This window comes from Pelodiscus sinensis, chromosome 3, assembly GCF_049634645.1.
Source record: "Pelodiscus sinensis isolate JC-2024 chromosome 3, ASM4963464v1, whole genome shotgun sequence".
In the NCBI taxonomy this organism is placed as follows: Eukaryota; Metazoa; Chordata; order Testudines; family Trionychidae; genus Pelodiscus; species Pelodiscus sinensis.
The window spans coordinates 74,612,546-74,900,903 of NC_134713.1; the positions used below are offsets into that span (position 1 = coordinate 74,612,546).

At 42.1% G+C, this 288,358-nt stretch overlaps 2 protein-coding genes and 1 long non-coding RNA gene across 11 annotated transcripts; 1 reads left to right on the forward strand and 2 right to left on the reverse strand.

The window, feature by feature from the left end:
* Positions 1 to 25,190: 25,190 nt before the first annotated feature.
* Positions 25,191 to 49,348, reverse strand: LOC142827842 (uncharacterized). The gene is made up of 3 exons (XR_012902614.1): positions 48,879 to 49,348; positions 28,587 to 28,720; positions 25,191 to 26,024 (listed from the first exon to the last, which is right to left on the reverse strand). It is a non-coding gene; the product is annotated as an uncharacterized LOC142827842 (long non-coding RNA).
* On the forward strand, positions 35,763 to 184,307 carry LIN28B (lin-28 RNA binding posttranscriptional regulator B). 5 transcript variants are annotated; one of them, XM_075923940.1, is made up of 5 exons: positions 35,763 to 36,519; positions 47,967 to 48,015; positions 56,680 to 56,864; positions 116,692 to 116,876; positions 179,377 to 184,307. In XM_075923940.1, the coding sequence occupies exons 2-5, from the start codon at positions 47,982 to 47,984 to the stop codon at positions 179,744 to 179,746; spliced, it is 774 nt and encodes a 257-aa protein (XP_075780055.1). In that variant the 5' UTR covers positions 35,763 to 36,519; positions 47,967 to 47,981; the 3' UTR covers positions 179,747 to 184,307. The 5 variants fall into 5 exon arrangements, with proteins under 5 accessions (XP_075780055.1, XP_006118510.1, XP_006118509.1 ...); XM_006118448.4 differs by lacking the exons at positions 35,763 to 36,519; positions 47,967 to 48,015 and adding an exon at positions 55,511 to 55,843 and having other exon boundaries at positions 56,683 to 56,864; XM_006118447.4 differs by lacking the exons at positions 35,763 to 36,519; positions 47,967 to 48,015 and adding an exon at positions 55,514 to 55,843.
* A 20,389-nt stretch (positions 184,308 to 204,696) lies between these two features.
* Positions 204,697 to 270,395, reverse strand: POPDC1 (popeye domain cAMP effector 1). 5 transcript variants are annotated; one of them, XM_075923943.1, is made up of 9 exons: positions 270,201 to 270,395; positions 269,537 to 269,838; positions 260,525 to 260,758; positions 257,248 to 257,372; positions 244,406 to 244,593; positions 243,979 to 244,087; positions 240,532 to 240,699; positions 231,091 to 231,232; positions 204,697 to 204,833 (listed from the first exon to the last, which is right to left on the reverse strand). In XM_075923943.1, exons 3-9 carry the CDS (start codon positions 260,745 to 260,747, stop codon positions 204,712 to 204,714), a joined length of 1,077 nt encoding a protein of 358 aa, XP_075780058.1. In that variant the 5' UTR covers positions 260,748 to 260,758; positions 269,537 to 269,838; positions 270,201 to 270,395; the 3' UTR covers positions 204,697 to 204,711. The 5 variants fall into 5 exon arrangements, with proteins under 5 accessions (XP_075780058.1, XP_075780056.1, XP_075780057.1 ...); XM_075923945.1 differs by lacking the exons at positions 204,697 to 204,833; positions 269,537 to 269,838 and adding exons at positions 221,089 to 222,165; positions 227,218 to 227,319 and having other exon boundaries at positions 270,201 to 270,390; XM_075923941.1 differs by lacking the exon at positions 269,537 to 269,838 and having other exon boundaries at positions 270,201 to 270,394.
* Positions 270,396 to 288,358: the final 17,963 nt, after the last annotated feature.

The window sequence follows — 288,358 nt, forward strand, 5'->3', positions numbered from 1 at the left end:
AGGAGCGTGGTTAATCTATAGCATCTAAGGGTGTGTCTACACTGCACTCTAAACTGGACATAAAATACTGAATTTGTGCTACTCAAATTGTGTATCTTATTTGCACTCTATTTTGAAATAGTTTGGCACATCGACACAGCATCACATTTTGAAATAACGCACTATTTTGAACCATCCCTTAACCCTCATGCAACGAGGTTTACTTGGATGGTAAAATAGGGGATAGAAATGGTGTCCCGGGCCTCTGTTTGTCAGAGTCTGGAGAAGGATGGCAGGAGACAAATTGCTTGATCATTGTCTTCGGTCCACCCCCTCTGGGGCACCTGCTGCTGGCCACTGTCGGCAGACAGGTTACTGGGCTAGATGGACCTTTGGTCTGACCCAGTATGGCCGTTCTTATAAATAGGGCACCTGTTATTTCAAAACAATATTTTTAAATAATGGGTGGTGTGTGTAGATGCAGGGTAGCTATTTTGGGATACCTCTGGTATCCTGAAATAGCCATAGAGATGTAGCCGTGTTAGTCTGGGGTAGTTGAAGCAAAATGCAGGACAATGTAGCACTTTAAAGACTAACAAGATGGTTTATTAGATGATGAGCTTTCGTGGGCCAGACCCACTTCCTCAGATCAAATAGTGGAAGAAAATAGTCACAACCATATATACCAAAGGATACAATTAAAAAAAATGAACAAATATGAAAAGGACAAATCACATTGCAGAACAGAAGGGGGATGCGGGGGGGTGGGAAGGGGGAGGAAGGAAGGTAAGTGTCTGTGAATTGCTGATATTAAAGGTAGGGAGAGTGGGATGTTTGTGAGTTAATGGTATTACAGGTGATAATTGGGGAAACTGTCTTGGTAATGGGTGAGAAAGTTCAAAGTCTTGTTAAGTCCCTGGTGGTAAGTGTCGAATTTTAACATGAATGACAGTTCAGAGGATTCCCTTTCAAGTGCAGATGTAAAAGGTCTTTGTAGACCTGAAATAGCCATGCAGTGTAGACGTACCCTGAATCTTACCTCAGTTTTGCTTTAGCCAATTACTTGTTGTCACCTCTTGCTCATTTCTACCATGAATGGGGACAGACAGATAATGGGATGGTGTAAGTAACAGCATTGTCTACATTACCTTTTTAAAGACAGTTGAGTGTCATAATTTGCTGCCCTAATAATGTAATGAATAGGTTAAATAAGGCCAGGTCTACTCTACAGTAGCTATAGCAGCGACAAAATTAAGTTGTAGGATAGAAGATTCAACACTTCTATTACTATTAATTTTTAAAGCTTTTTAAGTTGCAAATTCAAGTGATTGCTTCTCTCTTTTTATTCTGGATTTATGCTCAAAGCTTTTATGTATTCACCTTCAAAATACACAATGAAAGAAATAAAAAAGGCTTCATGACGGGCACAGATATTTAAGTTGCAGTAGATCCTATAAAAGGTTAAATTTGTCACTGATTTTTTTTTCAATTTTAGGAATATATCAGAACCCATTTTACATGAGTTTAGAACCTGAGACATTCATTTAACATGTGGAATGGATGATAACTTTGGTGATGCAAAGTCTTTAGCTAACATTTTTTCTAAAGCATAACTGGTCAGTGACCCCAGTCAGTCAGTCAGAAAGTCTGCTGAAGGTATAATTAGTGAACGGATAACAAAACGGTCTTTTCCCTTTTCCTTGTCTCCCAAGCACTACTGCATGTGACAGGATTTTTTGCAGAAGAAAAGGAACTGTTTGGGATTTTGAATTTACAGGCAGTCCCCGACTTACGCGGATCCGACTTATGTCGGATCCACACTTACGAACGGGGCTTTCTCGCCCCGGAGCTCGCAGGCAGCGGTCCGCCACCTCGACCTCCGGGGCGAGAAAAGCTGCTCCCGGTGCCCCTGGTCTGCTGGGGACCGTCTCCAGCAGACCAGGGGCACCGGGAGCAAAGCCACAGCCGCGGCGGGTTTGCTCGCGGTGTCCCTGGTCTGCTGGAGACGGTCCCCAGCAGACCAGGGGCACCGTGAGCAAAGCCGCAGCCGCAGCGGGTCCCGCGCCAGAGCAAAGCCTCAGAGGCGAGGCACCCTGCCGCTGCGGCTTTTCTCCCCGTGTCCCTGGTCTGCTGGGGGGGGGGGGGCGCGCAGCTAGTGTGGCCCCCCCCAGCAGACCAGGTTTTGTTGTGGACCCTGGGGCAGAGCAGCTGGGGCGCTGCCGGTTGGTCCCGCAGCGCCGGTCTGGGCACTACTGGACCAACCCGGCAGCACCCTAGCTGCTCTGCCCCAGGCGTCCTGATTCAGCCGCTGCTGGTCAGTTTCAGCAGCGGCTGAATCAGGACACCTGGGGCAGAGCAGCTGGGGTGCTGCTGGGTTGCTCCAGTAGCGCCGCTCCTCGGCGCTACTGGAGCAACCCAGCAGCACCCCAGCTGCTCTGCCCCAGGCGTCCCCAAGTCAGCCGTTGCTGAAACTGACCAGCGCTGACTACAGGAAGCCCGAGGCAGAGTTGCTCTGCCCCGGGCTTCCTGGAATCAGCGGCTGATCAGTTTCAGCAGCAGCTGACTTGGGGTTCTTAAGTTGAATCTGTATGTAAGTCAGAACTGGCGGTCAGTTTCAGCAGCAGCTGAATCTGGACGCCAGTTCCGACTTACATACAGATTCAACTTAAGAACAAACGTACAGTCCCTATCTTGCACGTAACCCAGGGACTGCCTGTATTTGGCTTTTTGTAAAACATAAATCCGATATAATTTCCATGGATGCCCCTTCCTTTCATGTATGTATTTTGTTTAAGGAAAACAGTACAGCCAGGAAAGCCTCTGAAGATGAAATAGTATAAAAGCTATGCAGATTAAAATAAGAATATTGACAATTAAAGATTAATGGTATCTTTGAACTATTCATCTTTTGTTGCTTACACATTTCACTAAAACATTTGTACCTACCAACATCCTGTGTCAAAAAAATTTACTTTGTACAAAATCACATGCATTTAAATAAAAGAAAACTCCAAACTGCTAATTAATTAATTAATTGTCCGTCCTGTCCAATATTTGCCCACAGCCATCAATTTTGCATCCCTCCTATACCAACTCTCCACTCCCTGCCCTCAATCAATACTGCACCTTCCAACTACAAGCCAGTTAATTCTGTGCTTTCCCCAGCCCTCACCTCTGTTCCAGTTGTGTCATTTTTTTCCTCTTCCCAGGCATTAGAAGCAGTTCCAGACATTTCACTCACTCCTCATTCCCTACACTACCTTTCAGGTGGAGGGGGCAGTTTTATACCAGTACTACCACCACCACCATCTCCTCCCCCAAGCAGTTGTAACTTGAGTTGTAGGGTAGATAACAGCACAGTGAGAGGGATGGAGGGGAGCTGACCTCAAAGGCTACGTCTAGACTACAAGCCCCTTTCGAAAGACAGCATCTAGACTGCAACCACTTCTTTTGAAAAAGCCAGACGCTTTTTCAAAAAAGAGCACCCAGGCAGTCTGGATGCTCTCTTTTGAAAAAGCCCTGTTTGCATTCAAGAATGCCTTTTTTTGAAAGAGCAGTCTAGACACAGGAAGTTTTTTTGAAAAAAGACCACTTTTTTTGAAAAAACCCAGTAGTCTAAACACACCCAAAGTGGGGAGAAGAAGAAAACACAGCTGCCCCTTTTGTGAAAATTGTATGAATTATAGAATACTAGAACTGGAAGGGTCATTAAGAGATTATCAAGCCCAGTCCTCTGTCCCCATGGCAGGACCAAGCACCATCTAGATGATCTCTGGTAGATGTCTAGCCAACCTACTCTTAAATATCTCCAGTGATGGAGATTTTACAACCTCTCTGGGCAATTTATTACAGTGTATAAGCACCCTGACAGTTAAGAAGTTTTTCTTAATGCCTAAGCTAACCTTCCCTTACTGCAGTTGAAGCCCACTGCTTCTTGTCCTATCATCAGAGGTTAAGGAAAACAATTTTTCTCCCTCCTCCTTGTAACACCCTTTTAGATATTTGAAATTCAGTCTTCTTTTTTTCTAAAGTAAACAAACACAATTCTTTCAGGGTATGTCTACACTACTGCGTTATTTCAAAATATCTAATTTCAAAATAACGCACCTATACACAAAATGGAGACACAGAGCAAAGCCGTGGAGGACGTGGGCGGTGGGACCCCGGCACGTCTTGGCGGTCCCGCCGCCCGCGTCTCCCTGGTCTGCTGGGGGGAGGCGCAGCTAGTGCGCCCCCACCCCAGCAGACCAGGCTTTTCTCGCCGACGCCTGGGGTAGAGCAGCTGGGGGGCTGCCGGGTTGGTCCCACAGTGCCGAGGTGCAGCGCTACTGGACCAACCCAGCAGCATCCCAGTTGCTCTGCCCCAGGTGTTCCCAAGTCAGCCGCTGTTGAAACTGATCAGCGGCTGATTCCAGGAAGCCCAGGGCAAAGCAGCTCTGCCTCGGGCTTCCTGTAGTCAGCCGCTGGTCAGTTTCAGCAGCGGCTGACTTGGGAACACCTGGGGCAGAGCAGCTGGGGTGCTGCCGGGTTGGTCCAGTAGCGCCGAGGAGCGGTGCTGCGGGACCAACCCAGCAGCACCCCAGCTGCTCTGCCCCAGGCGTGTCCAATTCAGCCGCTGCTGGTCAGTTTCAACAGCGGCTGAATCTGGACGCCAGTTCCGACTTACATACAAATTCAACTTAAGAACAAACCTACAGTCCCTATCTTGTATGTAACCCGGGGACTGCCTGTATTAGAATTGTAGTGATCTTGGTAATATCAACATATTTTGATTAAATTATAGAAAGAGGAGAGAAAGATGGTTTTGACCATTTTGACTATACATATCCTTACACATAATTTGAAGTAAGCCTTGAATATAGAGCTGCTAACAGAGGTAAAAAATGGGTGTACCCTGGTGCGCTGCTCTGGCAAGAGCTGACTGTGCTTCAGGAAAAAGCCAGCAGAGAGCTATTTAAAGAGCTGGCAGGTACTGGGATTGCAATAGGACAGATACTACATAGTACAGTACTTGCAAAACATTTTAAGTTACTTTCACCCCTGGCTAGTAGGGACTATGTTATGTGTCCATTTGCAGGTCAGAACCCAAAAGATCTTGGCAGATATGACCTTCCAGAGCAGCTGACTGAGTTTTGGCAAGAAACCAAAAGGCCTTGAGCTACACTTGTGGGGCAGTCAAGTTCCTTTTTGTGTGCTTTGCAAGTCAGATTCCCAGTTTGTCACTCCTCTCCTTGAATTCTTCATAACTTCGCTCCTTCCTTTCATCTTGCCCATCTTGCTCATCTGCTTTCCTTTCACCCCTTTTCTTGTTTTTACATTTCTCACACTCTGAGGTTTGTGCCTTCTGTTATGTGCTATCTAGACTGAGAAAAATACGTATCATCTTGTCTGCCTACTGGAGATCATGCTCTCTTTTTTTTAATCCTTCTTTAAACTCATTTCTATCAGGAACATTTCCTGTTCCTTTCTAACCTATAATACCCCATCCCCTCTGTAGCTTCACAGGATTAAGGCACTGAATTCTGAAAAGGCATGCCTTTTTGTGTGTGTTGCTGCCACTGCAGTGAGAGCTCTTTTAGTGGTTGGTGAGACCTTAAAGAGGCCATGTCTAGAGGAGACCATATGACTTCTTTTGCTGTTATGTATATCTGAAAGCTCATGACCTAATTAATGTGTTAGTCTCTAAGGTGACACACAATTGCTCGTTGTTGTTGCCCAAGTAAGTCACTTGCATCCGATACCATAGAACAGCTCCTGCTGATTACTCAGGTCTGACAGAAGAGAAGGATCCTGGCCTGACCTGAATTCACTACCTCTGTTTTCCTGCTAATGTTTATCCTTTTGGAGAGAAGGCTTGAATGAAGTCCTTAAAGGCTTCCCAAATAAAGTTATTAGTATTTAATATGCACTTATTTGAGGAATAAGAAAGGGAAATAGAGCTCTTAATTACACCTTTATTGAGGCAGAGCACTTGAATATTAATTCAAACTCTTCTGTATTAAGAATTTATCAAAACAAAACATTGAATGGATCAGACTGCTTGCAGCGTCAATGGTGCAGGCTTTTGGAGAGTATAAATGACAATCATCAAGTGACAAATGTGCACATTTTATCAGCAATATTTCAGAGTTTCATAGATTTGCCAAGTGTCACAGGGAATGATTGCTGTATCAATGAAAGGTAGGAAGTCACAGCTTAGCAAAAGCTCCAAAGTCTCTTACTCAGTAAATGCAATCAGCAGTCTTCTCTTAAGCACAGACACAAAGCACATGTTAATATATCTCTCCAACCAAACAGGATCTCTGAAGATGTAATTATCCAAGTCTTAAAATGTTTGTTGAAATTTCTGCCTTTCATATTAAATGAAATCAAGCCAGTTGTTAGTCCTGTGAGAAATAGTATTCCTGGGTTTTATAATGAGTTCATTGTCTATGATGTTGAATATCCTAGAGAGAACAGAAAAGGTATTACATTCTTTTCAGAGACATAATAGCATCAGGACAATTAAATCAGGAGGAGGCTGCTCTTATTTTTTTTATCAGTCTTTATTTCTTAGAGATATAAAATTATATTATTTTAAGGAAAGTTGAAATAACAGACAGATAAGCAGTACACATAATTGTGATCTGATTAGGAATGTTTTATGTATGTATTTTCAAAATACTCAGTTCTTTTAGCTTTCCTTCTTTCATTCCTCTCTTTCACACACACATATTCGCTTGCTTGCTCTCATTAGCAATTGATTACCCAGTCAATGATGCTTACCAGGTATCGGTTAACTGTTACCTGGGAGCAGCCTCCTGCTCATGGCCCACTGTAGGTGGAGAGCTGCTCTAGCCCCCTGCTCTAGCTGCTCTAGCCCCATGGGACTGTCAGCTTTCAGCTGGGCTGGGAGTTGGCAGCCTCACGCAGGACTGGAAGCAGCAGCTGGATGGTGGGCTCAAAGCCAGCAGCCCAGCACCGGCTGAAAGCAGGTGGACTGCAGCAGCCCCTTGCCTGCTCCCATTTAACCAGTTAAACTTAACATGTAACTATTTGACTAATTAAATGGTATTTTACATCCCTAGCTCAGATACTACCATGATGGAGGCTATGTGGTAGGATGATTTGAATCAAATCTTTGTGACTTTTGTCCCCTCTGCAGTCAGAGATCGTATCTGCACAGTGCTTAGGACAATGGACAAACCATTATTTCTAAGTAAAGCCATTATTTCTAATTAACATAGTGCTACTATGTTATCAACAATAACAAATTTAATGTATTAGAAAGCTACAATGACCAACTGTCCCAATTTTATAGGGACAGCCCCAATATTTTGGGCTACGTCTAGACTGCATCCCTCTGTCGACAGAGGGATGCAAATCAAGCACATTGAAATGGCTAATGAAGCAGTGATTTAAATATCCTGCACCTCATTAGCATAAACATGTCCTCCGCTTTTTTTCGAAACAGAGGTTTTTTGAAAAAATGGCGGTCTAGATGCGGATCTGTCAAAAATAAAGCCTTTTTTGACTGATCTTGTAAACTTCATTTTTTGAGGAATACAGGATCTGTCGAAAAAGGCTTTATTTTTGACAGATCTGCAACTAGACTGCTGGTGTTTTTTAGAAAAAACTCCGTTTAGAAAAAAAGCGGCAGCCATGTTTATGCTAATGAGGCACAGGATATTTAAATCCCTGCTTCATTAGCAATTTCGATATGCTTGATTTGCATCCCTCTGTCAACAGAAGGATGCAGTCTAGATGTAGCCTTGGGCTTTTTCTTATATAGGCACCTATGATCCACAACTTCTGTCCCAATTGTTCATACTTACTATCTGATCACCCTATGGAAAGCACATCTGACACTCTTTTAGCTATACTCTGATACTCTTCTATTTCCCAAGATCTTTTTAAAGACCAGTTGGAAAATCATTAAAACGGAAATAGGTAACTAATGAAGAAGTGTATGTATAAGAAAAGTTGCTAATAACAACATGGATTTGGTCATTTGGAAAAATTTTCCAAAATTTCAGATTCAGATCGTTGACATATGTTCAAGTACTGACAAGATCATAAGACACAATCGCTTGAAAAGAAAATCAAGGTTCTCTGAATGAAAAAAATACCAGTAAGTGTTTCAAATTGAGTAAATTTGGAGATTTGGGTGAGTTTATTTTTTTTATTCCCGTTCATTCTGAGGGAAGGGATAATGTGGGTGCCAATATTTCATCAAGGTACAAATTTAAAACACTTAAAGTTTGACCTTTTATGGGACACTCTTGCTGCTAAATAAGGGGTCAGTTTGGCTCATTCAGGGTACATCAACACAGCAACATTATTTTGAAATAACTTGGTTCACGTCTACACTGCAGGCAGTTATTTCAAAATAATGTCGAAATACTATCAAGCTAGAGGACTTCTTAGTCTGACACCTCTAAACCCTCATTGTATAAGGAGTAAAGGAAGTGGGAGGAAGAATGCTCTATTACAAAATAAGTGCTGTGTAGATGCTCCTAATTTCAAAATAAGCTATTTTGAAATAAGCTATGCCATCAACGTAGCTCAATTTATGTAGTTTATTTCAAGTTAAGCCCTGCTGCATAGACACCCCCTCACTCATCGGGAGAGCTGTAATATAAATTGTTTTCCAAATGTCTATTTTAAGAGAAGGATGTCTCCTTTCTATTAGTCAAACAAAATTACTTTATTGACAAAAAATGAAGCAAATCCACCAAAAGGAACTGTATTGTTTCCGTCTCTTTGGCATTTGGGTTATCATTTCTTGTATTATTTGATAGATTTTTTTTTAAATAATTGAGGCAACTAGTTCAAATCATTCCAGAAAGGGAACAATGAATAGTTCTAGTGAAAAGAATAATGATAATCACATGTGTATAATCAGAAATTCTAACATTGTAACAGATTCATGTATATATACAATGCATATATTTATCTTGTCATATTCAGTGGGTCCAGCAATTTACAACTTTGCCAATGTTAGACATAGGGTAGCCCTCTCAGAGATTAGAACACTTCGTTGTAAGAGCTTGGTCAATTGATTTACATACATTATTCCTTGTTATTCCACATGTTTTTCATAGTGCTTCAAAATCTACCTTTAATCTTGCTATCAATAATATTGATAATATGAAAATGCAACATTCAGCTCTTTTGGTTTTCTTTGTTACTCTGACTAGGAATCAATTACTACTTTTATATATCCATCTTAAGTACAATCAATACAATCTTATGCTGTTCTCAATGGGACCTTCTAATACAAATAACTATTAATACAGGCTGTATCCATATTGTGTTATATTAGTAATTGCAATTTGATCTAATCTGTTACACACTTAAGATCATATTCTCAGTATTTGTGATATAAAAGACACATAGCCACATTGTGCATTTCTCCTGCTGCCTAACATTTTTTGTCAGCTATTGTACATCCATCTGTGCTCATGTTCTAGGGAGAATGATTATATCTGAAAAGTGTAATTTTCAAATTTCACCCAAATTTGATTTTAAGCTGATTTTAAAGTACTTTGTTAATGAGCCTAGATGCTGAATTCGCATTAGATACCAGCTCATAGAAAAGTACAGTTGTTAGGATTTGATCATGTTTTGTGATTTAAGAAGGTTTCTTCCAGAGAAAGAGAAGTCCACCCAGCAGGCCTGGGACAAAGGGTACTCTGCAGTGCCCTGGAACTGCTATGACTCCTTCACACTGAGTGGCTGTGAACTGGCACACAAATTGCTCACCACTTTTATGCAGCAGAGACAGACTGTGTCAGTTTCGCATAGAGCAGTTCAGTGGAGTGTTTGGGGACTGGCAGGGAGAAGGTGTGGTTAGTCAGCACTTACACAAATCCTTCCAGGCTACAGAGCATCAGTGGCTGGGCAAAATACAGCCCACAGGTTTGATCCAGCCCTCCAAGCCACTGAATGCGGTGGCATGATCAATCCAGGGCTGGAACAGCAGTTGGCATTGAATGATACATGACATAAAAGCTGCTCTACCAATTCCAGCCACAAGAGGTACACCTGTGGTACATGCATTCCCCCCTCCCCCTTACAAAGATTAACAAGATACACTTCAGGTCACAGCTGAAATCAATAATGAAATTAGCTTGTGCACAAAAGCTGAAACCAGGCATGATCCACGTGTTCATAACAGATGCCAAATGTGTGAGTTGCCCCATTCACATAAATAATTGAAGCCTGCTCTGTTTTCACAGATTTTTCTCTTTGGTATATTTGTACAACAGCAGGACTTTGCAACACCTTTGAATAGACCTGAGATTTTGTCCACAGGAAACCAAAAGACAGTGATCTATTTTGTTACTTGTGCTTGATCCCATGGTAAAACCACCTGAGACACAAAATCTATAAATGTTTATTTGGTTAGGAAGGTAATATTTGAATAATATTATTTCAAATTAAATAACAATGATAAGAAAATCTGGTCAGAACAGATGTCAGGTCGTGTTAATACTGAGCTTGATTAGTTTTCTAATAGGGCTGGTTGGTGATAATGATGTAGAGCAGGAGTGGGCAATAAGCCAGATGCAGTTTGGTACTGTTATCCCCAGGCGAGCTGCCAGGGCTATGTTTACCTGCACATCTGCAGATACGGCTGCTTGCAGCTCCCATTGGCCACAGATTCCTGACCAACGGGAGCTGCACAGACCAAAACACCACTTCCCGAAGGTAACCATTGACCAAGAACAGTGATTTGTGGCCAATGGGAACTGCAATCAGCTATACCTGCAGGCAGGTGAACAAAGTGCCAGTGGCCTGTCGGGGCTAACCCTGGCAAACAGGATTCAGCTCACAGGCCATTTATTGCCTACCCCTGATGTAGCATTACTTCATGACAATGGTATACTATCGTTACATACCGCCTTGCATGTTCTGTTGCCACAAATGTATTTACAGCTGCATCATGTTTATATCTTGCATTTTTATCTTTCTATATCCTTCTTAAGGGCCTAGTTTCTGCTCTCAGATTATAACCTCACAACAAGCAAAAATATAACTTAGTGGCAGAACTTTATACCTTATTCTAGTGCTCCTCACACTGTGAGGGCGGATGTGGATGAACACTTGCAGAAGTTCACAGCAGGACCCAGACCAGCCCCAGAGGATGCAGAGAGGGAATGAACCTTAGTCCAGCTGAGCCCTCAACCACAGCTCTCCCTGGCCTTGGCTACAGCCTGGCACCAGTCTGCTCCAGCCCAGATGCAACTTCATTCTGCCTCCAACTCAGCTCTACCTGGATTTCAATCCAGCTCTGCCTATCTCATCTCCAGTTCTGCCCCAAGCTACTGTGCTGAGGAAGACTTGGTTGAGCAATAATGGAATGTGGCTGGGCAAAGAGGACAGATTCCATTACTGGTAAGGAAGGGCATGATGGGAAAAGTCTGGATACTACTGCCTTACTTGTACAGGGGACTTTTGATGAGAGTAAGATGGCCCCAAGTTATTGTGAAGTAATTAGCTTGTTGATTTTAAAATTCTGCACCTCTAAAGCCCTCAACTGTACCTTGAACTAGAAGGATAACCTTATAAAGTCTGATCTAATCTCTGTAAATTTTTAGAACATGCTCAATACTGGAGTACCTAATCGCCGTCCAGTAGGTCATTGAGCAACTTGCCTACACATGTTCCAGAGAAGTAGCCTTGTTCATCTGTTTCAGCAAAAACAACAAGGAGCCCAGCGGCACTTTAAAGACTAACAAATTTATTAGGGTATTCCAGTGTAAGTTTTGTTAGCTACAACTCACTTCCTCAGATGCTGAAGAGAAAAAGAAGGAAACAAAAGGTATGTCTACACAGCAAGGCAAAGTTGGAATAAGCTACACAACTTCACTAAGTCAATTGCATAGCTTAAGTTGAAATAGTTTATTTCAGCTTTTGGTGCTGTCTACACAGCCGGAAGTCGAAAGAAGAGTATTCTTCCTCCAGCTCGACATTATGTCGAAATAAAGGCTAGTAGTGTAGACACGTTCTTTGTTATTTTGGAATAATGTCAGTTATTACAAAATAATGCTGCTATATAGATGTACCCAAAGACTGAAAATAAAATAAAAAAGATACAGAGATGGGAGTGTGACAAAAGTGCTAATTAAATTAATTAAATGAGCACTGTTGTCACGCTCTCATCTATGTATCTTTTTCTCAGGTTTTTCTAGTATGTCAGCATTTTCAGTTCTAAGACATACTCCATATTGAATGTAAGAAACACTACTCCTCCTTGTTTCTTCTATCTATATTTCCTCCACTCCTATACTAGTTCATTTTAATTAAGTTTTTAACTCCTGTTTACTTAATGTGATCTTTGTCAATTTTTTTTCATTTTACACCATATTTTGCTCCTTTGTCATCTTCATTTTCTGCTGTGATAGACAGGGATTTATGCTATTCCCATCTGTGCCAATTCTGTTACCAAATTGACAGAAATTAAATAATTAATGAAATCTGAATTCACATTTTGGCTTTCCAGTAGTGCTCACAATGAATTTGACAAGAGGAAAATGGAACTAAGTGGTATATCCAGTATAGTGCCAATATTACCCCTGGGCTACGTCTACACTGGCCCCTTTTCCGGAAGGGGCATGTTAATTTCAGCTATCGCAATAGGGAAATCCACGGGGGATTTAAATATCCCCCGCGGCATTTAAATAAAAATGTCCGCTGCTTTTTTCCGGCTTTTAGAAAAGCCAGAAAAGAGCATCTACACTGGCCCCGATCCTCTGGAAAAAGCGCCCTTTTCCGGAGGATCTTATTCCTATTCAAAGTATTCCTATTCAAAGTAGGAATAAGATCCTCCGGAAAAGGGCGCTTTTTCCGGAGGATCGGGGCCAGTGTAGACGCTCTTTTCCGGCTTTTCTAAAAGCCGGAAAAAAGCGGCGGACATTTTTATTTAAATGCCGCGGGGGATATTTAAATCCCCCGCGGATTTCCCTATTGCGATAGCTGAAATTAACATGCCCCTTCCGGAAAAGGGGCCAGTGTAGACGTAGCCCTGCTAGTTTAGCCATAATAATGACTACAAAATTAGATAGCCTAAGGGATTTCTTTATTCCAAGTGTTGGGATGCAAAACAGACTCCCAGTTTTCTCATCTTTCTCATCCATATATATCTGGCAATGTTTTCTCTATTTATCACACATATATTGATTTTAATATCTTTAGCTCTCCTTTTCCTCTTTTAAATACCTTGTAAAGTTCCACATTTCTAGGGACAGAAATGAGGTTTTGTTTCCCCTACAATGCATTTTTCCATGACTATATATGCTAATTTTTAGTTCTTTTTTTTTCTCTAAAGTGCCTTTGTCCATATTTTAATCCGATTCACATGAGGACTTTGAGGGGTTTTCCCATCCATGTTGCCCACTGAATTCCCAGCATTCTTCATATATTTGTTTAGTGTTTTCACCCTCTCTGTTTCCTATGACTCTTGCCAAAAGGTTAAATCCAATCATTTTATTCTAACATTAGAGGCATTTGATCAGCAGCTATCCGTGTTAAACACAAAATGGTTACAATAAAGGCTTCATATGTAATGTCTAGACTTAGACTGAGTCCAACACCCATCTGACCCACTTGCTGACTTTTATACTCAACTGACCATAGCTGATCAGTCACAGAGGGTATGTCTATGCACCACGATTATTTCAGAATAAGCTATTTTGGAAGAAATATTCCGAAATAGCTTATTTTGAAATAGCACATCTACACAGCAAATGCCCAATGACATATCACTGAGCTATTTCAAAATAGAGCGTCCACACTCATTGGACACTGAATCGCATTTAAGGCCACCCAAAACCACTTCAGGCAGGGTATCAGGATGCAGTTAGCCTCAGGGAGCAGCTCCTGAAAGTATCTGAGGCTTGAGCTTAAAGGGCCTCCCCCCCATACAGCCATTTCTTAGGTTCTTCACCTTTGCCTACCTCATTGAGGTAGAGCAAAGCCTTTCCTCTGACTGCTGTGGTTGCCCTTGCGGACACCTCAGCACTCCAGCCATGGAGCTGGAGCTACCTCTGGGCACTCGACGTCCCTCATCTGTCATGCTGCAGTTTCTGCAACACTTTCTGCAGGCTGCCCTCCTCCCCCTGCAAGAACAGAACCCCCAGCTCATTGCGGGGAACTTTCTCCTCTCTCTGCAGGTACAGCTCATGCAGTATGACCTACCTGCCGTCCCCTGCACACCATGCACCACCACTTCTGGCATCTGGATACCAGTTCCAACTGGTGGGACTGGATCATCATGCAGCAGTGGCTCCAGAATTTCAGGATGAGGAAGGACACCTTTCCGGAGTTGTCAGTGTCTTGCCCCTGCCCTCAGGTGACAGGACACTCACACAAGACCCACCATTCCCCCCTCCAGAAATGGGTCACCATCACTATCTGGAATCTTGTCATACCAGACAGCTGCCAATCCATCAGGAACCAGTTCAGATCATCCATAGGGGCCATGCTCATGCAGGTATGGCACTCTCGAGCTATTGTCCCAAGAGGGGGGAGAACTTATAGAATGGGATTCCCTAGAGAAGGGGGGGAGGAAACCCCTCCCAGGGAGATTTTTTCAGTCCTGCCTTCACAAAGCCCTGATGGCACCCACATCCCCATCTGGACCTCCAAACACCAGGCAGTCAAATACATCAGCCACAGGGGGTACTTTTCAATGGTCCTGCAGGCCAACATGGACCACTGTGGACAGTTTACAGACATCTATGTCAGGTGGATGGAGAAGGCTCATGATGCCCACATCTTCTGCAACTCCAGCCTCTTCCAGAAGCTGTACACCAGCACTTTTTTCCCCAGTCGCACCATCAGGGCTGAGGACGTGAACATGCCGGTCTGTATTGTAAGGGACACAAGACCCTCTGTTCCTCTGACCAACAAAACCCTACAGAGGACTCCTGGACCAACACAAGGGACAGTTCAATGCCAGGCTCAGCAAGGCCCACATTATGGTGGAGGGTGCTTTCAGGCATCCTCAGCTGCCTGGATGTCGGAGAGCAGAACATCCCCCAAGTGGTAGCGGCATGTTGTGTCCTTAATAATATTTGTGAAAGCAGGGGGAGGCATTCCTCCTTGGGGTTGGGGGCAGAGGCTGAATGGATTGGCAGGGCCTTTGAGCATCTGTGTATGGCTGCCATCCAGCAGGTCCATCTGGGGCTGTGCACATCTGGGAGGCCCTGAGGGAGAGTTTCACACAAGCATGCCAGTGACACTCTCCCCTGGGCCTCCCCACAAGGGGTCTGAGAATTCTCCCTCTTTGCTTGTCTTCCCACACCCCTCCTTTCCCCCTTTCCCACCTTCCTTGCAGAGAAAATAAACTACACTGTTTTAAAAAAAAGTAAACTCTTTGTTTTTAATTGGTGTAAATGTAACTGGGGAGGAACTGAAGAAAGAACCGTGGAGGAGAGGGGAGAGAGTTGGAAGGGGGAAAAGGCGGAGGAGAGGCTCAAATATGGGAGTGGTTGGTTCTTTGGGACCGGGAGGATCTGTTCAGAGTAGGTGAGATCTGGTTCTATAGCCCTTCACCTATGTGTAGGCCCGGGGCTGATTGTGGCATAGGGAGAGCTGGGATGCCTGAGGGGTTTTACTCATGAGACTTCCTACTGGCCAGCTTGGCAGCTGAAGCATTTTGTGTGACTGGTTTGTGGCCTATTTGGGAAAGGTCTCCAGTCAAAGGCTGTAAGTAGCCCTGGTTTTGAGCAATTTGCCCTGAGTGGACGCCCTCAGCAGTACGCAGACCTGGCCCAGTCTGTCACAAGTCCTTATAGACATTATTGTCTGATTTCATTCAGAGAGGCAAGGGAAATAGTACTATTAGCACTACCTAATATTTGGAGGAGGTCAGTAGGGTCCTTGTTGAGGGGGAAAGACAATACTAGTCTCACCTTTCTTTAAAAATATAGAGATTGGTTTGTTCCTGCAGACACAAGGGCACAATCTATTCTTCCCCATTCCAACAAAGCCTTCATATAAGGAAAAACAAGTTGCAGTAGTGCTATTGCTGGGAAATGGAATCATCAGACTCTGACTGCGGATCCATAGGAAGCAATGATAACAAGTTGGTAGCTGTGCTCATTTACTTTTGAGATATTGACTTCCAGCTCCAATCAACCTATGATGGCAGCCTCCATCAACCACTTGTTAAATTTTTAAACAAGCACCTTGGTGTCTTTTCCCCTGCATTGGAAAGCACCCTTTAAACAAAACGATTACATTTTCTTCCTTCAAATCTCACCTTAAAAAAACTCCTTGTCCATTATGCCTACAAAATATTTTGATGGTTATTCTGCTGGTGTGCAGAGATCTCAGCCTACCATGCAGACTAAGAAGGTCTCATTGTTCCTTTCCCCGATCACCTGTATCCATCTGTTTTCTCTGGTCTTATACTTAGAGGCTGCGTCTAGACTGGCATGATTTTGCGGAAATACTTTTAATGGAAAAATTTTTCTGTTAAAAGTATTTCCTCAAAAGAGCGTCTAGATTGGTACGGATGCTTTTGCGTAAAATCATGCATTCCCAGTATAGATGTGCTTTTGCGCAAGAAAGCTCAGATGGCCATTTTAGCCATTGGGCTTTCTTGCGCAAAAAATTAAGGTGCCTTTCTACACTGGCCCTCTTGTGCAAGTATTCTTGCACAAGTGGGCTTATCCCTGAGCGGGAGCGTCAAAGTATTTGCGCAAGAAGCACTGAATTCTTACATTAGAACATCAGTGCTCTGGCGCAAATTCAAGCGGACAGTGTAGACAGCTGGCAAGTTTTTGTGCAAAAGCATTTGCTTTGCTCAAAATCTTGCCAGTCTAGACACACCCAGATTGTACTCTCTTTAGAGCCTTTTTGTCTAGTGGTTAATACAGGGGTGGGCAAGATATGGCCCATAGCCACATATGGCCCACCAAGCTGTTGATTTGGCCCAGCCCACTCCCCCCCGCCCCGCCCATAGGCCAATCAAGTCCGGGGACAGGGGAGCATGTGAAGTCTCCTCCCTCTGCCAGGAGCACGCAGCACCAGAGGAACCCACCAACTATTTAAAATGGCTGGCAGTTCCCCCTACATGTGCAAGGACAGGAGACTTTGTGTGCTCCCCTGCTTCCAAGTTCTGAATGACCTGGAGGCAGAGGAGTGCACGAAGTCTCCACCCCCACCAGGGGCGCACGGCACCAGAGGGAACCGCAGGCTGTTCAAAACATCTGGTGGTTCCCTCTAGGCACTGTGCACCTAGCTGGGCAAGAGTGGGAGACTTTGCACACTCTCCTGCCTCCAGGCTCTGATTTGCCTTGGCGTGAGGGAGCGTGCAATGTCTCCTCCCCCAACGAGGGGACAGAGGGACCTGCCAGCTTTTTAAAAATGGCCGGTGGCTCCCTCTAGGCATTGTATGCCCCAGCTGGGAGCACTCCCCCACACCCAGACCAATCAGGATCTGGGGGCAGGCCTGTGTCCAAAGTCTCCTCCCCCCACCAGGGGCACAGGACAAAAGAGCTGGCAGTTCCCTTTGGGCAGCAAATGCCCCTGGAAGGGTGGGGGCAAGAAACCTTGTGTGCTCCCCCGTCTCACAAGGGAGCACACAAAGTCTCCCCCCCATCAGGGATACGCCCCTTCAGTCCAAGGCCCTGCCCCTTCCAGAGCTGGCCTGCAACCACTACCGAAATTGGTGAAGTACCCTCCCCCCTAAAAATTATTGCCCACTCCTGGCCTCACACAATGAAGATATGGTCCATGATTGGGGCTCCTGGGCACCGTGGTAATACAAGCATTGCAAATAATAATAATAATAATGCATCTTCCAGGTGTCCTAACTCACCGATTCTGGGCCAGTTCTACTTACTTCATGAAATGTGCCCACAGGCTCTGGGTGTCCTAGAGAAACAAGGTTTGTGGAAGATTGGTGTGGCTACAGCCTGGGTTTCACCAGCAGAACTCAAAGGATGAATGGGGGCAAACGGACCTGAAAAGGAGCATCCTCAGCTCAGACCACAAATGGATGTCTCTTCTGTTTTGAATACACTGTGACTTGACCCTGGAGATGAGGGGCTAAAATTGTTTATCTTCTTCTTTCTTAGTTTTTGTCATTTCCTACTTCACAGTTTAAAGACTAATTAAACAAAGCAGAGAGGGGAAGGTCTCTTTTCTCTAGACTGCTAGCTGTGTTTAAAGCTCTCTTATTTTGATGTTCCTAGTTCTCACTTAGTAAAACAGGATGGTTCTGCAAAATTCTGTAGACTTGCCTCATCTTATTAGGGTCCAGAAATGGCAACAGTATTTAAATCAAATTAGATATAAATCACTGGAAAGAATTATGATGGATAGGAAGTGTCTGTTTATCTACTAGGGATTTATATAAAGCTCATCATTGAGGTATTTGATTATCTTGTTTCCATTGCATTGTCCTTTGAGAAAACCTACCATAAATTGTTAATGGGAACATGCACTCAGGCTAAGCATACAAACCCTAACCCTAATCTGCATGTGATAAATCTACAGATGAGAGTTCTCTCATCGACTCTGGTACTTCATCAAAATTAGAAGCGGAGTCAATGGAAGAACATCAGCAGTTGACTTACCACAGTGAAGATACTGCGGTAAACAGATCTAAACACATTGACATCAGCTATGTTATTCACATAGCTGAAGTTGTGTAACTTAGGTTGACGGCCACAGTAGTATAAATAAGGCCTCAAAATATTCTGGACATTAGAAGTCTAGATTTTCCACACCCTTGAGCAACAGAGTTACACTGACCCAACTCTCAGTGTAGACAGGTCTATGACAACTTCTCCCACCAACATAACTACAGCCTCTCAGGAATGTGGAATACCTACATAGATGTAGAAGCTCTGTCATTGTAGTGTCTTCACTAAGCACTACAGCGCTGTAACTATAAACAAGCCCTCAGCACAGACTTCATATATAAGCCTGAGTAAACTTTGGAAACTTTGAGATCCACTAATGAGCGCCCAGGCAAGTTAAAATGTTCCCCAACAGGTTTCTGTGTGTTACCTTTTTGACTGTCTAGTTTGGCCAATATACATTGCAGAGGGGCATTGCTGGCACTTGATGGCATCGCTCACAGTGGTGTATGTACAGTAATATGAGCCTTTCATGTGGTGGTTTATGTGGTTAGGTCCTGTGATGATGTCACTTGTATAGATGTGTAGACAGAGTTAGCACCAGAGTTGATTGCAGGGGTGGGTTCCTGAATGAGTATGATGTAGGCATGTTGCATGGTTACTGGAAATATTTTTTTTGTGATTAGGAGATTGTCTGTAGATAAGGATTGGCCCATCTCCCAAGGCCTATGAGAGTAAGGGGTCATTCTCCAGGATAGGTTGTAGATGGTTGATAATGTATAGGAGGGGTTAAGTTGTGGGCTGTAGGTGATGACAAGTGGAGTTCTGTTGTTTTCTTTGTAGTGCCTATGTTGAAGAAGCTGATGTCTACGTACTTGTCTGGCTCTCCAAGTTTCCATATTATTACTAACCAAATTCAAAAACCAGCTTGAAAGGGAAGCTGCAGAACTTAATTTTATTTACATGTTTGATACCTACAATAGAGGTTTAAACAAAGACTTTAATTGGAATACCTGCTACATTCCACATCTTAATTACTTAAAAGGCCAAACACCAAATACTTAAGAGCACTTAGAACCCTATCAGCTTCATTTAGCATGAAAACTCGAATTGACTATTCTTTCCCCATTTTTTCTCCTTTCCTTTTCCTCTCCTCCCCTCCCCTCCCCATCCCCTCTCTTTCTCCACTATTTATTTGGAACTTGGACCCCTTAAACTCCATTCATCTGAAGAAGTGGGTTTTGCCCTTGAAAGCTCATGATACCATCTTGTTTTGCCTTTATGCATTTTACACCAGTGTTTCACAAATGAACCCGGGGGTTCCGCAAAATGAAAATAGGGGTTCCATGAGAAAATTCCATTACAATAACATTTTATTATTAAAATAATAAATACTTAAGAATTTATGAATGTTATTGAAAACAATTGTTATTTGTGTTTGCCACGATACGTGTTCCTGTGTAATGCCAGCTTAGCCAGAGAGTTGGGACCATGATGTCACTACTCAGCAGTCAGTCAGTGGTAGGATCGCATGTTATATACCATATCTAAGACTGTTATTAGGGGTTCCGCAAAATTATTTCGAAGTGTTCTATGGCCAAATAAATTATTTAAAAGGGTTCCATGGTCAAATAAAATTGGGAAACACTGGTTTACACTACAGAGTTTTTGGATTTGATCAGTTATGCTATACACTTCAAAGAAATGCATGAAAAGATTCAGCAGCAGAGGTCCCATTACATAAAGTCTGAGTATGTTTATTTACGCTATTATTAATCATCACGTCAATTATCAATAATATTAAATTGTATATTTTCAGTCATGCAAATGAGCATTCTTATACGGCTCTTTGTTGACCAATTGTTGATGTAGTTTGGCTTTTGGTTTGAAAAGGTTGCCAATCCCTGTTGTAGTATATTGTTTCTTGTCAAAATAAGTATTTGCCTACCATCTTTCTTTAGCATGTTAGGTTGTACATTGGCCAATTTTAGTCTCCTTTTTTCACTGTTACATATCTTTACTTCTTTCTAGGATTCTTTTATTGATTCCCTAACCCACATAGTAATTCCATTCTTTCATAAGTAGAAAGCAGGCTTTAATAGTAATCAAATTATCCTCTTCTAAATTAACTACAATACACATATAATTAACAATGGAAGCAAAAGGTTTAGTAGACCAAAGGTCATGGTAATTGAAGCTGATTGCATTAGACAGTGTGGGTGTATAATTGTTCCCAATGTAAAAATCCATGTGTAAATCATAAGGCTAGAAGAGACCACAAGAGTCATCTACTCTAACCTAAAGATAATGCATTCCAAACTGGGCCACAGGAAATAATCACTTATTCATTAATTCTGGGTCACTTACTAATGTTAGCTTAATTGGGGTCAAACTGACTCAGCCAATAAATAGTATAAGAATTACATAAAAAGGTCATGTGCTTTTATTAAAATAACTCATTAAGGGCCAATTCAGTCCCCCTTACCCACTTAGTTGAAACTTTAGTTTACACCATGTGTGTCCTGCAAGGATGGGTGGAGAAATCTGATTCCATTTAGCTTGTATCTACCCCTTACAACCCCCGCCCCCCCAAAAATCCCCAGTAAAATATTTTGGAATTAAGAAATTTAGAGTCATGTGCTCATTGAAGGCACTGATTAATGAGAATTTAGTGTTATGAGGACATTATAGTTATTAATTCAAATGGTTTTTTTGTTTACCTTTGAGGCAGTTGGGCGGGTATAACCAAATGTACCCCATATTGATATCCTGCAGAGTAGCAACTGTCTTTGTACAAGTATAATTTGAAAACTAATAACTCTCTGGTCAATAATATCATGGGGTACAGCTAAACTGTGGTGTTGTTGTTGTTGTTTTGAAGAAGAAGATATGCAAATGGCATTTGCATATCTTCTTCTGGGTTTTTTTTCCATCTACATGGGGTCAAATGTCAGAAAAAACCCTCTTTCACAAGCCTCCTGAACACTTCTCTGTCACCTAAACAACTGAAGCAGCCATTTGACTTTGGAAGCTAGTCAGCCATGTTGCTGGGAATGTATGGTAAGGATTTTGACTTGAACAAAGTCTAGTGAAAATCAAGTCTTAGGTATTAAAAAGTGTTTTATCTTTCTCTTGTGATCATTTGGACTTTAATATCTTGTACTCACTTAAAATCTTTTTAATTAAATAAACTTGTTTTATCCTTTAATCGAAAATCAGTCTAGTGCTGTGTTTAAACTGAATTGTTTGTTAAGTCCCATTAGAGTAGCCAATTCTTGTACATGGACTGCTTACAAATGCAAAGGACCTATACATGCTGAACTGCTGAGGAGAGGTCTGGACATCACAGAACGTACATTTGGGGGAAAAAAATACAAGACTGGGAGTATGTTGGAGCACTGTGTTCCCTCTAAAATTTTCCATCCATGAACGGAGTAAGTTTTGTCTTGTACACCAATATTGAGATCATGTGCCCTTGTTCAGATGTGTGCCACCATGGCATCTAAATTATTTATGTGTATATATATATATATATATTTATATTTATTTATTTATTTATTTTATGGAAAGAATACTAAAGGAAGGAATACAGGCAGTCCCCGGGTTACATGGATCGGACTTACATCGGATCCCTACTTACAAACGGGGTAAGGCAACCCCGCACTAGCTGCTTCCCCCCAGCAGACCAAGGAGACGTGAAGCTAGCGCCCGCCCCAGCAGACCAGGGAGACGCGGAGCGGCTTTTCTCAGCAGACACCTCAGCTTGAGAATAAAGGACTGAGGGAAGTGAGGTGTGGGAGAATAAAACTGAGTTCTGGAGAAATGTTTGGCTAGAGTTTCCCCTACAATATGTACCAGTTTCGACTTACATACAAATTCAACTTAAGAACAAACCTACAGTCCCTATCTTGTACGTAACCCGGGGACTGCCTGTAATTAACAAGGTGCAAGACTTTAAATGCTTATTTAATATTGTAGCCAGACAGAACTCGCCCCTCCTCCCCCGACATCCCTAGAAGAGAGAATCCTTGAGAGCGAAACTCTGTCTTCAAAGGCTCCAGGGCTTCCATAGGTGCTGGAATAACAATGGCCCTGGACGCTCAACAGGAACCAGATAACAGCGACAATTGGGCCAGCAGGTGCACCCGTCAGCCTCCCTGGCTGCCTGCTATGAAGGGACTTTTGTCCTAGCAGTCGAAGTCTCGGGTGTAACGAGCTCTCTCTGCACCACTTTGGGGCACCTGTCAGCCTCCCCGGCTGCCCGCTGCGAAGGGACTTTGTCCTAGCAGTCAAAGACTTAGGTGTATATTTGGGGTGCCCGTCAGCCTCCCTGGCTGCCTGCTGTGAAGGGAGGCTTCAAATCATCTTTTCTTCCTTTAAAAAAAGGACATGTTTTATATTTCCTGTTTCAGCTTTGCTGACGTATTATAAAGATATTTTGTTCTTAATTGATTATTGAAAGGAATTTTGTTCCTATATTGGGGGGTTTAATAAAAATTGTTCTATAAAGGAGTTTTGTATTGAGGGTTTCTTTTTTTAAATGAATTCTCACATCCTACATTTTAATCGTTTACAAAGCATTTCACACCCTTGGTTATCCATGTCTGTCTGGGACTTCCATAGTCCCATTTCTAAATTAAAGGGTTTTCTTGTATCACTTCAAAACAAGAAACCAGATTCATCCTTGATGACACAGACAAACTGTAACTCAATGTTCCAGCTCTATTTCTTTTGTTATCATCACTGTGGCTATGTCTACACTACAGAGTTTTTCCAAAAAAACTTCACTTATGTCCACACTGCAATCACATTCCTTCAAGAAAGAAAGAAAGAATGAACGGAGGGGTTTTTCCCAACATTGATAAACCTCTTTCTATGATGAGGCTGTAGGTGGGGACCAGTTGTGAGTGTTCTGTTATTTTCCTTGCTGGGCCTGTGTTGAAGTAGTTGACATCTGGGTACTTGTATTAATATTACCAATTAATAACACTTACCTACAACACAGGAGTCATAGGGAGGCTAATAAGTACTTTGAGTTCTCTGAAAAACAAGTTCAAAGTATCATATCATTTGTATGTGACTGTACACTCCGGCTACGTCTATACTGGCATGATTTTCCAAAAATGCTTTTAACGGAAAATTTTTCCGTTAAAAGCATTTTTGGAAAAGCACATCTAGATTGGCAGGATGCTTTTCCGCAAAAGCACTTTTTGCGATCGGGGCTTTCTTGCGGAAAACAGTACTGTGCTGTCTACACTGGCCCTTTTGCGCAAAAGTCTTTTGGAAAAAGACTTTTGCCCGAACAGGAGCAGCATAGTATTTCCGGAAAAGCACTGACAATCTTACATGAGATAGTCAGTGCTTTTCTGGAAATTCAAACGGCCAGTGTAGACAGCTGGCAAGTTTTTCCGCAAAAGCAGATGATTTTGCGGAAAAACTTGCCAGTCTAGACACAGCCTCCATGTATTGGTGAGCAACCATAGGTCTATTAAACCAAATGTATTGCTAGAAGAGCATGCCGTCAGTTTATCACACACTGTTATAGTACCCTCCAGGCCTAGTTTAAACTTAATTTGACTGACTCGTTTTGTTACTCGAGGCTGTGAAAAATTTTTTTCCATCCTGTGCAATATGTAATGAGATAGGCCTATTCCATGATGTAGACACAGCTAGGTGAATGGAATAATTCCTCCCTCAACCAACTTCCACCTCTCAAAGATGAATTAACTATATTGTCAGAAACTCCCTTCCATCAGTATAGGAATTGGCTTTCTTACTGTGAAAGTAGAAAGAATTATACTGTAAGAGAAAGATGAATTATGCTGTAATAATTGAATAAGTTGAAGGAATACTGTTTGTCTCTGGACAGGAAGAAGAAAAGTATGTTAATGTTGTTTGTAGGTATGCAGATTCCAGAGTGCTAGCCAGAGTTAATAGGAAAAGGAACATTAGGTGTTAGGGAGAAAGCAATTGAGATAGCCAAGGAGATACGGACAGGAGATTGCTGTGTGCTTGATGTGGAAATGAAGATACTTGACTAGCCTCACACTAATTATGTGAAGTTTTGCCCCTCTTTTAATCCTGTTAATTTTGGCTTTCTTTTGACTATAAATCAAGGGGTTTGAACCTTGTATCGAACTCACATTTTCTGGGTGAAATTAGCAGAGCTTTGCTAATAAACAGAGCGGTCTGACAAATCTGTGAGTCCTGTCTGACTTTGACACTACAATGACAGAGCTGCAGCACTGTAGCTTTGCTGTTGTAGCAACTGTAATATAGACATACCCCACAAGTCTAGAAAAAAACAGTAACACCTCTTAATTTCCTGAGCCAGGAATCTACTTCCTTTGGTGGCTGGAAGAATTTATGTGTATGCCAAGAAACCCTTGAACAACCCAGTAATTCTGTTACAATGTTATACAGAGTTATTAGTAATATCCTACTTCAGAAAAAGAATCACAACCAAAATGATATATTCAACAATGAAAGCAAAAGACACTCCCAAATGAAAGGCTGTCATGGCTACTACAGTGCATAGATTTTCACTGCAACTTAAACAGCTGCTCCCCCCCCCCCCCCACACACACACACAGTGCATAGATTTTCACTGCAACTTAAACAGCTGCTCCCCCTACACACACACACACACACACACACACACACACACACACCTCTAACTCAGTGGTTCTCAAACTTTTTGGACTCCGGAGCCCTTTACATGCATAAACATTTATGAGGAGCCCCAGCGGTCCACTGATTGTATGTGTTGTACCTATCGATGTTTCCAGTTTGTCAACCTCGTGGAGCCCCTGGAGATGTCTCACGGAGCCCTAGGGCTCCGCGGAGCACAGATTGAGAAACACCGCTCTAGATGGTTCCCACATTAGGGTCAGTTTCCTGGACACCATAATCAGCTTCAAAACATGAATCCTACAAACAAGTTTAAGCAGGGGCTGAACTTCTGCTTGCTGTCAGCCAGCTAAAAGGAGGAGAGAGTGTGCCCACTACAATTGTTTAGCTCTGCAAGGTAATTAACTGTTAACTGTTGATATGTAAATACAGCTCAGGAGAGAATATGAGGTGTGGTTATGTAAATCCCATTCAGCCAGAGCTGATGAAGGATCAGTATTGGAATGGAATATGGAGAATTGTAAATAATTTGAGGCTGTTGTGGGGGTCACTAATCATGCTACCCCTAAATGTGGGAACTGTAAAACATGGTTGCAGGAGAGACACTGCCAACTGACACCTGCAGGTGACAGTTCCTCGCTTGGTCCTCCGCAAGCTTCTCCCGGCGAAGCTGCAGGTCCTCCAGCATCCAGGCAAGGATGGCGTGGTGCAGGGCTTGCAGAACCCCCACGTGCTGGTCCCAGTACTCCTGCCACATGGTGGTGATCTGGAGCACGGCGCAGGTGTGGGAGCATGTCCCGGGAGGGGTGGTGCGCCCTGCACTAGCAGCTGGTGCAGCTGTAGAGAAAGAAGAGAAGTGGTCATTTCTCCCTGGGGACACAGTGGATGATGCCCAGGCCCCTACCCCTGCCCCCCCCCCCCCACGCCCACCTGCAATGTAAGGGCATCCATGCCCTGCATCGTCAGAGCTGCTGTGCTTGCATAGAGGCCATGGTCAGGATGCCTGGCTCTCCCCGGGACTGGGAGCTGCCCCAAGACTGCACCCATGCCACTGTGCCGTGTATAGTGCAGCCAAGGCGGGGGAAAGATATCCCCTACCTCTGTGTAGAGGGGGTGTGTGAAGGGAGAGCATCCTTCTGGGTCCCGCCCCGGGGTTGGGAACGAGTCTGGTCTCTTCACACACGCAAGTTCCTATTGGGCCATGGCCCCTGGGTGTCACGCAGCTGGAGCCACCTGCCCAAGAGTGGCATGGAATGTGCTCGTACATGCACAGCTGGCTGCGTGATCCATGGGAGGCATAGCCCACGCGCACGGTCCCTGGTCTCCCTCCCCACCTCCTCCTGGGCAGGGGACAGTGCTGGCACTTACCTGGTATTGCCTCCCTGGCTGACCCTGGTGCCGGAACACCTGGCGGTGGCCCCCTGATTCACCCGGATCAGGGCCCTCCAGTCCCGGCTCGCTACCTCCTGGGCTGGCGCAGACCGCCCCATCTCCCAGGAGCTGGTCAAGGGCAGGGAAGTAGGGGCAGGTGGCAGCCACTGCTGTGGCGCCGCCCCTGGTGGCCCTGGCGTACAACTGCCGCAGCTTTCAGGCGCACCTGCTCCTTGGTGCGCCTGTGTCCTTTTCGGGCCCATGGTGGCCGCTATGCAGCCATAGACGGCCGCGTTCCTCCTCCTAGTGCAGAGATCATGGATGTTGGGGGCCTGCCCCCAAACCTCAACGAGGTCCATGACCTCCGCACTAGACCAGGAGGGCACGCGTCATCTACCGCCCCTGGCTGGCCCCTGGGTGCTGGGGGACTGAGCGGGGGACAGCTGGTTGTCACTGGCTGCCTGGCTCTCCTGGGGCCACTGGGTCAAGGGCAGAGACTGCTGGCAGGGCTGGCTCTCGCAAGTGCCATCTACCCAGAGTCTACCCCTTTAAGGGCCCCGGGGCTGGGGGAGAGGAGAGGAGTTTTCCTGGTTTGGCCCAGAGTGGCCACCAGGGGGAACTTGGGAAGGGCTAGCCTCCAGCTAATTCGAATTAAGTGGCTACACAGACCTTAATTAGAACTACTTAATTCGAACTTGGCATTACTCCTCCTAGAATGAGGTTTACCAAGTTCGAATTAAGCGCTCCGCTATTTCGAATAAAATTCGTTTGCATGTATAGTTGCTATTAAAGTTAATTTGAACTAATGGCTGTTAGTTTGAATTAACTTTGTAGTGTAGACATAGCTTAATTTGGCTTGAACACTCTTAGGGTATTTCAACTTCAGCTACACAATTTGCGTAGCTGAAGTTGCGTAGCTTATTCTGACTTTAACCCTGCTGTGTAGATGTACCGTGAGAGAGCTTGGCAACTTATAGAAACAGCCCTCAAAACTCAAGATAATGTCCAAAAAGAAATCTTTAACATATACAGTGTAACAATGCGGGACTCAGTCAATTATATGCATATACACAATTAACAAAAACCACTAGTAGCATGAGCACAATTCTCTTGGATATAGTTAAGGACACGATTTTGTCATGGATTCTGTGTCTTTACCAGATCTCTATGTTGTTGGTGTCAGCTGTGTGCCCCTTCCATCACCCATGGCTTTGGCCAGTGCCGAGCTGGGGCTCTGTGTGCCCCCAGCTGCTTTGTCAGGGACAAGAGTCAGAACCTCTATTTTGTGCTCCTGCCCCATGGCTTTGGTCAGAGCTGACACCACAACTGTGTGTCTCCCCTGTAGCAGGGGGGGACTTGAGCTGTCAGTCCCCTTCCACCAATGGCTCCAGCTATCTTTCTCTTCCGTTCTCCCAGCCTTCTCTTCCTCCATTATTTTTAGTAAAAGTCATAGACAGGTCATGACTCACATGATTATTGTATATTGTCTGTGACCTGCCCATGACTTTTACTAAAAATAATCATGACAAAATCTTAACCTTACTCAGTCCACCTTTCCACTCTACAGAGGAGCAACACTCTGGCAATGGATCTTCCTGGGTTCAATTTAGGGGGTAGAGACCTGCTAAATCGAACGCTGAGGGGGAACCCCCACTGATGCCAAAACTCCTTGGTGTCACTGTCACGAGGAATAAGAAAAGTCACTGGGGAGTGTTTCTCCCATTGACCTCCCGTTGTGAGAACAAGCTCAGCTTAAGGTAAGTTGACTCCAGCTACATAAATCATGTAACTGGAGTTATGTATCTTAACCTGACCTTTCAAGTGTAGTGTAGGTCTGGCCTCATGGTCAATGATCCCAGGTCTGTGCCAAAGATCCTAGAAGTTCTCAATATATACAGTCCAAAAGGGCTTTTCTGCAGACAAAGCTGCAGTGATTTAACTAAGGGCTTCTCAACATAGGAATGTCACACTAGTCAACTTAAATCAAATTAGTTAAGCGGGTGCTTGTAGCCAGACAGGAACCCTCACCTGTAACATCCATCTTTGCTTGCCTCTCTGAGATGCCTGGAGCACACAGGGCACACACAGAGCAGTAAAATCAGCATAGTCTTTGAAGCCTTGACAGGAGCCCGGATATGCTAGCTCACAGTGACCCTGGATTGCTGTAAACAGAGATACGCCAATTGTTGACCTTGAGGCTGCGAGAACTGCCTTGGTTGGCACCTATATTGATACGAACACACAGCCATCCACGGCGGGAGGAATCTCCCGCCCAGGAAAGAATGTCCAGTACTCACAATTTAGTTTTCTCTCTTGCAAGTGTAAATTAAGTTGAAACTCCCTTGTAAGAACTGGCGTCACAAAGATGGACCAACACAATTTGGCATCTTAGGTAAGAAAGAGGATACGGGCACCTATGGGTATAAAGATGGGTCCAGCAGCACACTCACTCTGAGTGTCAATCTACCATCTATCTGCTGGTCGGGTTAGGTGATTGGCCTCCCGAGGTTCCATGGGGACACCCACCTCATATTCGTCTTTCCTAGGAATTGAGGGACTGACCCTGGCTTGATACACTGGAGTCAAGAGGCACAGAAGGGGGTAAAAATTGTACCTGGATGTGTCCTTTGTCTTAAGTGTACACATAGACTTAGAGCTCTTTAAAGATTAAGCTGGTACCATTATTTCTATTTTCTATCTTTATTTTCTTTGTAACCATTTTTAAGATCTATATTTGCTAGCAGTTAAGAAATAGAGCAATAGCCATTGCAACCCTATGATTTATAAGCTTCTTTAATAAACCTGTAACTGTTTAAGCTTTAACAGAACCAAGCACAATTTAAAAGAACTCCAGCGGTCATAGGGCAGACACAGATGCAGGCAGAGCTGGGCATTTGGATCGTGTCGCCTCCAGGGGGCAGATCCATAGGGGCATCCGTCAGCCTTCCATAGGCTGCCCGCTGCGAAGGGACCCCGGTCCTAGCAGCTAAAGACACGGGTGTAATAAACTCTCCCTGCAAACTCTGGGGTGTCTGTCAGCCTGTTGGCTGCCTGCTGTGAAGGGACCCCAGTCCTAGCGGCTAAAGACACGGATGTAAAACTTCTTGGGGCACCTGTCGGCCTCCCCTAAGGCTGCCCGCTGCGACAGGACCTCGTGTTCTAGCCGTTGAAGACTCGGGTGTATAACACACACAGACCAAGCACTTCCCTGACCATCGGCTGACAGTGCTGACTGGACACTTACTTTGGTTTAGCTGAAATTGACCATGAACGGGTTTAAGCTAATCTCTCATAAAACAAACTTAAATAGATGAATGAGTGCTCATGCAGGGGATTGGAAAATACCATGTAAATTGTCTCAAAGTATGCGTCTACACAGCAATTCTGTTATTTCGAAATAAATTCATAATAACGGATGGCTTATTCTGACTTCTGGAAACCTCATTCCATTAGGAATAACACCTCTTCTGAAATAGATATTTCGGAATAAGTTAGTGTGGACGCTCCATTGCTGCTATTTCAAAATAGCTCCTCCCCAGGGTCATTCAAAGTAATTACTCCCCAGTACCTCCCTGGGCTCTAAATCAAGGTAGCATGTCCACATTAGAGAAGCCTGCCTTGGACTAATTTTGAGACTTCCCTGTAGTGTAGATGTGCTATTTCAAAGTATCTCTTCTGGAATAGCTTATTTTGAAATATAACATACCCAAAGTTGTATATTTCCCGCCACTCTCAACTATGTAATCTTAACTTTAAATACTGATATAGTAACCTACTATACTATTTACTTTAGTACAGAGTGCAAAGGTCATGGAGAAAACAACCCTGTTAGTAAGTACAACTATAAAAGCATTGCATCTTGCAGTCCTTTTGATTTCTTATAGAGCTGTCTGCATAAAGGAATCTGCATTTACTAAGTCTCACAGGGGTAACCATATTAATCTGTATTTGCAAAAACAACTAAGAGTCCTATGGCACCTTAGAGATTCAGATTTAATAGGGCACATGCTTACCCACGAAAGCTTATGCCCTAATAAAATTGTTAGGGTACGTCTATACTGCAACATTATTTTGGAATAACTTAGTCTGTGTCTACACAGCAGGCAGTTATTTTGAAATAATGTCAAAATACTGTCAAGCTGGAGGACTTCTTATTCTGACTCTTGTAACTCTCATTGTACGAAGAGTAAGATAAATCAGAGGAAGAATGCTCTATTTCTAAATAAGTGCTGTGTAGACACTCACAATTTTGAAATAAGCTATCTTGAAATATGCTACGCAATTGACATAGCTGTGTAGATCAGAGTTTCTTAAACTTTTTAAGACGAGGAACACCAAACAATTTTTTTTAAAATTAGAAACACCAAAGATTTTTTGTTGAGAAAAAAAAAGGGTCAGTGGAAAAAAGGGTCGGGGGGAAAGTTATTGAGCAAAAAAAAGTAGCCTGCCCCTTTAAGAGTGGCCATTTTGAATTACGCTGTTCTCCGCAGCACACCTCCGACTGCTTTGCGGCACACAGGTGTACCATGTAACACAGTTTAAGAAACACTGGTGTAGATGTGTCTAAGGTGCCCCAGGACTCCTTGTTTCTGCATTTGTAAAGTTAGGCCCTGTGTATAAATGACCAATGGTGACTAAATTTGGATGTGACCCAATCAAGTTATAACAGTTTGGCCATACTGAGGAAGCTAGAGCCAAGCCACATAGCAGATCCAGCTGTAAAGAGTCACACATCCAACAGTCCTGTCACGTACTCCTACAGCTCAGTTCAGCTGTCATACAGGAGGGTTGCAGATGTTTGGCTAGGAGATAATATTGCAGCACTTGCTGAGCAAGCAGCTTCTCTCTGTTCAATTTCCTAGACCAGGGTCTAAAACAGCAGCTAGAAGAGATGGTGACAAGGGCAGACAGCAGCACAATAAAATTCACAATACCTGTCCCAGGCTTCCTTCATCCTGAAGCCAGCTAAAGCAATCTACTTCTAGTTACCCAAACAGTATTTTCAACTCCCAAGAATCTAATCACAAGGAGCTTTAGCGTCACCTTCCTCCCTGCATCCTGGGGCCCCAAATCTACTATTAGTCCTCTAATAGTGCACATCTATGTCCTACTCCTGCCACTGCCTGGGGGTAAGGTGTGTTGACCATAACTCGTTTATGGTTATTTGTAAATTACTTCATTATGTAATTTGTAGATAATGTCACGCAAGAAGTAGAACAAAACTTGACAGCTGTGACCAATGCCATTCTCCACACCGAAATTACATCCCAGCCCATAATCCTGCAATGACCCTGCATAGCTGGACCCCTCCACTTGTGCAGAGTCTTACTTACTCCTCTTTCACCATCATTTCTCTAATATTTATTCCATGCGATCTCACTATGAATTTTAAATCAACTGGCATGAAATACTGTTGAAACAGTATTTTAAAGAAATTTTCCTTTATTGTACTACAGACTGAGGTTGCTGGCTTTCTTTTCCAGACCAAATCCTATTTTTGAGGTAATTTGTCTATCCACATCCCTTTCCCTTCCTGCAGACTTTGTTTTGTTTTGGTTTGGTTAGGAAGGCTGTCTGCAAAAACTGATATAAATTATTTATAATTATTGTTTGTTTCCTAATTTACCAGATACCATTGCTTCTGTTAAAATTAGCTTTCTGTATAAAACAGTGTGACCATGGTCTCTAGAGGGGTCACACTGAGAATGCTTACTCAGGGCAAATTGCAAGAAATAAGGTAGACATTCCTCAAAACTGGTGATTTATTTTATAATTAAATTAATGAAGCCAGAAGCCAAAAAGCTTCTGTAATATCACACTAGTTACCAAAAATCCAAAATACCGTCTCCCTTAAGCAGTCCAGCGTTTGGCTCCCATCTGGACAGCCAAGTCTAATATAGTAAGAAATTACTGAAAACCTTATTTGTGGCACTTAAAGTTCTACCAATCACAAAAGACCAAAACATTGCCCACTAGGTCAATGAATATTTCAGATTACACACAAATTCATGTTTAAAGCCAATCCTTATTAACTAACTCTAAAATGTATTAATAAAAATAATTATATAGAGAGACCAATATACATAAAAATGTATGTAAAATCCATAGGTCGGTTTCATAGCAAAGATGGTGAGACTGCTGATTTGTAAAAGTGTTTCTGGAGTCCATTTAAAAGGTTGTAGTTCAATAGGCAGTTCAAGTGCAGAGTTTGTTCAAATCCTTCCATGAAAATTCCAGGCTGAATCTAGAGTAAACCTGGAGACCTATCAAATTTCCCTATCAAAATGTAAGCAGATATGAGATAAAAAAATATTAGGTCTGAAGCTTTCTTTATAGCTCTTTTGCAGGTGAATATACTCTTGACAGCAATTGTCACAGAAAGGCCTTCCTCATGAAGAATACATATTATATATTGCTGTTTTGGAGCTCTTCTTCTGTTTCCTATGCATACACAAGTAACTAGTATTTATTAACATATAACAATCATTCAAACTCTCAAGGCAGTATATTATGACAAACAACTAAGTTGAAGACAAATAACATTAATTCCTACAGTATCTTACATCTTTGGGTCAATAGAATACAGTAATGAATTAATAAAGGATAGGAACAGGATTTTAGCATCTATAAGCTAATTAGATCACATTGTTCAACTTCTAACATGATACAGGCAAACACAGACATAAGAACATAACATAAGAACATCCATATGGGGTCAGATCAAAGGTTCATCTACCCCAGTATCCTGTATGTCGATACCACATGCCCCAGAGGGAGAGAACACAACAGGTAATCATTACGTGATCCCTCTACTGTCATCCATTTCCAGACAAATGAAGGTTAGGAACACCATTCCTACCCATCCTGGCTAATAGCCATTGATATACCAAACCTCCATGAATTTATTTTGCTCTTTTTTTAACCCTATTAAAGTCTGTGTCTTCACAACATCAAGGAGTTCCACAGGTTGACTGCGCTGCTTGAAGAAAAACATCCTTTTGTTTGCTTTAAGCCTGCTGCCTATTAATTTCATTTGGTGATGCCTGGTTCTTTTGAGAACAAGTAAATAACTTTTTCTTGTTCACTTTTTCCATACCGGTCATGATTTTATAGACCTCTATCATATCCCCCCTTAGTCTTCTTTTCTAAGCTGAAAAGTCCTAGTCTTTTTAATCTCTCTTCATATGGTACCCATTCCAAACCCCTAATAATTTCTATTGCCCTTTTCTGAACCTTTTCCAATGCCAATATATCTTTTTTGAGATGAGGCAACCACATCTGTATGCAGTATTCAAGATGTGGGTGTACTATGGTTTTATACAGAGGCAATAAGATATTCTCTGTCTTACTCTCTATCCTTTTTTTAATTATTTTCCATCCATGAGCAGAGTGAGTTTTGTCTTGTGCACCACTATTGAGGTCGTGTGCACTTTTTTGGATCCTGTGCCACTGAGGCACCCAAGTTATTAACAAATACTTTTTTTAATGTTATGGAAGAAAGACTACTGAAAGGAGGGATAATTAACAAGGTGTATAAATAATGAATAAATGCTTATTCAATATGCAGTCGAATAAAAAGAAAAGTAATACTGCACATTTTTCAGTAGCCAAATTCCTCTGCTTATAGCCCTTGTAGGCAGAGGTTGGGGGTGGGATGTCTCAGGCTGGGCTAGGGCTGGCCAAGATGTCACGGGCAGGGGAGACCTCCCATGGTGAGTGGCAGCCCTGGAATGAGTGCCCATGGACTAGTTCTGAGACCTCAGCCCCTCCCAGCCCTAGAGCTAGAGACGTGCAATAGAACCTTGTATCTCACCTTAGGCCGTCTCACCCCACAAGCAGGAAGCCCTCAAGCAGGGGCCAATGGGAACACCCAGCACCATGGCCAAGCCTCAGGTGGATCTTGCTGTTGCATCCCAAGCCCGGAAGCCACAAGCGTGGAGGGGGGGGTCTCCAGCCTGTCTGGAGGGCTCATGGAGTCACAACAAATGTTGTAAGTAGGGTGGCCAGTTGGGCCCCCACCACGCAGTGACTTCCGCTCAAGGGACTGTTCATATTTCGGGCCGGGTCCAGCTTGGTCTCTATCTGAAGCACTTTTTGCAGCATGGGCTTGGCTAATGGCTGTGCTGACACCTGCCAAACTCATTTCATGTGGGCACCTTGAATTGCGCTTCATTGAGCCAGAGCCAAAAGGTCATGTCCCTGCCCCACCCCCCGAAGCATGACCCTGCCCCATCTGACGCCCAGTGACAGGAGCTGTGTGTGTAGGTCTGAAACTGAGGTCAGGGCTGTGTGGTGACTTCCTGGCTGCTCCGACCAAGTGGCTTGGGCCTTGGCCTCAGCCACCAGAGCAGCTGCCACCAGCTGGCAGCTCAGGGCCCAGCCGGGGCCACTGGAGCAGCTGCTGTCAGCAAGGTGGCTCGGGCCCTAGAAACTGCTGCTTGCTGCCCGCCACGCTGCTCCTCCTGCCTGTGCTGCTGGAGCAGCCACCTGTTTCCCACCACACTATTGCACAATTCTGCTTAGGAGGTGGGCAGGGTAGACATTTCATCTGCGCCCACGCGCACACGCAAGCAAACACCTTAGAAGGAACTGTGCCTATGACTAAATCATAGCATTAGTCATGAAAAACTGGATCCTAGTTCCTGTGAAACTAGCCAGTTCTGCAAGAGACTGTACTTTAGACAGCAAAGATAATGCTCCCAGTACAAATCTAAGTTTTCATTTTATTCTTATGGTAACCATTTGTTTCTACCACTACCTCTTGTTTCTAGTTAGCCCTCCAGTCTTTCCTAAATACATTTACGTTTGTTTCATTATAAGTGCTCATAAGGGTTTAAGGTAAAAATAGTAAACAGGTCCTTTGGGGCAAAGGATCTGAGATTTCCGTAAGTAGCCAGTTTTAGGGGCTGGTTGTCACAGGGGAATGATTCAAAGGGGCATCCCTGTGGTGCCTCTATTGTTAACTTGCATGACAAAGATAATGCTGTGACAGCCCAAAGGAAAGTGCTGGAGTGGCTGAAAGCCTGGTTTGCTAGGAGCACAACATAGAGGGACTATATATTGTTTCAAGTAGGATATTCATCATCATTAGCTAAATGTGCTTTTGATGTTTATTATTATTATTCAAAATGTCAAACCTGCTCATTCTTTATCACCAGTCATAACAACTCATTAATTTTAGTGAAAATGTTATGTTCTGGGAAAATGCGTAAACTAAAACATGGGATTGCCTTGTTTGGTTTCTGAAGGCCACTCACTGCTGGGGACACCAGCAGAGACCTCGTGTTAGGTGATGAAAGCTTATGATGTAATTGCTAGGTGTTGTGTAGCTCCATGGGATGGAGGGAGGTACAGCCAGCGCCTGGGGTGAGGGATAAACTCTGGGGGGGAGGGAAAAGCGGGTTGGATGCTCACAGTCAGAGGGAAGAAGCTAGGTGAAGGGCAGGGAGGCTCAGCCCCAGGGAAGTGGGAAATGGAGTCCAGCGCCAGCCATCCCTTCTGGAGTGGCGAGGAAGCAGAGCAGGGGCGGGGCACGGGCCGGGAGCGCCCCAGCTTCTGCAATAGGGGGCCAGCGGGTGGCGGCCTCAGCCGCAGCGCGGTCTCGCCTTTCAGGCTGGGGCCCTGCCTGCGAGGGACGGTGTCGGATCTGGGGAGGGGGGGAAGCGCCTGGCGCGGATCGGTCCCAAAGCCCGTGGCTGCAGGGGGTCGGGACGTCCCCCCACAGACTGAGTCCCCCCCGCCGGGCTCGCGAGCCTGCGGAAGGGGCTCGTGCTTGAGCCTGCCGCGCCCCCTAGTGCAGCCGGGCCGGGCCGGCAGGTGCACGCCTGCCGCGTCGTGACCCAGCGTTGCAGCGGTAACGGGCTGCTGCGTCCCTGCCCCGCCAGCCCCGTCCCAGAGGCAGCCAAGCGGCACCCGCCGCCCCCGGCCACCAGCCTCGCCCAGCGGCCATGGCGCCCGGGAGGTAAGCGAGCTCCTCCTCCGCAGTCCGCGCAGCGCCGGGGCCCGCCCCCGCGGAGACCTGGGCCCGCGCGCCCTGCCCAATGGCTGCTCGGGGCGGCGGGGGAGGGGAGGAGGCGCCCTGGTTTCCCCTGCAGGAAAAAGTTGCTTCCCGCCGCCCCTGTATTTCGCCCCGCCGGTGCCACTGAGATGCCGCCGCTGTGGCGGGTGCACTTCCGGGTTCGCACCCTCCCCGCCCGCCCGCGGGCTGCTGCGTGTTAGCCGGGACCGCAGCAGACGCCTCGGAGCTGCCGCTGCCCTTTGGGAGGTGGGGGGCCTGGTGGGAGGAGTGTCCTGCACGTGCGATCCCAGAACTCGTAGGAAACTAGAGAGACGCACGACCCGAGCCTCCTTGGCCCTGCAGCCCTGGGGTGCGCGGGGAGCGCTGCCTGGTGCCTCTGCCCAGCCTCGGGCTGCTTCAGGTGCGGGCACAAAAGGGGATGCAGTCACTTGCTCCGGCCAAGTCCAGCGTGGGATGCCCGCCGGAGAACTCCCCCCGTTAGACGCCAGGGGGCGGCCGGGGCTCGTGGGCTCCCTCCGCTCCCCTGCCTTTGCCCCCTGGTAGCAAAGGGATCTTTGTATTCATAACCTACCAAGGCAACAACCTTGCACGGTCCGGGTGTTGGGGGAGACGAAGTGGCACAAGCAAACACATTAGAGCTTTGGAGGAGAATGAGCCTGGAGTTCAAGCTGTTGCCAAAGGAGAGGGAAGGAGGAAAGTAGATGGACAACTGCAGTGTGCGTAGCTTTAAACTGAATAGCGAGCAGAGGATGCAGCTGCCTTGCACGGATTTGTGCCCCAAAGGGACTGTTTTTTAATTGCACCTTGGTAATTATTCCTGCCCTTTAGTGCCTTTTTTTGGTGGGGGCGTGGGAGGGGAGGTTACTATTTGGTCTCATGCATAATTCCATGTCCTCTCTACGGGGGTTTTTAAATGTAAGTAATGGTAAAGCCGCCATTTTGAATTGTTTCATACACCAGAATGAAATCTTAGGTCGATCTCTGTTTCCTTGCATTTGTTTTCTGTAAATGGCTTCTAAGGGTGCTGTGTACTTAGGTGGGGTCTTTTTATAGTAAACTTTTTTTTTAAAGTAGTACTGGGCTTGTTCTTCTGTGAAGTTATGTTGATGGCATGTAATGTAAGGGAAAACAAATAAATGTCTTTAAACTGTGTAGTTTCTGCTTTCTGGTTTCAAACACTGATAGAAATCTGGCTATGTCAATTTGATTTATGAGTATAGACTAGAATGGCAGGCTTTAAAACTAGCTTCAGAAGTATATATTTTCCTTTTAGCAATTTAAAAGCCAAAGTATTCCATCCTGAGCAAGAAAATATTTTGTATTTAATTTCTTGTTTTAAATTGATATTTTAATTAAATACATGGTATTTTAGTAATCTGATTTAACACAAAGTCAGTCAATTCAAACCCCGTGTGTACATGAATAAAAGATCAGAAAACATACCACACACTTAATTCTGCTATTTAGTCCAAGCTCTTAAAAACACCAGTATATTTAAAATAGTGTAAATTCTAAACTACATTTTAGAGGAAGAGAGGTTTAATACTAGTTTGCATTATTTATTTTAATCTGTTAGACACATTACCTAGTAAAGATGTTAAGCATGTAATTGTTAATCTTTCCCTAGGTGTACTTAGTAGATATCTAACTAGTTTCATACTGTAGTACAAATGAATGAAATAGTAATACAGACTATCAGCTTTTGTTAAAGGATACAGGCATGTTACTTTTGTAACCAGCTTTACGTTAAAAAGCCATTCACTAATTTTCTAGTTATAGCCTCATATGGGACCTCACATTTAATGTACATACACTATCAATAACCACATCTATGGCAAATCATCATCAGTACCAGCTACTCTTTAAGAAAATTAGAATTGTAGCTATTATTTTATAATTGTCTAAATAGTTATCAACATTATGTTAATGGAATGAAGTATCCATCAAATAATTTAATTTATATTGAATTATGATAACCATTTATAAAAAGTTAGATTGATACTGAATTATACAGTAAACCATATAAGAAAAACACATTTCATTTTTAAACACACTATAAGGTAAATATGATCCATTATATGTTAAGGAAAATATTCTTTCATTCACTTATTTGAAAATTATTCACAGGATATACAGCTAAATTGTGGTCTTTTGAAAGAATGACTATATAGTAAGAAAACACTAAAATGTGGAATAAATATAACCTCAATTTAATTAATAAGTACACCAAAAAGCCAAGTTTTCTTTGTTCTCATTAAACAATTAACATAAAATAGCAGCGTAATTGTTTAGTACACATTTTAAAAGAAATATATAGAAAATGTAGTAAAAAATAAAGATTTTGTGAATAAATGAGCCATCAAACTTGCATGTATATAAAATGAATGCTGCAAGGTAGACAATTAAATAAATCTTTCCAGAAATCAATAGAAAAGTCAATGTAGGAGACACATTAGCTGATATTATTTGAAACTTCAGGAGACAGGTCAGAAATAATGAAATTTGTGTGTGTCTAGGCCCAAATCTTTACTGTCTAAACCATTTCTAAGAAGCAGTGATAAGTCACAAGCAGTGTTTCACATCACATTCTCTAAGCAGAAGGATGACACTTATAAGGCTTAGGCAGTTAAAATGAAAGAGGAAGAATAAAATCTTTTAGGTTGCTTTATGTTTGCATCATAGTTAAACAATGTGACTATAAGGTGATCTTAGGGAGTGGGAGGGAGAGACCTACCAAATGATTCTTCTATTACAATATGTCTGCTAAAGAGTCCACTTTTCTTCCACAATGAGCCTAAAAACTCTACGTTGTGAGGCATAACTACTAACTTGTTAATCAGAATAATAAGATTCCAGTTCTTCAGTATAACTAACATTCACACTATTTATAGCTGGCAGATGTACTTTATAGAGCCAGATGTATTTTGAAAATGTGAGGGTACATGCCTTTATGGATTAGCTCCTCCTATGACATGATACTGTATGATGTCGCTGACCGGAGTGCTGAATCAAGACAGCCATGTTGATCACTACTAAATCCAACTGAAAAAACATATCCTGAAGTTCTGTGGAGGTTCAAATGCAAGAATAACTATAGTAAGTTTTTTCTTTATTTTATTTTTTCATCATTCATTCACTGAGTGAGTAGGCAGATACATGCTTTCCTAAAGAAGCTTTATCCAGTGAATTGTATGTATTACTTTGGCATTGAATGAGTAAAGGAAAATCAATTAGATCAGTATTATGGCACTCTATGGTAATAAAGGACCATTTTCAAAAGAAGAAAGGCATTTTAAGCCATCATACATAAAAATGAAGCTTACATTTAAAATAAGCAAACAAAAAAAATCACATTTGAGTCAAAAAAAATTTAGACCTAAGTTTGCTATTACCCATTTTTAAATACAATTTCAGATTGCAAAAGGGTATTTTGAGAGCAAACATCAAAGCATGTGTGATTGGTGAATTAGAAAAAAAACCAATGATATGGATGAGGTCCATGTAATTGCATATACTCATTAACAACAAAAAAAAGAACATGAGAGTTTTGTAAAATATTGATGAGTGTTATATTTGGAGGAGTCAAGAAGTCTATAAGAGGCTCTCCTATACATTTGTGTTGTGTTCCAATATTTCTGATAGGAAAAGCTCTTTCTTATACTTATATAAAGTATTTTGTGGACCAGGTCATGGTGCATGTTATTTCAAAAACAGTTGTATAGAAAAAATATATATATGTATATTAATTTACTACTTAATACATACGAGGTAAAAATTTAAGCATAGGACTTTTTTGACATACTGCTTCCTAAAATAGAATGACTTGATATGCAGGAGCCTCAAATTAAAGGTCAAAGGTGACAAACCAGGACAAAGGTCATGTAGCTCATTTTCAAGCAATCAGTTTCTAGTTTTTTCATGGCTGAACAAAAGCTTAATTATGCAAGGGGGAAAAGAGGGACCTGTAATGTTAACTGATCAATTTTCACAAAGAAGGAGAAAGAGATTTAAACAATTTCCCAAATAATTTACATTCTCAATTATGGTTCTTTATACTGAATTGATGCTGATATTAATAGAAATGACACATTTCAGATTAAAATGTCTTCCTTAATTTAGTATTTTACCACCTATAAATGGCCTAGATGCTAGTAGCATGTACAATTGGGAACCTGTAGGATGGAATGCAGTCATTTTTCTAAATAGTATATACTAAAGTTCTTAGGTTGCCAGAATGTTTTTATATATATATTTATGCTTTAAACACAATTCTAAAATTGAAAACCATGTGTTCTGACAATGGAATGTGTGTGTAGATGTGCACTGAATTAAAAATGACCCCCTCCCTCCTTTCCAAAAATCTATCCAGAATATATGCCTCTGTCTCTATGGAAATAGCTAGTTTCTACCAATTAAACTGTTTCTAAAACTGACAGTTTTATTTTGTTTGAAGAAACCGTATTATTTTATTACATCTAGTATTGTGTTCTACTACCCTCACTACCTTAAAGAAAGGGGTGTGTGTGGGGGCAGGCGGGGGGTTTCTTTGTTTTTTACTATGATTACATTTTAAAATGTTATTATTTCTCTGTGTGTTTGCATGCTATTTAGGCCAGCTATTTTTAATAATTTAACCCAGTTATATGCTTCTTATATCTATCATCTATATCTATGTTACTGAAAGTACTGCAATGTCTAGAAAATTTTTCAGTCCCAACACATATATGTAGACTATTAAACTGTTGAAAATATTTGTATATTGAGCATTATTTTTGTAATGCAATACTAAGATGAATTTGTTTAGTAATATTTTAGATATAGCATTATTGTACATACTTCATAATAACTTATTGCATATTTGCAATCATTTTTGTAAGAATAAAATAAAATTTGAGAATTCTCATCTCCAAGAATGTAATATCAGTGATATTCTTCTGTATTCTCATTTTAAATTAATAAAAGATTGCAGCTAAAACAGACAAGAACTACCATTGCATTATTTTGTTCAATAACTTCTTATAAATAGAGACTCAAAAGAGTTTATTATATGGAACTATTTTCTTTTACAAATAGGAACATTTCACATACTCTGCATTACCCACAATTGTGTGAAAAAGAGACTGTCAATATTAGATTAATGTAAGTTCTGTAAGCACTGTTTTTTTGACAAACCACACATGATATTTTATTTTTCATATATTTTCTTTATCTTGGTTATTTTATTTCTGTTAAGTTCTTAATATTCACACCAAAAAGAAGATCTATTTAGGAGCTGAATTTAAGTTTGTGAATCTGTTAGATTCCTAAATAATTCACGAATACTGTAATAATTACAGAAAAACCTGCTGTTTTCAGAAGCTAAGTGTTAACTCCACGAATAGTAAATCTTAAAGTACAAATGAATTTAAAAATGTTTCTGTAGAATGTATAACCAATCATACTGAAGCTTTTACAGAACTAGGAGAGGTTTTTTTAGACAGAATATTTTTCAAGTAAAAATTTAAAAAGTAGTGCAATGTATATAGAACAGCAACTTCATCCACTGAAGTAGTTTTTCCATGGTTAAGTTCATATGGGCAAAAAGTACTTTTACCACCTGCCTGCAAATTATAAATTATACAGCTTACCACTTCATTTTATTTATAGACCCATAAATCTTTTAGATTTTGGCTTAATAATTGCATTTAATTTGAGGCTTTGTTGAATTTAGGAAAAGGTTATAAACACAGATTCAAAATTTGATTCAGTGTGCTATTCATACCTCATTTATACTGGAGAGGATAAATCTAATGTAGTTTATGTGGAATGGAAAAGCTGTATATATATATTTTTTACAAGCTAAAACCTGAATGATTTTTAATTTACAATATTGCCATAACAGCTCTTATTTGACTTGCCTTTTGATATACATATTTCCAACATTTATTAAGCATTATTTAATTTGTGAGCACATTCTTAGAAATGGTATTTCATATTAATATAAAATACATTTACATTTGATTAACTTTTAAATTACTTGAATACAAATTAAACAAGTGATCATAAATGGGCTTTACAGAGTTAATTTTTTTTTAATAACTAATGTTATAATAGTTATTTTTAAGCTTTTTCCACCCTATTCCGATCTGTTTACATTTTTCATATTTGCAGTAAACTATGGGGGTCTGAGAGAATTAATAACAGAGATGCTCAGATTCAAAATGTTAAAGCTGTATAATGGATTAAATGACATTCTGATAAGTTTAATACATTTTTTCTTAATGTGCCTATCTGTAGATTTTGATTTTCAGTAGACATACTTTTTCATTGTTTTGTATGTGTATAATAAAGAAATCACTATTGATATTTTACCAATAAAAATCTAACCCTTCCAAGCATAATAATAAACTATGCAAAATATCTAATACATTTGAATTTTTTTATTTGTTTCAGTCACAAGTATTCAAGTTCTTGTGAACAAAAGAACAATATTAGCTACTTCTGGAGACAGTCACTTTGAAACCTAGTTCAGTCCCATTAAAAGAAGATATATTTATGACTTCATTTGTGTGAGAAAATGCAAATTGCTCCAGTTTGGACAAACTGGCTTTAAATTACGATTTTACATGCTAGCTATAAATGTGAATAAAATGCAGAAAGTATGAACAAGTACATAAAAGATTAAATAGTTGTTTTTGAAAATATTTTACATTTAGACAATTTTCATTTCCTTGACAGGTAAAATTGGTTACAATTGTATGAAAATGTGGTCACTAGTCTGTCATAATTTTTTAAAATATTCAGAATATTTTCTACTTATGATTTTTATATGCTTCTAAATAGAGAATACAGAAAATAGATAATATGGATTAAGAACAATTAAACTCACTAAAAAAGAATGAAAAATAATTTTATTGAGTTGTATTTCTTTTATCGCTCTACTATTAAAAAAATGTAACTTAAGTGCATATTATTAAAATTTTAGCCTCTATGATCTTGGGGTCAAAGCACATAATTTAAAATAAACTAAACATTAAATTGAATGATAGTATTCAACTTTCAAGAGTCAAATGCTGGTCCTTTTTGAATCAGTGGCAGACATCACACCATTAAAGTCAAAGCAACTAGTTATCCACATTTACATTGCTTCACTAGAACAGTTTAGCATCTTGATATCAGTGGAAGCAAATTTTGTCCTTATGTACTCCTGATCCAAATGAACTTCAATCGAAGTCTAGTAACTTAATGTGAGTAGAACTAGACCTTCTGGTTATCAGAAATGCCTACATTATTGTGTACCAAATAGTCCATACCTTAACTCCTTTCATGTGTCAGCAAAGCATAAACTGATCATATCACAAAATTATTAAACACAAAATATTCAGAAGTTCGGCTCAATAAAGAAAGATTAACTTCTTTTTTCTGATAATTAAAAAGAAAAAACAAAAACAAAAAAAATCTCAGTTTTGGGAATTTTATTAAAAAACCATTTCCAGATAAATTCTTGAATTTAGAAGATAAATAAAGGAATTACTTTTCCCATATATGCTATGTCACAGCTCTTCCTAAAACATTTAGTGCAATGCTCACAGTATTGGGATGGGAAGAAAATTGTGAACACAGTTTTAGCAATGTATTTAATTTCACAAGAAAATGAAATTAGTTACAGAATTTAAGAGAATAAATCAAAGGAATTAATTTTGTATGTTTAGCAAATTATACAATATTGAATAGCTAAGCCATTGACTTGAGGTGGTGGGTAAACAGCTCTGGTGTTTTTCTATTTGTTTTATTTCCAAAATTTCCAGATGTTTTGAATATTACACAAATATTACATAATTTGGGGTTTTTTTAAATATCTTATTGAATCCTTTATTTTCTTTTGATATTTTGTTAATATATACCTTTAAAGACACAAGGTTTAAACCATCACTTTTCTTTTAAACTACAGATACTTCTAAAAATTCATAAACATTTTAGTATTTGTTACGTGTCAAGTAATTTGTTTAGCATTCCTCTGCAGATTTGTAACCAAGATAGTGGAGCAGGTTAGTTCACTCACTCACAATTTTAAAATGGTTATAAGCAAACAAACAAACAAAAACTGATTAGTCTGTGTTACTGTCCAGCAGCTGAATGAAGTGCAAAAGATAAGTATACACTACATATAGTAAAATTGATTTTTTAAAAATGTACAGTTTTTAAACAAAATTAATATTGCTACAAGTTAGTTTTAAAAAGAGTACTTGGCATTTTCTCTTAAAGAAACAGCTTGTATAATATTTATGCATTCACAATAAAGCTATGACATGTGACCTGAAATCCTTAAAAATTCCACCCTAAAAAAAAAAGTTTTAAATAGAAAATTAAAAAAATCCTGTATTTCTTTGCTCCATATCAAATTTGCTAATTAGTGAGTAGTAATTTTATTCTTAGATATAATATCTTTGTGTTCTGACATTTTTATAATGGTGTTTTAAATAATATTTTTAATTAAGCATGGAGTCCACTCTTGCTCTCAGTGAAATCTGTCTTAAATTTTTGTTCTAACTAATCTCTGAAATAGAGCAAATGATTTTATATATAAACAGAAAAACTATAAACACCTGATTTTCTATCCCTATTAAAAATAGCCATTTTTATGGCTATATAATTTTGTCGGTCAGTGAGAATTTTTGGGGACAAATACATTTATTATAGGCAAATTTTGAAAAATTATTAAAGCTAATGTTAAAACTATATAATACACAGGCTGAGACGACTCTACATCTGGGTGTTTAGGTTATCCACAATTGCAAAGTTTGTTTTAAAGTAGTAAGACACATATAGAGTATAATCTGTTCTTACCCAAATTTAAGTGAATTAATTTAAGAATATAATTTAGATATTTAGCATCCAGGTATTTGGGTACATTACACATGAGTCAAGAATAAAGATTATACAAGTAGTTCATGGTGGAAAGCAAAATACATACATGAGTGAAGAATTTTACTGTCTTTTAATATCTAATATGAATTAATTGCCAAAGAGACAGTTAGTGGCAAGAGAAAAACCTGAATTTTTTTAGCATGTTATCTGTAACAAAGGTAAAGCTTATCTCATACATGTAATTTATGACCTGATATAACTTTCACTCTCCTTGCAGTAGGTTTGATTTTCCGTTGTGCGATGATTGCATCCAATCTTCAAATTTATTCCTATGAGTAGTTTCTACTCAAGCAGGTTAGGATAAAATGGTTAAAATAATGATATACTTTTAAATCAAAGAATAATTTCTCCTCCAAAACTTCTTGGTAGGCTTAGTTAGTATATAAACCTTGATTACCATTTATTAATTATATTAGCAATTGTGTAGCATATTTAAATTTTTATATAAATTAATATTAATTGTACTAGCAGATCCCAATTTGCTTGAAATGTTTATATTTTAGAAGTGTATGAAAATACTAACCTATCATCACTTTTACCATTAGCTGCTTTAAGGCCCAAACCTGCTCTCATTTAAATGAGTGATTAAATTCCTATTGCCGTCAATATGATGTATAGGATATATGATAACCAGTTTTGTTTCAACTATTCAGTTTTAAGAATTTAATAGAATTAGGCTGTTCAGACTTTTGAAGTTAGTTTTATAAACTTGCATTTCTTACAATTACTGCTATGGTAAGACTTCTGTAGCTGATTAAGAAACATCAGATCTTTTAGAACGGTTATACTTTCTGTATAATAACCTGTTCTGATGTTTATATGATATCCACATATTCATATACATAATGTTTACAAATACATTCAGGTGACAAAAACAAGTTTTCTTTAAAATCCTACCTAATTTTCCGGGGGTATCAATCTCTGTAGTTACTGTAGTTCTTAATACATTTCTTTTCCAAAGTACTTTATTTTTAATCCTCCCATAAACTAAAACACATCACCTGTCAAAGCCAGGGACGGATCTCTTACTCTGTTTGCATATTTTATTATGCTGCATAAATAATGTAGCTAAATCCAAGAGACAAAAGCCACACAGCTGCAGGTTGGCAGAAGAGCCAAGTAAAAACAGGGATTGAGCTGTAATAGCTGAAGGTATAAAAGTAGGGTTGGGTGGTAATATTAAAATTATAAACAACTCTACTGGAAAATATAACTTGTTATAGACGATCATAGAAGAAAAACTTGAGGGAAGGAAGGAAAAATTGCACTGCAATTAAAAACTGACTATCACCTTTTCTAGTTGCTAATGTTGTAAAGAGGTGGGGTTAACTAGAGGATAAGAAGTTAATATACAGAAATTTGATTCTCGCTTGTCTTTGGCTGTTCATACAGTGAGAAGGAAGGTGAAGTTTACACATTTGCAGGGAAAGGTCAGTCTCAGTCAGGACATTCTCTTCAGTTGCAAAAAAAAAAATCTCCATTTTCTTTAAAGGGAGAAGAGATTTAGATTCATATCCAAAGAGAACAATATGAAGTGGTTTATTTGCTTTGGATGGCTAGTTAGAGTATATACAAATCAGGTAGAGGGAGACAAAAAGGACATAGGCTTGTAGCAGGTGAGTTTGTGCATGTTCAAATATATTCATCTTCCTTGCTCTAAACAGTCTGCTCTGCCTGAGCAATAGTCGCTTTCCTTGAGTGCTATGTACTATGTTACTGCATGGCATTATCATGCTATGAAATCATACAGTTCCTGCTCAATGAGAAGTAGATCCTAAATACATCTAGCACCAACAAAGTTATATTGTGTGTTGGTTTCTGATCAAATATTTGTGTTAATGTATTGAGACTTTGTAAAGATTGGTTTAAAATGCAAATAATTGGGATTTTGCTGGTACCAAAGAGAAGGCATTTTCTTACTGATACTTTTCGGTTGATATTATGACCTCTAGTATTGAGTACAATTTGACCAAAAATTTATATCAAGATATTTCCTTTGAATGTCTTTCTGATTATATGTAAAGCCACAAACTGACTAATTTCTTTTATGAATTAAAGGTGTACAATTTAAGCATGGCAAAGTCAACAACCACTAGTACTTGAGTTACCTATTGTGATAAAATATTGATAAGTGAAAACAACACCTTGCAGTATTCAGCAAATCCGTGTATTTTGATTTTCTCATTAACTTTTATAAGAAGGCTATTAATGCAGCAATGTCTTTTAAAAAATGGAAAAGGTCCCACCCCATGTCCCCCCTTATTGTAACAGGCTGATTGTTACAGGTCTTGGTTATCTAATTGTGGTTGTGATGATCTAGGTAAGTCTCAAAACAGTTAAAAAGTTTACAGGTCACTTCACAGAGTCAAAGTCCTGGCATTTTATGGCCTTCTAATGAGCCGTTAAACTGGAGAAGGGCTAATTAAATACGGTGCTCTGGTACAATTTGCCAGCTAGTACTGACTTTAGCTCTCTGATTTTAGGTTCTTCAGAAGACGATGAGATCATTCAAGAAGGTCTCCTCAGGCTCAGGTCAGTCTTTTTTAATATATGCATATTAAAGTCTTATATGGCTGACTTTTCATATATGCTTGGGTAATTGGTATTTGATAACTACTTCATGTCTCCAACTCCCACAACAATGAACTATAATGAATCTAATTCTTGTATGGAAAAGTGCAATTAGAAAGAAAAAAAATCATTTTCCCCAAATTTGATTTTGGAGTTCTTGATTGGTCTAACGGTTTGTAAATGAAGTTTGTTTTCTGGGCTGAAGCAGAAAGACACAATACAGTGTTTATTCTGAGGTGTCATTCGGTGAGCTTAAGTAATGAATTTATAAGTAATGTAATCTTTACATAGATTCCAGCAGGACACTTAGAGATGGCTATGTGACACACCGTAGTTCTTCTAACAGGGCGAGTTGTTAATGACAAACAACACATTAGTATAGCAAACATATGAGCGATGGGAAAAGGTAGATACCTATCTTTAGCGATATTAAGTTGGTTTTTAATGACTGTCAGCATGTCATTCTGCACCATCCTCACATTCAGATAGTTCTTGCCTATGTCTATTTTTCAGTCTGTGCTTTAGTTGCTAAACATTTTACCTGGCATCTGAAGCCGAACTCCCCCCCCCCCAAAAAAAAAGTTCACTGCCTGGTCAGGTTTAATTAGGCAGTTTCCATTGATTTTATTCTCTGGAAGCTGCGCTAACAAATCCCGTATTTCACTTTGTAATTGGTCACCTGGGAAAACTCAGTCGAACTACACTCCCTACAGCAACACCCCCGCTGTTCCCATTTTGTTTCTCCATTTGCCCACTGCCTGCTGGGTGGCTCCTTAAAACACAATAGCCGTGCGGGTGGAAAAGGCGTGAGCATGGTTGCTTACCTTAATTTCTCAAGAGTTGACGTAGTAGCCTGCGTCCGTCCAGCCCTGCTCCGGCTCTGTAGCATAGGGCACTCCTGCCTGCTGCCCACTGAAGTTTCGTGGTTTTGGCTGTTTTCCAGTTGCTACTTTTTTGTGTTGGGCGCATGCCTGTTAGGAGGCGGTAAGGTGCGCCTGACGTCACGCAGCTAGCAAATAAAAGAGGGCGGAGGTGTTCTGGTGCTCTTTTATCCCCTTCCCTGGGGCACTGAACACCATACCGCTGCATGAGGCTAATGTAGCCCAGAGGCACAATAGACTGGGAATTCCGTACATGCTTCATCACGAGCCACGCCTTGTGTTTAAGGCGATGGCTTTGGTCAGCTGCAACCATTCCGAATATTTAAAGGGCAGCCAGCGTCCATAGCCTCTAGCCTCTCACCACAATGGAGAGCTACAAGTGTATTTATACATGCTACATAATGCAAACCCACCCTATGCCTAGGGCTTCAGGCTGCTGCTTTGGGAGTGGTGGTGGTGACTGCATATGGGAGCACAACTGATCCCACAATCTTTATAGTTAGCAATATATCGTAGTATGCGTTGTTACTAAAAATGGGTATCGGAGACGTGTCTACCTGCTCATTGGGGGCTGCCTTAAATTCACATTCGCGCGCCGTAACCCAATGTGTGCTGTCACTGCTCTGAAGCTTGAAATCAGGATGAGACCAAACGGCTTTGGGGAGCAGCTGCAATCTTTATTTTCTAGGCTTGTCTTATACCTATGCAGTGTCGCATACAATGTCTCCTTATGTGCCATCTATTTTGAATACTTGTCAGTGTGATTAGAGGGATTTTACAAGAGGACGCTTCATTTAGGGCTGTTTTTCCAAATATAGCCACGTTTTCCGCAAGTTACGGTGGCGCCTCCTTAAATCTGACGATGGAAGCAATCCTTATCAGTTGCAAATCCGCAGTTGAAAAACTGCCTAATGTACATGAGGCCACAGCCGCAGTGAGCTCTAGAAGGGTCTCAGTGTCCTAATGCCCTTGGATTACGTCTAGGATTAGAATAGGTTCGGGTGTTTTAATAATGCCTCTCCAAACCATCTATTTTACAAGCAAAAATGCAGAGTGCATTGTTAGATGTTCCAGATTGTTAACAGTTTCACTTTCAGTATCAAAATGTGTTATATTGTTACCATAAACTATTTAAAATCGCCTACTTTAACCTTCCCTCCCCCAAACTCTTGTTTATTTATTAATATAGCACCGCCTATGAACGTGAAACACAAAATACATACTTTGATACAAAATATTTTAGCCAAGAATGAAGAGGAAATAGTGGCTGGCAAATATTACTTAACATATTCAAAGTTCAGACGTAAACATTGGATAGGTTCCAGTCGTTCACCTACGTGACACATTTTTTTAAAAACCATGCGATCAGCATCAAGTTGTTAAATACGTGTCACCATTTTCGACTGCACGATGACGTTAACTTTTTCTAACGTGATCAAAATGCAAATGGCTGGCTAACTGTCCATTTTTATGGTTGAATAAAATATTTAATAAATTCTGGAAAACAATTGACATTTAACAGATCATTACATGAATCGATAATTAACACTAAAATAATGTAAAGCATGTAAATAGCGAAGGTATTAGCATAACATGCCAGTAACTTAGTATTCAAACATACAAGTGCATATTAGATTTTTTTCATAGTTTTTAATTATGGAGAGAACAATTAATTCGGAACGAGGTTTATTTAATTTAAATTTTAAAATAAGCCTTAAGAAGCGTCGTCGGTCAAAAAGTATAAGATTTTCCCCCATATTTTAAGAAATACTTAAGATGAGGAGTAAAGTCCTAAGTTCCTACAAAAAAACCCCCACACCACCTGATATTTAAGTGTTAACTTTTATAGTCGGGACAACGGAGTCGTCGAAAAAGGTAAAGAAATCAACGTAAACAACAGTGAAATGGGGAAAAGAAGATAGGTTCCCGATTTTTTGTTGAATTCATTCGCTTTATCAGTGGTTCCCAAACTTTTAGGCATCACGCCCCCTTTTTGATTTTTGAGAAACCCTCACGCCTCCCCCCCCAAAATAGCAGCAAAACTTGAGGAAAAAAAGGAACTGACTGGGGCAGCAAAACTTGATGGGGGGGGTCGCCTCGCGCCCTCCCACCCTGGAATTTCTTCACGCCCCCCAGTTTGGGAACCCATGCTTTATCTGGTTTAGGGCGTTGAATTTCCTCTCACTGTCTTTCTGTACACAGCCCAGGGATCTTGACATTAGGGCTAAGGAGGAATGTTCAAAGTTTAGGAATAGGTAACACTGGCAGACACTCAACAAAGCCAGCCCAGCGCCGGTGAATGATAGAAAGTGGTATGGTGGGGTGGGTCATAATGACATGAAAAGCAGTCATACCCACCAGACTGTCTTGCCTTCTCCCGCCTACTGCCTTCTAGCCGCTGTGATCAGTTTCATTCATTCCTCTGGTAGTTTGAGCGTGAAGACTATCGAGGGAGGGGAGAGTTCTCTGACCAGGGGATCATGACATGGACGGCTCAGAAGAATTCTTCAAAAACTAAAGGAAAGTCAAGGTGCTGAACCCAGTGGTGCCAGAGGTGCTACCGCACCTCATTTGAAGTGCCTTCCATCATATATGGTCCAGTGGTTCTTAGCACCCCCGCCACACAGACACTATGCACATTTTTCCTCCCCCCTGCTAAAGGAACAGCTAAGCTACCTCGATCCTGCGGGACGGAGCGAGTGTGCACAGCAAAGAACAGCTTCTGGGTGTGGGGCTTTTTCCTTAAACTTGCAACTTTCAGGGCGGGGCATCCCTACAGGTAATAGCCTGGTGAAACTGATGCAGTGCAGCAAAACACCCGGTAACAGGTCCGGTCCGCCTAGGCGGCCACGCTGCGCTGCTCAGTTGGCGGGACCTTGGGGATCCCCTGCCGTGGGGCGGGGCAGAAATTGGCTGCCTTGGTGGAGGCAGGCCCGGGTTGGCTGGAGGCAGGAGGTACCCGAAAGGCGGGAGTACGCCGCCGGCTCCCACGTGGGGCCAGGCTTGGAGAGTAGCAGCTTGTCTGGTGGGTGCCTAGGCAAAGCCAGGAGCGCCCGTCACCCGGGTTTGGAATCTGGTTCCAGGTGGGCGAGGGGAGATGGGTGGGTGACTTGACCAGCCAACGCGGCGCTGCCCCTCCCCCTCGTTTCCGAAAGAACCGCAGCGTCGGGTCTGGTTTTAATAGAGACCATCGCGCTAAACACCAGAGACTTCTGAGCTGCAGGAAAATAAAGGAGCCCAAGCGCAGCGCGCCGGGGCTCTCTCTCCCCCACACTGGCACGTTTGAGAATGGGCCGTCGCTGGCTCTGGGAAGAGGATTTGGGGAATTCCAGCTCCGGGCGATGACACTAGTTCAAAAAGAAAATCTCTCCCCCCTCCCCACAAATCCCTTTCTAGGTGGTTCTCGCAGGGCAATGGCAGAGGCGCGCGCTCCTGCTTTTCTTGATTAGCCACCCGAGCCGAACTACAGAGTGTTTTTAAAACATGGGGCATGGAAGCTGTCTGAAGAGCTCGGTTTTCACAGTGTCAAACATGAGTTTTGATTCAGATACATGAGGTGGGAGGAGTGGAAGCGGCATTGAAAGAAATCGGAAATGAGAAAAAAATTAAAGCCAGAGAAGTTTTAGAAACACGACAAATTAGAAAACAGGCAGCAGAGCGCGGGGCGGGGAGGGGTGGGGGGAGGTTGATGCCAAAGGAAACCCTGGAACGGCTTCATGAATCCGACTCTTTCTCCGTGTAATACTCTCAACGAAAAAGCTTGTTTTGTGTGAGGAGAACAAGGCGAGGTTAAAGACAGCGGCATCTCTCTAACGCGTGAAATATGACCGGGATCCTCGAATTTCCCCGACCCGGGTGTGCTAAAAAAAAGTGTTTGTTGCTGATTGTGAATGAATTTTGGAATGAGAGTTCCCAGCTGGCAACAGCTCTCTACCTTCCGCAAAACTTGAAAGGCTTATGTCCCTTGCAGGAAATGAATGAGCCGATAACATCTGACACCAGTGACCAGTCCAGTGACCCCAACCTTAATTCCACTAATACTGGAGGCCTGAAAAATCTCAGTGAAAACCACTTGTGAAGCTCCGTTCCCCCCTCCCCGAATAATTTACAAAATCAGCATTTATGTTGAAGCGAAGGAAATCCTTTCCACATTCACATTTCTTTTGCTGTGTTCACACTCCTCACGTTACTCTGATAAAAAGCATAAGATTTCAATGCTTTTTACAAAACTCAAACTATCTGGAAACAAAGGACAATTTCTGTATAAAATACAGGAAATCAATTCAATGTATTTGTTTCCAGGATGAGTAAAACCAATAGTCTAGTCTTTATAGCATTTTTTCCAGCCAAATGCCAAGAGAGAAGACCAATCTGAGAAAAATACACACTCTTATAAAAGATACTGTAAAAAATCATGTATATAGATGCCTCCTGGTTTTTGTAGGCATATAAAATATTTGATATTTTCATATACATACTTTCAGTCTTTTTCAGTCTCCTTGTAGAAAATACTTTAAATATGTATTCCCTGCAGCTGCCTTGCTCTTATTTTTCCACTAATTATATCAAAATTGAAATCATATATAGCAGATCTTATATAAAGGGGAAATATTTAGCTTTTAATTTTCAACCTACATAAAGTGAGTTGAATACTAATTTAACTTTGTAAACTAATTGCATTTATTAGGAAGAGGAAACGAAAGGGGGAATGGCTTATTGCATAAATGTGTAAGGCAGGTCAGTGTAGGAAGTCGACCTCCACTGTTGAAATAACCTATAGGAAATTTACGGTTGAAGACTGCAAAGGAATTTCAGGATTTAGAGCTTCTGCTCCACTTGCCAGATTGCTTGTATTTTTACACTTTTGCCTACCCCCACCTCTTTTTAACAAATGTTCAAGTGGGCACCTTATTATTTCAAACAGAAATTAAAGACAAAGGAGAGCGATTTACACTTTCCTTGAAAAGCAACAAAAAGAGTAAACAGGCCCAACAGAGCAAAGGGGTTTTGCTTAATTGGGCAGACTGCTTGACGCCATCTCTATAAACAGCAAGTGATTTGCAATTTTATAAAACAATTGTACAAAATCTGTGTGGGTCACAGTTTGTCGTTTTGACTTTTTATTTATTTCTGTTTATTGTGAATGCAATAAGGGGGTAGAGTGGCGGGGTAATGCCACTTCAATCAGAAAATAATTTAACCCCGTTTTCTCGGATTTTAACAAGGTACATAATCTATCTTTTAAATGTTACAGGGGCAGGAGAGTCACCAAATCTAAGTTTATGATTGTGCAGTGAATTGGATGTTTGCTCACATGAAAAGATGGGCATGGTTTTATGTTTTTCATAACTGCACGGTCATGTATTTTATCCATGTCCTTTTTTCTAGGAAGAAAACAAAGGAAATGGGCACTTTTGATTAATAAGTTTTTTATATATTTAGGAAAATATTATCTGAAACACGTTGTATACGAAGTACAATAGTAGAAATGATGTCTATGTTCTTTTCCTACTGTACCTGAGAATTCCAATGCTTAGTGACTAGTAAAACCCGTTAGGTAATTTTTTTTCTTTTGTATGTTTCACTCTCCCACACACTAGTACTGGAGACTTAAAACTGCAGTCTACAGCCCAGCATTATTCCTCTTCCTTTTGTCTTCTTCCTCCTTTTCTTTTTTTCGCCTTCCTCCTCCCTAGCAAATCCTCCTTTTCTCTTTCAGCCTTTCCTCATCCTCCTCCAGCACCATCACCACCATGCTCCTGGAGAACAATCGCTGCTGATTAAGGTTCACTCTAATGCTAGGCTTGGAAACTGGGCTCTTATTTAGGAAGTCATTAATCACATCCCCTCCCCCGGAAAGAGATGGCGGAGGAACCTGTGAAGTGCAATCCCTCACCCCATCCCCCTCCAAAAATGTTTTGAAACGCTAAACCTCAACACACTGTGAACCGTATTAAGGTGATATAGCGTTTCCGGTACGCGTTGCTTTTGACTATGAAATAGTCAATTTATATGCCGACACCAAGTGTGTTGTGTATGCTTTTGTATAGAGTACATAGGACGTTTTCCTGGGAACCTACGCTGTTGACGTTAAAATAAGGTGATCAGGCTGCTAAATTCCACGAAGCAGTCGATTTTTGGCTAGCGCGTCTACAGGAGAAAAAAAAGTCGCTGAAAGGCAAAAATGCAGTTATGATTCACATGTGTTGAAATACCACTTTTATTAAGGAAGTAGCAATGCCTGCAAATACGCAGATAATTTGTGTACACACAATGTGCGTAGTAAGGTGTGTATCTGCACAGAGTGCTTCTGTGGTTATGCATACACACAGAGCAAAGGTGATCATGTATACTTTGTGTGCCTGTTCACATATAAGATTGCCTCCCTGTGACTGACCACATATATAGTAATAAGTTCAGTTATACGTCTGGGGGCGCGGTGTAGCTCCATATGGAGCTGTACGTGTCTCTCTATATGTGTGCACACACGCGCACAGAAACCCCCACAATACGTCATCCCGGTTTACCGTAAAGTGTGCAAATTAGATGTAAGACAAGTTCGTATTTGAATTTTTCTTGTTCATTCATAAATTATTTTGGTGTGTCATCCTACGCTGAAATGGCGATTGGCTACTTCAGACTCCTGCCAACCCCTTAAGGATCCGATGTGAAATTAGTTGCAAGAAAGCATGTAATTGACAAAGTCACGTGTGCGCAGGGGGCCAGAAACTGAGGGAGAGAGAAGGGGAAAAATCAAAAGAGGGGAAGCACATTAGACCATGCGAGCTAAATTTGCGATCGTTCAAAATCAGGATGTTAGATTGATGCAGAAGACCACTTCGATCCAAAAGGAAAGTTTTCATCTCACGAGTTTGAAGCAGAGGGCCCGTGGGGCAACATGGCCGAAGGTTAATTTTCTTATTCTATTGTTTTTACTGTGATTTTCTCTCTCTCTCTTCCCCTCCCCCTCCTCTTTTTTTAACACCACTATGCGCTACTCTCTTTTTTTTTATCAGATCGCGCAAGGGGGGCTTTCTACAAACCTATTGATACGGATTTCCAAAAATGTTCTGTACCGCCCACACCGATTCACAAACTTGAAAGGCTTTCAGGGGGCTATTGTTTGAATTGTTCCTGGGCGACTAAGCACGGTTTCAGGGGTGGGATGAGAAAACGCCTGTACACCTGTCCCCCCAACTTTAAGTGAGAGTTATTCCAAAAGGGGGAGGGATGGATGCACGTTGGAAAATAGCCCTAGATCCGCCGCTGCATGTGCAATAACAAGTTGTTGTGCAATCTGCCCCCTTTTGGGCTCATTCTCTCTCCACCCCCGTCGCGCTTTGCAAGAGGAGAACAATTTACCGAAGAATTTCTGTTGGAAAATGGGATCGGTCCTAAATCAGCAATATTCAAGTAAAGTTGCGTGTTCGGGGGCGTTGAGTGGCTTGAAGTTGTCGTGAAATGGAAAAATACGCGTAGATACAGGACGTGGGCTGTTCTGTGCGAAAGAGAGCGGGCATATGCGGGCTTTCCTCTCGGCTTGCCTGCGTGCTTTTTGGGCAGTGTGTGTATGTGTGTTTTTAAAGGTTTTGCGTGGAGGGATAGGAAACGGGCTGATATTATAGTAAGCGAGTGAGTTTCTCTGCCCGCTTAGTAACCCCTCTGTACAATGGGATGGCAAATGATCTTTACCAGAATTTAACTCTCTGCTTTGCATCTTGTGTTTTTTCCCCCTCCTCCTCAGCAGGGGCGAGTAAAGGTGGAGACGAGCCCGGAAAGTTGCCGGCGCAGGAAGAGGAGGAATCCCAGGTTTTACACGGAACAGGCCATTGCAAGTGGTTCAATGTGAGAATGGGATTCGGGTTCATCTCCATGATCAACCGGGAGGGAAACCCCTTGGAGTCTCCAGTTGATGTTTTTGTACACCAAGTAAGAGCAACTTTTGTCTCCCATCTTTTTCAATCCCTCCCCTTTTGGACTGAGTTCAATGGTGATCGAGTTACACTGGAAGGGAAACAATCTATCGTTTTAGATATTTAGATACATCTGTATCTATATTATATTTAAAAAAACTGCTGTAAGAATGGGTTGGTTATCTTTGCATCACCCTCTAAACTCAAATAAGATCGGTATCCATAGTTGGTGGATTTGGCAAAAGAATATTTTATCTCATAACAATGCTGTGCCGGGTACAAAGTTTCCCTTCTCAATTGTTTTAAATCTCACATCCTGTTTTTAATAAGATTTAAACTTTTTAGGTATGTCATTTGCTTAGGAGCGGATAGGTTCCTCTGTGCAAAGGTGTTTGTTTTTAAAAACAAACAAACAAACATGGAAAAGGGTAAATAAATAAATTTGGCATTTAGGTTGGATATGAACATATTTTTCTTGTAACACTCTTCCTATAAAATTAGACCATTTTTAAAAGTAATTCATCCCAGATTAATTTGGGGAAAGTAAATGTAATTTGTAGTTTGATTTTGTAGTAATACAGACATGAAAACATCTCTATGATAATATGTGACTCATCAGTCTCTGAATATGTGTGGGGGGGGGGTGGGGGGGGAGAGGGTTAAATCTCTTTTGGAAAATGTATCAAGTTGTAATTAAAACTAAGGACACTGTCTCTTTAAGCCTTAAGGGCACTGACCATAAAGACATGTGTCTATTATTTATATTTTTTAACATACCTGGTTGGAGCCTTATTTTGTACATGGAAACTCTCAAGCAAATGTCTTCATGTAAAAAAGTTTCAGCTTCAAGAAATGATAATCAGGAATTTTTGAAAACTTCAAAGATTCTTGACGGGCTTTGTGAGAAACCAGTGTGCCTGTATCCCACTCCATGCTGTATTAGTCCCAAATTGCAACAATGACATTTTGAATTCAATCAACCGTCTAAAAAATATTCAGATGATCAGGGGGAAAAAAAGAGATCAATATCTGCCAAGTAAAGAGACTATTTCAGCCTGGGTTATGGCCATGTCAGGAAAGCTAATGGCATCTTAACTTTTAACATAGTTGTCCACTTTAAATGACGTTTGCAGTGGTTTGCGGGAGGTTTTGTTACATGATATTCTATTGTGATGCTCTTATTCCACATATTACTGTATGCTTGGGCTCATGTTCACTGTTCATGTTCAAGGAATTTATTTAGGATGAAGCTGATAGGAGGTAACTGCAACCTAAGAAACAGTGCCTGCTGGCATGTTGCTTTGCTTTGTGGTGATGTTTTGGTAGGGGAAGATTTCTGACCTATTGTGATAGGTCTTCTCGTCTCTAGGGCCTACTCACCAGTATTATTTGTTTTCACGTGGAATCAGGGATAACTGTGAAATGAAATATAGATTTTATTTTTAATGTAAGAGGAATTCTTATTTTTAAATTTTTGCACTTCCTGCTTTGCACTGTCAGGCATGGATGAAATAGCTCTTTTGCTGCCGCTTTTCGTGAGACTGAATTGCTGAAATCCACTGTCAAATCTGATTGCTATCAGTTTCCTTGCCTTCCTCCTCCTCCCCTTCCCCCCCCCCCCACCTCCACACCTTCTTTAGGTTAGTAATTGCTCTTTGCAATTGTATAAACATGCTTTTTAGAAAAAAAATGAAAATAATGTCTTCTGTTTAATACCTTGGTATGTTTTGTTCTCATTGTTAAAGATATTAAAAACACACCAAATGTCTAAAGGACTGCAATTTTATTCATAAATGTATTGGGGAGCAGTATTATTAGAGCTATGTAACTGCAGAAAAATGTTAACTGTTCATATTATGTGTGGGATTTTGACACTGATACTTTAAAACACGTAATGTGTAATATGCTTACATAATGGAAAATATGCACAGCTAGTTAAAAGATAATGTCATACAATTGTAGGAAATGTTGAAGCCCGTTTATCTTTTGTGTCACATAGAAGATGTGGACATTTAATAAGCTAATATGTGAGTTATGCTGGTGTCTTCAGGAGGTAATAATTTCAAGTGTAAATGTTTGTAGATACTATACTAATCTACATGTCATAAATATTTGTATGGATTTAAAGATTTCTGGTAGTAAGCAATGCCATAAAAGATAGCATAGCAATTTGGGATTTTTCTCAAATATATGTCTTAATGAGCTAATTTATGGGTGGTTCATAATTAATTACTCCCATTATACCAAAGAAAGTATTTTAATATATCCCATTTTGTTTTTTTCTTGGTGAAATGTTAATTAAATACATGGCTTTTGGTGATATTGGTCTCTTCTTTCTCCCAAAGGTTTACTGTAAGGTGGGGGAGGGAGGAAGAAGGGAAGAAGTGATGCCTAACTCAGGTTGTGTCTGAATTTCATATACTTCATTATTATAGAATACATTGTTCCAGTTGAGTAGCTGATTTGGAAGTGACAGTAGTCACTAGTGGATGGATAGTAGCAATAATCAAAGTCCTTTTTAAAATCTGAAATGTTATACAAAGAGATTACATGCTGTTAAAAGAGAGTCTGGAATCTGTATTTTCAGTGGACCCGATCCTCCAAAACTGTACTTATGCAATGAGTTCTTAATCATTCAACTACTGAAGTCAGAAGGATAGCTCATGTGAGAAAGGCTTTGCAGTCATATTATGAATTTATCAGGATAAATTGCTGTATACTATTTTAGAACTAGTGTGTCTTCTACTACAGCACGTATATAGGTACAGGAGCATAGCTTACATACAGCTTTTCCACAGCCTTTTTAGATACTATATCTCTGAGAATCCTACAAATTAAGTATAGGAAAAACCCACTGCATAATTTAGTTGTCTATGCAGAATTGTTCCCTATAAATACACTTCTAGTGTTTTGTGTAGTATAGCTTTAAATATTCCAAATTATGGGATTTTCCATCCCATTCACTTGAGAAATTATTTAAAGCCTAACAGATCTTGCTGTTAGGAAGAATTTCTTTATAGTTAGTTCAAATTCCCTTTAATAATTTCATCCTACTATACCCACTTCTATTTACTTATAGTACTGTAAATAATTTATCTCCCTTGGTGTTTACACTGTCAGTTACATGTGGACTGTAATCATGTTTCCCATTTGTCATTGTTTAACTCAGCTGTGCATATTTAGATCTTTTTAGAGCCTATACTTCTTTAAGTCAGTGAAGGTTCAGTGCATGACACAGTTGCAGTATTGAACTTTATCTCTTCTTTTTAAGTTATTCCCTTCAGCACTCTGATTTTGATTGATCTTCTCTGAACTGTGGTCAGCTTGTCATTATCTTTCTGGTAATGAAGTACTTAGAGCTATACACATTATTTCAGATGGAAACATACCAGAGGTGTCTCTATATTTATATATTATAATTAAAGAAGAGTACATTTGTAAATATTTACACTCAGCTCCTTTTCTGTTTTGGTTTGCACATGCCTTTCTATGTATTCAGCATCTTCATGTCTTTGGTTTGAGCTGTTCATTATTTTCAGAAGGAAGTTATAGGTTAACTAGTTTGTTTGTTTCTGAATCACACCTTACTCAAATTGCATAAATGGGACCATCATTTATTTATAAGAGTAAATATAAAGGACCATATTCTACATAGTGTAATTCTGTGGACTTCTACGGAATTGTACCATATCAAATTAGTATCACTTTGCACTTTACATTCCACATTAGCTGCATTATAATAGATCCTGTCTTTAGTGTGAGGTGTATGCATTTATCAGAGGGCAGAGTTGGGTATAGTGTGTGTGCAGTGACAGAAACCTCCTGTGATTTTTGTGTACAGCAGTTTAAAACTTCTACTGTTCTGTAATCTAAAAGGAATTATGTATGAGGGTGAAGCCCCAATATTACAGTGAAAGGATTGTTTCCTGAAGTTTGTTTAATGGCAAAGATGTTTATATATATATATATATATATATATATTTTTAAAACCAGGAGTAGGGTGCGGGGGAGGGGTTGGCAGATGAACTCTGACTTAGGGTCTCTTTCAGCTCCAATTATTCTTTTACCCAGGGATGAAGGTTTAACTTTGAAAGTGCTTAATAAGATTGTTTATATGTTCACACAAAAAAGATCAGTTTTGTTGGTTTAAAATGTGTTACATGCTTTATACATGTTTTTATTACATGTGAGAGCTTCATTAACTTTATGCTCCATTTTTTGAATTTTAAAGTCTTTACCTAGATGGTCTTGTTTAGAACTGCAGCTAGTGGTGGTGTCCTATATGAGAGTCTGGTTCTGCTTTCCAAAATGATTGTATGAATGGGCTTGATTTTTGTGTAAGGATTTAGAAACCTAAAATAGTATAGTGGTAGAAATGTAGCCGTGTTAGTCTGGTGTAGCTGAAACAAAATACAGGTCTATGTAGCACTTTAAAGACTAACAAGATGGTTTATTAGATGATGAGCTTTCGTGGGCCAGACCTGAGGAAGTGGGTCTGGCCCACGAAAGCTCATCATCTAATAAACCATCTTGTTAGTCTTTAAAGTGCTACATAGACCTGTATTTTGTTTCTAAAATAGTATATTTTCTATATCTGTATTTAAAGGTCCAGAATTAGCCAAAACCTCACACTTCTATCTAAAACATTTTTAACTGCTATTGTTACACTTAAGACTACTGCAGCTGGAAGAAATCTGAGGAGTTTTGTTTCCTTTAGTTACTTTGTGCATTTGACCTCACTTTGTATATAGTAAATTGTATTGTTTTCCCTTTTTGTTTCAGTAGATCTTTCACATAACACTGTAAAGTGAGAAAGAAAAAATAATATGTAATTGTAAAAACATATAAATAAAACATATATTGACTGGGGAATTTAGGATCAGCTATGATGCTCGAAATAGAATCTGTTTTCAACATTTCTTTGGGTGCTAGGTTCTAAGATGATTGTCTCTTTAAGATTAAGTATCTGATCATTGTGTTTCTTTTGTATCCAGATCTGCTACTGATATCAGCTAAGTTTTAAGAGTAAAAGACATCCAGAACTAGGCATAAGGTAGCACATTTAATGTCCCTAATGTCAAGGTTTAGATCTTGTCTTTGTAGGGGGATACACTGAGGATGTGTCTACACTGCACCCTTAGCTCACAAATTGTATAGCTTATTTTGAGTCAATTTCAAAATAGGTTATTTAGAAATTTGGCACTGTCTACACAGCAGTTATTTCAAAATAAATTGCTATTCCAAAACATCCCTTACTCCTTGTGGAATGAGGTTTACAGGGATGTCAGAATAGCGAGCCCATTATATTTAGAAATAATGGGTGCATTCAAAAGATGCGGAATAGCTATTTTGGGATATCTATGGCATCTCGAAATAGCACTGCAGTGTAGACATAGCCTTAGTGATCCAGTACATCTCTTTCATATCATGACTACAGCTTAAAAAATTTGTAGAGAGCGATTAGAAGTTTTGATGAGCAAATGGGGTGAATGGAACAGAGCATTTTCCTTTGTTGCGTGAAACATAGCCATGTCCCTGAGGAGGATAGCAGTCTCTGAGTGAGGCTCCCTGAAGTGTTTTTTGCGGGTACAAAAACCCAACCCCCAAACTAAATATAAATAGTGGCAGGTACCTGAGGAGCCAGAGAGAGAGAAGAGCCTTTTAATGAGCAAGTGAGAAGCAAATGTGTGTCTGTTGGTATGAAGAGTATTAGAGGGAACAGGCTTGCACTCCAAAATTTCTGAGGCTTGCTGAATGGCCTGAGTCTAGTCATTGGGAATGTAGCTTATGACTTGTATGGGCAGTCTTGAGTCCAGGGCCATCATGGAATGTCATATGGGAGGATTCAGGAGAGGCTGAAAGAATGGACACCTGATGAAGGATTCCTGGGGAGCACAGTTGCTCCCTTCAAACCTGGTCAACAGTGCATAAATTAGATGTTTGGAAACAGTTTTAAATTGCTGGGTAGAGGGAAATGTCCCCTCTCATTTTTTCCGTCCATATGAAGAATTAATGTTATGTGCACCAATGCATGTGTGGATGTGCACCACCAATAGAAACATATGTTGCCGGCTGCAGGCACTCTGCTAACCAGCTGGGGAACACTTGAATTTCTCCTGAGTGGGCACTCAAGTACACAGTTTACAGGGAACACTGGTGGAGGGATTTGTGTGATGGTGATTATATTTTGGTAAACCACACAAAATCTGAATGGATGTTTACTTTATAATTCACAGTTAACTGAACCAACCTCTCCTTTGGGAATACTAGTTAGGGAGCCTTCATCTGCCTCCGAACATAATCTATTTACATTTACAGTGAACTTCTTTGTTCATTTTTAATCTGAAGACACTTATGCAGTATGGGATCCCATCAAAGCCGATGAAAAGACTCCAGTTGAAGTGAATGCTATAGGATCAACTCCTGTCATCCTAAGCAATTGTTAATATTAAATGTTTTTAGGAGTACATTATAAATTGTTAAATCTTGAGGGGACCTACAATAGGTAGTATTGGCCCAAATACTTGGGACCAAATGCTCCCTTCCATGAGCAGAGCGGAACACAAGTCTACAGATCCTTCTCCAAAATATAAATTCCCCTTCCTCTGAGGAAGTCGTGTATCAGCTCGGGATGGGGAGCAATTCTGTCTGGAGTCCTTTTTACCTTCCATATGTAAAGAGTATCCAAGCAAATATATATGTCTACATTAAAAGAAAACCAACTTGGAATTTTTTGTTGTTTATTATTTGTCCTACGGTAGGACCCAAAAGTCCCAGTTAGGGGTCAGGGCTCCATTCTGTACATTCTTAATACTCATTGTGAAAAGACGGCCTTGCACTCTTAAGTAAATCACATTGGTGTGAAAATTTTGTACCTAATACAATTATTGTAACTAAAAACATTTAGTGGAAAATAAAATGTATCTCCTTTTTTAAGTTTATTTGTGCTTTTAACCACACTTTGTTTAGAATCTGTGTCCTCTCTTCAGCCACTCAGGATGATGCCAATGGAGGCAAGGTTAAATCCTTACTTAGTCTCAGATCTTCAAACGTATTTAGACACCTAGTCCCGTTTATTGCAATGGAAGTTGCCTAAATATCTTTGAGGTTCCTAGTTTTATACTCCTTTGTTGAAGCCCATTACAGGCATTCCCCGGGTTACGTACAAGATAGGGACTGTAGGTTTGTTCTTAAGTTGAATCTGTATGTAAGTCGGAACTGGCATCCAGATTCAGCCGCAGCTGAAACTGATCAGTTTCAACAGCGGCTGAATCTGGATGCCAGTTCTGACTTTCACACAGATTCAACTTAAGAACCCCAGGCATCCCCAAGTCAGCTGCTGCTGAAACTGATCAGCGGCTGATTCTAGGAAGCCTGGGGCAGGGGCTTCCTGTAGTCAGCCACTGGTCAGTTTCAGCAGCGGCTGACTTGGGGACGCCTGGGGCAGAGCAGCTGGGGTGCTGCTGGGTTGGTCCAGTAGCGCCCAGAGCGGCGCTACGGGACCAACTGGCAGCGCCCCAGCTGCTGTACCACAGGTGTCCGGAGCAAAGCCGCGGAGCACGGGGGCAGCGGGAAAGCCCAGACGCGCCGTGGCTGTCCTGCTGCCCTCGGGCTCCGCGGCTTTGCTCTGCTTTGCTCCCCTTCTCCCTGGCCTGCAGACCAGGGAGACGGGGAGCAAAGTTGAGCAAAGCCGCGGAGCACACGGGCAGCGGACAGCCCAGACGCGTCTGGGCTGTCCGCTGCCCGCGTGCTCCGCCGCTTTGCTTCCTCTCCCTGGTCTGCTGGAGACCAGGGAGACGGGCCCCGTTCGTAACTGCGGATCCGACATAAGTCGGATCCGCGTAACTCGGGGACTGCCTGTATAAATATCAACAAGACAGCAAAAGAACATTTGTAACATTTCTTAAGGCAATCTAAACAAAATAGACTTGCAGTTTAAAGGATGCTTTTCCAGAAACTGGAATTTTTAAGAATGAGTCAATTGAATGATCAATTATAGAATTCATTTGACCATTGCCCTTTAATATTTTTCAAGGATTATTTACTCAGATCAGGTCAATAAAAGAAACTTACACCAATACCATAATATCAGTGAGCACTGTGAATCTTGACAGTATTTTTCTACTTGCAAAAATTCTTACTTATAGACACAATTATATCTGTTAAATTGTTTTTTTTTCTGTTATAGCTTAATTCATTTCAGAAGCACATATAAGCAATTCTGGGGGGAGGGGAAAGTAAGTATAAGCTGCATCTCCACTAGGGGGGATGCCAATATTGCTATTGTTATTATCTAATATAGTCAAGGCCAGAGTTTCTAAGGTGGCACCACTGCTTATCAACTTTTCCCCTTTCCTACAGATACAGTAGGTTTTTGTTCCATAAATGCAAAAAAGCCAGGAGTATGAGAACATAGCTCCAATTGGGGATGGAGACTCAGAGTTAGTAGTGATAGCTAATAAAGGAAATAGGGGTTCCTCTGGATGCTGGAGATCAGTACAGTAGGAGAGGCTGCATCCACACCTCCTTGAAGAGACTCTCAGCACAGAGGAAGACTTTCAGGAAATTCTGCTACAGAGTTCATTGGCCCTTCAAATTCCATCCTTCATGTAGAGTCAGTCTCGCCCAGATCTGTACTCTGACATATCTCTTCTGAGTGTCTGCAGGATCTGCCCTCACCTGTGTCATTCTAATGTATAAATTAAAGATATTTTGCTGTTGGTTTAAAAAAATAATATGGATTATTGTAACAGTGTGAGTTTTTAGATTATCCAGTATTAAAAAATAATACTTATGTTTTTCTTATTCTAGGTAAGTGGTAGTACAAGAAAGCTGTCACTAGATTAGCTGTGAAATATCTTAATTAGTATGGAGAATGTAACTCTTGAGTTAACGATCACATTTAGTTCTGTGATCATCTCATTTGACAGAAAGATTTATTTTAAAATGTCTCATTCTAATGAACAGTTTAAATTATGTCTCCCATAAATGTATGAATATTGAAGAACAGAATGTAGTAATTTTATGTGTTCATATATTTAATACTTTTACCAAAACTATATCAATATATTAACAGTATAGAGCTTGACGTGTATTTTTTTTATATTTTTCCTATTAAATATCAGTGTTTAAATCTGTTATAATTTAAAAAATAAGACTTTATGAAATGACAAGTTTATAATGTTTAGTATAGTCATTTCCTTTGAGTTGGTATAAACATTTTCCTTTGAACATATCCTGGTTTCGGTTGCTTGTTATAATATGTCTGAGCTATTATTTATGTTGAGGTGTTTCTGAAATCATTCTCTTTCAGGTGTTTGTTGCATTACAGTAGTCTGTGCTTTCTCATTAGACATATTTAATATGTTTCTGAAATGTATGTTTTTTATTGTTTAATTTGTAACAAAAAATAAACAAATCCATATCCCAATCAAAGAAAATATAGTTAGATAATTTATCCTTAAAATATTTTTGTAGTATACAAATAAATGTTACATTAATTCATTGTTTTTGTTTTATTTGAAATATAAATATTTTCTGAATATTAAAACAATTTCAGCTACTTTGTTTTTTGTTTTCCTTTGTAAATCCTCTTTATTTTTTGTACAGATGAACTATGATACTTTACTCATATTAATAGTTCCTTTTTACTTTGTGTGCATATTTGCATGAATAAAATCATCAGGATGTAGGCCCTTATCAAATGTTACATAAAGTAAAGTGGCAATATTAAACATTTTATCAATTAATTAGGATATTTGGCTTTAAAGAGTCATTTGAAAAAAGATATAATTAGCATATGGAATTGGCTCAAAAAAAGGAATTCTCAGGTTCATTTGTTTTATGGAATTTGTATTTCTGTTATAACTTCCTGTTGTTCATGGTTATATCAAGTTACATGAAAAGTTACCCCTCAGTTGATTTAGTATAAAAGTATTATCCCATGTGTAAACAGACTAAAATAAATATGAATGTGCTTCCTTTTGAAGTATGGATGTGCCTAGTTCTCTGAATTAACCCTGTGTACAACCTTTTAAACTGCTTTGTTTTTAACAATTTGTAAGCTGTTACTCAAAAGTTTTGGTCTACTAAATAGGCTACTTTCAAAAATACAGTATTGGCTGAAATATCGGGTTTAAAAACATTTGCTGTGTGCACGCAGTAATGTCTCAAGAATGCTTATGGGGCTTTTGATATTTGGAATGTACAAATTCACATAAGGCCCGATATAAAACCTGCTGAAATCAATTGAATGACCCCATTGCCCACTGTAGATTTTGGATCAGGCCCATATGGATTTCTAGTATTTAATATTTTGACCTGTATTGATATTATATACCCTTAAAGTTATGTGATCTAAACCACACAATTTGGCCATTTGAAGAGTTAGCCATTGTTGATGTGAAACTAGAGAATAATGAGATAAATCAGTCATTAGCACATCTCCTCTTATTTCTGCATGGTTTCTTTTAAGCTGCCATAAACAATGAGGTCAAGAAATCACATAGATCTATGTCACTGGGACTGAGCTGATTCACAGACAGAATTTCAAGCTTAATATATATAAATCATTTACAATGTTTTTTCTTAGGTATTGCCACACAGAAGGGCTAAATTCTGCCTACCTGTCTTACCAGTCCTGTTGACTTTTCAAACCCCTTCAATGCCTATATCCAACATGGTGGATTAGGAATGGATTTTAAACTATGAATTTTCTTGCTGTTCTGCATTTAATTCAAACCCTTTGCCTTGGTTATCCAAAAAATCAACACCCTTGAATGGTGTAGTGAAGCAGACATAGCTCCTAGTGTGGACTAGACAGGGTTGAGTTGATGTAAGAATTCATCTGTCAATGTAGCTACCACCTGTTGGAGAGGTGGATTACTTATGCCAGTAGAAGAGCTTCTCCCATCAGTATAGGTGGGGTGCGTCTAGACTGGCAAGATTTTGTGCAGAAGCAGCTGCTTTTGTGCAAAAACTTGCCAGCTGTCTACACTGGCCACTTGAATTTGCGCAAGAGCACTGACTATGTAATGTACAAAATCAGTGCTTCATGCGCAAATACTTTCACGCTCCCGCTCAGGGAAAAAGCCCTCTTGCGCAAGACTACTTGCTCAAGAGGGCCAGTGTAGACAGGGAAGAATTGTTTTGCGCAAAAAAGCCCTGATGGCTAAAATGGCGATCGGGGCTTTCTTGCGCAAAATCGCGTCTAGACTGGCCATGGATGCTTTTGCGCAAAAGCATCCTTGCCAATCTAGACGCACTTTTGCAGAAATACTTTTAACGGCAAAATCATGCCAGTCTAGACACAGCCGTAGTGTTTACACTTAAGTGCTACCTCTGTGTTGCTGTAGCATTTCAAGTGTGGACAAACTCTTAACATAGTTTAATCATAGCTTTCTTGTGTTTTAAAGATAGTCAGCTGTATTTGTCCTGATTTAGTCCCTGTGAGATACATAAAGTATAAATCAGCACTGAGTTTGGTCCAGTGTCTTTAATTAAAATTTGCATAATGGTCCTTAAAATTATATAATTTAAGATGTTATAGATCACAAGTTCATGGACCAGACTTATATAACTTTTTACATCCTACTTACTATGTACTATTTTCTCGTACAATATACATGTGCTATTTGCAGTCCCATATGACTAACTTGTCAGTAGACCACTAATCTGCCAATCTGTTTTGATTCATTAAGATATGCAAAGCCTGGTGATAAGGCATTTTTCATTTTTTCTGTTGAAAAATTACCTAAACTCAGGTCATTCTTTCCCTCACGAAGGAAGGATGGCAGAAGAAATTTGTGCGATGATCCCCAAATGGACTGACACCCAGTATTCCCTGTAAAATGTGTACTTTTGCAGCCACTTGGGAGCAATTCAAACGCTGCCCAGCTGATTAGCAGAGCACTCACAGCTAGGTGTTTGGGGGTTTTTGGTTTCTATTTGTGGTAAACATTCATACAAACTTCTGTGCACATAAAAAAAGTATTCCACATACAGATGGAAAAAATCTTCACATGGATGGAAAAGATTAGAGGGAACATTGCTGACCTCCCCCTTCCCCCATCCTGTTGAGGGGTGGTGTTTGCCTCAAATGGGAAATGCCACAAGAATGGCCCCAAAATTGCAGGTCAAACCTGGGTGGGATTTCATGACCTGTGCTGCCACTACACTAGGACTCCAGCTTGTCTGTGCTGCTGTCCCAGTCTTCCAGGGCTCTCTAGATGCCACTGGCTTCGCTGCTGCTGGGGCCAGAGCGCCATAGCTGGGGCTTCCTGGCTGCTACTGGGGCTGGAGCTCCTGGGCCGCTGGAGACAGAGCAGGGCCAGGGCCAGAGCTCTGGGGCTGGAGCCGAGGTCCCTGGCTGTCTCTAGGGTTGTAGCTCCCTAGCCATCGCCAGAACTCCACGGCCACTGCCAGGCTGGAACTCCCCGGCTGCTGGGGTCAGGGAGCTCCGCTGGGGCCAGAACTCTCCCTCTCCCCCCCCCCCCCCAATGGGATCCTGGTTGAGTCACCAGTGCTCCCTTCGGCGCTCCTGCACCACTACCAGACCTCCCTGTTCCTGGGCTCTGTGGTCCAGAAACATCCATGGTTCATGCCAGACCACGAAATCCCAGTTAATGGAGGTACAACCTGTACTCGGTAAATACTTGTTTACAAGGAGGTGGTGACCAGGCCTACTGATGGAGGGTGGGGGAACGAAAGGGGACAGTTGCCCCAGGGCCCAGCAATTCAAAAGGGCCCAGGGCTCCCGGCCACCACAGTTGCTACTGTGGCAGTGGCAACAGTCAGCGCCCTGGGCCCTTTCTGGCATAGGTATGGCATGCTCTCAGTGGTGCTGATGCTGCCAGGGTGAAGCTAGCCCCAGCACTGTCCCTTCCAGGGGCGGAGAGCTGCCCCCGCCTACCTTTTCCGGGCAGGTCTGTCAGCCTAACTGGTGGCGGCCATTTAATTATGCCAAGTAGAACTTTGAATGAAGTGTTGTTTTTATAATTCAAATTTTTGTTTCTCTTTAGAAGATATTATTCCAGCAGAAACATAAAGATTTCTGCATGGTTCTTGAGTGAATAATTTAGTTAGACTGTTTTGACTATGTACATCTCGACAATCAACATTTTCTTAAAATAGACTCTGCTTTCAAGGTGGTTGCTTTAGATATGAAACAAAGTACAGTTTGGAGGACATTGACAAGTAGCATGGTAATTAAAAGCTTGGTTAGACAAGCCCTTATATATCTCTATTGACTATAATGTAGTCATGTTATACTCACATGAGGAAAGGTTCGAGAGATGAATGTACTGTAGATGATATGAGGGCAGAGAACTTTAAAAGAAAAATATCAAGATGAAAATGTGTACACACTATAATTATAGGCAATACCTAGATTAAAGACAAATGCAAAGTACTCCGCTTAGGAAGGATCAATCCGTTTCTTACATACCGAATGGGAAGCTATTGTCTAGGAAGGAGTACTGCTGAAAGGGATTTAGGGATCACAGTGGATGACAAGTTAAACATGAGACAACAGTGTGACACTTGCAAAAAAACCCAAACATGATTCTGGGATTCATTAACAGGAGTGTTGTGAACAAGACACGAGAAGCCATTCTTCCTCTCTACTCTGCGCTGATTAGGCCTCAGTTGGAGTATTGTGTCCAGTTCTAGGCACCACATTTCAAGAAAGATGTGAAAAAATTGGAGAAGATCCAGAGAAGAGCAGCAAAAATGATTAAAGGTCTAGAAAACATGACCTATGAGGGAAGACTGAAAAAATTGGTTGGGCTTGTTTAGTTTAGAAAAGAGAAGACTGAGAGGGGACATGATAGTACTTTTCAAGTATCTAAAAGGGTCACAGGGAGAAAAATTGTTCTCCTTAGCCTCTGAGGCTAGGACAAAAGCAATGGGCTTGCAGCAAGGGAGGTTTGGGTTGGACATTAGGAAAAATTTCCTAACTGTCAGGGTGGTTAAACACTGGAATAAATTGCCTAAGGGGTTGAAAAATCTCCATCACTGGAGATATTTAAGAGCAAGTTAGACAGACACCTGTCAGGGATGATCTACAGTGCTTGGTCCTGCCATGAGGGCAGGAGACTGGACTTGATGACCTCAAGTCACTTCCAGTTCTATGATTAACTAAAGTGGAATTTTTCTCTCTTTTTTCCTTCGTCAGTTTATTTGGTACTTCTGACAGTGCTTTGCATGAAGACAGTTTCAGTATATTTCCTGTATAGTAAGTGACACTTCATTTGTCCCTTGCTGAAAAGATCTTTATAAACATCTACATCAATAGGGTTTAAAAAGCCTCTCTTCCTTCCTCGCTCTTTTTAAAGGAATTTTAAAAAAACCCACCATAGGACATATTATTTAAAGTGAACTCTACGAGAAGATGGAATTTGAGTCAGTCTAAGGGTACGTCTAGACTACATGCCTCTGGCGACAGAGGCATGTAGATTAGGGTACCGGACATAGTAAAATGAAGCGGCGATTTAAATAATCGCCGCTTCATTTAAATTTACATGGCTGCCGCGCTGAGCCGACAAACAGCTGATCAGCTGTTTGTCGGCTCAGCGCGATAGTCTGGACGCTCCCCTGCCGACATCAAAGGTATTTGTCGACCACCCAGGTATGCCTCATCCCAGGAAGCATACCTGGGTGGTCGACAAATACCTTTGATGTTGGCAGGGGAGCGTCCAGACTATCGCGCTGAGCCGACAAACAGATGATCAGCTGTTTGTCGGCTCAGCGGGCAGGGGAGCGTCCAGACTATCGTGCTGAGCCGACAAGCAGATGATCAGCTGTTTGTCGGCTCAGCGCGGCAGCCATGTAAATTTAAATGAAGCGGCGATTATTTAAATCGCCGCTTCATTTTACTATGTCCGGTACCCTAATCTACATGCCTCTGGCGACAGAGGCATGTAGTCTAGATGTACCCTAATTCAGAATATTCAAGTTGACAGTATCCCTTCAAAGCTCAGATATCAATGCAGAATTTTCTGTGAGCATTGAAAACTATCAGAATACTGTGGTCAAAATAGTATGTCACTCTATTAATGGATATGTATTTTTATGAACATATATATGCATATCTGCACTGGTTTTTTTTAGTAAGTTTTTAAGTGCCATTTTAAAAATATTTCTTCAAATTGAACTTTAATGTGTAATAGAAAAGTTCATGGATGTTATTTTGTAATACTGTGAAGGTATTTTGAGCACAAAATCTTTTTCTTTTAAATAAACGGATTAGTACATTGTTTTTCACTGAGAATAAAACCGTTTAGGAAAAATCAGTCCTCCTGGACATGGTTTCCTCAAATAAATCTATACCTTTTGAAATAATATATCATTTTATAGGGAATGATTTATTTTTTGTATTACAGCTATTTAATTTCTAGTTGTAAATTTTAAAAAGTATGTAAAGAGGAGTGTTTAAATATTACTGTTGTTTGTTTTTAATGAAAACAGGCCATGCCATTCCATGCTTGTAATGCTTGTGTCTACAGGCTTAATCTTGCAGTCTCGAGTCACATGGGTAGCCCTGCTCATTTGGATAGACCCATTAAATTGAGGACTATTTCTTTGCATGAAGATTTTTCAGACCAGGCTCTAACATGGTAGCATTTTAAATAACAACCCTTTGAAAAAACAAAAGGAATTCTTATGGGAGTTTTTAATCTTAAGACTTTTTAAGAGTAAGTCTAGTAATTTAAAGTAAACTGATAAGTGTGTTCCTTTTTTAATATGCCTGTGTTTAGAATAATTCCATAGGTAGCAGTACTGAAGACAATCAATTAACAAAAAACTAGCTGTTTGTGTTCAAAATGATGTAATGCTTATGTATTTATATTTGTTTTTGCAGACTGTTTCACTTAGTAATGTTTGTTTAGTTCAATATAAGATGGATATATGCATCATTTTCAGTAGAAAAAAAAGTGAGAGCTAAGAAATATTGAGCTCATTAGTTCCATTGTGAAATTTAGCTATAATAAGTTATATTCTCTTGAGAAATATTGAACTAATCGACATGAAATTATTGCCTTCTGGTGTATCATGATGCCACTATTTTGTAGCAAGATTCATATTATCCATTTGTTAACAATTGTAAAATGTGAAATAATTTTCTAAAAGGAAAAAAAGGTTTAACTCACCTTTAATTAGATATTTTTCATTAAAACTAATCTATTGACAGTCCAGTACATTGTAGTTAGACTTTAAGAACCGCATATTGCTGAAATAAAAAAGGGTAAAATCCTAGATTCATTAAAATAGAGGCAAAAACACCAACTGGGTTTAATGGGGCCAGGATTTCACCCAAGGAGTTTTTGCAGTGAGGAAAATGAGGTATTTTAAACATGAGTTTCCTATCAAGTAAGCATTTAGCTTTTTTTAAAATCTGGGGGTGGGGGTATCATTACTCACTCTCTATATACCTCTGTCAATTTTCAGAGGGAGTTTAAGCAAGTGCTTCACAGCCTTTAAGTAGCAGAAGGGAACGGAAATTAATTCTATAGTCATTTCATTTGCATGAATATAAGTTTACATACATATATATGAGTACATTTAGCTGTGAATGTGCTTACAAGGTAGCATGTGACCCCCTTATGTTGTTTACATTTTCAGAGAAAGAATCTTACTAGTATTTTATTGTGAGATGAATATATTTACTATCTTTTTGTTTGTATAACTTTTTGTCATACATTGTGTATTTAATTGTAATATACAGCTCATTATTAGGCACTTAGATGAGGCACATTTGCATTACTGCCAAATTGTGGAAAATAGCAGAAAGATAGTTTGTTCTTTTAATCTGTGTAAAATAACATTATTAGGTAATTTTTATCGAGAACTATAGTTGAATTTGTTTGTTAGAAGATATTAAATATTAGATAACTGTAGTAAAAATATTTTTGACATATTTAAAAAAGAAAACATTTTCTTTGTCAATAACACTTGTTCAGTTGTTGAAATGTCTCATTTCTATAAAGCAATGGTGAGAAACTGTGGTTGGAAATCTATATGTAGCTTTCCAGCCACATTTATAGTATCAATTTTTACTTTAAAAATCAGAGTAGGATTGTATTTGTCAAAAGGTAGTTAAGTAAATCCAAATGATTGCCAAAAATGCTATAATAAATCACTTTAAACAGATCTGAATTGCTTAAACATTTAAATCTTATCATTTTTATATTGTTTTAAAGAGAATATTTTGCATCTTGCAAAAGTGAATGTGTAAGTGAATGTGTCTAACCATCTTTACTATTTGTAGTTTTTGATCTTGCAGTATGCTTTGTAAAGTAATTGAAGAGACCATACTTATTTTCATTGTTAGTCATTGCCCATTTATGACCACTGCATTCCCAAAGAAGTATAGTATCTTTTTGTCCCTTCCTGGTTGTAGATATTCTGTGCCTGAATCTCTACTTACACCAGTTTTACACCAGTTATATCACCAGTTTTACACCAGTTGATTGCAGTGGAGTATTATATGGATGAGTGTGGAGTATGAGACCTTTTGTTTTTCACTCTCTGACTTCTTACACAGATCTATGATTTCCTTGATCTAAATGTTTTATTTATTCTTCATACATTTTGTGATATTCATATTCAAGTAGTTGATGCTTCTTCAGCCTATATAAAAATGGCTTTATTTCCTACTGCCTTTATAATAACGGTGCTGCAATCTAAGGGGGTTAAATGCTGTTAGTAACTCTACTAGTTCAAAAGGATATTTGAATTGAATTACTTCAGGAATAGTTTTCACTTAAAGCATATTTTTCTCCAAACATGTCACTTTGAACTGTATGAATAATAGCTGATTATTACCAAAACCAGCATACTGAGCAGAACACCTGGAATCCTGTTTTTCAGATCTACAGTGTTTCCTTTAAAATATTGATTAAATGATATGATTGATTCAAAGACACAGTATGGTCAATCCTGCTCCTGTTCTAGTTAGTGGCAAAACTATTGACTGCAGAAGAAGCAGGAATTGGTCCTTAATTTGACTTTTAAAAGTGAATGATTTAAAAATAAAGACTAGTTTTGCATGAAACATGAGCCAGATTAAGGTTTTATTTAAAATGGGTTATATTACATATTGCAGTTTTCTAACAGATAATAATCTGGATGTTCAATAGAATAATTTCAGTATGATTATAGTATGTAAGAACAGAATAATTCAGAGGTTGAGTTGAAAGCACAGTCTGCATGCAGATGCATTTGGATGTGTTCTTCCTTAACAGTTTCCTCCCCCACTCCATTGAAGAATTCTGAATGGTGAGGAATTTGCACCCTTTTGGTTCAGGTTGCAGGCTCTCTTGATCAAACCCGGGAAGCCAGGGTCAGGGGCGGGCTATTCATTGCCTATCACTTCCTTGGGCCATTTATAACCCAGTCCTCTGCCTCTAGTTAAAAGTGATAGTGATTGATGTAGACAATTCAAAGATTCTTTTTATTAGTCTCTTAATATGGTTTAAAGTGTTTTAAAAGGTGAGCTAATTTAGCACATGATACAGTACTGAAAATACTTAATATCTGCAAGAATCCAAATAATAATATCTCACATACAGTGTAGTTCTGTGGATCTGACTTGTTTTAGAAGGCAGTCATTTTTTAAATTAAAATGCATCTGAGTTAAATTTGGTTAATTCAGAAAGTGAAATAGCTATATATTTTTCACCTTGATTTAGAGGGAAACATTATGCAAATATATTAGTTCAGTGAGAATGTAGGTTATCTTGTTTTGTTTTCCATTGTAAAGATCCAGTGTGACCAATTGCAAATTAATGAAAGATAGAAGAATGCTGTAAATCTGGCTTAGGGAATTAATAAATAAAATAAAGCAAATCAGGATCGATTCATTTATAGTCATTTTTTTCTTCAAAAGTTTGGTAATATTTATGCTGACACTTGAAACAATATTAGTATATGTTTATGTGAAGTACTGTTAATGATGGAACCACTTTTAAATTGAATCTAGGTTTAAACAAACACCCAACACTTTGTCCTTATCTTTGCATCCTAAATAAAGTATACAGCCTTTAGTTCAAGACGTTAGAGACCACCCAACAGCCTAGTCATCGGATACTCCTATTTATTCAAGAAGCTCCTGAAATGTAGATAGTGCTGGGAAGGGATGGTATTTTTTTAAAATAAAGATGGCAGCACTGTGAGAGATGATTCTCAAAAACAAAGAGGATCCATTGTTTCTCAGTGGTGAATGATGCCCCATCTTCCTGTTGCAGTTCTGCCCTATGTAAAATGCCTGATGTTTTCCTGTGAGTGCCGTTGCAGTAGACCTGGGGGGATTGAATACTGTTTTCCTGGGGAGGGGGGGGGGCGGTTGATGCCTTCAAAAGGTTAAAGTGGGCCCCCATTAGATTAACCTCAGCTCATTACAGCTTTTTGGCATGCAGGCCCCACCCATGAATGGCCTTGGACAGCTAATACCAAGCTTTTGTTTCTCTGGCAGAAAGGTTTTGGGTGTTTTTTTTCCTCCTTTCCTCCCCCAGAAAGGAAAGAAAACGGTTCTTTTTCTTTCACTGCTTTAGTCATGTGACTTCCCTTTTAGTGATCCAGAGATATGGTTTGAGGGTGAATCAGAGAATGAATCAGACATTAGAAATCCAATTTTAACATTTATAACAAATTTGGCTGAAATTGGTCATATGGAATTCAGGATGTATATTTACAATAATTGATGTTTATCTTGAAATGCTGCTCCTTATTTAGAACCACGCTTTTATTTCAGTAAGGTTTAGGATGTGTAACACAAGATAGTAAAGTAAAAAAAATACTAATCCTTTGTGTCTTTCTAAAGTTTTCATTGTAGAGTTGTGCTGAGCTTAGGAGGAAAATGTTTCCTATACTCTCTTATAGCTACCTTTGAGGTTACTGAATGTTACCATATTTTCTCAGAAGCACACAGTAACTGAGATGGGGGAGGGGTACCCACCCACCTAGCTTTTGTGTGGGGGTTGGGATTGCTTTTTATGTCAGAGAGAAATCTGATAAACACATTTTTAACAGCAGACCTGTGGTGCCTTATTTCTGTTTGTTTATGCTACAAATATAAATCCTATTAAACAGGAAAAACTTTACAATTCTGTAATTATATGGTAAGATTACTTAATTTATTATTTTTGTTCTAACTAAAACAAGCATGCTTTTCTGTAGGTATGTATGTTGTTAAGGGGAAAGATTAGAAATTCTCTGGCTTCCTCAGTCTTCAAAACAGTAACTAAATTTTTTCATAGTTATTAAGCAAAATATATGCTGCTGAAAAATGATTTATTAATACAGCATTTTAGAGCCTTAAGTTTTTTCCTGTAAATTTTATTCATAAACATAAACTTTCCATACACAACAAAATACCCATTATTTTTATCTTAATTAAATATTTCATTGTTCAAAAAGTTCTTAAGCTTCCATTTTGTCTAGTGCCCTAAATGATTCCTTAGTTTCTTTTAATGCTGTAACACAAACAGCAAGCCTTTGTCAAAGACTCCAAAACATTTTTTGCTGTTGTTTGATTTGCAGAAAAAAATGGTCTTCTCACAAGAGAGAGATTCAAATAGATTAATTATTGTAGGACTTAATCCTGCAAACATTTACTCTTTTGAGTAAGGACAACTCATGTAAACAGGGACTTTCTAGATTAGGTGTGTAAAGATAGGGCAGTTTTAGATCTAAATAATTATTAGACACAGGGTCCACTGCTGCAGTCTCTCCAGGCAAAATTCCTGTTGGAATTAATGTGAATTTGCTCTGTGTAAGGACCGTAATATCAGGCTTTAAATGCTCATGAATTAAATAAATAAGTGGAAGGGAGAGGACATCGTTGTTTGCACTTTTAAAAATGCTTTGTTCATCCACACTGAGAATTCTGATACAAGGGAAGCCTCACTGAAAATATTGTAAAATAGATCTTGACCTGCTGATTTTCATTGTGTATAGAGGAGCAGATCCTGATTCAGGACTTAGGTTGTTACTATTTTAATATTAAAGAATGAGCAAAGCTTTCTGAATTTCTTAGTAGAATAGACAAAATCTTTGTAGAACAGATAAATCTGTGTACATGAATGTATAGAATCATGCTGTTAGATGTCAAAAAGGCAATAATGAAAATGTAATCGTATAGGACAGGTTCCCACTTAGTGTAAATTAGTAGTTTCATGGACTTCAATGGGATTGTGTCAGTTTACACCAACTGAGGATCTAGCTCTCTGTACTCTCATCACAACCCTGATAATATATTTAACTGTCATTGGTTGTTCTAAAATATATGTATATATGTTTGAAGAGGTAGGCTTTAAAAAAAAAAAGTCAGTTTACATTAAGACAATATAACTGTGATATTATACCAAAGTACATAGTGTTGTGATTAAATATTATTGTATTTAACTCTTATGTTGTAGATGTTTCTCATGATATTTATCGTTTGTTTATTAGGTGGCAAACGTGTAAAATTATTTATAAATCAGAATGATTTAATATTGCAAATACAATTTACATTACTTCTGTGATTTTTCTCCAATTTTGATCAAGCATTTCATATGTATTATAGATGTTAATAGATAATGACATAAATTAGACATAGGGAATGTGGTACTAGGTATTTTGGTTATTTTTTATTGTACCTATAAAGCTAATGGAATGCTTAGTTGATGTTTTCTTTAGGGTTGGCAGCTTTATGTTAAGTTCCAGTGTAAACTTTTATCTATGTTCTTTTTTTACATTTATATTTTATTACTTTTAAAATCCCCAAGTACTAATAATGCTTTTCAAAACATGTAATTATGTTGGAGCCTTTTAATTGTTCCATCCCTCTGAACCCTGTCTAATGACATTTTTGTTGACACACTCCAGTTGATACTATATTTGAGTAGGGGGAGTGATGGAGGTATGTTTGTTTGTTTAAGTCCAAGGGCCATAAGGCACTATCAGTTTTACAATAGATTTCCCCATTAATTTCAAAGAGGAATTTTGCAGGAATGGTGTGATCAGTCGCTGAGTTTTTAAACTCTGTCAGTCCAAATCCTCAGCTTGAGTAAATCGGCACTGTAGCAGGTGGGGATATGTCATTATGTGCTTTTAATAAGAGAAGTTAAACCCCCAATCCTGCAACTCTTGGGTCATTGTGCCTCTCACAAATACAGGGTCATCAGTAGGACATCCACCTGAGCAAGGATTACTTATTTGTGTAAAAAATTGCAGGACCAATGTCCTGTATTATAAACCACTTGTTGTTTACTAAAGTATATGTTAAAATTAGAGGTTAACAAGTTACTTTCATATTTGTAATTTTTCCAAGTTTGTTAGGAAGAAACTGTCACATTCATTTATTTTTAAATAGGCAACTTTTATGAAATAAATCTGGTTTCTGATAGAGTATCCTTAAATATTATCTCCCAACATATCTTTTTTTTAAATTGCTTACATACAAATATGTTCGGAAAGTCTTTTGGTTCAGCACTAGCAAAACTCCAGTTTGAACATTCCCAAATATATAATTGACAGAGACAGCAGAGCTAGCCTCTTAACCTGGCATGTTCCATACTTTGCCAATGAGGAAATGACAAAGTAGAACTCCTTATGAAGATTTTCCACTGGTGCAAAATTTCTTAAAGGACCTTACTTCGGTGTTATAGAACTAATGGTGGAATTCAGCTGGTGCTGCATAAGTAACCCCAAAACAGAGCTTGGATGGGGGCAAAATTGATCTCTGCAGCTATAATTTACCACTCATGTAGTTCCATTATTGGGACCATAGCAGAGGTGGGCAATAATTTTCACAGAGGGGACATTTAATGAATTTTGGTACATGGTTATGGTCCGGATCCACATCCGGAAGGGGTGGGGCCTGGGGTAAAGGGGCAGAGCTGGAGACTAGCCTTCCTCCAGAGCATAGTTCCCGCTAAGGTGTGTGGCCTGTGTGGCTGCTCACATTTTTTTTTCCTCGCCCACCTCCCCTGGAGAGATGTGCAGCAGCACTCATGCAGCAGGTGGCTGCTCCGGTGGGTGGGGCCGGCTGAGATGGCATGGTGAGGGAGCTGCTGGGGTGGAGAGCTGGGACCTGCTGCGGATGCGTGGTGGGTTGGGGGGAGAGGCTTGCTCCAGTGGCCAGAGCTGCCACGTAGCGGGGGGGGGGGAGGGGGGAGAGCCAGGGCTTGTTTTGGTGGCTGGGACCAGGAACAGGAGCTTCCGCATGAAGGGGCGGGGATGTCTGCTCCATTGCCCGGAATGGGACATGCCACATGGCTGGGCAGAGAGGGGGGTGGAGGAAAGGGTGGTGTCTGCTCCAGCAGCTGGGAACATGTGTGTGTTAATAAATTGGGTACCACGGTGGCACACATCCAAATCACTGCACATGACCTCGGTATTAGTGCACAAGCCAAAACTCACTCCACTTGTGGTTGGAAAATCTTAGAGGGAACACTACCCCAGAATTGTCTGGGGCTGAAGGATTTGAGTTAAAGATACAGCAAAGGGCTCACAGCTCTTGGCCCAGATACTACCACATTGCCAAGCAGTCACCAGAGATTGCTGTGGCTATTTAAGGGACTCACAGCTCTGGCCCCTAATGGGGTAGTGACCATGAGCTATTTAAATTGGATTCTGCTGTCTGAGCCACCACCTGGAAATTCAGTGGTATGGGCAGCAGGATATAAATTGAAAGAGACTCAATGCAGTCTATGGGCCAGATCAGGCCCCTGGGCTATATCTTGCCCAGCCCTGAACCATAGCCTTGTCTACACCTCAGGTTTCACCACTGTTACACTTCCTTAGGAGTTGAATGGATGGTGAACTATAGCATGTGTAACACCAATAGGCAGAACCAAACCTGGAACCTCTGGAGTTTAGTGCATGAGCTTCTATTGCTTCAGCTAAAAGCCAGCTGGCTCTCAGCTAAGGTTGTAGAGCAGGGGAGGGCAAAAAGGCCTCCGCGGGCCGGATCCAGCCCATCAAGCAAGTTGATCCGGCTCGCAGAGGCCCTGCCCCTCCCTCCAACCCCAGGCCAATCAGGGTCTGGGGGCAGAGGGAGCACATGAAGTCTCCTCTCACCCTGTCCCCGTCCTGCAAGGAGCATGTGGCACTTAGAAGCACTGCACTCCTCGCAGGGTGGGAGGGTTTGGGGATAGGGAGAGCATGTGAAGCCTCCTCCTGCCCTGCCAGGAGCGCACGGTGCCAGTCAGGGCCTGGAGACATGAAGTCTCCTCTCGCCCTCTGAGGGACATGGAAATTCTAAGCACCGCACACTAATTGCAGGACGGGGGCAAGGTGGGAGGAGACTGTAAGCACGGTGCTCCCTTGCAGGGTGGGGGCAAGTGTAGGGAGCGAGAGATTTCATGAACTCTCCCTCCCCAGGCCCTGACTCACTTGGCGGCATCAGGAGGGAGCATGCAAAGTCTCCTCCCACCACTAGGAGCACAGGTACCTAGAGGGAACCGCCAGCTGTTCAGAACAGCTGGCAGTTCTCTCTGGGGGACGGCAAAGTTTTTGCACGCTCCCCCAATCAGGGTCTGTGGGTGGGAAAGCACAGAAGTGTCCTGGCCCTGCTCCTTCTGCCTGAGATCCCACCCCTTCTGGGGAAGCCCGGGGCCACTTCAAAAAATTCTGAAGTGGTCCCCGGTCAAAAATTATTGCCCGCCCCTGCTGTAGAGGGAACTCATTGTCTCTCTCTCTCTCTAAGTGGTCTCAATGCCACTAGATGGGTCAGTGAACACACCCAAAAGTTGTGTAGGTTGTAAGAGAGCAGGAAAAAAACCTTACATTTTTAAAGTTTTTGTTTGTTTGTTTGTTTGTTTTAAATATCAGGAAGTTGTCTATTAAAAAGATGGTGTGCCAGAAAGCAGACAGTTAAAAACAAATTGAAAAATGTCTGTAATAGAGAAATATATCCTTAGTTACATAAACCGTACATATAATTATGTTATTACATATACTCTTAATCCAGCAAACACTCATAGATGAAATAGAATAGCCCTATTGAATTCAATGGATTTATATGAATAATGCCCTGACTTTGAAATAAGCTCTGCACAAGAGTCATATGTGGAATAGGGTCCTTAATTTCTCCACCAGAGTGTACACAGGGCCAAATTCTATCCTATCATGCAATGCTATTGCAAGGAAGGTGGATGCACAAGGAAAACCCAGGACAGAATTTGTCCCAGAGGCTTTGTCTACACTACAAGCTTTGCCAGAAGAGGTAATGCAAATGAAGTGCAGATTAGCATTTTCTCACATTTTATTTGCATATTTTCTTCCAATCCGTTTTTGCGCAAAAATCCCTTGCACAAAAACAGATCGGAAGAGAATATGCAAATGAAGCATGAAAAAATGCTAATCCTCACTTCGTTTGCATTGCCTCTTCCGGCAAAGCTTGTAGTGTAGCAGTAGCCATAGTATTTAAAATCTAGGGGCTCAGTCTTGCTTTGACTTTTAAGCACATATCTATACACTCTGTTTAAAAAGTATAGTACAATATGATCTTTGGATCCTACACTGCAGTGTGGTCCTGAGGCTTGTCTACACTGCACTTTCACCATTGCTGTCCTCATTTTGAGCTGCAGAAATGGTGACTTACAACTACCACATTTTGTTAGTGTAAATACAGCCATTGCTATTTTAAGGGGCTTTTCAACAAGAGGGGAAGCTGATTGCTTAAATAGGGGAAACATGAAACTGTTTACATACAAAGTGCTATAAAACAAACTGAAAAGGATAGATTTGTTTTAATTAACTTACTCATCATATGTTATTTGTAACTATAGACGTTACAAAAGTTGCCGATTGAAAAGGTGATTTTTATACATATCTTGTTTATTCCTTGATCTTGCAAGCTATTTTGTATAGGCAGACTACCACAGCTGCATGGAGTTTCATTTGGAATCAATAAAGACAGTAGCTCTTTTGTGGTGCAGGATCAGGGTCTTAATGACAAAGTATTTTTTTTAATTGTGTAGGGTTTGACACTCCAGTGGTTTTTATTTTGTTTGTTTGTTTCCCCCCTATTTTGGAGGACAAACCAAATCTAAGCATATTATTAAAACTGTTTGTTGTTTGGTTGGTTGTTTACTGCAGTAATTTGGGATTTATTCCTGCACAGAATAAGATGCATGGTACATTTGTACGTGCAGGATCACAGCCTTAGGTGGTCCTTTGTTGTGTAAGGTTGAACAAGATGGACACAATTCTTTGTTTTTGAAACCATTTTTTTGCACACTAGGAATAGTACAAAATATTAATATATTTGGGATTTTCTCCTAACAGAGATTGTATTGTATGAATTATTCTACAACGTGTCTTTATCAATGTTGCTTTTGCAGAGTGCTACTGATCCCAAAATTCCAATAAATAACCATGGTGCTATTAATGGTGATTTTTTTTTATCCTTATCAGTTGTACCCATCAATGTATTATGCAGAAAAAGAACATTCCCTTTGTTTGTCTTTCTTCTCATTCTTTTATAAACCCAAAAGCTAAATTCAAGCAAATATTTCAAAGGGAATGCTATTCCTAAAATTAATAGGAAGTTATAGATGCATTTTTTCAATTTAAAGATTGTGTTGTATATTATACTATAGAAGATTGTATTTTTTTCTTCCAGAATGAAACCTTAGGATTTTGCATATGTCCTTTCTTAGGATAAAGGTAGGAGCGTATATTTAAAAACAATCTTCCTCCTATCAACTCAAATTATAGACCTCTGCATAGTGTGGATTATTATTTTAATACAGATTATTAGGTTATTTACTGATAGCATTTCTTTCAAGATGGCCCTTCATAAAGTTTTTTAGGTTGACCTAGGAAGATGTTTCATTAAATCCTTTTTTGTTCTTCAGTCATGATAAGGAAATGCTACTTCACCGGAGCTGAACAAAATATGCTGTAGGCATTTTTGCTGGTTTCCCTTCATCTTCTCAGAGTGCCCCCTCCTCCTAGCCCCTCCTCCATTTTGTTTTCCTTTTTCACAAGTCTTCTGGTCATGCTCTCTCTTGACCCCACTCTGTGAACCTTTTACCATACACGACACTGGTAAGGTCAGAGAATGCCACTGTTGGATTAAAACATGAATGCAGAAGTCAGGAAAAAAAGAGTTCAAGGCCTAAGGGAGCAGGAAAATGAAGATCTGAGGGGTTTAAAAAATTGAGATGTCTAATGCTAGGATTTGAAAGGTTTTGTACATGTACTAAATATAGTAAGGTTATTTTAAAAAAGGCTCTAGAGTGAAATCAAATTTTCATAATATTTGTCTCCTGAAATTTTTAAAAACAAAACACTCAGCATTAGTACTGGGCATAGCAAGCAGACTCCAGGTACTGGTAGAGTTCAATGGTCTGTAATTCAAATAAACTTTGCTACTAAAAACCCTTGAAAAATACAGAATATGTTTAGTTTCTAAACTGTCCTTAAATGACTGTTTTATTAATTCCCAGCAAATGGCTCTCTTATCCATACACATTTTTTTTTTAGCTAATTCAAAAAGTTCTCTTTTGATAAAAAGATCAGGTTAAAACATGCTGGCATGTGTGCATACTTCAGATGTTTTCTCCCTTCACTTTCCCCCTCCCTCCCCTCCGCACTCCATTAGTCCCAATGTGTAATACTGGCTTATATTTTTGGGGGAGGAGTCAGAGGCTGGTTTTAGTTTATATTTCTAATATTAAGATTAAAATAGATCATTTTAACTTACATTATCTTATTGGCTAGTATTTGGCATACTGTAAAATAGTGTATTTGTTTCAGATATGAATATAGAAATGTATTAATTGACAAGGAAGTCTCAAAGGGGCAGCCATGTTAATCTGTAACTTTAATAACAATGAGTAGTTCTGTGGCACTTTAACCCTGGTCTACACTAGGGAGTTATTTCGAAATAACAAGTAGAGCAACCATACTACCAAGCCCGTTATTTTGAAATAAGGGGCAGGTTATTTCAAAATAATAACTCCTGCTTTCCACAAGGAATATTGCTTATTTTGATATAGTTATTTCAAATAGCAGTAGTGTAGTTGCTCCACTGCTGCTATTTTGAAATACCTACTCCCCAAAGTCATTCAAAATAATTATTTCCCAGTACTTCCTGGTGCTCTTAAGTTGAGGTAGCACGTTCACATAAAGGGAGCTGCCTTGGACTAATTTTGAGTCTTCCCTGTAGTGTGAACACACTATTTTGAACTAGTTATTTTGGGAGTTATTATTTCAAAATAACTTATTTCTAAATAATTTTCATAGTGTAGACATGCCATTAGAGAATAACAAAAATATATAGAATACTGAGATTTCATGGGTAACTCATCTGATGAAGTAGATTTTCAACACAAATGCTCAGGATTCTATATATTTTTGTTAGTTTCTAAGGTGCCAAAGGACTACTCATCATTTTTAATTATGAGGAAAGAACTTTTGTGCCAAAAGAGCCTTCCTCTACATTACCTGAGTAAAGTGCAGAGGTAGGGGGTATATTTTGAACAGTACAAGCTCATTTTTCTCCTTTTTAACATAAGTAAAATCACATTTAACTTTCATTTCATAATGTTCAACACCTTTTGCATCTGTGTGAAGCATATGAGCCTAGATCTAAACTTAAAATAACATATTTTATTGACAATTTAAAATTCCTGTGCGCATCAGTTGGGATTCTGCTGATGGAATGAAGGTAGAATATAGTTTCATTTTACCGTCTTTCTGGCTCTGGTGCTGTACATATGTTTTTGCAGTTCCCAGAAGTACAGTTCAGTGTGTAATTGGCACATAAATAAACCCTATAAATAGAAGATGTGCTCTCTGCATTACCTTTTGACTGTATGCATGCCAAGGGTTGAAATTATTTTTAAACATATCTGACAGTGGATTCACTTTCTCAATTATTACGTTAAATGCCATTATGAGTTTTTGTTTGTTTATATTCCAGAAGTGGCTAGAGCAAAGTGGGGGGGTACCTCTGTGCCCCCAGAAGGGCTTCCGGCAGAAGGGTGGACTGAGGGTTGGCCTGAACTGTGCCATCTGAGGCTCTGGCTTTGACTGAAAGGGTCCGGGGCTCTAGCCACCTTCATTGTCAAGGTATCAGTAATGGCTGGGAGCCCTGAGCCCCTTTAAATCACCAGACCCCTGGGGGAGCTGCCCCTTTTGTCCCCTTTACTCCCCTCTTTGTTGGCAGCAGTAACCCTGGACTAGAGGCTCCCACTACAATCAGGGCCCATTGTGCTAGACAGCATATAAACACGGTGGCTATGTCTACACTACGAGTTTTCTCAGCAAAAAATATGCTAATAGACTCGTTTGCATGAGTCGCAATCTTATTTGCATATTTTCTGTCGATCCGTTTTTGCACTGGGGTTTTTGTGCAAAAACAAGCAGTGTGGACGTTTTCTTTTTGCACAAAAACCCCTTTTCCACAAGATCAGTATACTTACTTTTTTGGGGCATAAGGATCTTGTGTAAAAACCCCAGCGCAAAAACGGATTGGCAGAAAATATGTAAATGAGATCATGACTAATGCAAACGGGTCCCTTATTTGCATATTCTTGGCTGAGAAAACTTGTAGTGTAGATGTAGCCATAGTAAGAGACATTCCTCACCCGAATAAGTTTGCTATCTAAATAGGCATTGAAAATGAGAGACAGAGGATGCTGTGTAGGGTTGGGTAGTAGAGGCACAGTCAAGTGAAATTATTTACCCAAGATCATTCAGCAGGTGTGATCATTGTGGTGCGGAAATGTGATTTGCAATCCAGCACCCTGTCCACCCAATTCAGCAACCATAATGCCTTCCTCTGTTTACCAGTCTTCAGTGCTTCATAACTATATTTTCAATGGGAGCAAATATGATGTATGCAGTATTTCAAGGGTACTTGTAAATATAATGTATATGTGAAACAAGTCTTGCTTGTAATATCCTAGAATAAGCAGCTCCAACTGAACATTTATATACTGAAACAATTGTATTGGATAAAATTAAAATACGTTTTAGATTTCGTAGAATATACAAGGAAGGAACTAGGTTTCCTGGTAATAACTTCAAAGATCTTCAATAAAAAAAAAATCTTTTGTTAACACTTACTGAACACAAATGAGTCATATTTTGGAGAATAGAAAATTTTACTAAGAATTTAATTCCCTCAGCCCTTCAATGAAGGCATTAGGACTCACAATATACAGCCTCTAAGAGATCTAAGGCATTGTCTACATTGGTGGTGGCCGTACTTATAGTACATTTAACTACATGCTGCAGTAAAGAGCAGATTGTGTCCTACTGAGGTATGCAGCTGCACTTGGCAGTGCATGTCTCTAGCTCTGTGGAGGTAGAGGGGAAAGGCTTTGTTTGAGCATCGAGAGAGCCGTGTAGACGTACATATCTTAATGCTCAGGCATATCTGTAATGTACTCAATTTAGCAGTGTATCTTTGCATTTCAACAGAGAAAGACACCAGTAGTGGGGGCATACACTGCTAAAATAGCAGGGTAGATGGAGGTAGTACTGCTTAGGTGTGCAGAGAGTGGTGTAAGCTAGGGATGTTAAATTTAGATAAATCGGCTACTTGAAAAGTCAATGCAATTTGCATCTACTAATTGATGAGTTGATAAGGGCGCCTCCGCCTTGTATAGCAACAGCCTCAGGGCTGTTGCTACACTTCAAAGGCGAAAGCGCTGCAGGAAGCACTGGGCTAGTAGGGGACTCAAACAGTCCCCCAATGACCCATGCTCCCTGCAGTGTTTCAAAGTGGCAGAGCCACATGAAGCTCTGGGTTAGTGCTTTGAAGCACCCCCCTCTTTCTGATAGAGGCAGCAAGGGGGTGAGGAAGCGACTAGTCAACTAATGTGTCAACTGTCCAATAAGCATTTTGTTTATTGGATAGTTGATTAGTCGTTCACATCCGTAGTGTAGGCTACATACCCTAAGATTCTGGCATGTGTGTACTCTAGTCACCTAAGCAATGCCTCATTGTGTACTCTACTGTTTATACTTATGTTAAGGGGACATGAAGTATATACTGCCTACATGCTGCTTGTCCTTCAGCAAAAGCAGAAGAGACCAGAACTGTCATTTCTGATATTTTTACGGTAAAAATCAAACACGAGGGAGGGGAAGGTCTGCTTCAAGCATATTAAAAGCTTGTAGACTCTACTGGAGCCAAGGGAAATTATGGGGTAACATCAAAAATTCATGAGATTTTTGCCAGGGGGAATTGTGGGAGTTATCCTTCCCTAATTCTCTTAAGTGATGTAAATACTACAGCAGGCCATTCAGAAATGATCCACAGTGTGCCATTGTTTGGAGTGAAGCACTAGAGTGAAAGTGAGAGGTAAAAGTGAATACACTTACTTAGCACTTGTGAAAATGGCTGCACTGACTCATTTTAACTACAGTTATGATCATTACATTGAGTTAAGAATGACTGGTTTAATTCTCTAGTGAAAAGGTGCCCCAACATTTAAGTTGGGTCTCTATTATGGTATTTTTGAAAAGTTTCCGTTCAGCTTGCAGAGATTTTACTTTTGTCGCTGTACTTTTTAATTTCTGTTTAACTAACCTCCCTCCTCATTTTTGTGTAGTTCTTCTTTATGAAATTAAATGTCACAGTTTTGGGCTGCAGAGGTTTTTTCCTACCACAGGGATGTAACATTATATTAGATTATGGTCACTAATTCCAAGCTGTACAGTTATATTTACCTCTTAGACCAGATCCTGCACTCCACTTAGGACTAAATCAAGAATTGTCTCTCTCCTTGTGGGTTCTAGAACCAGCTGCTCCAAGAAGAAGTCATTTTTAAGGTATCAAGAAATGTTATCTCTGCGTCCTACCCTGAGGTGACATGTACTCAATCAATATGGGGATAGTTGAAATCCCCCATTATTATTAAGTTTTTTAAAATTTTGATAGCCTCTCTAATCTCCCTTAGCATTTCATAGTCACTATCACTATCGTGGTCAGGTGGTCGATAATATATCTCTACTACTATATTCTTATAATTGGAGCATGGAATGACTATCCATAGAGAGTCTATGGAACATTTTGATTAATTTAAGATGGTTGCTTCATTTGATTCTACATTTTCTTTCACATGCCACTCCCCCATCAGTGCACCCCATTCTGTCCTTCTGATATATTTTGTACCCTGGTATGACTGTGCCCCATTCATTGTCCTCATTCCACTAAGTTTCTATGATGCCTGTTATATTGACAAGGCCCTCTAGTTCACCTATCTTATTATTTAGACTTCCAGCGTTTGTGTATAAGAACTTTCAAAATTTGTCACTATTTGTTTGCCATTTCCTGATATATTAGACTCGTGGATGGATGGACTCATGGACATAGACAGAGATGCAAACATATATTGACCAGAACAATTAGGAGTGAAGGTTGCTACAGTACAAAACACAGATTAGAATATTTTGGCTTCTATAATATGTGTTTAACTTGTAGTACATGCGACGAGGAGTCCTGTGGCACCTTATAGACTAACTGAAGTGTAGGAGCATAAGCTTTCGTGGGCAAAGACCCACTTCGTCAGATGCATGTAGTGGAAATTTCCAGAGGCAGGAATAAATATGCAGGCCAGGATCAGGCTGGAGATGACCAGGTGGATCCAATCAAGGAGGATGAGGTCCACTTCTAGCAGCTGATCTGGAGGTGTGATTCAGTTAGTCTATAAGGTGCCACAGGACTCCTCGTCGCTTTTGCAGATTCAGACTAACACGGCTACCCCTCTGATACTTGTAGTACATGGTTTTCCCTAACAGTTCCCATTAAATACTAAAGATAAATGTAATTAAAAGATGAAGCATAACTAACTTTCATGTGATATTGTAACGATCCCGACCCCTTCTGCCGGGGTGAGGGGTCGTTATCTTTCCCCTGCTTTGTCTCTCGGGCGGTTCTCTGGTACCTGACCGGGGCGGAGGGGGACCTGGGCCCGCCCCCTCTCCAGGTCCCAGCCCAGGACCCTAAGGGAGTGCGTCTGAGACGCGCTGCCCGACCGGGGGGGGCTATGGCCGCAACGCACCAGTCCCCAGGGTTCCTACCCCGTCCTGGGCTACTTCCTCCGCCCTCTTAGGTCTGCCGGTCCTGGTCGGGTTCAGCGGGGCCTCGGGGTTAACTCACCCACGCAGGTCCCAGAAGGCTCGGTCGGGGTCCGTGAGATGTCCTGCCGTCCGGCGCGAGCCCCTGCGTCCTGCTTGCCAGGGCTCCGTCCCTTTTCTCCACTCCTCCTTTGGCGCCCGGGCCGCCCGACTTTTAAACCCAGCGCCCCTGCTCAGGGACGCCTGCGCCCTGCGGGAGGGGGCAGACCCGTGCGGGGGCGGCCCCTCTGGGCCAAGACTACCGCGCCTGCCCGGGCCGCCGTCCCTGGGCCGGCGCGTTACAGCCGCTCGGGCTTCCCTGCGGCGCTTTCCCCCGGCGCCCCTGGCGTGGGGCCCTGGGTTGGGGCTTGCGGTCCCTGCCGCTCTGCACCCGCCCACGCCGGCGGCTACTGCCGAGCAAGCGGGGCAGAGCCACTCCGGCGCTTCGGCGCCTGTCTCCCCCGGCGCCCCAGTGCGGGGTGCGGGGTTGGGGCTCCCGATCCCCGCCGCCCCATCACAGATATATTGACAGCTCTAGAAGAGTTGCTCATTTTTCACTAATACTATGAACCCTTGGACTAGGTATACTTAATCCTGCCTCAGTGTGTGGGGAAGGACTAGATGGCCTCTTGAGGACTCTTTGCCCTGGTCTATGCTAGGGAGTTAATTCAAAATAATAGGCTGGTTATTTCAAAATAATAACTACTGCTTTCCATGAGGAATAATGCTTATTTTGAACTAGTTATTTCAAAATAGTGTGTGTGTGGATGCTCAGCTGCTATTTCGAAATAATTGGCCTCCAGAGGTCTCTAACAGCTGCACTTGTGGCCACTCTGGCCACACCTGACATCTCCAATTCTCCCCTTCTCCTGCAGAGCTTAATGAAGCAGGCTGAAGGAAAAGGGTTTGTGGCTCTTGTGGACCTTTCACAGCCCTGTGCCATACAGCACCTGTCCCAGGAGCTATTTTGGACCCCAGCACTCTCTCTGAGCCTCCCATGGCTGCCAGCACTCCCTGCAGAACCCTTGGCTGCCCCTGGCTAGGGACGAGAGAGGGCACCAGCCTGGACTGGTGCAGAGATCCTGGACCTCATTGAGGTCTGGGGCGAGGAGACCAACGTCCAGGATCTCAACACCCGGATGAGAAAGGCAAATGTCTATGGCCAGATGTTTGCCAGCCTGGCTAAAAAAGGAGACATGCAGACCCTCGACCAGGTCCACATGAAAATAAAAGCACTCCAACAGGCCTACACCAAAGTCAGAGAGCATGCTCAGGGGCTGCTCCTCACCTGTGTTGCTACTTTGAGCAGCTGGATGCCAATCTGGAAGGGGGGCCGGTCACACCCGCCCCCCCGTCGTGGTTGGGTCCAGCCAGTACACATCCAGCGTCAGCCTCCATGAGGGCAGGGTTGCAGAGGAGGAGGAGAAAGAGCAGGCCAGCGAGGCCACTAAGTCCAGCAGTCAGGAGCTGCTCCTCATCCTAGAGCCAGTTCCCCCTCCCATTATGTCTTCCAGGCCTCGGACGATCCTGGAAAAGACACTGCAGGTGAGTTCTATAACTTTCCCTATATACAGTGGGAGGCAGCCGGGTTGTAAGGAGCTGCACACGCCTCACTTTGCCCACTTGGCCTAGGGGTTGCACAACAGCCTGTGCATATGGGTGCACATGGAGCACTAGTCCAGAGCAAACAGCCCTATGAGGCTGCCACACAGGAACCTGTCGCTCCTTCTGACAAGGCCTGCCTTACTCCTGCCTCTGAGGTGGGACACCTTCCCGTGACAAGCCACTAGTAAAGAGTCTGGAGTCATGGAAACACACAGCAGTGCTGCACATGGCACCGGCTCATGCCCACCCTTGGGTAGCATCTGCTTCCTGTCAAGTGCAGTGATGCAGAGGAGACCGATCCCCTGCATGGAATCCCACCAGGTGGAGAAAGCGGAAGGGAATCCAGTAGCACTCTCTCCAGTAAACGGCCTCTGCCACTCACAACACAGCTCCTCCAACATTCTCTTCCCCAGCAGGCAGGGATAGAAGTTCTCTGTTTGTGGAACGTCGCCAGTGCTAGACCCGGCAGGTGTGGGACACAGAAGGAAGCCGAGCCACCTCATCCCCCTCCTCTTATTCACATGCTCCTGGCCTGACTGGCACCTTCCCATGCCTGCTTGTCCCTGGGATGTGGCTATAGCAATGTTTCCCTGGGACATCCATGTCACTGCAGGAAAGTGCCCACTATCTAGGCAACAGATGTCTTTGTTTGAAGCACATCACCATATCTGAGCTGAGACCTTCGGTGTCAGCACAAAGATTAGGGCTAGGCTTCAGACACAGTGTCTTCTGGGATGACTGCTCTTGTAACTTTTCTTCACAGTTAGGCCATCTGCGAATGTGCCATGTCCACCACCTCCCACACCATCTACCAGACTCCATGGGATCTGCCGGAGGAAGTGAACCCGGGAAGACCAGCTGCAGGACCAGATGGCCTGTGTCCAGAACCTCATCTGGGGACTTGACAAGGAGTGCTGGGAGTGGTCCGCTGAGCAGGAAGAGCACTGGACTGACTGGGAGTAGTGGAAGACCATCTGAGACCAGCTGGTGTGCCAGCATGAGGCCATGTTCCCCTCCCTCGCCTCTGTGATGGAGTGCATGGCTGCGTGCATCGAGTAAGCCACCAGCCACCTCCTGCCACCCTTCCACTTCCCCCCCAACCTCTTTGATTTCCCTTCCTAGCCCCCCCCAGGGACCGCTGGGGTCCCAGAACACATGGTGGTAGGACCTCTCAGGCAGCCAAAGTGTCGTTAGCTACCCGAGGCAAACACCAGTGCCAGCCCCATCCCAGAATTTCCCTTAACCCTCGTCTCCCCTTCCCTATTCCAGGTTCTTTCCCCAGTATCTCCCCTATTGTATATACCCCCAATAAATAGTTGTCTTTTTCCAAAAAAAGAGGCTTCTTCAGTTGCTTTGCAGGGGTGGGAAGGTGGACAAGGAAAGAGAGCGGTGGGGAAGGAAAGGCACTCAGGGGCAATGAAGGGACCCCCTGTAGAGAGAGTTTCTTGGGTGAAACTCTCCCTCAAGGCCACCCGGATGAGCACTGACTCATCAAATGGCACTGGTGTCTGGCTGCTTCTAAGCCCTGGCCAGTCATTCAGCTTCTGCCCCCCATCCTGACAGAAAAGTCTTCCCCTTGCTCTCACAGAGGTTGTTGAGCATACAGAGGGCCACCACCACATAGGGGTTGCGCTCGCTCATGTCCAGGCGGGTGAGGAGACTCCAAAACCTCCCCTTTAGGTGTCTGAAGGCACACTCCATGACCATGTGGCACCTACTCAGCCTGGCACTGAAATTCTCCTTAGTGAGATCCTGGCTGCCCATGTAGGGCTTCATAAGCCAGGGGATCAAGGAGTAGGCTGCATCGTCTAGGATGCAGATTGGCATGTCCACGTCCCCGACCCTGATCCTTACCCTTACCCTGATAGTGAGGTTGGGAGGAAAAGTGCAGGTGTACATCTTCTGAGATAAGCTCACGTTCCGGAATATGCGGGCATCATGTGCCTTCCCTGACTAGCCGACGTTAATGTCTGTGAATCATGCCTTGAGGTCCACTAGGGCCTGCAGCACCATAGAAAAGCACCCCTTTCTGTTGATATAGCCTGAGGCATGGTGGTCAGGGGCCAGGATGGGGACACGAGTGCCATGTATGCCCCCACCCCACAGTTGGGGAAGCCAATAGCAACAACGCCATCCACGATGGTGTCGACGTTCCCCAGAGTGACAACCCTCTGCAACAAGATGGTACTGATGGCTATGACTACCTGCAGGAGCATGGCCCCAACCGTGGATTTCCCCATGCCGAACTGATTCTTGATGGAACAGTAGCTGTCCAGTGTCACGAGCTTCTAGAGTGCGATGGTGACATGCTTCTGCGTGGGGATGGTGGGTCGCAGTCAGCTGTCCTGTTGCCTGAGAGCAGGGATGAGTTACTCATATTGCTCCAGGAAGGTGGCCTTCTGCATGTGAAAATTTTGAAGGCGCTGCTGGTTGTCCTATTACTGCAGGATGATAAGGTCCCACCAGTCGGTACTGGTCTCCCTTTGCCAGAAGCAGCATTCCACAGTGTGCAGGGAATTGAGGATCATTTGCAGCAGCAGGAGTGCCAGGATTTGGGTGAAGAGGTCCTCTGGTTTGGGCTGCTCGTTATCATGTTGAAGCAGCTCATGGGCAGTGCAGATAAACTGCACCACGAGGCACAGCAAAAAGGCCTGTGAGCCTGGCACTGCTTTGCAGCAGCTCCGGCTCCATGTTGGAAGTGTTTTGGTATCCATAAGGGCAACCAGAGCACACAGCATAAGTTTGATGTCCTGCGAGAGCGTAGACCAGTGTTTCCCAAATGGTGTTCCGGGGAACCCTGGGGTTCCGTGAAGTGAAAATAAGGGTTCCGCGAGAAAATTCCATTACAATAACGTTATTATTAAAATAATAAAATAATAATAATAAATATTAAGCATTTATGAATTTTATTGAAACCAATTTTCATTTGTGTTGATCTCATGACCTTGTTTAGCATTTGTTTATTATTATCCCTACTTATTTGTGCTCTACTTTTTCAGCTCCATATATAAGACTGTTATTAGGGGTTCCACAAAATTCTTTTGCGTTTAAAAGGGTTCCATGGCCAAATAAAATTGGGAAACACTGGTGTAGACAGTAGGGATGTAAGCGACTGTTTGACTGCCTGATAAGCATAGGCTTATCGGGTCAGAGTCAGCAAGGGGGGGGGAGGGAGCTGGAGCTGGTGCTAGGGGAAGCTGGTTTAAAAGTCAGCTCCTCCCCAGCACCATCTCTGCAGGATGGAGCAGGGGAGGCAGAGCGCAGCGGGGAAATGGCTGAGTGGGGACTGAAGCAGTTCCCGCTTGCACCAGCTCCCAATTGCTGTGCCTCTGCCTTTGAAATGTATCAGGCTCTTGCTACATTTCATAGGCAGAAACACCACAGTTGGACTTCAGTTCCTACTGCGCCTCAGCCTCAAATGCAGAAGCACAGCCCGGATAGTAAATGCCCCACCTCCCCCTTATTGACTAATCAAGTAGTCAATGGAAATTTCATCGACTAATTGATTAGCTGATTAATTGAAATTTAACATCCCTAGTAGTCAGTGGAGAAGTGGTGTGTGAGAGACGGCTGTAGAGAGGAGCCCCTGTGAGCACATGTCTCAGCTAGCCTCAGCAAGCAGCCACAGGAAGTGTCTGCCCTCCTGGTGCTTCCAGGGGCTTTAAATCTGATGCAGGCTCTAATCAGTGTAGACACGCTATTTTGAAATAAGTCTGAGCTAGTTCAGTGCTGCCCTGTCATGTGGACATGCTATTTCGAAATTTTTATTTCAGAAGTTATTATTTCTAATTTAATTAATTTGAAATAATTTCCTAGTGTAGACATGCCCTTCCAATACTACAATGTCATGTTTTTTTCTATCTCTATGAGCAATAGATATCCTATACCAAATAGCCTTAATGTCTATGCAGCGTCACAAATTTGTGAAGAAAAAGGTATTATGAGATGCAAAATAGAGGCAACACATACATCTATAAAATATTTTTTAAATGTACCCTTATGTTATTTGTAATTTGTCAAATTCATTATTTTGTCAAATACTGAGTGAATTCCATAGGTGGCCAGTGACCTGTGTCACTCCATTGCTGCAGACCATTTGTGTAGAAAGGCGAGGCCCTGTTTGCATCAGTGGAGTATAACCTGAGTTCAAGCTGGGAGTACACCACTAATCCAAAGAGTAGCCATGCCAGTATCCTCAAGGGACTTGCACTGCATAGGTCACTTAACCATCCATGACTGTCCCTGGGGCAAATCTCTATTGGAGAAAAAGTGGCGGAGGAAGGTTGCAGCCCTGAAATGCTGACAATCTAAAAATGGAGAGAGGGAGATGCTAAGGACAGGGGAAAGGAATGTAGATATAAACTGGTGTGCCGGGAGACAACTCAGACTCACTAGTCATTATTTTAAAATATATGTTTTAGTTTTATTACAAATACTTTGTTTTTGTGCTTTTTGGAGCGGGTGGAGGGACTCAGGTTTGGAGCAGAGGACCGGAAGGGTTTGTTGGACCCAGGCAAAACTGAAGTTGATGCTAATTTGAAAGGAGAAACACTCTGAAGAACTAGCTAAGACACTGTTTCTGCCTTCTGTTAAAGGCATGAACTCCCATTCATCAAGGCGGTTTGAAGCCCCAGGGTCATCTTTGACTTCTACGTAAACTTGGATGACCAAATAGTGTCGGTGTCTAAACATGCTTTCCTTCACCTCCAGATCAACTAGGAAGCTTTGTCCCTTCCTCCTGGACAACGACCTGGCCAGAGTGATCCAGGCATTGGTCAGGCTCCAGGTTGAGCTACTGTATCTCACTGTATCTAAAGCAGAATGGGGAGACAGTGCAGAGGCTTGAGCATGTGTCTGCCTGCTTTCCCTGCTATGGCTGTGTGCCCATCAGGCCTGTTCTCAAGAGCCTCCATTGCTGCCTCTCTGTCAGCTTCCTATGCCAGTGTAATGTCTTGGTCCTAATTATCAAAGCACTTAATACATCAAGCCCCTGTTACATCAAGTATGGAATTTTGATCTGTGAACCACAGCAACAGCTGTGCTCCTCTGGGACCATGCAGAGCACAAAGACCAGGACGGAGCATGAGAGTTAGGGACAAAGCATTCTCTGTGGAGGGGATTCAGCTACAGAGCAATCTTGCAGAAGAAATCAGGGGAATCCATCATCTTTAGGAAACATTATAAAACCTTCCTGGGGGATGGAGGCGGGAAGAGGGAAAAAACACAATCCTTTCCACCGTAAGAAAGATAATCACAGCACAAAAAGCTCTAAACCTCTAAAACAACAGAAATTAATAAAATTTAAAAGATTTCAAACCCCACCATGAACAAAATGTTTACCTTCAATAGGGATAAGTGACAGATATTACCGTTACTAGTTGAACTGAACCCCTGATCCTTTGTAGTCTGTCCAAACACACTGTCTCACAGGTTTCAGGCCACTAGCCAACATGTATGTCTTGGGATGGAACTGTGCAATTCTGCTACTCTCAGATCAGACCCTGGCTGGCTGCAGTCCTCTGTGTCTCAGCTGTGATTACCTCCGCACGTCTGACTTAGGCTATATCTAGACTGCTGAGAAAAGTTGGAAAAAGATACACAAATTGCGAACTGAAATTTGCATATCTTTTTCTGCTTTTTTCCGAAAGAGGCTTTTCTGAAATTTGGCCCGTCTCCTCTTTCAGAACATCTCTTATTCCTCTCACCGAGTGGAATACAGTGATGTCGAAAGATCATGTCTGCTTTTTTGGAAACTGTTCAGAAAAAGTGGATGCGTTCCTTGGACATGGCAGAGCTGAGTGTAGACATAGCCTTAGATTCAGACTTTGCATTTCTCTGACTTCGGGGTTAATGACAATAGTTAATACTGTAACCTACAGCCTCTGTAAAGCAAAGTTTCATTTATAACAAAACCATTTTAGAGAAAACATCTTAAAACATTTTCTGTTTAAAAATTGTGGGCATTCTATTTCAAAGGCATCCAAAGATCTAGCCAAAGTCAGCATGTTGCTTATCTCTCCTATTGAAAGCAAATAAAAATCAACACTCAGACAAATATTTAGAAGCCATCTTTGTATAAACCAAAGAGGAATAGTATAGATCGCAAATAACCTTTGGGGATTTTTTTTAACTTGGCATTCAAGCATTAGAGTAGTAGCTTTCATTAAGGTTAAGTAGATCCAGTTTTCCAGACCATACAATCGTATTGGCTCTAAGTAAAAAATAAGAGTCAAAAATAAAAAGATGGCATCATAAAAGGACTGTGGTTTTAATAAAGAAAATGAATAATTTTAAAGGGGAAAGAAATCTACTGAAAAAAGTGTCTCATAAAACAGAGAAGAAAGGGGCATTAAATAGATAAATGTTGTGTTCATGTTAGAGAAATACTGAACATGGATAAACGTCTTTGAGTTGTTGCTTAATTTTAAAAAGCACTGACAAACAGTTTGGTTTTTTGTTTTGTTTTGTTTTGTTTTTCTGACTGAGTCTGATTGCTGTAGAGCCAGTGTCTCTGGTCTTTCATTATCCTGAACTAGAAAAGATATTTTTTTTAAAATATTCATTCTTGCCTTTGGTATCTTCCCTCATTTTGTAGAATAACCTATAGTGAAAATTCTATCAATAGAAATGTATCTGTGACTGACTCTCCATGATGATATTTGAAATGTGGGTGTTTTGCATATCCATATGCCTTAAACCTACAAACACATGGAAATTCCGAGATAAGACTGACACTTCTCCATGTATGTTCTTTTCTCATCATTGTTAATGGGTGTTATGTGCATTCATTGGAAGGAGAATCTCTTTGTCCTTAAATAACCCTCTTGTGCCTTTGTATTGCAGATGATGTGGTCCTCTTTCAGGGGGCCTCAGAGCAATTGCAGTACTTAGAATTAGTGTGGTAAAATGTGGACAGAAAAATGGCACTCAACTCTGAAATCTCTTAATATTAAAGCCAACAATATTATTATTTTGATTACTGCATTGTATGTAACATATTCCAGTTCTACAATGGTTTCCTCAAGGAATATAATAATGGCTTCATGGTATTGTGTTATTATTTAGAAATAACATTGTGTAAACATTTCTGAATGTCCTTTGTATTATAATAAGTAATAAATCAGAGGAGATTTCTTTTATTTTTTACATTTAATTTAATTTTTCAGACTCTTATCCTTTGCAACCAAAAAAATCTCTTTATTTTCTTCCTGATCCTTAGCTCTTCTGCTCTCATTTACACCAGTTTAAATTCAGAGTAGCTTAATTCAAGTCAGTGGAGATACTTGGGAAATGCCTTTTGTAACAGAACAGAAAATGTCGTGATCCCCCAATATAGCCATTGTCTCCAGCTATTTTTGATGCACTATTTAAATATAGTACATTTTATATTAGTTACAAATGAAATAAACATATTACTTTAAAAAAAGAAGTACAATATTTTAGTCTATTTTTCTCAAAGTTCAAGTTAGGTAGATTCTAGAACTGAAAACTAGACAAACTTTTCTAATCGTCAGCATTGACTCTTACTACTGCATGGCCATGCATTTCAGTAATATAAAAAATAATTCCTATTCACCCACTCATTTCCTGTTATGTCCAGACAATGTTAGTCATTTATTACTAGTTTTGCTGTACTCTACTACCTATAGACTGTTACATATTTAGATGATCTGTCATTTCCATAAAACATTGACATGTGTCTAAAGTATAAAATTACTTTGTTCTCATTCATGTTTCAAGACATGGTATTTTTTGTATTAACTTATTTGAATTTCTGAATGAACCAATCAGTAATTTTAGGAAGATGGAACTGATGATGCTAGTGAACAAAAATATGTACTGAATTATGTATTTGTAATGTTTTTCTGAAATTGTTATGAATGTGAGGCTAGCCACATTTGTTAACCTTAATAAAAGAAGACTAGTTATGCTTTAGACAACAGATTCATGAGTCTGGAATTTTTAATGCAATATCAATGTTGTTTATATTTTTCTTGCATAGTAACCACTAGAGTATTTGGTTGTTATAGTGTAGAAAATGATGTGAAAGTACAGTAAATACATTGTTTTTCCTTTTCAAAAATAAAAACTAGCTATTAAGTCATTGTTTCATGGGCAATTATATTCTAATAATTTCCCCATGTAAAACAGGATTATCTCTTAGTGCCTTTATTCCCTGATATTATTTTAAGATAATTAAGTGCATTAAAAAGATTTCATAATTCTATTATAGTTTCTAAGTGTTGTGTTGGGTTTATGCAAACCTGAGAGAGCTAGGTTTTTGCAATATATTCAATCTTATGTCATAGGGGCTTTCAAAGGGGAACAGCTCCCCAGCTATTAACGTGTGCATTCACAGATGTGTCCATGTGTCTTGGACTCTTTTTTGGCGGGGGGTGGAGGGATATCTGGAATATGAAAGAGTATGACAGAGAATATGTGATATAGATGGGGGAAAGTATAGCCTGCAACATTATCTATGAGCCTTCTCAGCATTTGCAGAATTTAGGTGTCCAGGTGAGGACCATAAATTAAAGATTAGGGATTGATTTTAAAATATGCAGTATGAAGTATGTAATACACACCCTCAGTCCTTCTTGAATTATACATGCAGATAACTGGATAATCTTTTCTTGATTAGAGTCTTGATCTTGCTATCCTTACTAATTTGAATTGTCCTGTTAGTAGGATCTCAATTATTTTAGAGTAAATCTGAGTGAATGTAAAACTGATTCAACTGATATGTGAATCAGGCCAATGAGACTATTATATTTATTATGAAGGGCTGCAGGATTTGGGCCTAAATCTTGTAAAATTATAGGAAAAATAGATGCCTTAATAATGGAATGTGTGGTGCACACTGGGGTGTTAAGTACAGCTGGTGAGTTGGCTGTAGCTGCATGTTATATTTATGGGGCCTGTGTGACATATTTAGATTCTCCAGAATCTAAGATTTCATTTTCAGAAAAAATAACCTTCCTAGCACACATGTCTGCAGAGAGAACTTCCAAATGGGGACTGAGAGTATCCAGTGCATTGAGGTCTGCTTGAGTCTGCAGAAAGCCTCTATCCTCAGTTAGGCCCACTTGCTCTTACCTTGGTATAACTTACGTTATTCAGGAGTGTGAATAAGCCACCCCTACCTCCCTGAGTCACACAAATTACACCAACTTAAGCACCAAAGTAGACATGTCAGTGGGAGAGTTGCTACTGCTGACATAGTTACCTCCTCTCACAGAGGTGTGGATTTGTTATGCTGATGGGAGAACTCTTTCCTGTTGGCATCCTGCATCTTCACCAGACACAGCAGTGTTCCTGTTCTGATAGAGCACTTCAAGCATAGACTAACCCTAAACCTAGAGTGTCAGTGTTAAAGCCTGGTGATGATGATATGTCAGGGTCAACATTAACTTTTTAATTGTTGATAGTGTCCGTGGATGGAATGGAGGCCAGGAGCGGGTGTGAAGTGTGCTGGGTTGGAGTTGTGAGAAGGAAGGAAATGCAGAAAAAAGAACAGAGGATATTCACAAAGACAAGGAAGTGTGAGAGAAACAGAGAAAGAGTGATTGAGAAGAAAGAGAAACACAAGACAAACAATGGAGGCCTAGAAAGGAAGAGTGTTTTCCTACTGAGTGAGAATGTGACTAAAAAAGACTGAACAAATAATAAATAACTAAATGTTTAATTACTGCATAGGGGACATGGTCTTCCCTTCATCTCTATTTAACCCCCCAGTTCACATCAGTGGGTATTTCCTGGCCTATGGATGATACCTGAACACAGGATTCAACCCTCTGTAAAGGATTTGGTACCACTGATGAACACAATACATTATGTTGTAAGTTTTTGGAGGTAGGAGCCGTGAGTTGCAGTGTGTTTGTACCACACCTAGGACAATGGCCCTCTGGACATGACTGCATTGCAGATAAGCAATACTGAATGCATTAGCACAAAATACTTAGTGATCTCTGAGGTAGCTTCCTGTTTACAGGCCAATAATTTTATTCTTAGCTAGCTGAACTCTGAGACCAAAGGCTGAGTTGCTTCTTAGCTCAGGTTATGTTACTGTCAAGTTGGCAAGAAATACACTCAAGTCGCTGTTACATTAAAATGCTCACGTAACCCTGGTCTAAACTAGGGAGTTATTTTGAAATAACTTCCCTTATTGCAAACTAACAAGCAGAGCATCCATACTACCAAGCCCATTATTTCAAAATAAGGGGTTGGTTATTTCAAAATAATAACTCCTGCGTTCTCTGAGGAATAATGTTTATTTCAAAATACTTATTTCAAAATAGCGGTAGTGTGGCTGCTCCATTTCTGCTATTTTTAAATAACTACTCCCAGAGTCATTCAAAGTACTCCCCACTGCTTCCTAGGGCTCTAAGTCAAAGTACTGTGTCCACATTAAGGGTGTGTCTACACTGCAGGGCTTAACTCAAACTAAGCTACACAATTTGAGCTATGTTAATTGCGTAGCTTATTTTGAAATAGAGAGCGTCTACACAGCTCTTATTTCGAAATAGAGCACTCTTCCTCTGACTTCCCTTATAATGAGGGATACAGGAGTCTGAGTAAGAAGTCCTCCAGCTTGACAGTATTTTGACACTATTTCAAAATAACTGCTTGCTGTGTAGCTTCAGACTAAGTTATTTTGGAATAGTTTTGCAGTGTAGATGTACCCTAATGGAGCCTGCCTAGGACTAATTTCAAGGCTTCCCTGTAGTGTGAACACGCTATTTCAAAAAGGTTATTTCAGGAGTTATTATTTCAAAATAATTTCCTAATGTTGATACGCCCTTACTTCCTTGCACCTCTCTGGTAGGAGTTTGCAGACATCTCTTCTTCCCTTTCAAGCATGGAGGGGTTTTGCAGGAGCAGTCAGCTTAAGGTTATATTAACGTCAATAAGCATTTCCTCCAGGGTAGTGTAAATGTTCCTGGCTCCATTTCTGTCTGCTCACAGATCTTCAACCTCTTAGGAGGTTGTTTCCTAGGTCCACACTTGGGGGAGCAGCTGATCTCCCTTCATTCCCCCTGCCTGAATTATATATAGTTTATTGGAATGAAAGTTGATAATACCAGCGTGGAGAGGGGGTTAAGCTTTATAGCTAAACAAACAAAAATGTTATTGAAAGAAGAGCTAGTCTTTCATGAGCAAATCAAGGGGGTAGGAAAAATTGAGAGGAACAGGACTGATGGAGCTAAGCAGAGCTGCAAAACTGAGGTAACAGGGATGGTTTGAGCACATAGAAGGAGACTTCTGAAATGTTCACTAAATCCTCCTGTGGGGATCTGAATTTAATACATTTATTTATAAATAAGTTTACCACCGTGGGTCAGTGCCTGCACTCACTGACTGAGATAATTCTATTTCAACACTTGAAATAAGCAGCAAAGATCATAAATTGAGCCTTTTATAGTATTCCTGTGCTTCAGCATCTCCAGTGGAAAATATTTGTCTCTTGTACCATCTGCATTTACAGGACTATACAAGTTAATATTATTAATTATTGAAAATCAGCTGTTCTAAGATTTATTAGAAGGAAAGAGAAATCAGAGACAGCTAAGTGGATTGTTTAAAAAAAATAAATGAGTAAATCAGAGCCATATTGCAGTTCTCATCACCATCATTTCATGAGAAAGGTCCCAAAGAGAAGAAAAGCACAGTGAGATTCATATCAGAGAATTTGCTCCAAATGTACCTTTTGAAAAACAAGATCCTGCAGATCTCAGGAGATTTGCTGGAGACTGTGGCCATATATATTGAAGCCCTATGTCTTTCCATTAGCTCTGGGACCCTGAGCAAATTCTTCCCAACTCCCCAGTAATGGAGCTATGCTACAAGAACTACATCTGGTTCAGGTACATTGTAAAATGGAAGTTTTACTGAATTAAATGGCAAGCATACTACTACCAATGTAAAACTCCCTGTATTATTTAAGATTCTGCACTGAGAACCACATGGGCATGCCCAATTATGATCCCCATTTTCATTTTACCCCTACAGCCTTAATTGTCAATGTGCTTTGGAATTCATTTTTAAATGTCTGCTAGTGCGGACATTTAAAAATGGCGGCGCCCGGCAAGATGCAAATGAAGCCTGGGAAATTCAAATCCCGGGCTTCATTTGCAACTCCGGTTGCCTACATTACCACCCTAGTTCAAATAGGGTGGTAGTGTAGACATACCCTAAAGGACAAATGGGGCTTTCCATTCTTGGAGAGGTATTGGAGACAATTTGAGATTGTGGCATAATCACCTCACGCTGAAATCTCCCATCTGATTATTTGGCACAAAATGGTCTTAAAACTTGAAGATGGCCAGCTGAGATTTCCCCTAAGGAGAAAACTGCCTCTGCTGCAAGCTAAACCCACTCTGAACCCCTCCTCTAATATAAACAGATGAAGGAGTGAGGAGGGCGCGTGAGGAACCAGAACACCACTATGCATGATCCTCTAAAGCAGTGTAAAGTTCCTGAGTTACATAAGTTAGAGCTACTACTGTGCAGAATCACCTTCTACCAGAGTTGGGCAGCTGAACATAAGGGAGTTACAACCTGCCTCCTCCAACAGTCTCCTTCACTGTACTCAAGGAGCACTCCAAAAAGTGCAGAATATACCTCATTACTTGAGTATATTTGCTAAAATCATCCATAGAGAAAAGTAATGTTTATGTTTAGGCCCCAGTTCAGCAAACTCCTTAGGCATGTGCCTAACTTTAGTCATAAGTAACCCCACTGAAAATACTCCAGGCTTGTGTAACGCTGACAGGCCTGGAACCTCTGGTTCTTACTGCATTGAGCCGTTACAGCTTGAGTTAAAAGCCATCTGATTCTCAGCTAAGGCTGTAGAGCAAACTCATTCTCCTTCTGAAACAAAAGACAGAACTATGTAGCACTTTAAAGACTAACAAGATGGTATATTAGGTGATGAGCTTTCATGGGCCAGACCCATCACTTAATATACCATCTTGTTAGTCTTTAAAGTGCTACATAGTTCTGTCTTTTGTTTCAGCTAGACCAGACTAACACGGCTGCATCTCTATTACCATTCTCTCTGTGTAAGTGGTCTCAGTGCCACTACATGGGACAGTACACCACACCCAGTAGGTGGGAGGATTACTGAAGTAAGGCACATGCTGTTGGACATTGCTGAATAAGGCTCTGTTGAAGTCATCATTAGGTCCCAGAGTCAAAATAAAATTGACTAGAGGACAAAAGAATATCTCTAAAGAGTTGTTGCTTTAGGCTCCCTGCATACTCAGAAATACAAAATATATCAGTTCACACTCAGGTCATATTCAGAAGTTTATTTTTGTAACTGCAAGGGTTAAAAAATTGTTTAAATAGTCTTCATAAGTCTGTAGTAAGAGATACAGTGAGTACTGAATACCAAGACATCCAACAATACATGAGGTTCTAGTAGTAAAACAGCACAAAGGCCCCAATCCTGAAACACTTACAGCACATGCACACCTTTACTCCCATGGATGGTTCCATTGATTTCAGTGGGACTGTTCTCTGTAGTAAAATCAAATGTGTGTCAGATGCATAGAGTGGAAATTACAGAGGTAGGCATAAAGGATATATTTATGTCTACCTCTGTAATTTCCACTTCATGCATCCGATAAAGTGGGTTTTTGCTCGCAAAAGTTTATGCCCAAATGAATCCGTTAGCCTTTAAGATGCCACAGAACTCATTGGTTTTGCAGATACAGACTATCAGAACTACCACTCTGATATAAAGGTATAGTAATGGAAGCTGTTATAAAATATTAACTGTTGCTTTTTGTGCTTGTAATTTGACAATACAAAGTAAAAAAATATATACTTCAGCTAACATCTAAAACCAGATTAAAAACTACAGTACACTGGATACATAGACCTGATTTCAGGTACTTCATGTTTAAATGGCTGTTGTAATTTGCAATAGGGAGTTGCTCTTTCCAAAAGGATGCTAGCTGTAGTCAGTGAGGGTACGTCTACACTAGAGCGCTAATTCGAACTAACTTAGTTCGAACTAACTAAGCTAATTCGAACTAACGCATTGTCAAGAGGCCGCCCGTCCGGGCCGCCGCCTCTCCTGCTGCCCCTAGGCCGCGCTCAGGGTACCACTTGACTCTGGGTCACCGGGCGGAGTGGGGGGTCCGGGCCCGCCCTCTCTCCGGACCCCGACCCAGGGCCCTGACACTGAGAGGTGCCCTCTCAGTGGTAGCAGGGGGGGCCGGTACCCCAAAACGCCCCTGCTCTCGGGTTACACAGCCCGCCCTGGGTCTTGCTCCACTCCGCCGACCCTCACTGCTTTGGGTACCCGCCTGTCTCTGCGGGCTCCCCGCTGCCTTGGCTGCCTCCTTGCCTGGCTCCCGTGGCTCGTTCCTCCCTCGCTCGGGCCCCTCCTCCGGCTGGCTTGGCTGCCGCAGGTCTCACCCCCGCCGCCGCTGGCTCCTGCTCCGCCGCCGCTGGCTCCTGCTCCGCCGCCGCCGGCTCCTGCCCCGCCGCCGCCGGCTCCTGCCCAGTCGGGTCCGCTGGCCCCGCCGGTTCCGCGCCCCTTCCCCTGGCCTCCCCGGCTCCTTTTATCCCCCCTCCCCTTGCCGTCCCTGGCGTTGCTCTCCCGACGTCATCACCGGCGCGCCCCGGCGCCGCGTGATGACGTGTCCCTCCGCCCCCGCTCGGGCCTGCCGCGCTGATTGCCGGCTCCGCGGCGGCCCCGTCTGCCTCGCTCAAGTGGCGGGGTTGCTCCACCCCATCACACGCATCTAGACTAAAAAACTAGTTCGAATTAGCGTTTTGCTAATTCGAACTAGCATGTCCACATTAAGTGGACCCTGAACCGGGGTTAAGGATGGCCGGAAGCAGTGCCGGCAGGGCATCAGATGAGGACTTAGAGCGTGGAGCTGCTGTCTCAGGCTAGCCGAGGGCTGCGCTTAAAGGGACCCGACCCCCACCCCAGACAGACAGTTCTCAGGGGTTCCCCGTTTGCAAAGCAGTCCTGTCTTGGAGTGCCCTGAGTGCCCACACTGGGCACATCACAGCACTCGGCCATCAGACCGGCTGCACTTGCCGCAGGCTGCCATCCGGGGGGGGGGTCAATCGGGGGGCTGCAGGACAGCTTCCACCCCAAGGAGCCCGCAGAGCCAGCCCAGTCCTCCCCATCGGGGGCTCGTACCCCATTCCTCCCTCACCACCTTCCACTTACCCCTCCCTAGCCCCCCTTCCTGATGTACAAAATAAAGGACACGTGTGTTCAAAAATAGAAACTTTTTGTATTGAACAGAACTCGGGGAGACTGGGAAAAGGAGGTGGGAGAGGGGAAGAGAGAGGGTGGGAGAAGGGAGGGGGAAAACTGGGAGGAGGGAGCTAGAAAGGGGAAGCCAGGGAAAGGAGGGGGTGGGGAAACTCAAGGATCAGGGGTGGGGGTCTCGTCGGGCCAACTGCCTCCCAGCATGGCGAGGGAGGGGGCCTCGGCTTTCCGGGGGGGATGGGGTGGAGGGTACGGAGGTTGAGGTGGGGGGTGTGGACATTGAGGAAGAGGATGTGGGGGTTGAGGAGGAAGAGGTGGGAGGGGGGCAGGAGTGGGAGGAGGGACAGCAGTTGGGGGGGCAGCAGGCGCAGGACCAGCACGGGGCACCATGCTCTGCAGCAGGACCTACAGGTTTGTGCTCAGCCCTTGGACGTCAGCCAGCAGCTCATGGCGGAGCTGCAGGTCTGCGCGCATCCAGGCCTCCAGTGTGTGGTGCACGGCTCGCAAGGACCCCAGGTGTTGGTCCCAATACTCCTGCTTCGTGCTGGCGGTCCGGAGCAGGCCGCGGGTGCGGGAGCATGTCCCAGGCGGGGTGGTGCGCCCTGCACGAGCAGCTGGTGCAGCTGTAGAGACAGAAGAGAAGTGGTCAGTTCTCCCTGGGGACGCAGAGGATGATGCCCAGCCCTCTCCTCCACCCCGCAACGTGAGGGTGACCATGTCCTGCACCATCAGAGCTGCTGTGCTTGTACAGAGGCCATGGTCAGGATTTCTGGCTCTCCCCCGGACTGGGAGCTGCCCCAAGACCGCACCTATGTCCCTGTGCCATGTATAGTGTGGCCGGGGCAGCGGGGGAGGAGATGTCCCCTGCCTCCGTGTAGAGGGGACATGTGAAGGGAAAGCACCCTGCTGGGTCCCGCCCCGGGGTCGGGAGCATGTCAGGTCTCTTCGCACAAGCATGTGCCTATTGGGCCATGGCCCCTGGGTGTCACACAGCTGGAGCCACCTGCCCAAGGGTGGCATGGTACGTGCTCGCACGTGCACAGGTGTCTGCGTGATCCGTGGAAGGCATGGCCCACACGCGTGGTCTCTGGTCTCCCTCCCGCCTCCTCCCTCCCGAACTACGTAATTAGAACTACTTACCCGGTACGGTCTCCCTGGACGCTGGGACATCCTGTGGTGGCTCCTCCGGTGTGCCCGGGTCAGGGCCCTCCGGTCCCGGCTCGCTGTCCCCCGGGCTGGCACGGACCGCCCCGCCCTCCAAGAGTCGGTCAAGGGCGGGGAAGTAGGGGCAAGTGGCAGCCCCTGCTGCGGCGCTGCCCCTGGTGGCCCTGGTGTACGCCTGCCGCAGCTGCTTTATTTTCAGGCGCACCTGCTCCTGGGTGTGCCTGTGGCCCTTTCTGGCCATGGTGGCTGCTATGCGGCCGTAGACAGCCACGTTCCTCCTCCTAGTGCAGAGATCATGGAGGTTGGGGGCCTGCCCCCAAACTTCAATGAGGTCCATGACCTCCGCACTAGTCCAGGAGGCCGCGCGCCATCTACGGCCCCTGGCTGGCCCCTTGGTGCTGGGGGACTGGGCAGGGGACGGCTCGCTGCCACTGGCTGCCTGGCTCATCATGCAGCCACTGGGTCAGGGGCAGAGACTGCTGGCAGGGCTGGCTGTCTCAAGTGCCGTCTGGCCACAGTCTACCCCTTTAAGGGCCCGGGGCAGGGGGAGAGGAGAGGAGTTTTCCTGGTTGTGCCCAGAGAGGCCACCAGGGGAAACCTGGGAAGGGCTAGCCTCCCACTAGTTCGAATTAAGGGCCTACACAGCCCTTAATTCGAACTAGTAAGTTCGAACTAGGCTTAGTCCTCGTGGAATGAGGTTTACCTAGTTCGAACTAAGCGCTCCGTTAGTTCGAATTAACTTTGTAGTGTAGACATACCCTGAGAATTCTGTACTAGATTGGGAGGGAAAAAAGGAGGAGTGCAAAACTCTGAGATGTTCTTTTTGATCTGGAGATTGTCACATGACGTACATTTAAATGAGGGCTTTAAAATATAAAGTTGCCTCTTCAAAACCCATTTTTTTAATTAAATCTTTCTACAACAGCTGGATTCTCACACCATCAGTGACAATTATAGAGAATTCTTTCATTTTGGGCCTTACTACTCTATCCTCTAATACTGCATGACACAATGGTCTAGACCAGTGTTTTTCAACCTTTTTCTATAAAGTACTCCCTTTTAAAATATATATATATATATGTACCCCCAGTACCTACAGTTTTCAGACACACCATTTTTTTTCTACAATTGCAACACATTTGTTTAAACAACTTAATCGTAGCCGGGCAGGCGATGAAATTTTTAGATGTAAAAAGTACAAAAACAATAAAATGCTCTAAAACTTATAACAAAAATTCAGTTTTCTCCAAATTTCAGTTGTGTTGACGTTACCCCCACTCCCCCCACAATTCTCTTGAGTACCTCTAAAGGCACTCATACCACTGGTTGAGAAACACTGGTCTAGACTAGAGATCACACCATTACCAGCACTAGTAGAGCTGCACTGGTGCTAGATCAGTGGAGGGAGAATGAATTTCAGAGAGGCTTCAGAATTTGCTTTGCTTTGTGCCTTGACTGGCTTATGAACACTTAGAACAGAGACTCAGATTTTTTCTTTGTAAAGTTGATCATTAGCATGAACAGTTTAAATAAAAACATTAAAAATACAGAAAACTATAAACTATCTGGGCAAGATTGCCCATCTGCTCTACAGAACATTTTTCAAAGAATTTCATGGCTCTGTCAGCAGGTGTTTAAGGCCTTGACTGAAAACCCACAGAAGAAAGGAAATTCTGAATTAAGTCTTGTTATGGGGGCCTATTCTCTCCTCCATATGCACATTAATAGGAGTTACACACAGATATCAAGAGGAGAATAGATCCCCATAATAAGCCTAAACTCAGAACTTCCTTCCTTTTGTGGGTTTAAGTGAGAGTCTTAAGCACCCACAGGCAATACTGGGGAAAGCATTCTTTGTAGGCACACTCCTATTTAGATGGTTTATGTTTGTTGTATTTTTCTTCTCCATTTTCCTACTGTGAGGGATGTTTTTCATGAAAACAAGTTTGTTTTTAACTCTTCCACCTGTTTTGTTAGTCACTTGAATTCCTATGCTTTCTGTGATAAGTTACTGCTTGGGTTGGAAAAGTCCTTTTTCCGGAAAAGCATCTGTGGCCAATGTAGACGCGCTTTTCCGGAAATGACGATCGGGGCTCTTTTCTGGAAAAGCGCGTCTACATTGGCCACAGATGCTATTCCAGAAAAAGGGCTTTTCTGGAAAAGCAGCCTGCCAATGTAGACGCTCCTTTTCTGGAAAAACTTAAAACGGAATAGTATTCCGTTTTAAGCAGTTCCGGAAATTCATGCCAGTGTAGACACAGCCAATTAGTTTAAAAACCCCTAACAAGCATAAAGAAATTCAGGAATCTTTAGGGTACATCTACATAGCAACATTATTTCAAAATAGCTAGCATTATTTTGAAATAACTTAGTCTGCGTCTACACAGCAGGCAGTTATTTTGAAATAATGTTGAAATATTGTCAAGCGGAAGGACTTCTTACTCTGACTCCTGTAACCCTCATTGTACGAGGAGTAATGGAAGTCAGAGAAAGAGCTCTCTCGATGCTCACAATTTCAATTTCAAAATAAGCTATGCAATTTACATAGCTCAATTTGTGTAGCTTATTTCAAGTTAAGCCCTGTTGTGTAGATGCACCCTTATATATCACCCTTCACTTTCCAGCTGTTTGCTTTCCAAATTAAAAGAAAAAAGGGTTTATAATCTAAACATTGGCACAGCTTTAGTTACAATAGCATAGATATACATATAACAAACAAAAAAGCAGCCCATACTATTGCTTATATCTCTGGGATATAAAGACACATGCATATCAGCTTGACTAATGCCCTTTGTGAGCAGCATATTTCTCTATTCCATGACTATCCTGTTTGGAACACTTACCTTATAGTTATGAGGACAAAATGTTGTTGTAGGACAAACATGCCTGCTAATGTTTCTCCATGTGACTGCTATAGCGCCAATAAGGTATTTCTTTATCTGAAGATACCTTTACACTGCCTGCGGCTTTCAATGCAAATTCAGTGAGAATTTGCATATCTTCTTCTGATCCCGTTTTCAAAAGAATTTTTTCGGGGGAAAAAAACAGTCTAGACACGGTTCTTTTGGAAAAAAAACTTTTTCAAAGGAACACTGTACACTTCATTATTTTAGGAAGAAGGTTTCTTTTGAAAAAAGTTTTTTTTTCCAAAAGAACCGTGTCTAGGCTGCTTTAAAAAAAAAAATCTTCCAAAAACAGGATCGGAAGTAGATCTTCTTTCAAAAGCCACAGGCAGTTCAGACGTGCCCTGAGTGAATTCAGGACCAGGCAAAATGGGATTATGATTATTTATTATCTGTATTATCATAGTACCTATGAACTCTTGTCATGGACCAGAACCCCACTGTGCTAGGCAGAACCTGCCACAAAGAGCTTATAATCAAAGTATAGGACAAGAGATAACAAATGGAGATAGATGGGAGAACACAAAGAAACTTTGTGATAATGTAAATCTGCATGGTAAGCAGTTCTCTCCACACACCCTCAGCCATTGTCCAGTTTTTTATAGGTATCACAGCAAAGGAGAGTTTTAAGGACAATGTTTACAGGGACCTCCTCACAAGAGTGAAGGACAGCACGAGAGAAAGCACAGATATGCTTATTTGTAAAGGCAGCAATAAGTTCAAATGCAAAGTACTCCACTTAGAAAGAAACAATCGGTTATGCATGTACAAAATAGGAAACGACTGTCTAGGAAGGAGTACTGCAGAAGAGAATCTGAGGGGCATAATGACTTACAAGCTAAATATGAGTCAACAGTGTAGTATTGTTGCAAAAAAAGCAAACATCTTTCTGGGATGTATTAGCAGGAGTGTTGTAAGCAAAACACGAGTAGTAACTCCACTCTACAGTACTCCACACTAATTAGACCTCAAATGCGGAATTGTGTCCAGTTCTAGGTACTACATTTAAGGAAAGATGTGGATAAATTCGAGGAAGTCCAAAGAAGAACAAGAAAAATGATTAAAGGTCTAGAAAACATTACCTATGAGTGAAGATTTAAAGAATTGGGTTTTGTTTAGTCTGGAAGAGAAGATAGAGAAGGGGCATACTAGTTTTCAAGTACTGTACCCAAAAGGCTATTACAAGGAGGAGGGAGAAAAATTGCTTTTGAGGGTAGGACAAGGAGCAATTGGTTTAAAGCAATTGGGTTAAACTGCAGCAAAGGCAGTTTAGGTTGTACAATAGGAAGAACTTTCCTACCTATCAGTTTCGTTAAGCACTGGAATAAATTGCCTAGAGACATTGTGGAATCTCTGTCCCTGTCAATTTTTAAGAGCAGGTTAGACAAACACGTGCCAGAGTGTAAACTGAACTGGGTGACCTCTTGAGGTTCCTTCCAGTTCTGATTCAGCGAAGTGGGCAGTGAAGGCCTGGATCATGAGCCAGTTGGAAGGAGTCCATTTTAATCAATGGCTGAATGTGTTCTCCCCTGCTCATATTATGAATTTACAATGGAGACTAGAAACCACACCCATGTGGCATGAGATTTCCTCAGTCTATACAGATATTTTAAAGCAGAGTGCTTTTTCCTGGATAGTTTTTGAAGATCACACAACCTAATATAATAAAATACAGTGTTCTAATTGTGTTTTTAGATAATCTTAGATCATATTGGTTCATTTTTACCAGCTCCTTTATCTTCTTTCTCAGCAACTGCCCAAAGCTTAAAACAGGGTAAAGATATATACAAACTCTTCCTTTCATGTCTTTTCCTTTTAAATAGTAGATACAGTAAAACTCCAGTGGTCCGGCACCATCTGGAACCCGGAAGTGCTCCAGGCAGCCGGACAATTGGAGCTGCTCTGCCCCCAGCTTCCCGGATTCAGCCGCTGCTGAAACTGACCAGCAGCTGACTCGGGGAAGCTGGGGGCAGAGCAGCTGGGGTGCTGCCGGGTTGGTCCCACAGCGCTGAGGGGCGCATCTCCCCCACTCCACCCCAGATCCCTCATAGCCCCCCTGGGTCCTAAAGGTGCCGGATTATCGGAAGTTTACTGTACTAAGCCCAACTATACTGCAGTTGGGAGTGTAGATGACCTAGTTCGAGCTGAATTACCCTAGCCAGGGAGACTCACTTGCCGTTGCAGTGTAGACATCACCCCTGTGATCTGGAGAGCCCAGTGTTTGCTTCACACTTGTCACAATAGCTTGATGCAACAGCTGCCTTCACCTGAGCCGCAGGATCATTCATGCCCAAGCACTTCTCATCCTCCTAACCAACAGGCCCATGAACCTTCTGTGTTTGTGGCTACAGAAGAGCCTGCAATTCTTTCCCTAAAGGCATCCAGATCTCTTTGTTGTCCTGTACTGATATTCTGCCTCCCAGTGCATTGGAATCCGCTAATACATTTCCTGTATTAATGTGAATGACTACTGCTCATTCTTTTCATTCATAGGCATCAGGTGAAAGACTAGCTGGGGAAGGCAAGTCTCCACCCCCTGCCATATGAGGCCACACCCACTCCCAGCCCGATCCTTCCACTGCTGTGCTGCAACCCTGGCCTGGCTCTCCCTGGTATCCGGGGGAAGCCGAGCTGTCAAGCTGTAGCTCCATCCCTCCCCAGTGGACAGGGAAAGGTGGGCTGCCACACACAGCAGGAGGGCGGGGAAAACTGGGCTGCCATACAGCGATGGGCAGGGCAAGCCAGACTGCCTTCCCAGGTGGTCAGAGCCATGCTGCTGCGTTGCAGTGCCAGCCTTCCCCGGCAGCAGTCCCAGCCCTAGGCAGTCGGTCATGTAGGCAATTTTGCGAAGGCTCTGCCTTCCCTTTCCTACATTACTGACCACCCATGTTTCCTCTGTGTGTGCATGTGTGTGTACTAACATAGTTTCTTCCAAATGAGGATTTCAGAGTCATTAGTGTAATCTCTCAGTACCCTGTGAGATAGGTAAGTATTTGATAATGTCTGCTTTACATACAGGCTACGTCTACACTGGCCCCTTCTTCGGAAGGGGCATGCTAATTTTGAACTTGGGAATAGGGAAATCCGTGGGGGATTTAAATATCCCCCGCGGGATTTAAATAAACATGGCTGCCGCTTTTTTTCCAGCTTGGGGAAAAGCCGGAAAAAAGCGTCTAGACTGGCGCGATCCTCCGGAATAAAGCCCTTTTCCGGAGGATCTTCAAAGTAGGAATAAGAGAAACCAAGGCATGGACAAATTAAGTTACTTAATTTGCCCAAGCCCACAGAGGAAGTCTGCAGAGATAGGAACAGGAGCCAAATCTTCCAGTTTCAGTATAGCTTCCATGCCTTAAGCACAAGGACATGGCGTCCTCCCAGAACTTCCCACAGAAGCTATTACAGTGGCGATGCCAAGCTCAATTGATGCATATGGGGGCTATTCCAGCAGACTAATATAGACTCACTGTATTACAATTGCCTTTGCGATGTTGGAACTACTTGCTCTCCATATGTAGTCATGAGCATCCCTTGGTGCTCTCAATCTGTATACTATGTGGTTGAATGGAGAAATGTTGACTATTGAGGGCTGTAGTGTCCTGCTGCCTTCTACATCGCTATAGCTCATCCTACCTCCACAATAAGCAATTTCCTACTTCCTTGTCTCTTCCTTGTCCCCACCTTCTATTCTATGTAGCTGATTCATTACTGTATAATTTGCTTACTTCTTCATTGTGTCCCTCTGTTATATAATGGTCATGCCAATTCACTTTCAGAATATGATCTGAAGAAGTGGGTCTGCCCCAGGAAAGCTCATTACCTAATAAACCATCTTGTTAGTCTTTAAAGTGCTACATGACTGTTTTTTGTTTTTTGTTTTTTTGTCCTACCTCCACAGTTAAGACTAAGGCTGTTAAGAGGCAAGTAATTGGCCAATTGTTTAATCAGTGCTCAGTCCGAGCTCAGTCTGGGTCCGGAACCTACCCCTGCTGCAGCTCTGCATTTTAAATGCCAGCCTAACTCTTCCTACATTAAAAGTACAGAGCCACAACAGGATAGCTCCCAGACCCAGCTCACAAGGGGTTCAGAAGCTCCTGTTCGTGGGGGTCCCAGCGGGGACCTGGAACCCTGGTGGGCAGAGGCTGCTGCAGGAGCAGACTGTGTTCATGGTCAGCCTATGTTCGCTGGAGGGCCCAAGCTGGCCATGAACACAGGCTGCTCTAGCAGCAGCCCCTGTCTGCTGGGGGTCCCGCCTCTCCACTAGGACCAGGGTCTTCTCTGTGGGATGCGAAGCAGCCTCTGCTCGCAGCCATCGCTGGCCTGCCATAGGCAGAGGCTTCTTCGTGGCAGCCTCCCCCACCGACGCTGCTGCTTCTGATAGAGTAGTCGAGTAGAGGCAGCAGCGTGGGGAGTGGGTGCAGGCAGCACCACTGAGACCCTGCTGAGGGAAACCCGCTTTTCAGCTGGTTCCCCCCAGCACTGGCTCCTGCTTCCCCTCCCCCTGGAAGGGGGGGAGAGAATGCAAGTAGTTGAGTAGTCAACTAGGCTACCTGATAATTCTAAAGTCTAGACTTATCAGGCAATCAACTACTCAACTACTCGCTTACATCTCTAGCTGAGACTACTCCCTTTGTTGCCTCTATGGTTTAGGCAAGAGAATACTAGCTGAGTAGCTTATACGAATCAGTCCAGATGTGATGTCTATTCTGAAGTATTAATAAACCAACAGCAAAAACAAAAAAGTGATCTTCTCTTTATTCCCTTTCTCTTTCATTTTATAACAAAAATGAAAGTCCTTTTTAAGTACTGGATATTTGATTCTGTAATACTCACTTTACATACTCACTAATCTTGTCTGTGTTAAATATAACATTTTGAATAAACATTTAATAAAACCAGAGTCTATTTTTGTCTCCTTTTTTACATTCCATTCTGTTTCACTTTTCTTGTTACCTATTTCATCCAGGTTTTTTTATTCAACAGATTTATCCTTGGATCTAGATTTAATATTATATAACATTCAGAGAATTTGAGAGGAGGATTGAAATCCTGGCCCCATTCAAGTCAATTTGCAAAACTCCCATTGACTTTATTGGGGCCAGGATTTCATGCTAGAAGTATACACCAAAAGATTACCAGTGTTACTGTTTTGTTTCTCTGACCCTGCTGATAATGATTTGCTTTTCTTGGATCAAAGAATAAATCCATACGCAGATCATACTAATAAGATAGGTTTTACCAGCAATGAATGCTAACTTAGCAGTTCACTTGGAATAAATGAATTACCTTTTGCAATTCATTTTGTTGGTAGCTCCTTTTTGCTCATAATTTTTTACTTCTGATGCTTTCAGAATTGATATGTCCTTTCTCCCCTTCCCCTTTTTCTTTTATAGGTTGCATTTTGATCAGCATCTAGAACTCAATATCTAGGTTCACTCAGAGAAGGAGCATTTCCTCTTTTTTTCTTACTTTTGTAAAAAAAAGGGGGGGATATTAGCATGAGCTTCTTTGATTCTATTAATGTGCCTTAAACTGCAGAAAGTTTCTACCAAGGTCTGTATGAGCATACAGCATTTTTAGATTTGTGCAGCCAAAACCCCACAAAATTCAGCGAAGAATTAAGGAAATTACTATTTCAGTTTTCTTCCTATCCAAAGAAAAGAGAACCTCATTATTTCTTAAGCTTGAAGAACGTTTTCCCCATGACCATAAGTGGTCCATCTTTAGTGGATCTTATTTAGGAAACCCAAATTTAACCTGTGTCTTGTAGGATAAGCATAACAGGAAAGTTAATATTGTCCTGTTATTATTATTATCAGCTTTGTTTTTAAGGCAATAGTAACCAAGAATATTTTTCCTATTTACAGAGCAAGCTTTACATGGAAGGATTTAGAAGCCTAAAAGAAGGAGAACCAGTGGAATTTACTTTTAAGAAATCTTCCAAAGGCCTTGAATCAATACGGGTAACAGGCCCTGGTGGGAGCCCCTGTTTAGGAAGTGAGAGACGACCCAAAGGGAAGACAGTACAGAAAAGAAAACCAAAGGGAGATAGGTAATTACTTTACTTTGTTACTTCACCCTTCCCCACTTACCTCCACCTTCTTTTTTGTGCATTTTTCTGAATATTGTATTTTCAGTACTCATTCCTATGTGACAGGAAGCCCTTCGGTGGAAGTTTGGTTTGTACAGGCAGTCTAGTACTTTGATTAGATAACCTGATCTGTATATGTAGATGTATACTTTGCTCACTTGATCTCTCCTTTTTAAAATCCTTGCATACTGAGTGGGGGAGAGCTTGTAAAGGAATGTTCAGGTTATATTGAAAATATTGTGATTAGACTAAAAAGAGAGGCCATAGTGAAGACAGGTGAAGAGATGTAATGCTCAATTGAAATAAGAGCATGCAAAAATGATTGCTGCATGCAGATTGCTTTGTTATGTGGATATCTTCAGTACTGTATACCTGAAGATTTATTTTGTGCAATTTCAGTTGAAAAGCGAACGTTAAGTTGTTATATAAGTTGATTAGTTACAGTTTCACTTAATTAACAAAGTTCTGGATGCTTCCAAATGCCTTAATTTCTAATAGTCTGCAGAATAGTTCTTTGGGGTTGTTTTTTAAGTAATTGTACAGATTCTAGGCAGTACTCCAGAGCTGCACTCATTCACACCAGTTCCTTCATCTGTTCATTCCCAGTTCAACTCTACAGCTTATGGCCTGAAGAAGTTTCACGATGCTCATGACTTTGCCACTGTAAAGGCTGTGCTGTATTCCAGGGGGTATTTTCCCCTCATAAGCTGCTGCATGATGTGAATTTCACTGGCAACTAAATCTCCATACTTTCCATAGCTTTGCAAAGCATGATAGCCATGGTGTTTAGGCTTGTGAAGCACTGATCATGCTTAGTGCATTCCTGAATGTCTAGACTTGAGAATCCCAACAGCCAACCTTTACCCTAAGGTATTCATCAAGGAAGAAAACTTACAGGGATAGCATGTCTCACAGATAATGTCTCTGTTGCTGAAACAAAGTACAGTTATAGGAGAAGAAAGAGTCCTTCCAAAAGAAAGAATGAGTTTCTTTATCCATCCTCTTATCTGTTCAGCCTACTGCAGTACTGCCTAGAGGGAATAACTAAGATTGGGATGCTTCTGTGCTCGGTGTTATGCATATATGCAGTGTGAGATGTTCCTTGTCTCAAAAGAGTTTAAAATCTAAATACAAGGCCTCCAGACCCAGCATGTGGATTCAGTAGTCTATCCCCCAGTCAGTCCTTGCTCTAAACTGCTTACCATGTAAGTGTAAGAAAAGACAGCAGATGGATAGAGGGGGACTACAAGAAAACAAAAAGACAGTATTAATCGGCATAATATTTAGGGGTCTCAGCACAACCATTGTACCTAGTATTCTTCCCTGGAAAGCCACAGAGCTCTATAACTTACATGCAATTTCAAAAAAAAAAAAAAAAAAGCATTTTCCTTTATTTTGTAATTTGTTTGATTCATGCTAGGAATGTATTAGTATAGTCGATTAACTGATTAACCAATAAACTTTTGCTTATAGGTTAATATTATAGACTACACACATTCACCCTTCCCCTTGCCAGTACATTTTTTAGCAGGCTGGCTAGCAGCCTGGCTCAGACCCTCACTGTGGCTCTGCATTTAAAGTGTGTAGGAGCCAAATGGGCAGGCAGCCTGGCTCAGTTTTGCCTCACACCAGGTCTGGGAGCTCACTTCGTTGCCCCTCCCAAACACACCCTTCTGTACAGGGGCTGCTGACACCCTGAACTGCTGCCTCTCTGTACCAGAGGCAAAAGCACAGGGTGACAGGCAGCTGGTCCACAAGGGGAGCTGGTTTTTGAACTGGCTCCCCTGGTGGACCAGCTCCTGCCTGGCACCCTGTGCTTCTGTCTCTGATACAGAGGCAGCAGCACAGAGTAGCAGGGGCTCTTTGGGAGTGAAGCTGGAGAGGACTGGCTGTCAGCTCCACCGCTGGGGACTATAAAATATGGGTATGGGACTATAAAAATATAAAATATGGGACTATAAAAATGAGTAACCAATAAGAATTCATGAAGTTAAACAACTATTCAAATAACCGATATTTAACATCCCTAATTTGTGTATTTAACAGCACTTTGCAGAGTCAGCATAGCTGTTTTGTTGAATGTGCACACCCTTCCAAGGGCTTTGCAAGATGGGGATTTTACCAGTAAGTGCAGCAATATAGCTTAAGCTGATGAAGTAGCAGTTTGGAGTTTGCAGAGGGAGAATACTGATGGAGGAGAAAAAGTGGACCTCAGCATTTTTTACTTTGGTGCTCTTGTTCTGCCTGCCCAAAAGACTCCTATTAACATCACTAGGGCCCCAATTCAGGAAAACATTTAATCTTGCCTTGCAGACCATGCCTGGTCAGAACCACACATAAGAACATGCTTTGTTTTAAACATTTGCTTAAGTTTTGTTGACTTCCGTGGGACGTAAGCATGTGGTTACAGGCTTGGCCTGAACAGGGAAACTCTCTTAAATCAGGGATTAGGGAGCAGAAAAACCCTTATAACACTGTAAAGATTTTTTTGTTTTGTTTTTAAATTCTGGATATCCTATTTAAAGGGAGCTTTGCTGAAACTTTTTTTAAAGCAGTTGCTTAAAGCAATGAAGTTGACAGTATTCCTTTAATGAAAAAACATGCAGAGCTTTGATTTCAAGCTATTGTAACTCACACACCTAGTGTGGTTCCCACTTGCATTGCTCAGTAACCACACGAGGTTTGTGGATTACACTATCTCCTACACCAGCAATACACTTGCTTCATTGTCATTTCATGTCAGTTTTTAACTGACAGTTCTGTCTGCGTAGTACTAACTCCTGGCTGTTCTAGAGAAAGCACTTGAGTGAAACACATATATACTGTTCTTTATATTCCTGATTTTATGTTTCCTAACCTCCTTGAGAAACTAGATAAAGTGAAAGCATTTAAGAGAGAGACTATTTATGCACAGTCCAGCAAAACCAATTTAGGGGCTCACTAGAGGTATTAATTAATTTAATAAATATTTTAATAAATAATTGGAAAATATTCATGTTCTGATAAACAATAGTATATAAGGGTACTTCTATACAACACGCTTATTCCAAAATAAGCTATTTTGGAATTTTTTCCTGAAATAGCTTATTTCAAAATAGCACGTCTATACTACAGGGAAGCCTCAAAATTAGTCCGAGGCAGGCTTCCCTAATGTGGACATGCTACCTCGATTTAGAGTCCCAGGAGGCCCTGGGGAGTAATTATTTTGAATGGCCCGGGAGAGGAGCTATTTTGAAATAGCAGCACTGGAGCATCCACACTACTGCTCTTCCAAATAAGCAGTAAATAGTTATTTCAGAATAAGTGTTATTCCTCATGTAATGAAGTTTACAGATTTTGAAACAATCCATCCATTATTTCAAAATTATTTCAAAATAACAGAATTGCTGTGTAGACGCTCAGATTGTTATTTCGAAATAATGTCAGTTATTTCAAAATAACTGTGCTGTGTAGATGCACCCTAAGAGTGAGTGCAGTTAAATGACAAAACACTTTGTTAATGTAGATCTAAGATTTCCCAGTGATAGATCACTGATGACCTTCCAGAACATCCAGTGCAGTAAAACTCAGACTTCATAAAAATAGGAAGGAGAGGGTATATCTACACAGTAATTAAATACCTGAGGGTGGCCCAAGTCAGCTGACTCAGACTTACAGGGCTTTGGCAATAAGGCTCTAAAACTGCAATGTGTTAGACAGGGATGTTGGATAGCATGTAATTGAATAATCGTGTAACAGCATCAAATTTTTGCGGTTACACAACTATTCAGTAGTCTTTGGGGGCGGACAGGGGAGCCCTGGTCACCCTGCACGGCTGCCTCTGATATAGAGGCAGCAGCATGGGGCAGCAGCAGGCCCTGTCCACAAGGGTCCTGAGCTCCCCGAGAACAGAGACTGCTCCGCAGTAGCCACTCCTGTCCACGGGAGAATCTGAGCTCCCTGTGGACAGGGCCTGCTGCCATGGTCATGGTGGGCCCCGGGTCGCTGCTGAGGCTGCTCCTTGGAATGCCACAGCAGCCTCTATCCGCAGGGAGCTTGGACACCCACCCCCTGAGGACGGGCTGCTGCTGTGGACCAGCCTCGGTCTGTAGCAGGCCCAGGCCCACTGCGGACAGAAGCTGCTTCGTGGTTGCCACCCCACCCCATGCTGCTGCCTCTGATGTAGAGCCAGTGCTAGGGGAAGCCAGCTTTTAAACCTGTTCCCCCTAGCACCAGCTCCTGTCTGCCCCTCCTTGCTGCCTTCCCCTCACCCCTTAAGCTGCTGCTTCTCTATCAGAGGTAGCAGCATGGGGGGGGGGAGGGGCAAGTCAGCTCCCCACAGGCACTAGCTCATGCCTCCTCCTTGCTGCCTCTGATACATAAGCAGCAAGGAGGGGTGATGCATGTAGTTGGCAGGATTAACCAATAAGCCCAGGTTTATTGGTTAATCATGTATTTGTCTACACGTTGACATCCCTAGTGTTACACATTCAGCCTCAGGCTTGAGCTGAGGCTTTGGGGTCCTTCCCTTTTGCAAGGGCCAGACAGTGGTATTCAGCTGCTGTGTAGACATACCCACAGACCACAGAGTTACGATAAACTCCCACACAACTTTAACGCTGCCACGCTGGAGCTAGCAACAGCCACTGGGAATTATCTACATGAACTGCAGCTGCAGTCAGTGTGAGAGTTGTAGCTGTGCTCAGTGGTTTTATCTGGTGGAGACAGGAAGGGAAGACGCGTGTTTGTGATCTGAGGAGATGAGAATTAATTTGAGGAGCCTCACAGAGCTGTAATTGTGGTGTGAGGAGATCAGTGTTTGGCAAAGCACTCCTATATTTGCAAATAAAGGAAAGACATATACCTTTTAGGAGCTAATCTGCCTCCTTTTATTGCAAAATTGTGGCAGTTGTCTCAATAGCAAGGCTCTGGGGATGTGCATCTTGCTTCCGGAATTGTAAGTGGTGAACTGGGACATGAGAGCAGTCGGGGGGGTATAATGGTGGTAGGTGGTATCTTGTGAATAAGTATGAAGGGCTTGTCAAATTTCACAAGTGCGTATTCTGCTAGGACAGGAGGCTCAGTATGGGTGCATCTACACTGCAGGGCTTAACTCGAAATAAGCTTTGCAAATTGAGCTACATCAATTGTGTAGCTTATTTCAAAATAGCTTATTTTGAAATTGGGAGCATATACACAGCACTTATTTTGAATTAGAGCGCTCTTCCTCCAACTTCTCTTACTCCTCGTACAATGAGGATTACAGGAGCTGGAGTAAGAAGTCCTTCAGCTTGACAGTATTTCGACATTATTTCAGAATAACTGCCTGCTGTGTAGACGCGGACTAATTTATTTCAAAATAATGTTGCTATGTAGACATACCTTATATGAGTGTACGACAGATTATTTTCCTTTATAGTGAAAAGGTAGCATGCAAGTATGGGTATTTTGGATTATTGCTAAAAAAGGACAGAGTTAAGATTACATTGGCATTTACATTAACTCTGTATTTCCTGGCTTACTGAGGTTTGAGTTTTGCTAAATTCTGTGTTCTGGAAGGGTGTCACCAGCTGTCACTGGAAAACCTGAACAGTGGTTAAATATGAGTAACTGAAAAATGTGAGATTATTCCAAAATATGATTATGCCAAGGAGCACAGCAGCTTTTTATAGAATAATCCAATAGAAGTAGTCATTACTGAAATGACAGTGCAGTCACTGCTATTTTTTCCGTTATAGTACTACCCACCTTTGCTAAGCACTTTCTAAACATACAGAATCATTGAATCATAGAACCATAGAGCTGGAAGAGACCTCAGAAGGTCATCAAGTCCAGCCCCCTGCTGTAGACAGGACCAATCCCAACTCAATCAACCTGGCCAGGGCTTTGTCAAGCCGAGACTTAAACACCTCTAGGGATGGAGACTTCACTACTTCCCTAGGTAACCCATTCCAGTGCTTCACTACCCTCCTAGTGAAATAGTTTTTCCTAATATCCAACCTGGACCACTCCCACCACAACTTGAGACCATTGCTCCTTGTTCTACCTTCTGTCACTACTGAGAACAGCCTTTCTCCATCCCCTTCAGGAAGTTGAAGGCTGCTATCATACAGCAGCCCCCTCATTCTTTGCTTCTGCAGATTAAACAGACCCAACTCCCTCAGCCTCTCCTCATAGGTCATATGCTCCAGCCCCCTAATCATTTTGGTCGCTCTCCGCTGGACCCTCTCCAATGCGTCCACATCCTTTTTGTAGTAGGGGTCCCAGAACTGGACACAATACTCCAGATGTGGCCTCACCAGAGCCGAATAAAGGGGAATAATGACATCTCTGGATCTGCTGGCAATGCTCCTCATAATGCAACCTAATATGTCATTAGCCTTCTACAGGAAGCCACACAGCCTCTTTCTCAAAAGGCTCACAATCTATGTGTGCATCTGCATTAGGAAATTTTGTAGATTTTTCTCAGGACATGATTCTAAGCAGCAGTGTACTCTTAGTGTAGACGTGATTTAAGAGTTTCACCATCTACCAATTGTAGCAAGGCTGAAAATGATAAGCTAATGGAGGTAGGATCTAAGAAGGCAAACCACAGACAAATAGAATCACAGAAATGTAGTGCTGGAAGGGACCTCAAAAGATCACCCGGTCTATGCACTCTGCTGAGGCAGGACCAGCTATACCAGACCATCCCTGACAGGTATTTGTCCAACCCGTTCTTAAAAATTCCCAGGGCTCGTCTACACTGGCCCCTTTTCCGGAAGGGGCATGGTAATTTTTGAGATCGTAATAGGGAAATCCGCGGGGGATTTAAATATCCCCCGCGGCATTTAAATAAAAATGTCCGCCGCTTTTTTCCGGCTTTTAGAAAAGCCGGAAAAGAGCGTCTACACTGGCCCCGATCCTCCGGAAAAAGCGCCCTATTCCAGAGGATCTTATTCCTACTTCAAAGGGCGCTTTTTCCGGAGGATCGGGGCCAGTGTAGACGCTCTTTTCCGGCTTTTCTAAAAGCCGGAAAAAAGCGGCGGACATTTTTATTTAAATGCCGCGGGGGATATTTAAATCCCCCACGGATTTCCCTATTACGATCTGTGAAATTAACATGCCCCTTCCAGAAAAGGGGCCAATGTAGACGTAGCCCCAGTGAATGTGATTCTACAACCACCTGATAGCCTATTTCAGAGTTTAACTGTCCTTATAGTTAGAAAGCTTTTTCGAATGGCTAACTAAATCACCTTTGCTGAAGATCAATAGTGCCACATGCATCAGTGTCTATCACAACAGCCCCAAACCTGACTCAGTTTAGTAGGAGCTACCATATTATAAATATTTAAAAAATAATTATAAGCAGTGCATGTAACGATGTATATAGTTAATTTGCTCAGTGCATTCCTGGATAAAATTACTAGTTTTATTTGCATCCTCATCTATGTACCAGCATACATGCAAGTATAAAACTTTATTATTTCTATTTTAATCTGAGGAAGTGGATCTGGCCAACGAAAGCTCATCACCTAATAAGCCATCTTGTTAGTCTTTAAAGTGCTGCATAGTCCTGTCTTTTGTTTCATCTAGACCAGACTAACATGGCTACATCTCTATTACTATTTTAATTGTCCTTTCTGTTAGAATAATATGGTATCTTTCGAGAGAGGGATGCAAATGAAGACATTCAAAATTGCAAATGAAGCCGGGATTTAAATATCCCACGCTTCATTTGTGTACTTGCGTTATGGCGCTATTTTGAAATAACAGACGCTGTTAAGACAGTTATTTCGAGAGAAAACCCTTCTCTTGAAATAACCCTCATTCCTCATACAATGAGGTTTACCAGTTATTTCGAGAGAAGGGTTTTCTATTGAAATAACCGTGTCTTAACAGCATCTTCTATTTCGAAATAGCGCTATTTTGAAATAGCGCCATAATGCGAATATGCAAATGAAGTGTGGAATGTTTAAATTCCGGCTTCATTTGCAATTTTGAATGTCTTCATTTGCATCCCTGTCGGGTGCAAGTGTAGACATACCCATACATTTTTGGTAATGCTATGGGTCCTCTTAAACTTGACATAGTTCATGGCCTCAGCATGTCTTAATCTGGTCCTGAAGAGGGAATAGAAACCTGAGTATAGAGAGGTTTGGGAGCAGAAGCCAGGAAGAGAGAAGAGCAGGAGCAAGAAAGGCTGGGGGTACAGGAGAAGGACACTTTGTGACATTGTTTTTGTTGAAACAAACTAATAAAGCTACTCCTGAAACTTCATAATATAATGAAAAGTCTCAGGGGGTAGCTGTGTTAGTCTGTAACTGTAAAAACAACAAGCAGTCCTGTGGCACCTTAGCGACTTGGGGAAACTGTACAGACCTTGGGAGACAGGCCAGTCCTCACCTATAGGCAGCCCCCTATTCTGAATCAAATACTGGCAGCCACACACTGCACCCCAGAAATGCTCAACCGGGAACCTATCCCTACAACAAACCCTATAGCCAACTCTGTCCACATATCTATACATGTGACACCATCACTGGGCCTAACCATGTAAGACACAACATCAGGGGCTCATACACTTCACACCCACTAGTGTGATATATGTCATCAAGTCCTGGCCTGACATGGATGATTTAGTTGGGGTTGGTTCTGCTTTTAGCAGGGGATTGAACTTGATGGCCTCCTGAGGTAACTTCCAACCCTATGATTCTAAGTGCCAGTAATGCCTCTCTCCTATGTATGTTGGCCAAAGTAAACAATCTCTGTGACAAAGGATAAATGGACACAAATCAGACATCAGGAATAGTAACACACATAAACTTCTAGGGCAGTGTTTTCCAAAGTGTGGTCTGCAGCCCAGGACCAGTCCTTAGAAAAAAAAAATACTGGCCCTTAGAAAAATTATTGCGCACGATCCTATTAATTTGTATGACAGGGTAGCAGCACCCCACACTGCCAAGCGCAGCGCTCTTGGGAGAGAGCCCACCACCGCGACGTCTCTTCAGGATATGCTGCCGGGGCTAGATCTGGCAGGCGCTAGGACCCAGAGAGAAGGCCAGGTACTGTGCCCGCAGAATGCCCAGCGCCAGATGCAGCCGGGGGAGCCGGTGCTGGCCAATAAAACGGCTGGGATTGGGGCCAGAAAGGGGGGACAGAACAACCCACTGGACAGATAGGGTCAGCGACACAATTTATTTGCATATTAATCATCTGCTTAATAAATATGCAAATAAATCCTCCAAAAGCTTGTGAATGGGTTTACTGGTCCCCAGTATCAAAAAGATTGGGAACTACTGCTGTAAGGGAACATTTTAACCTCTCTGGCTATTCAATAATGGATTTGAAAGTAGCCATCCTTCTACAAAAGAATTTTTTCATCTAATTACAGAGGGAGACAGCTGACCTGAAGTTCATTTACAAGTTCAGTACTATCAGCTTGGGCTTGAATAAAGATATTAACTGGTTAATGCACTACGAAGGCAATTTCTCTGCTTTTGATATTTGCATCTCCACATGAAATGTTGTGAATGAGACACATCCACTCTGACTTTATTAGCTTCATTAACACTGGTCCTGAAGTTGACAGCTAACTTCCTTTGCTGTTATCTACACCAGGGATTCTCTAATTCCTACTCCAGTTCATCTGACAAAGTGGGTTTTACCCACAAAAGCTCATGACTGAATAAATTTGTTAGTCTCTAAAGTGCCAGAGGACTGCTTGTTATAATATAGTGAGTACATTAAAAAATCAGGACCTGGGTTTTTCAAATTGGGCACCAAAATTATGGACTTTTTTTGTATCACTTTGTGGTTCAGTTTCTTGTATGTACAATGGGGATAATAATGCTACCTAGACTGAGGTACATTGTGAAAATGAAAACTAATGTTTGTAAAGCATTAGGATACCATGGCTCACCATAGAAAAAGCCTATGAGAAAATTCATAATTTTTTATTCCATGCAGGGTTTGGATGATTTAAAATAAATAATGCATGGGGCCACATATTGAATAAGGAAAGTAATCATAATCCAACTTTTGCACTTGGTGGGGCAGAAATAAAGTATTGGAAGAAATAACATGTGATCAATGTAATTTAAGAGCATCACAATGGCCAGGGCTCAACAATTAATGTAATCTACTCATCCGTGGCGAGTAGATTACAAGCTGGCACAGCCGCGCAGCGCGGTCAGCACATGCGCAGCACGGTCTGCGCATGCTCACGGTTTGGCGAGTCCTGATAATGTCTATACATAAAGGCATCAAATTAGAGTTGCACAGGCAGCCTTACTTCTGCATTTCCTAATTTGTGCTTGACTTTACAACCCTAATATTCTTTTAATGTTGTTTTGTGTGTATACGATATACAAATTATCCCCAACTCCTTTGCATAACTGGTTAGTTGCCTAATATCTCAGGGTATGTCTACACAGCAGCATTATTTGGGAATAACTGGTGTTATTTTGAAATAACGAAATGTGCGCCTACACGGCAAGCCATTATTTTGAAATAATGTCGAGCTGGAGGACTTCTTACTCCAACCCCTGTAACTCTTATTTCATGAGGAATAAGGAAAGTCAAAGGAAGAGTGTTCTTCCCTCGACTTCCTGCTGGGTAGACAGCATCAAAAGCTGAATTAAGCTATTTCAATTTCAGCTATGCAATTGACGTACCTATAGTTGCATATCTTAATTCGACTTTTGCCTGGCTGTGTAGACATACTGTTGTAGACATCACAATAGAAGAAAGTCTTGAAAAGGGATGGGAGATGTTAGTTTTATGAGCTAGCCTAAGAAGGAGGACAGTGTGGAAGAAAGTGCAAAGATGACCGTGCTAAAAGCAAAAAAAATAATAAAAAATTAAAGCTGGCATTGTGATTGGAGAGGAGGAGGTTGACTAATCATGAAAAAAGACCAATAGATAAGTAAGGAGGCAAGAGTTGTGAAGTGTCACTGTGAAATATAGGAATGAACCAAAATTAATTTTCTTTGATCTCCATTATTTGTAATTTTACTGGTATAGCACTAGATCTTTCCATTCTTGAGTGTATAGTGGGAAAGGTGATATTAAATTATACCAGTTTTACAGTGATTGGCTTTCCTTGGCTTAGAAGTGAATAGAACTGGTATTAACTCTAGCTTTTGGAAGGTACAAATGCTGGCATCTACTTTAGTTCAGACAGCATTGAAACTATAGCTAATCACAGACTACTCTCATTTCATTGTTTGCAGTTAATGTTACATCAGCCTTTGCCTCAAAGTTTAACCAGACTGCTTTGATTTCCTGTGATATATGACTATATTTTGACTAAAATATGATTGTTAAATTATAGAATTACTGCATTAATTTAATTAATACTTCTTTCTTTTTAGTTGTCTTTACTCTTAATTGTATAAAACGAGTCTAGAGTGACATACGTGTGTGTGAGAAGGCTAGAGAGAACCAGAATGGTTAGTCTCATTAAACACTGATTTGTTTAGGAATCATTTTGTTTCTAAATGTTGGTAATCAGTATTATGGAAAATAAGTAGATTGTGTTTTTTATTAAGAGCACTCCTTAAACATGGTTTGTTTCCCTATAAAGTTTAAAGCATTGTGGAAATAATATCTCCATCCGTTTACACTAATTTTAGTAATAACTGGAAGAGTTTTCTCTCCCATTTAGTTTTCTGGCCATAATTAGCTATGCAGCAGCTCTATTCTTTATCGTTCGGCACAAGATAATGGCTCTTTCTTCAAAATATTGCATACAGCCCTTAAGTAGGAAGGACAGTCTTATGAAACCACGAGTTAGAAATGCAGGGATGGAAAGCCTTGTTATATATATAATTTCTAACTCCAAGTGATTCATAAACATGCAAACACTAAAAGTCAGGAGAAAGACACTGTCCTTTACTAAATACGACATTGTTTCATATTTCATAAAGTAGTTTCCTGGTAGACTATTTAAAGGCAAATAAAGTGATGTACAGATTAAATTACTTTAATTTTTCTAATATAAAAAGTGATAAATATATTAAAATAAATGAATAAATACAAACATTAGGTATATTTTTTAAATATTGATCACTCAGGGTATGTCTACACTACAGCACTAATTCGAACTAACTTAATTTGAATTAGTTAATTCGAACTAAGCTAATTCGAACTAGTGCATCTAGACCTAAAAACTAGTTTGAATTAGCATTTTGCTAATTCAAACTAGCATGTCCACATTGAGTGAACCCTGAATCGAGGTTAAGGATGGCCGGAAGCAGTGCTGGCAGGGCACCAGATTAGGACTTAGAGCATGGAGCTGCTGTCTCAGGCTAGCCGAGGGCTGTGCTTAAAGGGACCCGACCCCCACCCTGGACAGACAGTTCTCAGGGGTTCCCCGCTTGCAAGCAATCCTGGCTTGGAGTGCCCTGAGTGCCCACACTCGGCACATCACAGCACTTGGCCATCAGCCCGGCTGCACTTGCCGCAGGCTGCCATCCGGGGGAGTCAATTGGGGGGCTGCAGGAGAGCTTCCACCCTGAGGAGCCATTCCAGTCCTCCCCATCGGGGGCTCGTACCCCATTCTTCCCTCACCTCCTTCCACTTACCCCTCCCTAGCCCCCCTTCCTGATGTACAAAATAAAGGACACGTGTGTTCAAAAATAGAAACTCTCTTTATTGAACAAAACTCAGGGAGACTGGGAAAAGAAGGTGGGAGAGGGGAGGGCAACTAAAATGATCAGGGGTTTGGAACAGGTCCCATATGAAGAGAGGCTAAAGAGACTGGGACTTTTCAGCTTAGAGGAGACTGAGGGGGGATATGATAGAGGTCTATAAAAGCATGAGTGGTATAGAGAGGGTGCATAAAGAAAAGTTCCTCATTAGTTCCCATAATAGAAGGACTAGATGACACCAAATGAAATGACTGGGTAGCAGGCTTCAAACTAATAACAGAAAGTTCTTCTTCACAAAGCAAATAGACAACCTGTGGAACTCCTTGCTGCAGGAGGCTGTGAAAGCTAGAACTAGAACAGAGTTTAAAGAGAAGTTAGATAAAGTCATGGAGGTTGGGTCCATGGAGTGCTATTAGCCAGGGGGTAGAAATGGTGTCCCTGGCCTCTGTTTGTGGAAGGCTGGAGAGGGATGGCACGAGACAAATGGCTTGGTCATTGTCTTCGGTCCATCCCCTCCAGGGTACCTAGCGTTGGCCGCTGTCGGTAGACAGGCTACTGGGCTAGATGGACCTTTGGTCTGACCCAGTACGGCCATTCTTAGCTCAGGGCTCAGGGTCGGGGGTCTCAGTGGACCACCCTGATTTTCATGCAAACCTGCTCCTGGGTGGCCAGGCTGGCAGCTATCCTGCCCTAGATGGCCACTTTCCTGTGCCTAGTGCGTAGGTCGTGGATGAGGTCCACAATCTCTGCACTAGACCAGGTGGGCGCCCGCCTCTTGTGGACCTGGGCAGGCTCCCGGGAGCCGCCAGCCTGGTCCCGGGAAGAGGCAGAGGGCTGGGTGGCAGCGGGTGGCTGGCTTGTGCCGTGCCAGGTGCAGGGTCTGCTGGCTGGGTGCTGGCAGGCTTGCACTTGGCACAGGCACCGTAGCCAGACCGGCTCCGGAGCCGGGAGGACGACAGAAGAGTTTCCCTGGTGGTGCCCAGAGTGGCCACCAGGGAAAGCTGAGGAGGGCTAGCCTCCTACTAGTTCGAATTAAGTGGCTACACAGCCCTTAATTCGAACTACTTAATTCGAACTAGGTGTTAGTCCTCGTAGTCCTCGTAGAATTAAGTTCGAACTAGCGGTTTGCCTGTGTAGTGCCTATCAAAGTTAATTCGAACTAACGTCTGTTAGTTCGAATTAATTTTGTAATGTAGACATACCCTCAAGGAGTTAAGTATTTTTCCTAATATGTATCCCAAGTTAAAAAACCTCAATATTTATGACTAACTCAGTATCACTCAAATAACCTCAAATATTTATTATTGTATGCATAACAGTCAATAAATATTTTAATATGCTCAAGTAAGCAATGTTAATTTATACAAAATTATAAATATTTAAAGGTCCATCAGTAGGATTTCTTTACATTCCAGGTATATGAATTTGAGTTGATTATCAGAAACAAAGACAATTCCTGCCTCCCAATGTAAATAATAGACAAGAAAACTATTCTTTTTCATGGTTAAGGCAGCTGGTTCCAAACTCTTTGTCCAATAGAAATATAAAAATAAAAGAAGTTATACAGTCCTTCTAAAGGGCTTAATTGTAACATATCACCAAGTTTCAGTAAATGCAACAGGTTTGTGCTTTATAAGACTTGTGTAGTCAGATTTTGGAATTTGCTTTTTAGTGGTTTCTTTTGTGAAAGAGAAATCTTTCAGGCATGAATTGATAGTCCAGATCTTTTGAGGTCTGTCTGTTCTAACCTATGACCTCTGTTCTTACAGGGTCAACATCTGAGGGCAGGAGATTAAGGCAGTTTAAAGCCTGCAATGGGAACTGGAATGGAAAAATTAGCTAGCACATTTTGGGTGCAAAACATCAAAGTCATCAAACAATTTGCTTATTTTAAATCCGGTTTAAAAGTAACACGCTAATTGTACTGTGCTTGTTGAAGTAAACAGTCTTCTTAGATATTACAAATTAACATGGAAGAAATTTATTTTTGATGAATAATGTCCTGTATATAATATAATAATTTTATATATACAACCTACTAACTACTTTGCCCAATATTTTATAATATAACAACTTTGGATTTGATTGTACAATCTTCATTTATTCAATTATCCCCTACTCTCTTGAGAAATAGTACTGTCATTAACAGAACTAATGGCATAAATAAGAAATACTTGCCTTGAATAAGGGTTGTAGGATCTGGCCCAATCCCGCTAACTGCCAAGTACCCACAACTACCATTGACTTTCCAGGATCAGGTCCTCTTATCATGTTGAAATAGTTGTTCTTATGTAAAATGTTCCCATGCTAATGATTAAACCAATATGTGAGAATCTTTTTTTGTTATGGCAATTTAAAGTTGAACTCATTCTACCCATATTTGTCATCAGAGAGTATCTTTTCATAAATTACAAAGTGAAGGATTAATTTTCATGAAAAGAGAACCGACCATATATGTGATAGTTCAAGATCAGTTGCAGAATATATTTAAAGGAGAATGATTGAGCCTCCACCCACACAATCATTTTTAAAGATATTTGGTATATATTATTTCATTCACAAAACAAAGTGATATAAGTGTGAACATTTTATAATGTAAGCCATTAGTTTTTTTTAAAAACCTACAAATGGAAGAAAAGTAATTTCAGTATCAACATGTAAAAGAAAGATTTTGTGTCTTAATGTACAGACTATTTTAACAAAAACGTGCCTTGTCTCCCACAGTTCAGAATCTGACTCACATCTTTATAGATTCCAGTACTTCTCGTGTGGCTATGTCACACTAAATGCATTAGAGTACCGTAAATCATCGTTAGAAAATAAAGCACCAGGGCTTCCATCTGGTTGCCTGTTTGAGTATATATAGCACATTCTTATGTCTCTCCTGATAGTAAATGATACACAGACACTTTCATTCTAACTCCTCTTTCACAAGCTCCAAAATATTCTCTCCTTAATTTCTTTTGTAGCTACAGTTCTGAGGTAAATTTTTGGGGAAACCCAGCTGAGTAGCTTCTACCTTTCTGCCCCAAATAGAGGGGAAAGGAGAATATGCAGCAGGACCTAGTGCAGACTCCCGCGGATAGACAGCCCATGAAGGCACTTGCCTGTCTCTTCCAGGAGCACCAGATGAACATCTACCATCCTAATTGGGGGTTGATGGCAGGAGAAGCTGGCACAGATGCAAAGGACTGGGCTATCTCTGCAGAATTAAGAGTCTAAATTCCACCTAGAGCTATGGGATTTAGACTCAAGTGCCTACATTCCTTTTGACAGTCAGACTTAGGCTTCAAAATCAGTTAGGCATTACACTGAGTGGAGCAGTCCCTACAGTCCTTTAAAAATCTGGGTCCTTGACTAAAATTAATGTTTTCTCTGATAGGCCATATGTGATTCTTCCTTGCTACTAGGGATGTGAAACCAGTTTTGGTTAACCATTAATCATTGGGGGCTGGAGCAGCTCTCTACCTGCTGGTGTCCAGAGCCCAGGTGCCCCAAGGCAGGCACTGCTCTGTCCAGGCTTCAATAGCCCCTGCCAGCAGTGGGGAGGGACACTCTAGCTTAGCGTTGGCAGGCAGAGGTGCCACTCCAGTCTAGCAGAGCTGGAGATATCCCTCCACCCACACCCCCTCTAATCAGTTAACCAGTTACCCATAGGGTGCATCTAGACTGGCAAGATTTTGCACAAAAGCAGCCACCTTTGCGCAAAAACTTGTCAGCTGTCTACACTGGCCACTTGAATTTGCGCAAGAGCACTGACTTTGTAATGTACAAAATCAGTGCTTCTTGCACAAATACTTTCATGCTCCCACTCAGGAAAAAGCCCTCCTGTGCAAGAATACTTGTGCAAGAGGGCCAGTGTAGACAGGGAAGAACTGTTTAGCGCAAAAAAGTCCCGATGGCTAAAATGGCGATCGGGGCTTTCTTTCGCAAAATCGCGTCTATACTGGCCATGGATGCTTTTGCGCAAGAGCACTTTTTGCGCAAAAGCATCCTTGCCAATCTAGACGCGCTTTTGCAGAAATACTTTTAACAGAAAAACTTTTCCGTTAAAAGTATTTCCGCAAAATCATGCCAATCTAGACGTAGCCATAATGTTTAACCGGTTAACAATTAAATGGGATTTTACATCCCTACTCACTACACCTAGCCCTGTCTCTGATATGGGCCAGGCAAAGTGGAAGGAGAGCTCACTCTATTTACCCAGATGATTGGGGGCAGAAGAGGTGAGAGGGGGGATGTGGAGTTTGGGGTGCCAGGACTCATTGCAAGAGGGGAAGGGAAGAGGCAAGTGGAAGAAACTAATAAGAACTAATAAGAGATGTGCACTGTCTGGCATAACTTTAGGTAGTTTGTTTTCCTTTGTCTGTTTAGACACTAAACAGGCAGTTGCATGGCTATAATTTCAATGCCAATAATTAGCCTAATGGTTTTGGCCTTTTGAGCTATTAAAGAGTGAAATTGTGTGCATTTGAGGTCATTCCTTTACTCACTAGTAATGCAAAAACTGCTGAGAAATCCCTTTGGTTGCAGCCTGCCACGATTCTCGGGACTGCCAAAGTTCCACGGCCCAGTGGGACTCTTGGGCAACCCTACACGCCACTCAAAGCTGCCTGATGTTGGAGCCATGTGCAGCTGGCTGCTTTGAGCAGCGTGTGGGGCTGTGGCAGAGTCCTGCTGGGTTGCTGGCTAGGAGCCACCTACCATGGTAAATCTTCTAGGCCAGAGCCTGCACCTGGCACCACACCCTTTTCTCCCCTGAACTTCATACTCCAGGTCACAACCCAAACCCTCTGCACCCTCTCCTGCAACTCTTCAGCTCACAACCCTTGAATCCCAATCCCTTACCCCCAGCTACTGTACCCAACCTCCATCCCAGACCCTGCACCTCCTCCATTAATGTGAGTGTGCCCTTGACCACTTACCAAATTTTTGGAGTGTTCAGTCCTCCATCAAAACTTTTTGCCACCCTGTAATAGATTGTCATGAGAGGCAGGTTTTTTTTTAACTGAGCTCGTAGGCAGGGTTGGTCTCAAACCTGATTCTGACCCTAGGCTTACACTGCAATGTAGATGCACCTTAGCACTCTGACTGAAATCCCACAACACTCCTAAAATTAGTGTTCCTCATCAGATTCTTTGATTTGTTTGTACTGTATCATTTAATACTAATAAGCTGTCAATAAGTATATTTCAAATGCCCTCCTTTTTTAAAAACAATAACTCAGCAGAAAGGATTTTAATAATGTAATCTAGATAGAGGCTCTGCATCTGTGGACTATTGGTGGTCTTTGGAGAGCTGTTTGATCACATGGTTTTTGCTCTCATCCTCTGTTTCTAGCTGCTTAATTGCACAAAAAAGTCAACTACGTATACGTGAAATTTTCTGTGTAAGCAGTTTTCATAGGTTGGCACAATGCTATGTAACCTGGAATGGGAGGGCAGGGCATCTATGAGATACTAAGTTGTGGTTCATACTGAAAACGTTTGATAATACCCTGGTCTAGGTTATTATCTCATTCTTCTGAGTGACCAGCATCAGTTGCTTAGCTTATATGTAAAACATAAACCAACAATGCTGAGCTAGTAAGAGAAACTTGGATGCTTTTAACAGTGTGGTGGGACAGTAATTTCCTTATATTGATTTATATGTAACTTTACTGCATCAATATAGGTTTTGATACATTGTATAGAAGCTTGACTTTTCTGATTGGAAACAAAATGTCAAAGCTATTGTACACAGAAGGTATCTATTAGAAGGTTTTCTTTAGACTGCATTTGGAGAAAGGTCAAAGAGCAGATGATTTAATCAGGGGTCATGTTGATCCCATACCAGTTTGTACATTGTACCAGCATATCTCTGGCAACCTCGTTAGTTTCTGCAATACGTAAACCTTCCTTTAAAAAAAAAAGCCTCTATTTTAGGGTTGCAAAGCAAACCTGACGTGAACTGATTTGGTGCAATCCTCTCAGAATATTGAAAGGTAGATGTCCTGTGTATACTAGGACTTTTAACCAAGTTTGTTATGATACATGGTTAGTAAGTGTGACTGCTTGTGGTATATTGTAACTTCACATGATTGGCTTCTTGGAACTGATTCTGCACCTGTGTTTTGCACTGTCTACAGTATATCCTTCCTCACCCCCCTCCCCAAGCCATGTCTGTATAACTAGGTTGGTCAGTACGTCTCCTTCCACATTTTCTCTATATTAGTGCATCTCAGAGTGCATTGTCCTAGTTACTGTTTGGTATTTCTCATTGTGCATATTTTCTGGTACTATGTGGTCTTCTGAAGCTCTATGGGATTGTGGCCACGATTTTCCCAGAACACATGCAATAAAAACATGGTTTGGCAGTGCTGATAGATATGGGGATACAAACAGTTGATATGTGGTAGATAGACATATTTCAGCATTTGCTGTAACCAGATCTACTAAGAGTGTCACAGACTTTCTACAAAAAACACAGGTGCACTTAGAGCATGGATGGGGTCTGAAACAATAGCTTGGAGAGGTGTAAAATGCACCTTTTCCTCTAAGTGTGGGATTAATTCTGGATCTTAAATATGGCAGCATTAGCAAGTGTTACTGTTAATCACATAGATCACGGTCACAGAAACACCTATCAGCTACGGCATGCCTTGTGGTGTTTGAGTAAAATACCGCCACATTTCCACCGTAAATTTGCTTAATCCTAATATTCTGTTTTACTTTTACTGTAGACGGACTGCTGTTTCTGTACGGTATATAAATCTATTTTGATTTGACTTCAGACTGTTTCTTTGAAGGGCAGATTCTCATTTATAAAAGCAAATATTCCACAGAGACTGTTTCATGTCAGTTCTCCGTGAGTGTAGATTTAAGACAAATCTGTTCCAAAAATTTCATGTTCAGTTTAATAAATACCAAGCATAAGAAGAGGATAGTTCAAACTTGTCAGTGAAAAATCCTTCCTTCCTAAATGCATCCAGCTGTGAGTGCTAAAGTGACATTGATATATGTCAGTATTTAAAAGCTGCATGTGATACAAGCGGATGATGTGGGGAGAAGGTATGGGAGGAAGGGAGTATGTTGAAAAGAGGAGCTGTGGAGGAGACAATGGCGAAAGAGTTTCTGTGCATTGGCTGGATTAAATAACGGATGCACAGAGCTGGAGGGGAGCTGCAGGGGACATTTAAAGATGGGAGGTGGGGGAGCATGTGGTAGCTCTAAAGAGAGGCAGAGATGTTTCTGTTGAGAATCTTAAGACTTTGTTGATTTAGATGTCTCTGAGATTCTTGTCTTTAACTCATTTCTTCTGGGAGAGTCAATGAGAGTCCTTCCCTTTCAATCTTTCTAGGACTATGTCTACATTAAAACTTTTGTCAGAATAACTCATGTTGCTCAGGGATGTGGAAAAAACACACACACACACCCCGAGTGACATAAGCTACACCTTGAGAAGCGCTATTGTGGACAGACAGCACTGTATCAGCGGGAGAGAGTCTCATGCTGACGGAGCTACTATCACTCCTTAAGAGTCATGATTTAATTGTGTCCAAAGTGACTACACAGGAGAGCTTACCTCAATTCAGCTACATCAGTATAGCTGTGCTGTTGTAAGGGCTGTAGCATAGACATAGCCTAGTTCTTTTCTCAGGACAAGATGGTATAAAATGCTTCTTCATTTCTCAACCTGGTGTGACTTCAGGTATCACCGTAATCAAGACAAAGGTGAAAAAAAGAAACCTGAAAATGCTAATAAGTATTACTGATGGTATTATCTGGATGTCAAGGACTTATGATTCTACCTGTCAAGAACCAAGGATTTTCAGACTTCCAGCCAATTATTTACCATATGAGAGGAGCCTAAGAAAGGTGCTGAGACTCTGAAGGTAGATTTAGGCCAATTGTAATCTAAGGGCCTGTTTGGCAGAAGAGTTTCTTAATGGCCGGACCAGTACCATTCATACTCTGTCCAGTGTCTCTAGGCAGAGAGTAGGGAAGCCTGAACAGAGTAATGTTATAGCTCTGCACTCTGGTCAGCTGAGTATTTCACACTACTAGACTAACATGTACTCCTCAGCAGACACTGAGACCATACAGTGATTCTTCCCCCTTGCATATTCTCCTGTAAAAGGACTGCTAGGCAGATTGCAACAGATTGCTGGTTTGTACTTTACAAATTATCATTTCAATATTTAATGGCTGGAATATGTAAATGTACAGTAATCAAATAAACTCATTTGGGTTATTACTGATGCACATTTTGATTAGCTAGAGATTTTTTTGGTTTCATTTTTATGTGTTTATGACCTAGCTATTCAGCAGAGCTGATGAATGGACATCCAGGGGTTGGTTCTGTACTTTATGTAGTAATTATCCAGGCCTGGGAATTTTTTTCCCCTTTGGATCATCAAATGCTTCCCACAATTATAGTTTCTAGCAGACGTAGAACTCGTGTCAATTTGAAGCTCTAATTCAGGAGAGGCATAAGTGTCAAAGACAATTATTCCAGTGTTGCCCAGTCAAAGACTCATACATTGTGTCTCACAAGACAGATTAATTACTCTGGTTGATAAATTGTCTGTTTAAAATATTTTTTGCCTTTTGAAGGGACATCACAGCCTTAAATACCAGTTTTTAAAAGGGAAATTATAGTAGTTTCAGATATTAAACATACATATTTTTGTGGTTTTATGGTCATTATGTACCTATTTTAAAATATTTTGCTATCCTCTAGTGCTCTTTGAAAGACCCATGTAAACAGGAGAAATAGATTGAGTAGGCAGATGACTCAGTAAACCTGAGTATAAGAAAAATGCTGTAAAATGCATAAAGAATCAATAAAAAGAAAACTGTTTTTTCTAAGTTGATGGTGTTTCTTCAAAATGTATGGTACCTTTCATTCTGCATGTTTATTTTCTTTAATTTTGATGAAAAGTGGTTAGGGAAGGGATTATGTATGACTGTTTGGCAAATGGTGCTGAAATCAAGTTCTGCTTCACATTCTAATAATGACAGAGGACTTCTATCCTTCTGTCACCTTTACTAGTAGCCAGATATCTTTGGATGTCATTGTAGGAAGACCGATGCTAAGAACCCAGCTCTGTTCAAGTTCAAGGAAATGCCATGCAAAACCCGGAGTCAGATGGGGAGTCCCCAGATGACCCCAGGCTCCTCTGAAGTTGCAAGGAGCGGGGGATCAGTTGGGGAGTTCCAGCAGACCCCAGTTCCGTGCAGCATTTCCCCAGAACCTGGGGTCAGCTGGGAACCCAGGGTTAGCTGGGGGAGTCCCCAGCTGACCCCAGGCTCCATGCTTCGGTATTCCTCGGCTCAGTTGTGCGGTGCTGCCACTTCGAAGTACCCCTTCCCTCCTCCCTTTGCTGCCCCTATCTCATAGAGGCATCGGGAAGGGGAGGGGGAAATCAGTTCATAGACAGACTATCCGACAAGCAAAAGCTTATCGGATAGTCGACTAGTCCAGAGTTTCTCAACCTTTTTTATAAAGTAACCCTTTTTCAAAAAAAAAAATTATAAATATCCCCAGTACCTACAGTTTACAGACACACACATTTTTTAAACAACTTTTTAAAACATTTGTTTAAATAATTTAATCATGGCCGGGTGGGCAATGACATTTTTAGGTGTAAAAAATACAAAAACAATCAAGCGTTGTAAAACATAGAACAAAAATTCAGTTTTCTCCAAATTTCAGTTGTGTTGATGTATCCCCCAGACTTCTCTCAGGTACCCCAAGGGTACTCATACCACTGATTGAGAAACACTGGACTAGTCGAATAGTCCTTAACATCCCTAGTCAGGGTGCCCTTCTCCCCACCCTGTACCCCATCTCCACAGAGCAGATGGGGGGCAGGGATGGAGGGACTTTCCTGGCTTCTTTTGGGAGTGGTGCAGAGTCAATATAGGGGTGAGCCTGCCTTAGCCCCCTGCACCATCACCCAAAAGCCACCTGTGGTAAGCGATGCCCAGCTGGAGCCCACATTCCAACTCTAGTCCCAGTCCTGAAACCTTTCTGTACCCCAAACCCCTGCCCTAGCCCTGAGTCCCCTTGCATCCAAACTCCCTCCCAGAGCCTGCACCCTCCTGCACTTCACCTCCCTGCCCTAGGCTTAGCTCAGAACCCCTCCCATGCTCCAAATCCTTTAGCCCAAGGTCAGCATCCACATTACCCTCTCCTGCATCCCAGCCCTCTGCCCCCAGCCTAATAACAGTGAATGAGAATGGGGAAGGAAGAAAGGATAGAGTGAGCAGGGGCAAGGCCTCGGAGAAGGGGTGGGAAGAAGGCAGGACAAGGGTGTTTGGGATTGAGGAAGATCCTGGTTTGCACTTCAATTCAAAAAGTGATCTCATGCTTAAAAAGGTTAGAGACCACTGTTTTACATACACACTAGTTTCCTAAAGTATTTGGCAATTAAGTATTGCTCCTTTGAGCAAGGCAGTAACCTTCAGCTACAGAGAGGGAAGTGAGAATAATCTTGCTTTCATGCTAGCCCCAAGGGAAAACACAAGCTTGGCTCCACTTGCACCTAAGGAGCACTTACAGAAGGATGGCACTAGGGTTGCCGCGTGTCCAGTATTGACCCGGACAGTTCGGTATTTTCGCCTCCTGTCTGGTAAAAACATTCAGAAAATACTGGACTCCTAAAATGTCTAGAATTTTCTGATTTTTTCCCTGCCAGAGGCGAAAATACCGGACACCTGGCAACCCTACAACACACTCAGCAACCAGGCCCAGCCCCAGGTCTCCCCAGACATCCCCATTTCCCTCCCACCCCCTGCCCCACTTACCTGGTTCCACGGGGGTTTGTCTTGTTGCTGGAACAGAAAAACAAAATGGCCGCTGGCAAAAAAAATCCTCTTCTTAAAGGGGCAGTGCTGATTTTTGTTTTTTCTCTCAACAACTTTGGTCCCCCCCCCCTTTTTTTTTCTCAACAATATTTTTCTTGGTGTTTTTTTGGGGGGTGGGGTGGGGTGGGGTGATGTTCGGTATTTTTGGTTAAACCATTTGGCAACCCTAATGGTGACATCCTCCCGGACACATCACTCATAGAAGCTAGGGAGAGGGGGCAAGGAGAAGAAGCCAAGGGACCATATGCCAACTGGGATGGAAGGGGTATAACTCCCTCTGAAACTTTTATTCTAGCTAGTGACTGGTCTCCTTCTGTGCCTTCTGCACTGGGAGTTATGCCTGAGATGAGCATGGGACTTGTGCATGCTTTGCATCCCATTTGCATCACCTGTTCTGTGCAAAGCAAGACCAGTTATCCCACCCCAAATAATTGTTTATGGCCTCTTGAGCTTTCAGAATTAATGTGTTCAGCCCCCAGGTTGAAAAGGCTGAACCCCTATAATACAACCCCTTGAACTCATGTAGAGCGTAGTGAAATATATTATACTGATTTCATTAGTTTCAGAGGGGTAGCCAAGTTAGTCTGTAACAGGAAAAACTTAAAAAACAACAAATAGTCTGGCAGCACTTTACAGACTAACAAAACATGTAGATGGTATCACGAGCTTTTGTGAGCACAGCCCACTTCTTCAGATGACCGGCCATGTGAAGAAGTGGGCTGTACTCACAAAAGTTCATGATACCATCTACATGTTTTGTTAGTTTTTAAAGTGCTGCCAGACTATTTGTTGTTTTTATCATGGACCAATTTGTCTTTATTTTAACATAACTGTTTCTCTTCTCGCTAAAAATGTTTTAATGATCTGGAGCCCAATAGGCACAACTACCCACTCCTTTGTGCTGTGCTGTGCCGTTTGCTTGTCTGCTGATGGGAAGGCATGGAGCCATGACCATACCGTCCTTATTAGTTTTAGGCCATGATGTATCCCTGATGTGAGTAATGACGAAGTAGCCTTGTGCTACTCTGTACAGAAGCTGCAATACTGCCTACCCCTTGTTTGGGTTTCCTTATACCCTTGCCAGCCACCAAGGTGGCATCTAGCCCTGTGTGAGCACCCATTCCCTGTGCATCATTTTTTAAAAACCAACAGTACAACCATCCTGGTGTGCAGTCTGATTTTGTTATTTCCCTTTTAAGAACTTTAAATAAATAAACCGAATGAAGTTCCTTTGCTGCATGAAAAGCACCACCAAATTCACTACAAACTTAAATTTCATGAAGACAAGTGACTTGTTTATAGCGCATGATATAGTGTCTCAACCGGGGGAGGGTCACGATTTATTTTATAATTCTAGGGTAAAAATGAGAAATTTAGTAATTTTTTAGTAAGATCATGCTGTGACACTTTTATTTTTATTTGTTAGCAAGTAGTTTTTGAGTGAGGTGAATCTTGGGGGTGCTCAAAACAAATCAGCCTCGTGAAAGGAGTACAGTTGTCTGGAAAGGTTGAGAATCCGTGTTCTACAATGTCTGCAGGAATCCTTCCCATCCTCCCCAAATGTCCTTACCAATTTGAAGCAGGGACATTTCACTGTGCAGTTTATTTAGCAGTGTATGCCTGCACCACAAATCCTTCCTCTGTCATGCAGTACCCAAGCTTGGGGGCCAGAGTGAGGAAGGGGAAGTACTGTAGGCTCTGAATGTTCATTATTTTTTCTCTGAAGACCTACAATGTGATCAAATCAAAACCAATTTCCCCTGTAGCAGGCAAAACCTTCTCTGTCATTGGGTCTCAGGCCTTTCTAAAGCTTTCATCATTATAGTGTTTTAAGGCCTCAATTCAGCAATGCACTTAAACATGTGTTTTAATGTTCAGCTTGTTCTTGAGCCTGTCCCTATTTAGCAGAATGCTTTGCTTTGCTCACCAAACCAGATTCGGTTGAACACTTTTACTCGTTTAGCAAGGAGTGAGGGGAAAGAAATACAATTGACTGAGCATGAAAAAAAGACAATGGTACAAAGAAATGAAGGTACCGTATGATGTGATTGACAGGACAGAGTTAAGGCTTCTTTTGACATGAAGCCTGATAGATCAGTATTCGCTAGGGTGAAAAAAACCCTGCTGCTTACACCATTTAAAAAAATAAAAAGCCAGCTGCTCTTTGAGCAGCGCTTGATCCTTTCAGTGCCTTTAACATCACAGCATATATTCAGAGGAGGGGAATTCATGAGGCCCTATGGACCTACACCATGGCATTACACAAAAATGCAAAACAGAACAATGGGTGGCCGCAGAGGTTCCATCTGGCTCCCCATTAACAAGGTTAAAGTAAAGTGGGTTTCCTTGGTTGTGACATACCATTTGTACTTCAGATCCTTTACATTTAAAGCAGGGCCGGGGAGAGCTCAATTGTAAATGTGCATGACAATAACATTTGGCTTTAGGTAAACAGTCAGTGTTGATATATTTTAAAATATATTTAATATAAATTTAAGATAATTTATAAGCATGCTTAGTGGCTTTGTAACTTTGCTACTTTGTAAAACTGTGAAAAACCAGCTCATTAAAACTCTGGTGAAACCATGTTTTTATTTGGGAACATTCACATTTTAGTGGTTCAGCTAACTTGTGGAACTGTTAGGTAAGGGCCTAAGACATTCTGAACACCCCGCAATTTTCATGGGGTGAGTACTTAGATTTGGAGCATGGTTTCAGGCTATAGGAATTAAGGTAGATGGGGTTTTACTATACATAAAGCGCTGACTATATAGACCCTCCCTCCCAACAAATATTTAGCCCTTTAGATTGTTAGTCATCATAAATACTGATCTTGCAAAAACTGCCAAAAATGTATACATAAATACATAAAATATGTACTATTTTAAATAAATATTAAAACAAAATAGTTATTCAAAGAATTGTATCAGCATTACCTAATTAAACTTCACACCGTGCTGTGAGTTTAATATATTGCCATCCTTTCACAGAGAGGGACACTGAGAAAGAGAGCTCGTGAGTATCTAGAATTATGCTATGTTGGTGAAATTTCTTAAGCATAGCCATGCATTATTTTGTGAAATACGTCCTTTTTTTCTCAGTATTGATAGAGAAAAGTTAGCTTTCCTCTCACATTCCATTTTTCATTTGACTCATTAAAAATTGTTTTCAGGTGCCCTTTCATATAATTCTGAATCTTTGGACTACAATTATGTGGAAGGTTTGTGACTGTATTTGTAAAGTTTAACAAATGTTACTCAAGACATTGAAATGATTTCTAACAGTTCTGTATTGATCCTAAAATATCATTTTGATGTGACACTAATTTATTTCAGAGTTGAGGTCATAACTTATTCCAATTTTTGTGCTGGGTTAATTTAGTTAATAAAGCCTGGAACACCTTTCTCTACAACTCCAGTTGAACATCTATCCAAAGTCTGGCAGGAAATACTCAGCTCGCTGTCTTGCTAATTTACATGCACTTTAGCACAACCAACTATATGGATTACTGGCATCTTCCAGGAATTGTGCTGTTTGCCTCTCAGTTTTAACATTTTTAACAGAATCCTAGCTATTATTAATATTGCACTCCTTGACAGACCCTTTGAGTGTGTCTAAACTACATGGCTCCATTGATGGAGCCATGTAGATTAGGCCGATCGGCAAAGGGAAATGAAGCCGCGATTTAAATAATTGCGGCTTCATTTAAATTTAAATGGCTGCCGCGCTGAGCCGACAAACAGCTGATCAGCTGTTGTCGGCTCAGTGCGCTAGTCTGGATGCTCCTGTGCCGACCTGAAAGCCCTTTATCGACCTCCCCATTATGCCTTGTAGGATGAGGTTTACCGGGGAGGTTGATAAAGGGCTTTCATGTCGGCAGGGGAGTGTCCAGACTAGCGCGCTGAGCCGACAAACAGCTGATTAGCTGTTTGTCGGCTCAGCGTGGCAGCCATTTAAATTTAAATGAAGCCACGATTATTTAAATCGCGGCTTCATTTCCCTTTGCCAAACAAACAAATCTACATGGCTCCGTCGACGGAGCCATGTAGTTTAGACGTACCCTTTCTGTCCCAAATGATTTTAATAATGTGATAACAAAGATACTTCACATTTTCACTCTAGTTAAAACTCATTGAAATGGCATATCTTTGAAGAAATTAGGTTGTAATTAAGCTAAATTGTTAAAAATAGTAACTAAGTGTTATGATCATAGACTATATTCAGGTCAACAGCTTATGTGAATCAAAGGTGAGAACTATTCATGACCCTTTCCCCCCACTAATTTGTATGCTAAACATTGAAGTGACTGTATATGTGTCAAGAGTTCCCATTGGTAGATTACTTGACCCCAGATGTCACTGTTCTTTAACGATTCTGTGGTTGCTTGCTGGCTCCTATACTTTGCCAGAAGGGAGTCGCACTCCAATAGCAAGGATCAGACACACTGAAGCAAATCTTCAGCTGGGCAAGATGAACACCTCTGCACATTGCCTCAATTATTATGCATATATCAGAGTTATGAGTGGGAAGTATGATTATGGATGGACCCCATATAGCTCTACGGCTACCTCCTGTTCCTCTGTTCTCTTCTCCACATATTCCCTTTGGCAGGGGCGGACTTACCCAGCGGGATACCGGGAATTTCCCGGTGGGCTGTCATCCGAATGGACCATAATATCCACCATAAAGCTTCTAATACCGTGGTCACCAACCCATCGATTGCGATCGACTGGTTGATCGCAAGGGCTCAACCAGTCGATCGCAAGGCATTCAGAGTCCCCCCTCCAATTTCCTCTACCCCCAAGAAGCCCCACTACCTACCTCCAGCGACAATGGAGGTAGAGGCGGCTTCCTGCAGGGTGGACGGAAGTCCCGCAGCTGCGTGCCTCTTCCAGGGGTTCTGGAGGTGCAGTGGCCGCCCCTCTCCCCCAGGTCTGTGGTGTGCCGGGGTCTGGAATGGTGGGGTGGTGGGAAGTCCCCAGAGGAGGCACACACCGGCGCTTTCCCTCCTCTGTGGGGGGGAGTCATCCGTGGAGGAGGCATGCGCCGGGGCTTTCCCGACTCGGCAGAGGGAGGGGGAAGTCGTCCGCGGAGGAGGCATGCGCTGGGGCTTTCACTCTTCTGCGGGAGTGGAGGAGGAGTTGTCCGTGGAGGAGGCGTGCACCAGTGCTTTCCCTCCTCTGTGGTGGGAGAGGGAGGGGAGAGTAGTCCTGGGAGGAGGTAGGTGTGGGAGACTCCCTGCCCCCACTGGCATCCTGTCCCCTGCTGCAGAACCCTGCCCCCACCCCACATCCTATCCCCTGCTCCCTCCTCCCTTTGTTCTCCTCTGGTACCCTGTCCCCCACCGACACCCTGTCCCTTGCCCCCACTGGCATGCTGTCCCCTGCCCCAGCACCCACTAGCACCCTTCCCTAGTACTATGCCTCCTGCTTCCACCAGCACAGTTGGGGCCACATTAGTGAGGCTTGGGAGGGATTTGGAGGACTTTTTTTTTATCTCACTTGTGTGGTCCCAACTGACTTTTCTGTGGGTCAATGATCCCTGACTCAAAAGAAGTTCCCTGTCCTTCTCATAAAAAAGACAATGCAGAAACTTTTTGTGTTTGACATAGTATTTTATTTAAAAATGAAGCCTGGCCAACAAACCCCCAATTGGGGCCAAGCCCCCATCTGGTCACAGCATCATAACACTCCTGCACACACACACACACACACACACACACACACACACACACACACACACACACACACACACACACCACACACACACACACACACACACACACACTAGATCTGAGCCTATCATACACTGGAACCCTGTGTCCTGAGCCCTTCACATACCCCAACCCAAATTCCTACACCCTCACAACCACAAGCCTGTGGCTTACTTAATACCACAACCCTCCATCTGACCCCAACACTTCCCAGCCCAGAGCCCCCTTCCTGAGCCAGCATCCCCTTCTCCACCTCTTCCTGCATCCAAATTTCCTCCCAGAGCTTGCACTTCTCACCTCTTCCCACACCCAAATCCCTCATTCCCATCCCATAGACCACATATCCTGTCTCAAGCCAGTGAGGGTACGGTTAGACTGCAGGAGTTTTTCCAGGATTCCAGAGATAGTCCGGAAAAACTCTTGTGCGTCGATGGATGCATTTGTTCTTCCACTTTTTTTAGTGGAAGAGTAAACATGCTCTTTTGGCAAGCCCTGTATTTCTCGAAGGGGGCTTCCAAAAGAAGGGGTTTTTCTGACATTTGGTCCCATCCAGATAGGCCAAATGTTGGAAAAATCTCTTCCTATAGAAGACTCGAAAAAAAAGCGTCAGTGTAGAGTGTATAAGGGCTGGGAATAGCAAGTGATATAGATGAGGAGAATAGAGAGGGCAGACAGGGCTCCAAGGAAGGGGTAGGGTCTTGGGGGAAGGATGAGGTGGTAGATCTTGGCTTGTTCTGACATTTAAAAAGTGATCTTGGGTGTAAAAAGACCACTGTTCTAATACCAAAAAAACTATAATACCAAAATTAAAAATATTTCTGAATAAATCCGAGGTGGCCGAGGCCGTGTGTGTATGTGCGTGTGGTCGGGCGTGGTCAGCTGCACGGGCTCGGCCTTGGTTTCTTTGGTGCCCAAGTGAATGACATCACATTACGGTTGAAATCAACGGAACGGACATGCAATGTGCAATGACAGCAATGCGTAGGCCTGCTTTGTGCAATGGTGGAATTGGTGATGGAGTCGCTCAAGTCTTGACCAGCGAGTAGAGAGTACGCAGTGGTTGGATGAGTTCTGTTATTGTCTGTCATTGTGGGTGTGTGGTTTTCCATAACTGACAATAAATAACAGCGTGAGTACGGTGTAAACGAACAAAGATAGTGTGCGTGAAAAAGTGAAAAAGTTGGCCATTCTCAACCCATTTCCCGGGCCTATTTTGATTGCCAGTCCGCCCCTGCCCATTGGCCTCTCCATACTGCCCCAGTCAGGGTTGGAAAATCTTTAAAATCTCAGGGTATGTCTACACTACCCCGCTAATGCGAACTAGCGGGGTAATGTATGCATACCGAACGTGCAAATGAAGCCCGGGATTCGAATTTCCCGGGCTTTATTTGCATAAGCCGGCCGGCGCCATTTTTAAATGCCGGCTTGTTCGAACCCCGGCCGGCTTATGCAAATAAAGCCCGGGAAATTCAAATCCCGGGCTTCATTTGCACGTTCGGTATGCATACATTACCCCGCTAGTTCGCACTAGCAGGGTAGTGTAGACATACCCTTAGTGACATGTAGTCCGAGACCAGACACACCAAAACATCCTAATGTGGGGCCTCTAAGGATAGAGTCAAGGTTGCTTAGAGATCTTAACTGTGCATTTACATACCTTATGCATGGTTGTCAGGCAAGCTGCCTGCCTATTGCTGCTCAACTGGGGCAGAGAGAACTAGTCAGAGTGGATGGAGCTGAATAGGCATCTGGTGCCTGACTGGGCACAGGCCAGTGTTCCTGACCCTCACTTCAAGCCACTCCTCCTCCTCCTATGAGCAGCATGCTACAGCGGTTTATAAAGCCCCCAGCACCACAGAACACTCCCGTACTGAGGATACTCCCTTTCACAACCCCCAGCCTGCTGAGCCCTGAAAGAGCAGGGGCTCCTTCTCTTTCCTTTTTCTGCCCTGATTGTCACAGAGACTCAAAGCACTAGGGAGGCAGCAGAGTAATCTTCAAGGATGGTAGAGGAAAAACAGGAGTGAAGGGAATTAGGAAGAGCAAAATTCCCAAAGAGAGCAGGGAGAAGCGATCCAAGGAATGAAGTGACAATCGTGTGTACAGAGTGTATGCCCAATTGGGGTGAGTGGATGTGAGGTGGGCAGTGGAGGGAGAAAAGTGGAAAAATATACCCCAAAAAAGTAGATGAAGGTTAGGTGTGAGAGTGACTGGTCATATGTAGCATAGTAATAGAGATGTAGCCGTGTGAGTCCGAAACAAAAGACAGGACTGTGCAGCACTTTAAAGCCTAACAAGATGGTTTATTAGGTGATGAGCTTTCGTGGCATGACCATTTTCATCCACAATTTGATCTGAGGAAGTGGGTCTGGCCCACAAAAGCTCATCACCTAATAAATAGTGATAGAAATGTAGCCGTGTTAGTCTGGTGTAGCTGAAACAAAATACAGGACTATGTAGCACTTTAAAGACTAACAAGATGGTTTATTAGATGATGAGCTTTCGTGGGCCAGACCCACTTCCTCAGATCAAATAGTGGAAGAAAATAGTCACAACCAAATATAATTGTATCCATTGGTATATATGGTTGTGACTATTTTCTTCCACTATTTGATCTGAGGAAGTGGGTCTGGCCCACGAAAGCTCATCATCTAATAAACCATCTTGTTAGTCTTTAAAGTGCTACATAGTCCTGTATTTTGTTTGAACCCACAAAGTGCTTGTTCCCAATGCAGTTTCACAGTATTCCTCATGCCTACAGTAGGAAACCAAGCAGGCAGTGCTTTCACCAGCCTCATCCACTAGCTGCTCAGCAGGCCCTGAAGGTACAGCTACATTGCAATGAAACACCTATAGCTGTCCTGTGTCAGCTGACTTGGGCTTCAGCTGCAGGGCTATACAATTGTAATGTAGCTTATGGCCTCAGGCTGGAGCTGAGGCTCTGGAAATCCATGAGGGAGAAGGGACTGACAGCCCAAGCCCAGACATCTACATTGCATTTTGTAGCCCCACAGCTCATGCTCTATGAGCCCAACCCAACAGATACAAGGAAGCCATTGATTTTTTTATTACAGTAAACACACACCATGAGAAAATAAAAAACAGAGCTGCAGTCAATCCCTTGAATCCATTCAATCCTGCCTTCTTGGATTCATTCATTCCTTTGCTGCTGCCTTGATGTTTATTTCTCCCCTATTATTTTTGTTAATCCTTGGGAATCCTCTACAGTGAAACACTGTTTGATTAATTATTTGTAAATTACAAATTAAGCGATTTTCCTCTTTCTAACTTTGCTTAAGGAGTTTCTCTTTCTCTCTTTTTTTAAATCCCTCCATATTGTATCAAAGAGGTTGGGTGCAAAGGGAGAAGGAGGCAGGGGATGCAAATAATGTTCACTGAGTAACATTTTCAAAACTGTCTCAGTGACTAAGGAGACTTAAGTTCAGTTGACTTTCTGTGAGGCTCAAGCTTCTAAGAGGCTGTCACTTTTGGAAATAGGATTTAGGCTCCCAACCTGAGGGCTTTATAAACAGCTGCAACCTGCTCAGAGGAGGAGGAGGAGGTGGACTGAAGCAACGGTCAAGGACACTGGCCTATGCTCAGTCAGAAACTCAAAACAAGTTTGCCCATTGTCACTGCAAGAAGGTCTAATAAGGGAGTGAGTAGCTACATTCTTATTTTCAGTACTCTTCACAGTGGCCTTTTGTTGTTACTTGGAGGTGGCCAACCTGAGCTTGAGAAGGAGCCAGAATTTACCAATGTGCATTGCCAAAAGAGCCACAATAATGGCAGCAGGCCCCTATCAGCTCTGCCTTTCCCCCCACATTTTCCTCCCACTGCCACAGTCTGCTGTATTGCGGCATGCAGGAACTGGATGGGGAGCAAGGGTGCAGCAGGCTTGGGGGAGGGAGCAGAAATGGGTTGGAGCTTCAGGGGAAAAGGGAGAGTGGGGGCAATGCCTGGGGCAGAACACTCCTGCTCCTCCCCCACGCACATTGGGAAATTGGCACCTGTAACTTTAACCGTTGAGTCAGCACCTATTCAAGGAACCTCATATTAAATTCTGAAGAGTCACATGAGGCTCCAGAGCCACAGGTTGGCCACCTCTGTTGTAATTACTTTAGAAGCTGCTAAATGAGTGAAATGGAAATAGGGTTCCAGTTCACCACATTCCATTTCTAATGTCTCATGGAAATTATTTTCTCTGGAATAAAACCCCTTCAAATCTCATGCAAATAAAACTAAGTTTAGAACAAACACAGCAGATGTGTCTGTGTGGAGAGGGGGGGAATCTGTGAGAGTGATGACAAAAATAAAAAACTTTTCTGTACAGAATGCTAGTACTAAAGTTCTAAGCCTGTATCATGTGCTTGTAAAATGATTACATTTATACTCATTAAGATTGTAGTCCTTTCTGAATATTTTGCTATTGAAGATTGACTCAAAGTTTTCATTTTCTTCAGCTTTGTTTATTTCAACTGATTTTTTTTAAAAAATACAGAAAACCTATTTCATATCCATATGCCCTTAAAATTCTCTGCTATGAAAAATATTCCTACTGAGACAAGAATATTTTTGTCATTATCACATTGCATGACAAAGATGGAAGAATAAGCAAAGGCTGGAAATGAAAGATAATCTGCAGTTTAGTAAAAATAAATTCCATTTCTATATCTTAAAACAATTCATAATGTATGCCAAAAATAATTGACTATCATCTGAAGTTTCTTTTCGGGTTTCCAGACCTCAGCACTAAACTTCCCACCAAACAGTGTTTAATTAAAAATGAAAACACAGACCTTTTTTCGTTTAATAATTTAAAGAAAAAACTAATTTCTTGCAGAACAAGAACTGGATTCAAATGTTGAAATCCAAATCCCCAGTATATTCTTGATTTCTGAATATTTATATAATCTTGTGATTCTTTATTTTCCTGTAAATATCTTTTCTTGGATTTATTGTGGGTTTCTGTTACACTAAGAATGTTATAAGTCTTGATAAATGCAAGCTAAAAGAGGCTTGTTATTTATTTGTATATTTAGTTGTGTTGTCTCTAGGGTGTTGACGTCTTCAGATTTTTAGTAGGACTTGAATTTGTTATTAAAAAGTATATCTTACATGTGATTTTGTTCAGCTCCTGCTTTTTTTTTTTTTTTTTTTTTAAATATCTAGGGGGCTGTACCCCCTGTTCACTATGGCTACATCTATGCTGCGGCATTTTTTCGGAAGAGGAAATGCAAATGAAGCGCTCATTTGCAAATCTTGCACTCTCATTTGCATATTCTCTTCTGATCCTTTTTGCGGAAGAGGTTTTTGCGGTTAAAAGACTTGTGTAGACAGGGCCATTTGTCAGAAAAACTGTTTTATGCAAGGTCCCATAAACCTCATTTTTTGAGGAATAAGGGCTTTTGCACAAAACGGGGGTTTTCTGACAAATGGCCCATCTACACAGTGCTTTTTATTGCAAAAACCTCTTCTGCAAAAAAGGATCAGAAGAGAATAGTGCGAGATTTGCAAATGAGCGCTCCATTTGCATTTCCTCTTCCAAAAAACTGCCACAGTGTAGATGTAGCCTCTGCTTGCCAACCACCCTCTCTCTGGTTGCTTTCATGGCCAGAGAGCGTGAGATCTACACTCGCCAACCCCCTTCTCTCTGGGGGTAGGTGTCTGGCTAGGGGGAGGGGTAGGAGCAGGCTGGGGGTAGGTGTTTAGATCAAGGGGGAGGGGGCAGGAGTGGGATGGAGTTGCAGGGTCTCAGCAGAGTGGTGAGTGAAGAGGCTAGGGTACGGGGTCTCAGTGAAGGGGTGGCTGAAAGTGCAGGGTATCAGCAGGGTGGTGAGTGAGGGGGTTGAAGGTGCGTGGTTGTGGCAGGGCTGTGAGTGAGAGGACTGGGGGGCTGGGGTCTCTGGAATGGGTGCGAGGGAGCTGGGGATGTGGGATCTTGGCAGGGTGGTGAGTAAGGGGGTTGGAGGTGCAGGGTCTTGTTGGAAGGGGTGTAAAGGGCCTGCGGGTACAGGACATCGGCAGGGCAGTGAGTGATGGGGCTGGTGGGGTGGGGTCTTGGCAGGGCAGTGAGCAAGGAAGCTAGGGGTACAGGGTCTCATCAGGGCGGTGAGTGAGGAGGCAGGTGTTGTACTGGGAGCCTGCGCTGGCACTCCAGCCTTGCCCTGTCCCCAAGCTGAGACTCCCGCACCCCCACACATATGGGATACCCACACAGATGCCTGAGTCCTGACAGCACCAAGCAGTATGACATCTAACCTGTGCCTAAACCCTGATGGGTTTCTCAATCTAGCCATTCTTCTATTGCACCTAATCCACTAGGCATGCTCAGGCTGCCTGAGAACATGCCTATGGGATCAGACCTCACACAAAACACAGCTGATAGGGCCACTGCCTGTCCTCTTTATCCAGCAGCCCAGTGGTTAGAGCACTTGCCCACGTTGCCGGAAATGGAGCAGGTCTCCTACTTCCCATGCATGTGTGCTAGCTCTCTCCTGATGAAGGTATTCTGAAATATTTCTTGAGGCTGAACCCCTCCAGAGTCTTACTATCTGGTTGAATATTTAATTATGTGTACTAAGTGGAACATCTTGAACAGGAGAGACTGAGAGAGGCTGACCTCAAAATATCCTACAGATCAGTGCTTAGTGCACTCACCACTGTTTTTCCTGAAAAAGCAGACCTGGTTTAGATGCCTCAGTGTAGGAGAAGGTCCAGGGCTGTGAATCCCAAGCAGTGACAGCTGCCTACCTCTCTTTGTAGGGTGAGGCTTAGCTCACACACTTATCTTTGGCATTTCCTACTGGCTAGTTTAGGCAACTTCCCATTCAGCTTGCTGGCTTTTGTAAATTTCATTCTTAGGCTACAAAGGCTTGCCAAGCATTGTAGAAAAGCCTGGGCACTTAACACTCAGTTGTGGATTTCATGAGGCAGTGGGGTGCCTAAAAGTTGCCTTGCCAACCTAGCCCAAAATGTTCAATGTTTGAGAGGGAACTAGCATTGAGAACTAACCAGAGTAACCTGCTGCTGGCCTTAAGGGTACTCTGGCTGAGGCTGCTACAAGATAAAGGATGATAGAGACTGCGCTTAAGTCTTCTAGTTTTCATTTTTCATGCTTCCCTTCCATTTCTAGTTGAAGGGAAGAGGAAAGGAAAAGAAAATAAATTAGTTTTTTGGGGAGAGGCGTTTAAAGGATAAAAAAACAAACCTAACAGAAGAATCTTACCAAGCATTAAAATAATAAAAAAACTACCTGTGAGAGACTCCCCCTTACATACACATTACTTTGGACTAACACTAGCTGCAGCTCTGCCACTGTCATGTATTGTAGACACTATGATGATGGGAGGGATTTTTCTGTCACTGTAGTAAATCCATCTCCTTGAGAGGTGGTAATTAGGTTGATGGAAGAATTTTTCTGCCAGCCTAATAATGTCTGTACTTGGGTTTAGTGAGCTTAACTATTCCTCTGAGGTATGTGAATTGTGAATGTGAGCGACGTAGCTAGATCGACATAAATGCTAGGTGTACACCAGGACCTAGCCCTGTAAAATGGAGTCAATCTGCCATCTGTCTGAGACTCACAATCTTGTGTTCAGCTAGTTGCTAGGTGGTCATAGCAAGGAGCTTGCCTCTGAATAGAAGATGTGTTATCCTTTCTCCAACCCAGCATGTGCTCCATGCACATGTATCTCTCTTTGTCTTGTGTACAACAGAAATGAGGACTGTGTATCTGAGCTCTTCATGATTTTAGATGTATTTATCTTCACATCATCCCCAGGAGGTAGGGAAGTACTATTATTCTCCTTTCATAGACAGGAAACAAAGGTACATGGAGACTAAAGGTGAGATTCACAAAGGAGCTTAGCCCCCTCCCCCCTCCTCTCAACTCAACATTGACGTTCACAAAACCAGAGCTTAGCTGCCACTTAACTTTATGGATGTCTAAATCCCCCAGCATGAGAAAGGTGGGATTTCAATGAAAGAATAGTACTTTATCACCTTTGTGAATCCTACTGCCTAAGTTTCTGTTGGTTGGACATGTGCAAAACCACCTGAATCCCAGTGCTTGGATTTTCCTCATCCCTAAGCCTCATACCTCATCCATGCTATTTCCAAAGTAGGCTATCTTGTCTGTGGAGACCAATTTGGTATTTGTGCTCAGAGCATCTCTATCTCATGAAAAATAAAGCCCAAGGACAGGTCAGGAATTTTAGAGCTGGCTGGTGAGTGTATTCCCTGGAATACTCAGTAATCCAGTGATTAGGCATTTACCTGAGATGTCAGAGACCCAGGTTTGAATTGCAACAACTCTGCCTGATTTGGAGCCAGAACTACAACCCAGGTCTTCAGGGTCCTAGATGAATGCTCTATCCGCTGGGTTCTTGGCTTTAATTGGGGGAGGGTCTTTCACCAGAAAAACTGTCTGGGTTAGGCGCATAACTTCAGGAGAGGATCCACAACTGAGAATCCCAAGTTTAGGCACCTAAAGCCCTGATCAGTGGAAGGTAAGTGCCCAAATGCCTTTGTGAGTCTCAGCCCAAAGCCTTGCTCCTTTCCTCTATATTTTTTTCCGGCTAGCTTAGAGAGCTCCCTGCTCAGCTTTCTAGCTTCTGAGAATCCCTTTCATAGGTACCTAAATCTCCATGTATAATGCAGGGGGTGCCTAACGTAGGACTGTGAATTCCTGGGTGCCTACAAGCCTGGGCATTTCAGCACGTAAGTCCGCTTTATTAAGCCCTAAGTGACGTGCCCAAGGTCATACAGCAAGTCTGTGACAGGGCAGAGACTTACACAGGGTTATACTAGGTTAGTGTCCTAGCCATTGGACCATATTTCTCCATCCTGCGTCTTTTGGCTGGATTACTGAGGGCATTCCCTATCAACATAGTGAAACCTCTTTCGTATTCTGTGAGCCTGCTAACTGCATTATCACTACAGAGGAACCTCTGACCATGGTTTCCCGCTGCTTTCACTTTAAACACCCAGAAATTAACCCTCACTAGCATCTGTTTTTCAGGTCTAGTTCTGTGACAGTACACCATGTTCTCTCCTCACCCTAATCAGCACCTCTGTTGCCACCTTTCAGCCTACCATGAACCATAAAACAGTTCCCCTTAAAGTTAAGTTCCTGTCTTTTCATCCATCCTCCACTTCCCATCCAACTGCACTTGGCCCAGGTCCATAGGGTGGGAAAGATAAGACTTCCCCTAAGGGAAATTCGGGGATTCTCTGGGCTCTCTTATAGGAGTTGGAGCCTGAGGGCAATCTTTCTCCATTCTCTGGCTATCTGGAATCAATTATTTTCAGGTGTCTCATTTGTTTAGGGGTAGAATTACCTAAGGAGGAGGATCAAAGGCACATACTTCGACAAGCCTCGGATCAAGGCTTTCAGCCTCTGCCCATGTACAAAGCCTTCCTGCCTGTGAAGAACAAGGCCAGTTTATTACACATTCAACATGTCAGACTCCCACTTAGTGACCAGCAAAGTATTCAGCATCTTCCAGTGAGACAAAACACATATGTTGTTCCAGTCCCAGTGATGAATGCCTGATAGCATAACTCTTAAATCAAAAACCACCTTCCTGACAGATTTGAATGGAGGCCCCTTTTAAACAGTACAACACTGCTTGCTAAAATTTCCCTCCTCAGAGTACATGAAGATGTTGGCCATGGATAAAATAAAGCACCTACGTAACCCCTTAGCCTAAAGTCACATTTTTCAGAAGTGGCTTAGGGACAGGTTTTACACACACACACAGACATGACAAGAGTTAGGCTCTTAAAGATGGAATTTTCACAGGGGTCACCTAAGCTAGCCAGGAGAGAGATGAGGAGAAGAGAGAAGAGGAGCGTAGATATTTAAGCAACTGACTTATTGCTTCTGGCTCATGGGCCAGGGACAGGTGCCTCCACTCAGGATCCTCCGTCACAAACCTCTCCTTGTAGTTAGACCAAGCCAAGTCTCCTTAAGTAGCCCATGCTCGGGCAGCCAAATGTTTCTCACTCTCTCCTGCTCACACTAAAGTTAAGTCTACACTGGCGTTTTAGTATGCTGCAACTTTTATGACTCAGGTGTGAAGAAACACCCAAGCACAGCAAGTTACATTATGGTAATGTGCCAGTGTAAACAGTCTTCTTGAGCTGTTAGCTACTCCCTTCATAGAGATGGTTTACCTAAAGTGCTGAGAAAGCTCTCTCCCAGCACCCCTTCTGTGGCCACACTGCTATGGCTGCACTTTATTCTTTTAAGTGTAGACAAAATGTTAATAGTTCTCATGAGCCCCCTACATTTCCTTTTGCCCCCAACTGTGTTTTGTGCAGGGGCTTTGCTATCCCTTCACCTGTCCATGGTTTATACCTAGCCCCCCCGGCTAAAAGGTGTTAGGCATGACAGAGCATGCTGTTGAGAGAGGCAGTCTCCCTCCTGAATTGAGAGTCCCTCTCAGGGCCTCCAGTGCTTCAGCTTTAGCTAAGGCTCTGAACAATTTGGGGCAGTGTCAGTGCCTCTGTGGCTTTGCAACCAGCAGGTGGCATGGGCAGCAGCTTACTGGGGGTTTTGAAAATGCCAGTGGTGCCTAAATGATGGAGTTAGACATTTAACAAGGCAGATGGGTTCCTTTGAGGATTTGGGCCTTAGAAGCCTAAGTGCTATTAACTTTCAATGGGTCTTAGGCTCCTAAAATTTTACCCCAGGCTTCTTATGATTAGCCTAATAGGTTACGAATATGCTTTTGCATCATGGTCAGATTGGTGAAGATAGGCCTGAACCAGTTCTCTGTACTCATCTTCTCAAACCTAGGTTAAAGGCACAAGGCAAGAATAAGCAGGAGCTTGCTGACAGCTGTAAGTTCGTGCCTCGAGACCAAAATGATGAGGACGCATAGAGTCACAGTCAGCCATAGAGACTAAGCTAAAATCAGAACTCCTACCAAAATATTTGAGCAGTACAACAAGCTGAGTATTGTAAACAATGTTAAGTCAAATCTGGCGGAAGTCTATCCCTTCTTGGGAGTCTTGTTAATACTGTAGGTATTCCTGTTCAGAAGCCAGGGCTGGGAATAGATTCTTCTGATGACTGATGCCTTCTCTCTCCAGAAAATTATCATCAGAATTCCAGCTATTATGTCACTGTAAAATCTGCTGTGGTGGTTTGCATCTCGGCTGTGTCTAGATTGCACCCCTTTTCCGTAAAAGGGATGCAAATTAGACACAGCGCAATTGCAAATGAAGCGGGGATTTAAATCTTCCCCGCTTCATTTGCATAAACATGGAATAAGGGATCTTTCGGAAAAGGCTTTATTTTCCGAAAGATCCCCATCTAGACTGGTGCTTTTTGCTGGCAAAGCCCCGAGCCGGAAAAAAGTGGCAGCCATGTTTGTGCAAATGAAGCAGGGAAGATTTAAATCCCCGCTTCATTTGCAATTGCGCTGTGTCTAATTTGCACCCCTTTTACGGAAAAGGGGTGCAATCTAGACACAGCCCCCATCTACAGCATCACCAAGAGGGCGATTCTGTGAGTCAGCAGAGGTAGCTGTGATCTGATGCCCCAATGTGTACCTATATCAATAGGCATTGAGTGTTTCTTTTCCTTGGTACACTCCACCCCTCCCCTGCCCAGAGGCCCTGCCTCCACTCTGCCCCCACTTTCTGCCCATCCCCCAAGGGCCCACCCTTGCTCTGTCTCTTCCTGTCCCCACTCAGCCCACTCCCTGAAGCCCCTGGCCAATCTCATCTCCCCCCACTCCTCCTCTAAACCCAAACAACTGTTTGGCAGTGTCTCCAATCAGCACTCTGACAGCGTGGCTAATCAGGGCACTGACAAATAGCTGGTTGTGGATGTCACCAAGCACATTTTTTCTGTGATTCTCTTTTCAGTAGGTATCTATGCCTGTATCCGTTACATATTGCTACGTAGCTGGAAATGAAAATCGGAGTATAGAATTGTTGATTCCCAGAACTTGTACACATGATGGCCTCTTTTGAGTAAGTTCTATTGTACTTCTTCACGGCAGAAAAAAGGCATCAAGCAAGGAGTCATTTACACGGTTAATATTTCCATCTGTCCAGTTGCTTATATGGCCCTCATCAGCAGACTGCCTAAGCATCTTGCATATTAATGTTTTTTTCCTGATATCATCTTTGGCAGGTAGGGAAGTATTGCATAATGCCACTGCCTTCTTCGCATATACGTACTTAAACATGCACACTGCACATGCGCGCGCACGCACACACATACATAGAATCACAGTCTGAGTCAAATTCATCACGAGCAGCTTCAGAGTTTACACCAAGGATGCATTTGGTCGCTAGAGCTTTAAAATTCCACCTATCCCACACAGGGCAGCCTACCCTGCAGAATGAATATTACTGAACAACACTGTTCCAGTTATTGTTAGGAATTTTAGCAAGGGCCACCTGGTTGGTTGGCTGTCATTTATAGACCCTCTCTTCCCTGCAGCTTATCTGGGATGTTAAGGTTCCAGGAGTTCAGTCACTAACTACTTTATTGTGCTTTGAGACCATTTTCAAAATATTTGGCTTAGGACTTGTAAATAAGGGAATTGAAGCCTGAAAAATTGATTGTTTGTGCACTACATATATAGCCAGATAGATGCTGCTTATTGTAGTTTGCAAGCCAAACACTTCGTTAACATCTAAGACTTAATCCAGAGGACATTCACTTTGATTACAATGGGATACCCTTATATGTATCTTTCCTGGCTTCCAAACATCTCATATAAATCTATGGCTGATATCTTATCTAGATCTTCTGATGCACAGTTCATCAGTCATGCCAGGAAAATTGATCTTTGGCCCATAATCTTACTTTCTGACTCTCCGGTGCTGTTTGTTTCTTCCTTACTTCCTTGTCAATCCTAAAGGCTGAACCCGTGCTGTGAAACAGAACTAAACACTTTGATCCTATTCTTGGCACTTTTTCTTCCTAATTTAAAATTCATGCTGCACTTGTGTTACATCAATTAGTGTAATATGCTTTAAAAGCATTATTTAGGATGGGCCTAATTCTGCTCTTTTATCTTAATAGTGTACATGCAGATGAGCCCCTCTGCAGTGCAGCCAGTGGAGTTACTCTGGATCTACAGTTGTCTAACTAAGCACAGAATTTCGATTTGTAAGCAGCATTTTTCCTGAATTATTCAATAGTTTCCAAAAGCATTTTCTTTTATTTGTATTTTGCTGCCATTTCACTGCTGGGAGAACAAAAAGTATTACTTATAGCCTCGCAAGTGCAGTCATAATTAACATGTGCTAGAACATTTTCTTTCATAGCATCTCACACATTTGTTTTAGTAACTGTTCATAATGAAAGGCACATCTACACAGCAGGGCTAAAGCCAAATTAAGCTACGCAACTTGAGCTATGTCAATTGCGTAGTTTAAGTTGAGATAACTTATTTTGGCTTTTGGCGCTGTCTACAAAGCAGGAAGGGCATGTCTAGACTACATCCCTCTTTTGAAAGAGGGATGTTAATTAGACCCGTGGTTCCCAACACGGTGCCCGCGGGCGCGATGGCGCCCGCGGGGGCATTTCCATGCGCCCGCCAGGTGCTCGGGGCTGGCCTGGCACCGGGCGCATGGCAGGGGGAGCGCCCGCTCCGGGCGCGCGGCGCTGGGTGGGGGGGAGCGCCGGCCCCGGGCGCGCGGCGCATGGCGGGGGGAGCGCCGGCCCCGGGCGCACGGCGCTTGGCAGGGGGAGCTCCGGCCCCGGGCATGCAGCTATGGGGAGGACCGCCCCCGGGGCGCAAGTGTCCCCGCCCCTGGTGCCCGGCGGGTGAACGGCCACGCCCCCTGGCGCCCAACAACCTTGAAAGGTTGGGGACCACTGAATTAGACAGATTGAAATTGCAAATGAAGCTGGGATTTGAATTTCCCGTGCTTCATTTGCATAATGGCGGCCGCGTGTTCTTTCGAAAACGGGTATTTCAAAAGTAACTGCAGTCTAGATGTGGTTCTTAAAAAAAAACCAACCTTTTTTGAAAGATCCTGTAAACCTCATTTTTTGAGGAGTACAGGATCTTTTGAAAAAGGTTGGGTTTTTTTCGAAAGAACACGCAGCCGCCATAATTTTGATCTGTCTAATTTACATCCCTCTTTCGAAAGAGGGATGTAGTCTAGACATAGCCAAAGTCTGAAGTAGAGCACTCTTCCTCTGACTTCCCTTACTCCTCGTTAAAATTAGGGTTACGGGAGTTGGAGTGAGAAATCCTCCAGCCATTATTTTGACATTTTGTTGAAATAACTGCTTGCTATGTAGACGTGGACTATGTTATTGCAGAATAATGTTGGTTATTCCAAAATAACACTGCTGCATAGACATTGCCTAAGAATAATTTTAACTCACACATAGTATCAACAGAATTCAGAGAAAGATATATGAAATCCATATCTGTGTGAAATCCATACTTATCTGTTTCCCAGGAGATAAGTAATCTTATGGCCAAGCTAGAAAAAAAATACAAAAAACAAAAATACCTTATTTCAGTAATTGCAAGTAGCAATTACTTGGCTACAAAATTGTGCCCAGTTGTTAAAGTTGCCGTTTTGGTGTAGTCCGTTCAAAGGGGAGAGGTGGAGGCATATGAGTTTAGTTGGGGAGGGGGACTGCCTAGATGTCAAATTGGCAGTGGTGTCCTTTACCCTGCAGCTGGGGTTGAACATGCCCACCCCTGGCAATCCCCAAGATGAGGTTGGCCCATGCCCTAAAGTGGGCCTCAGCACAGAGACTCCTGATGGTCCTGTGTGGGTCTCACACCGGCAGGGCTCCTCTTTCTCAGCCAGGGGCCCTGTGGGAGGAACAAGTCCCAACCCCTTTTCTTTCTCATCAGCATTCATGGAAGATAAAGTCCTTGAAGTTGTGCAGGAGATGCTGCTGCTCAGTGAGCCTGGCCTATGCTCCCTGGTGCAGGTGGAATTGCGCATGGGCGAAGTGCAAAGCCAGTGCCAGTAGCATCAAATGCAAGTGGTGGCATTTGGCATGGAGCCAGGTTAGTGAGCTGGGCAAGCCCACTGGAGAGCCTGACCTCAACCCATAGGCAGAGCTGGTGCCATCCTTCACCTTGTCTGCATCTGCTGTCACCTGCACTACATGCCCTGAATTGCTATGGCACTTCGCTGAAATGTGGCTTGGCCTTCCTTCTGTCATGACAGAGCAGCACCAGGCCAAAGTTGTGTGAGTGGTGTTACAAAAGAGTTGCAGTGAGCATGGGAAGTTGGTAAGCATGAGAAATTGAGGTTTCTGAAATTAAGTATTGGCCTGCAATTTTCTTACAGCCTTGCATATCTCCATCTGTACAGAGCATCCATGTGACTAGATCAGCGCTCTCATACAGATTGGAGGTCGATAGCCAGAACTTTGAGTTAAGCACATGGAGGCCAACATCTTCACAATTTGGTGCCTCAGACTTTGAATGCCCTGTGAGGTTTCCATAGCCAGGTAGATTTTGAAAATTAATGAAAAGTGTGTATCTTAGGCTGTGTCTACACTACAAAGAAAAATCGGAAAAAGATATGCAAATTGCAAACTGCAATGTGTGTATCTTTTTCCGCTTTTCTTTCAGAAGAGGCTTTTCAGAAATTTGGCGTGTCTATACGGAGCCAAATTTCAGAAAAACCTCCTCTTTCGGCACATCCCTTCTTCCTTGTACAATGAGGTTTACAGGGATGGTGAAAAAATGTGTATGCTTTTCTGAAAATTTTTTCAGAAAAGCAGATGCATTTCTTGGATCTGGCATAGCTTTTCCGGGATACTGGAAAAGAGCTGCAGTGTAGATGTAGCCTGACTTGCCTAGCTGGTTTTAAAAATCTTTCTATGTGGCCTGATTTCCAGAGATGCTAAGCGCCCACAATTCCTACTGAAGTAAGCCTTTTCTGCATACAGAGATCCATCTTGTCAGAGTACCCAGGACAAAAAAGAAACTTGCGGGGCTAAAACTCATTAAGATAAACAGCTGAAGTTACTCACTTCACCCCATCACCAGCTAGACAGATCACAGCAAGTTTGGATTAGCAAGAAGGCCCCCAGAAAGGAGGAACCAATTTAGCATTTAGGGCCCAATTGTGCTCTCTCACCCCCTCCCCCAAGTTACCATATAACATACCCTTCTGATGCCCTAAATGTTGTCGTTTCTGTATTTTGATATAAAATTCTGGAAATCTTCAAGATTCAAATTTTTGCTAGAAGTGTCAAAAACTTCAGAAAAAAGTCACTAAATATTTTTTTCATCATTTTTCAATACCACACTATGAATTTATGGAACAGCTAGTCCATTGAGGACTGTTAAGGAGTACAAGTCTGTAGAACGGCATTAAGAGTAGACTTTTTTGCTTTTTAGTAAACAGGTATGAATGATGCAGATTTTCATTACTGGTAAAGTGTGGCTACTGCATGTCAGAGCTCTTAGGCAATAAGATTACTGAAACACATAAGCTCACAGATATTATTTCAAGGAAGACCAACCACCATATTTATTGGCTTTTTGATATCCAGCAGCAAAAGGAAGTGCTACATGTACGTCACATGACATGATTTATTTGATCAATTCCAGGAGCTATGGAATGAACCCCCTATAGAGTCAACCACATAATGCTGAATGTGCCAAGCTATCACAGTTCCTGCATTTTTTAAGAATGAAATTAAACTATAAATTATTAGCCAATCCTGCAACCCTTAGCCGCATGTGTTGCCTATACTTACACAAATCCCATTCACTGAATGCAGTAAGACCGTTTGTCTGAGTGTTGCAAGATCAGGCGCTATTTATGCAATGGTCCCATTACCAAGCAGTCACAGTAATTTTGGGTGTCAAATTCATATGAGATATTATGAAGGCAGATGAGCTTATAGTGGGTTTTTAAAATAAGTGTGAGGGTTTCTCCTACACTTTTATACACCATCACACTATGTATTTCATTCATATGTATGTATAGATGTTTGTTTCAGAACAGTAGTTAGGGCAGGTGCAACCCAGCTTTCTTCCCACTTACTACCACTGTGGATGCTTTAGCAGCTCCCAGGTATTCCCAGTACATTGTGGACTAGATCATAAATTGGAATGTTCTTGTCCATTTCTGACTGTGGCATGCTGCCGAAACTTTGACAACAAAAGTTGCAGGAGGGAAATGGCAATTTTTAACAGTTTATAGCTCAGCTAAATCTGAAAGGAATTTCATGGGATAAGCAAAAGGCACGTGTCTAGCCTGAGGGGTTTTAGCTTGTTTAATTTCAGAGGTCTACTGCAAACAAAGTAGGTATGAGAGCTACCAGCTCCGCCTACTACAAATGGAGTGAGTTTCATAGTATGGTGTGCCTTACAATGTACCTCAATTCACTGAGCACTCAGTTTTAGATGTTATTCTAGGGCCTTCTAAAGAGACCTGGTACCAGAGGTTCAATCCTCTTGCAATTCTGTAGGACAATTTCTGTATAGTAGTGTAATTGACAGGCTGCATGTAAATTTGTCAGAAAATAGATGTAATTGCTAAGCTAGCATCTGTGACATAAACAGGTTTCTGGTTCTGAATTGGCATTCCGTGGGTGTGCAAGTGAGTGAAATTATATGTCAGGAGGTGTTATATTTTACTTATGTCCTCTTTTTTTTTCTTTTCTTTTTTTGCAATTCCTTCCTTGCTCTCTTTCTCTTGGCTTGATCAGCTTACATGAGGTATGTGTGTTACACCATCCTGTAGGCCACTGCAGAATTTGGTTCTATGTAACTAATACCTGATCTACACTACAAATTTGGGTAAACATAAGTCACTTTGCCTCAGCCTAGTTGTGCACTCACAATTGTTTTCTGCCGATGTAAATACCACCACCATCTCCCTAAATGGCACTTACCCATGCTCGACCATGTGGTCAGTACAGTACAGCATAGATACCACATGATCTATGTCAATCCTAATGGTCCTCCAGCAGCTGTTCCACAATGCCTCATACTGACCCCTCTGGTCAAAATTGGGAACTTTACTGCCCAAAGGAGACTGAAATCAACCCTCCATTTAAAAAAACAACATGTATTGGCCAGCTTGGTAAGCTGTTCTTTCAGTGCCCTTAGGACGAAGATACCAGCTAAAATTACCACCACTTGTGGAACATAGTGCCAATGCTCCATGCCATTACCCTGTGCTCATCGATGGCAATGTTAATCATCCTGGGAAACAGAGAATGAAATGTTATTAATTCTAGGGATGTGAAAGGTTAACAATGTTTAACCGGTTAACTGATTCACTGGGATTTTACATCCCTAATTCATTCCTTCTTGATTTCCCCCACCTTGCCCCTGCTGTGCCATACTTGCCTTGGAGAGTGCTGGAGAGTGGTACTGTACGCAGAAGATCCAGGGCTGTAGTATTTATAAGCAAGTCTGGTTTAAAAAGTGTTCTGAAATCTAACTCTCTTTCCATTAAAAAACAACAAATGGTCTGGTAGCACTTTATAGATTAACAAAACATGTAGATGGTATCATGAGCTTTCGTGAGCACAGCCCACTTCTTCAGATGACCAGAGTGTTAGATGTCCAGAACTAAAATAAGTGGGGGAGAAGGGAGAGGAGGAGGCAGGGGGAGTGAGAGAAGAAAAAAAGGTGGGGGGAGAAGCGGTGGTGGGTATAAAAATGTCAAGGGGAAAGCCAAGCTGGAATGTAACAGGAAAAACAAATAGTCTATAAATACCTAAAGACTGGATAGTCAAGAGAGGCAGATAAGAAGCATTAGTAGGCAATAGAGAAGAAGAGTATTAACACCAGATACTATACAGACAAAGAATCATTGGCACCTTCATTGTGTGGTAGGTTGATAATGTCTCACCATCCAGTATCTTTATTTAATCCATTAGCATGAGTATCAAACTTGTGAATGAATTGTAGTTCCAGTCCTTCCCTGTGTATTTGGCTTGTGGAATTCGTCGGTAACAAAACATTTCCATTGTGGCTGTAAGGACAATGGTACCTCTGCCTGTGATTTGTCTGTACTGCCCCCATTTCTGCTGTAGTACATCTGAGCATGATAAGGAGGAGACAGAAGAGGAGGCAGGAGGTTATATTCAGTGAGATCCTCTGCAAGCCAGTGCTGTATTAGACCATGAATAGAAGGGCTTGGTGGGTGAATGTTGCAGAAGGCAGCAACAGCAGACAGGAGAAAGGCCCAGAAGTCCCAGCAGATGCCGCAGTCTTTTGTGGACTCATAGGATCAGCAGTCATGGTGCTGCTGTGGGGATGGCCGGCCCCAGCCCAGGTGCCCCCGATGCTCTGAGTACTGGTGGGAGCTGCAGTGGCAGTAGCCCCAGCCTGGGTGTCCAGGCCCCAGCAAATACCGTTTGGGACAGAAGCCCAGATCCCAGAGCTGGGGGGGCTGCTGCAGCACAAAGTGATGGAGGTGAGGCTGATCTCCCTCCAATAATAGCCATACCGGAGAAGGACAAGTCCTGTCCCTCCACAGCCCAGCTGATTTTGGGGAGATCAGATTTCATGGGGAGGGCTTATTTCATGTTTTCAAAGCTGTGAAATTGGTAGGGCTCTAGCTAGAGGTATTGAGGAACCACTGAAAAATCACTATCTAGGGCTGTGTCTAGACTACATGCCTCTGTCGTCAGAGGCATGTAGATTAGACACATAGGCAAAGTCAAATGAAGCTGCGATTTAAATGATCGCGGCTTCATTTAAATTTACATGGCTGCCGCGCTGAGCCGACAAACAGCTGATCAGCTGTTTGTCCGCTCAGCGCGCTAGTCTGGACGCTCCCCTGCCGACATCAAAGCCCTTTGTCGGCAGCCCCGTTATTCCTCGTGGGATGAGGTTTACCGGGGCTGCCGACAAAGGGCTTTGATGTCAGCAGGGGAGCGTCCAGACTAGCGCGCTGAGCGGGCAAACAGCTGATCAGCTGTTTGTCGGCTCAGCGCGGAAGCCATGTAAATTTAAATGAAGCCACGATTATTTAAATCGCGGCTTCGTTTGACTTTGCCAAAACAACAAATCTACATGGCTCCGTCGACGGAGCCATGTAGTTTAGACGTACCCTAGATGCCTAAATGTGGATTAAGATGCTTAATTGGATGCTCCTCTTTTTTAAACAATTCCATGTTAATCTCTACAACTCCTGAACAAAGGTAAGATTGTTCCATTTTGATTTTTCTGGCATTTGGTGGTAGAAACCAGGTGTCAGATTTTTGAGATGCACAGCACAGACAGTGCACCCTGCTGAGAGGAGAGGTCAAAGTGGCTTCGGTCACTAAGAGCAGTGGTTCTCAATTAGGGGCACATGTATCTCTGGGGATACACTGAAGTCTTCCAGGGGGTACAGTAACTCATCTAAATAGTTGTGTATTTATTTTATAATTATATAGTACTACAAGATTTATCCAGCATTGCTTGAGTACTTAATTCATTTTTGTTTTTCTTCATTTAAATCATTGCTCTGGGGTGGGGACTAGAAATGAGCAGTTCAGTATACAGGCTGCCCTGAGAAGAAAGGATCGCAGCATCTTGGGGCCAGGTGGGATGTGCCTCTCCATGGGTGCTGCAGCTTCAGCGGATACAGCCGGGGGAGGGGTACATGTTCCCCAAATGGGACAGATCTAGGTTCATCTGCCCCCTGCACTCCTCAGCCAGAGTGAGGAATGGAGCAAACTGCATTTTCCCCTTGCTCCCTGATGAAGAACAGATAGCAATGTGCTTATACAAATTAGGGAAGGGGACCAGCTGCAGCTTCCCTGCCCTTCCTAAAGGGTGCCTGGTGTGGGAGGCTCAGGGCTGGGGCAGTCCCAGATTGGGGGTATCCCTAGCTAGCCCTTAGCTAGCCTGCTTGGTGATTCTGTCTCTTTTCTGTATGGTTTTATGTGTTACCCAACCCTGTGCCACAAAACCAAATTCTTACCTTGCTTTAAGTTGTGATAAAAGGACGCTGCATACCAAATTTAGTGGTCCTAGCTCTTACAATTTAGAAGGAGTTCTTGGACAGACAGAGAGACTCACTCATTCACAGAGACACAAACTCAGATATAGAGTAAAAAAATGAGAAAGTGAGCAATTTTTCATGAATAGTGTGCTGTGGCACTTTCTGATTTTGTAAGTATGTTGTTTCAAAGTGAAGTGATATTTGGGTATGCAAGACAAATCAGTCTCCTGGAAGGGGTACAGCAATCGAGAAAAATTACAAGCACTGACTTAGGCTACGTCGACACTGCAGAGTTTTTCCGGGATACCTCCAGTATCCCAAAAAAAATCTGCTGCATCCAGGGAATGCGTCTGCCCTTCCAAAAAAAATTTCAGAAGAGCAGACACACTTTTTCAGCATCCCGGTAAACCTTGTTTTATGAGGAAGAAGGGATGTTCTGAAAAAGGGTTTTTTTCCTACATTTGACCCAGTGTAGATGGGCCAAATGTCAGAAAAGCCTCGTCTGAAAAAAGAAGCGGAAAAAGCTACACAAATTGCAGTTCACAATTTGCATAGCTTTTTCTGGAAGAGCGGTGCAGTGTAAACATATCCAATAGTGTTGAGGCTCCTCTCATGCCAATAGGAGAAAAGAGGGTATTTGCCCTAGAGCCCTAAGGGGTGGGTTGGAGAGCCTAGTTCCCAGCCCTGCTCCCTTCCACCTGAGGTCCTGCCCCTTCTGGGGAGTCCAGAGCTGAGCCCTCCTCCCCCACCACCACCACACACACATATCTTGTCCAGGGCCCAGCGAAGTCAGTCACCAGCCCTGATCTTATGGATACATATCGGGGCTAGAGGTGTAGACTCTGGCTTATGTCAGGTCTACATGATCTTCTGTGGCTCTTTACGGTCCCTTTTGCTATCAGAAGGACATGAAAAAAGTTAGGGCAAGAGCTAGTTTTGGTTCCCTACCTTATGATGTTGGATAAATAGTTCTGAGTGGGAAGGAGTTAATTAATTTAAATGGAAGCTGATAACTTTTTAACCATAGGCTGCTAAGAGCTCCCTTGTGGAAATGAGCTATTTTCTCCATAGTTCCAGTTAAGATTTAGTTGCAGGAGGATGTAAGATTCAAACACAGGAGGAATTGTTCATAAGGCACTTGGAAATCCGTTCTAATGAAAAAAGTCATTTATTTTTCTATAGCAGAACAATGTCCCAATTTAGAGCCTATAATGTTGACTGCTAGGGAAGGATTAGGTTTAGATAAATGTGTGTGACATAGGCATTATTCTGTGTTTCCTTTGCCTTGTCAGTAGCTGCGTCTGTCTACCTGCAATGTGCTATGCACAATATTTAAAAATTCTTCTTTTTAAAAATAGTTTAATGTGTACCCAGTAAAATTAATGTATTGTTAGGTAATAGTCATTTTTGTATGTTTAACGTTCATATTTTGGGGCATCTAACTTACCTGTTAGATCAGAGAAAACTAAAAAAGTCACTATATATTGTGGTACACTGGCTCATTCTGAAAGGATATTTTCTGTATAAAATGGGTTAGTAAAATGTTTCTATGCCGATGTTTTGCATGCTAAATTTGAGAGAGGATTTTGGTGATCAGTTTCTGAACGCCTGAAAAATTAATTCACAGTTCACTAACCTGACTGAGGGAGGGGCACTCAGACTCTGGACTTCCCCCAGTGGAAGTGGGGTAAGCCGACCGTTGGGTTGGGTGTCAGCTCAGAGATTTGACATGGAGCACGAGCACTGGCTCATCCTGCTATAGGTGAAAGTCCCAAGTCTCATCATGGGGAAGGACAGATTAACTCTTTTGGGGGACCAGGGCTATTAGATTTTGGGGGACCCCCATAGGTTCCAGAGTGCAGCCAGAAATGAGGGTTTCAGTGGTGGGAGAGGGTTTTGGGTTGAGGCAGAAGGATGGGTGCAGGAGGGGAGGAGGTCTTCAACTGGGTTCTTGGGTGGGGTTGTGGATGAGGCATTTAGGGTGCAGGAGGGGCTTCAGGCTGAAGGTAAGGGGAGTGGACTCAGGGCAGAAGGTTGGGCTTGAAGTGCAGAGTCTGGGAGGAAGTTAGGATGCAATGGGGGCTTAGGGGTGTGGGGTCTGGGAGGGACTCAGGGGTCTGGGAAGGAGTTTGGGAGTTAGAGTGCAGGAGGGGGCCCAGGGCTGGGGCAGGAAGTTAGACTGTGAGGCACTTACCTGGAGCAACTCCTGTTTAGTGGCTGGAGGAGGGAGCGGTGGCTCTGTGTGGCCCCGTGCTTCCTGGACAATGGGAACTGCAGGGGTGAGAGGGATGGAATTTTCCCCAGAGCTGGCGACAACTCAGCTCCAGCCCAGGTCTGGGCCATGCCACTTCCCACAGCTCCCTTTCACAGGAAACAGTGAACCAGACCCAATGGGAGCTGTGAGGCTCTGTGGCTATGGACCCTTTAGGAGTTTAGATGAACACTTGGACCACTTTGAGAAATACTGATTTGTCTGACTGTTTTCAACCTGATGTATTTAAGTGGTCACTGAATTTGAAACTGCTCTATCATGTAATGAGAACTGAGTCCATTTTTAAAATATTCCTTTTCATTCCATGCTGTGTTAGTGCTGGGGACTGATACATATTTTCTCTTTTAAAATCTGACATAAATATTGTATTCTTGTATCAAGATTGCACATTGTAAAATTGTTTCTCAGAAATTCTTAACTCTCACTAGAGAGAAAACAATTGTGTTCATGTACTGTTTAATTGCTACAAATCAAAGTACAGCCAAAGCATTTTTCCTTCAGGAGACATATTCATACCTATTTATATGTGATTGTGTGAAAATAATTTCCCTTCTTGTCTGCAAACTAGACTGAGTGGACAGTGTAGATAAGATTGCATGGAAAGGAAAGGAATTGTCAGAGAAGTTATTTTCAAGAACTAATATCTGTGTCATCATGTCCATTTTTAGAATAATAATAAAATGGCTGAATTCTATATGGGTCAGTATGGTTAAACCACCATCTTACTTTTTTATCCTGGTTGCTTCATATAAGAAGGTTTTAGTAAACCATAGTTCCTCATTGTAAACCAATTAATTTCACACCAAACTTAAACTGATTGCCTGATTTTTCAGACAAATGCTCTGTCTGATTCTTTAGTTCCTTTCTTGGGAAAAAAAATCAACAACAAAAGAATATAACCAATTGATATTACTCCTAAAATACACTAGGGAGAACAGATTGTGATAGAAATAACCACATGAAAGTATTCAATCTGATGAGTTTACATTTAGGCATTTCATTTTTTGTAATGAGTGCATTCATCAACAATAATCGATACAGTGCTACTAGAAACCATGCAGAAAGTATCTTTGTGATGTTGTTGGGGTTATCTAAATGTGAGGCAAAGGAAGACTTTGGAGAAGAGAGAGGCTTTTAAATAGCTTCTATAGAAATTTAACATCTTAGATCTTACTTGATATCCTTGTAGTATATGATTTTTTTTATTGGGGGGGATATAAAGGTGAGTATTTTTTAAGCAGATTAGCTTTTCATTCATCTCACAAACCTAGTAAAATTGTGGATTTTCAAATGGAATTTCATCCTAAAAGCTCCAGGTCTTCAATCAACTTCCCCAGCATGGACCCCCCACTATAGGCCCCCACTGCAGCTAACAGGGCCCCTCCTGCATGGGTACAAGGGCCAAATTAGCAGATATAGTTTCAGGGTCAGGAATTTGATCCGAAGGTACCATAGTGTAAAATTCCAGCTGAGTTAATTTAAATTGTTTTCTGGTATGTTTTATTAAAACTATAGGAGCATAATTTACAAATATATCTAAACATTTTAATAGATAAGTAAATAAGATTGTTTTGTAAGCACCTATCTGCTTTAATTGAAGGGTAATAAAGTAATGTGACATATTAAATACATTCAGTGTGTCAGACAGAGTAGTTTCTGGAAAAATCTTAAAACTCAGCCAGTCTTTTTCATTGCTTAGAATGAGCGGAGTATGCTTCTGGGTCTGTCTCATTTTTGTTACATGTCTCATGTTGTTGTTTTTTCCTTCAAGAAAGCCTGATCATGATGCCCTCCTTTCTAAATTAATTTACACACCAGTGCATTGGAATTGCAAAGAATACACCACAATATAAAATATGTCCTGATGAGTTGTGAATCAGCACTGTGAAATGCTGCACAACCATATGAATATAATTCCTATAAAATGAGCAGTACTTATGCCATTATAACACAAATGAGCCATACCATTGCTTTGTTATTTCTAGGATTTATGGAATTTTTAAATGATTAAGAAAATAATCCAAATAAACCTTTAAAAAACAAATAAACCTTCATTTATAAGAATTGGGATGAAGACATTAAATGGGTAGCAGGCTCCATAGAATCTAGAGCTGACCTGAAATCCTACCCACCCTTCCCCCCCTCTTTTTGCTTTAATGTAAAGTTCTTGACTATTCACACAGAACTTGTTTCTTTTGTGTCTGTAACAGCTGACAAAAATATCCCTCCCATTCCATGACAGTTGCTATCTGTTTTCAAGTTGCTGTGATTTTGACTTCATATTCAGCTTCTCTGTCTCTTACTGCTCACAATATCTGGAAAGAAAGACATCAGATATGTGCCTACTATTTATATTCTTAGCAATACAAGGATGATGTCCTGTTTAAAATAAAAGTAGGTTAAAGTGACTTCCTAGCACTCAATCAGGTTGACATTTTGACTGTTGATTTCTGTACAAAAAATTAACAAATGAAAGTTCTCTGACAAGTTAGCCTTCAGTGGCAGTGTTTCACCTTTACATAATGCAAACATATTAAAAGCTTCTGTTTAGCTTCAGGAAATTAAATGTGATGCTCTCTGCTTTTAGAATGCTTACTGGGAAAGGTTTAATATCCAGTCTTGGGTTATTGGAATCTTTAAATCATCCATAAAAATATTATTGATTCCCATGAAAAATGGGCTCCTATATTAGCTGACAGTCTGAAGCATCTTTAATGCTGTAGTAGCATTTATAACTTCAGCTGCTGCATTGCACTGACTGAAGTGAATGATACAATGTAACATGGGGCAGACTGTTTTGTTATTGTTACTCTGATCATATATGTTCTGCCTGTGATTGTTCAAGGGCACAGAAAGAGAAGTTCTGGGTGTTCCTATCTCCTTCTCGGCCCCCAAATCCCACCACCTTGTTCTTGAGACTGAAATCACTGAAGCCCTTGAATATGGAACAATTATGTTCAATGGTAATCTTCTTGTTATTTCATGGATAGTTTAACACCTCTAGCATCAGAATAGGGATAATTAGAGAAAACTGCCCTGTGTTCTGTTTGCAAGAATTCTTATTTCCTCAAGTAAGTTGTGGAGCTAATGACTAAAGAAAAAATTATTTATAAACTTAAATCTGTTAAACATTTAGGCTTAAATGTCATGTGTTGTAAAACCTCTCATTTGCACATGCTATAAAATAGCATACCATCTTTCTAAGCATTTAAACTACCAACCTCTGCACTGTCTTAGAAACCATTCACTGTTTACAGTGCACCAAAAATGCAGTTTTTATTACCGATTAGTATTTAAGGGTGGAGGGAATTAGCCAGGGAACATTTAAACGAGTTAAACACTCCTCTTTCTCCTCTACCCTTTAATTAGATGTAAAAAAATCATGTAAGTAAAACCAGTAAGTAATGTAAAGTTTTTTTCTGACAACAGATAATACCACAGAGCTGCACGATTCATTGTCATATATATTGGATTATTATTGTCCAAATCATATTATAGGTCAGGATGAAGACACATACAATTGTCCTGGCCTTCCTTGTTGCTTAGGTCAGCCAAGCTGTAATCATGGCCAACTGTTTGCAAGATAGTGCTCGTGTCACTATAAATTCTTCATAAGTATCAACATGAAAACATGAGTTTAAATTAAGAAAAGCTAAATGACAGGTATGTTTTACTTTGCATTTATGCTTCCGAAGGCATGTGTGATTTTTAAATTAATTCCCGTCACCAGACTGGTTACAATTAATATTGCATCTTTTACATTTACATCCTTTTTCATTACTATTCACTTAATGTTTCCCTTCTACTTTGTAAAACTCTCAGCTTAATTATGAATTTGGGGTGAACTAGTGTTTAGAAGATAAAATATTTCTAAACTTCCTAGTGTGGTGGTCTTTTATATTTCCTTTCTTGGTTGTAGATTTCAATAGACTTGTTTTCTTGAGGTTGATTTTAAAGTATGTTGAGGATGTTATCATATGGTGCTAGACAGATTTCCTGAGGCTTTCATTGCATGACATTTTTCATTTCTTGTGTTTTAGAAGCAATCCTAATCTACCTCCCGTACTCAGCTAACTGTAGGATAATTGTCATCTCTTTATCTGCACTTCATGTTGTGTTAGGTTTTGAGTATGCAGTCACCTAATAAATTATGGGAGCCTATTAAGACTATGAAGGGATGCTTCTTTTATAGCAAATCTTTTCCAAGAAATAGAATCAGGAGTTACTCATATTGATGTTAGCTGAACATTAGACATTGCATTGTCCTACACATCACAAGATGTAAAGTAGTGTAGTTTGTTTTATTGTGACTTTCATTTTAAGATGCTGAAATAAATCATGTTTAAGTGGTATTTTTATTTTGGATAATCATTTATCCCAATGTTATTGGTTTGGATTATATGTATTCATTCAAATGTATACTTGCTTAATTTTCCTTCATATGAGCTCACCTGTATATTGTTTTATATATTTATGTATTCAAATCGTACATGAGAATATATAAATCCAGACATAGGCCAGCCTGTGCATGTATATCATAATGTATTGGGTTGCATTTCATTGTGGTGTAATGTAAGATTATATAGCTGACACATTAGCAATTACAAACAGTTTGTGTTTTGAATGGTCAGCTAGAACAAAAGGGTTAATAGCACATTTTCATGTCCATGTGGTATCATTTGTGTGCTCCGAGGTGGCTGACCATTTCCATTTTGGTGTCAGTCTCATGAGAATGAAAGCATTTCAGAATGGGGTGTGATCTGTCCTGCTAGTAAGCGTGATTGACAAGGAATGAATACATAGTCAGAAGAAGTGAATAAATCCCACCCTACTGTTTAAGCCCAGGCGCACACGAACAGGCACATATGTAATTTAATGCAACACTTCAGCCAGCAGGCTGACTTTCCTGGTGACAAAAGCATGCCTGAAAAAGCCAAATTACAGTTTAATTATAACGGTGTCTCTTAAAGCAAGGGCAACAAAAACCACTATCACAAATTTAAGTAAACTGGGGGAATCAAACTATTTTGAAAGCAGATTTAATGATAAATATATATGCAAAAGCTGATTGAGGCCCCTGGAGTGGAAGTGGAGGCCCTGACAGCAGGTTCTTGGTCAATTGGTGAGGCGAAATGGTTCACTGAATTGGATAACACAGTGCATACCATAGTGACTGATTAAATTGATTTGTCCATGGCTGCAGCCTACTCTATTACTGAGGCCCTTTAACCTATTTTCGAACTCTTTTGAGAGAGAGAGAGAGAGAGAGAGAGAGAGAGCACTCTGGATGAATGTTATCCCAAAGGAAGGAAGTGAATTTAAGTTAAATTTACAGCAATAAAATTCTCTCCAGAATTAAAATCTGATATATCATTTCCAAAGTGGAGTACAATCCTTATCAACATATAGATAGGAAATCACAGAATAAATATACTATATAGAGATCAGGAGGAAATTGAGAAAATACCATTCTTTAATATCAATTTAAATCATGACACACATCCCTTATATTTTAGTATTTTTCTAAAACTTTTTGAGGAGGGTGGAAGAGATTACTGTGGTTATATTTCAGTTGCAACACTTATTGTTTTATCTAGTGGTTTTACAGAAACCTTATCTGACAGACAATATACCAGTAAGAGATCTTCATAATGGCTTTGGTTTGGACATTTGTTTTGAAAAACTATGTAACTGAGGGAAAGAAACCAATGTATAATGTTTAATATAGTAAACATTTTTACCAAACTTAGGAAATAGCTAGCATTCTGGTCTTAGAGAATAGGGTGCTTGTAGAGTATCTAAACATTTATTTAATCTTGCTGAAATCGAGAAAATAAATGCTAGATGACTGTGGTTTGTAAAACCGTGCCTTCTATCTTTCTTTCTTTCTTTCTTTCTTTCTTTCTTTCTTTCTTTCTTTCTTTCTTTCTTTCTTTCTTTCTTTCTTTCTTTCTACTGCTTAGCATAATTAAGGTTGCTGGGTCAGTTTACAATACATGCAAACAGACTCAATTTGAGAAAGAGTTCTTCAACCCTACTGCCCCGTTGCACAAAGAAGAGATGTATACTGAATATTTTAAAATGTTAGCTCATCTGAAGCCACTTAAAGACTAATTTTAGGGTTTTGTTGTTGTTGTTGTTGTTGTTGTTGTTACACTTTTGAAAACTGGACACAATTATGCCATTACAACATCCTCTACAAGAATTGTAAAAATATTATGGAATTCTATGTGTCATTTGACTTCTCCGAGTTATAAATTGTCCTTTGTAAATTCAGGTTGGCCAGGGCAAGGACATTTTTGGATCATAATGGGTGAGCAAGAATTGCAAGAGAGAGCAATGTTTCCTTGTCAGGAAATATTCATGGCAATTTTGCAAGGGCTGATATAAACTATATACTGTTTTTGGCAATTTCTCTTCCAAAAGTTAAATCTATTTCATAAGCTAAGGCAAACACAGCCATATGCTTAAATTTGGGCATCTGAGTAGCTAAACACAATGGTTACAAAAATGCATATAAGTGTTTGAGGCTAAAACTTCATTTTCTAGTTATCTGGAATTTTAAATTATCTCACTATAGATTAGTTTCAAAGCCCATTGAAGTCCCTGAAAAAGTTCATCCCTTGTTTACAGAATTTGGATTTAAGCATGACAATCACGTCATATGATTTGATGTTTTTAAAATTAATTAAATTTATGCATATATAAGATTTATAATGCTGGTTATAGAAACACAGCAAATACCTGCATAAAACTCTTGGTGAATGTAACAGGATGGTCTTATTATATCAAAGAAATTATCATCATAGAGCTGCACTTTGTGCATGACAATAGCTTGTGCAATTATTTTCTTTTTAACATATAATACAAGAATGTATATATACTGTTTTAAGAAATCATAAATGTAGCCTGTCTTATGAATAAGGATCATTCAGTTAGGTATTTACTTGAGGACTGCCGGACTGAGCCCTTAGTTAACAAGATTACCAGTAAAGTATTTTACATTCTGGTTGTATGTTTAATCACTGGCATGGTTGTTTTAAAGAATAAAGTTGTGTAATGGTTGTACATTCTGAAGTTTGCTTGTTTTTCGAAGACTTCACTTTAATTGTGCTGAGTTATGGATTTCCAGGGAAGAAAACAATGAACCCATTTGTATCACTACTACTTTTTTAAAACAGAAACTGTTAATGTCCCCTCAGTACACTATGTTGCAACCACTTAGCAATAAGTATTGTAAAACGCATCCACCTAGCCTCCATCCCCCTCTTACCATGCCCTTTCCACTTATGCAGCTGGGCCCCTGACACCATTCCCCTTCATCCCCTTGTAGCAGTGTCGGGCTCTGATAAATGAATTGGGGGTGGGGACACGTCATTCCCCTTCCTGCAGTTATTACTGAGAAGAGTAACAGAACAAGGGATTTATGACTGTTCCTACAGAACCTCTTCCATGGAATGAGGGAACATCCCTTTAAGGGAAGTCCAGTGGCTGCCTGGCCCAGGGGAGTTCATTGAAATCATGCCAACAGCTGGCAGTGGGAAAAGCAACCCAGCTCCTGATCTACCTCCAGCTTGGCCTCATACAAAAACTCCTAGATCATGGTCCTGGGAGGTTGAACTCCACTTTTCTGTGAAGCCGGGAAGAACTCCCCCTCACAGGGGCCCTTGCAGAGATTTCCTTTCCCTTGCCTGGGGGGAAATGATTCTAGCCCATTGTCATCATAATGGCCTCTTCACTCTTTTGGAGCTGACTAATTTGGATGCTATACAGTTTTTCAGGAGGTTTGCTCCTCTGGAAGGGTTGGGTAAACTATGAGACTGTTTATCAAAGAACATTGAATTTATTTAATTTCACCATTATTCAACTGTTAACAGAGGGTGAGTGCTGTGCCTTCTCTACCTATTAGCTAATATGGAACAACCATGATTAATTAGTAAAGATGAACTTGTAGGCTATCATAGCCTGGGTTTATTTTTGCAACAACACTTTTAGTCATTAACCTAAATTAAACACACTAGCACTCCAACAGCTTATTGCTAAAATATTTAAGTGAAGAAGATATTTAATCTATATTACATGAGCTACAGACTTTTTTGTGGGCACATTTGAATATTTGGTGCCCTCTAGTGGATCATTCTAATGTTATCAGTCCAAGCACATTCTCTGAGATTATTATAGAGAAATACCCCGGGTACTTTTGATAGAGTCCACACATCTATTTTTACAGAGTAATAAACTATTTTAACTTTTGTTGCCACTGAAAGGTATAGAAAATTATTATTTTTCCTTTAATATTTTTCTAATATTTTGCACACTGCATTGAGGACTATTGGGTCTTGCACAAAAGTACCCTTACAACTTCACGCTTATGTATGTAGGCCAGATTTTTAAAGCTAATTAAATGCATCCTTAGGCCTCTAAATACATTTGAAAATCTGGCCTGAGGATTTGATCTATTAAGTCATGTCTACACTAGAAAATTATTTTGAAAAAACTAAATTCAACTTAATAACTCCTGATTTTACAAAATTGAAACAGCGATTCCCCACTACGGCGAAGTCTCGAAATTAGTCCGATGCAGATTGCATTAATGTGGATGCTCTACCTTGACGTACAGCCCCAGGAAACACTGGGGAGTAATTAGGTCTAGGGCTGGACTGAGGCATGGGCAAGCCAGGCAGCTGCCCAGGGCACCAACCAATGGGGGGTGCCTGATGGCAGCTGTAAGGGGTGTGTGGTGTCCCTTACAGCTGCCATCAGGCACCACGCACCCGGCTCCCACAGCGCCCTTCCCCGCATGGCTGCGGAGCTCTGCATGGCCCAGCGCGCGCGCTAGCAGTGCTGGCTGGGCCGGGCCGGGCAGCACATGTGCCATGCGTCCTGGGTGTGGGCCCCAGGCTGCGCACCAGTGGCCATGGGCGGCTCGCGCATGCACCATGCACCCTGGGGGCGGGCGCGCGCATGCACCGTGCGCCTGGGGGCGGTGCCGCATGCCCAGGCCCAGTGCGCCAAAAGGGCTCGGGCCAGCCCTGATTAGGTCGAATTACTCTGGCGAGCAGTTATTTCAAAATAGCAGCAGTGGAGCAGCCACACTAACACTATTTCGAAGTAATGATTTTGAAATTAGCGTTACTTCTCAAGGAAAGGAGTACAGATTTCAGAATAACACCCTAATGTACACCGGGGCTTACAGTCAGTAAATAGACTCCCACTGTCTTCAGTGAGCTTTGGCTCAGACTCTAATTGAGGGCCAGATTCTGTGACAGTGATACTAAAGTGCTCGTGAAGGGATATATGAATGAAGGTGGTAGAATCTCGCCTAAATGAAGGTGAGATTTTTTTAGTAGCTGAGGGTATGTCTACACTACCCCGCTAGTTCGAACTAGCGGGGTAATGTAGGCATACCGCACTTGCAAATGAAGCCCGGGATATGAATTTCCCGGGCTTCATTTGCATAAGCGGGGAGCCGCCATTTTTAAATCCCCGCTTGTTCGAACCCCGTGTAGCGCGGCTACACGGGGCTCAAACTAGGTAGTTCGGACTAGGTTCCTATTCCAAACTACCGGTACACCTCGTGGAACTAAGTAGTTCGGACTAATTTCGAGGTGTACCGGTAGTTCGGAATAGGAATCCTAGTCCGAACTACCTAGTTCGAGCCCCGTGTAGCCGCGCTACACGGGGTTCGAACAAGCGGGGATTTAAAAATGGCGGCTCCCCGCTTATGCAAATGAAGCCCGGGAAATTCAAATCCCGGGCTTCATTTGCAAGTGCGATATGCCTACATTACCCTCCTAGTTCGAACTAGGAGGGTAGTGTAGACATACCCTAAATGATTGAGGAGTACAAGTCCTAACCACTTTCAATGGAACTTGTGCAGCTAAATCACTCAGAAACTTCTGAAAAAAAATCTTACTTTAAATCCTTGCAATCAGGAAATAAATGCTATAAAATATTGAGTGGAAGGAAACCCACTGTTTTACAAATGTGTTGTGTTTTTCCATGTTAAATTAAAAAATGGTTACACATCTCTTTCTTTCTTTCTTGAAGAACATTTCTATTGATGTATTTTATAACAAACTCTCTTTTTCATTTGTAGATGCTACAATTGCGGTGGCCTTGATCATCATGCTAAAGAATGTAGTCTACCTCCACAGCCAAAGAAGTGCCATTACTGTCAGAGCATCATGCACATGGTGGCTAACTGCCCTCATAAAACTGTTACACAACAGCCCACTAGTTCTCAGGGAAGATATGAAGCAGAACCACAGCCTTCCACTTCCGCTTTCCTGAGAGAAGGGGGAGGGGCTTATGGCCATTCATCTCCATCCTATTCTCAGGAGGGAAGGTCAGAAATCTTAGAACGTTCAGGCAGGTCTCCGCAAGAAGCCTCCTCCAGTAAGTTATCTGCATCACCTGAAGAACAAAGCAAAAAGGGGCCTTCTGTTCAAAAAAGGAAAAAAACTTAAAACTTTGTCATAACCTTTCAATTTTCTTTACCCTCTTGGAATGTCTACCTCATGCAAGTACAGGGGAAATAATTTCACTATCAGTAGCTGACCTGAAATTTTAACTACTGTTGAGAACTGTGAATTTATGTTTTTTAATAGACAAATCACTCCAAGCAAATTACAGTTGAGCAGGGTGTCTTGTGTTTTACCTCCTGTGTGTGTGGATGTGCATGAGTGCATGTGTCTCTGTAATGTCTTTCTGTCTGTCTGTATACAGATCTATAATTGCTATCTCTGTATATGTAGGCATACACACACCAGCAGAACAGTTTCCATTTCCCAGGATACATCATCAATTGTGAAGCAGTAGTCATAGTTCAGAATGCTTTTAGATTCTCGTTCCTGGAAGCAACCTTGAAACATGCTTTAAAAACCATTTAAGAGCACGACTGTTACTTCTCTACAGACCAAAGGATACTTTGCCTCCCAAAGCTGCCAATGATATGGTACCAAGGTGCTGGAACAATAGGTGTAGTGAGGGTGCTGAGAGCCATTGAACCAAACTGAAAACCTTGTATATAATGGAAACCACTTCTAGTCAGTATGTGTTGCAGCACCCCAACATCTCCAGTTCCAGCACCTCTGTGGACGGTACTAAGAATATTAAGACATTCCCCTAACCCTCTATTCTGGGTAGATATTTTGTTCTTGATCCCCAATGTGTAGTAATGTTTTGTTTGTTTGGGGGTTTTTTCCTCCACACCTGTAAAGGGCATGCCTTGATTAAGTTGCCACAATCTTTGTTTTGGAGTTAAGGCTCCAGAAAAGACAATGAATGTGTAGTTTCTGTGCTGAGATTGCAAATGTTGTGTTAAATGAATATGGTTGAATTTTAAGTTAGATCACTGTTGTATGAGGGGAGAATGTGTAAGTTGGTAGGAACTATTGTTTGAGTAGTACCAAGCTATCACACCTTGTTTTCCCCTTTGCGCTTGTGAAAATCTTGGGGGGGAGGGGTGGCGTAGGCAGCTGCTTCGCTTAGTCCCAATTTGTCCCCCTGTGTCAGTGGACAGATCAAGGGGATTACCCCCTTGTTTACTACTGAAAGTCCTGGTGAGAACTCCCTAGGGTTTTTTTAAGTTAAAGGAAAATAAATACAAAGTTAATGAAATATTGGGGTACAGCCCTTATGGAGAATAAAAATGAATGGGCACTTACAATTGATCAAACTCCCCTGCTAGGCATGTAGTACAGGTACAGTTCTGAGGGTGTGTCTACACTGCCAGGCTTACCTCGAAATAAGCTATGCAAATTGAACCATGTCAATTACATATCTTATTTTGAAATAGCTTATTTCGAAATAGGGAGCGTCTACACAGCACTTATTTCGCAATAGAGCACGCTTCCTCCGACTTCCCTTATTCCTTGTACAATGAGGTTTACAGGAGTTGGAGTAAGAAATCCTCCAGCTTGACAATATTTTGACACTATTTTGAAATAACTGCCTGCTGTGTAGACATGGACTAAGTTATTTTGGAATAGCGCTAGTTATTTTGAAATAGTGTTGCAGTGTAGACATACCCTGAGTGAACAACATACAGATCTGATGCAGAGTGTCCTTAGAGCAGGGACATGCGAACATTGGCACATTTGCCAGAAGCCCTAAGACTCCATCTGCTGTCCATGAAATGGAGAAGACTGCAGACGAGCCTTGGCTCAATACATGCCATGACCACTCCTCTGTACTAAAGATGAACATGTCTGCAAGCCCCATCATATAACTTGCTGGGCTGCACTTTAACCAACCCATGGGCTGCACTTTGGCCATCCTAACATGGTCCATTTGTAATTGGCAGATTAATAAACCATGCCTAAGAAAATATCCTTCTAGCCATCCCACTGCACGTGTAATTTCTTTGGGGAAACCTGTATAATCCTTAGCATTGGCAATAAACAATAGGCTGTTACAAAAACTGAGATGGGAAGGTAGGTTTAAGCTCAGATAATCAAAAAAGAAACATAATGTAGGAAAAGGCAATACTGGGCCAAATTCATATCTGTTGTAATGCCATGCCATTAGCTGCAGTGGCCTTACACCAGCAGTGCATCAGCCCATTAGTTGGCAAGGCCTCCCTCCTCAAATTGTCTTGTCATATGAAACTTCTATTGTAGCTGCTGCTGCTACAGTAAATAGATAAGGATCAGCTGCCTCAGTAAAGGGTGTAAGTCCTGTAGATGAACTTTGACTGAATTCCATGACAGTGTTTGTGAGAATCTCAATGGTTTGTACTGATGTTCTCAGTATGCCGTGATGCAAAGCTTACCTTTGACGATATTGAATGTGATGTATCTATAGAGAAGTACTTCCTTGCCTTATGTGAGGATTGTAAACTTATTTAAATTATGTAGACAAATCAAAGTGGCATTGCTTAACCTTCTAGCAGGTGTAATAACCAGGTGAAATAGCAAAGATGCAAAACTTAGGTCACTTTGAAAATCTAAACCAAAGTTCCTTATAGAAATAGGCAATTGTGGATTTGAACATTGGTCATTCCCTGTTTACATATAAAAAGTTCAGAGCTGAGATCATTAGGAAGTAAGTAATTCTGATATATAGACCTTACTGGTGCTGTTTGAAATAGTTTTGTGCACCAAAACCAGACTGAACTGCTAAGAGCACATACCAAACCTATCTTATTATTGAAAGCGTAGGTTTTATTTTTGTATATTAGAATGTTATCACTATTACATAACTACTCAGGACAAAGAACTTAGCTCAGGGAATATACCATATAATGTTTTTCTTTCTTTACAGAATAGCCTACAGGCCTGCTTACTCAGAAAAAAACCAAATAGACTTTGACCTTTATATCTCAATATAAGTATTATATACTGATAATAATAACTACCTCTGAGTTGACATACCTACGTTTCTTATCATCAGATATCAACTTTTTTGTATTATGATTTCCTGTGAAAATAAGTGATAAAGCAGTATTCCTATACTGGTTGCTTATGTGAATATTTGTGATTTTACATTCATAGGGTCTGATTTTCAGAAATGCTAAGCAGTTGCAGCTCCCATTGAATTCCAGTGGCAGTTATACGTGCTCAGGCCTTCTGAAAAAAAAGTATCATGCCCACTTCGTTTACATAGATAACAATAAAATTATTATTCTGTTTACAGCAAAAGGCTACCTCATACTTACTGCATAAACACACATTTGTGCTGCTCTGGCCTTAAAGGCGGCTGTTGATCTATGGTACATACTTTTTTATCTGTACTATATATGTAAATTGGTAATTCACCACTGCATACTTTAGGGCAAACACTTGTTTAAAATGAAGCATCCATTTGAAATTGTGTAAAGTTTCCAAACATTTCTTTACAGCTTTTTTTTTTTCATCAAAAAGATTGTGGGCACTGTTCACAAAAAACAAAAACAAAACACAGAAACTAAAGCTAACTACAGAACTACAGAGCTGTGATAAGTAACTGATTGATTAGCACTGGATTGCAATAGAAAGTCTAGGTTTCATCCCCAATTTCTCAGATTAAATAAGCTACCTGAAAAGACTCTTGGCTTGTCTCCACTTACTGGGAGATTGATGCTGCGGAGATCAATCTCTCGGGCTTAGTTTTAGCATGTATAGTAAGGACCTGCTAAATCAATTCCTGATAGTGCTTGCCATCATCTCTGGTACTCCACTGGGACACGAGGAGTAAGGGAAGTCAACGGGATAGTTTCTCCTGTCAATCTCCCACAGTGGGGATGTCACGGAAACTAAGCTATTCACGTAGCTGGAGTTGTGTATCTTAAGTCGACTTTCTCCCTTAGTGTAGACCTGGCCTAAGAGAAGGATCTTGGCAGGTCCTTAAGAATTCTATACATTTATGGGGATGATCCATGTTTTGGGGTCCTCCCATAGTTTTGTCACTTTTGATGATGAAATGAAGAGTATTCTCCATTTTGGAACCAACTATAAGAGAAGCTTGATTCCCATATTCCTGACTAAATGTGCACTAACACCTCACATTAGAACCAGTCTACACAGTTGCATTAAAATAGTTTCTGAAAGAGATATACTCCTCACTTTCCCACACTACTGGAGATGAAATTTAAAGCATGGGGAATTTCTTTCCTTATACATCTATCCCTTCCCAGTTCCCCCAAAAAGATACTGGATTCGATCTCCTCTCAGACAACATTGTGGGATGATTTCTCCCCTTCCCATAAAAACTTAAAACAAGGTTCACTCATGCTTACTGAAAAGATGAAACCATTTATTTTAATTTTTAAAAAAGCCTATTTTGGGAGAAAAGTGTTTTTGGTTGTAGTTGATGAATTTGGCATCTTTAGCCTCTAAAACATTTCTGCTTTTAATCAGCTTTTGGGGACTGCCAAAAGTAGTATGTTTTGATCTTAGCTCCCCTCCCTTTTATGGCTCAATTTTATTTTGCACCAGTGCTATTTCAGAGTTACTTCTTTGTTATATACTTAGTTTTGTGAATAGAGCCCCATAAAAGTGTTTATAGATCTTGTAACATTCTTTGTAAGAAGAATTATAAAAGCATGAGAAATCTCATTAAGTCTTAAAATTAATTTAAATTAATTTATCTGTAAGAAAACGTGTATCATAAAAATATATATGTGTATTCCCCTGTGCTGGATTTAAAAGTAATTGGGAAAGATATGTACCTGTGCAGATGCACTAATTTTAATTTTCTAATTATCTTAATGAGATTTGATTATTTGTTTTAGATACAAGCAAAGCCTTGTTAAATGCACCAGACCGTATTTTGGTTACTATCAACAGCCTCTTTAAGATATGTTGGTTGTGTTGCCTCTGTCATAATTGTAGACTGGTGAGGTTGATCTATACTTTTATACTTAAACAGGGCTGCAATTCAATGACTCTGGTAGAATTTTTATGAGAATATTGGAAAGTACCAAACTATTTACTGCCACTGTCAGTAAACCAAATGTCAGAGTAACTAGCTTTTGAAAGGATGATGGTCTTGACTACCTCTTGAATTATTATTTAAGCAACAACTGGTTGACAAACCTCACCAGACTGTGTTTAACTAGTATGTGTTGCTCATGGTAATAATAACAATAAGCATACTAGAGACCAAAGTGAACACTGATTTCTAAATGTCTTTAATACTGTGTCTTATCTAGTGGTTTTAAATTATCCTTTGTAGTATAGATTACCTCATTGTCCGTTTTGACTTGTATGTTGTTTACAAGGTGAAATAAAAATCACTTGAATTGTATTGTTTTTAAAGACAGTGAGTTGAAGTTTTGAAAGTCATTTCACCTGTTTACTATCTTCTGAATGGACTAAAAGCACTGATTGCCTTTCTACATATCATGTATTTTATATTCTCATTTCATTGCCTAATGTCTTTTTATTTCTGTCAATCATGGATATTGTGAGGTTTAAATGAATTACGTGATAAAAAAATAAAACATATAACGTTGACATTTACAGTGGGCTTTGGAGATTTTCTTTGAGTGGAATGGTTGACGGGTAAATAATGATGCCCCTACACAAACTATTCATACATAAGCACAGATAATACTTTTCAGTATATCATCATCAGAAAAGATCATTTTAGTTGTGTAAATTTATGCTTATTCAGAACTAAATCTTGTAAATGGATAATTGTACCTCTCTGCCATATCAGCAAGGCTGCATAAGTTACCCCAAAATATATGTCCTGCTCTCAAAAATTATCACTGGTTTACCATATGCAGCCTATAGCCATTAAGAATGGTTATAAATCCCAGTCATTCAGATACTCAAACAAACCGGCTAAGTATCTTTTGGTATTTAATTCCCATCCCATCTTCATCACCTCATCCTTTTCACAGGAACTGAAAATTTGAAATGTACAATTTTTAATTAAATAGTATCATTTGTATATCATCCAGCACTAATTGAAAACTTCACATGCCAAATCTAAATTTAGCATAATGTTATGCAAATTTGTGAAATCCTGGGGCTACTGAATTTGATTATGTTAAATTCCAAATGCAGCCCCTTATATTTAGGCACTTAAATAATGGTTTTAATTTTCAGTACATAATTTAGAAAGAAGAATGATTTTATACGTTTGTATGATTACACAACAGTAATTCATTCCTGGTTTTCATCATGGATTACTTTTTTCAAATAACTTTTTATTGACACACTATGTTCATTTTCAACTATCAAGAGTAATTTTAATCTAGTTGCTGGTTTCTTGCAGAAAATGTTGTCTGAGATTTAAAGGCAAACATGCCAAGTCTCCTTGACCTCTTAACTATAATAGTTGTAAAATTACAAAGATACAACTGGTTTCAGTTTGGGACTATATAGTGTTTCTGCTGTTGCTAGTAATGCTCAATTTAAGAGGGCCTCTATCAATATCTATATATTTTGTTCAAATAAATTTAAGATAACACCACATATTATGTGTTCTGTAATTTCAACAAGAGTAGCATTACTGAGTACATATTAATGATCTTTAGTCCAAGCACTACAGCAGCTCTTAATGATTATTGGAATGGAAGTCCGTTGAAACTAAAGCAACTTTTTCAGAATAGGAGCAATCTTGAGGTTTCCTACAACTCGATGAAAATTAAAAATGATGCTATTGATTCAGGACCAATAAGACTAGCAAAACTCCTGATATTCATTAATCAATAGAAGAAATGTTGACTAACATTTTAATTATTACTGATCCACATAACATGAGTCATAGAAGTGATGCCCTCAAAACTCCACACAGAGAAATTAAAACACTACCTTTCAGAAGCATTACTCAGCAGCTACATGCATCTGACGAAGTGGGTCTTTGCCCACGAAAGCTTATGCTCCTACACTTCAGTTAGTCTATAAGGTGCCACAGGACTCCTCGTCGCTTTTGCAGATTCAGACTAACACGGCTACCCCTCTGATACTCAGCAGCTAGAATGTTGTTTCTGAGGAATGCTTCTGAAAGGCAGAGTTTTGCTAGAATCACTGAAGGCATTAAGTAGCAGCAACAGCAGAGCTTGGCTGTGATTTGGCAACTTGAGCTGAAGCTAGATAAGAGACCTACTCTCCTTCTGTGGACAAACCACCAGTCTTGCCATTGAGATACTGAGGATGCCCCATTAACATGTGCACTATTGTGGAAGGGTAGAACTAGCTATTTGGGCGGGTGGGGGAGAGAGACCCAACCTGGTACATAGATAACAGATTGAGCCAATTTAAATGATCAATTGTATTGCCTATCCTTAAGGGTTCAAATATTGTGAGTCAGACCTTAAAAAAAACTTCAAAGGATTTTAAAGTTGTTGTAAGTTTTACATTCTTCTCAGTTGACTTTGAGTTGTATGCCTTTTAAGCTTCACATTTTCAGGCTTTTCTCTGTAACTTTGAAGGTTAGAAACTTTAATTTAAAAATAAAACTTAAACACCTCTTCGAATCACAACTCCAAAACCACCGAATAATGTGAATGTCAACAATGCTGTAAAAAATACTGCTCCCTGTTTTTATGGTTAAGTTTGTGTAACCTCCTCCCAAAGTAATAATAAAGAGACCCGCAAAACCAACTCATTTCACACCTATTACGTGAAATTCTCTTTAACTGCTCTTCTACCTTTCATTCATCCTATAAACCAGGGGCTGGCAAAATACAGTCCTTGGGTTGGATCTGGCCCACCAAGCTACCTAATCTAGCCCATCACCTTTCCACAGCCCAGCAGGAGCCTCGGGCAGGTTCTGTGCCTGCTGCACCCCCCAAATGCCACTCAAAACAGCTGGCTGTGGGGGCTCTGTGCATCTCTGCATGCTGTACCATGGCGGGAAGGGTTCCATGTGCTACCCTCACCACAATCTTGCAGTTTCCATTGGCCAGAAATCGGGCAATGGCAGCTGCAAGATTGGGCTGGAGGCAGGAATAACACATGGAGCCCCTGGCCCAAGGGGCATGTGGTGCAAAGAGACAGACTAACTCGGTTACCCCCTGAAGATTCTGCTCTTCCTTTGTGAGAATTACCAGTTAGTAGCTGAAGAAACACGATGAAATAATCACACAGACTTACCAAGCCTACAAGTCATATTGGCATGGGACTGGACTGGGCCTTGAAGTATGGATCAGTATGGATTGTGAGTAAAGGGAAAATGTAGATTTAGTCACGAACAAGTTATTTTTCTTTATTCTGCTGTTTGGTAAAACTTATTTGTGTGAAATTCATGTGCCTTTCCTTCCCCCATTCACTGTACCCCAAGCTGCTTCCAAAGATAATGTTTTTTTCCGTTGTGTTTTAATCTGCTCTTTTCATAGTTTCTCTGTTACACCTAGCAAACCAAGTATGCTTTATCAAGTACATCTTTTGTTTCGTAAATAAAAACACCTTTTTTAAGGTGATGATTGGATTCTCCTGGCCTGGAAGGTAACAGGTCTGTGTGTGTGTGTCCCATCCCTCTCCCCCACCAGCCTAAGAGGTCAGCTAGCAGAGACACAATTTGTTTTCAGTATTTTTTTTTCTTTTTTTAAGCTCTCTTGTGGCAAAAGAGCTGGGGTACCCCTGGGAGAAATTCAAGTCTTTCTTCCTGTTTTTTCAGGGTTTAAATCACTTAATGGTGGCAGCCTATTTGCCTGAGCCAGTGCATCTGTGACTCTGGGGAGGTTTTTTTTGTAAGCAGTGCCTATAGAGGCAAGATATTTAAGGTCTTTTGTAGACCCCCACCTTCTGCACTCAGAATGCCAGAGTGGGGAACAGTCCTGACACTCCCCATTAAAAATTATTGCCCACCCCTGCTATGAACACTTAAGTAGAAAATTGAAGGGAGAGTGGAGAGGATTCACTATGCAAGTTTTATGCCATTCCAAGGTTATTTCATTTGCAGATCAGAAAGCAGATCAGGTGAGCAGACCATAAAGATAAACATCCCTGGACAATTACAAATGTATGTCCTTTTTATTTCAGCTGGACACTTCAGAATTGTTAAAATCTGAAAATGCAGCTAATCCTTTTGTGTTTTTCTAGGTTTCTTATTACTATAGTTGAGTTTAAGACTTTGTCAGTTAGTTTTAATAAAAGTCACAGGCAGGTCATAGGCAATGAATAAAAATTCACAGAGCCTGTGACAGGTCAGTGATTTTTATTAAAAATAATCATACAAGTTGCTGGGAAGGGCTGCACAGATGCGGCTGCAGGCCCCAGTGGAAGCCATGAGGCAAGAGAACACAGCCTCAGTTGCAGCCCCAGCAGAAGCTGGGGGCAGGAGAAGTGCATGCAGGACTGAATTAAGAAAGGGGATTTAGGGATTGCAGCCCCAGGAAAAGGGATTCCTGCAAAAAGATCTCTAGACCATCAAAAGCACAGATCTTATAGTGGGGCCCTGGGCTGCAGCTACTAAAGCCCCTGTGTTCAATTGTGCTTAGCTGGAGGAAGAGGAGGTAGTTCTATGCCCTACCCACTCCTCCTCTCATCTAGGGAAGAGCCAAACCCCCCGCAAGTCTGTGGTACCTGTGACGCCGAAGGGGAGCTGCCCCAGGTAAATTCTCCAATACCATGCCCCAGCCCAGTCCCCTCTTGCAACTTAACTCCCAGACCCCCACCCCCACCTCCTGCCCTGAGCCCCCTCCCACACGCCAAACCCCTTGGCCCCAGATATGCCCCTTCACTCCAGCCCCCTCTTGCACTCCAAATTCCTAGGGGCCCCCACAAACTCTAATAACCCTGGGCCCCAGAAAAGTGAATACAGTTCTGACTGGAGCCCCAGCTGTGGGGCAGAGGAATATAACCCCGGCTCTACAGCCATGGTGCTAGCCACAGCTTCAGTTGCTGACAGCTGAAGCCAAATATGTCGCCGAGGTCTGGTAAAGTCGTGGAATCCGTGACTGTCATGACTAAATCATAGCCTTAACTGCAGCATCTGCATTCTTCATGAAGACTAATTTACTATCACAAACCTCCTACAGGAAGGAAGGGAATTTTCCCCATTTTTTGCAGGTAGGAGCTCAGACAAAGAAATTAAGATAAATTACCATTGATTTGACATGCCAAATTTGAGACCCCCTGAATACTTTTGTAGGGTTTAAGGCCAGAAGGGACCATTCAGTCTGAGTTCCCTCTACTGATCCTAACGATGTTTGGCTAAAGCAATACTCCCAGAAAAGCATCCAGAGTTGATCTGACGACGTCGAGAAAGGGAATCCATCACTTCCCACAGTCATTTATTCTAATGCTTAAATCTCCTTCACTGTGCCTTATTTCTAATGTGATTAATTTCAAATTCTTCAATTCTTCAACTTCCAGATGTCAGTTACTGCTATGCCTTTCTTGACTAGATTAAAGACCACTGTGATACCTGGTATTTTCGCCCTGGAAGGGACTGTCATCAAGGCCCCTCTCCATCAACTTTTTGAAAATTAAACAAATTGAGCTCTTCAGGTCTTGCATGGTAAGGAATTGGCTGCAGCCTGCCTATCTTCACACTATAGTACATCAACATCCATTTTAAAATGTGACCACAAGAAACAGATGCATTGTTCCACCATTGGTCTCATCAATGATATAGAGGGAAAATCACCTCCCAACTTCCACTCACTACTCCCCTGTTCATATAGCAAAGATCACTGATTAGACCTTTTTGCAAATCATCACACTTGAAGCTCATGTTGTGTTGTTTGTCCACTATAATCCTCAAAGTCTCTGCTTTCCAGAATATAGTCCCACATTCTGTGGCCTGCACTCCTTGCCCTTTATAATGCTTAGCCCTTTATGTATTCAGGTACAGCTCTAACTGACTTCAGTTATAGATAAGAGAACTTAGCACTTCTTCAAATCAGGTCCCAGGGGTTTCAAGTTGGGCAACCAGAAAATGAGGAACACACAATTTAAGTGACTTGCTCAGCATTACATAGGAATTCTATGGGAGAGGCAAGAATAGACTCCAGGATGGCATTCATCTTCCTTAATTATTAAATCCTCCTTTCTTTCTCTGAAATCCTCTGCTATATTTACAATGCATCTTTGAATTTATGCAACAAATGAGGGTACATCTACACAACAGGGAAAAACTCAAATTAAGCTACACAACTTGAGCTATGTCAGTTGTGTATCTGAAGTCAAGTAGCTTAATTTGGCTTTTGGCACTGTCTACACATCAGGAAGTCGGAAGAAGAACACTGACTCCCCAGTCCTTGGGATATAAGGGTTACAGGAGTCAGAGTAAGAAGTCCTTCAGCTCAACAGCCTTCTAAGCTACGTAATCCTGATTCCTCCCCAGTGCAGCAGTCAATCCTGTTCACCGAACGAGGCAGAGATACGGTGGGAAAGGTAGCATGTGATCACATAATTGAAGACTATCATAATGCATACCCACAAGATGAGTCATCTGAGGTTGTACAGGCAACAGCATTTCTGGCATTTCCAACTTCTGAGCGCTTGGTTTTACAACTTTAAATTCTAAGTTGTATGCATGTGCATGAGAGAGAGCGAGCAAGAGAGAGAGAGAGATTTCCTAGACTTTTTCTCTGGCATTTTATAAAGCTGAAATGTCATTATGTGGCATCATATTGACACCCACATGTTTCAGTAGCACAGATCCCTATGGCAGTGCTTATACTCCAAGGCTACATCTAGACTGGCAAGTTTTCCTGCAAAAGCACCTGCTTTTGCGCAAAAACTTGCCAGCTGTCTACACTGGCCACTTGATTTTGCACAAAAGCACTGACGTTCTACTGTCCGAAATCAGTGCTTCTTGCGCAAATGCTTTGACGTTCCCGTTCGGGCAAAAGCCCTTTTCTGGAAATGTTTTTACGCAAGAGGGCCAGTGTAGACAGCTAAAAACTGTTTTGTGCAAAAAAGCCCCGATGGCAAAAATGGTGATCGGGTTTTTCTAGCGCAAAACCACGTCTAGACTGGCCACGGATGCTTTTGCGCAAAAGCACTTTTTGCGCAAAAGCATCCTTGCCAATCTAGATGCTCTTTTGTGGAAATACTTTTAACGGAAAAACTTATCCGTTAAAAGTATTTCCGCAAAATCATGCCAGTCTAGACGTAGCCCAGGAGGGGAGGGGTGCCTGGGAAGTGGGGAAACTGGCTGGGGTTTGCTATTTGTACTTGGATGTCTTAGGTAAAGCCAGGGTTGTCCCAAGGGGCAACTCTGTCCCTGACCCCTCCCGCATCACCATTCCGCACCTTTCCTTAAGCCCTCACCCTACCTCTTCCCACCTCTGCTTCCCACCACTGCAGTTGGTGGCAGAGAGAAGCAGACTGCTGTATTGCTCTGCTTCATACAGCTCCTGTCATCAGTGAGTGTGGGGGGGAAAGGGGGGAGGAACAATCCCTGCTCTCACCCAGTGCCAGGCCTCCCAGATAATCCCTGAGGCTGCCCTGGGCTTTACGGGCTATATGAGGGACTGTCCCATACATAGGACAGCTGGGACATCTGCCTCAGGACACCCTACCACCACGAAAGCACAGGCCCCAAGGCAGTCACCCCAAACTGTCCTATGGACAGGATGGCTCTGGGTAAAGCACTCACAGATAGCTCAGTTTGGATGTGTGGCACCACCTGCTATTCTGGGGGATAACGTTCTGGTTAGGGCGCTTGCGTGTCTGAGCAACGAAAGAGTGTGAGCAAGGTTTAGGGGTTTCTTATGGCTCGCAAACTGCACCCCAGGAGTGCACCCATCATCGCATGATTCAGTGTTTGAAAGCTGCAGCTAGAAAAATTCTGGCTAAAAATACAGTGCAAATTTGTATAGGGGCTATTTACCTAGGGATGTGGGGGACTCTCAATAACCTGAGGGCTTTACATAAGATCATAAAACCATGAGAATGGCCATACTGGGACAGATCAAAGATCCATGTAGCCCAGTATCCTGTCTTCTGACAGTGGCCAATGACAGGTGCCCCAGAGGGAATGAACAGAAGAGGTAATCAAGTGATCCATCTCCTATCTCCCATTCCCAGCCTCTGACAGAGGCTAGGGACACCTTTCCTATCTATGTTGGCTAATAGTCATTGATGGACTTATCCTCCATGCATTTATCTAGTTCTTTTTTGAACCATGTTAAAGTCCTGGTTTCCACAACGTCCTCTGGCAAGGAGTTCCACAGATTGACTATACATCGTGTGAGGAAATGCTTCTTTTTGTTTATTTTAAACCCACTACCTTTTCATTTCATTTGGTGCCTCCCTAGTTCTTGTGTTATGGAAAGAAGTAAATAACTTTTCCTTATTTACTTTCTTCACAGTAGTCATGAGTTTAAAATTCTCTATCATATTCCCCTTTAGTCTCCTTTTTTCTGCATGTCAAAGTTAATTTGAAATAACAGCTGTTATTTCAAATTAACTTTTCTAGCATCTATGGCTGGATAGCTGCCACCATGGCCACAAAAGGGCACATGCACCCCCAGGAGCAGGTGCGCATGAAAATAAGAGATTTATGGCAGGCATATGCCAGGGCCACACGGGGCAGCTCCCCAACAGGGGCAGACACCTGCCCCTATTTTGGTGATTTAGACCGCATCCTGGGAGTCAGGACAGTCCAGGCCACCCCGGGAGGGGGCGGGAGGGGGCACTGATCCAGGAGCAGAGGGCCCTGACCAGGGCATAGAGGAGGAGCCGCAGAAGCCGAGACGGAGGGTGCCACGCCACAAGGACCCCCGAGTTGTCCCAGCAGCAGAGTCACCAGGGTCTTTCGGGGAGGCCACAACATGTGAGTGCCATCTCTGTCCCCTTACAGGGGGGGTGCAGGGAGGGAGACCAGGGACCACGCGTGTGGGCCTTGCTTACCACGGATCATGCAGCAACCTGTGCTTGTGTGAGCATGTGCCGTGCCACCCTTGGACAGGGGTCTCCAGCTGGCTGTCACACAGGGGCCTTGGCCTGATAGCCACACGCATGTGAGAAGACACATGACACACTCCTGGCCCCGGGGCAGGACACAGCAGGCAGGGGTGGCCTGTGAGCCTAGGCAAGCTGTCTAGGACACCGCTGGCCTGGGCACCTGATGATTACAACACCACAGGATGCCGGGGCGCCCCCGATGACGTCACGGCCATTGACAGCTGTGCAGGCAGGGGCGCCAATTGAGCCACCCCGCCTAGGGCGCCAGCTGCTGCAGCCGGCTTCGGGCCGCTTCTGACAGCAGGATGCCCTCCCTTCACAAGCCCCCTCTACACTGAGGCAGGGGACAGCTCCTCCCCACCTCAGCCGCACTATACACAGCACAGGGGCATGGGTGCAGTCTCAGGGCAGCTCCCACTCCCAGGGATAGCCGGACATGCCGACTATGGCCTTTGTGCAAGCACAGCGGCTCTGACGGTGCAGGGCACGGTCATTCTCACCCTGCAGAGTGGGGCTGGGCTTCCCCCGCTATCCCTCCAGGGAGAACTGACCACTTCTCTTCTTTCTCTACAGCCGCACCACCTGTGTGTGCAGGGTGCACCACCCCACCCGGTATATGCTCCTGCACCCGAGGGCTCCGCAGGATCACCTGAACACTGCAGGGGTACCAACAGCAGCACCTGGGGGCCCTGTGAGCCCTGCACCGCACCGTGGAGCACTGGATACAAGAAGATAGGGAGTTATGCAGGAGCTGCTTGCCATCTGCCAATACCTGCAGACCCTGGTGCAGAGCATGCTGCCTCCTGCCGCTCCAGCGCCTGCTGCCTCCCCAGCTTCCGCTCCTTCTCTCCCTCCTGCCACACCCTCCTCACCCTCCATCCCCTCCCCATCCCCCTGGGGACACCAAGGCTCCCGCACCCGCTGTGCTGGGAGACAGTTGGCCCGACGAGACCCCCCACCCTTGAGTTCTGAGCTTCCCCTCCCCCTTCTTCCCCTTGCTTCCCCCTTCTAGCTCCCTCCTCCCAGGTTTCTCCCTCCCCTCTCCCACCCTCTCTTCTCCCTTTTCCTGCCTCCTTTCCCTAGTCTCACCAGAGTTTCTCCCCCCTCCCCAGTTTTGTTAAATAAAGAGAGTTTGTATTTATGAAAAAACGTGTTTTTTATTTGACATGAGGAAGGGAGGGCTGGGGGGAGGGTAAGTGGAAGGACATGAGGGAGGAATGAGGCACAAGTCCTCAGTGGGGCAGACCAGGGAGGCTCTAAGTGCTCCTCAGGGTGGAAGCTCCCACACAGTAAGTCCTGACCTGATGCCCTGCCTGACCTGGTTCCGGCCCGCCTTAAATGTGAATCAGTGTCCACTCCGTGTGGACGCGCAATTTCAAAATAGCAAAACGCTATTTCGAATTGCAGTTTGTGTGTAGACGCGTTATTTCAAAATATCTTATTTCGAAATAACGCTGTAGTGTAGACATACCCTAAGGTGCTGCAGGATTACTTGTTGTTTTTTTAAGTTTTGACAAAGTCGCAGCAGAAGTGAGGATCTATACAGCAGGAGCTGTGCACAGTCTCTGAGCTAGCTTGGATCCGGCTAATACAGGTAACTTAGCAATGAGAAGAGCTCAATGTGGGCAGCATAAACCTAGCCTGGATCCTGGCTATGTACTTGGTTTGCTAGCCTGCAGTGCGCAGCCTTGTTACTGTTACCTGTGCCAGCTGGATTCAAGCCAGCTCTGGCAGGCACAGCATTTGCTGCGAGGACATATGCATAATCTTGTGGTTAGCATACAGACTGGGAGTCCCTGCTTTGCCTTGGTCTCCATCTGTGAGTGCAAGTTATTCAAACTCTCTCTTTTCAATTTTCCCATGTGTGAAATGGGACTGATAATACAGATCTCCCATAGACGTGACGAGGCTTAAATCATGTTTATAACACGCACGCACACACTTTTCATTCATATCCACAGAAAAGGAAATGGAAACAAGGGGGGAAAATGTCAAGGGCTCTCAGGCAGTAACCAGTAATGCTATTATGTGCAAGTGTGTGGTCATCACAAAATGCTGCATTTCCCCACCCCCAGTCCTCTTCAGAACGGAAGGGAGGGGGAGAGGCACTGACTAGTGCAGGCCTTGAAGTGTGAGCCTTTAAGTAAAGTCAGATATTTCTGAGCTATTACTCTGCAGTTCAACAGTCACGAGCAATTACCGGAGCAACTTCCACATCCCATGAGTCACACAGACCCTCACTACATTCATTAAAACAAAATAATAAATGAACTGGGCTATTTCCTCAAATAGTGCCATCCAAAGCGACTAAAATAGAAAGCTGAGTGGCAGGGTGGCGGAAGGGGGGGAGGAGATGAGTGAGGAAGGTTGTAAACAAGATTTCTTTCAGTAGCTAGCTTCATTAAGAAGCCAAATGAAAGTTTGCAGACAGATTCTGCTTTCACTTATGCTGGCTCAAACCTAAATAGCTGCACCAAAGTTTCCCAGGCTTACACCAGTGAGACAGGGATCTGGGTCTTGCCCTTTTCTCCACCCAGGATTCTCACTCAGCCACCACCCAAAATACAGCTTACTGTAAGAACATCATATTGGATCAGACCAAAGGTCCATCTAGCCCAGTATCCTGTCTGCTGACAGTGGCCAATACCAGATGCCCCAGAGGGAGTAAACAGAACAGGTAGCCATCACATAATCCCTCCCTGGGTTGCTAGTAGGCCAAGGGCTAAGCCTTCCCTGGCACAGCCACTGCCACCACACCACTGGACACTAGGGCTGTGGTGGGCCTGCTCCTTCCCTGAAGTCTCCCGTGCCTACTGCTGCTTGATTGCCTGCACCCCCACCTCCCACATCCCCCTACTCCCTGTGTCGTTCCTTCTTGGGAACAGGAGAGTGAGGAGGGATATCAGGTGCTGGCAGGGGAGCACTGATGTTCCTTTCCAAAGGCCTGTCTTGCCACCTCCTCAGCACAAGCATTTTTTTCCTTCACAGATTTTAGTTTAATCATCCTATCTGGGTACAACGGGCTGGCTTTGTCACATAGACAAATGTCTAAGGGTATGCTTATGCTACAGCGTTATTTTGAAATATCTAATTTCGAAATAACGCATCTAGACACAAAATGCATTTAGAAATAGCTTTTTGCTAGTTTGAAATAGCGCGTCCACACTGATTGGACGCTGAATCACATTTAAGGCCAGCCAGAACTGGTTCCAGCAGGACATCAGGTCAGAAGTTACCTTGTGGCCAGGGTAGCCAGCAGGGCACCATGGGAAGGGTTGGATGCCCCCTATTTTGAAATAAGCGTCTACACAGTGCTTATTTCAAAATAGTAATTTCAAATTTGGTGCTATTCCTTATGGAATGAGGTTTACCAATTTCAAAATAAGCCCTCTGCTATTTTGAATTAATTTCAAAATAGCAGTTGGCTTGCGTAGATGCTAGGAAAGTTATTTCAAAATATCGGCTGTGTAGACGTACCCTAAGAGTGGAGAAGTTTAAAGCAATATAGTCAAAACTGATGGGTCTATAATTTAACCCACCATTACAAATATATGTATTTTTAAAAAGAGTGCAGTGTCATATTCTTGAAAATTAATATGTTTCCACAATGAAAGTGCTGATAGAAATCACACAGTGTACCCTGACAACAAATGTAATGACCCAGGAGTAGGATTATATGCACTGTCGCTTGTCTGCCCTCTTCAGATTTTCTATGTTTTCAAATATATGATTTCAGTTACAGCACAGAATACAAAGTATATACCGTGCTCACCTTCTATTGATGCCAAATATTTGCAGTGTAATAATGATAAACAAAAGAAATAGTATTTTTGAATTCACTTTGTACAAGTACTGTAGTGCAATCATTTTATTGTGAAAATGCAATTCAGATTTTTGTTGTTGTTACACAACTGTACTCCAAAACAAAACAATGTAAAACTTTAGAGTCTACAAGTCCATGTAGTGGGCAAGTTCAGTGTTCAGACAATTTCTAAGACAAAGAAAAGTTTGTTTACATTTATGGAAGATAATGCTGCCTACTTCTTATTACAATGTCACCTGAAAGTGAGAACAAGCATTCGTATGGAACTTTCATAGCTGATGTAGCAAAGTATTTACATGCCAGATATCCTAAATATTCATATACCCCTTCATGCTTCAGTCACCATTCCAGAGGACATGCTACCATGCTGATGATGCTTGTTTAAAAAAATAATGTGTTAATTAAATTTGTGACTGAACTCCATGGGTAAGAATTATATGTCACCTGCCCTGTTTTACCCATGTTCTGGCAGTTTCAGTTGATGACCCAGTGCATGTTGTTTTTCTTTTAAGAAAAACCACCACAGCTGTGACAAAATGCAAAGCGTGGAGATTCTTAAAAATAGCTAAAGCACTCCATCAACGGTTTAAGGCTCTGAAGTGCCCTCCAAAATCTTAGAAGGGGCGAAGTGTGGAGATAGCTTTCAGATGTCTTAAAAGTGCAGCTCTCCAGTGCAGAAACTACAGAACCAGAACTGCCAAAAAAGAAAATTTGTCTTCTGCTAGTGGCATCTGACTCAGATAACGAAAATGAACATACATCAGTCCACACTGCTTTAGATTGTTATCAAGCAGAACTGCTCATCTGCATGGTTGCATGTCCTCTGCAATGGTGGTTGAAACATGAATGGACATACGAATCTTTACCTCATCTAGCATGTAAATATCTTGCGACAACAGCTACAACAGTGCCACCTGAATGCTGATTCTCAGTTTCAGCTGACATTGTAAATTAAAAAGCAGGCAGCATTATCTCCTGAAAATTGCAACAAGCTTGTCTGAGTGATTGGCTGAACAAGAATTAGAATTGAATGGACTTGTAGGCTTTAATGTTTTACATTGCTTTGAAGTGCGGTTATTTTTTGTACAGAATTCTACATTTGTAAATTCAACTTTCAAAATAAATGTTATTCCATTATTAACACTGTGATTAATCTCAATATAATTTTTAGTCATGTGACAGCCCTAATCAAAATCCCACTAGCATGAAAGGAAATACTCTCAATGACTTTAATGGGTAGCTCATCAGTTCACCTATGAGGAGCATAATTTTGAAACATGCAAGAATTCTGCGGTCTAAAATGGTTGGAGATACCTGGGTGTGTTAATATCCTGCCTTTGCACAAGAAAAGATTAGAGTGGCAGAGAAAAAGAATGGCATGATGCATGTGCTTGCTGGAACTAGAACAGCTGGTAGATCTAAAATTAGGTCAATCAGTTTTGAGGGCATTATTTTCACTTATGATTTAAGCTCAGTACAGTAGAGAAGTGAAAGGAGAGCACAGCAGCTTGGTGAATTAGTTGAGTACACGAATATATATATATGTTCTTTTAGGATTTTACAGTGTCTAGTGTTCATTTAGAGCACAAACTATTTAGATATGTGCTTCAAAGTTTGTAAGGAATGCCACAAAAATAAGAAATTGTCTAACTTGTGCAATCGAGGCAAACAGAATTTTAGCACTAAATGCTTGTGTGTGTAAGCTTCATGGGCCTTTATGTGCTGCTCAGTACACATTCATATAGATTGTTTATGACCATGACTTAGACCTGAAGATGTGCCTAAAAAATTTAAATACTAAATACTTGATGACTTCTCACTATGTCCCATCTACACCTCATGTATTTTTCAATTCCAACTAAAAAAGTGTCAGATTTATATCAAAATAAAGACCACCTCCCAATTATTATTTTGAAAGCATTTGTGACTTTTGGGGGCCTGGTTTTTGAATGCTTGATGCTGGCAATACTGCTACATATTGATTCTCTATTTTACCCCTAACTCCCTCCGGGTTCTTTTTCTTGAAGATTAGAACAAAAGAAATTCAGATGCCTCTTCTTTGATTTCCCTGCAACCTAATGCTGTTACCACATTTTCCTTCCATCCTTTCTCTTGTCCATCAAAGCCACTACCCATCATCAATCTCATCTCTGCTGAAAATAAGTAGCTTCCACTTGGGCCCCTTCCTAACTTCATGACTAGCTGCTACTTATTTACCACCAGCACTAAACATTCCCTCTGTGTGGGGATTCTCTTCCAATGAAATTCAATACAGGGCTTCAGTAAGTGTTGGCAGTGAAGATAGCTTGTGCTATCCCTCCAAACAGGGATGGATTTAGTTGCCATCTTTGCTTACTGCAATTTTAGCTTTTTTCCTCAGCAAAGTTCTGAAGAAAATGGCAGACATACCTACCCCCACGCCACTGCCTCCTTTGCTTTTAGTTTAGCTTTTGAGCCTTTTGTGTGCTGAATCTGCTTTTCTCAGGGTGGTTAATTCCTACTTCCTGCCTCTAGTCCCAGAGCTCTTTCATTCTTCTCATAGTGCTTGATTACTGTGCAGATTTTCAATATTATTGATCATGCTGTCCTGCTTCAGCACCTCGAGCATGTCCATCAAATCTTCAAAGGGTAAGCAGTGGTAGATTCCTTGTCAAGTAGAAAACAAGTTCACATTACTCAGCCGGTAGTTTATTGTGACCATTTGCAAATGCATCAGACAAAAGAAGTCTATGTTTCAGCTTTTCTTAAGGTGGAGGCTTGTCCATAGTGTTGTACTAGAAAACATTACATTATATATATATATATATATATATGTAGAGAGAGAGAGAGAGAGAGAGGCTATGTCTACACTGCAGGTATTTGTCAGCAAATTTGTCAGATAATTAAGCACTCATTAGCATTTTTCATGCTGTCATTTGCACATTCTCTGCCAATGCTTTTCGTGCCAGAGGTTTTTGCACAAAAACAAGCAGTGTAGACGAGGCCATTTTGCACAAAAAACCCTTTTGTGCAAGATCCCGTATGCCTCAAAAAAGGAGGTATACAGGATCTTGAGCAACAGGGGAGTTTTGTGCAAAACGGACCCATCAACACTGCTTTTTTTTTTTGCACAAAAACCTCTTACGCAAAAAGCATCAGCAGAGAATATGCAAATGACAATGCGACAAATGCTAATGAGCGCTTCATTAGCATCCTCTCTGCCGACAAATACCTGCAGTGTAGACATAGCCAGAGAGAGAGAAAGCGAAAGCTAGGGAACTTTTCTCTTCAATTCACAAGCAGCAGGACAAGATTTCTTTCTAGTGCACAAAGAAGAACTGCGGAAAAAGGCAGCTAACACATTGCGTTCCACATTATACTGTTAAGGAAATGTGGTTTAGAGGGGCCTACCCATCTTATTCAGATACACTGGCAGCATCCACTCTGGAGTGTGAGCCCTCAGTCCTCTCTGAAAGCACTTTTCCATGATTATAGGATTTCTGGAGGAGAGGACATGTCAGATAGCATTTTTGCTCCAGTTTACTGCATTGGCCAGAGCAAGAATAGCCATTAGTTGGTTAAGAAGCAATGACAGCAATTCATTAATAAGCCCGTGCAGCAAGTATTTCTTAAGTATTTTTGAAATTTTTGGTCAAAAGCTGGAAAATGTCAAAAGAAATGGAAATTTTCACTAAAAATTGTCTAACAAAATAATTTCTGCTGTTACAAATGAAAGTTTGCAGTTGCATTGATTTCCATGTAGTCCCACTTGCAAACAAGAGTCTGATTAGGACAGGCTTTTTGGTGTTTCTGAAAATACATTGGATAGCATACTGGGATGTAATTTAGCTGAAAGATGCTGGAACCAGTATGGGTAGGTCTTTCAAAATATCCACTCAATGTGTAGAAACAGCCAAAAAAGCTAAAGGGGGTGTTAAGCCAGAAAATATAAAACCGCTACATAAAGGTACATTCATACCTTGAATACTGTTTGCAGTCAGGTCACCCCACCCCCACAAAATATATTGGAATTGGAAAAGGTACAGAGAAAGATTAAAATAGAAGGGAGGGGGAAAATAACAGATTTTTCATCTTGGAAAGGAGATAACTAAGCAGGGATATGATAGAAGTCTGTAAAATCTTGAGTTCTGTGAAGAAAGGGTATGTCTACACTACAGTGATATTTCAAAATAGCTTATTTTATTTCAAAATAATGCATCTACACACAAAATGCATTCCGAAATAGCATTTTGCTATTTCGAAATAGCATGTCCACACTGAGTGGTCTCTGAATCGCATTTAAGGCTGGCTGGAACCAGTTTCTGCAGGGCACCAGGTCAGGACTTACTGTGTGGGGCTGCTGCCTGAGGCTATCTGAGGTCTGTGCTTAAAGGGACTCCCCACCCCCAGAAAGCCAGTTCTCAGGTTTCCCTGCTTGCTTGTCTACCTCAATGAGGGACAGCAAAGCATGTTGTCTCTGAGTGCCCTGGTTGCCCTCACTTGGGACACCACAGCACTCTGCAACATGGAGCCAGAGCTGCCCCTGGGCACTCTGGTGCTTCTCTTGGACGCGTTGCTGCGAGCCTGGCTGCACTTTCTACAGGCTGCCATCCAGGAGGTCCATCGGGGGGCTGTCAGTATCCAGGAGGTCCTGCAAGAGAGCTTCCACCCTGAGGAGCACGAAGAGCCTCTCTGGTCTGCCCCCTGGGAAATTCAAATCCCGGGCTTCATTTGCAACTCCGGTTGCCTACATTACCACCCTAGTTCGAACTAGGGTGGTAGTGTAGACATACCCTGAGAGATCTACTGCTGGACATTCTCAATGTGTCTCGTACCTTGTTACTGAAAGCTACTAAAGGCTGGCATCTGAAAAAGGAGAGGGGGCAGTAAAGGAGAGCAATGGCTGTGGGGGAGGACTAGTGATTGTAAGTTGCTTGGCTTGCTAGTGGTGCACTTCTAAAATTGTGCTGGTACTCTTATAGGTTGTTAGTTTTTATGTATTTTTTTCAATTATGTTAGAGGTACATGGGGTACCAACCAATAGGCACTATTTTAGCATTGTACAAATAATGAATAAAGGGACAATTTCCTTCCTTCCCTTCTTGCTCTAAATATTTTCTAGCTTTACTCAAATGCTTTGAATTGGTTATGTTAAAGCTGCCTTTTTAGGCCACAGTCCTGAAAAGATTTACACGGGCATTAATCTTTGTAGAAGCAGGGTCTTTGTTAATCATTTAATTTTCTATGGTCCAACAAATATAAATGGTGTTGTAGTCTTAATATTTTCAGAAGAGGGTGTATGTATGTGGATTTTATCCCCAGTAGAGGTTGCTGTTTCCCTGTCTTACTGCTGCCTTGTAACTACAGACAATAATTATAGTTATATACTCCTAGAACTTACATACACCACATCTACAGGCTCATCTACCCTGTAACTGTAACCATGTCTACTTAATATCCCCATCTGACTGAACCATCTTATATCCATACAGCAGCTTTTCCCCCTGGGCGCAGCAGTGCCTCTATGTCCAAACCCACAAAACTGTACTGATGCAACCTTGGGCTCACTCCACAAACATTTAGGCATAGATTTAAAGGCAAAGCACTTCAGGATTTAAATTCTAGCTTACTCCATTCATTTAGTTGATAAGCTATATCAGACCTAGACTTTTTTCATTTTCCTCATGTCAGACACAATGCAGAGCACATATGGTATTTGCTAGCAGCAACCAAAGAATTAGCTGTCCAGCGATTTTGTTATTTGGAGAGTGCATGTAGATACAGGTTGAACCTCTCTGGTCCAGGACTCTTTGGTCCAGTAACATCCATGGTCTGGCAGGACCACGGATGTTGCTGGACCAGATAGCTCCTGGATTAGAGAGCCAGATGGGAACAGGGCCAGCTGGGAATTCTGTGGCAGAGGGAACAGAGCCCATCTGTAGCCTGGCAGCCAGGAGTGGAACTAGGCAGGTGGCTGGCAGCCATGAGTCTGGCTGGAACTGGTAGTGGAGCTAGTCAGGCAGACAGTAGGAGAGCCCAGCCAGGAGGCTGGTAACCCTCCAGGAGAGTCTGGAGACCAGCAGCAGAAGGGCTGGAATTGACCTCCCCCCCCCTGATCCCCGCAAAATCTCTCTTTTGGGATTGGTCAGATCCCAAGGATGCTGGACCAGAGAGATCCAACCTGCAACAAACTAGTCTCCAAAGTAATCATTCTTCTGAAATTATTGTGATGGCGTGATAGGAAGTTTAAAAATAGTTCTCCTCACCCATTAAGACTAAAAGCCAAAATAAAACATAACAACATACCTTTATATTGTAAGCAGTTTATAGGCAAATTCTAACTGGCTCCATTTAAGTGCAGTAGATGTGAACCACAGAAAATCATGAAACCAGCAAACTATTGAAAGCAAACAGAAATTAACGTATTTAATGAAGTAACTGAAATTTACACATTTTCTGTGAAAGAAATTTAACTAGATCGTTAATCCTCCGCTTTAAACCACTATAGACATCAAATCTAGGACTAACTATCCCAAGCATGAAATCCTGAGTCAAGTCCCAAAAAATCAAGAGATTTTAAAAGATTAACTTCTGGGTCTTTTTATTTGCCTGTTTTATTTTGAGTCTCTGGGCTTCACATAGGTGTGCTGTTCTGTGCAAACAGGAAGGTTACAAACTCCCTTTCTTTTTAAATAGCAGTTGAGACATATGACTTCACAAGCTGGTCTTAAGAAAAACACAGAATAATTTCCTGGGAGTATCATGAGAGTTTGCAATTCTGAAAAGCCAGTTTTTCTAAGATCAACTGGAATGAAGGAAGAGTTTCTTAACTATCATATAAATATAGAAGGGAGGCAAGCGGAGGTCCTGACCGGTCAAGTGGCTCTATGTAAAGACCACTCATCCAGTTGCAAGACTGAGGTCTCAACCTGCAACTATTTGCTCCCGAATTCCATGTCCATTATTATCCCTTTTATCATAAAGGAAAGTATGCCATATTAAGGCATATCTGCCATAAGCTTAAGAAATACCCTTATCAGCTCATTAATATGATGCAAATTTTGATATGTTGACAAAATGTGATACAATAATTGAAAATTTAACACGCCTCATCAGAGAGACAAATTAATGACTTTGGGATTAAAAGGAATAACACACAAATCAAAGTAGATTACCTACCAAAATAAACAAAAATGCAAACTAAGCTTACTATACTACATAGGATTTAAATCAAGGAGTAGTAATTAGTAACAGCAATTCATAGATGTTCTATACAGAGTCAGAAATCCTTTCTTCCAGCATGGAATCAGCACTTCCCCAAGGTGCTGATTTATTCCTAAATTACTGGAATTCCTAAGGTGTTTCCAGGTGTTGAATTACAGAGAGAATGAGGCCCCCTGGTGATGTCACTTTCCCCTTTTAAGTTTCTTCCACAAGCCAAGTTCCCCAGCCCAGTTTCTGGAAAAATACAGATAACAAAATGAAGTTCAGTATCATGTGGTCTGAGTCATAGCAGCCATTATCCATAGGCTATCTGAAACATTTCCTGTTGAGAACAAACATGGCCAATATTTTCCACTGATGGGCTATTAGCACTGTCTAGCTTCTTCACTGTTGTTCCTGAAAGGCTAGTTTTGGGTGTTACCCAGAGCAAGTACATTTGAAATACATATCCATGGTCAATATTTATAACTTCAGATTTTTTTTAAAAAAAAGATATATGCTTATAAAAAGGATTCAGCAAATCATAACTTTTCCGTTGACATTTTACATGACACTTTGTACCGCAGGCATCATAATTATGTCATAATCGTGTTCTCATCATCATATTTTTATTATCAGTATGGGGGAAGAGTGTCACAGAGACTATGGGAAGGAAACACATTTGCCTAAATTTTCCACAAAAAAACATGTTAACATTTTTCATCCAGTGCTATCAAGTGGATATCTAAGCAACCGTCTCATGCAGAAATCTGTGGGAAGATTGGTAAATCCATCTTCCAGAAAGGATGTGGAAGTTGGAAACCCTGCACTTAGTGGCAGCATAGTACTTATTTTTCCTCAGCTTATTTTACTGACTACAATTACCCACCGACTTTAGGAGGTTATAGGAGTCTACTCTAAGCATGTTGTAACTTCTAGCAGAGAGGTATTTTAATCTCAGGGTATTGACTGAGGTGATGTAACCATTGTATGTTGCACAGGCAGAAGGAGAAAGGTTTTTTATAACAGGATGACCAACTTTAAACATATTTTCATAATTTAAAATTAAAATCACAATATTTGCAAAGCCTGTTTAAAAGAACAAAATGCAAATGCCCAGATTAATTAATGAACTTGCACCATACAGATCCTTGTTCAGTGCAAGGCTGTTAAACGAGAAGGCTCATCTGTATTCCAGTTCTAGCTGGCACCATGAGGGCCACCCTCACAGGTATCCCCCATCCATGTTGGATAGAAAACAATAACAATAAATAACTTTTTTATTTTCAAGCAGCACTTTGGGGGGACATTTTGACAGGGTTTGTTAAAAAAATTGTTTTCCAAAAACTGAACATTTCCTACTCAGCCCCCTAGTATATTTGAACCCAAAACCTAAAGGGGGTTTTTAAATTATTTTTAAACCAAAGAATTAGAATATTTACAGGAAAAATATTTTCTGGGTTTGCCATTGAAAAGTCTCCCAGAAAATTGATCATAATTAAAGTTTTTCATAATATTTTAAATTTTTATCAATATTTTTATCACAAAAATAGTTTCAAAGAAAACTTTCTGGCTAGATCCACCTTAGGAGGTTCTGAACTGGAGTTGGCCACCTGAGAAAGGAACTGACTCAGTACTCCTCCCCTGGCCCTACCCACTCTTGGCTTCATGCTTTGAGGCTTGCTATTGCCAGCTATAGGGGGTTCTCAAATGGGGTTTGCAAGCAACCTGTACCATCAAATGTCCTGAGCAGGTGAATAAGGATCCCTGTCTTTGTGCTCACTGCCCAGCTACTGATTCCCTTGTGATGCTGAGGAAAAAATTGTGATGATATACCCAGAACCATTGGGATGTGCTCCTTCCCTTTCCTCCTAGTTCTGCACTTGAGAGAGGCAGAGCTTGATTGGACAAAAGAGGTGGTCTGATTTAAACTGGGGAGGACACCACAAAGGTAGGAAAGGGTAATGTTGTTGTACATACTGGCTGGACTAATGAAGGTAAAGAGTGAGACATGATAGTTGAGGGAAAGAAAGGTGTGAAAGAAACCAGGACCAATCGTGGTGGGGGTCACAAGCGAAGAGAAACATTGAAGGTAACAAAAGAAATAGACTAGACAGGTAATAATAAAATACATGGAGATATACCTTTCTCATGGAACTAGAAGGCAACTTAAGAGGTCATCAAGTCCAATCCCCTCCCCTCACAGCAAGACCAAGTACCACCCATGAGATTTGCCCCATATCCCTAAATGGCCCCTCAAGGATTGAACTCACAACTCTGGGTTTAAGCAGGCCACTGCTCAAATCACTGAACTCTCCCGCCCCCAATACAGTAGACTATAGATAAAGAAACCTGGGTAAAAGCCTGCCACCTGAAGGCAAGGAACAAGCTTCCAGTGGCCTGACCAGTGTCCAGCTTTCACTTCAGACCTCTATTCCTGACTCAGTACATAAGAAATAATATATTGATGAATATAATGCTTATTAAACAGGGGGAGGCAGGCTGAACTGGAGAAAGTTCTATCATTTGTGAAAACTGATACCTGTAAACTGACATCTGGCAGAGGTATGGAGGTGGTATAGAGGCCAGGTCTGCCTGCCTGCCTGCCTTTCTCATTTATTTTTTAAACGAATGAAACCTTGTTATGATAATTAACAGAATGAGAGATTTTGCTCTGTGCAATGAAGAGGTCCCAGCCTTCACTGCTGCAGTCTGTGGATAGCCATGACATTAAGAAGGCTTCAATAGGTTATAAGTATCTGACTTTGAACTATCAGGGTCCAGTTAATACCAAATCTGGTAAAAAATGTGGGGATTATTTTAGTTTAGCAAAACCACAAGCTTTGTTAATTCTGACACCAGTCCCATTTTATCCAACACCTCTCCCTCCTACATTTGGGAAGGGGGAAAGCTGGAGAATGGTCTATGTTTTGTCCCAGCTGTAGTTAGAGACCTCCTGATCTTAAAAAATTCTTCTGTTTGAAAATGTTTTACTTACCATTGTTAGAAGTTCTAGACGTCTATTTTTATTTTTTTTAATTTGCTTGCTTTGTGCTTTTGCAAGTAGATTGTCTACAATCAATTGTTTGTTTTCTTATGTAATCATTTCCGCTAATGTTTATACAAGTCTTTACACAACAACTGCAGTGGAATGGGGAGGAATGTTTTAAAAAATAAAAAGGCAAAAATACTTTAAAATTCAATTAGCCTTGAAGATTTTTTTTATCCTGTTATAGTACTTATGGCAGACAATTTACTACTGTATTATTAGATTCCTTAGTTTTCTGAAATAAAACACAGCACAGGGAATAAAGGATGGTGACACAATAGTTTGTAAGTGGAAAAATTTCACAAAGCTTTTGATCATTCTTTTTCCTATAAAGGATGATGGGGAATTCTTCTCCCTAAAGTACTTTGCTCGGGAATTCAGGATATGGCCTTAATAGATATTAATCTCTAAGGAGGAAGTTAAGGAGCAGCTTGAGAAAATTCAAGTGTTGTAATTACAGTAACCGGAAGGTATTCATCTGAAGGATCTGATAGCAAAGTTATCTGAGGATATACAACACAGGTAGCATTCACCCAAGTGCAGAGATAAGGTCCTATTTACCCATAAGCCTTTCATCTGGGGTTTAAGATGTGGGAAGGGCTTTGTGCTGGTCTGTACTAAGAAGAATGTCAACTAAGTCTTACAATGAGCTGACCTGAATATTGAGGAGTCGCTATTGTGCTGTCTTTAAAAAAAAAAAACAAGCCCAGAACTATCTTGAGAACTACAGTCAGGCAAGCTTCTCCTCAATTTAATTGAATGTCTCCGGATGGAATAACTAGTGTGTGCTGCCTGATCAAATCTTCTCAGGAGCCTTCTGTAAAAGAAAATGACCACTTTATAAGCTCTTAGAGCTAAATCCACAATGAGATGTCAGTGCTTAAGTTGAAAATTTAGGTCTTTTCTACCCCCATCCAGCTGCTGACTAGCTCTGCAAGCACTTAGATTCCTTAGCTGCTGAAGTTTCCCCTGGTAAATTTCCCAGGCACATACATTTCTGCTGTTGGGAATGCACACAGCAGCTTCAGTCCTGCTCCCAAGTACATAACTCATGCTTTAGCCAAGCACAATCCTTGACATAGGATCAGGCCCTGTTTCACCTGCACAGCCTGATCCAGTAAACATGTTCCAGACTAAGTTTTGTACAAAACACAGTTGGTGTTACCTTCCTACTAAAACCCAGGGGTTAGAGCATTGGAACAGATCATCTAGGTTCAAATCTTACCCCTCTGTTTTATATAGTGAAGGGATCTGAAGGATGGTGAGTCTCCTACTCACAATGAGTGCAATAATTATTGGGCTTTAGAGTCACATATGCTTATGGGAGGGAGTATGGGCTATAATATCATAGATAAAGGAGGGACAAGGCAGAACGGGGGGACAAAATCAAATCAGAATCTTAGATGTTTGTATATAAATGCAAGCGGTATGGGGAATAAGCAGGAAGAACTAGACGTGCTAGTAAATAAACAGAACTATGACAATAACAGAGACTTGGATAATACACACGATTGGAATATTGGTACAGTAGGGTACAACTAGCTCAGAAAGGACAGGCAAGAAAAAGGGAGGAAATGTTGCCTTATATATTAAAATGAATACAATTGGACTGAGGTGAAGATGGACATAGGAGAGACTTTGTTGAGAGTCTCTGGGATAGGTTAAAAGGGGTAAAAATAAAAGGGTGATGTCATGCTAGGGGTCTACTACAGACCACCTATCCAGGCAGAGGAGGTTGATAAGGCTTTTTTTAAACAACTAACAATCATCCAAAACACAGAATTTGGTGGTGATGGGGGATTTCAACTATCCAGACATCTGCTGGGAAACTAACACAGTGGAGCACAGGCTATCCAATACATTCTTGGACTGCATTGAAGACAACTTTTTATTCAGAAGGTTGAAAAAGCTACTGGAGTGAAGCTGTTCTAAATTTGATTTTAACAAACAGGGAGGAACTGGTTGAGAATTTGAAAGCGGAAGGCAGCTTGGGTGAAAGTGATCATGAAATCACCGAGTTCATGATTCTAAGGAATGATAGAAGGGAGAACAGCAAAACAAAGACAATGGATTTCAGGAAGGCAGATTTTAAGAAACTCAGAGAGCAGGGTAGGTAAAGTCCTATAGAAAGCAAGACTAAGAAGAAAAGCAACTGAAGACAGTTGGCAGGTTTTCAAAGTGACCAGCTAGTCCACTGCGTAGGAAATATATTATGGCAAGGGACGACTTTGGCTTAACCAGGAGATCTTGCATGATCTAAAAATAAAAAAGGAATCATAAAAAATGGAAACTAGGTCAAATTACAAAGGATGAATATAAGCAAATAACACAAGTATCCAGGGATAGGATTAGAAAGGCAAATGCACAAAACAAGCTCAATCTAGCTAGAGCCATAAAGGGTAAAAAGAAAACATTCTACAAATATATTAGAAGCAAGAGGAAGACCAAGGACAGGGTAGGCCCACTGCTCAATTAAGAGGGAAAAACATTAACAGGAAACTTGGAAATGCTATAGGTGCTTAATGACTTCTTTGTTTCAGTTTTCACCAGGAAGACTGATGGTGACTGGATGCCTAACACAGTGAATGTTAGTGGAAATGGGGTAGATTTAGAAGTTAAAATTATAAAGAGAACAAGTTAAAAAATTAGTTAGAAATGTTAGATGTCTGCAAGTCACCAGGTCCTGATGGAATGCATCCTAGAATACTCAAGAAGCTGATAGAGGAAGTATCTGAGCCATTAGCTATCATCTTTGAAAAAAGTCATGGAAGTTGGGAAAGATTCCAGAAGACTAGAAAAGGGCAAACATAGTGTTCATCTATAAAAATGGAAATAAGAACAACCCAGGAAATTACAGACAGCTTAACTGCTGTGACAGGAAAGATAATGGAGCAAATAATTAAGGAATTTCATCTGCAAACATCTGGAAGATAAGGTGATAGGTAACAGGCAGCATGAATTTGTAAAGAACAAATCATGTCAAACTAATTTGATAGCTTTCTTTGATAGGATAACAAGTCATGTGGATAAGGGGCAAGTGGTGGACGTGGTATACCTCAACTTCAGTAAAGCATTTGATATGGTGTTGCATAACCTTCTTATCAATAAACTAGGGAAACACAATATACCTGGGAATAACTGTTCTCAGAGTTATTCGCAATTTAGCGAATATAACCTATGGGTTATATTCGTTTTTACAAACCCCGCACCCCTCCTGTGGGGTACACATTTTTTTTTTACTCACCTGGTGGTGAGCGCTCCCTCACCCCTTCCCCCGCTGCACAACCGCCAGCCTCCGGGCGGGGGAGCGCTCATCTCCCGGTTCCTGCATGGGAACCGGGAGATGAGTGCTCCTCATGCCTCTTCCTGCGGCTGCACAGGAACAGGGGATAAGCGCTCCCCCACCTGGAGGCTGGAGGCTGCACAGCCACAGAAAGGGGCAGGGAGCACTCTCATTCCCCCACCTTGAGGTTGTGTGGCCACACGGGAACCAGGCGGGGTGAGTGCTCCCCTGCCTGGAAGGTGGCTAATTCCCGTAGAAGCTCCCTTCCCCCGCACAGTTTGAAACAAAATCTTGTATACCCTGTGGGCTCGTCTACACTGGCCCCTTTTCCGGAAGGGGCATGTTAATTTCACCTATCGTAGTAGGGAAATCCGCGGGGGATTTAAATATCCCCAGCGGCATTTAAATAAAAATGTCCGCCGCTTTTTTCCGGCTTTTAAAAAAGCCGGAAAAGAGCGTCTACACTGGCCCCGATCCTCCGGAAAAAGTGCCCTACTTCAAAGTAGGAATAAGAGCCTCCGGAAAAGGGCACTTTTTCCGGAGGATCGGGGCCAGCGTAGACGCTCTTTTCCGGCTTTTTTAAAAGCCGGAAAAAAGCGGCGGACATTTTTATTTAAATGCCGCGGGGGATATTTAAATCCCCCGCGGATTTCCCTACTACGATAGGTGAAATTAACATGCCCCTTCCGGAAAAGGGGCCAGTGTAGACGTAGCCTATGGGTTATACTCATGCATGGGGTATACAAGATATTTTTTACTCAAACTGCAAAAACCACAGCATATATTCGGGTGTGGGGTATATTTGCTAAATTATGGTAGTTATTAATGGTTCACAGTCATGCTGGAAAGGCATAACAGGTGGGGTTACGCAGGAGTCAATTTTGAGACCAGTCGTGTTCAATAACTTCATCAATGATTTAGATATTGGCACAGAGAGTACGCTTATTAAATTTGCAGATGATACCAAACTGAGAGGGGTTGCAAGTGCTTTGGAGGATAGGGTCATAATTCAAAATGATCTTGGCAAACTGGAAAAATGGTCTGAGGTAAATAGGATTAAGTTTAATAAGGACAAATGTAAAGTACTCCACTTAGGAAGGAACAATCAGATTCACACATACAGAATGGGAAGTGACTATCTAGGAAGTATTGCAGAAAGGAATCTAGGAGTCACAGTCTAAACATGAGTCAACAATGTGAGACTGTTGCAAAAAAAGCAAACACGATTCTGGGATGTATTAACAGAAGTGTTGTAAGCAAGACGCGAGAAGTAATTCTTCTGCTCTACTCTGCATTGATCGGGCCTCGATTGGAGTATCGTGTCCAGTTATGAGCACCACAGTTCAAGAAATGTGGAGAAATTGGAGAAGGTCCAACGAAGTGCAACAAAAATTATTAAAAGTCTAGAAAATATGACCTATGAGGGAAGACTAAAAGGACTGGGTTTGTTTAGTTTAGAAAAGAGAAAACTGAGAGGGGACATGATATCTGTTTTCAAGTATCTATCAGGGTATCTATAAGTATCTCTTTGCAAGGAAGAGGGAGAAAAATTGTTCTCCTTGGCTTCTGATGATAGGACAAGCAGCAATGGACTTAAATTGCAGCAAAGGAAGTTTAAGTTGGACATTAAGAAAAACTTCTTAACTGTTAGGATGGTTAAATACTGGTATAACTTGCCTAGGGAGGTTGGACTCTGTATTACTAGAGTTATTTAAGAGCTTGTTAGACAGACATCTATCAGGGATGATCTTGATAATGCTTGGTCGTGCTATGAGGGCAGAGGACTGGACTTCATGATCTCACAAGATCCCTTCCATTTCAAATAATCTATGATTTTATGCTTGCTCACTTTATAAGTTACTGAATATGTAATTTTACACAGTGGAATAGTTTCAATAGGAGAGAGTAAGAGACACCCACCTAAGAATACCCCATAGCACAGGAGTTAGGGCATTCAAGTCTGGTATCCCAGAGCCCGGGTAAGTGTGGTTATTCAGGGGAAGGGCTGAAGGTGGCATGTTATTATATTTTGAAGAAGAGCTTAAGTACCTAACTCCAGGAAAGGGCTTGTGGCTGGGAATCCCAAGCAGAGAGGTATTTCCCTCCAAACCATAGGTACCTACGCCCTTCCTTAGCATTTCCCACTGGCTACCTTAGGCAGCTCCCTGCTCAGCGTACTCACGTTCAGGGATTCCATTCTTAGGTGCCAAACTCTCCCTAGGCATTGTCTAGGGAAGCCAGGTGCCTAACTCACTGCTGGGGACCTAGATGCAAGCGTTGCAACACTTAACATCTGTGCTCCTTCTGTGGAGCTAGCTCAGGGGTCTCAAACTCACAGTGCTGGACCATCTATGGGCCAGAGCCGGGCCGGAGCGTATTCCCAATCTGATTCAGGAGACCTAGTGGCCTGGGGCAGAGGGGGGCATGACTGTCTTCCAAATCCCACCCCTTCCCACCACCACCCTGCCCTCTTTCCCCCACTGCACCACTTCCCCTGAGGGATGTGGTTTCAGGGATTACTGGGAGGTGAAGTGGCTGTCATGGAGCAGCAGCAGAGGTCATGCTCCCATACATCCCCCATGGTGGTAAGAGCCACTGGGAAGCAGAATAAGTGTGCATGTCCTCTCTCTCTGGTTGCTGGAGCTCCCAGGCTGGATTGCAAATATGCTCCAGCCCATAGGAGTTTGAGACCTCTGACTATCTCTTAGCTATGTTTACACTGCAAGGCTTTTGTGCAAAAACTGGCAGAGCGTCCACACCTCAAGCACATTTTTGCGCAAAACAAAAAATACAGTAAATCAACAGGACAGAGGGCTTTTGTCGGTACAGTTATTCCTCTCCGCACGAGGAATAACTCCTTTTTGAGCTAAAGCTCTTGTGCAAAAAGGCATGTGTGGACACTCCTCAGGAGTTTCTTGTGCAAAGAGAGCCTATCAGAAAAAGCACAGGTGCTCTGATGGCCATCAGAGCTTTCTTGCGCAAGAGCATCTATGCAGTGTAGATGCTCTTGTGCTCAAAAGCACATCGCTTCTGTGATGCACTTTTGAGGAGTGGACACGCTTTTACACGAGACGTTTTTGCACAGGATCTCTTCTGCAAAAAGCTTCTTGAGCAAAAACCCTACAGTGTAGACAAAGCCTTAGAGTTCTTTAGGTAATGTGTGTATAGGCACAGCTGTGTTTGCAGGATAGGAACATTTTGACTTGGATTTTTCAAAAGAGTTTAAGAAATAAGTTAAAATCTTGTGTTTTAAAATGTGGTTAATGTGTAGGCCACCGATTTACCCTACATATGTTTTAGAATTGAGTTTCTAGCATCCAAAGATTATAATCATACCATTTGAAAATACATTGGTTTAAAGCTAGGAGCCAAAGAATTGTGCCATTTCTCCAAACCATTGTATAATTGTATTCTTTAGTTGTTAGGCCTATGGACTTTATCCCATCAATACTAAATATTCAGATAACTGTTTGCTTTGGCATTGCCTCTCTCAAATCTCTAATGATTCTCAGATTATCATACGCTCAGGAAGTTTAAATGTCAGGACTAATTAATGAAGACAGTTTGTCTTCCCTTATTCATCCCTTAAGTACTAAGAACCCATTCCTTTTTAATCAGAAACAGCTGTGACTAGCCTTGCGTGAGGGAGGAAAGATATTTTACTCAGTCCAAGAGACATTTCCGATGACTACCACATTTCTGAACCAATAATTGGAATAACTGTTTTTGTTCTCTCTAGTAATAACATAAAAGCGTGTCACTAAAATTTCCTTCTGAGGTTCTATGAAAATGATTTATGAATGTGTAGTGTGAAGATCCATCCATAACATTGCTTGTGAAATTGCCATCTGTCATGCATGGAAAGAGAGACATCCTGAATCTCTGTTCTACAACAGATTCTTTGTGGAAGCAAGGATGTGCCTGCAAAATACTTAACGGAAGGAGCCATTTCTTAATATTTTACTGTGTCAGAATTTTAGTACTGAATTTCCTCTTTAATTTGGTAGCTGCTATGCTGCCTGTTACATGGTCACTTTACACTGTTATGAGAGTACTGACTTTTCTCTGCAGACATTAGCATTTTGTTACAGTTCCCTCTCCCTGGGTAGGTGATGTATAATAATGTCTTAGAAAAAAACAAGACTACAGATTTCACACTATATTTCACCATGATTTTACGTAGTTTTTAGTATTGAACTACAATGGATCCGTTTCTATGAACACCAATTTTAATAAAAACAGCCTTATCTGAACTACATTCATTTTGCTGAAATTGTTCTGACTGCTGAATTTCCTCATTCTGAACTTCTTTAATTAACATTCTGCCATCACTGAACCAAATACACACATTTACGTCCAAACTTTAGGCACCTGAAGAGCCTGTTGAGCAGCCATAACTCACTGACTTCGGTGAAAGTTCTCAATGTTTCACAGCTTCAAAAAAAAGTAGGCCACTTACTTGAATGTGGATTGATTATAGTGCCTATCTTTGTAAATACTAGCCTAGGATACCATAGAATAGTACTACCTACCATGCCCTGTATGGTATGTAGCACCTGTGATTTTTTTCCAATTCTATTTTAGAGAACATATATAACACATATTTGCATATTAAGGGTCCAAACCTGCACACTGGTAAGTCACATTAGAAGTCACAGAAAATATGGATCAACTCCTCATATTCGTTGAGATACATCTAAACACTGCACTCTGGTGTTAGCTAACACAATACAACAGCAAAAGAGATTGCTGAAGGCCAAGGAAAATTTTCATTCTAGGTGACTCACAAGCAGTATTCCTGGAGGTGGGTTTGGAGTTCATGCAGCCTGCAGCACTGATCTACAAAAGGCAGCATCACCATGGGCTTGCTGTGTAAGCATGTAGCGAGATGTGAACATGTGAATGGATGACCAGTTCATGGCTCGGCAGATAACTGGAATTGGCATATGGGCCAAGAAGGCTGCCAGTGAGGCCTGTGCACCAGTCAAATGGGCAGTTACAATGATCAGTGGGTCATAGCAAAACTTTAGCTGGATCATAGCAAAACCAGATGCAGGCGATGATCCATGATGAAATTCTCTGGGTGGTCACTGATCAACCTTTCACGCTATCCGCCGCTGCAACAAACAGCTGTGTCAACTTATGGACTAGTTCAGTCCTTTTGATGGTGGCATTCAGGGAGTGCAACCTGTACTCTTCCTCAGGCTTGAAGATTTGGGAAAAAGACTGGCAAGATTATATCCTGGCTCATTTGAAATTGTATAAAAACCCTGGGCAGGAAAGCTGAACCTTGTCCTTGAAAACACCACAGAAGTTGGCTCTGACAGCAGAGACCCCTTTGGACAGACGTCATGGCCCCAAGGAATGGCACTTTCCTGGAGAGCAGAAGGGAACAGAAAGCAAAGGGCTCAAAGGGCACTCTTATGAGCTGTACGAGCACTAGATTCAGGTCCCATGGAGGGACAAGTTCTCAGTCATGGAGAGAGAGTTGCAGACCTTTAAAAAACTGAACTGTCATGTCATAAACAAAGACTGGAATGGGATATGGGGAGGTTATAGGCTGATATGGTGGCCAAGTGGCCCATAAATCGAGGAGAGGAACAAATCTCGGAGTTTGAGATGCAGAAGGTAGTCCTAGATTAATTGCCCCACAGCCTGTTCAGGTCTAACTCCTTGGGTCAAGGGCCAGCACATGAACCATTTCCATTTGGCCAGATCTGTGGAATCTACCAGAGCAACCTAAGTACCTGCCGAATATGGGCTGAGCACTCCTTCTCTTTGGCATTCAACTATGCAGCCAGCCAACAAGCTGTCAAGTGCAACGCTGCTATATTCGGGTGCAGGAGGCTGCCAGGGTTCTGGGATAGGAGCATAGGTGTGCTCAGGGGTGTGCCCAGGCACACCCTAATGTCTCAACAAAAAAGTGGCTTTGCATTTTAATTTAATCGCATGATACGCTCTTTTAAGTAAAGTTTAGTTGTTAATTTAAAAAAAATTAAGTTTAGTTAAGTTTTAGTTTCTTTAGTTTGTTTGATGAATAAAAATAACGTCCTTTATGAATGAGTATTCAATAAATGTTTGCCTTTAAAAAAAAATCCCCTGGGTGCACACCCTAATGTAATGTGCTGCGCACGCCTCTAGATAGGACATCCAACCATCACCAACAGGCCCTGTTCTGCTTGATCTTTATGAGGACACTGTGGATCAATGGCAATGGGGGGGAAGGCATATGTTAGAGCGCCTGACTATGGGAGTAAGAAGGCATCTGACAAGGAGGCACTTAGGTCCCCGTGAACATCTGGCGTTTCCTGTTCTTTTGAGTTACAACCAAGTCCATTTAGGGAGATCCCTGCTTTTGGAAGATGATGTTGACCGCCTTCATGTGGAGTGACGAGAAGGCTTACGGCAAGATGAACATGTTCTGCTGAGGTGATCTACTAAAACGTACCTGGCTTCATGGAGCTGCACTGCCATGAATGAATGGCATCTCAAACACAGCAGTTCCAAAGCTAGAGAGCCTCCTAGCAAAGGGCTGACCCTAGGAAGTTAGCCAGTTCCCAGGTCATGTTCATATGAGGATCTGACAGTTTTCTAATGGTTAAAGCAATTTTTATGGTGGATGGGAAAGGGCTCTCCCCTTTCAGCCCTGCCACTCAAAGTTCTATATGGCCTGAGATCCTTTGTCTAGCTGAGGAGAGCTGGAGATATTTTTATTAATAGAGGTCACTTAAATGTGAGAAAGTGTTCCTGGCCCACAAGCAAGCTTGGAATCTGCTAAAGTGACCATATTTCCCAAAGTGAAAACAAGACACTGTGCAGGGCTTGCCCAAGTCCCCCCTTGCAGGCCTCACCTGAGCCACTCACCCGAGCCCTCCTCCCCACATGGAGGGGACGAAGGGAGCAAGTAGGGCTTGGACAAGCAGTGATGCACATACTACATCAGATGACCATATTTTCCAAAGGCTGGAGCTGGCATCACTGCTTGTATGTGCCCTGCCAGACCACTGCCTCCCTCCCACGTGGGCTTGTCATTGCTGCTCACCCCCCTCCCTGCAAGTTCCTTTCAAAAAAGTGGGCACTGCTCTTGCTAACTGATCAAGTTGGCAAAAGCATGGGACAAATGCCCACTTTTGCCAAAAGCCTCAGGATAGCTAAGGCAGGGCTTTAAAAAGAGGGCTTTCCCCATCAAAATGGAACATATCGTCACCCTACTTCTGAATCCCGCTCCTTTGCTCCCTCATCAGTTGATTGCATGGCTGCTAGACAACTTAACTGACTGAAACAATTCTCAAAAATGTACAGAGAAAAAGGGTGGATGAAATATTTGTGTTATTTTAAGCTAAGAACGTCAAAGTTCTGGATTTAATTTTCACAGTATACCACCATATTCCTGGGATTATCCATATTAACCCAGCCCACCATCCCTACTGTAACAAAAGAGTCTCTCACAGCATTTCCACTCAAACTTTTCTCTTAAAACTCCCTATAAAAGTTCATTCTAGACATTTTTTTTTAGTAAACTCTACACATCAACCCCTCACCCAAAGTCTCCTTAGTATAAGTGCAAAAATGTAGACATTACACATTTCAACTGCTCCTTTAAATCACACATTTTTATTGTTTAGACTTGTCCCCAAAATATATACTAATCCCCACGCTATCCACAGTATTTTTTTTCCAAAAAAAGTAATGTTGTCCAGTTATTAACAGTTGATAATCAGCTACTATAAATGTGGCATAAGCTTTTACATGTCTTTAGATTTGTCTTAAATGCTGATAATGTGGGCACCAAAAACCACTCAGTAATCTTATACCTAGCCACAGTGATTTTTATCAGAGCTGTATCTTTAAAACTTGTTTAAGGACTTACACAATGGCTCTAAAAGGAGCCCTGATTGTCTACAAAGTAAATACAGGTTTTTACAAAATTCAAACAGTGAATTTATATGATAAATTACGTTAATTCCACAAGGAGCCAGTGTGGTCTACTGCATACATGACGTTGAGATATAAAAAGCATTTAACATATATTTGCATCAACTGACAACTATGCCTCAATGACAATTTTTAATATGCAAAGAACAAAAACCACAATACACACTGAAGTAACATTAAATATTGAATTTAAAACCATAAAAACAATAGCATTCAGTATGAAGGTAAAACTATGTCCACCATCAAGTGCGATGCTTTGGTATTGCAAGCGCTTCAGAACAGAGCAAAACCAGACTATATTCCATAGGCACAGGCTGATTCAAGGACACGGTTAGGCTTAACTTCACTGCCAATACTAGGATAATCACCCCGGTTTAAAAAAAAAAAAAAAAAAGTCACAGACTGAGTTTCAACCAGACTCTGATGGTTATCCAGAATCTCATTCTCTCTCACATTCTACTCTCCATGTTCTGTTAAATTGTTACACAGACTGCTGTGTCTACCATTATGCCCTCTACCAGTAAATAGTTTATTATTGCGTAACAAACACATTGATTTTACTCAAGCATATGCACACACTATAGATCAGGGATGGGCAAGATCCAGCCTGCGGGCCAGATTCAGCTCATCAAGCCTTTGGATACGGCCTGTGGCCTGCCCTGCCAGGCCCAGAACCCTCAGGGAAGCTCAAAGCAGCTGGCTGCTCCATGTGCCTCTCTGCACTGTGTGCTGGAGCTGGAGGTTCCGGGGGAAGGGGGGAGATTTTGAGCACTACTCTCACCCCCAGCAGAATCACTGAAGTTCCCATTGGCCAAAAGTGCCTTAGTAAAAGCCTCCCAGCCATAGCCTGCTTCTGACCCACTAACCCCTCATACATCCCAACACCCTACCCCAGGTCACCAATCCCTCCCTGTCCCAGGTCACCACTCAAACCCTCTGCACCCCTCCCTCCCCTAGGTCACAACGCTTAGCCAGGCCCTGCAAGCCCTCTTAAATTTTTTCCCCAGGTCTGAACCCTCTCCTGCATCCATACCCCCTCCGCAACCCTGCATCCCAATCTCCTGCTCCATATTACAATCCCCTCCTTTACCCAAACTCCCTCAGACCCCACACATGCTCCAGTCCCCTATCCTGAATGCCCTTCTATACCCAAGCTCCATCCCAGACCCTGCATCCCCTCCATAGAAAAGTGAGACCCTTGACCACTTACCAAAATCTTCGAGTGGCCCCCTCCATCAAAAATTATTGCTCATCCCTGCTAGAGAGAGAGCAGGCAGTGGCTGCCCAATATTTCCCTTTATGAGAAACCCTTTTTTCAGCTACTTAGAAATTTGCCAAACTGTAACTGTTTGGGCTGAAATTTCACATACTGGATTTTTCCCACAGGTGAATGCCTTTGAAAATTTTTAGCTGAAATGGTGTAGCTGTTTCCAAGAACAAAACAAGGGAAAAATACATTATTTTGCCAAAGTTTAAAAATTCTGGTGATTTTTTTAAGATACTATAGAACTCCTATGCAGTGGAACAGAGACCTGAAATTCAGCAGAAGGATGGCTTTTGTGTCATATATATACACATGTTGGCAAATTTATGTCAAAAATAGATTGTGATTATGTAATTAAAAACTGCATCATAATGCATGCACATAATGCACTGGTGGCATGGCAAACTTAATACTGGCTTTTCCTAACTTTTGAGTGCTTGACTTTGTCACTTTCACGTTCTTCTAAAATAGTTTTTGTGCATAAAACTAACACATTACATTCATGCATACACAGAAAACTGTGTGTATTAACTTCATTTGGAGACTGCTATACCGATGACTAAGGTGCTAGGTACAAATGATACTGAATCAAATTTTCAAACATTGCCATTCACTTTCACAGGGACTTAGGCTATGTCTACATTTGCAGAGTTTTTTCATGAACAGCTTCGTCAGTGATAGAAAAGCACCAATAGAAAAGCTCTCATTTGTGTTCACATTGTTTTCCACAGGCATCAGAGAGCACTTACATATTCAGCACTTGCATCACTAATGAGAAGCATGCACTGTGGTAGACATCCCACTATGCACTGCTCTGGGACACAAAGCAAATCATTATTGTGGCAGAAATGGGTGGTGTGTGTGTGTGTGTGTGAAAAAGAAAGAAAGAAAGAAAGAAAGAAAGAAAGAAAGAAAGAAAGAAAGAAAGAAAGAAAGAAAGAAAGAAAGAAAGAAAGAAAGAAAGAAAGAAAGAAAGAAAGAAAGAAAGAAAGAAAGAAAGAAAGAAAGAAAGAAAGAAAGAAAGAAAGAAAGAAAGAAAGAAAGAAAGAAAGAAAGAAAGAAAGAAAGAAAGAAAGAAAGAAAGAAAGAAAGAAAGAAAGAAGCAACCAATCCTGAGTCACGGGAGCAGGAAAATCCCAACCTCACTCCCACCTCGCTCCGTGACTCTGCACAGCATATTCTCTCTGCCTGCTTCTGTTCACTTTGTGGGAGGCAGCAGGAACATTCTACAATAATTATTTGTTGTGTGCCCAGGAGCAGTGACAGCACCCAATGTGAGAACAGATTTAAAGGGGAGGGGCACATATCTGCAGAGAGGACAGCTGAATTTCAAAGAGCAGCCACTCCCATTCTCAATGGTGGGATAGCTCTAGAGGGCAATTAGAGTAGTAAAAGCAATCAAGAGTCTTCACTGGCACATCAGTGCAAAACGACTCTCACTGGGGTGGTTTAATTTTTGCGCTGAAACTCAGCAGTGTCAGTACAAAATGTGCATTTTCAGCGACACCACTAGCAAGGTATTTGTGCGAAAACCTGAATTTTTATGCTAAGATGGGCAAGCATAGACATAGTTTTAGGCTCCTACATGGCTTAGAAAACTGGGAGTTGGGTGATTTTGAAAATGGTAGCTAATAAGTATATGAAGTTTCAGACTAATTTGTTGCTTAAAGCTGAATTTAACTCAGCAGAGAGCCAAAATAAAAATACCACCATTGAGGAAAATCATGGCCAATCAGTAAAAATATAATCTATGCCTTTTTATTTTTTTAAAGGAGAATAAATAAAATCTGGTATCTTTACTTAAAAGCCACTAACAGGTATATTGTAATACATTTCTATGAAAGTAAAGGGTGCTGATAGTTTCCAAAATCCCATGTAAATAGCCTCTTGCTTTTGCTCTAGCCACAAAGTCCCTGGATGTTCTACACCATGTCAATTCAAGGCAGTCACTGAACTTCAAACTTAACAGCAGATGGTAGCTCAAAGACATCATCTTCACCACTTTCTTCTATTGGTTTCATTTTTCCCGAAGTTCTCATATAGGGAGATGTCCGGCCTGCCACAATTTCAAAGAGAAGAAAGTGTTACATTGAAGAGTGCACCCTCATTATATAGACTCATTTGTGATAAGTACATAGCAAATCTGATGATCCTCCCAAATGTGAAACATGTACATCTTCCAGGTGAAAGTCAATTAATTTGATACCTGTACTATAGCATCTGGAAATCATAATGCTGGGTATCAAAAGAGGTAGGACTCATAATCTTTTAGGGCCAAATTCTACTGTTCATACTTAGGAAAACTCCTTTTGATGTCAATGGGAGTTTTCTGCATTTCCTACTCCGGGAACTGTGTTGCTGATGATAGGCATTTTTCTTATTGCTGCATTCAACCAAAAGTTGGCCTGAAGAAGTAGCAGCCAGGCTGGATGACTTAAGCACAAAAGGTGTCTTTGAGTACTTGCCTCAGGACACAAAGTCATGACAAAAATCTTAGGTTTACTTGGGCAGATCTCAGGCAGAGTAACTGATCATAGCTTCACGGCTGGCCTCATAAACAACAAAACGGGATAACACATATGGAGTGGTCAGCGTTAACTTCCACTGCCTGAACAACTGAAATGAAAAACAAGTATTTTACGTTATTAACAAACGTAGGGCTAAATAATATGCATCATGTGGCCAGTGACTGAAAATGTTTCACTGTTCTAACAGTAGCTGGTAGCCTGCAGGCAAGGCAACAATGAATAGAACCTTCTAAGGCAGAGCACACAAAAGCCCACACTCAGTTGCAAGTTAATGGACATTTTGCCTGAGGATGGACTTCAAGATTTTATTCTAAATGAGTACATGTAGCGGAGGGGATTTAGTCTCATAACTTTAAACCAGGGGCAGGGAACCTCAGGCCCAGAGGCTGGATGTGGCCCCTGGCTTGACTGGATCTAGCCCCCGATGCTCAGGGGCCCCCCAGCATTGGGGAGCCAGTGCTGGTGCACAAGCCCCCCCTCCTACCACACTGCAAGATTTACGCACACAGCATCTACTAGGTTGGGACCCATAGGCTCTGATGTGGGAAGGGAATGTAGGGAGCGTCTTTCTGTCTTTGTCCTTCTAAGTTGGACCACATCAGTGAGGTTTGTTTTATGTTTTGGGGTTTTTTTTTTGTTTGTTTGTTTCTCACTTGTGTGTGGCCCCTGACTGATTTTTCTGTGGGTCAGTGGCCCCAAGCCCTGCTTTAAACACTAATCTGACAGGCAAATCCAGGGATGATGAGTAGTGATGGGATAAGGAGTCAAATCCCCCCCACCAACCACTGTTGGCAGGAGGGGTTGGCCAGCAGCCGGCGAGCGTCTAGTAGAGGAGAGAAACCCTGGCACCCACAGCAGAGGTCCAGCTCTCCCATCGCCCCTGCACTCATCAGCAGTGGCTGGGGAAGTGGAACAAGGCGGCCCCAGCTCGCTCTGCTCTCCTCGCTTGCTGTTCCCTGCACTCACTGGTGGGAAGCAGAGCAATGCGCCAGGGGTGCAGGGTGAACTAGGGCTGCATTGTTCCACTTCCCCTGCCGCTGCCAGTGAGTGCAGAGAGCAGCTAAGCCTCCGCTGCTGGACCACCCAGCCCTGCTAGTCCATGGGTCACCTTGGTTGGGGAAAGAGGTGAGTGGGGGAGAGGAGAGAAAAAGGGTGAAGTAAGGGCAGGGACGGAGCAGGGGCAGGGAGAGGCAGGGATTGGAGCAGAGAGAGAGTGGTCCTGGCCCTTCTGCAGGCTGGGCATGATGGGTCACATCGCTGGTGACTCCCCCTCCCCCAGCTCCTCCTCCACTAGTTGCCTTTGAGTAAATCTCTGTCTATCCATCTAAAAATTGTATTTAAATCCATTTTCTCTCAGTTCCCTAAGAGTGCAGCAGTTCTGCATTCACAACTGGTGCAGCCTTTGGAAGTTTATAATCCGCCTGCATACGATGACTGAAAACAGTATGAACGTTGTTTAAATGTTAAATTATCCTAGAAGAAAAACAGTAGCAGACAGTCATGCCAGCCAGATGCTATCTCTGTATATGCAGATAAGAAAAACATTTCCCTTCAAGAATCTCTGCAGTCATAACATATGGTTAGTATATTGAGGTTCCTATTACACAAACTACTTAGACTTAAAACCATCATCTATGCAATAATTAATGTTTTATGACGCCTGAGCCCTAGTCATAGACCAGGATCACATGGTGCTTGGTGCTGTACAAACACAGAACAGAAATATGGTCTCTGCCCAGGGGAGCTTACAATTCAAGTACGTGTTTTGTATTACTATGGTCAGATTTAAAAATTACACTAAAGCATACACTGGATGGTGCTAGTGCTTTGGGAACACCACATGTAGTAAATGTACTTAATTTTTTCCCCAGCATGAACTGCTTAAATTACTCAGCTAGCTTTACACAGAGATTATCTACTATAAATTTAGGGAGTTTGCCTGTCTTTCTGACAGTCTGTTCATGAACTCCTCCTAAACGTTAAGAACTAGAACCACCAAATTTGGTATACAGCTTTCTCTTATTATAACTTAAAGCAAGGTCAGGGTTTGGTTGTGCCAGGACAATGGGATGTGTCTGGAATGGGACTACTGCTCATAAAATAGAAAGGAAGGGCTCTGTTATATAATGACCACAATATATAGCATATAGGCTATGTCTACAGAGCGACATTATTTCGAAATAACTAGCTTTACCTGCATCTATGCAGCTGGCACTTATTTCAACATAATGTCAAACTACTGTGAAGCTGCAGCAGCAAGGGGCCAAAGATGGGGATTGGGACAGCAGTAACCCCATTAGGGCAGCAGGGGGCAGGAGTGGAGAAAGGAACAGCTATCTGAGAGAGTTTGTCTGTTTGTCTGTCCCCCCAGACAGGAGGCATGTTCCCCTCCCCCAGCTGTGACCACTGCAGCTGCAGCAGCCAAAGACAAGCGCTTCCCTGAGCTGTTATGGTTAGAGAGGGCTGTTGTAGTCCTCTTTCTCTCCTGGAGCAGCCTGCATACTGAACCCCTCATCCCCAGTCCCACCCCAGAGCAATGACTTAAAAAAAAATTAATTGAGTTAAGGACCCAAGCAATGCTTCTAGGTATGTAAATTAAACACAAGGATTACAAAGGCCTTGTTTTCAGATGCAATTTTTACTTGCAAAAATGAGTAAGTGCAGGTTGGCCACTTAGCATATGACTATACTGCAATGACAATCCCACAGCGGTGATTCCTATGCCCGGGTTAACTGATATGGACTTACACTATGGGCCCAAAAATGGCCATAGAGACATTATCCCTCAGGCTGCAGCCCAGGCTCTGAGACCCTCCCTCCTTGCTGGGCTTCAGAGTCCGGGCTCCAGCCCAAGTGAGAACATCTTCACAGCTGTTCTGAATCAGTTGGCCCGAGCTCATAGACTCGCTGCTATGTTTTAGGTTACGTTGGAAGTTTAGGCATACCCAGAGAGGTCTAAATCTGAGATGAGTGGGTCAAGTTATGGATTCAGATATCTAAGTGATCTAAACAGAGGGCACAAAATACACCCATTAAAATAGAAGCCTGAAAATTTAGGCCTAAGGTTTCCATTTCTTTTTTAAGATGTCAATTTTGTGGGTGATATGAACAAAGCTTATTTTCCTTTTTTCAGAAGAGCTTGTGTCTCTCCATAGTTATCAGAAGCACCGTGGCACAAGCCTGCTGGACACAATTGGCAGTCTTGACACTACGCCTCCAATAGTTGTCTATTGCACGGTCTCCTGTTTCTAAGCTGAAATGCTTACTAAAAAAGGTGTTTCCTGTGAAACCCAATTCCACTCTTAACCACAAATTGGATATAACATACTGAATATACTGAGGTAACACCAATGAAAGCATTACCGAAAAGAAATCCTCATATTACCTTCCTCCTTAGCTTAGACCAGTGGCTTTCAAACTTATGATAGATATGGGGATATGATAGAGGTCTATAAAATCATGACAGATGTGTAAAAAGTGAATAAGAAAAACTTATTTACTTATTCCCATAATACAAGAACTAGGGATTATCAAAAGAAATTTGGAACTCCTTGCCAGGGGATATGGTGAAGACTAGGACTTTAACAAGGTTAAAAAAAGAGCTAGATCATGGGTTACCAAAGTGGGGGTGTGTGCCCCCCTTGGGGTGTGTGAAGAACTTCCAGGGGGGCGTGAGGCAACCCAGCCCCACACAACCCGTCAATCCCACCCCAAGTTTTACTGCTATTTTTGGGGGGGCGGGCATGAGGGTTTCTCAAAAATCAAAAAGGGGGCGTGATGCCAAAAAGTTTGGGAACCACCGAGCTAGATAGATTCATGGAGGTTGGGTCCATCAATGGCTATTAGCTAGGATGGGTAGGAATGGTGGTGTCCCTAGCCTCTGTTTGTCTGGAAATGGGTGGTGACAGGAGAGGGATCACATGAAGATTATCTGTTGTGTTCCCTCCCTCTGGGGCATCTGGTATTGGCCAATGGCAGCAAACAGGATACTGGGCTAGATGAATCTTTGGTCTGACCCAGTATGGCCATTCTTACATTCATAACTTTTGTACTGGTGACCCTTGTACTGGTGAGCCTCTGAGGTATGATCCTTCTTATACATTAAAAACATTTTCAAGTATATTTAACATCATTATATAAGCTGGGGGCAAAGCGGAGTTTGGGATGGAGGTTGACAGCTTGCAATCCCCCATATAGTAACCTCGCAATCCTCTGAGGGGTCTTGACTCCCAGTTTGAGAACCCCTGGCTTAGACCTCAAAGGGCTGCAAAGAAAATTTGTAGAGATCAGCAACACTTCTGAGCTAAATCAGATACTACTGTTTTAAAAAGAAGCCTACATAACTCTGCATATTAATAATTACTGTTAATCATTAGGGTTATTTTGTAGCAATAACATGGACACACCATAAAAGATAAAATTATTGTAATTGAAATTATTCTTGTGCTCCAACTCTTTTTTTGCACTTACATTTTTTGCAAAAGTTGCTTTGCAGTTTCATTTACTAATAAGTTGTACACAGATGCATTGTGTATTTCACACCTCATCCAACTTGGCATAAGCAAACTTCATTTTAATACCTTTTTGAGGATGTTGGGTTAGTGTGTGATGTTATCAACAGAAAACATCATGCTGCAAACGACCCACTCCATAAGTATTATAGAACTCTTGTTGGTTATTTCCTTAATATAAAAGCAGACAGTTAGTTGTATTGTTTTTAGTTAATTAAACTTAAAACAAAACATAGTTTTGTAAGTATATGAGCAGAATGGTTCTATTAGCAAGAATATTTTCCCTCTTTCTTTTATAAAACTTTATAGAGAATTTGTATTAGAGAATTTGTATTTTTGGAGCACATCAGCAAAGTCACAACCTAAAAATTGCTTCAATGCATTCAAAAAATAAAATTCAGTTTTTACAAGTATATTCCAGTAAGTACACAAAACTTAGCCGAGTACAGATTTTCCACGCTCTAGTAGTCAAAAATCAGATTTTTATATTCGGAAGCTTTTGCCTATATTTGAAATGGTCACATCATAGGTTATAATTTATGCAGAGCTATATCCAGATAAGCTCTCTTTTACTGCTTTCTCCTAGGGCAGAAGATACTTGCTTTTCACTTGTTGCCCTTTTCTAATCTGTTGTTTGTTTTTATTGTCCGCCCCACCCCCCAAATAAAAGGAACATTGATTTATGCTCTCTGCTACAGCTGAAAGGAAAACTCAGTATTGGTACAGACAAGTATGCCACAATTGGAGCATGCTACTCCACTAATGTGTTCCAATTTGAAAAGCAGTTATTGACTAGGATGCACATATGAGTGCTATTACAGGTCTATCTGAAATATAAAAGTGGAAAGTTAAATGGCCTCCTTCTGTTCTGATTCTCTTTTGGGACCTAAAGGAGAGAGCGCCATGGCTAAATCTTTAGCTCAATACCTATATTCAGGCAATGCTAAATTTGTGTCCTATAGACAGTGTGATGTAGAAGTACCAGACAGCCCAGCTGTCTAGGCAAAGAATTTAATTCCAAGGAAGCATTGCATATCAGAGAGACAGCTAATCCTCTTCTATCAGTTTGGGGAGCTCAGACACTTTATTAACTAACACATAAAGAAATGTTGTTGAGAGAAAACAAAGAGGCAGACTAGCAGGAATACAATAGAGAAGAGGACTTTACCAAATATTTGTAAGCTCAGGTTTATCTTAAACGGGGATTAATATTATCTCTGAAAATTGCAAGCCTTTAGATTAGTTTCTCCGAGCACTGAAATACTGGAGTAAACCTTCTGCAGCTGTTTGCAATAGGACCTCATTTCTAGCTAACTGCCCATGACCTCCTCTCAATTGCACAAATATAATCATGAAGTTTCCAAAATAGAAACGAAAGGAAGCGGTATGCTGGAGACCTCAGGCATTAATATTGTCAATGCCCCTCAAAACCAGGTCTTTTTGGAAGAAAGATCACAGGGAAAGTTAAGAAGAAAATCAAATCTGAAATACCACTAACCTCCCAAAACTACATCCCATCAGTAACCCTCTTGTAACAAGGATGAAACACTCCTAGGACTTGAGCTCCCATCTAACATGACACTATATAAATATATAATTGGTAAAAAGTAGAAAAAAGGGACTCTTCTAATCTGGAATCAGAAGTGTAAGGGAGACAATGGTGAAGAATGAGTAATTAAGGTGGTGCCTTAAAGTCAAATAAAAATTACTAAGTGATATTTTTCATATTAGAAAGAGATAAATTTAGTAGTGGTGGACCACTGATAAGTCCTTATTTATTAAACAGCCTAAAAACTAAACAGTGAGCTCATAACAGCTGCAGCAGCGAATCTGGTATGACCCAGTTAAATTAAAGCCTTTGCCAGCTGGGTAAGGCACATTCAGTTTTTTCAAACTCTGATTTCAGGTTAAAACTAGTACTTTAAATAAACTTTAGTAAGTGGGAGCCAAAAGGAAAGTACTGAAATGAACACATGCATGACCAAGTACACTTGATAAACTATTGTGGGACTGTAAACGTTGCAGTATGAGAAGCCTATTTTTCTAATCAAAATTTGTTAGAATGCATATGCTAAAACACTACTGGCATGTCTAAACTACATTCCTCTTTTAAAAGAGGGATGTAAATTAGGCAGATCAAAAGTGCAACTGAAGTGAGGATTTAAATATCCCGCACTTTATTTGTATAATCGCATCACAGTGTTCTTTCGAAAAAGGGTATTTCGAAAGTGAAACTGCTGTCTAGACGCGGTTCTTTCGGAAAAAAACTCCCAAGTACAGGATCTTTTTTAAAAGGATTTTTTTTCCTGAAAGAATCGCATCTAGACAGTAGTTTCACTTTTGAAATACCCTTTTTCAAAAGAATGCTGTGACGCGATTATGCAAATGAAGCGTGGGATATTTAAATCCCCGCTTCATTTTCATTTTTGATCTGCCTAATTTACATCTCTTTCGAAAGAAGGATGTAGTTTAGACATGCCTGTAGTGTTTTATGGACATGGAACCTGAGGATAAAAAGAAATTGCTTCTATTAAAAATACCCGAATCAGTGCATATTTGGGAAAACAGCAAAGAAATTCCTGATTTGTGTGTGTGCGCCTGAGAAGGTGCCCATCTAGTTTGGTGCCCACATAACTGGTATATGGGTGTTCACATGATTCCCGTGATAGTGAACGTGAAAGCAATCACACACTTGTGAGCAGATCAGCATAACATAGTAAGAATTTGTCTTTAAAACAGCTCCAATAAATCTCATATAGTTCTACATGCAACAGAGAGAAAAAAGCTAAACTAAATTGAGTTATTTAAAAGATTTCGATAGGATTCTGATGTAAAGCTGCATTGCCCAATCCTGGCTTTCTCTATTCCACCTACTTTGTGCTGCTCTAAGGGTATGGAGTAGGTGGAGCAAGTTTAACTGGCTACATAGAGATTTCCAGGTGGCACAGAGCTAACAAAGTATCTGGCAATAAGGACGTGTCAGTAGGAAAGAGCATGGCCAGAGTGCTGCTGTGGTCTGGCCATTGCTGGAGAGAAGGATTATTAGTAGGATTTAAGTGCCTTAGGATATGTCAACAAAACCAAACCAAACCCCAGAAGTGAGTGTCAGAGCCTGGGTCAAATGACACAGGCTTGCACAGTGAAGTTAAAATAATAAAATAGTAATAATAATAATAATAATAATAGTAATAAAGCAGTGTAAATATTCATGCTCAGGGTGAAGCCTGAAACCCAAGATCTTTCCCGCTTGGTTTCAAAACCCAGACTCCAGTGGTCTACACTGCTATTTTTAGCCCCACAGCGTGAGTCTGAGTCAATTGATCTGGGCTCAGAGGCTCAGCACCTTGCGTCTCTTTTGCTGTGGACAAACCTTAGGAGGCCCTCCTATGGGCCAAGGCTCTCTTGGACAAAACAGAGAACAAAATGATAGTCCTGACTGAAAGGAAAGACTCTTCATAGGCTATTACCAGCCACCACAACTTAGGGCAGCCTCCAGCCAAACCAGCCCCAGCATCAAAGAGCTTGTAAAGGTAAGATAAAACCCACCATAGCCCCTCCTTAGATACACTTAAAGCCTGTCACCACCATGTACACGTACATGTATTATTTATACTGAGTTACTGAAAATTTCAGTGTTATTTACATGTGATGTGCCTCCTTTCTCAAATATTATATCTGATTGATATAAAGATCAGACATTATTATATAGCTCATTATTTCTAGTATTAATACAAATCCCTAAGTTTTAAAAGAAGTAAATCCTGCTGCCATCCAAAGCCACTAATACAATGTCTCAACAGCTTAGTACAAAGATTTGTTTCACTGTCGGGGAGAAAGTAGAACAAATCTTGCTCCCACAAAAATCAATAAAAGTTTTGCAATTGTCCTTAATGGTCTGCAGGGCTGAGCCCAAGATTTTCTTCACTATTTTTGAGGACTCACGAAGAGAGGAGGCGGTGGAAGTTCCTCGAAGGAACTGCTGCAAGCCGTCTTCACTGTCACTGGAACTAGCCATGCTGTTTCTCATCTGCATCACAGAGAGCTGTGAGCAAAGGCTGGGCTGCCGATCAATTTTTTTGGAAGTCTGAAATAAAAAGGTTTTACTATATTACAGCTACTTTTTAAAGTGGGAAACAAAAGAAAATCTTCCTCCATTGTAAACTCTTTGAGCTAAATTAAAGCCAGAAGTGAGCTGGGGCAACGGGTTTCTGAAGTGTACCTTCTATGTGTTAGTAACAGCAGCCATTCCATGGGACTGAGGAAAGCAATGATTCTCCAGTGACAGAAGTGAACTTGATTCATTGCTCCAAAGGCAAAGTGGGGACTGAGCGTGGAAAAGACACTTACTACACTTTTAAAAATCATGGAAAAAAGACGTCAATGAGAAAAGTATCCTTCATTCAATCATATTGCCCATGCTGCCACTCTAAATAACACTCTCCAACACTTAAGATTTTAGTCCCACCTCTAACAGGTAACAAAACAGCAGTTAACTACCGCAAAAGTATTCAACTTCCACTCCAACACAAAACCTTAACAGCAACGTCATACACAGTATTTGGATAGATAAGCACATCTGTCAAACACTGCAAGTATTTGGAAAGAAGGTCCACTCTGCCCCAAAGTGCCACTGTGAGACTTCTGAGAAATTCAAGAGAGATTAATACATGCTGCATTTTTAAATCTTTATGTGTATTAATACTATTTGTGGTCACTAGTGATGTGAACCTGTGTGAAGGAAGGACAAACAAATCTCCGGGTTTCTCATTATTATCAGATGACACTAGAGGGTGGAATTTTTATGTAAGCAACCCTAAATGTGTATATGAATACTTTTAAATATTTGGGGGGTTTCCTGTAAAACAGAACGGTTAGCTGGAATTTCCTGGCTGACATTTGCCTTTGAGGATACTCAAAGTCTTCTCACATCCTCGCATGCCCCTACCTTTTGGCAGATAAAAATGATACATCCATTCAACCTTAACTTCAGGTTAATGAGCTGTTGTGCCTGGGAATATATTCTACATATGTTACAATCTGACTTTGGGGTTTATTGAATAAAGATGAAGTGTACAATCCCAGGACCTTCACTTGCTTTGAGTACCCTTCTTAAGAAGGCTGGGGACTATAAAGTTTACATGAAATAATCCATTCTGTCCTCTTTTAAGTACGTCACAATGATATATTAAGTGCGTGTGAAAGGTGGCAATTGATGACAAAGATGTAATCTGTTCTATTGTACTATATGTATGATTTAGCAATATGCTCATAAAAAAGGCTAGTGCATCATCTTTTTCTGACAAATAACACAAGCACCTTTGAAGGAGAATGAGAATTTATAAATGTACATTTGGCAGTGACTCCCATCTGGACTGACACACCTGTAGCTGTGTGGCTCATGGAAATGAAGGCAAACTACTGGACTAATAATTTGTTTTACAGCCCTCAGAATGGTTTGCCTTCAAGACATCTAACTTTGAAGAATTAAAAGATTTTTTAAATTCCAAAAAACATACATTTGACTTTATTTTTAGTACAGCTGATTCAAATATGAATTACATTGGCAGCAAAAAGTTACATTAGTAGCAGCAGTTATCAAAGAAACCCCTACTATATTTCACTATCAAAAAGACAATGAACAAAATTATACATACATTTATATTATTTAAAATTTCCCTTTCTTTGACAATCAATAAAACCTAATTCATATACTCAATTAGATTCTAATCTTCTGAAGTGACCTGGAAAAGTGTTATTAAATAAGCATCCACTATATTAAATTGAAGGAAGGAAAATATAATACATACACAGAGTGAATGGTTACTAACCAAAACACAACTTATACTAATCTTTTCTATTCATACTAAATGCATTTGTATTTAAACATGGGCGTATTTTAACTAAGCAATGCTTGTTTACCATTTTCAGTGCATCAGGTATAGGAGCAGGACTGGAAAAAAAAAATCACACATCGATCTAGCCCTGCCTATGGTGTTGTCAGTCCAGTCAGCACTTCATTCCCATCAATTGCAAGGAGCATTTCAACAGGCACTACAGTGTAGTAACAGTGATGAAGCTGAAAGCCTGGGGGGAGGGGGAGGAGATGGAGAGCTCATAACTTCAAATTATCCTAAAGGAAATATTGGATTATATGCATTTTTATTATTATTAAGGTGATGTAAAAAAGAGCAGAAAGGATGGGAGGAGGAAGTGAAATGGGAAGGAAGAGCAGAGAGAATGGGAAAGATGGCCAAGATGAAAGACAAAAAGGAGAGGAGGAAAATGAAAAGGGTGGAAGAGAAAGGATAATCAAGACAAGAAAAATCCACGGTACAAGAAATGTTATGGTCAAGATTTTTCAAAGTGCCTAGTGGCTTGGGGTACTAAGTTTTTGTATATCTGATATCTTAGAAGTCTGTTTTTAAGAAGGCATCTGCTCTGCAATTTTTCAAAAGTCGGTTTTGAAAACTGTCCAAAGTCACAAACAGGAAGCAGTATTCTGTCCCACATAGAACAGATTCAAGCAGCGAGAAGTATCAGAAGTAATAAGCACTCACTTAAATGAATGAAGTTACAAAAAGGTGAAGAAAGGAAATAAGTAACAAAGAGCAAGAATAGATTTTTTTTAACATGTAAATGCCTTTGGATTGTGTCTCGATTTAAGATTTTCTAGGGGATGGCCTGAACCTCAGATGAAAAGCTCATGATACCATCTACATGTTTTGTTAGTCTATAAAGTGCTACCAGACTATTTGTTGTTTTTTCAGTTTACTCACACTTTCAGTAAATCCAATTTCCCCCCTCTGATTACTCCTGTAATTTGCAAATCCCATACAATGCAATTCCAGTTATAGCTTCCTGTCAGATGTGTATAGCTGGACTTCATTAGAACCTAAGTATCCAGGCTAGAATAACCACTTCTTTGCACATCTGTTTAAATATCCCAAAGGGGAGAGTAAGAGCCCCTCCTTGGCTTCCAGACACTCAGCTACACAACTTGGAACAATGGACAAGTATTCAATGTAACATTCTACTCTGAAGAATTACTGATACCTTGATCCTACATATCCTTGCATGAAGTGCTAGTGAGAGACACACTAGACACAGTACCCTACACTGAACAGAAGTCAGTGTTAAGTTCCTGCCTTTTACGCTCTGAAGAGTACACAATAGAAAATGGGTTTTCCTGAGGGAACTCAGCAAGCAAATGAAATGCTTAGCTATATGTCCCCCTCTTTGGTCACCGGGCAAAAATCACTTACTGACCATGCAACACCATCCTCATTATTGCAATACAGAGTTCCCCTATGTGCTCCCTGTCCTGCTCCTCACTTTTTTGACCATGCTCTTATATGCTGTCAGATGTATCCTTAAAGGTCTCAGAGAGGTAGCCGTGTTAGTCTGTAACTGAAAACAAAAAAACAAACAAAACCCACTGATGGTCCTTCAGCACCTTAGAGACTAACAAAAAAATGTAGATAGTAAGTATCATGAGCTTTCATGGACTTTTTTGGTCCACAAAAGCTACTCATACCATCTACATTTTTTTGTTAATCTCTAAGGTGCTGCAGGACCTTTCATTGTTCTTAAAGGGTCAGACTTCTATTCTAGCTCACTTTTAGTGGCAGGAAGAGTTTATAATCATGTATTTATTGACCAGCTATATACATCAGCTATCTATCTATCTATATGTTAGCTATATACATTGTTTGTTTCTCAAAACTATTCTTGCAAGTCAGTCTGGAGACAAAGAAACTCAGTAGAATTACTGATGCTGTATTTCAGGAATGCTTTTGGATTAAAGTCTGTTGATGACCTATTTAGGGGATTTTTGAGGAATAACCTGATGAGAAAGAATTTTGGGTTGACAAATCAGAAAGGTTTACAATCATGAAGCCAGAGTTAAAGCGAGGCTTCTGTTTAACCTAAAAGTAGTTGGCAGTTGTATAAGTGGTGCAGAAGAAGTCCATTACTGGAATAAATGTTTATCAAAACTCTGAAGCCATGACATAAACAACAAGAACCATAAGCACAACATAGTTGCTCTATCCAAACAATGCAAAGCCAGGAGGCCATGTAAGGAGCTATAATGAAAGTAACACAAGGTTAAGTATATATTTGTTCTCACATAATACTTGAATCTACACAGTGCAAGCTAAAAATCCATGAAGGCATATCTCTAAAATGTCTAATAGTTGAAGTCAGAGATGGTGAAGTTCCCTTAGTCACTTAGTCCATCCCTTCCTAATCTCCCAATTGAAAGATATTTTAAAGCAAAACGGCATATGTTATTTTGTCAGTATCATTCCATCAGAGGTGATTGCTGGTTTCTTTCTAGTAAATAAATGAAAAAAAATCTAAAGAAATAACTAATCTTAATTGTAGATGTTCTGGAAAAAAAAACAAGATTGAACACAAGGTTAAGGACAAAGAACAGTATGTATTTAGCTTTCACAGTGCACTAGGTACCTTAAAGACAAGGCTCCTGATCTGAAGAGTTTATAGAATAAACAGAAAAATAAAAAGGTACCAATGAAATAAAAAGGGTGCAACAAAAAGCCATGTGGACACCAATGAGAAGGCTTGGTTGTTCCATGATCTTTTTAAAAGAGTTTTGGTTTGAGGTGTGTTTTTTTAATCTCTCTTTTTGGCACTTTGCTGAGGGGAAGACTGGGGTAAATACATCCTTTCGGAAAAATGTGCTTTAAGGAAGGACTACTTAGAGCTGGCTAGAGGCAGGATGGACTGGCTCAGTCCCCTTTAGATCCTACCCTGTGACTTCATTTGGTGATTTCAGTCCTTTTTTATCCAACAGGTGTTCACATGACTAACTCCTCACCCTCACAGCAGGCATTCCTTGGTGCCACGGTCTGCATTATCAGACACCAACGTTAAATGAAAGGGAGAGATTACATTGTCTTCTCTTTCCTGGAGGTTTCCCTTACCAGCAGGAGGCACATTGGCTGCGTAAAACAAAGAACTTTCACTGCCTGTGTTGAGTTTATGCCCCTAATCATTCCTGCCTTAGCATTCGCATCCTACATTGCTGACAATCATCATATTCCTCCTTAGTACCAACAGCAAACAGTGGCTTGACACCCAGCAGGAGATATCTTCTCTGAACATTTGCAGATTCTTTTCATTGAAGCATCTGCTAGCCTGTTGAGAGCAGCAGCTATAGCTATGTCGGTATTTGCAGAGCTTTTTGCTGACAGTGACAGATAGCAAAGTGCTGAAAGCAAAGGTCTGGTTTGTGTTCATATTGTTTTCCACAGGCATCAAAGGGCATTTACATAGGCACCACTTGCATCCTAGATGAGAGAAGCGCACTATCCCACTATGCACTGCTTCTGGAAACAAAGCAAATCATTCTTGTGGCAGGGTAGAGATGCATATGAGACAACTGCTGGAAGCAACCAGTCCTGAGGCAGCAGGCGGGGAAACCCCGACCTCCACCCCCATCTCCCTCCTTGTCTCTGGACAGTATATTCTGTCTGCTTGCCCCTGTTCACATTTTAGGAGGCAGCAGGAGCATTCCACAGTAATTATTTGTTGCGTGTCCAGGAGCAGTGACAGCATTAGCTGTCAAAACATAGCTAAAGGGGAGAGGGCATATCTGCAGGGAGGACAGCTCGTTTTCAAAGAACAGCCACTCCTGTTCTGCAAAGTGGGACAGCTCCAGAGGGCAATTAGACTGGTAAGAGCAACCAAGAGTCTTCACCTACACATCACTGCAAAAAGCCTCTCAGAATGGTTTTATTTTTGCACCGAAACTCAGTAGTTTCAGCACAAAACATGAATTTCCATTTATGACACGAGCATGGTTTTTGCACAAAAATCTTGACTTTTGTGTTAAAACAGGCAAGTGTAAATGTAGTCGAAGAGAGCAAGGAGGGTTCTGGTCTCTTAGTGGTATTACACTCATATATCTCCACCGTCTTCAATGGAGCAACTCCTGATTTACGCTGGTGTAACTGAGATAAGAGTCAATCCCATATCTAACATTTAATCTTTGAAAGAAAAACAATATCCACAATATGAGAGTTCCCTTCTGCTATGGAGATGACAATCAATTTACAAAAATAATCACTTCCTGACATACCTATTACTTGGCTAGAAATATTTACATCAGTCATGGGTTCAGATGCTAAGGCCCGATCCAAACGACAAAGTTAGGTCAAAGTAACTCAGGTTGACCTAATTGTGCATGTTTCTACACTTTATCTTTATCTCAAACCAATGTAAATGCTCTCCTATAGTGATATAGCTCCTTGAGGGTATTGGAACGAGGCCAACGCAATACATGTGTAAACACTACTTTACTTATGCCAACTCTAAAAGTCTTCTAGCAGCTGTCCCACATTACCAGACACAGACCACTCTGGTCACCATTTTGAATTCCACTACCTCAGGCCATGGAAGAGCAATAAGATCCTGCAAGCCAGTGCTGCATCAGTCTGTGAGCAATGGGCCTAGGAGGTGAACATTGCAAACAGCGTGAAGAACGAAAGAGTGGACAGAAGAAAGGCCAACTGGGAAAAAGAGGGAGACGTCAGGGGTTCTCTGGCAGCAAACAAATGCCTTGGATTCCTGTGGTCTTACAAATTTGCCTCCCTTTGCAGAACTCCACTACAGTACCTCCCTTTACCCCAACACTCCACATGGCATCAGAGGCTCCATCCCTTCTTTTACATTGCAGCCCAGGGGACAGTAAGGAAAACTATTGCTTCATATACAGCAGCCATAGCTTTCACAGTTAGCATGCATAAGTAAAATAGCCATAAATGTTCTTTCACCTGGTGAAACTGTTCATTTATTAAATTTTTAATGCATTTGCTTTTGAATTTAACAGATTTTTCTTTGCACTGGTTGTGTTAATGAATAAAATTGTATTATTTGGAAAATAATTCATCTTTATTAGCTCACAACTTATGCTGCAGCGTGCCTAGCAGTTCTGACAGCACCCACTAACTTGTTACAGTATATAGCCGGACCTCGAGTTGCAAACGGTCGACTTATGACCATTCACAGTTACGACCGAAGCTGTCGTAAATGGTGGACCCTGAATTACGAACACAATCCGCGCTTACGAACAGTGCGGTCGCGTGTGTCTCTGTGGTGTCTTACTTACGAACAAACCGAATTACGACCAATTGCTTGTCCGTAATCGGTTGGTAAGTCGGGAAGAGGCTGTAGTGTGTCAATTCATAAGATCAGTGACAGTGTCATGATCGTAAATGTACACCAAGCACCACAAAATTAACAGGTGCACTGATAGTGTTATATGCTTAGGTGTGAATCAACACCACACAATTCCCAACAGGCCCAAAAGAGCAAGGCCAGGCTGACCACAGTATACCACAATGCATCACTGTGGTTCACTTTGAAGAGTGTTCTTCAAAGCCTCCCTGAGCCATATAGCGCCATGCTGAACTCTTTTACTAAAACTTTTGTCTGTTCAAACTCAGCAGACTTAATTCCACCTCTGCCCTCCATTCCAGAGTGACAGCGCTTTCTTCACACCCTCTGCTTCACAGATACAATGCATGACATAGTAGGCAGCTGTAACCATTGAGACTCCCCCTTCCCTCTCCCCACACAGACACAGATCCAATCTTGTGAGCAGACACTGCCAGTATCCCTTCAATCTACCAAAATCAAATCCAATTGTCAATCTACACATGCAGAGACAGTAGCTGAATCTTTCCTTGGTTCTGTTGAGGTGGCCAGTGAATAGCTTCATGAGCCAGGGGTACAAGGGTTAGGCTGGGTCTTCCAGGATTACTTCTGGCATTTCAACATCACCAATGGTAATCTTCCAGTTGTGAAAGGAAGTCCTGGCTCGTAGCTGTCTGAATAGTCCTGTGTTCTTAAAGATAAGAGTGTTATGAACCTTCCCTTTCCAGCCAGCACTGATGTCGATGAAGCATCCTTGGTGACCAATCAGCACTTGCATAGCTATAGAAAAGTAGCCCGTTTTGTTGATGTATTCTGTGGCAATATGGTCTGGTATCAAAAAAGAGATATGCGCAGTATACCCTGTAAGCTGAGAGGCTGGGTGGCTACCCAGGAGAGATTCAAATGCCGCCCGGCTGATTAGCAGAGCACCCACAGCCGACAGCATGTTTTTCTGTTGGTGGTGCAAACCTACACATGCCTGGTGCATATGATAAAATTTATTCTGCACATGGATGTAAAAAAATCAGAGAGACCATTGGATTTGAGTGCTGTCTATTTTTCCACCGAAGTTTGGGAAATCCATTGCTACAAAGTCATTCACTATGTGCTGCACATTGCTAAGAGTTACAGTGCTGCATAGCAGGACATGATTAATGGTACCGCATACTTACATGACAAAGGCTCCCACTGTGGATTTCCCAAATCCAAAATGATTTCCCACTGGATGGAAGCAATATGGTATTGAAAGTGTGCAAAATACTATAGACACTTGCAGCTTCTACCCTAGTACTGGACGGCTGGGGTGAGCTTGGCATACAAACTGAGGAATGTGGCCTTAAGCATTCAAAAGTTCTGCAGCCAGTGCTTGTCATCTCAAGCCTCCATTACAATGCAATTCTATCTGTCAGCACTGGTTTCTTGGGCCCAGAAGTGGCGTTTATCATCTGCGGCAGCTCCACGAATATCACCAACAACCTTGAACTGGGTCTCACTATGGTCCACACCTTTTGGTCCTCTAAAAAATAGCCCTGTTCCACAAGTCAGCAGGTTTTTCTTACAGCTCTACAAGTACCAGAGGATCGTGAAACCTGTGCTGGCAACACTTACAACAAAAGTGCAGAGTTGTGTAGGCTCCAGGCTTCTGCCAGAGACAGCTGAGGGCTGTGCAGTTTTGTGAGATTTTTAAATATGTCATGAAAATTATGGGCTAGAGACAGCTGCATGCACAGTCACCCTGCATTATTTGTTTCTGCCCCACCATACATTGCCAAAGTTTCCAAAAGACTGCACTGGACAGTGGCAGATTGAATGCTGGGATCCCAGCTCATGGTGCACCTCACTGTGCATCAACACAAGCACTCCTGCTGAGCATGCACAGCCAAAGATTCACATAAGCAATATACTAACCGCATCAGCTTTATGCCAATGTAAGTTGTGTTGGTGAAAGTTTGTAGTGTTAACATGGGCCTTAACTATGCTTCTTTTCTCTCGAGCTCAGGCCCAACATTAAATTAGCATCTTTACTACTCCACAAATCCAAATATTCTGTATCCAGCGCATTTTTGATACACAAATAACAATTCTGTCTTTGGATATGTGTGAATTTAATGGAATATGCAAGCAGAATTAAGAGGATAAAATTAACCTGTCTTTATAGCATTAAATGACATTGTACAGGCAGGAGAACCCTTCCCCACAACTCACCTTATCATTTAGTGTTGGATCATTCAATGAGTAGAGTTTGTTTGTAATATCTTTACCAATAAGATATCGAAATATTTCATAAAGAAATGGTTCAGATTCCAAAAAAAAAGTCAGTCGTTCCCTGGACCAGCACAGAAACTTACAGTTGTCATCTGCAGTAATGGTGACCTAAGAAAACATATGCACAAAATTAACACCGCTTTATTGTTTGAAATTAGATCACACCAGATTTTAATTTGGGGATGCAGCAAAAATAATTAATGCAGTCATGACTCAATGGTTGTATATTCCGTAAGGTAAACACCACCTACAAGTTTAAAGGCTTCTTATTGTATTTTTTAAAATTACTTCATTTATAAGTGCAGTAAAATGTTTTAAGCTGAGATTTTTTCATTTGTTTAATAGACAGGTGGATGCATATGCCATGAGGATCTTGCCCTTGCCAGAGAAGAGTTGTCTCTGTAAGTACAGTTAAGATAAGCATTTGTAATGCAGACATATATTTGGGAAGGAATTAAACAAGAACACACCTTTTATTCTATTGAATTCATTAGACATAAAACAATCAAAATAAATCCAGTGACTTTAGTGCAATTCAAGTCAACAAAGTTGCATCTAAGTACATGAAAGCTAAATTTGTCCTAGAAAGATTTATGGAAGGATGGCATGTAAAAATCTCTTTACTCATGTGAATAATCCCACTGATGCCATAAAACTACTTATGTAAGTAAAATTACTCATAGTTATGTGTTGGCATAGTTGGTATATTAGAAAGAGATTCATGAGTGATACTTTAAATGTTTCAAAATCTCATACAAATTGTTACTTTGCCAAAACAGAATTCATGACCTTCTCCTAAAGGCAAGCCTTTGACACTTGTTCTGAACAATGAAATCAATTAATCATCAGTAGTACTGCCATGGAAGTTACAAAGTGGTTTACATCCCCTTTTCAGGAAAACAATTACAAACGCTTGAACAGATCTCTCATTCTAGCCAGAAGAGGGCAGTGGCACACAAAAACCATTATATTACAATTCAATACTGCTATAACCATATATAAATAACTGATTTTACAAATGTAAGTAAACAATTAAACGTAGGAATCACATAGCTATTTCTTTCCTAAGTCTTTTGCGCTCTTTTAACCTTCTTAAAACAAATAAAAAGGTATAAGTCTCAGAAGGTGAGAACACACTTTTGTATACTCTATATAGGTTTAAGTTATATATTTTACTCTCCATTTTTGTAAGAGTTCTTAAAAGTACAGGATTGGGAAGAGTATTTGTTCATCAGCATAGCAAACAAATGGAAAGATTATATATAGTATTTATATAAAAGTTCTGTATGAACATTTTTATGTATTTATTTATTTTACTGTTTAAAAACAAAATAAAAACATAGTAAATGAAGGAAATAGATACCACACTAGATTTTAATAATTTTAGAGCAGGTCACATTTGCTAAGCCGTTTCCTTTCAATAGCATTAATTGGTGGCTGACCATCTTCTACAGGAGAGATTGTATCAAGAGAACGGTTAGTGCACAGGATTCCTTTCTTCTATGGAAGTGAATGTATCTTGACAACCTCCTCTCCTTGGCCTTATGCCGAGTCCTTGACTGGAACATATTATCTAACTCACTGAGCCAGATGCCATACCAACACTGCCTCCCTTCCTGGCATGATGAGAGTCATAGTCCAGTAACTACTGCACAATCAGAATTAGGAATAGAAACATGTTAAGGAACTAGCAACAGATCTGGTGCTGATTCATTCTGGGGTAGAAAATATTCCCTCCTTAATATCTTGTTATCTACTGCACGCCGGTGCATGATATTTTCAGCCATCATTTCATCTTCCTTAGCTTTTAGAGTAGGGATGTTAGCATGTAGTCAACTAGATGACTAACCAATAAGCAGGTGCTTATCGATTAGCACTATCAACAAGTTGCTTCCTCCCAGCTGCAGTTCTGCACTGGAAAGTCCAAGGAAGCTGGGGCACGAAGGCGCTAGCACGGCCCCTGCTCTGCGGGTCTCTTTTCATTCAGCAGACCTCATGCACAGGAACTCCCAGCTGCCACTCTGCATTAAACAGCCCAAGATCTCACAGCAGACCTCACACTGTGTGTGTGTGAGGTCTGCTGAATGAAAAGTGACCGGCAGAACAGGGTCCGAGCTAGCGCCTTTGCGCGCCGGCTTCGCTGTGCTTTACAATGCAGTGCCGCAACTGGGGAGGTTTTGCTGTGAATCAGCAAGAGCCAGACTGAGCGCCACAAGTGCCTACCCATGGCAACTAATCGAATAGTCAACAGAAAAATCTTTCGACTATTTGATTAGGGAAGCAATCACATTTTAACATTTCTATTCTAGAGCAATAAAACAAAAGCTAAACCAACAAAAAACCATGGTTATTCTGAATATGAGTGTCTGTCTACATAGGGAATTACATCAGTAAAACCACAGTAGTATAATTATGCTGGTATGGCAATTCTGGGAAATTTCTCATTGTAAACAAGACCTTAGAAACCACGATCATTGCCCACAGCATGCAGATAGAAAGAGAGGGAATTTCTGAGACAGCAGAATTGCTCTATAACAAACAGGAAGGGCTTGATCCAACTCCTTACCGAATTAATGAGTGTTTTTCCATTGACTGTACTGGGAATCAGATCAAGCAACAGGATCAAGCCCTAAGAGATGTTAAAGCCATACATTTTCCTTTAGAGGACAAGGTCATCAACTGTCATTCACATTAACTCTCTTTTGGCGCCAACACCAATGTAATGAGATCAGACTGTAAATTCTTCAGCGCAGTCTTTGTGTTTTGCATGTGTACAGCATCTAGAACAATGAGCTCCTGGCCCATAATTAGGATGAGAATGATACAATGCAAATAATAAATAAATATAGTGTGGCTCTATGTTATAGTATCAGGCAGGCTAACCCTAAAAATAAGAACCGCTAAGATCACTCCTGGTCTCCTGTGTGTGTGGCATTCTATGGCATGATGCACTGGCACCAAAGCTTGCAGCCCTCACTCATGTGACACTCCTGGTGAAGTCACTGGGACTTTTTGTCTGAATATAGACGGTAAGTTTTGCTACTAAACATAAGGATGACTTTTGCATCAGAAAGGCTCCGTTAAGGCTCCTTAAAAACAACATCCCATGTAATAAGTCAGTTGTTACATGTTAGGGAACACAACAGGAAAAATGTATAAAATGACTCCAGTATAAGCAATTGCTGCTGAATGATAACTGTAGTACACACACCCCAGTTTTTTCCTCAGAGAGAACATTTAAAAGGACACTAACTTCATAATTGTAATAGTTGTATCTGTTGTTGTTTTTTTAAACCTAATACCTAAGATCACTTAGGCTTGAACACAGATCTTAACTGGTTAACACACTACAATGGGAATTTCCCTACCTTTGATATTCACACATACCTGGAATTTTTCACCCCGGTTCATCTGAGTTGACCGAAATTCAGGAGAATCTATAAAGGCACAGGGGTAAATATTATGCAGAAAATGCCCTCGATAGGAGACCTTCATTCTGATGATAAAAATATTTGTTAAAACATTTGATAACCATACAATAAAACAGCACTCTAAATTTGAATGTGGGTTATTGACAATGGTAAAACAAAATTCAGAGAACTCGCTGAAACATCCATGTCTTGTGAAAACGAAGGCAGAATTTGGTCCCAATAAGACATTTCACAATATCAGATTCAGAAAATGAAGGTTAATAGAAGGCTACAGATTATAGTATATTGCGAACAGTATTTTTAAATGACCTTCCTTTCAATTTGTTTTTCATCCCACCATCACACAATACACAAGAGTTTCCCAAACTTTATGCAGCACATACTTTCCCTTCAGCAGGATACTTAATCGATCATCAACTGATGTTTTGTCCTCTGCAGCATATGCTTGACCTGTTTTTAAAGTCTGAATGTTGCAGAATTGTCCAGTTAACCTCTTGAACAGTTCTGGAGGTACATGGAGTGGTTCGAACATTCTCTTGTACAAACTACTGAACTCCTTCTCTATCTTGATCTGGAATGCAACAAAAGACATCATAAAGGAGAACAAATCAGTGAAGACACAGAAGTGCAAAATTATTTCTCAGTGCCACAGGTTACTATAAAAATTCACCATTTGCCAAAACAGTTGTAGCTACAATACCTCAGGTTTTGTCTGCATGTAGGGCAGAAAATAACTGGCAGCTGTCACAAATATTGTCTCTTAGATGGTGACCATAACACTTGTTTATTATGCAGAGCTAAAATTAGGTCAAGATGGTATGCTGGCACTTTAAGCATCTTTTACATGCCAGTAGAATTTGAATTGATCTAAATAGTTACTCTGGATTTATACTCCATAAGAGCAAATAGAGTTTGGCCCAGAAAGATATCCAGAACATCAGGACCCTGTGCCTTTTATTATACATCCCTGACTCATGACAGAATGAAGGAGCACCTTTGATCCCTCAAGTTCATGGCTTGCATGCAGAAGAAGAGCAGGGCTGTGAGCACTGAAAACAGCCAGCATGCAGGAACCCACCATAAGCACACGTAATGAGGAAGAAGCCACTGCCAGATGAACATCCCACTCTTGGGAGCTTACCCAACCTTAGGATGCAGAGAAGAGGGAGAGGAAGCTGGCTGAAATCCTAACCCTGAAAAATATTTCCTGAACAAAGGCAACTGAGAAGACGATGGTTGCTAGTGCTTTGAGTCCTTGCCTATCCTTATACATGGGAAAGCCTGAACAGAGGCGTGCTTGGTGGCAGAGCAGGACACACAGATGAAGGGTATGGAGCATCAGAAAATAAAAAGGGAAGTAAACCCCATCCAAGCTCTAGCCCTTCTCTGAGTCCCTGACCCTGCTCATTCAACGCCCTTTCCTTCTGTTGCCTGCTTTTCCTTCTCTCCCTTATTTCCACTGTCCTAGTGCAGATAGGGTTTCCAGATGGTTTAACCAAAAATACCAAACACACACCTCCCCAGCACCCCCCCCCCCAAAAAAACACCACTGGGCAAAAAATTCTGTTGAGGAAAAGAAAAGGGGTCAGACCAAAGTTGTTGAGGCCAAAGTTGTCTGCTCAAAATTCTGTTGAGCAAAAAAAAAAAAAACCGAAAAATACAAAAAATAAAACAGCATTAAAACAGCATGCATGGCTCCTTTAAGAAAAGTCTTTAGGATTTTTGCTGGTGGCCATCTTGTTTTCTTGATCAGAGCCAGAAGGCAGCTTCCCTGTGGAACCAGTTAAGCAGGAGAGGGAGGCCGGGGAGAGGGGATCCACGGGGCCAAGGGGGGGGGGGGGTGGTGTGGAAGCTGGGCCCGGTTGCTGAATGTGTGGTAGGGTTGCCAGGTGTCTGGTATTTTCGTCTCCTAGCAGGGGGGGAAAAAAATCAGAAAATACTGGACATTTTAGGTGTCCGGTATTTTCTGATTTTTTTTTAACCGGACAGGAGGCGAACATACCAGACTGTCTGGGTCAATACTGGACACCTGGCAATCCTAAGTGCAGAGGGTTGGGGGAATATGTGGGAAGAAGGTTCTGGCTAGTGGTGCAGTATCTATGGTGGGGCTGAGGCGTTTGGGGAGCAGGAGGTGGCTCCTTCAAGGGGCTGAGGGGATTGGACTGCAGGCCACTGTTCCCTCTGTTTTTTTCATCCCTGTGTATGTTTCTTCCATCCATGTGTGGAATAATCTTTATGTGCACGGAGGCACGTGTGAATGTGTACAACCAGTAGAAACAGCTGCAAGACCTTTGTCAATCTGCTGGGCAGCATTTGAACCCCTCCTGAGGGGACTGTTGCAGGTGAGGGTGCTGGGCTGGGTTAGGGTGCAGCAGGATGAGAACTCTGACTGGAGTTGGGGCCAGAGATTGAGGTTAGGAGGTTAGGAGGAGGGGTTGTGAGGACTCCAGATGGGTGTTGGCTCTGGGGTGGGGCTAAGGATGAGGAGTTTGGGATGTAGGAGGGGGCTCCAGGCTGGGACAGGAAGCTGGTGTATGGGAAGAGATGCAGGGTCCTGCCGGTGCTCACCACAGCTCTCAGAAAGTGGCTGCCAAGTTCCCGAGGCGTTTTAGCTCCTTGTCAGGACCAGGGAGATGCTACACGCTGCCCCCTCTCCTGCAGGCAGTGCCCCGACAGCTCCCATTGGTTGTGGTTCCCAGCAAATGCGGGCTATGGAGCTGGCACTCAGGGGATGGGGCTAGTGCACAGAGTCTCTTAGTCCCTGGCTGTCCAAGAATGAGATTAAAGAAAATAATATTTTTATTTTTCAATGTTAAAAATATTCTGGTGACCTTTTCTTTGGAAAGGCTCCTATCCTTTGGAATAGGGAATTTAAATTTGGCAGAGAGGTGTCCTGTGTGTCAGGGATGGACTCTGCCATCACTGTGAAAATCCATGGCCAATTTAGAATTATGATAGTCACATTTGCACATGTTCAGTTGCGATTTGACACAGCTTAACAGCTAGAAACCTTGAAAGATTCTACCCTTGCTGAACCTACACTTGTGCCAGCCCCAGAGAACAACTGAGCATGTTCTACTCCAGGCTTTCACTGTAATGGCTGCTCCCAGCTCAGGTGAGTCAGCACATTGGCATAGGAGAACAGTGATCTCTTATGTGCTCTTAGTGACCTCTCCACTCCACCCCCCACGCCCCTCCCACACACTCTATTGGCACCCAGCAATACAGTGGAGGGAATCATCCAATTTAAATCCAGAGGACAAGAGCAAGACATAGGACATTGCAAGTGAGAAGAGTAGGACATGGAACTGGAAGGTGGAGATTGGGACTGGCTGGACAAGGAGCCTGAGACAAGGAACTGGGGGAGGTGAGGACAGTGAAAATGGATGAGAAACCTGGGGAGGGAGACTGGGCCTAGGGGAACTGGCTCCTACAAAGTCATGGGGAACATGGGCAGGGGAGTACAGGGAAAGACTGGGGTGGGGTAGAAAACTAGGTCTGGATGGGCAAGAAGACTGGGAGTAGGAAAAGGGGAAGCCTGAGACTGGGACCAGAAGCCTCTCAGAAGCAGAGACTGGCATTAACTAGATGAGAAGAAAGAAACTAGGATACAAAAGGTAGAGGCAGAGACAGGGGCAGAAAGAGTCACAGAGGTGATGAGACACAAGGGGGTCAGGCTTCGGGAAAATAAGCAACAGGGTCTGTGTCCACTGCAGCACACACTGATCCAGAGCAGGGGTGGGCAAAAGGGTCTCAATGGGCTGGATCTGGCACATCAAGCAAGTTGATATAACTCGTGGAGGCCCTGCTGCTCCTTCCGCCCCCAGGCCAATCAGGACCTGGGGGCGGGGGAAAGTGCGCAGTCTTCTCCTCCCCTGCAAGGAGTGCAGAGTGCTTAAAAGCACCACACGCTCCTGGCAGAGTGGGAGACTGATTGGCCTGGGAGTGGGGAGAAGTGCATGAAGTCTCCTCCTGCCCTGCAAGGGATGCGGTGCTTCTAAGCACCACGTGCTCCTTGCAGGACAGATGCAGGGTGAGAGGAGACTTCATGCGCTCCCCCTCTCCCCCAAGCCCTGATTGGACTGGGGTGGAGGGAGGGAGGACCATGCAAAGTTTCCTCCCACCCTGCAAGGGACTCAGCACTTAAAGTCAATCACCAGCTCCTGCTTCAAACATTTCTGAAGTGGCCCCCGGTCAAAAATTATTGCCCACCCCTGCCCCAGAGTCTGGAAGGGAACCCAAAATCCTCAAGTCTTCAAGTATCTTTGAAGCTCACTAGGAAGGTGAAGGACTAGTCAACTATCCGATAAGCAAATGCTTATCAGATAGTCAATAGGCTTGTTGATTAGTTACTTCCCTTCCCACATCCCACTTGCTGCCTCTATCAGAAAGAGGCAGCAAAGTGTGGGGGGAAGAAGTGGGGGTACTTCAAAGCAGCAGCTCTACATGGAGCCAGCTCCATGCAGCACTGCCACTTTGAAACGCCACATACAGCCCTTGGTGTCCCCAGGCTGCACACAGCATTTCAAAGCGGCAGTGCTGTGTGGAGCCTGGGATCAGCTGGGGACTCCCCCAGCTGACCCCGGGCTCTGTGCAGCACTGCCGCTTTGAAACACCACATGGAGCCTGGGGAGGGGCTCCCCATGGCATTTCAAAGTAGCAGTACCATATGGAGCCCAGAGTCAGAGGCGAAGTGCCCAGCTGACCCCGGGCTCCACATGGTGCTTTGGCCTTTAAAGTTTAGCAACATCCCTAGAGCTGTGTCTACACTTCAAAGGCAGAGGTGCTTTATCGACTAAATAAATAGTTGATGCAAAATGCATTACCTATTTGATTAGTCAATTATTCACAATTTAACATTCCTAAAATTCACTAGCAAAGTCTCCCATCCCCCTTCTACTGCTAGTCGCTATAGGGGATAACAATCTAGTCCTGTTAATAGTTATTCTGTTAGATCCACCACCCAAAATTCTGCTACTTGAGCTATCAGTTCCAAACCTGCTAATGATCCATGTGGGTGGCAATATACTACCACATGAAAGAACTTCTACTTTTCAATTTGCTTTTTAGAAATATCTAGAAAATTATACACAAAAACCACATTAAAAGATGTACAGTAAAGCACTCAAAACTTAGGAAAGGCCAGAATTAATGTTGTCTGTGCATAATCATAATGGGCCATCAATCACAGAATTCCCAAGCGTTGCTAATAACTGGATATAGGTTCTCTGCAAGGTTATATGGACTGATTGAAATGGTAATATCTTCTCCAGGCAGTCCCTCCTTTGTGTCAGCAATTCTCAACTTAATGCTGAGCATCTCCCTGAACGCGATCTTACCAGTTCACAGATAGGGTCAAATTTTATTCTTAGATGTGTGTTTACAGCCACCATAGACTGACCTAGGAATTACACAAATCTAGACTCTTTGTGCCTATGCATTAAAATACACCCTCTAATAACCTGATGAGGGGTGTTGGAATGTAAAGACTCAGGCAAGATTAACAATAAAGTTGTTAGCATTCAATCTACAGTAACTGTGTGTGTATGAGTCTGAGGTTTTGAATTCCCCGGGCCCTTCTACATATTGTAGTTCTTAACAACTAAAAAGGGCTTATGTGCAGACATTGCAACATTTCAATTTAAAAATACATGGGAAGGAGAAGTATGCTAAGGATCATAATGGGTCATCAATCACAGAATTCCCAAGCGCTACTAATATCTGCATAGACATTCCATGCAAGGTTAGATGGACTGATTGAAACTGACATATCTTCTCCAGGCAGTCCCTCCTTTGTGTCAGCAATTCTCAACTTAATGCTGAGCGTCTCCCTGAATGTGATCTTACCAGTTCACAGATAGGGTCAAATTTTATTCTTAGATGTGTGTATACAGCCGCCCTGGACTGACCTGGGAATGACACAAATTGAAGGCAAAATTGGCTGAAAGAAAAGAAAAAAGTGTAAAGATTTTGTGATCTAAAATATGTAGATGTCTTTAAGAAGAAAGCAGACATAACTGAAGTGCTGCCTTTAAAATGAATGATCGGGTGGCAGTTATTATTCTGCTTTCTATTCTCCCTCTCAAAGCAGTGTTCACCCTAACCTAAGTAAGCTGTGTTGTTGACTGCTTCTGCTGTTGTCATTGCGGGCCATTTTCCAAAAGAGACATATGGGGAGGTGTAAGACTGCAAGTTTTGCTCGGTGATAGATGAAGAGTCCTGGAGTACGGCCAGAGCCTCAAGCCAGAGTGCTGCAGAAGCTAAGAATCTTTTAGCCTCTGAATTAGGGCAAAGCTCTAAAAAGAACCACAGCAGTAAAACCCTAGTAAGCCAGAACCACAGAATTCATATTTTGGTCAGGAAAGAACCCATTGCTTTTGCCACACCCTGCATATAATGAAATAAAATATTTAACTGAAAAGATCTATCAATTATTCATTCTGCAAGATTGCTGGATTTTTAATTGTTTTTCCATCCTTTCTAGGTTATGTGATTTGTGAGGCTGAGTAAATAAAAATGACTGAGCAGCGGTCAATACTTGCAGAGAGTAGAAAAAGTTTTTTGAATGAGATTCTCTCTCTTCTTTGCTACCTTTGCACATTATGTTTAAAAACCACCAATTTTCAAGTTCATAGTAAAAACAAAATTACATTCATAGCAACTAGAAAGAGAGGAGTAAGTAGCAGATGTTGCATATACAAGAAGGTTGTGCTCATCATGTATACTGATGCATATACATTGTCTGGCATGCATCTTCTTGTTTCCATTTAATTGTACACTATTTTTAAAATGCATGTGATGGATGTGTTTATGATGTTGCAAGGTAGACCGAGTCTGGTTTTCAGAGGCACTGAGCAATCACAGCCCCCACTGACTTCAACTGCAGCTAGTGGCAGTGATCCCTGTGCATCTGTGCGGATGATAAGGACAGATTCCAATGCTGCCCAGTTGATTAGCAGAGAGCCCTCGGTTAGGCTTGTGTTTCTCCCGGTGGTGCATATTTGCATGTCTTAGTGCACATAACAAAATTTATTCCACACATGCACAGAAGAGAGTAGAGGGAACATTGGTTAGTGGTACACAACATTTGTGGGGAAAAGAATCAGAGCCTTAAGGTTCAATTCTTCATTGTGCATTGCCCCTTTTCACTCACCAGGCTAGCAAAAAGGGGCAAGTAAGTTCATTCTGCAGGAAATTACTCTTTCTACTTGGGGCTCCTTATGTAAGTTGCAGAGTCAACTCCATCAGCTCTGTACCACCTCTTTGGCAGCTCTAAGGACAGGTGAAGCAGATGGGGCCTGGCAAGTGTGGATCCCCCAGAGGGATCACCGCAGCACAGGCATCACTTAAGCATTATGGACAGCTGCCTCCACCACACCATGCCCTACAATCCCTTTGACCCACTATCAGTACAGCAGTGCATTTACCCCACTATTAGCAAATATGCCCCAAGGAGAAAAATACATTTTACTCCAGATTCACTCCTGATTTAATTATACTGATTTCCATGGAGTTGGACCAAAGGTGAATTTGACTCCATGTATTCTATTCTCTCTTGCTTCCCCCCCCCCCAATCTCACTCTTCCCTCCCCATTTTTGCCATTTCCAGAAATACAAAAAACAAACAATGCTGCAAAAACAAAATATGTAGATATTAAAAAGATATTTGTAATGTTTTCTATAGGCTCCTATACCATTAGAGCACTAGGTCCCATATGTTTTTCAATATGACTTCGGTGTTTTGGGAAGTTTAGCCCATTAGATTGAGACATCAGAGTCCACATAAAATGCTAGTGTGACTATGGGCTCTCCCTACAAAGTGACAGCAAACATCCATAGCTGCTGTTTAGGACTCTTCAAAGTTTGCTCTTGCCAGGTTGCAACTCAACCCTGCATGCTCCCTACCAAGATCCTACTCATGGGCAGCAGGTATCAGAAGTAATGGGAGACTGAGCCTTCCAAAAAGCCTGGCGTGGCCACACCCATGTTCCACCCCCAAACTCCCTGCTGACTGCTTCCAATCCCACTTTTCCAATGGGGCTGTGGACAGGACTCAGGAAGGCTGGGACCATGCTGCCTGCCTACCACTGGGGCCAGAGGTTGCAGGTGCTACAATATTAAGGCGAGCAATTGGCTAATTGTGTAGTCGATAACATTTGTATTGACTACATGATTAGTCAGTAAGAGAAGCATAAGTCCCGACTAGTGCTGGGTCCAGGAGCTACCCCCACTGCGGCTCTGCAGTTTAAATGTAGTAAATGTCTCTTACCTCATTTAAAATGCAGACCCACAGTGGTGCCGGACCCAGTGCAAGCCAGGACTGTTCAGTCTCAGCTCATGCCGGGTCCGGGAGCTACTCACATCTGGCTCTTACTACATTTAAAATGCAGAGCTGCAGAGGAGTAGCTCCTGGACCCAGAGCAAGCTGCTTCTGCCAGATCCAGTAGCCCCTGCTTCCCATCTGGCTGTCTCTGATAGAGGCAGCAGCACAAGAGGTGGGGAAGGATACAGGATTTTAAGCTGGCTCCCCCCAGCACTGGCTCCTGCTTCCCCATCCCTCTCCCATCCCCACTCCACTGCCTCTGATATAGAGGCGGGGGGCAGGAATGCGAGTATTTGACTACTCGTCTAGTCACTTATATCCCTATGCAATACCTATCTAGGACTGGGGGCAGAGATCAGAAGCCGTGGTGGATATTCTTTAAGCTATTCTAGCAAGGGAGGGGCAGATAGGGTAGGGCTTCAAGCAGAAGGGGAAGACCCAGGGGCTAGCTTTCCCACACTCTGCCCACGGTCCTGCTGAATTATACATTCAGACACTGTTTTTGAATTAAATTATGAAAGTTAAAGTTTTTACTGCTATTTCAACCCTAGCTCTTTGCATACATAGGGTTAGGGTTACGGTTAGGCAAAAAGGTCTTTTGTTACTTTATCATATACTACAGTGGTTCTCCATGTTTTCAATATCAGGATCTATCACCCTCCCCCAAATACCCTCACTGATCTAACAGAGGAAGAGCAAGAGGGTCATGATGTGTTGGTGACAATTCTGGGTGTCATGACATCCATGTTGGGAACTTATAACATAATACATATGAAAAATATTTTGTATAGCTGCATAGAAATGGTGATGGGTGTAGCGTAGCAGACAGCTTTGTACCACCTTTTTGGCAGCTCTAAGGATAGGTAAAGCAGACAGGGCTTTATAGCCAGAGATGCAGTTTCATCACAGTATATCATATCATATCATATCATATCATATAGACCATGTATGTACAGAACAATAAAGAAAAATAATAGTGTAAGCCTCTCAGGCAGAACAATAAGAAACTATTTGCCCACTCCCTTTTAATTGAAAGATTTTAAAAGGCAATGGGCAATTTGCAAATTATTGACAGGCCCCAAACTTATTGAAGGCAAGAATTAGGTCACTGAACATGGCTCTTCTGCCACTCTGTCCCCCTTTTCTTGCTCAGTTTCAGGCCTCCTATATATCTGATAGAGAAGGGAGTAATATTTCAGTGATCGCTTTTTCCCCATCTGCAGGGTTTTCTTTGTGGATTTCCTATCCATCTGCAAGGCAGGGCGAGAGAAGTCACATGGACCAAAAGGTTATTTGTTATGAGAAGATCGCAAGAAGAACATTTAAGTCGTTTTCATATGGACACCTATAAAATTTCCATGTTTATAAAGAGCCAAAATGTACTATCAACATCCTCCATACTAGCACACGAGATACTTCTGGACAGCGTTTTCCTTAGGAATTGAAATGGAGGGGTGGGTGGGTGTTCAAATTTATAGAAGTGGTATCAGAGCCAATGAGGGTTAAGACGGTGAAGGTGATGGTGGGCTGTATGATAAATGCAAATTAGAGAACACTGGAAAATAGGTCTCTACTAGACAGACAAAATGTTGAGGTCTGAATTAGCTGTTATGACTTAAGAAAGATGTTGGAGTCATTATGAATGTTTCTCTGAAAATAGCCACTCAATGAGCAGTAGCAGTCAAAAAAGCTAATGGGATGTTAAGAACCATTAGGAAAGGGATAGGTAAGACAGAAAGCATCATAAAGCTGCAATATAAATACCATGGCATGCTCATATCTTGAATAGTGTTTGCAGTCAGGTCACCCCATCACCCGAAAATATATTTTAAATTAGAAAAGGTACAGAGAAGGGCTATTAAAATGATTAGGGGTCTGAAACAGGAGGCGAGATTAAAATGACTGGGATTTTTCAGCTTGGAAAAGAAGCAACTAAGCAGGGATATGATAGAGGTCTATAAAATCTTGATTGGTATGAAGAAAGTGAAGAAGGAAAGGTTACTTAAACCTTGTGTTATGTGAAGAACTAGGGGTCAGCCAATAAAAGTAATAAGCAGCAGATTAAATACAAGGAAGTATTTTTTACACAGCATGAAGTCAGCCCATTGAACTCTTTGGGGATACCGTGAATGCCAAAACTATAAAACAAGGTTTTAAAAAAATGAAACTGGATCCGTTCCTGCAGAACTTGGTTTCATTAACAAGTCTGACACCTTTAATCAAGATTTAAACAAAGACCTGATCTGAATGTGCCACTACATACCACACCCTAACGACATAAAAAGCAAAACACCGGGTACTTATAGTCCACTCTGTTAGCCTCATTTGGCACACTCTTTTTCACACAATATTTTTTCCTATTTTTTTCCTTATCTTTCCCTCCCCATCCCCTATTTCTCTGCTATTTATTTGTACCCTAGACCCCTTACTCCATTCATCTGAAGTGGGTTGTGCCCATATAAGCTCATACCACCATCTACATTTTTTGTTAGTCTCTAAGGTGCTGCAGAACTGTTTGTTGTTTTTTCAGTTACAGACTAACGCAGCTACCCCTCTGAGACTTTTAGGTCCATCAATGGTTATTAGCAGGGCTCGACAAATTATACAATCTACTCACCCGTGGTGAGTAGATTGTAACCCGGAAGAGCCGGGTTTGGGCGATCCGCGCATGCGCAGTTTGCCGGACAGCATGGCTGGCAAGCAGGGCTTGCCGCGGTTCGGCGAGCCCTGGTTATTAGCCAGGATGGGCAGGGATGCAACACCATGCTCTGAGTGAACCCGCTTCTGACCAATAGAGGCTAGAGACTAGATGATAGGGGATGGATCACTTGATCATTGCCTGTTCATTCCCTTTCCCTCTGAAGCACCTGGAACTGACCTCTGTCCGAAGACACGATACAGAGCTATGTGGATCTTTAGTCTGACTACTCTGATGTAAAATTATAACAAAAATGTTCATCTTGGGAGAGTTTCTGTAGTCAGAACCTCTCAAGATAACAACGATGTGAGACAACAATCTTGTCAAACAATGTATTTTAGAAATCTTGGTCTACTAGGACACATGTATTTATATAAGTTTCCCAGTCACAAATCTAGCATCCTGGAGCAAAGTCACTAAAACACAATCCAAAGAAATGTTCCTTTAGCATGCCCCTCACTTTTCCCTCCACCACATCCCACTGTTGTTCTCAGTCAATAGAAACTCAGGGTACATCTACACTGCACATTTATTTCAAAATAAGCTATTCTGGAATAGATATTTTGAAATAGCTTATTTTGAAATAGCACATCTACACTGCAGGGAAGACTCAAAATTAATCAAGGCAGGCTTCCCTAATGTAGACATGTTATCTCGATTTAGAGCTCCAGGTGACACTGGGGAGGAATAACTTAGCCCCTCACCAGGGCCGTTCTATTTCGAAATAGCAGCAGTGGAAGATCTCCACACGCCTTCTTTTGAAATAGCTATTTTGCAATAAGTGTTATTCCTCGTAGAATGAGCTTTACAGATTTCAGAATAAGCCGCCCGTTATTTCAAAATAACGGAATGACAGTGTAGACGTTCGTACAATTATTTCAAAATAATGCTAGTTATCTCTAAATAACAGTGCAGTATAGAGGCACCCTCAGAGTTCATAGGTGCTTTTGCATGAATTCACCTCCCAGAAGGTGTCAGAGGGGAAGGCAACTTGCTTGTTTCTCTAGCCGCTCACCACTTGCTCTGCCCACTGTTATTATTTGTGCCATTGTTCACTCCACTCTGTTCACGTAGGAATGTAAAAATCACGTTTAGCTAGTTAATCGATGAAATGTTAAGTTTACCTCTGTTTAATTGGTTAACTGGTTAAACTGGTGGGGAGGTGAAGCTTACTGGTTAGCTATTAACATCCCTAGTTGCAGATGTCCCCGCACCATAACTTTCTGCTCCCACTTGCCTCTGTGACCTCTGAAAATTGGTCTCTTGAGGTTTCAGCTCTCAGTGAAGAAACCTCATAGACTGTCTCTTCCACAGAAACACTATCCTTCACTGAGACTACCAGTGATTTCAGCTCTAGCAGTAACTTAAAAACAAAACACTTTTAATTCTGACTTTAAACAGTGGAGAGGGGCAGGTCAAATAGTACTTGTGATTCTTAGACAAACTCAAGTAGAACACCTGTTTCCACCCTTTGTCCCCACTGGGGTCTGATCTCAGAATCTCCTGTCCCCACTGAGGTTTGATATCAAAATGCTCTACTCAAACAGTGCAACCTGTCTCAATTGAAAGAGACAGTCTCAATAAGGACAGACTCAATAGAGTTTTGCTGCCCTTTACTCATACAATAAAGATAAAATGTTATCCTGACATTCAAATGTTTTGTAAACCAACACAAGCCAAAACGGATCACTTATGCAATGCAGCAGTGGAGCTAGTTGACAACTAGGGAGGTACTGGGGAAATTCAAGGGTGCACAACCCCCAAGGTGAGGTCTGGCAAACTCCCTGCTTCTGGGTCTTGGCTTAACTTTCCAAGAGCGCTTAGTTATGAAGGTCCAACTTGAGATAAGTTGACCTGATTTTCAGAAGTCTGGAGCATCTATCTCCTGAAAAATCCCCTTTGAAATGCTCTAATTGTGCATCCAAAAAGCCAGTAGTGGCTTTTGACATTTAAGTCCTTTTCATGTAGTTAAAATAAGCTGATGCCCAACCGAAAACAAGTTTAACATGGAAGCACTATATCAGACAAAAATGGACAAACTATCAGGCTAAAATCATGCTATTGGTAGCTGGTACCTGCTGGAGCTGATACCTGACTCACTCCAATAGAACAGAATTCAATGGGATGCTTGTCCAAGCACAGCACAAGACTAGTCTGTTCCTTGTACCCTACTGGACTCTGTAGCGATTATACTCTTTACATACCGGTCTTCTCTTGTACAGCAGATATATAAAATGCAAGAAGTTGACAACTAAGAACACTGAATTCCAGATCATTATATCCATGGCACAACGGTAGAATGTAGCCCAGACGATGAAAAGTACACATCCTGTCAAAAATAAAATGGTAAGTGAAATAATGCTGATCAATAATGTATAAAATATTTCTGCCAGATTATATATACTCTGCATTTTTTTGCTATAAATAATAGAGCCCTATGTTAGATTTCAGTAATTACATTCAGAAGTGATGCATTTCACAAGTTTCAATAGTTCGGTACTATAGATTTAGGTAAGCGTTAAGTATAACAGAGTTTACAAGAAGCATTTTAACTAAGAAAAAACAGCTACTTAATATAGATGGCATTCCACTGATTTGAGACAAAAAATGATAGGCTTTCATTTCTAGGTCTGCAGCCTGACAAACAAAATATAAATATGCACGCACTATTTACCTGGAGTGCTCTAAATTCCATTCACAGATATTTTGAGTTTTAAAAGAAACATCATAACATCTTATGGCAGAAAAAGAAATGAATCTGCCTCTCTGCTGTGAGTTATGGTATTGTTTAAGATATAATTTGTTAGTAAAATAAAACAACTGATGAGTATCTAGTACATATTTTCCCAAATACTAATTCCTCTACTCTGATTAGTGAGAACTGCTACACAAGATAAGATTCTAAATTATGCAGCTCTTACAGTATTACTCTTTCAAGTTACGCCATCTCATCTTGAAATATTCATACTCCATACATATTTGCCAGTTCAAAACTAAAACCCAAATCAGTGAACATGCAGAACACCTGTTGATTTCACTGATAAAAGGTCTTGAAAGATTGAAATTCCTTGCCATTAGAGAAGCTCATTTTGGTAAAATAGCTTTTTGTAAGTTTGAAGAGATATGGAACAATTACTGTAAAATCTTTAATACGCTCAACATAAAGATCTGGTAAATAAATAGATTCTTTCAAACACTGAACATGGGTCTATTTTTACAATAAGGTATTTCTTAAAAACACAGAGTCATGACTTTTCACAACATTTCCTCAGGGTCATGAAGACTTTGGTTCTACATACATTTCAATGGCATAGAAATAGTTCAGGAACCCTGTGAGGGTATGTCTACACTAGCCCTGTAGTTCGAACTAGGGTGGCTAATGTAGGCATTCAAACTTGCAAATGAAGCCTGGGATTTAAATATCCCGGGCTTCATTTGCATGTTCCTGGGTGGGCGCCATTTTTAAATCCCCTTAGTTCGAACTGACTGCCCGCGGCTACACGTGGCAGTCAGAAATTAATTCGAACTAAGTCCTTAGTTCGGATTAACTGTTACTCCTCCTGCAGTGAGGTGTAACAGTTAATCCGAACTAAGGACTTAGTTCGGATTAACTTCTGACTGCTGCGTGTAGCCGCGGGCAGTCAGTTCGAACTAAGGGGATTTAAAAATGGCGCCCACCCAGGAACATGCAAATGAAGCCCGGGATATTTAAATCCCAGGCTTCATTTGCAAGTTCGAATGCCTACATTAGCCACCCTAGTTCAAACTACGGGGCTAGTGTAGACATACCCTAAGTGATTTAGGTTATAAGACAAGGGTGGGGAACCTTTTTTGGGTCAGAGGCCATTGAACCACGGAAAAATCAGTCAGGGGCTGCACATGAGCAAGAAACAAAAAACCTACCCCTCACCAGCATAGTCTCCTCAATGCTGGGGGGAGCTCCGAGCCACAGGGCTGGATCCAGGCAAGGTGGGGGCTGAATCCAGCCTCCATGACTTAGGTTCCCCACCCCTGTTATAAGACTTTAAAAATATATGAGTATGAGGCTTTGTGCCCCACCAGATTGAAAGGAGCTTCCTCGGAACATCTGCAAAACTAACTCATTATCCTTCTTCTAATTACTCCTTAAAATTCATATTTTTTCATGAAGACTGCAAAACACATGATAATTATTAGCATCTGGTATGCTAAAACTGCTGCCTATCAAGCTGGCTAATATTGTTTCATTCTTTCCTTGCATTCCCTTGTTTGTCTCCACCTGGTTTGAAATTTTTACAAGTGCACAACTGAGTATTACTCTGAGTAATTACACAGAGTGAACACTTCAGTAGCAAATGAAAGATGACAGGCAGGCTTAGGTTAGCTGGGAAGGGTCTTGAAAGTGACACATGGATTATGTTTGATGCAACAGAGAAGAAAAAGTATGGTCAAAGCAATGGACTGTGAAAATTATTTTTGCAGCATCATTTTGAATTGATATGAGTGGAGCAAGACTGTACTTGCCAAGTATCGAGAAGCAAGATAATAGCCTGGATGAGCATTTTAGATATGTGGATGGACAAGAAAGCCCATATCTTAGAAATGTTATGCAAAAGGAATCTGCAAGATTTAGGTACAGCCTGGAGGCAAAGACCTAGAGAGAGATCAAAGTTGGAGAGGATACCAACATTACAGGCCACAGGGACAGCCAGGATGGTTGTGTGATCTACAATGACCAAGTAACGGTGTGAGGGACAGAGAGATTAAGATTAAGAGATCTGTTTTAACAGTGTTCAATTTGAGCTGACAACTAGACGTCCACAAGAAAACATGTGCAATAATACATGTTCACACTTTGCTCCCATCGTGTATGATGTCATCTCAGAGGTCATATTTTAAGAAAAGCTGGGGCCAGTCACTATGTGAAGCTCTCCAAGGAAACCTTAGGAAAGATCAGTTATACCTGTAATATCTACTATATCAGTGATCTGTGGGTGCAAGAAAGTTATACTGTGGTAGGGTATAAATCTATCTGCTGTAATTGAGCTCTGCTTTCTTCATTTTCTCAAATTTTGGGGTTACTTTTTTTAATCCATACTTTGTTCAAGCATAGATTTCCTTTTCTGAAGAGTTAGGAGAGAGTGCAGAAAAAAAAAAACAGATAAAGAAAGGGAAAACAAAATACAATAAAGCCCACACTACACAAACAAACCCTATTCCTCCACACGTAATCATTTGTTTCAGCAATTGCACAGGTGCTCAAAATTCTCTAAACAGTTTTTGTAGTGCTAAGAAACTGGGTCAGTATAACCTGCAATGTCAAAATGTTTGACTGAGCCCCAAATCATGCTAAAGCATCTCCAACAAAATAAAGCAACTAAATATGATGGAATACCACCCACCACCAGAAAACAAACAAGCCTAGGATAATTATTTCTATTGGTCAGTAAATGGAATTTCAGCCGCATTAAAGTTGTAACAAGTAAATTTTGTTTGGCTTACCTATAGTAAGCAAACCTCGCAGGAAAATCATATGGAAATTCAGAGTGGTTGGAATAACCAATCCAATTGCAAAACAAATATTTGCCACATGAAAAACCAGATGATGAATCTCTTTCCAGTTTTCACACGCAGTCTCATTGACAGGTGGAAGGGTGGCATTTTTTAAATCTGGTATAAAACCTAATGGGGTCATGGTGAACGAAAGTATTTCTGTGGTATTCATCTTGCAGAACACTATAAAAAATCCAAAAGAGGCATTAAGAGTAACAAGCAGCAATACAACAGAAAAGCAATGATTTGTGCCATGAGATTAAAGGGAATATGCCAGTGTTTCTTAAACTGAGGCAGTCGGAGGCGTGGCGCAGAGAACAGAATTCAAAATGGCCACCCTTAAAGGGGCAGGTAATTTTTTTTCCTCAATAACTTTTCCGCCAACCCTCCCCTTCCAAAAAAACTTTGTTTTGTTTTGCTCAACAAAAAATCCTTGATGTTCCTCATAAAAAAAAATTATTGTTTGGTGTTCCTTAGCCTCAAAAACTTTAAGAAACACTGGTATATGCTCTCCTTCATGTGCATACATATTTTTAATATTAATATTAACATAAAATTCTATACACACTTCAAAAGTTAAACTAAGTCCAAACGCATGAAAACATTTTATGGTCACATTAGGTGAAGACTAAATGCTCAAAGAACGGATAAAGGTCAATGTTTTGACAGACAGCACACACAGTATATTATAAAATACAGGCCCAGTGACTTTCATAAGACTGAGAGGGTACAGGGGTCCACCCATGCTGAGCAACTTGCAAGAACTGCACCATAATGGTATCTTCTGCTGCTTGTTAACTGATCCTTATGACCATTCATGCATACTACTTCTGCATCAGAGGATACATGTGCATACCAAGATCAATGTATTGCTTTGGTACCTGTACAATAGCAAAGCTAAATATAAATTCAGAGGAATCTGATATCATAAGCTGTTATTAAAGAAAACTTGCAACAACAATAAAGATTTAGGTCTTTTAATTCTTTTTCACAATGTATAAGGTTGTTCTGAAAGGTCTTTCTTTCTTTCTTTCTTTCTTTCTTAGGAGTAAAGAGAAATTATTTGTACGGTAAAAAACAAAACAAGAAACCCCACATATCTGATTTTTCCCAGTTTTGAGACTGATCTCCAGGGAATCCTAGTATGTATGTTGTAAACTGTCACTCCATACGAGTGTTGGGAGTAGGGGGAACCAACTCTTTCCCTTCTCAGTTGATCAGGTTTCACTTGCTTGGCATCTCTGATAACATAAATAATCTAGCTCTCCAGTCATCCATGGATTTTTTTTTTAGGAAAAATGAGGCAGAAAGAACTTTCTAACATAAAACAGATTCATAGATTCCAAGGCCAGAACAGACCCTGTAATCTTACCTCCTGTATTACACAAGTCACAGACCTTTCCAAAACAAATTATTAGAACATATAGTTTAGAGAAAACAACCAATTTTGATTTTAAAATTGCCAGTGAAGGAGAATGTACCATGAACCTTGGTAAATTCTTCTTGCAATTAATAACCCTCATAGTTTCCTTTAGGCCTTTTTCATACAACAAAAAGAAGCAATAGTTTGTTTCCTCAGCCAATATCAATCCAAAACTGTAAAATAAATCAGGTTAAATAGGTAAATAAAAAGGAAATTGGGAGTTTTCAAGATACTACCTTCAAAACCTATTGCAGACAGTCTTTCTTCATCAAGCCTGGAATGTCAGAGTAATTGGATATACAATCCTAAGAACAAAGACTAATTTTCCAGTTGAAGAAACTTATTTATTTCATATTAAACGAAAGTAAAGTAATCTTGTTTTCAGCTAAGTATTTAGGACCTTGACAGGTTTCAATATAAAAGGTTGTGTTTGATTCCCATTAATGAACTACATGTTTGTATCAGTGACTGAACATTCTTTTCATGTTACACATTATGGAGTATTCACTGTAACAAATCATGTACAGACATTCCTTCTCTCTTTCACAGAGTAAGGAATGTATCAATAGTGGGGAGAGTGTAACACTTTGGTTATTTTTATCAAAAAATACCATGTGCGCTATTTTATAAAATGTATGTTGTATTTACCTATTTTGGAGGTGTGTCAGTTTGATTCAGCATTGTTCAGTCTCTCATATTTTATTTACACTTCCAATTGATACTCTTAGAATTGCTCCAATAATATATAACAGATTTCTCTAGCATTAAAAAAGTAATTTAAGCAATTTTTAAAAAACCCTGTTTCTGACGAGTTACATTAAAACCTTTTTTTGTAGTTCCAAACTTCCATTTAAATACCTTGATCCTGCTATCCTGACCTAGATAAACTTGCTATTTAGCTCAAAGGACAGACACATGAATACAGACTGTAGGATCATTCCCTTGTGTGGGGAAAAAATATAGTATTAGATAAAAGGCATATTCTTTGAACACGACATATTTACTTAAAAGGTTATATTATTCTCTAATTGAATAAACACAGATCTGGGACTGTTTTTTTTTATTATGGAATTTCTCCCCCACTACCACCACCCCAAGTTACATACTTTAATAAAAAAAGATGAACTAAAACATCTGTCAATCCATAAATTCATATTATAAACATTATTAAATATTTTATTATATATTAGTGCCCAGAGGACTCTACTGAGATCATTAACACATTGCGCTTCAGTCTTGCCAACATTTATGCATATGCTTAATTAAACTCACATGAGTAGACTCACTGAAGTCAATGAGCCTGCTCACATAAAGTATGTTTGCAGCACTGGAGCCATAAACATTTTTTATATATAAAAAATGTTAGTGAATTGCCAGGGATGCATAATTCTCAGTCTTGTCCCAGGACAGATATAATGAGCAGTGACAGCATAAGCTTCCCCATGTTGCCCGCTTAGTGTCCCACAACCCTCTTTCTGAACGGGTCATTTATAAAGGCCATTTAAAAAGAGTACTAAGCAGTGTTTCCTGTAAGCTGAGCCATTTGGGAGGCCAACCAGGAGAGAGTCAAATGCCATTCAGCCAATCAGCAGAGTGCACCACCCAGCAGCATGTATTTCTGCTGGTAGTGCACATCTGCATGTGCCTCGGTGCACATAAAATTTATTCTGCAGATGAATGGGAAATTCAGGGGGAACATTGGCACTAAATCTCCTTAAAAAACAACAAATAGTCTGTACAGGAAAAAACAACAAATGGTCTGGTAGCACTTTATAGACTAACAAAACATGTAGATACTATCTACATGTTTCTTTAGTCTATAAAGTACTACCAGACTATTTGTTGTTTTTTCCTGTACAGACTAACTTGGCTACCCCCGGAGCTTCTAAATCTCCTTAGACAGTCATTTATTGGCTTCTTGCGAAGACTGCTGCTAACCAGAGTACTAATTAATGCAGTAAATAGCTATTTTTTTTTAAGCAAGTAACTGATCTGAGACAATTAAATTCACATATTGAGCTAGTTAGATACCTATATAATTTTGGTATCATGAGCTTTTGTGGGCACAGCCCACTTCTTCAGATGACTAGACGAAAGTTCATGATACCATCTACATGTTTTGTTAGTATATAAAGTCCTACCAGACCATTTGTTGTTTTTTAAGTTTATCCTGTATAGACTAACTCGGCTACCCCCTGAAGCTGCTATATAATTTTGATCATGATCCAGCTGGGTCAAAATTGGAAAAGTTACCTTATTTGTATTCCATTACCTGTCCATTGGGCCTTCCAGCTCCTAGGTTTGTTTGATTTTTGAAATAGAATAAATAAGTGTTTTTATATAGTTTTGTTGGGAAGAAAACTTTATCTTACTCTTTTTAAACTTCTTGCTCCAAAAGATCTGCAGCCTTATTAGCCTACTCTGCTATATGGAATATGCCAATCTCACTGCTCAGAGGATAGAGACAGCATAAAGTCAGATCCCACCAAAGTCTAGCTGTCATTATGGAGACAAAGTGACTGACACGTTACATCAACAGCTGAAAACTCAGTGGCCTCAAGGGCATCTGCTCATTCCTCAACACTTGAAAATCCAGTTTACCTATTAAGGTGCTATGATGGGGTGTCCATTAAGGATGTTAAGAAATAGGTAACTGGGTAATTGTATAGTTGATTATACAAATTGTATCAACTGCATGATTAAGGGTAGATGCTCTGTCCCGGCTTGAGGAGCTACTCCGCTGTGGTCGTGCAGTTTAAATGTAGTAGTCGACTACTCAACTAGTCACTTAAATCCCCTACATCCATCTCATACAACTCCTGAGCCGATTAAGATGGCCCAGGAAGAGGGATTAATTAATCTCAGATGTTGCACCTTGAGGGAAACCAGGAATTAATAAAGCCTAATGGCAAGTGATAGGGTTGCCAGATGGTTTCAACAAAAATACTGGACACACTTGACATTTTATCATGATCTACATTACATCTTATTTAGAAAATACCAGACATTTATATTTTCTCAATTTGTTTCCCGAACAGAAAGCTCAAATACTGGACTGTCTGGTTCAAAACCGGACACCTGGCAACCCTACAACTGAAACATAACTGGGATAGAATTATAAAGCCATGAAATGGAAGCAGGAAGGCTACAGTCACATACTTCCTAGAGGGAAAGGGAGTGGGATGGGAACAAAAAGGAAATCCAAGAAAAGGAATAAGCCCTGGCTTCTTGCTGTGGACTAGGGAGTTTTACAAGAGGCCTAGAGAGGTGAAGTAGCTACAGGAGGACTGGCAGATACTCCAGCAGTAAACACATAGGCTATGTCTACACTGCAGGGTTTTTGCGCTGTTTTTGCACAAAAACCCACAGAGCGTCCATACCTCCAGTGCATTTTTGCACAAGAAAATCTACAGTCAATGAACAGAACAAAGGTCTTTTTGCGGTGTAGGTATACCTCCTTCTATGAGGCATAACTCCTTTTTGTGCAAGGGTTCTGTGAATGGCCATCAGAGCTTTCTGGTGCAAGAGTAACTATGCAGTGTGGATGCTCCCTTGCGCAAAAGCACATCGCTTTTGTGATGTGCTTTTGCGGTGTGGACGCGCTTTTGCACAAGAAGTTTTTGCGGAAGATCTCTTCCACAAAAAACTTCTTGCACAAAAACCCTGCAGTGTAGACAAAGCCATAGACAGACATGGAGACAAAGTAGGAAAAAGCCCAGGGAAACAGCTAATGAGGCTAAACAGACATGGTCAGGTAGTCAGAAGGTCACTATAATGGAATCCAGAGCAACAGGTGGACCCAAATCTCTCTACCAGCATGCACTGGCAAAGTGGCACTCAGAAACAGAAGATTGCCAGAGATGACACATGGACAGCTTCTCTGATGGGACTTTGTTACACTGGAAGGGGAAAGACTATAAAGTGACTGAGGTGGAGGGCCAAGTCATGAAGAGACAGCATCCTGGGTTGTAAGAGTATTGGGAGAAAGGCAAAGGGCGATAACTGATAGCAAAGGGCATGAGCTGACCTGATAGCTAAATCCCAGATCTAGAGAGGTACACATATGGTCCCTGCAACACCTTCACAGGTGCCAAAATATGGATTGAGGAACTTAGCTGTCAGTCCAATTTTCCTTTTAAACTATTGCTCTCTAATTCTCTTAGTTTCAAGTTGACTTTATTACTGGCAAGCAAATGAGTGCTACTGACATGCTGGAAAGTAGATAACAGAAGGCTGCAAAACTTTTCTGATAAGCAGACTTCTAAATGACTCTAAAATAGATTTACCTATCTACAAAGTGACAGATTGTGTTTCTTGAACTTAAGCAAGACTGCCCAATTTCAACTGAAGATATTAAACCTAGGTATGCAATCTGGTCCAGGATATTTGTTTACAGTTAGTGATAGGAAATAAATTGTTAGACATTTTAAAACATATGTCTGTCTTCTGGTCCTGGTTCAGATCCTTCACTCCTAACTTGTTTATAATACAAACATGAAACATTCTATCCAAAGCATACATATGTAATTGTCTAATTATCATTTTCTCACCTTCAGTATTTCAAAATACAAAAATACAGAGTAAGTGGGAAGGTAAGGAGTACAGGACCAAACTTCCAGTACTTCTATTTCTAGCAAGGATGGGATCTTAGAAATCTCTTTGCCAAGGAAAAAGGCTAATTTTGCTGCTTCTTTTTTTTTTTTAAATAAAACAGAGATGGGGATTGTGCTGTCAGTCCAAGGGCAGCAGGGTACAGGCTATCAGATTTCATTTAATTATAGAAAAATGTGGATTTATGTTTAAGAGAATTGTGGTGGGTTTATCACGGAGAATTAGGATCCCTGTTTATAAGAAAGATTACTACAAAAGATTACTGAAATAGTGTAACGTGAAATGGAACACACTGCATCAACAAAATGTAATAAAAGATGTATTCTTTACAAAAGTCCCTCTAAAATTGATCTTGAAATAGAAGTTACAAAATCTGTTCTGAATGTGATATTTTGTATCTGGAAAAAATGACTAAACATTGTCAACTGAAATCTGACTCAAAGTTTAAATTTTGTACATGATGCACTGCTTGATACTTTTAAAAATTCCAGTAAACAATTTGAATTCAGTATTGTCTGAAAAGTGATCAGAATATCAATATGACTATTAAACCAACAAGAGTGAAGATACTTTGAACTGAAACATATAATCAACGTTTATTCTAGGATTATTTTACTAATATAACAGGAAGTTTCACAAACACATTAAGGGATACAACTTTAAAGCTATTTAGGCAACTAGATATGTGGCCCCTAACTGTCTCTATATGGAAATATTTGTTAACTTTGCACTGTGTAGTGTTCTAGATACATAGTATGTAAAAGGATATGGAAACGAGCAATTTTTTTGTAAACATATAATCTCTGAAAAATTCAGCAGTTACACATTTACATGTGTTACGGGGGGGAGGCGGTGGCTCCTACAAAGCTACCTCACCCCCACCCTCTGCTGCCTCTATACCAGAGGCAGAATGGGGGAGGAAGGCAGGTGGTTCTGTGTGGGGAGCCAGTCAGTTAACCATTTAAAGGTGTACACCAGGGGTGGCCCGTGACTATAGACGGATTCGGCTGCCGCCTTCAACGGGGCGCCCAATGATGATGTCACGGGGCACCTGGAGTGCCCGATGATGACGTCAGTCCATTAACGGCCCTGCAGGCAGAGGCGCCAATCGCGTGTTCCGCCTGAGGTGCCAGCTGCTGCAGCCCACCTCGGGCCGCTCCTGGTGTTCACTAACACACCCCTACTATTTACTAGGGATGTAAGCGACTAGTCGACTATCCGATAAGCAAAAGCTTATCAGATGGTTGATATGCTAGTTGACTAGTCACTCCCCCTCCCCCAGCTTTTACTGCCTCTATCAGAAAGAGGCAGCAAGGGGCAGGTAGAGAAAAGGGGATGCTGGGGGAGCCAGCTTAAATGACGGTTCTTCCCTTCCCTTCTCTCCTCCCCACCCCAGCTTCCCAGTCCCTGCTGGAGCTCTTGTACATTTCAAAGTGGGAGTGCTGTATGGAGCCTGGGGCCAACAGGGGAGGGGATTCCCACTCTGGCCCTAGGATCCAGGCAGTGTTTCAGTCTTTGAAACATACAAGAGTCCCTGCTGGGGCTCTTCTACATTTCAAAGCAGAAGTGCTGCATGAACCCTGCTGGAGCTGTTGTACATTTCAAAGGTGGAATCCCACAAAGCACTCCCACCTTTGAAATGTAGCAACAGCCGGGAGGGGTCTTGCTACATTTCAAAGCAGAAGCGCCCTTATCGACTAATTGAATACTTGATGGAAATTCCATCTACTATTCAATTAGTTGATTAATCTAATTTTAACATTCCTAGTATGTACTATGAAAATGCATCAATATTAAGTGAAATATTCTTAGTAAGTGTTCATAGTATCAGTCGTAATAGTAATGATGTATGCTGGGAATGGTGTTAACTGCAGATATTAATTTGTGTTATGGTTACACAACACACACATGCATGGAAAAGTTCTGCTAGGGGAAACAGCTACAAAAATAACAGAATCTGAATTTTAACTTACAATATGGAAAAAATATTTTTTTAAATCAGAGCAATTAACATTTGCATTTATAATAATGCAGTAATAAAATAATGTTATTTGTGAAGCACCCATCCGATGAAGGTACTCAGGATGCTGCTCAAAAGTTGTGCTCATGCACACTCCTCCCCTCTGGCATAACACTTTAAGACTAGGCATATTTAAAAGGGAAAAAAGCGGGGGGGGGGGGGGGAAAGGGGGAAGAGGAGGAGAAAATAGTATTTTCTTTACTGCTTATTCAAGCCTTTATGTTTAGGAGGGAACTATTAAAGTTGTTTAAAAGTGAGAAGAGATGAAGGGACTCAGGTTTCAAGGATGAGTGTGTTCTGCAACCTTAGGACCACTACAACAAAGGCATTGTTTTAGACTGACAAGCAATCCTACGGTGGAATCCCTCAAAGATGAGGTGTCCAAACATACTAAGGATTAGAAAGACCATAAGAACGGCCATCCTGGGTCAGACCAAAGACCCATCTAGCTCAGTATGCTGTCTGCCGACAGTGGCCAATACCAGATGCCCCCAGAAGGAGGGATCACAACAGGTAAACCTCATGTGATCCCTCCCCTGTCACCCACTTCCAGAGAAACAGAGTGTAGGGACACCATTCCTACTCATCCTGGCTAATAGCCATTGATGGATTATTCTGACTTTTCCTGTGAGGCTTAGCATACTAAGTTTTAATGACTCTTTTACAAGAATGGCAACCCTCTGAAACACAAAAATACCCATGCAACTGTAAGAAATGTGGTAATACTACACAAAGGTCTTGAGTACCTCTATTTGAAACAGCCCTTCATCAGACGAATTGAAATACGCTTCTATTGCGAAGATAAAACGTGTGACATAAGGTAAGTGAGGTTCCATTTGAGTACTGCTATCTTGCTTGCCTTTCAGTACAATTCATTCTGAAGCCGTTTCAGTAAGAGCTGACTTACCAAGAACTGCAACTTGCCCTCAGAAAAACATTTCAAAGTTTCTGAATCCTTGTTACGTGCAATTAACTATTTTTCTTTTTTGCCTTAAAAAAAAAATCACCACCTCGCTCAATTTAACGATCATTTAAGATCCGTGCATGAAGACAGCCGCGGAGGGGAGACTGCACTGAAGTTTGCTGGTTAGAGCCGAGAATGAGCACGACCTCCTGCGTTTTAAAGCTCTTCACCTTGCGCGGGGCATTTTCTCGACACTGCGCCTCAGGAGCGACGTTTCTCACGCTAGCACCGTAACTTCGTGGGTGCTTGTCAACGAGGAGAGAGCAAAAAAAGGCAGCTCGCTCGGGCTCCCGCTCCGCTGCTTCGGGCCCGGGACGACGCTCCGCGCGGGGCGGGTGCCGGGGGCGCAGCCCGCCCGGCCAGTGGAACCCGGCGGGAAGCGCAGCGCCCGGCTCTCCCTGCAGCGGGCGGGCACCCCGGGGACCGCGTCCGCCCCAGGCTCAGCACCTCCCGCCATTCTGACCCCCCTCCCAGGGCGGGGCTGCACCCAGTGGGACTGGCCCGGGCGCGTCTCCCCGGACACTTGCCCCGGGTGACTCCGGGGAAGCGGCGCCTCCAGCTCCGATTTCAGCCGCTGCCCCCGCAGGCAGCTGCCCCGCTCCCTTACCTGGCCCCTAGCAGGGTGCCCCAGCCGCTGTCGCTGAGAAACGGCGGCTGCTGCTGCCACCCCCGGCCGCTTGGACTGAACTAGGCAGGAGCCGACGGGGGCAGGCAGCGAGCGGACGCAGGGCGCAGGCGCTTCCCACGGGCACCAGCCGCTGCCCGGCGGCGGAGCAGCACTGAGCAGCGGCGGCGGCGGCAGCGGGGTAAGACGGACGGGTGGCAGGCGGGCCGCCAGGGGGCGGTGTCGCGGGACTGCTCCGCACGGCTCGCTTCGGCGCGCCGGGGGCTGAGAACGGTCCCGGCTCAGCCACGCCTGAGGTGCGGGAACAGGGGTACCCGGGGGGGGGGGGTGCGGCACCCGGCTTGCTTTGATTTCCACTGCCTTGGCATTCAGCACCTCCCCTCTACAAATTCTTCCTACGCCCCTGCCCCAGACCAGCCTCCCCCCAACCATCTCCGCGCTCCTTTTGAGTGACTCCTGTGCGGTAACGTCAATGCTTATTTTTAAGCATTTTTTCTAATTGTTATTTATTTTAATTTTACCGCCGGGAGAAAGTGTGAGAGGGGTCAAGCAATGGAGGGAGAGACAGACAGTAACTGTTTAATAACAAGATGTTGAGACTGTAAAAGTTGAAGCTTTATAAGCATCAAAACAAATGGTCAGCCTCATCCCCCCCCCGCCCCCCCCCCCGCCCAAATTGAATTAATAAATCAAATGCTAAGAAGTTCTCAAGCTGCATTTTTCTCACTTTGCCTATCTTGTAAATTGCAAGTATTACAAGATAGGCAAAGTGAGAAAAATGCAGCTTGAAAACTTCTCAGAAATATTTTTCGGTGGGTTGTGTGTGTGTCCAGTGAAATTAGAGAGACTAAGTGGGTGAGGTCATATCTTTTATTAGATGAGAAAGCTGGTCTCTCTCACCAACAGAAGTTGGTCCAATAAAAGAGATGACTTCATTTACCTTGTTTGTCTAATATTCTAACAGTGTTTCCAACCTTTTTTTTTATAAAGTACTACTTTTTCAACAACAAAAAAGTATCCCCAGTACTTACATTTTTCAGACACACAATTTTTGTCTACCCTTGCAACACATCTGTTTAAACTGAATCATAAAAAGAGTGTAAGAGTACAAAAATAATAAAGCACTGTAAAACAAAAATTCTGTTTTCTCCAAATTTCAGTTGTTGATGTACCACCCCTCCCCCCAGACTCCTCTCAAGTACCCCCAAGGGTACTCATACCACTGGTTGAGAAACACTTATTCTAGGACCAGCTGGGCTACAATACAGCATACAGTGAAATTGACATTCATCAATAAAACCTGGTCCTTCCAAGTCTATATCAGTGGAGTAGGCTGACTCCTGGTGGGCCCTGGTTTTGGTGGGTGGACAATGACAGGAGGGTGGGGCAGAGCCATCAGGGCCACCTCTCCCCACTTCCAGCACTCTGGTGAAGAAGAGTGCACCCCCATCTATACTGTCCCACCACTCAGCACTGCCACTGTAAAGTGGGATTGGGAGCTTGTCCCAATCTGCTCATTACTCCTTCCGGGGAGTAGGGTTTGGGTATGGGCCTTGTCTAGCTCCACCAGGGAAGAGAGGGTCAGGCCACTGGGGCTTGCACCGCTCTGCTCACCCAGTGCATCTGCTGAGGAATGGGGTCAAGGCATGGGGACTTGGACCACTTTGCCTGGCTGGCTCTCCTGCAAGCCCACATGACCCAATCCCGATACCCCACAAGACACCAGTAGGGCAGAGTGGGCAAATCCCCATGGCCGAACCCCCTCTTGCCAGCTGGAGCTGGGCAAGCCCCTGCACCCAACCCTGCTCTCTGGCAAGAGCACCAGACCAGTTGAGCAGGATAGGAGCAAAGCTCAGGTGTGTGTGGGCCTGGATAAGTGATTGGATAAGCTCAGGCCCACTCACGGCTACACCACTGATATATATAAAAATGTCTATTAGCTATACTGTACAGACAGCTGTTTCCCCAGCTAACTAGAGAGTGTTGTCTAAAACTGGTTTCCTTTGGTCTAGGAAAGTGCACCAGTTTAACTAAATTGGTTTAAAACCCACTACATAAACCAATGTAAAGCCTTACTATAGGCACATTTAAATTGATTTAACCCTAGTTTATGTTCATTAAAAATTATCGCCAGTGCAAGCTAAACTGATATAGGCACAGGAATTAATTTAGTTGAATTCATGCACTTTTCTAGTACAGAGAGCCTTTGGCTGTGTCTACATTGGCACGATCTTGCACAAAAGTGGCCGCTTTTGCACAAAAACATGTTGCCTGACTACACTGGCGGGGAGTTCTTGTGCAAGAACACTGACGTTCTAATGTGTGAAATCAGTGCTTCTTGCGCAAGAACTATGATGCTCCGGCTCAGGATAAGCCCTCTTGTGCAACTGTTCTTGCACAAGAGGCCAGTGTAGACAGGCAACATGAATTTCTTGCGCAAGAAAGCCCGATGGTTAAAATGGCCATCGGAGCTTTCTTGCACAACAGAGCGTCTACACTGGCATGCTCTTGCACAAAAGCACATGCCAGTGTAGATGCTCTCTTGCGCAAATACTTTAACACAAGAACTCTTGTGTTAGAGTATTTGCGCAAGATCATGCTAATGTAGACGAAGACTAAGAGTCTGTACCACTGCCTACTGATGAAACTTCTCTTGCATATCTCTTTAGCTATAAAAAAATGTGGAGCTCTCTAGCAAATAGTTTCTTCATTTCTAAAGCTAGTGGTCTGTGATAGAAAATGTGACCCCATAGTTAAAACAATTGATTTGGCTCTTTTTTTAAAACCTTTGCTGACCTGCTTTGTCATCTTTGATGGAGTCACATAAGGCCATAGGATTTCCTTATATGTGTGTACCAATTCTTCCATAATAAAAAAAACCCCAAATATTCTTACACTCTTCATTAAAGAGGAAAACAATCTTAACAGTAAAACTTTAAAAAACAATGAATAGTTCTGCAGCACCTCAGAGACTAACAGAAAATGTAGATGGTATCATGAGCTTTTGTGGGCACAACCCACTTTTTCAGATGAAGAAACAAGGATTGTGTTCAGAAGTTTCATCTGAAGAAGTGGGTTGTGCCCACAAAAGCTCATGATTCCATCTACATTTTCTGTTAGTCTCTGAGGTGCTGCAGAACTATCCATTGTTTTTTAAAGTTTTTACTATTAAGATTGTTTTCCGCTTTAAGAGTGTAAGAATGTTGGGCGTTTTTTTGTATTATGGAAGAATTTGTAATAGCACTAGTTTAATTTTAGAATATTTTATATTAGATCTGTTTTTTACAAAAGCAACAATGCAATCCTTGCTTGCATGAAGCAACTATAGACCAATTGTTTTTTAAGTTTTTCCTGTTACAGACTCACTCGGCTATCCCTCTGAAGCGTATCTACCCACTGTCTTTTTTTCTTCCTCCCCTTCAATTTTTTCCCTTCTTCCCCCCTCCCCTCCCTTCTTTATTCTTGGATCTGGACTTCCAACACTCTGGTCATCTGAAGAAGTGGATTGTGCCCAGGAAAGCTCATGATGCCATCTATATGTTTTGTTAGTCTTGAAAGTGCTACTAGACTGCGTGTTATTTTTTTAAGTTTATCCTGTTACAGACTAACTCTTTACCCCCTGAAGCTATATAACTTTTGTTTGTGTGAATAAAGAATGAGGAATGTGTATTAGCAGATAAGTGTGAAGGCAATCACCAGACAAGATGTTCTAGGGAGAAGCCAAGTACAAATGTAAAGGTGCCAGGAGATAGCTGTATACCCGTATTGAGATGTGGATGAAGGGTAGATTGACAACTAACAGATAAGGCAAGCAACTATTAACTAGGACAAGATAGCTGTAATATGAGATAGTCAACTACTCCCTAACATGGCTAACCCATAAGCCTAAGTATCAGAGGCTGCAAGGGGGGGAGGCAGCTTAAAACTGGTTCCCCCAGCTCCATCTCTGTGGGGCTGCCTGCTTCCCTCCCTCTGCACTGCTGCCTCTATCAGCAGCTCTGGCAGCAGCCCCTGTGGGGGGTAGGGGCAGCTGCGTGGGAAGTCCCAGAGGCTGCTTTGGCCAGGCAGGCAGCCCAGCTCAGTCCTGGTTCGCGCCAGGTCTGGGAGCTACCCCTGCTGCAGCTCTGCAATTTAAATGTACTAAGAGCTGGGCTGCCTCCTTTCTTGCATTCAGCCTAACTGGCCACTAGGGGTGTGTCTAAACTACACCCCTCTGCCGACAGAGGGATGCAGATTAGGCACTTTGAAAGTGCAAATGAGCCCGGGATTTAAATATCCCAAGCTTCATTTGCATACTCACATTCGGGCGCTGTGCTGATCACGCACCCTTTCGAAACTGTCGGCAAAGCCACGGCTAGACTTTACTTTCACTTTCGAAAGAGCGTGTGATCGGCACAGCACCCAAATGTGAGTATGCAAATGAAGCTCAGGATATTTAAATCCCGGGCTCATTTGCACTTTCGAAGTGTTTGATTTGCATCCCTCTGTAGGCAGAGGGCTGCAGTTTAGAGGTAGCCTAGGGTGATGCAAACAAGGGTGCATCTACACTGCACCCTCGCCTCGAAATAAGCTACACAATTTGCACTATGCAAATTGCATAGCTTATTTCGAGCTAATTCTGAAATAGCTTATTTTGAAACGTCCCTTAACCCTCATGGAACAAGAGTTACAGGGACGCTGGAATAGCTCGCCCATTTTTCAAAATAAGGGGCTGCTTTAAAGATGCGATACTTCTAGTATCCCGAAGTAGCTCCGCAATATAGACGTAACCCAAAAGACTGGTAGCTATAACTTCAATAGGACGTGTGTGTGTGTGTGTGAGAGAGAGAGAGAGAGAGAGAGAATGGATGCATATGCTTATTATTTTGTATTCTCAATAAACACAATGCATAACCTTTTCCCTTAAAAAGATCCCAAGTGCTTCTTATAACAGCTGCCAAGGTTTAATGGGCCCACTAGCTGTGATAATCGTATGATTAGTGGATAGACAGGGATAGATATGAAGGGTGCACAGTCATGGGACTACAAGTGCAAAAGAAGGTTGTTTGGTATTAGAGTTGTGCAAACTAGTAAAAGCTAACAACTTATTCATTTAACTATGTTCCTTTTTCTGTTCATGAATCCTCCATGGTCTGATTTTGTACAGATTTTTTCATTATTTGAAACTTTTCAAGGAATGATCTATGTGAACATTTTCTAGCCTATGGATTGATTATAAATGAATTTCTGCAACTGTTACTTCAAATTTTTGCTATTTGTTCTCTAGATTGGCCACTTAAATCACATGGTTGCAAGACTAGCTGAAGAAAACTAGAACTTTATTAAAAGCTATGGAAGCCAACAAGGCCAGGATTCAGCGTGCAGTCCTCACTGCCATGCTAGCATGGTGGTAAGGGTGAGGAAACAATTGTGAATATGTCCAGAGTTTGTATACATGTGTAGTCGCCTTACTAAAGGCGCCTCTGCTTATTTTCTGGGAAGACCCTGTGTTCTGCAATCCAGCCTCACAGACTGCAATTCCCATGAGCCCTTGGGAAAAACAGGAAGGAAGTGACTCTTGTGTGGGCTGGAGTCTCCCAGCTGCATGGCTCAGTGCAGGGCTGGAGCCCTGTGGCAGCCTCCTGCCTTTAGGCTCCCAGGTTCTCTGGTCCAGGAGCATCCATGGTCCTGCAGGATGATGGACATTGCTGGACCAGAGTGTGCCAGTTTTTGGAGGTACAACCTGTACTGTTAGATTTATTTTAATTCTGAGTTTCCATGCTTTCTAATGTTTTTTGGGAAGTGTAATTTTAGTTTTGAATTTCCTGGCCTCTAGATGTTTGTGTCTTTTCAAATTAGAATATTCTATTAAGGATTCTCTCCCTTTTCTCCCATAATTATTTTTTTCTATGAGAGGAGGCAAAAGTGATATTAGGTAGGAGATGTTTAGAGCAAAAAGGTACTAACAAAGAAAAATGTAAGAAAATGTCAGACTATTTAAGTGATAACTGGAGAAAGAAACTGATAGCGAAGGAAGAAAAAAGGCAGAATTTGGGAGGTGATTCTGTAAAATCATTTAGCTATATGACAATAAAAGAAAATAGGAGTGAAGGGTAAAAAAGATGAGACCTAAAAAGGAGTATATAGGGAGAAGGCCAGATGACAAGAAAGAGAGTAATAGGGCATATTCCAGCCGTCCTTTTCTCTACCTAGGAGACAGGGACAAAGGAGAGAGGGAGCAAAAGAGGTAGAAGAGTGACAAATGGGAAAATACAAGAAAGGGAAGGTTCATAACCCAAATACATTCTGGGGAATGAGGATCAAGAGCAGAGGGTCTCAAACTGTGGGTCACAACGTATGGGGAAATTCTGCTCTCCCAGAAGGGGTGGGGTTGAGGCAGCTAGCCCTCAGCATCACCCTATAGCATGTCACGCCAGCTCCCTCCTGCCTTAGGCAGGCCTCAGAGCTGCCCAGAGCTCCAGTGATGATTTAAAGCAGGGGTGGGGAACCTTTTTTGGGTCAGGGGCAAGTATGTTAAGGACTAGTCAACTATCTGATAAGCAAATGCTTATCGGATAGTAAGTCAAATAGTTGACACCCCCCCCCCTTTCTGCCTCTGTCAGATAGAGGCATCAAAGTGGGCGGGAAGAAGGGGTACAGGCAGTCCCCGAGTTACGCGGATCCGACTTATGTTGGATCCGCAGTTACGAACGGGGATTTTCTTGCCCCGGAGGACAGGAGCGGCGGGACGCCTGGTCCCGCCGCCCGCCTCCTCCGGGGCGAGAAAAGCTGCTCTCCGTCTTCCTGGTCTGCTGGGCGAGCCAGCAGACCAGGGAGACGGGGAGCAAAGCAGCGGAGGACCCGGGGCCGGACCCGCGGCTGCTTCCAGATCAGCTGGAAGCGCCGCGGGTCCGGGTCCTCCGCGGCTTTGCTCAGCGTCTCCCTGGTCAGCAGACCAGGGAGACGCTGAGCAAAGCGGCGGAGGACCTGGAGCTGGAGCCGGACCCACGGCGCTTCCAGCTTGCAGACCAGGGAGACGGGGAGCAAAGCAGCGGAGGACCCGGGGCCGGACCCGCGGCCGCTTCCAGATCAGCTGGAAGTGCCGTGGGTCCGGCCAGGTCCTCCGCCGCTTTGCTCAGCATCTCCCTGGTCTACAGACCAGGGAGACGCTGAGCAAAGCGGCGGAGGACCCCGGCCGGAACCGCAGCCGCTTCCAGATCAGCTGGAAGCGCCGCGGGTCCGGCCGGGTCCTCCGCGGCTTTGCTCAGCGTCTCCCTGGTCTGCTGGGGAGGGACGCAGCTAGTGCCCCCCCCCCCCCCCCCCAGGAGACCAGGGAGACGTGGAGCAAAGCCCGGGGCCTGTGGTAGAGCAGGTGGGGCGCTGCCGGTTGGTCCCGCAGCACCGCTCCTTGGTGCTATTGGACCAACCCGGCAGCACCCCAGCTGCTCTGCCCCAGGAGTCCTGATTCAGCTGCTGCTGATCAGTTTCAGCAGTGGCTGAATCAGGACGCCTGGGGCAGAGCAGCTGGGGTGCTGCTGGGTTGGTCCAGTAGCGCCGAGGAGCGGCCGCGCTACTGGACCAACCCAGCAGCACCCGAGCTGCTCTGCCCCAGGCGTCCCCAAGTTAGCAGCTGCTGAAACTGACCAGCGGCTGACTACAGGAAGCCCGAGGCAGAGTTGTTCTGCCCTGGGCTTCCTGGAATCAGCTGCTGATCAGTTTCAGCAGCAGCTGACTTGGGGACTCCTGGGGTTCTTAAGCTGAATCTGTATGTAAGTCAGAACTGGTGTCCAGATTCAGCCGCTGTTGAAACTGATCAGTTTCAGCAGCGGCTGAATCTGGATGCCAGTTCCGACTTACATACAGATTCAACTTAAGAACAAACCTACAGTCCCTATCTTGTATGTAACCCGGGGACTGCCTGTACTTCAAAGCGGCAGCTCAGGAGTGCAGCACTCTGTCACTTTAAAACACCGTCTCAGCATTTCAAAGGGGCAGTGTCGTGGAGCCTGGGGTCAGCTGGGGACTCCCCAACTGATCGGCATTTCAGCAGAACCAGGATCAGCGGGGGATTCACCTACTGACTCCAGGCTCCATGAGGGCACTGTGCCTTTTGATATGCCCAAGAGCCCCCGCTGGCCCCGGGCTGCAGGTGATGTTCCGCATTCCTCCATTTCAAAAGAGGAATGTGGAAGTGCCTGTCGACTAGTCAAGTAGTTGATGGAAATTCCATCGACTACTCGACTAGTCGATTAACTGCAATTTAACATCTTTAGTCAGGGGCTGCTGATCCACAGAAAATCAGTTGAGGGCTGCACGCAAGTGAAAAGCACTGAGGCAGCCCCCGACTGAGGAGAAAGACATTCTCCACATTCCCCTCACAAACCAGAGCCTTGGGGGGCCCAGGCTAATAGATTTTGTGTGCTTCAGCCCTGCAGGGTGGTGACAGTCCCTGCTTGAAATGTCAGGATAAAGTATTCCTGCAATAACAGGAATGATCTTTCACAATACAAGACAAATGAGGACTCTTAAAATCTTTCCCCCAAAGTTCATTGAACACAGCTAAAGACCAGACTGATGAATGGCATTTATTATAGCTCTTTGCTCTCTAAAGTAAACCTATTATATTGAGAGCAGACATTGCAATGGTACATACTCACACTTGCGGTATGTCTATTGTTTTGACAACTAATGCTATTGCTCAGTAAATCCATACAGCATTGTGTATACAGTGTTGTTCTGACTAAAATATCTATTAAAATAACCATGGTGAAGAACAAAATACACTGGCTAGTAAAATCATAGAACAGCATAACATTTTATATTCCACATCTGACTTCAGGTCCTCAGTATTTATATAGTGCTATGTTCTTATTATTGTAGTGAATCTCCAAATTGTTTTATATATGTCAAATGCCATCTAAATGTATTGAAAACGTATAACTGAGTTGGGATCTGAAAATGGAGACACAGCAAAAGACAGTAAGAGCTGTATTCTGGTATTGATTTTAAGCATAACTCCCCACTGATTTCACTAGGGAGTCCTGCTTAAAGACATTGGATGAGATTTATAGAAATTAAATAAGATAGCTATGAAGTTTGATATATATTTGAAAAAAAATGTCTCAGATCTCTCAGCAAAATATAATACAAGTCATATCAAAATTAGATATATAGGTATCATAAAAACATGTTAAAGGAGCATTCAAATTACAGAATTAAATAAATACTTAAAAATTAGGAAATGCCAGAATTAAAGTTGCCTCTTCAACATCAGTTCAGCTTCCTTCTATACATGCTATTCAGTGAGGAAATTCTTCACCAAAAGTTAAAATTAAAAATTCTCTGCCAAAAAAATTTAAACAATTCTGCATATTTTGTCAAAACACAATTTAATCACTTCAGTTTTAATTATTTTGGTATTTATTTCAAAACACACGTCAGCAAGTATATTTAACAATATAGTCACCAAAAAAGATTCAGGAAATGTTTTTGGACAAATAGATTCCTTACAGAACTCTGAGTAAGGATTCATTTATACTGCAATACAGAACTCTATTTGCCACACCCCTCAGAAACAGTGCAAAGGTTTGAGGTAGTCAGGTGCAATGGAGGAGCTGAGGGAGAGGGGAGTAATTGGTGGAAAGGATCCTGAAAATGAACCTGGATGGGTGTTAGATGTGGATTGAAGAAATGTTACAGGGTGTTTGGGAGGGGGAGCGGGATATGGAAAGAGGGATTGTTAGTAAGTTGGAGAGCTTCCCTCATACTGCCCCTGACTGACCTCAGTCTTTTCCAATCACTCAGATACATCTCCCCCTCCCCCATGTGTTCCTGTGCCCTCCTGTCCCCCCAGGGCCATGTGTCTACCACCATTCAGCACACCCTTCCATGTTCCTCCTACCCATCTGGCCCTGGACCCAACTCAGTCCTCCTATGCCCTGTTCCCATGAAGCTTTGCATCCCCACTCATCCCCCATTCCTAGGTGCCCCTACTCCCTCCTGCCCCACTTTGCCATGTGTCCCTGTACCTCAGTTCAGACATCCATCCCCATATATCCTTGACAACACCACTCCCACTGAGTCCCTGGTGCAGATTGTTCCTCCCTCTAGCCTTTGTGAACCCCAGTCTGTGTGACCACCCTAGCAGTCCCATGTGCCCAGCCCTGTCTGACCCCATCACGTATCCCTTGTTTCCTTACCTGGTCCTGCAAGCAGGGCACAGTGAGGAATGAGCCTCTGCTCTCCCTCTTTTGGCTGCTGACTACTAGGGCTGGTGAGTGGTGCACTGGCTACTGTGTTCTGGTACCCTATCAGCCCCTGGTAAGCAAGAGGCAGAAGTGCAGAGCCTGTCTGACCGGCTGCGTCGAGACTGGCAAGTTTTTCCGCAAAAGCAGAAAAACTTGCCAGCTGTCTACACTGGCCGCTTGAATTTCCGCAAGAACACTGACTTCCTACTGTCTGAAAGTGAAGTGTTCCCCTACAGGTTTTTGTATGTTGCCATTCCTAATATCAGATTTGTGTCCATTGATTCTTTTACGTAGGGACTGTCCTGTTTGGCCGATGTATATAGCAGTGGGGCATTGTTGGCACATGATGGCATATATTACGTTGGTGGATGTGCAGGAGAATGTACCAGTGACAGTATGGCTGATCTGGTTAGGTCCTGTGATGGTGTTGCTGGTGTATATATGTGGGCAGAGTTGGCACCGAGGTTTGTTGCAAGGATTGGTTCCTGAGTTCGAGTTATTATGGTGCGGTGTGTAGTTGCTGGTGAGAATATGCTTCAGGTTGGCGGGTTGTCTGTGCATATTCTCACCAGCAACTACACACCGCACCATAATAACTCGAACTCAGGAACCAATCCTTGCAACAAACCTCGGTGCCAACTCTGCCCACATATATACACCAGCAACACCATCACAGGACCTAACCAGATCAGCCATACTGCCACTGGTACATTCTCCTGCACATCCACCAACGTAATATATGCCATCATGTGCCAACAATGCCCCACTGCTATATACATCGGCCAAACAGGACAGTCCCTACGTAAAAGAATCAATGGACACAAATCTGATATTAGGAATGGCAACATACAAAAACCTGTAGGGGAACACTTCAATCTTCCTGGACACACAATTGCAGATCTAAAAGTAGCCATCCTGCAGCAAAAAAACTTCAGGACCAGACTTCAAAGAGAAACTGCTGAGCTACAGTTCATCTTTAAGTTTGACACAATCAACTCTGGATTAAACAAAGACTGTGAATGGCTTGCTAACTACAAAAGCAGCTTCTATTCTCTTGGAATTCACACCTCCAGATCAGCTGCTAGAAGTGGGCCTCATCCTCCTTGATTGGATCCACCTGGTCATCTCCAGCCTGATCCTGGCCTGCATATTTATTCCTGCCTCTGGAAATTTCCACTACTTGCATCTGACGAAGTGGGTCTTTGCCCACGAAAGCTTATGCTCCTACACTTCAGTTAGTCTATAAGGTGCCACAGGACTCCTCGTCGCTTTTGCAGGTTCAGACTAACACGGCTACCCCTCTGATATTTGTTAGTACTGTTACACTGGCAATTAGGCCCTTGTGTCTGAATATCAATTCAACTCTTCATTGACCAAGCCCCACACCCTGCAGGGAAAGAATTTTGCAACTATCAAAAATAATTTGTGCGTATAAAAAAAGTCTTATGATTTTGAGGTTTGGCATCTGAAGATCTTCCAGGACTAGAAGTGAATGCCAGAACTGAGAGCCACAAACATTGACTATTTTTTTGGTCACAACAGACTATGACACTTACATGGCTCATATCACTAGTTTCTAAGTACATCACAATCTCTAATGTACTGATTCTGGTAACACTCTTGTAATTAGTCCCACTGAAGTCACAGCTGTTGGTTAAGCCTCCAGGAGCAGCTGGATAGCTCACATGCGTCAATTGTGCCGATTTTCTCCTACACATTTGTATTTATGAAGCTCCACCTACACTCTTTGATTCACCAGGATGATGTGGCTTTATTTACATATTACATTACCCATTTAGTTTGCATGTTAAGTTTCATTAATTCCTTCGGTTCACCTTGAGATGTGGATATGCATAAAACATAACTGAAGACTGGGAAAATTAAAATAAAAAAAATGGGTTGTGAATAGCAAACCTTCTTGAGCACCTTTGGGATGGATTATTAACACTACAAAATTCAGACATCTGTGTTTGTTTAGTTTGTGAATGGTGTACTGCAACAATCTGTCCAAAACATGCACGGCCTATTATAGCTTTTACTACCTCAACACTAGACAGAAAATTAACCAGAAACTGCCTCCCCCCAAAAAAACTGTATAAAAAGAAACACATTAGTATGAATTATGCAGAGGGAAAATGGATGTACTTCCTCTGGAAATATGAACCTATTATTTTTACACCCCTCAGTTCAGTGTACTTTTTTCCTTCATGTTATGCACCTAAATAATTGAGAATGGTTTTTAAACAGTCTTTTAAGACCAATTCATACCAGTGGCAAAATACCATAATTATTTAATTTAAGTAGAGAATATATAATGGTATGCCATGCATTGACGCAATTTCATACCAATCTTTTCTTTAGAAAGTGGTATCAACATAATGTCATCATTGCATAATTCATCATTGCAAGATTACATAGGTTGTTAGAGCGGCAAGTCCCTACATCATTATTCATATTGGTTTGACATTTTTCTTCAAAACAGGCTGAATCTTGATGGTTATGTACCCCAATCTACTCCATGTTCAAGACTTTGATCAGATCGAGCCTCCATTTCTATTTTGGTCCAAGGCAAATAATTTGTGATTAGAAGTTGCACCATATATTGCTGAACAAATTAAGCTAAGTACTCTCCCTGGTTGTCATCCCAGACAAGTGGGACATAATGTAACCCTTGCTTTTGTTACATAAGCTAAATCCTACCACCCATACTCACGTTGCAAGCATTCTCATTAAAATCAAACAACTGTGGCAGGGTCAGTCTCCCTTCTGAGACCCTGACTACTGTTCTGTCCCCTGTCCCACACTTTGAGGGCTGCAGCAAGGCCCTCATCTGCAGAGTTTTCGTCCCTGGGCCTTCCTGGCCCTTAGCATAAAGGAGGGTGTATATTGGGCTGAAGCCCCAGGCCAGTCACAGCTGACCAGGAAGCCCTCTTGCCCCAAGGGGGGGGGGGAGGTAAGGGAGCCCTCCAACACTCCCTGCTCAACTCCTCACCTTCCCCTGTTGCCTTTAGCAGGGCTGGTGGTTCCTCCTACTCCACCACTCTGGCTGTGTCCAGACTCGAGGGTTTTTTCGAAAAAAGTAGCCTTTTTTCAAAAAAAACTTCTCCTGCATCTAGACTTCAGCCACGTTCTTTCAAAATTAAATCGAAAGAACACGGCTTTTCTTTCGACGGCGGAAAACCTCATTTCACGAGGAAGAACGCCTTTTTTCAAAAGTGCTCTTTCGAAAAAAGACGTTCTTGAATGCAAACAGGGCTTTTTCGAAAGAGAGCGTCCAGACTGCCTGGGTGCTCTCTTTCAAAAAAGCGGCTTGCTTTTTCGAAAGTACTGCTTGCAGTCTAGACGCTCTTTTTCGAAAGAGGCTTTTTCGAAAGGCTTGCAGTCTAGACGTAGCCTTTGAGTCACCTTAACGCTGGATTGTTTCCTCCTCTCCACACTCCCACTCCCACTCCCACTCCCACTCCCACTCCCCCCTGCTCTCTCGCTCAGGGAGGGTTTTTAAAGAGGCCGTGTGGCAACCCCAATCAGCTTCACCTGGCCCTTAACTGTGTTGCAGCGTCTGTCTCAGCTGCCCCTAATTAGCCAGGATTGCTGCTGTTCCCTCTGCCAGAGCAGCCTCTCTCCCCTTCCCCCAAGTCCTTTAACCAGCTCTGTCACACAATGTAAAAGATGCTTTACAGAAGAGTGGCTGTTAGGTCCCTAGCTTCACAGGCTGGATTCTGCAATGTGTTATTCTGTCAAAAGACTATAGCCAGTCAGGCCTCAGAAGTTGATAGCTCTAGTTGTGGACAGCTCAGAGCAAAGGTACAAGGAGGATACATTGGCTTGGGTCATCAACCCAGGTCAGTGGTCTCCAACCTTTTTAACCACAAGATCACTTTTTACATTTAAGTGCAATGTAAGATCTACCTGAAGCCCAAATATCCTTGCCCTGCTTCCTTCCTGCCCCTTCTTTGAGGCCTTGCCCGTGCTCCACCCCTTCTCCGAGGCCTCCCCCTGCTCATTCCATCCCCCTTCCTCACTCGCTTTCACCAGGATGGGGTATTAGGTTGGGGTGCAGGCTCTTGTCTTGCGCCAAGGAGTTTGGAGTGTGTGAGGGGCCCAGGGTGAGGTATTGGCGTCCAGGAGAGGTTTCAGGTGCAAATTCTGGGAAGGTGGGACTTATTCTGGGTGCAGGGGGACTTCTGTCTGGGGCAGGAAGTTGGGTATAGGAAGAGGGTCAAAGCTGGGACAGGGGTTCAGGAAGGAGACTCTAGCTAGACACTGTTTAATTGAAATGGCTTCCAGGTGGTGGAGCAGGGGGATTAAGGCAGGCTTACTCCTGCCCTAGCCCTGCACCACTCCTGAAAGCAGCTGGCATTTATAGCAATAGCTCCATGGTGTCACGTGCTGCACCTCATCTACAGGCATTGAGCCCACAGTTTCTCCTGGCCACGGTTCCCTGGTATTGATCAATGGGAGTTGCAGAAGGGCGTCTGCAAGCAAAGATAGCATGTGGCGAGCTCCTGCTCTGCCTTTCTCAGAGGCCAGCCACTTCCAGAAGCATCAGTTACCACAGGGATAATTACTCCAGCCACAACAGGTTAGGCATTTTAGAACGTACTACTCAACTAATTAAATTTAAGAGTAAGAGAGAAATGAAAATTATGAAATGCACAGACCAGTCAAAACCAAAAATAATGCACTTTGAAAGCAGTAAAAGTAGTAACAACAACCCCCATACATTGTTGGGTTGGGAGATGAGAGTGAAGGACTGTGTGTTTGTGAGAATGACACACACACACACACACACACACACACACCCACACACACACACACGCTTTGTCTAAACTCGCAAGTTTTTCCGCAAAAGCATTTGACTTGCCAGCTGTCTACACTGGCCACTTGAATTTCTGCAAGAACACTGACGATCTCATGTAAGATTGTCAGTGTTCTTGCAGAAATACTATGCTGCTCCCATTCGGGCAAAAGCCCTCTTGAGCAAATGCTTTTGCACAAGAGGGCCAGTGTAGACAGCACAGTACCGTTTTGCGCAAAAAAGCCCCGATGGCTAAAATGGTGATCAGGGCTTTCTTGCACAGAACCGCGTCTAGATTGGCATGGACGCTTTTGCGCAAAAGCATCCGTGCCAATCTAGACGCTCTTTTCCGCAAATGCTTTTAATGGAAAAACTTTCCATTAAAAGCATTTGTGGAAAATCATGCCAGTCTAGACGTAGCCACTGTGTGTGACAGAGATTTGCATTGCCAAGCTCCCTCCATCCCCTTCTCTGTGTTGAGATGGATACAGAAGTGGGGGGAAATGGAACACCTTGACATCAGCACCTCCTCTTCTCCCAACCACACCCTGCAGAGCAAGCAGGAGGCTCTGGGGGCCAGCTCCAAGGCAGAGGGCAGAAGCAGCATGACAGTAGGTGGAGAAGCAACTGAAGTGCCAGTGCTTGATAGCTTCCTGGCCAAACCCATCAGGATCACCTGTCAGAGGCTCCAAGATCTACTGAAAGATCCCAATTTACTGGTTGTTGACCATTGCTCTAGGCAGATGCTGCTAGTGAGCCTTGTATGGAGTCATAACCCCATATTTAAAAACTAGCTGGACTTACCCGGCATTGCTTGGGAAACCGGAGGAACAAAATTTAGAAAATTTAGGAAAGGAGGGGACCCTGAGCCAGGGGACCCCCAGAGCCACAGACCCTGGGGGCTGATGACTCCTGGCCCACACCTGACCCTCTGAGAGCAGCAGGATCCTCCTCCCCCCCAGGACCGAGGAGCCAGCCCCCAGGAGAATAATACACAGTCATGCAGCCAGTAGCAAGGGGACTTCTCTTTGCTTGCCAAGACAGGGATCCACCTGCCCTGCCTTGGCAAGCAAAAGCTGAGCTCACATCTAACCCCGTGCCTGGACCCAGACACAGAAGAGCCCCATTCACAGTACGAACAGCAACCAGCTGGCTTCACAGCACTGTAACACATCGAGGGTTTAACCCGGCCCCTCCGCCCTGCGCTGCAGCAGGCACACAGATTCCTTCTGCTCAGATAAGCCCAGCAAGCTGAGCAGAAAGGCTGGCCAGCTTTGGTTTCCAGAGGGGCGGGGGTAGCAGGTGGAGAGGAAGTTACACACAGGAGGGGATCCCCAGCTCGCGTCCAGAGCTGCGGGTGCCGCAGGGGGCAGGGCGGCTGCCCGAGCCATTGTGCACATGGAGGGTGGGGGCACTCCATGCTGGTGGGGGGGAAGAGGGTCAGTTATGTAACCTCACGGGCAGGAGAGGGGTGAGTCCTGGGAGGCTACACATGGGAGGGGCGCCCCAGCTCGTGTCCAGGGCTGTAGGGGGCAGTGCGGGACCCCAATCGGGTCCAAAAGTACCTTAAAACCTTCTCCAGGATGAAAGGTTCTCCAATGCAAAGTTTGGTTGCGGTAGCTCTTGTAGTGTCCAAATTATTAGCACACAAACATACAAACATTCTCCTTTATATATATTAGATTTAAGGTCTGGAAAATGTGTAAGAGAGACTGAAGAAGCTCTATCTTGTTTATCCACAAGAATGTTAAGAATGACATTGGACCAAATTTCGGAAAAGCCTCCTCTTTTGGCAGAGCTCTTCTTCCTCGTAGGAGGAGGAAGACAAGGCTTCTGAAAGAGCGCGTCTGCTCTTCCACAAAAAAAAGAGCAGACGCGTTCCCTGGACGCAGCAGACATAGCCTGATGGTAAATGGCTCTTAAATCTGGCAGATAAAGGTATAAGATCTATGGTTTGGAAGATGAAACTAGAAACATTCAGATGAGAAATAAGGATATTAATAAACATTATTTAAAGAGCAAAGGAAGTTAACCACTGGAACAATTTACATAGTAATGTGATGGATTCTCCATGACTCCAAGTCTTTTATTTCAAGACTGGATATCTTTTAAAAAGGTATGCTATAGCTCTAACAGCAGTTATGGGCTCCATACAGAAATTACTGGGTGAGATTTTTTGGACCTCTGTTATGCAAGTCATCTTAGGTGAGCATATGAATCCATGAAACTCTGATTCTACTGCCAAAAATGGAAATTTTGTCATTGACTTCAAAGCAGGACCAGGATTTTACCCAATACATCTGACAGTACATGCAAGGTAAATTCATACTAGTATGTTTTGCAAAACCCTTTATTTAAAATTAGCACTCTCTTTGAAAAAAGAATCAGGGTATCTTGACTTTAACGTCTAGCAGAGGAATAAGTCAATGCTTTATTACTCCAAACCTAGAATACTAGCTTTCAAATAGAATTTCTAGTCCTAGGGAGTTCATAACATATTGTAAAGCCTCTTATTGGTCCAAAACTAATTTACAGGGTATATGGCAAAGAATATGTTCTACATCAGTTTTGGGAAGGAAACATTTTTGTGGTACCTTTAAAGAACATGCTGAAAGTTCATCTGAAGTATGGCATATTTGATAGTTGTGGCAAAGATGGATGAGTTGGCAGAACATAAGTGAACAGAACAATAAGAGAACCCAATCATGTGAGGTGTAAGCTACCTCCTGCAAAATGCTATTCAGCATCAGCTCCAAAATTAGTTCAGGGACTCAGCACCTTGTAGCATCAGTTAATTAAATGACTGAAAGTATTGCCACAGGATTACAGAAACAAAGTTGTTTTATGGACACGGTGACGTGATATAACATAGGGAATGCATAAAAGTTTTTTCATTAGTATGTATTTGGGATTACCTCATTATACTTAAGTAGCTCTGCATCATCTCATGACACCACAACGTATCTATTTCACTAGAAAATGGACAAAGCTAAAAGCAGAATGTGTTCTCGCATTGCACAATACTACTTTTATTTGTACTGAGTGATGTACAATAAATATGTTTTTTCACCAGTTCTAAATAATAACTTTGTTAAAATACATTCCTTTATTTGGTT

What these genes read in the sequence shown, in the direction of transcription:
- LIN28B (XM_075923940.1), top strand. Translation starts at nt 47,982, where the DNA reads ATGAGATCATTCAAGAAGGTCTCCTCAGGCTCAG. An exon ending in GAAGGTCTCCTCAGGCTCAG is followed by an intron (nt 48,016 to 56,679) that starts GTCAGTCTTTTT and finishes CCTCCTCCTCAG; the next exon opens with CAGGGGCGAGTAAAGGTGGA. An exon ending in AGAAAACCAAAGGGAGATAG is followed by an intron (nt 116,877 to 179,376) that starts GTAATTACTTTA and finishes TTTCATTTGTAG; the next exon opens with ATGCTACAATTGCGGTGGCC.
- POPDC1 (XM_075923943.1), bottom strand. Translation starts at nt 260,747, where the DNA reads ATGAATACCACAGAAATACTTTCGTTCACCATGACCCCATTAGGTTTT. An exon ending in TGCTGTACAAGAGAAGACCG is followed by an intron (nt 244,594 to 257,247) that starts GTATGTAAAGAG and finishes GTTGCATTCCAG; the next exon opens with ATCAAGATAGAGAAGGAGTT. An exon ending in AGTATCCTGCTGAAGGGAAA is followed by an intron (nt 244,088 to 244,405) that starts GTATGTGCTGCA and finishes TTTTATCATCAG; the next exon opens with AATGAAGGTCTCCTATCGAG.